This window comes from Mesoplodon mirus, assembly GCF_964341445.2.
Source record: "Mesoplodon mirus genome assembly, chromosome: 15".
Classification (NCBI taxonomy): Eukaryota; Metazoa; Chordata; class Mammalia; order Artiodactyla; family Ziphiidae; genus Mesoplodon; species Mesoplodon mirus.
In genome coordinates, this window is record NC_138991.1 from 56,310,941 (window position 1) to 56,599,298 (window position 288,358).

General features: G+C 49.6%; 2 protein-coding genes across 2 annotated transcripts; one reads left to right on the forward strand and one right to left on the reverse strand.

Annotated features, from left to right (window-relative positions):
• Positions 1-1,451: 1,451 nt before the first annotated feature.
• On the forward strand, positions 1,452-153,733 carry LOC309816753 (uncharacterized protein; the record flags this gene model as incomplete). The annotated part of the gene is made up of 74 exons (XM_082644528.1): positions 1,452-1,524; positions 2,169-2,240; positions 5,799-5,852; positions 7,331-7,491; positions 12,183-12,253; positions 14,053-14,218; positions 14,295-14,438; positions 15,076-15,247; positions 17,192-17,322; positions 23,455-23,558; positions 25,646-25,811; positions 32,557-32,742; positions 32,870-33,022; positions 34,452-34,596; positions 36,721-36,879; positions 37,683-37,807; positions 40,332-40,526; positions 51,170-51,325; positions 51,916-52,100; positions 53,026-53,208; positions 54,305-54,396; positions 55,715-55,878; positions 62,141-62,300; positions 62,533-62,612; positions 67,387-67,573; positions 68,674-68,829; positions 69,270-69,403; positions 70,599-70,757; positions 77,335-77,515; positions 81,239-81,450; positions 83,082-83,270; positions 83,691-83,830; positions 84,867-85,029; positions 85,136-85,222; positions 87,428-87,565; positions 87,661-87,780; positions 88,909-89,001; positions 92,522-92,739; positions 94,802-94,986; positions 108,427-108,735; positions 109,398-109,627; positions 110,803-110,880; positions 113,095-113,448; positions 114,320-114,679; positions 115,914-116,267; positions 118,206-118,337; positions 119,222-119,365; positions 119,458-119,574; positions 121,175-121,382; positions 123,977-124,143; positions 125,557-125,693; positions 126,748-126,829; positions 127,012-127,183; positions 127,349-127,437; positions 130,171-130,308; positions 132,938-133,100; positions 135,331-135,452; positions 136,039-136,179; positions 137,620-137,733; positions 137,834-137,962; positions 138,589-138,750; positions 140,139-140,303; positions 143,128-143,296; positions 143,716-143,900; positions 144,120-144,212; positions 144,387-144,591; positions 145,881-146,065; positions 146,147-146,244; positions 148,685-148,869; positions 151,529-151,734; positions 151,851-152,031; positions 152,791-152,900; positions 153,215-153,331; positions 153,476-153,733. The coding sequence occupies 74 exons, from the start codon at positions 1,452-1,454 to the stop codon at positions 153,653-153,655; spliced, it is 11,640 nt and encodes a 3,879-aa protein (XP_082500654.1). The 3' UTR covers positions 153,656-153,733.
• A 37,590-nt stretch (positions 153,734-191,323) lies between these two features.
• On the reverse strand, positions 191,324-196,555 carry RMI2 (RecQ mediated genome instability 2). Its single transcript, XM_082644125.1, has 2 exons — positions 196,238-196,555; positions 191,324-192,609 (listed from the first exon to the last, which is right to left on the reverse strand). Exons 1-2 carry the CDS (start codon positions 196,536-196,538, stop codon positions 192,461-192,463), a joined length of 450 nt encoding a protein of 149 aa, XP_082500251.1. The 5' UTR covers positions 196,539-196,555; the 3' UTR covers positions 191,324-192,460.
• Between the last annotated feature and the right edge of the window lie 91,803 nt (positions 196,556-288,358).

Here is a 288,358-nt window from a genome sequence, read left to right on the forward strand (position 1 = left end):
CTGTGTCTCCTGTGTTGGCAGGCAGATTCTTAACCACTGCGCCACCAGGGAAGCCCCCAGGTTTTTTTTTTTAATTGAGATATATTTGACATATGACATTGTGTGAGTTTAAGGCCTCGAACATATTAGTTTGATACATTTATATTGCAATACAGTTGCCATTGTAGCATTAGCTAACACCTCTCTTGCATCATATAATTATCATCTGGTGTTGGGAAAAATTCAATCTAGTTTCTTAGCAAGTTCAATGTTTACAATACCATTTTGTTGTCTATAATCACTGTACTGTGTATTAGGTCTCCAGGACTTATTTCTCTCCTAGTTGCAAGTATACAGTTTTCTAGTAACATTACTATCTATTCTTTGAAGTCGCGGGGAAGTTTCTCCTTTGTAAATTGCTCCCAGTGACTCCCCACACAATAACCATTCCTTTCTAACCAGAGCTCTCCTTGGTACATTTCTTGTTTTTTTGCACGTGCATCTCATTTCCCTTCAAGAATTTTAGCTCCTCCAGGCCAGCCCTGTCAGATGCAGTTTTCTGCTTTTCCTCACAGCATTTAGTAGCCCCCCAGAACACATCGTGGGCCCCCAGGCAGCTGTAAGCTGATGGGCCGTTTGAATCGTCAACTCTATGGGGGTTTCTGCGCTCAGCCAGTGAAGATGTTTGAGCTGGAGGAAGGGAAGGTGAAATTACTGGTTTCAAAATATAAAAGAAAATGGCCCAAGTCTAAAAGCTTAATTAGGGAATTCCCCAGTGGTCCAGCGGTTAGGACTCAGTGCTTTCAATGCTAAGGGCCTGGGTTCAATCCCTGGTCAGGGAACTAAGATCCCACAAGCTACGTGGCATGTCCAAAAAAAAAAAAAAAAGACAAGCATAATTAATTATTTCCATAAGACATGATGTGTCAACCAGTCAAGTGGGTCTCAATTTAACTTTAACAAAATTACATTTAACTGCTAATTGAGGGATGAACAAACAAACAAATGTGGCTTATCCATTTGATGACACAATATTCAGCTATAAAAAGGAATGAAATACACACACTACAGCATGGCTGAACCTTGAAGGCATGGTCTCACTGAAAGAAGCCAGACACGGCAGGCCACGTGTTGAATGATTCCATTTCTATGAAATGACCCAGAGAGGTAAATCCATGGAGACAGAAAGCAGAGCAGTGGTGACCAGGGACTGGGGTGACAGGAATGAGGAATGACTGCTTATGGGGGGTGGGATTATCTCTTGTGGTGATGAAAATGTTCTAAAATTGGTTCTGGTGTTGGTTGCACAAGTCTGCGAATATGCTAAAAACCATTGAATTGTGTACTTTAAATGGGAGAATTATGTGATATATTATCTCAATAAAGTGGTTTATAAAAAAACACTTATTGTGGGAAGCAGGTGCCTAAGAGGAGGGGCTGGTCCACGAGGCCTGCAGGGGCTGATGGAGGTGATGGCTGAGGAACTCGGCTGCCTGAAGCCTAAACACCAAAGCGTGCAGGTAGATGTGGGGCTTGGGATCACGTGTGAGAGGACCCCCGGCCTCCCAGAGGACTTGCGCCCCTTCTCTGCTGGTGGTCCTAATGTGTGCAGGAGGGAGGCCTTGGGCCTGAAGGATTGAAACACCCCTCAGCTGCTGAGAGCCGTTTCCGAGGCTGGGCTGGCCCTTCTCTTTGCTTTGCCCACCGTAAGTGCTGGGAAAGACAAGCCCAAAAGCAGACCTCAGAACTCGATAGTGGTGACGGTTGCACAGTGCTGTGAATGTATTCAATGCCAACAAATCGCCACTTTAAAATGGTAAATTTTATGTTATATCTATTAGACCACACACACAAAAAGGCAAACCATGCTACGTTGCCTTCTGCCCTGAGAGCTTCATTTCCAAGGCTTGAAGAGGCAAACCTTTTTTTTTCCCCCAAGACTGAAAAGGGATTTTTCCCCCTCACTGGTCAGAAGCCCCTCCCTCCCTCCCCGTGCTAAGCTCTTTATTGGAGGCTCCTGACTGTCTGGGTCTTCACCCTGGAAGCCACCTCCGCCCCTTCCCATCCCCAACTCCTGTGCTGGGAGTGTGAATTGAAGCTGAGCCCTCCGCTTCGGGAAAGAAGGTTCCTTTCGGGGCTGCTCTGAGCCGCTCTGGAGAGAGAGGCTGGCTGTGTCTCCCTCGGGCCAGCGGCGGTGCCAGCGCCCATGGGGCTCCTTGGTCTGGTCCTGCTCTGGGTGCTGACGGCCGCGACTTCAGGGAGTAAGTAAAGCTGCTGCAACCTTATTCCTTCCGGGGTGGCATGGCGGCAGCCCAGATGCACTGGGGACAGTGTTTTTATAGCCAAGTGTATGTTTACCTGTCCTTCTGTTGCCTCCCTTGGTTTTGCCTTTCATGGGGAAAAGGAGGGAGAGATTACAGGTGGATTCCTCATCTCTCACTCCCAACTTTCACCAACATCCTCTGGAAACTGAGACCAGATCTGAAATCCTGAGTGAGGAAACGCTGACTTCCAGACTCCCTGAGCCTGGGTGCAGGGATGCTTAGCTGTCTGCAGGGATACTAATACTCCGATGCAGGGTAACAATGTGGAATGAACTTTAATTTGTTGTCTATTTACTGCAGGAAGGTACAGGACAGTGCTATCCATTAAAAATACAATGCAAGCCAATATGTAATTTTAAATTTTCAAGCAGCCACATTTAAAAAGTGTTTAAAAAAAAAACCAAGTGAAATTAATTTAATAATTATTGTACTTAACCCAATACATCTAAAATATCATTAGAAAATGTAATTGATATAAAAAGTATTAACAAGATATATTTCCTGTTCCTTGAAACCCAGTGTGTCCTTTATACTTAGAACATTTCAATTTGGATACCAAATTTTCATTGCAAATACTTGATCTCTTTTTGGATTTCTTAAAATTTCAAGTTGACAAAGTACTTTTGTGTACTAAGTTGTTTCAAACATACTTAAAAGTTTTCCAATAACTGACTTGAGCGCAGTTTTTAATTTAAATTTAATTAAAGGTTTCTTTATAACACCAGCCACATTTCACATGTGGCTGGTGGCTACTGTCCCAGACAGTGCAGGTCCGATCACAGCTGTTTTACTCACTGTATTTTCACTTATTTGCCTCCACACAGCTGGTGTTTAGTGAATCTTGTGCTGGCTGGATATATAAATGAACGGGGATCACAACTGACACCTGAGAAAGCTGAAATGAGACTTGATTTCATTTCTGAAATGAGATGACATCAACTTCAGTCCGTTTCAGATCTCTCCCTAGAGGTGATGGGAAGATTTATTACCTCCCAGCGCTCACTGTTTTCCCCTCCTTGGTTGATTTATTTAGTAGGATCATTGAATGGTCTTTGTTTTTCTGAAGCCTTTTTTAAACTTTAGATATGTCTTTTTAAGTGCTTGAGAAATGGAAGGGAAACAGGCTTGGTTCAAGCAGGATGCTCTGAGAACACACTTTACTCCTGGGAGCTTGTGGTGGACCTGGGCTTGTAGGCATCACTGCCCTCGGCATAGCAGGGCGGAAAAGCAGATGTAGGGGTTATCGGTGGAGCAAAGAAGCCAGAATGCTGGGTCTGTGCACAACTGGGAGTTTAAAGATTATGCACACACATGTTCAATCTGACACCCAGGGTCCAAGCGATCAGAGTTGAAAGAAAGTTGAAAGGGAGACTGATTGACTTAAATGTCTTTGAAATGTGATTTTATCCATTGATATTCTACTTTAATGCAAAGAGCGTTTTGTTGGATGAGCCAAAACATTCGGGGGAAAAAAAAAACCCTGCCAAATACCCTAACATGTTCTATTATCTCAAAGGGTTTAAATGGAATGGTATAAAATGCACTTTCCCCCCATTCTGGGAAAGTGTATTTTTCTTAAGGGATTAAACAGGCTGGCATGTGTAATGATTACCAGTTGAGGCACAGTGGGGTGGTTTTGAGGATAGAAATGGTACTATTGGAAAGTCATTGTATGAAAATGCCTGCAGATGGACCCCTGGCTAAGGCTGTTCTGGAAGGGTATGGATGATGCCCAGGAAATGCCCAGGCGTGTGGTTGGAAGGAAGGACCAATGAGGAGTGACAGTAGGTGGAAATGGGGAGGCTTTCAGGTGAGGTTGGGACAGGCAGATGGAGAGATGCTGACCCTTCCCAGGCAGGTGGCCTGAGGATCCCCTGCAGAGTGTCCTCAGCAGCCTGAGGAGGTCCCTGGCCGTTCTGTTCATACTCTGGTGGTTCTGCAGCTTAGATGGTGGCTAAATGAGGTATTACGAGATCTGCTGGGGGGCCAAACTAGACAACCATCCTTTACTGCTGTAGCCTCTCGGTCTTGCCTTTGTTGGTTCACCTGTTCCTTTATTCACTCACTCACTCACTTATTACTTCATGATAATGTAGTGGTTAAGGCTGTGGACTCAGGGTGCCTGGGTTGAAACGCTGGCTCCCCTCCTAACTGTGTGCTCTCAGTCTCTATGCCTCAAGTGTCTTTATCTGTAAAATGGGAGTAATAATTGCCCTTACCTCAGGGGATTCTCAGGAGATTGAAGGCGTTTAATGTATAAATTGCTTGGAACAGTGCTTGGCGGACGGTAACTGCTGTGCAAGTGTTAGTTGTATTCATTCACTTAATCATTCCAGTCTGTCCGGGGGATCAGGAGCTGGGGGATACAGTTTTCACAAAGGTGACCAAAATAATGAAATCATTAAAGTTTCACAAGCCTTATGAAGAGAATAGGATGCTAAGGTAGACTACCAGGTCTGTATCAGAGATCGACACTGAGAAGTGAGGAGGGAGAGATGTTTTATTGATTGATTGATTGACTGATTTGGCTGTGCTGTGTCTTAGTTGAGGCATGTGGGATCTTTAGTTGTGGCATACAGGATTTAGTTCCCTGACCAGGGATCAAACCCGGGCCCCCTGCATTGGGAGTGCAGGTCTTAGCCACTGGACCATCAGGGAAGTCGCCAGGGAGAGATGTTTATGCTGAGGCCTGAAGGAGCCTAGGATGTGAGAGCAGGTGGAAGAGTGTTGAGGCCAGAAGGAACAGCATGTGCAAAGGCCTTGAGCTGGAGAAGAACCAGCATGGCTGGAGGTCAGGAGTGGGGGTGAGATGTGGCCAGAGGGGCAGAGAGAGGCCAGCTCTCATGGGAAGGATTTTATTATGAGTGCATATGGGTTGGGGTGGGTAGGGCGGGAGACTTAGGGGCTGTTAAGCAGGGAGTGATGTGATTGGATTTAGACTTTTAAAACATGACTAACTGTGGGGGATGAACCGTGGACATGGGGGATGATTAGGAGGCTGCTGCAGTTGTCTAGGTGAGAGAAGATGTGGCTTTGCCTAGAGTGATGGTGATGGAGATGGAGAGAGAGAAGGATGGAGGGAGGGAGGGAGGAATGAATAGAGGGGAGATGGATGGGTAGATGGAGGGAGGGAGGGATAGATGGAGGGAGGGAGGGAGGGAGACCTGATGGAATTGGCAGCACTTGCTGACACATGGGACTTGGGGTGATGATAAGGGAAAAGAGGGAAAGCACACACGACTCCCAGGTACCAGCTCTAGCAATGGGGTGACGGTGATGCCAGTGCCCAAGATGGGGAAGAGCAGGGTGGGGACAGGGCAGGGAGTCACTCCCAGCCCCATGAGAGAGAGGAGAGCTGGAATGATCTCTTTTTGTCCCCTTGGCCCACAGACCCTTAAATGACCTCTTTCAAGAGCAGGTCAACGGCCCATGGCGTGGGGCTGTCGCATGCCTCCTCCTGGCCTTGCCCTGCTTCCATCTGATTTGTGATTTCAGAAATTCCAGACTCGCTGGTGGAGGAGGCGGCCTCCTGCATGACTTCGTGCTCAGGTGAGCAAGTCTCTCCGGAGACCTTATCACACTTCTGGTGACCCTGAACCTGAGACAGGGCCGGTAGGTGGTTGGGGAGGCGAAGCTGACCACTGCCAGGTGTGATTAGGGACAACCCCAGAGGGCCTTGGCTACATTCCCAGGGAGGCCGTTTGGGAGGAGCAAGACCCATTCTGCAAAGGCCACCAAGTCACCAGCATTTAGAGAAGCAAATAGCACCCTCAGGTTAAAATGGCCTTAAGCCATCCCAGCCCTAAGGTCCCTGGGCTTTTTCCTCATACTTTGTGGTCTCCAGGTGGAGTAAAAGACTTCAGCCAAGTGATTCTTTTTGCATCTTGGGGTAGAGTAGATTAGAGAAACTTGGGGCAAATTGTTCGGAAAGAAGCCTTTTGGGAATGTGAGATGTGGTTATATTTGAGCACAAAGAAATTAACATGAATATGTTAATTCAATTCCAAGCCCAGGAAAAGGGTGAGGTGTCATAATTAATAGTTTAATAGTATTTTGCAATTGGTCCGCTGGTCTAAATAGAAGGTTTAAGAATCATAGACTCTGATAAACCATAATGGAAAAGAATATATAAAAATCTCTGTATGTTTAACCGAGTCACTTTGCTGTACAGCAGAGATTGGCACATTGTAAATCAACTAGACTTCAATTAAAAAAATAAATAGAAAGAAAGAAAGAATGAATGAATGAATCACAGAATCTGCTCCCTAGATCTGATCTTCCCCAGAGCACCTACTTCACCTCCCCACTACCTCCAATACCTCCAGACTGGCCAGCCCTACAGCTCTGTTTTCTGTAAAGATCAGGATAATCTCTCCAACCCACTTCCTGCCCCCACTGATAACCACCAAGGCAGTAGGTGAGGAATCAGACTGCCAAGGTTTGGATCTCAGCTGTGCAACCTTGGGTAAGTTAGTTAACCTCTCTGAGCCTTGGTTTCCAACTCTGTAAAATGGAGAAAATAAGAGTGCCCACCTCAAGGTTGTTATGAGGCTTCCATTAAGTTAGTATAAAGTAGATCAGTGGTTCTCAACAAGGATGATTGTATCTCCCAGGGACATTTTGCAAATTCTGGAGACATTTTTGCTACTGGGGTGTGCTACTGGCATCTGGTGGGTAGAGGCTGGAGATGCTGCTAAACATCCTACAGTGCACAACAGAATTATACGGCCCAAAATATTAATACTGCCGAGGCTGAAAAACCCTGATGTGTATAAAGCTCTTAGAAGAGGGCCTAGAACATGAAACACTGGGTAACATTTATTAAGCACTTATTGTTATTATCTTTATTTTCTCCTTCACTCTCTTGGGGTCTGCAGCCACCCAGCCTTCCCCTGAGCTCGGAGCAGGCAGCTCATAGACCAAAGGAGAGAGGGAGGTGGCTGTAAGGATGGCTAAGTAGTCCAGGTGGAGTTGAGTCTCAAAAGGTTTCGGATTGTCAAGGTGACACTGTGTCCTCTGCCCTCCAGGTTCAGCTGATCCCCACCTCCCCCTGGGCACCAGATACACCTATCACTTTTCCACCAACACCAGCACCAGCCTGCAGGGGGCCCAGGAGGAAGGAAGTGGCCTTGGTCTCCAAGGCTTGGTCACCCTTGATGTGCTTGGCCCCTGCCAGATGGCTTTACGGGTGAGTATCTTTGGGTAACCAGGAGGTCACGTTGACATGGGGGAGGGCCAAGGGGAAGCCACAGCCCCTGAAATTTCCCATTTGTCTGATAAATGGAGAGGAGCTTTCTGAGGAATCTCAAATTCAGCGAGTGAGGGCTCTAGAGTAACATGGGAACATGGTGCCATTTTGGTTGTAGGAGATACCATGGTAGGTCCAGTGCGGGGAGGAGCGGGGGTTAAAGAAGGAGTGAAGGGTATTTCTTGGAGCAAGTAGAGCCACAGGATGGGGACAGGCTGTGTCCTTGGGAGGACTGAGGGTCACAAATGGGGAAGCTGCAAGTCCCAGGGGTGAGCAAAGTCAAAGCAAGTTAAGGTCTTGTAGACAAAGGAGCAGACTAGGGTGGACACCGAAGACCTGGTTGGGGCCTCCAGGCCTCCCCTGGGTTCCTTTGTATAGGCACACCTCGGAGATATTACAGGTTCGGTTCCAGGCCACTGAAATGAAGCAAATATTGAAATAAGGCAAGTTACACAAATTGTTTGATTTCCCAGTGCATATTAAAGCTATGTTCACACTATACTGTCATCTGTTAAGTATGCAATAGCATGATGTCTAAAGAAAGTACATACCTTAAATAAAAAGTATTTTATTGCTAAAAAATGCTAATTATCATCTGAGCCTTCAGTGAGTTGTACTATCTAATAGTAACATTAAAGATCACTTACACAGCTCATGCTAACAAAATAATAATGAAAAAGTTTGAAATCTTTTAAAAATTACTAAAATGTGACACAGGCAAAATGAGCAAATGTTCTTGGAAAAATTGTGTTGATAGATTTGCTTGGTGCAACCTTCAGTTTGTACAATAAAAAACGCAATATCTGGGAAGCACAATAAAACGAGGTATGCCTATGCTGGGCAGTGGTGGTGTTACTACTGGCTTCAGTCAAGGTGGAATTATGAGCTAGATTCTCTTGGTGGTTGTAGGTTTCTTTATCATCAAGATTTTCCTGAAGCTCCTCCATGTTCTTGCAAATGGAAATGCCTGCCCATTCTTCTCTGTCCCCTTTCTGATGACTCTCATGTGTTTCCTGGACAAACCCTCCCACCCTGCCTAAATGGTCTCTTAGTTTTCACTAAAGTCTTATGTCCTACTTGGGAAGCGTTTTTGAACTGGCTGGAGCACTTGCTGACAAGAGTTTCTCAAAACTGCTTTGGGGGATTCCCTGGCTGTCCAGTGGTTAGGACTTGGTGCTTTCATTGCCAGGGCTGGTTGGGGAACTAAGATCCTGCAAGCTGGGTGGCGCGCAGCAAACAAACAAACAAAAAAACCCAAACTCTTTTGTTATGTTTCATGTAGACCTCCGGATGGGGTCTTTTATTGGGTGGCTCTGAGCTGCCTCTGAATTCTTAAACTATCCAAAATGTTAGTCCTGGTCAGAGCTGCCACTTTACTAGTCTCTGCTGTCCTTTAATGTCTATCAAAACACTAGTAGTTGTTTTTTCTGCAGGGCCAGTTTTCACAAGGCAAATTGTGTACTGCGGTTTTATTTGCTTGTTTGCTTTGTTTTTAGCATTAATAAAATTGATAATGTCTAATGTTGGCAAGGGTAGAAAGAATTGGCTCATTTCAAAGATTTGTGGCACAGAGACTTTCCTGGCAGTCCAGTGGTTAGGACTCCGTGCTTCCACTGCAGGGAGCGCGGGTCCAATCCCTGGTTGGGGTATTAAGATCCCACAAGCCACGTGGCGCAGCCAAAACAAAAAACAAAAAAATCTATTTGTGGCATAAATGGAAAATTTACAGCCACTCAGGATGCAATCAATTAAATATATTTTTGAGGGAAAAGGGTGAAAATAAGTATTGAGAACAATGAATTTCACTGATTAAACACTCCCCTGTAGCCACCCCCAGATCAAGAAACCCCCATAACCGCCCTCATTCTCTCTTCCAGTCACCTCTGCCAAAGGCTCTCCTGAGTTCTAGCACCATAGATTAGTTTTGCCTGTCTTTGAACTTCTCTTTAAATATTTATTTATTTATTTAGGCTGCGGCCGGGTCTTAATTGCGGCATGCGGGCTTCTTAGTTATGGCATGTGGACTCTTAGTTGCAGCATGCAGGCTTCTTAGTTGTGGCATGTGTGATCCAGTTCCCCGACCAGGGATCGAACCTTGGCCCCCTGCATTGGGAGCTCAGAGTCCTACTCACTGGACCACCAGGCAAGTCCCTGAACTTCTCTTTAATGGAATCATACAGGATGTTCTCTTTTGTGCCTGGCTTCTTTTTATTTTGATTAAAAAAAATTTTTTTTTATTGTGGTAAAATGTACATAACATAAAATTTACCATTTTAACCATTTCAAGTGAACAATTCAGTAGCAATAAGTATATTCCTAATGTTGTGCAACCATCACCACTCTCGATAACCAGAACATTTCATCATCCTAAACAGAAGCACTGTACCCCTTAAACACTAACTTCCCTTTTCTCCTTCTCACAGCCCCTGGTAACCTCTATTTTACTTTCTGTCCCTGTGAATTTGCCGATTCCAGGTGTCTCATGTAAGTGCAGTCACTTATCACAAACAACTCATGATCAACCTGTGACCTTTTGTGTCTGGCTTCTTTCACCTTTTATAAGGTCTTTAAGGTTCATCCACATTGTAGCATGTAGCAGAACGTCATTACTCCCTCTTTTTTTTTTTTTTAAATATGATACTTTACAGCTTTGTTTCTTTTTTAATATTTATTTATTTATTTTGGCTGTGCTGGGTCTTTGTTGCAGCATGCGGGCTCCTTCGTTGTGGCATGTGAACTCTTAGTTGCAGTACGCATGTGGGATCTAGTTTCCCAACCAGGGATCGAACCTGGGCCCCCTGAATTGGGAGTGTGGAGTCTTACCCACTGGACCACCAGGGAAGTCGCCCCCACCTTTATTTTTTAAATATGTTGGTGTTGTATTTTAACTCAATGTGTATATTTTTATTTTTAAAAATTTTTTGGCCACGCCACACGGTATGTAGGATCTTAGTTCCCCGACCAGGGATTGAACCCATGCCCCTGCATTGGGAGCGTGGAGTCTTGACCGCTGGACTGCCAGGGAAGTCTCCAGAACTTCATTCCCTTTTAAAAAATTAGTTTTTTTTAAAATTGTAAAAACGCTATAAAGTTTACCTTTTTTCATATTTATTTATGTATTTATTTGGTTGCGTTGGGTCTTAGTTGTGGTAGGCAAGCTCCTTAGTTGTGGCTCACAGGCTCCTTATTTGCAGCTCTCCGACTTCTTAGTTGCAGCACATGGGCTTCTTAGTTGCAGCACATGGACTCCTTAGTTGTGGCAGGTGAGCTCCTTAGTTGCGGCTTGAGGGCTCCTTAGTTGTGGCTTGATGTCTCCTTAGTTGTGGCACATGGACTCTTTAGTTGCAGCATGTGGGCTCCTTAGTTGTGGCATGCGAATTCTTAGTAGCGGCATGCATGTGGGATCTAGTTCCTGGATCAGGGTTAGAACCCGGGCCCCCTGCATTGGGAGCACGGAGTCTTAACCACTGCACCACCAGGGAAATCCCAGTTTACCCTTTTAAAGTGTGCAGTTCAGTAGGTTTTCAAAAAAAATCTCTACTTAACTTTTAAAACATATGCTTTAAAAATACAGTTATCATGGATAGCTTTCAAGCAAGTGGTCAGACATAAGCGGTATTGGTAATGTGGCCGAGGGATTCATTGTCCAGGACCACATCTCAGTGTCAAGTGGAACTGTATTTCACCCTAAGATTTCAAGCCTGGGTTATTGCGGAGGTGACAGACCCTCTGTCGGGGGATGGGAGCTGGTGTTGAGGAGACAGGGGAATTAGGTTTTAGACAAGATGAATGAGGACTAGTTACTTTGAAAAAGTGAAATCACGGGGCAGTGAAACCATGTGATACTATAACGGTGGATACGTGTCATCATACATTTGTCCAAACCCATAGAGTGTATGACACCAAGGAACCCATATGTATACTACGGACTCTGGGTGATAATGATGTGTCAGTGTAAGTTCATCAGTTGTAACAAATGTTCCACGCTGGTGGGGATGTTGGTAATGGGGAGGCTGTGCATATCTGGGGGCGGGGAGTATACGGGAAGTCTCTGGACCTTCCCCGCAATATTGCTATGAACCTAAAACTGCTCTAAAAATACTCTAATTTTAGAAAAAAATGAAACCAGTCAGGTTAGGGATGCAGGTTTTAGGGGTGATTTTATTCATCTTTAGAGAGCCCATCTTTTGCAATAAGTACACACACACACTCACCCCCCCAAACACACACGCGCAACCATGGTGGTACTGGGACATCCAAGTTTTTTATTCAAGATGACAAAGCTTTTTTTTTGGTTTGCTTTGCAATCCTAACTTAGTTTTGTTTATACCGTGGAGCCATATGAATCTCTCACTCAAAGTTCCAGGGCCTTTTGGGGCAAAACGAGAAGCTCATGAGAACTTTCTGTACATTGGGTGGGGAGCAGAGGTGCCTGGCTATTTGAATTGTTTGTCCCTAGAGACAGCATCTACCACCCCGACACTAGACTCTTCCGCTCAAGGGATGGATCTCTGCCGAACCCTCCACGTGGGTCATGCTGGGTCCCAGAACTACTTTAGGTGGTGCCGGTGCTGGTGCGGTCCTGGAATTCCCCAGGAGAGGTCACCAGCTCTCCGTGCTTTCTGCTTCAGCTCCAACACTTCCAGGTGACATCCATCCTGGGGTCCAAGGTGGAAGTTCTGAAGGAGTCAGAGAGTTTGAGGTAAGACGCTGGGCCTTGCTCCCGATGGGGCTGGATATGTGAGCCCTGCTCCCTCTTCCAACGGCCGCCGGGCACTGGGTGCACCAAATTATTTTGGAAGAACCCGATTCGGGTGACCCTGCTGCAGCAGAAAGAGGCTGTCTTGGACTGAAGTTCAAAGAGGGTTCCACCTTTGTTTTGACCGTGTAAACTCCCAGACCAGACCATTGATGAGGACCATTGTGATGTGGGAACCTTGAAGGAGTCCACATTGCCTCAGGTGGCCTTCCCTTATCTGGTGGAAGGAACTCGCCCCATATGTTCCTGGCTGTCACGCCCGGCATGTCCAGATTTTGTGTCTGCCCAGCACCCTCTGGCCTTCATCCTTAAGAACATTCTGGAAGACACTGGGCACCCGTTGAGGTCTGCCCTTCTTCCCCACCCCCGCTAAGATGGGGGTTTTCCTGGAGACCCATAGCTTCCCCCTTCCCAAGCCAAGCTCCCCTTTGTGACTCAGCCAAGCCTGGAATTCTCCCTCGGCTGTGTTTCCCAGGGCTCCCGGCAGCAGCTTTAGTGGCCTCAAAGCTCAGTCCAGCCACCAGCCTGAGGACAAGCCATCTCCACAGATTCCTCTTCCTTTTTTATTGCAAATTCATTTGTTAAAAAAATAAAGCCTTTGTGTGGGCATACAGGGATGGGGGATGCTGCTGAGGGGTCAGATGGAGCCCTACTGAAAAGCTTAGGGTGGTCTTCTAGGAGGGGACAGCCTGGGCTATTGTCCCTGGGCGCCTCATCAGAAATGCGAGTGGGCAGGGCTGTCAGCTCCTGAGAGACCAGACTGACACTAGCTATTCTGGAAGGGGCGGGCGCCATTAGCATTTCTCTAGCCTGAGGCCCTGGGGGCTGCCTCCAGTGGGAGTAGGGTTGGGGGCCCCAGACTCCACTGGGAGCTGGAGAGGGGGTGGTAACCTCCCCTGGGAGATTCAATAGGGCCACTTTTATCCCTCAAGATTCTGCTTGCTGGCTAGCTGGTGAGGTTTGGGGTTTGAGCAGTTTCCCCTTTATCATGGGGCACCTCTCTCTTCCACCTCTATCCACTGTCCACAAAGGTGGGCACTCCCCCAGCCCTCACCCCCGACCTGCCCCATCCCCTCCCTCACCAGGCCATACCAGACACAGGCTCCTTGTCGTCAGGTGAGGGTGGCGGGAAGAGATTATTGGACTGAGCTCTGGTCCCAGCTCCTCCGCAGACTGGCTGTGTGACCCCCTCCAGGAGCTCCCTCCACCCCATTTTCTCCTCTGTACAGAACTGGAGTCTCAGACACTTCCAGCTCAGGGTTCCTGAGACCTGTGACTCTGGAGCCTTCCTGCCTGGGTTAGAATCCCAGCTGTGGCCCTGAGCAAGTCACCTTACCACTCTGAGCCTTAAGCTCCCTCATATACAGCGTGAGTGGGGGATGCTTCCTCCCTGGTGAGCTGGGAAAATGAGAAGCTTTGCAATGCAGGATGCCCTTGGAAGCTCAGCTTTTTGGTTATTCAAGCTGGGCTGACACAGGTACATTTCGTTCAAGTGGCCACAAGGTTGGGAGCAGCTTGGAGCAAAGAGTTGGCTGCCTCCTGTGTAGTTTGAGAAGTAGCTGGAGAGCTGAGCTGAGGAGGGAAGCGAGACCATTTGGGGGGGATATGGGGATACCTGGGTGCTTCCCATGGGACTGACCCATGGGGTGGCACACAAGAGGGTCAGGGATGTTCTGGCCCTGACCCGGAAGAGGTGGCCGGGGACCTTGGAGGGGTCCCCCTGACGCCCGGCCCCCGCGCAGTGCCGCTCTGGGCCGCGTGCCGCTGCGCTTCGTCCTGCACGCAGGGCGCGTGGCACGCCTGTGTCCTGGACACTCCGAGCCGCGCTGGGCGCTGAACGTGAAGCGCGCTGTGCTGAGCCTCCTGCAGGGTCGCCCGGGCACCCGCAGCCCCCAGACCGTCGAGGAGGTGAGGTTCGAGCCTGGAGGGGGTAGGTGGTCGAGGGAGGGGGGAGCAGGGGACTGACTGGGCCCCGCTCGCCCAGGTGGATATCCTGGGCAGGTGTCCCACCGTGTACCAGCAACGCGGAACCAGGCTGCACAAGACCAAGGACCTGGCGCGATGCTCCCTGCGCAGGGTGCGCGCCTCCCTGCGCTCCCAGGCCCTGCCCGCGGCGGAGGTGAGTACCGTGCCCGCGACCCTCCCATCCTCTTTGCCCTGCCGCCTTCTTTCCCCTCCTCCCTCCTTAGCCCCCTCCCTTTTCTCTTTATTCTCTGCTCCCCTCCCCCCTCCATCTCTCAGCCCCTCTGCCCACCACCCTGCTCCCCTCCCGCTGCTTCTGTCCTTTCCCTTCCCCCCACTTCTTCTCTCACCTCCTCTCCTTCCACCCCTCACCCTACCCCCTCTTCTCCTCCCCTCCTCTTCTCCTCTCCTCCTCTTGGGTCCGTAGCTCCCTGCAGGTGAAAGGTGAAAGCGTTGTGTAAATAGTAAGCAACTGTATAAGGATAAGGGATGATCACTGCTGATTATACAAAGCCTCAGCATCTAGAGGCTGATGCAGGACTGCAGACTCTGGTGGTGTTATTCATTTTCCAGCTGAGGCTTTATCGTTCCTCTCCTTGGGGTTACTGCTTACTGCACGTTCTTGCTTCTTTTGGCCTTCCACCTCTCTCTATGGGGAGGGGGGGTCCTGAAGCTCCAAGGTAGCCCCCAGTGGGCTTCCCCAAGCCTTGGCCGTTGCTGCCGGTTTCAGGGGCCCCAGGGGGGGTTATCTCACTGCCAAGGCCTGGCCTGAGCCTCCGCCTCTTCCCCCCACGGTCCAGGAGGCCTTCCGCCTGACCTGCGTCCAGAGTTTCCAGGCCGGAGTGCTGGGGGAGGCGTCCTGCATGGAGCTGGACACCGTGGGGCCCCTCTCTGGGGAGGCGAGTGCTGTGCAGATGCGGACCCTTTCCTCGCTCACCCTGCTGTCTGAGATGCCCCAGGACCCGGCTGTCGCAGGTGAATGAGGGTGGGCACAGGGACCCTTAGGTGAGCCTCTCAGCCTCCTCTGGCCAGAGGGGCTAAAGCAAGCCTAGGCTCCACCCCTCTGTCCCTGTCTGGACACTCTTGAACTGTTTCTGAAAGTGGCCATTGTCAGGAGCGTGAGCCTCTCTTTCTAGAAATTTCTCTGGAAGTTTCTCTCGGCTCACATGGCTCAGGCTTGGTCGTGGCCTCCTCCCTGGGTGGTCCTCAGTGGAGATGGAATCTTCTGGTTCCCAGCTTTTGTGGGAGAATCCACCTTACATCTGATGACCCTTCAACCTGACCATTTTGGGGGCAAACTGACTCAGGTTTCCTGATTTTCTGGAAAGTTCCTGCCAACGTGTAGCATCCCCTGGAGCTTGGGTCCCTTCTATGATTTCGCACAGAAAGAAACAAGCAAGGCATGCATGTGAGGAAAAGAGTTGTTTGTTTTTGTTCTTGTTTTCCATGATGGAAAAATGGCTATTTCCCTGAATAATGGAATAAGGGTAGTTAGTTCTTATTGCTGACAGTTTGGAAGGATTTACTGTGGGCCAGTATCTGTGCTGAGTGCTTTATGTGGATTATTTGATTTGATTCTCATCATGACCCCATTAGGAAGTTACTGTTATTATTAGTTGTATTTTTCATTTAAGGAAAATGTTTCCAAGAGGTAAAATGACTTGTTTGAAGTCACAGAGCTAATGAGAGACAGAGCTGGGACTTGGACCCCCGGGGTCTTTTCTGTAGCCCTGGTGGGTTGAATCACGTTTGCCTCGGAGGACAGACTCCCTGCCTGCACCACCCTGGGGAGAACCCAGCAGGTGGGGACTGAAGCCCCGGGTCTTCCCAGCATTCCCTCTGGCTCCACGGAGCCCAGGCTGAGATCCCAGGCTGACCTGCCCCCTGAGCCCTCCCTCAGGCACAGACACTGGCAGTGACTGGGACATCTAGTGTCAGGACCCGCTGGTTCCCCATTGAGTGGAATGAGCTTTTCATACATACATTTTTTAAACAGCTGTAGTTGAGATGTAATTCACATACTGTGCAACTCATCCATTTAAAGTGAACAATTCAGGGAATTCCCTGGCAGTCCAGTGGTTACAACCCGGTGCTTTCACTGCTGGGGTCCTGCGTTTGATCCCTGGTTGGGGAACTAAGATCCCCCTAGCCGCGTGGTGTGGCCAGAAAAAGAAAAAAAAAGTAAAGTGAACAATTCAATGGCTTCTAGTAGAGTCAGAGTTGTGCATCTATCATCATGATCAACTTTAACTACGTTTTCATCACCCCAAAAGAAACCTTGCACCCATTTGCTGTCACCTCCTGTTCCCCCAGCTCCTGGCAACCATGAATCTACTCTAATCTACATTAGTCCATTCTGGACATTTCATGTAAATAGAACCATACAGTATGTGACTTTTTTTTTTTCTTTTTTTGGCCGCACTGTGTGGTACGCAGGATCTTAGTTCCCTGACCAGGGATCAAACCTGTGGCCCCTGCAGTGGAAGCGCCAAGCCTTAACAGTTGGACCGCCAGGGAAGTTCCCAGTATGGGGCCTCTTATGACTGGCTTCTTTCACTTCCCGTAATATTTTCAAGGTTCATGCATTGTTGTAGCATGTGTCACAACTTGATTTCTTTTTCTTGCTGAATAATCTTCCATTGTATGGATGAAGTTTTTATGTTTTCTCTGTCAATCCCAAGAGGGCTTTGGAGTCAGCTTATTTGGCCATCCCTTACTGATGGGTACGTAGGCTGTTTCCCGTCTTTTGCTGTTAGCAGTAACACTGCCATGATTTTCCTTATGCATGTTCCCCTCACCTGTTGCCAGAAACATGCTGAAGGAAGCATTGGCAGGGTGAGGGGGTGGCTCCCAGGGGTCCCTCTACTCACATGGCATTTCCCCCACGTGGTCATCCCTGGCCAGCACTTCCCATCTCAGATCCAGACGATGGAGACTTAACCCCAAGCAGCCTGTTGTACGAATGGGAGGAGACACCGTCCCAGGCTACGGTGGCCATGGTGGCTGCATCAGTGAGGAAGCTGTGCCTGGCTCAGACCACAAGCTTTGAGGTAAGTGGCTTCTCCAGCCACAGGCCAGAGTCTGCCTGGGGCCTGGTTCCCTGGGACACCTTCTTCTTCCTACCAGATCCTTTACGGTCTACTTGCTCAGGTGTTCAGTATCAGGACTGCTGTGTACTGTTGGGTAGGTTGTGCACTGCACAACTATGCCCGGTTGTGAAAGCAAAGAAGGGAAAGAAATCTAGCTGGTGTATACAAGCCTTGGCCTCGTGCAGGTTGGATATGAGCTTAGAGGAGGCCTTTTTCTCCTCTGTCTGTCTTTGGGCAAATGGTCCTTTTGGGCTCATAGACTAACCTTCTGGACCTGGCCTGTCCTAAAGATCTCTCAGGAAATCTCCAGCCATACCCAAGCCTCAGCATTGGGGAGTTTCCACCAAATCAAAAACACATGGCCCAGGCCTTCCCTGGAATTCCCAGCTGTTTAAAGTCAAGGGGTGGACATGATGTCGAGGTCTCATAGCTCAGAGAGGCTCAGAGGTCTCTGAGACATCTGTCTGGTTCCCTCCTTTGTGACTGATGACAGTGTTTCTGAGAGTACCAAGGCCATGCTGTGATGATGTGCCTTCTCCCTGCCTGTTCTGTTCTGAGACAGAGCCCTCCACCTGCCTGTAAGAGGAGAGCCCTGAGGAAGGCTTAACGCCCTCCCTGGGGAAAGACAATGATGCATCTGGGCTCCGTGTGGAGGCTGCCTTCCCACGTTCTCCTCCTGATGGGAGCTTCCATGTCACAGGAGCAATGTTCCTATTGGCAGGGCCCTGGTTTGCTTAGCCTGTGAACTCTTCGGTTTGTTCAGCAAGATGAGGGGCTTACTCTGTGCCCTTATGATGAATGAGACGGAAATAGTCCCTGCTTTCCCAGAGCCTAAAATCCAGTGTGGGGGAGATGGATGGTAACCACTGCAAATGTACAAGGGTTTTAGCTGTTGATGAGCACTGAGAGAACAGAGCGGGGATGTGGCTGTGACCACCTTAGGCCAGGGGTCTAGCAGGATACACTGGAGTTGAGACCTGGGCTGGTCCCTTGGGGATCCAGGGGACTAGTGCTCCAAAAAGAGGGTTTGGCCAGGGCCAAAGTCCTGAGTCTGAACCTCGTGGGCGTGTTTGGGGAGCAGGCAGCTCAGCCTGGCTGGAGCTCAATGGTGAGGACCAGTGGGGTCAGGTCCTGCAGGGCCTCGTGGTCAGGATGCCTTCCAGAACATTCTAGACACATAGTAATCTTTGTTGTAACATCCCTGCCATCCACAGCTCAGAGCTGGATGTCACCAGTGACATTTTGGGGACTTTCACTGTGTCCACTATTTCTGCCCATCTCAGTGTTGCTGATGACTTCAACATGAGAACCCTAGCCTTTCCTGGAAGGCATTAAAGATGCTGGGATTTTTCTGATTCAAGTCCCAGGGCCTGTGTGCCGAGGAGAGAAGCATGGGGTGTTTTTTCTTTGATCCCACAACAGCCTGGGAGGGTTCAAAATATACTTGCTTGTTGATTTGGGATGACGCAAATTTATAAATGCCTGTTTCACTGGCTGCTTTCATAGGACCGAGGACTTGGGGGCTGTCATGTGCCCAGCTGGACAGAAATAGGTCGTTCCAGGCGTGGACAGGGCTGGGTGTGGCACCACTTCTAGGCATGGTGCCAGGCACACCCCCTGCCCTCCGGAAGCTCGGCTTTCTGGGCAGCACTTGGGTAGGGGGCCTGTCAGATATATGGATGCCCAGACCCCAACCTTTGACGTTCTGGCCTGGCAGGTCTCGGATGGGAACCAGGCATCTGGGTGCAAAGCTTTGTGTTTCTTGGTGTTGCTCACGTGAAGTCAGTGGAGAAGGATGTTGTGAGGCCAGTGCCCGTCCAGCCACAGCCTCAGATCCAGGAGTGCCTTTACTGCCGAAAATGTCTCCATCTGGAATTCTCAGCACCAGAGGCCCTCATGGATGCCTCTGGCTGTGTGAGGCGAAGCATTTAGTTCAAAAGAGAATAGGGCTGGGGGCATCCAGACTGGGGTTAGCACCCCTCGGTCCCTGGGGTCTGGGCTGAGATGGCTCAGACCCTTGTGTCCTGCTCAGATGCAGGAAGCAGAGCCAGGTCCCACTGCGCCTGGGATCATGGGCCCCAGGGGGCTGGGGAGACAAGTAGAGAGGGGAAAAGGGGTGAAGGGGGCAGGTGGGGGAGGCTTGGGATGCAGTTGTAAATGATGGATGCCTGGGAAGGCCCCACGGGGGAGGTGATGTTGAGTAAGGACCAGAAGGAGGTGAGGAGTGAGTGGGGTGGATAGGGGTTGGGGGGGGACTGCCAGAGGGGGCGGGCCCAGCATGTGCTCCAGGGCAGGAGCTGCACGGTGAGCGAGTTTCAGCACCAGTTTGAGTGGCAAGGAGGCCTTGTGACTGGAGCAGAGTGGGAGGGTGAGAGGGGACAGGGTCGCCCCCTTAGGGGAGCACCCAGATTGCTTTTTCTTTTCTTTTTTTTTTTTTTTTAACCTCACCGTGTGGTATGTGGGATCCTAATTCCCTGACCAGGGACTGAACCCCTCCCCCCGCAGTGGAAGTGTGGAGTCTTAACTACTGGACTGCCAGGGAAGTCCCCAGACTGCTTTTACTCAGGGTAAATGAGGAGCCTTGGAGGGTGTTGTGATCTGGTGTACATTTCAATGCTGACATTCTGGCTGAGGGTGGAGAATAGACTGAGGGCCAATGGGATGCCGGGAGACAGGTTAAGAGGCTGTTACAGTAACACAGGTAGGAGGTGAAGGAGGCTTGGTCTGGGGTGATAGCAGGGGGGTGGGGAGAAGAATCAGATTCAGATATACGTGGAAAAAAACATACCTAAGAATATGTTGAATATGCATAAAATATGTTGAATATGTCATCAGTAAATACAGACTAGTATATATGCACATACTGAATGCATATTGAACACTCATACATGTACACACACGATACATTTTGCGTGTGTATAGCAGAGACACATGTGCAGCTGGCTGTTTACTGTTTCAGGGACCGGGAGGGAGCCAAGGCCCATGCTCATTGCTCTCTGGAATCCTCGATCTCCTGGGCCTCACGGGGGTCAAAGAGCAGCCCCAAGGAGAGGGCCCTCAGCCCTGTGAGGTGTGGTCCAAGCCCACCAGCTAGTGGCTGACAGAGCTGGCTGTTAGTCCAGGCAGCCCAGCCCGCAGCGGGGATTCTCACCCTGGCACTCCTGACTCTTTGGGCCGCCTTGTGCACTGTCGGATGTTCAGCAGCATTCCTGACCATTACCCACTAGATGCCAGCATCATCCGCATCCCAGTCACGATAACCAGAGGCTGCCAGCGTCCCCTGGGGAGCATGGTCACCCCCACTGAGAACCACCGCTCTACATCCTGTGTTCTAACCTGCCTCCTCCCGTCTGGCTCCCTGACTGGGCATTTCCTGGCAGAGGTGGCTCGGGGCCAGGCGTGCCGTGGTCCTGTGTCTCCCCTCCTGGAGACTGGCAGTGCCGGCCCCAGAGGGTGCAGGGCGGCTGTCCTGTATTTATAGTGCTAACAAGGAAGCAAATTGTTCCCACTAGGGAGGTCCCCTGGGCTGGGGGTGAATTACTAAGGACCTTGTTCCTGAAGATGGCTTTTCAGGGATGACTTGGTGCATGCACATCGAGCAGTGCCTTGGCCTCCCCAGGAGGGCTGAGGGCCCGCCGGTTACCGGGGGGACCGACCCCGTGGGCTTCAGCTAAGAATGCCTTTGCCCCTCCCCATTGCTGATGGGCAGGAGACAAGATTGGTTTTTCAGTCTGGAAACAAAACCAGGACCCAGGACTCAGTAGAGAGCAAATTCCCCAGCCTGACCCTCTGCAGAGAGGCCCCCTGAGTTTCCACGTGGGGGGCAGCGGGCTGGGATGGCCAAGAGCCTGATGGAGTGAAGGAGAGGATGGGGAGAGAAGCAAGGCGGGTCGGGCCCCACCCGCTCCCAGGGCCGCCAGGGAGGACGCCTGGGGAGGGCACGGCTCCTGACCACCATCGGGTTCCTCGTAACAGGACACCCAAGTCACAGATACTGATTCAGCACCGACTGTGTACAGCGAAGTGTGGGCGGTGGTGTGCGAGGCTGGCTTGTACCGATTTGCCAGAGCCAATGGTTAGATCCCAGAAATCCTGCGGACTGGTTGTTAAACGGACATTACTAAAGACTAAGTTATACCGACTTACAATGAAAATGAATCATATTCTAAACAGAGGTAATGAATACTCAAAATCCTCACTACCTAGTTATTTTACTACATTTTTGTCTTTGCACTGGAGGGTATTTGCACCTACGGCAGGGGGGGAACTATGATGCAGTGCTGTGCTTCTGCACAGTGACTCCCACGTCTGCGTTCAGTGCTGGCACACGGGCCGCTGGTGACGGGCTGCAGTGGGAGTATTCGCCCCTCGGAAACTGGCAAACAGGGCTGGCGCTTTTTTTTCCCCCATGGCCTTGAGTGTAGGACCCTGGTTAAGAGTGTGGGTTCAAGTCTCGCTCTGCCACTTAGTAGCTCTGTGTCCACTGGCACCTGACCTAAGTGCTCTCGGTTAAGTGAGGATAATGACGGCCCCTCACAGGATTAAGGTCAAATGAAATGGTGCCTGTAAAGTGCCTAGAACAGCACCTGGCACACAGCTGAGGCTCCAAACAAAGTAACCATCGTTGTTGTTATTATCGTTTGCATAGATGTTGTTAGTGGCAATGGTGGGGACGGGCTTCTCACCCAGGAGGCAGGAATGACATCCTCCTTCCTCTACCCGCAAGCCTTCCAGGATGAGCTGCTACAGCCCCCTCCTGCTGTGTCTGGCTCTGGAAAGCTGGTCCTGAAGCCAACACTTGCAGCCTGAGGCCTCCCAGAGCAGGAGGCATGCTCCTGAGCGGATGCCCAGCCAGGCCCGGCAGTTGCACACGTGCTGGAGGTCTTAGAAGCAGATGTGTTCCGAGTCTAGGGAATCACAGATGATGCCCGGGCAAGGCAGCCACCAGCTGGAGGGAAATGCACATGAGGCTGTCCGGAAGGCGGCAGGGTTCCTGGGGTAGGTGCCCCAAACTAGGCCGATGCTGGTCAGGGCCACTCTAAGGGTGGTGGTCGGCCCCAACATGGGGCTGCTTGTGTGTCCTGCGTGAGGAAGTAAAGGCAGAACGAAGGGTCCCCACTGGCTCCACCAGCAGAAGGCACATGATGGGGATGCTGTCCAGACCGTGGGGGCAGACATGCTGGTGAGAAGGGAGGGGAGAGTGGGCTAAGCTGGCCTGTGAGGGGCCTGTTTCGCGTTTGCGTCTTGCTGAGGTCAAGCTCTGTGCACGGGGACTCAGTCCCAGCTTCTCAGAGCAGAGGAGGCCTGAGGTGAGGCAAACCCGTCCCAGCAATAGTGGACCCCTGGCTGGGTGGGGTGAGGGCTCATTCTTGGCCTTGGCCAAGCGCAGCAGGAAGCCAGTACCTCGTCACTCTTTTCTGTGGCTTTGGGCTCGGGCCGAGGCAACGAATCTGAGACTGAAGAGGCACGGGGGAGGAAAGGCAGGATGTGGGGTCGGCATCCCAAACCAAGCATCTCCTGAAACCCGAGAGGTGCGGGCTCTGAATAGAGTCCTTTATTTCCTTGAGTTTTTGGAGACTTGGTGACTGTGCTGGTCAGACCTGCAGACAAGGGGCAAAAACTGCAAACTCCTGTTGATTAGCCATCACTGCTCATAACGCTGAAAAACGTTCACATATTTTTTTCATTAAAAATATCAGAAAAGATGGCTATCTCACTAACTTTGTGAAATATGCTGACTCATTATAATAACTAGATTATAATCATAGTGAACATGTATTGAGCTTTTATTAGAGCATAAAGCCCACAAATGCAGATGCCATGTCTCTTCTTTACCTGCACATCCCTGGCCCCTAAAGCATGCCTGGCATGTAGTAGGTGCCCAATAAATGCTTGTTAAATTTAAAAAAATGGGCCAGTCTGTGTGCCAGGAGCTGGGATTCAGTGGAAGCCCAGACAAGCAGCCTCATCTCTTTGGGTCTGTGACACCGCAGGCAGGAGATCCTAGTGTTCCCAGCCATGCCTGGAGGCAAGGAGACGGATGAGGTGACCCTTGCACTTGGGGCCTCTCACACTTTCCCCTCTGATTTCCAGGCCGCAGAGCTGTTCCTGACGCTGGTGTCTGAGCTCCGGGGCCTCTCTGCGGATGAGCTCATGGAACTCTGGGAACATTCTTTTTTCAAATGCCGAGACAACTGGTAAGGGCCTCTCCCCGAGTCGGGGGCTGGGCCAGGAGCTGCCTGGGGGTCCTGGTGGGATGCTGTCTTGATGCTGTCCTAGGTCCCCATTGAGAGACGGATGGCGACATTTCAGCTCATCCCTGTGATACTGACTTGTCATCCTTCAGTCTGGGGACGTCTGCCAAGAAGGCGATTAAGAGGGGAGCTTGGAGGGTTCCCACGGGGGCTTCGGGAGACTGGAGGCCGCAGGACCTGGCCGGATAAAGACAGGCATTGTTCCCTCCCCACACAGGGACCCTCTTGCTGAGAGCTGGAATTAGCATTCCAATGCGCCTTGGGTACCCTTCTCCTGGGGGTGGAGGGGTGCTGGGCAGGGCTGGGGTCCCAGCCTCAGAACCTGCTGATGTGAGGCCAGCAAGGGGTGTAGAGAGACCCCCAAGCATGGAGGGGAACCTCTGAGGACCTAACTCTATCGGCTGAGGGCTGTGCAGGGGAAAGCTTGCGGCTCCTTCCCCGAGTCCAGCTGTTCACTGGGCCCCTGAGATCCGGATTTCAGGCTTGTGAGCTTTTCAAAGGCTCTCAAAAAGATCTTGAGACCTGAAAAAATTTTATCGACTTGGAACTATGAAAGACCCCCATCCCCAAATCAACATTACCAAATGTCTAATTGAATGACCACCAAACTTAGTAGCTAATAATGCACAGATACCTTCCAAGCATTTTATCTCTTATTCACTCATTTAATCCTCACAATGACCCCATGAGGTAGGTGGTTTTATTATTCCTATGTTACAGCTGTGGAAGGAAACCAAGGCACAGAGCAGTTAGGAAACTTGCCCAAGGTTACACAGCAGAGTCGGAATTTTTGACCGAGGTGGTCTGTGCTGCTCCATCGAATTCTTATGGGCTTAAAGATGAATGATATTTGACTTGGGCACATTTTAATTATCTTTGGTGTAGGAAGGGGCCCCTGAGTCTTCCTGTGGAGCAACCTGTTCCCTTCGTGACTCACCCTACTTGTCACTCGGGATTTTCCCACAAGCCCCTGTGTCTCACTTGTCTACCTAGATGTCGGGAATCAGGGAGAGGGGAGACCCTCCCCAACTCTAGAAGTTTCCAAGAGGACTGACACTCTTGAGAGATTTTTCTTGCCCTCACCTCCTCCTCCATTTCTGCCCAGAGCCTGGTTTTCCAAGGCCCAAATCTATAAGGAAAAGAGAGGAAACACAGGGCAAGAGATAGGAAGGGCAGGTAGGACGTTCCTCAGATGAGGTGGCCTGTGTTCCTGAGGGCTCACACTCATCTAGGGGCTGGTCTGGTCATCAGCATTCCCATTTTATAGATGAGCACACTGAGGCCAGAGACTATTTATGGGCAGATGGTGTGTGTGGAGCGGGGCAGTGGGGGGGTGCCTGGTCCTTTGTGGCCATGGATGCCACTCATCAGGGTTGATGGGGTGGGGGGTCCCCATCTACCCCACCCCCCCTCCGTGTACCCTGCTGCCTCGTGTGACCCCAGCTCTGGGAATCTCCCGTTTCTACTGTGACCTATGCACCCACCCCCGTTCAGTCATCATTTTCCTGTTTAGACCCATCATTGTGCAAAGGTTGGAAAGTTTTCTGGAACTTCTCAACCTTTCGGTAATCTTAAAAAAAAAAAAAAAAAAAAAAAAGGGAAAAGATCCTGATGTTGGGCTGAGAGCATTAGAGGTTTAATGGGAGGCAACCTGCTAATTGTTGATTCCTGTTCTACGCAAGGAGTTCTCACCCTACGTGGTGACCATGGTTGGTTTCTGGAGAGCAGTGGGCAGGGACTCATGTCGCCCCAAACCGCTGTGTCTCCAGGGTGGGCAGAACTGCAAGGGTTTAGACTGGGCTGCTGGTGTCTCTGTGGCCCTAAGAGCACAGGCCCCCGCCCAGGCTGCCTGGCTCCCAGGCCCGGCTCGGCCCCTTCCCGGGGGTGTGAGTGTGGACAGGTCCCTGCTGTACCTCTCTGAGCCTCTGATCGCTCCTGGATGACCTGAGGCTTCACAAGAGATGTCCTGGAAGGCTCCTGGGGTGTGTGGGTTGCCATCATGATGTTCCCTGGGCCTCTCTCCATCTCAGGCGACCGCTGGTGGATGCCCTGCCCTCCTGTGGCACCAAGCCTTGCGTGAGCCTCATGGCGGAGCTCATTGTGTCCGGGGAGTTGGAGGCAGATGAGACAGAGGCGTGGCTCTGGTCACTGGCCTTTGTCCCGCAGCCCACAGATGCCATGGTCCACGCGCTGCTGGTGAGCCTCTGCATACCACCCCGCCCCGTGTCATCCCTCCCCTGCTCCACTGCTGATTGGGTGCAGTGGGGAGGGGTGGGGGAACCTCTGTCCTCTGGGCTTTGTGCCAGTGCCTCGTGGGACCAGTGGAGGCAGGTCAGAGAAATCCGGGTTTGAGTCTCAGCAGTGTCCCTCCCAGCTGTGTGATCCTAGGCAAGTGACTTGACCTCTCTGAGCTTGTTTTCCAATCTGTAAGATGGGGATGGAGCAGTACTTCCCTCTTGGGCTCATGGTGAGAAATGAGATGCTGAATGTGAAGCAATTCTCCTGATGCCTGGCACAGAGTCCAAGCACTTTAAATTAGAGCTGCTATTATTCCTGTAATCAAACATATGTAATGAATCTTGAGATTAGGAAAGCATGTGAAACTAGGCCAATAATTTCTGACAACACAAGGAGGTCTTATTTAACCCCCATGATGCCTCTGTGAAGTAGGTGCTTTTATTACTCCCATTTTACAGATGAGGAAACTGAGGCCCAAGGAGGCTGGGTAGCTGGGTGATGCAGCTGCTGTGCCTTTCCCTTGGACCATGGGAGATGTCCTCACTCAGCTGGTGGTGAGGTCACTTGTCAGTCCTCACCCTGCTGTCCCAGACTGATAGTGGGCCAGGATTCAGAGGTCACCAGTAGGGAGTGGAAGGGGTGATGGGCCAGCCAGGGTCCCTGGACCCCTGTGCTGGCTGATGAGGGGGTCTCCAGCAGGATCTTTCAGTCCCTCATGCAGGAGGGGCTCTGGCCACTCTGCAGTTGGAGTGTAGGGAGCATTCACCCCTGGCCTGACCCCTGACCCACAACCCCAGAGTTTGCAGTGGGGCTGTTCCAGGCTGTGTGGTTGGCTCCATTCATTAGGGAATCGGGCACTGACTTGGAGCCAGGTGAGGGCCGGGCCCCAAGGGGCATCGCCCATAGCTCATGGCCTAGCAGGTGACACTCTGGCCATAGGTACATCAGCGCCATCCAGGGCCTGCGGGGGCTCAGCCAGTGCTGGGCAGGGTCGGGCTCCCTATTCCTTGTTTGTTTGTTCGGCATGAATGCAGTGGCCAAAAGCACAGACTCTGGTGCTTGATTCCCCTGCTTCAGAACCCAACCCTGTCCCTACCAGCACTACCTCGGGCAAGATGCTTCACTGTTCTGTGCCTCGGGTGCCCATCTGTGCGGTGGGGGTAACTCGTAGGGTGATAGTGCAGACTAATAGTTGTTATGACGTGGGCTATGTGTTAGGTACGCACTGGTGTCGCTGCTGTGACCACTTGCCAGGGACAGGCCGTGAGCAGAGCAGGCGGGTCCCTCAGCTGTCTTGGAGCCCAGGATCTTCTCTCACCTGCTTCTCGTAGGTTCTCGTCCTGCTAGACCAGAGCTTGCACCTCTCTGGACTGTATTTGCTTGTTCTCTCAACCTGTCACAAGGATGCACATGTGCTGTGCTGGGCATATGCTGGGGATGCAGGCTTGCTTTGTGCAGCCTGAAGGGGGAGGATGGGAGGGAGAGAGGAGTAAGAAAAAGAGGGAGGGGGAGGAGGGAGGGGGAGGGAGGAAGGCAAGAGATTATTTTAATACACTTTTTATTTTAGGATAATTTTAGATTTACAGAAAAGTTGCAAAGATAGTACAGAGAGTTCCTGTACACCCCTCCCCACTTCCCCCATTATTAACATCTTAAATCACCAGAAAGTGTTTGCCACGACTAAGAAACTGACCTTGCTACCTTACTGTTAACCAACTCCAGCTGTTCAGATCCTACTTACTGCTTTTTCCACTAACATCCTCTATCTGTTCCAGGGTCCCGCCCAGGGTCCCATGTTGCAGTTAGGGGGTGTGTGTTCTTACATTTTAAACTATACATTCAGGAGACTGCACTGCTCTTAAGTATCCAGTTTGATGTTTTCGCATCCGTGTTCACTGTGTAACCACCCCTGGACAAGATATAGGACGTTTTCAGCTCCCAGTCGGTGACCCCAAAGGTCATGGTGATTCTGACTTTTCTGACCATCGCTAGGTTTTGCTTGCTTTTGACGTTCACACCCGTGGGCTCGTGTGCATCTGGAGTTTGGCTTCTTTCTCCCACGTTCTCTGTGAGATTCTGTCCATGCCGCGTGTGCATGCACACGTGTGTGTTGGGACTTTGCTCTGTTCTGTTGCTGGGCTGTATTAGTGGTGTCTTTTGATGAGCAGAAGTTCTTCATTTTGGTGAAGTCCAGCTGATCAATCTTTTCCAGCTTGTGCTTCACCTCCCCAAGGTCATGGTGCTTCCTATGTTTTTTTTTTTTTCCTACCAGCTTAATTGCTTGGCCTTTTGGGGAGGGTTGGTTTCGTTATGAGGAACTGGGTTTGGGACAAGATGAACGGTTGTTAAAGTCACGTTGGAAAAGTGGTCGTAGGCTTAGGGATGATTTTATCTTTCCATCTTTAAAGATTAAAAAAAGAGAAAGTTGAATATTTTAAGCAGACTTTTAATTGAATTATTTTTTTTAAATACTGTTTTATTATTTATTTATTTATTTGGCTGCACTGGGTCTTAGTTGTGACGTGCGAACTCTTAGTTGCTGCATGCATGCGGAATCTAGTTCCCCGACCAGGGATCGAACCCGGGCCCCTTGCATTGGGAGTGTGGAGTCTTACCCCCTGGATCATCAAGGAAGTCCTGAACCAAACCTTTTTAAGTCAGAGACTTTGGCATTAAGATCTGGTGTTCTGACTCTTGTGAAATTGAGGGAGGCTGGCAATTCTGGACAGACCCCCAGGGCAGCCATCAAACGAGCAGGGTCATTACTGTCTGGACCGTCTCAGAGCCCAGGCCTGACACTGGCCCAGCTGTCCTGGCCCTGTAGCTCCCAGGTGGGGCCTGGCTCCCAGCAAATCAGTGGCTCCAGCTGTCCTGCCCTCCCCACAGAGCCCTCCCAGGCTTCTGGCTCCATCTTCGGCCCTGGGAGGGCCAAAGTCTGCCCTGCCTTCCTGCTGGCAGCCTTCCTGGGGCAGAGTGGGCAGAGGTGAAGGCCTCTGGCAGGCAGGAACCCTCACCCCACGGGTCTGAGTGGCTTCTCTCAATCTTTTCATAACCCCTGCATCTCAGCCGAGCCCTGCTTTCCGTCCTCTGTGTTAAGAAAACAGAGTGTTTGTTTTCATTTGCCAAATCTGGAATAACATGCTTTTCCAAGCCACAGGTCCCCGTTCCTTCCACAAAGGAAACATACACACACACACACACACACACACACACAAGACTCACATACGTATACCCTGAAGACGGTTACATGGGAACATATGGGGACACACACCCACAGGAAGACGCATATCCACACGTACCCACATATTGAGACATACACACCAAGACTCACACACGTGTACCTGGACATGCAGATGTACTCACACAGACATGCTATACATGTACACACACACACACCAGGACACTCACACACAGGGACAAGTAGGGACATCCACCCACACCTGGACACCCCCCCCAGGATAAACTGGGACAAGTATGCATTCACACACTGGGACTTGCATATGTACATACAGGGACACACCCACATCAGTACATGTGCACACACACATCAGGGCACACTCAAATGAGTGCATACACACGCACTGGGACACATGCCCTGGGATATGCATGTACACTGAGACACGTGCACACCTACCCAGGAATGCACACACCCACAAACACTGAGATTCTAAAACACACACACACTGAGATGGACGCACACAGATACGCTTGCGTGGATACACAGACCTGGTTAAGACCATGAACCCAAGGGAAGAACAGCTGGTGCAGAGGCTGTATTTCCCCCAGGCTGCCAGGCAGTTCCTGCTCTGGGCTGTAGGAATAATAGAGGCCATTACCTGATGCCCAGTGCCCGGGTCTGGTTTTCACAAATGAACCCAGAATATGTATTTTGAGAAACAGTGAGTGCAGGGGGAGCTCCCAGCCTGGGAACCAGACCCTACAGGGTCAAGTTTGGCTCTACCACTTTCTGGCTGGGTGACTTTAGGCAAGTTACTTAACCTCTCTGTGTCTCAGGCTCTAAGCAGGTGACATGTGTGCCCTGTTAACAGCAGAGCCTGGCACATAGGGAGTGCTGTGTGTTTATTAAATAAAATACGTCTTTCTTGTTTTTCCTCTGAGAGGCCTAGAACCAGCGTTCCGCTCTTCTGAGCCCCCCGCCCCCCCACTTTTGTCTTCCTCTCTGCTGAAAGCTTCAGTGCCCTGGGGTAAGGGTGGCTGAGCGTCTGGGGGAGCTCTGCTGAGCAGCTGGAGTGACCCTCCTCCGACTCAGCCTGGGCTGAGTCCCTGCCACTGCGAGGCCCCCGGAAGAGAGGGGCCTGTTTGAGCTGGGTGGCTTGGGCAGTCTGACCCCCAAAGGAGGGCTGGCTTTCCTCTTGCTCTTTAGGGAACCAGACCAAAAAGGGCCCCAACATGTGCTAGGGGAGAGTCTTGATTTTCAGGTAGTTTTCGAGCTGATTGATAAACATAGCCATTATTAAAAATTAAATGATCTAAGCTTGCAGTTAGAGAAATCATATTAAAATAAAGGTATGAGATGGATAATTTATTTATTATTTATATTTGGTTGCATTGGGTCTCTGTTGCGGTGAGCGGGCCTCTGATTGTGGTGGCTTCTCTCGTTGTGGAGCACAGGCTCTAGGCGGGCGGGCTTGAGTAGTTGTGGCACTCGGTCTCAGCAGCTGTGGTGCGCAGGCTCAGCAGCTGTGGCGCACGGGCCTAGCTGCTTCGCAGCATATGGGATCTTCCCAGACCAGAGCTTGAACCCGTGTCCCCTGCATTGGTAGGTGGGCTCTTAACCACTGTGCCACAAGGGAAGCCCTGAGAGATGGATAATTTCTAATGCTCTTACTATGTGGTCCCGTGTCCACACCCTCAGGCTTATTTGCATTGCTTGTGTTGTGTGTGGACCAGTCACAGGAGGTGTGCCTGCTGCTGACTCCCTATCTGTTCCCAGATCCCTTGTAGTGACTCAGCTCAAATTGGCCAGGGTGGGAGCATTTACACCATGGAAATTGGCAAGCACTATACACAAGGGACTTTCTTATTTCCTGGGTCTGTGTTACCAAACTCAGGTTCAGCTGCTCACCACTAAAAAGCCAATAATTCGAGAGGCAAGTGTCAGTAGAAAGGAAAGTTGCTTTAATCAGAAAAGCCGGCAGTCTGGGGAGAAGGTGGACTTGTGTGTTGAGACCAACTCTGAAGATTCTGCTCAGCCATGACAGTTTTGAAAGGGAAACATGGGGGAGAATCTCAGTGAATCACTGGGGCAGGAGATTGAGTTCTGCATTGTTCTCTGCATGCAGACTGGCTGACTCTCTCTTCAGATGTTATCTTGCCCGCGTGATCTGCTTGCAGGATTCCTTAGCGGGCTATTGGGGGTAGAGAGCTAGTCATTCTTTATTCTTACTTACTTTCTTCTTTTTATCTAGGAAAAGAATCAACAGGTTAGGCAAGGCATGGTGTGCATTCAGAAAAGCATAAGTCAGGAGGACTTCGTTATAACTGCTTAGTGATCTCATTCCTATAATTAGGCTTTTAGGGTTAGAGGGGGGACAGAAATGGGTGAACAGGAAAGGGGCAAAAAAGCTGCTTTCATCAGTAGGTGGGCTGGGCAGTTGCTAACCATTTACCCTAATGCTATTGGCCGTACCTTTCCATTTGGGTTCTTTTGGATTGGACCCAGCGCCGCCTCTGTTAAAGACAGTCTCCACCCAGAGCACATCCTTTCCTCTTCCCGCCTTTTTGCCCAACTTCCTATCAAGACCCTGGGAGAAGAGCAAAGCCAATGCTGGGTGCCCTCAAGCCCCCACCAGGTCCAGGACAGCATGGCCCCAGTCGCCCCAGCTGACGAGCAGGAGGTCCAGTGGCCTGGGAGTTCTCTCAGCCCTTGCCAGTTCACCCCTCTCACTCCCAGAACTGGGGGCAGGTGACGCTATTTGGAGAAAACCAGCCTGGTTGGGCGGCAGGACACAGCTTGTCTGGTTTCCGTCTCCCCTGCTGTAGACAGGGGACTGTGACCACTACTTGGGGATCCTGTGGTCCCAGAAGAGATGGTTGGTGTCTCGTGCAGCTTTACAGAAGGGCATAAACAGCTGGCTTACTTGTTTTGCCCATTGATCACAGAGAGAGAACTTTGGTTTTATTTCTTACACGTTTCGTATATCTTGGGAGGTGGCAGAGCCGTGCCACCAGCCGGGGTGGCCCTGACACTTTGTTGGAGATTCTTCACCATATTCCACCCAGAAAAATCTCACCACCCCACCCTGCTCCCCGAGACTGGTGACTTAGCCCAGGGTTTCTCAACCCTGGCACTGTTGACATTTGGGGCTGGATTCTTTGTTGTGGGGCCGTCCGGTGTCTTGGAGGATGTTTAGCAGCATCCCTGGTCTCTGCCCACTAGATGCCAGCAGCACTGTCCCCCATTTGTGACAACATCCCATCTCTAGACATTACCAAATGTCCCCTGTCCCCACACCCTGAGGTGTGGTTCTCCACCCTCGATGCACATAAATGGTCATCTGGGGTGTTTTAAGAAATGCTCCATGCAGTTCCCACCATGGCCAATTTATTCAGACCCTCAGGGGTGAGGGGCCAGGGCCTCTGTATTTTTAGGAAGCACCCTAGATCTGCACATGGCGAGACCTGTGAAGGACCACTTACCAGGCTTCTCAACTGGGGTTGGGGGGCCGGTTTCTGTCCCCAGCCACTGCTTCAGACCCTGGAGGCCAGCCCCAGCGCCTTCCTGGGCATCTCAGCTCTGGTGCATAACCTCTGTGTGTCTCTGGATGGGCCCTGCGGGCAGCTGCCTGGTGTTGGCTCCCTCATGAGGATCTTGGAAGACGCCTTGGGTGCCAACTGCACCTTCCAGGAGCCCTCGGATGCTGATCAGGTGAGGACAACCCCATCCTGGGCATGGCCCCTTGATGGGGTCCCTGTCAAGTGGGCGAGCTTTAGGCTGAATGGGTGGGCTGGGCGTACCCATCAGGCCTCAAGACCCCACCACCATCTTGTTTCAGCTCCAGCTCGTGCTGAAGGCCATTGGCAATGCCGGCCTGGCGGCCGTAGCTCTCACCCCCAAGCTGAGCATTTGTGCATCCCTCAGGAGCTGCCCCCCTGAGATCCGGCTGGGTGCCATACAGGCCTTCCGAAGGATTCCCTGCTCTGCAAACGTGAGCTTCTGCATGTTATTTCATTGTGGTTGGCATTGGGCAGTAGTGGGTCTCAAACCACTGTTAATTCACTTCTTTATTTGCTCATTCATTCATCACATTTACCGAGCACCTGCTATATGCTGGGCACTGTGGTAGGTACTTGCGTGAACAGGTGTCCAGGTCTCTGTTCTCATAGAGCCTGTGTCTATGTGGGAGGCATGTATTTATCAAATAAATATACAAATAAGTATATGATTACAAACAAACTATACATAAGCCACCTGTGCTGCAAACGCTCTGGTTCAGGGGTCAGCAAGACATGGTCCATGGTCTACATCCAGCTTATTGCCTGATCTTGTATGTAAAGTTTTGTTGGAACACAGTTGTGCCTGTTCATTTATGTGTGGACTGCTTTTTTGCTACGACTGCAGAGTTGAGTCGTTTGCAAGAGAGACTGCATGGCCTGCAAAGGCAAAAAAAAATTGACCATCTTTCCCTTTACAGGAAAAGTTTGCTGACCCCTGAACTAGTGGGTGTGTCTCACGTAGAGTCAAAGCCAGAGTCCTTATAATGGCCCATCAGGACCTGTGGTCTGACCACTGACCCACCTCTTGGCTTCACCTCCTACTTCCCTCGCCACCCCCCCACTCCTCGCCAGCCACGCTGGTCTCCCTGTTGTTCCTCAAGCCTGCAGGGCTTACTTCTGTCTCAGGCCATTTGCACATGCTGTTCTCCCTTCCTGGAATTCCTTTCCCCTGTATATCCCCAGGCTTTACTCCTTTACCTCTGGAAGGCCTTTACTTAGAAATCACTTTGCTGTCAGTCTTCCTTGGCTATTTCACCTGAAATTGACCTTTTCAAGCCCCCCATGCCTCCTGCTTCCCCATTTTATTTTTCCCTCTTTAGCAGTTATTATTACCTAACATATTATATATTTCACACATTAACCTTGTTTACTGTCTGTCTCTCTGCACTAAAATGTAAGCTTCAGGTGGATAAAAGCTGGGTTTGTCTTGCTCATAATTGTCACCCAACACCTCGCACCTTGCCAGGCACATAATAGGTGCTCAGTAAATATTGCTGCATGAGTGGATGGGTAAATGGCTGTGCTATGAAGGAAACCAACAGGAGCTGGTGCAGACCTGTGTGTCAGTCGCTGTGCTGTGCTGTTTTTGTAAATGAAGTTTTCTTGGAATGCAGCCATGCCCACTTGTTTATCTGTTTCTGGCTAGCCTGTGGGAGGATGGGGATTAGCAGTGACTGGGGAACCTACCACCTCCCACAACCGGGCCACAGGTGAGAGTGTCCAGAGAGCTCTGGAGACGTCGGGAGAGCTGGGGCAGGGCATCGGGGCCACCTGCTGGAGCCAGTGCAGATGAGGGGACATCGTGCTCTTGGGTGGAGGTGGGTGATCCCTGAGTGATGACTTTCCCCCTGCCCGAAGCAGCGATCCGTGCTCTCCAGCCTGTACCAAAGCCCCGAGGAGGATGCTGAGATCCGCATCAATGCCTACCTGGCACTGATGAGGTGCCCGGGCGAGGAGGTGTTTGCCCAGGTGCGGCGCACCCAGGCAGGAGAACCGTCCACCCAGGGTGAGCAGCTGCAGGTCGGGGTTGGGGGGCTGGGGCTGGCCTGGTGCCACCTGGTGGGCGCAGGGGTTCGGGAGCCCGCTCACGCTCCATCCGTCAGGGGTTCTCTCCCCTTCCCGCTCCCCTTCTCTTAGCACACTGTCTGGACAAGTGGCCTTGCATGCTCCCCTCACCCACGTGGCAATTGAACAACCTTGGAGAAGTTGGTTCTCTCTGGTCCTCAGTTTCCTCATCTGTAAAGTGGGGTGGAAGTCGCTGAGTTCCCTTCTAGCTCTGGTCAGGTCATGGCATAGTACCTGGAGGAGAGACTTGAGGCAGAGGAGGGACAGTGTCTGCGAATCTCAGATCCCTTGTGGGGTCAGAGAGTTCCCTTTAAACAGGTGGAACTTCAAAAAATAGGTTCAACTAATTTTCAAAAAGTTTTTACATAATGCACAGTGAGTTGACATAATTTACAGTGAGCTGAGAGCCTGGGGCCTGCCAGCCTGGGTTCAAATCCCAGGTCAGCCACTTCCTACCTGTGTGCCTTTGGACAAGTGACTAAACTTTTATGAGCCTCCATCTCCATCTGTGAAATGGGGATAATAACAATACCTCCCTCACAGAGGAAGCATAAAATGAGTTAGTACAGGAAGACATTTAGAACATTGTAAGAGCTGTGTGCATAGCTGTTACTTTTAATGTTATTACCACCATTGTTATTACGACTATGTAGCCAAAATTTCCAAGCAGGTGGCAAAATATAAATGGAAGGTTAAAGTCTGCCTTCCATGTCTCCTGATCCCTAAGTCCTGTTTCCTGAAGGTACTGACTGTGACCAGTTCTCTTGTGTGTCCCATCAGGACGTGTGGTGTATGTATGGACATGGGCGTGTATCTCCTTAACAGCAGTAGCAACTCAGGATCATGTTATACATGTCATTTTGCTCCTCAGTCCGTCTGGGAGCTCCTTCCACATTGGCACACTTGGACTCTGAGCTACAGCTGTTCGGTGTTCCACTAGGAGCTTAACCGTAATCGACTTTACCAGCCCCACCGATGGGCACTTAGATTGTTTCAGGTCTTCTGCCATGAGGAACAAGAACCAAAATGAATCTCTCTATATATCCACTCCTGGGCCCTTGTGCTAATCTAGCCAGAGGAGAAGTAGCCAGCGTAAAGGGGCACACATTTAAAAGTCTGAAGTGATACTGCTAAACTACCATCTAAAGAAACAGCAAACCCCGCCCCCTTGCCAAAAAGAAAAGAAATGGTGCTACTAGAAGTTGCAGACCGCTGTTGGCAGGTTCAAGGGTGGAATGGGGGTGGGAGAGGGGCGTGTTCTGCATCAATAGGCCACTGGGCCAAGCCCCTCAGAGGGGATCAGCCAAGGGACAGCTTCGATGGAGGCCCTGGGGTATCAGGCTTGCATGTTGCCTGATGGAAACAAAAGGCAGACTCAGCTCTGTTCCATGTGGATTGTTCCAGAAGCTCGATGCTGGGCATTCTGAGACATCCTCTGGGACAAGCAAGAGGATTGGGGTTCCCAGTTAGAATAATATCCTCTGTTGGACTTTCTCATTGGTGCTCTCATTTCATTTTTACCACTCTAGAGAGCCTCAGAGGGTCCCTGTCCCGGATTGCATGTCACCCCTTTCCCAGCCCTTTCAGTATCGTTCAGATACTCAGTCCTTTAGGTCCAGGCTCTGCCCTTGACTGCTCTGCACAAACAGCCCTGAGAGATAGGTCATTATAGTTCATTTTACAGATGAGGAAACTAAGGCTCAGAGAGGTGGAGTAACCAGCCCAAGGTCACACAGCTCATAAATGGTGGAACTGGGATTCAGACTCGGGGCTGACTTTCAAACCAGGGCTTTGCCCACAATACCCCCCTTTTCCTTCTGGAAGGCATGTCAGAATGCCCTGCACAGGCTAGATTTCTAAGTTCCATTAAGGCACTGCTCTTTGCCGCCGTTTCTTCAAAGAGGGCGTGGTTCTCAGTAGCTAGGCTCCTGAGAAGCCCCTGGTGGGTGGAAATAGCAGGACCCAGGAAGGGGGGTTGGGGGGTCTTTTCTCTGGGTTGTGCCAGCTCCGGGTCCTCCCTCACCATTCCCCCCTCCCCTCCCCGCTGGCTGCGCTGGGACTCCAGTGGGCTCCTTTGTGTGGAGTCACCTCCTGCAGCTGCTGGAGACGGGCGATCCCCTGAAACGGGCCCTCCGGGAAGCCATCCCTGAGGACATTGTCAGCCAAGAGTTCCATCCAGAGACCTGGAAACACTCATCCTACTCTGACGTCACCTTCCGCTCAGGTATGGGCATCCTGGGCAGGTATTGTCCTGCTGTGGGACCACAAAGGCTTGGAGACCTGGGAGTTCTAACTCCTGAGGACATGTGGATCAAAGATACTGTTTCCCAAATGTCAAATATTCACATGCCACTTGCTTGATTTTTTATTTTTATCTTTTTGCTATATCCAAAATAGCACCTGCCATTTTTGTTGGAAGAGTTAAAAAATAGTTAGGTATGAGCCACTTCATAGCATTCAACTGAATAGTACTTCCATCTTTTCTCTAAACTGGTTCTTTTAAACTTACACTTATTCTAAAAGGAAACCTTTTATCCCTACCATTAGTGGAAGATCAATTTAACTCTGTAAAAATAGGGTTATCCTAAAAAGAAATGCAATATCCGTGAAACACTGTTGTTCAGTTCTCATGGGTTCTTGCCTGCTGAGGGCTGTGAATTTGAGAACTGCTTTTTCCTGGGTGAAAAAAGGAGATTAGCATCGAAGAGAGACAGCTGCCTCCTTGTAATTAATCAGAATCAAAAAGGGACCCTGTTCTAGCTTAGGTACCCAAACCCCCTCAACTACTCAGCAAGTCTGGGGGTGGGGTGCTCTGGCTGCCCCCTCTCTGCCTATCAGCAGGTGTGGGTACATTTGTGACCCTTCTGTTCTGACCTTCCCTCTGCCCTTGATAAGGCTTAGGTCTGAGCTTCCTAGCCTGGCCAAGAGGATGCACTGTGTGTCTGGCCCTGTCTCCGGCGATGGCCCCTTGGTGGCCAGCTCCCACCCGGTTAACGGTGTGGTGTATACTGATCCTGTCTCTTCTAGCATCAGGCAGCCTGGGAGCCAACCTGGAGGGGACGCTTCTCTTCTCTCCGGCCTCCTTCCTTCCCCGTTCTGCCACAGCCAACCTGACTGTCCATGCCCTTGGTCGTGCCTTCAACCTCCTAGAGGTAAGAGGGGGCCTTGCTTCTCCTCAGGGCCTCTCCTGGGCTTGGGGCCATTCACCTATCTTTCCATCTATCACCTCTTATATCTATAGATCTACTCTCACGTCTATACTTCCAGCTCTTGACGTCTACCCACCCATTTATCTGCCTATCCACCCATCTATTCACCCACCTACTGACTCATACATAAATCCATTCAACTACCATCCACCCCATCCCTCCTTCCCTCCATCCTTCTCATCCATCTATTTACTTTGCATCGTCTCTCCATCTACCTTCTCACCTACCCATCTATTCTTCCAGTTATCATCCAGCTGCTCACCTATCCATCCTTCCACCCACCCACCCACCTATCCATTCACACCCCATCTGTCATCCATCCATATATTCATCTGTCCATCTCATTAATCCCTCTCATCCATCTATCCATTTATGTACCTCCCGCCCATCTCTCCATCTACACTTTCACTCAATCATCTATTTATTCTGTCAGTCACCCACCCATCCATCCACCTAGTCACCTACCCACTTACCCCTCCATCCACCTGCTCTTCCATACGTCTATACCTCTTCTCTGTCCATCCATCCACCTATCCATCCTTCTATCCTCATCCATCTATTCATTTATGTACTTGTCTACCCATCTCTCCATCTACCCTCTCATTCACCTATTTATTCATCTACCCTTCCACCCACCCATACATCTATCTATCAGTCTCCTCACCCACCCATCTCTTCATCTGTTCTCTCACTTATCTATCCACCCTTGCATCCCTCTATCCACCTGTCATCATTGGACAATATCCATGTTCTACCTGACATGTACCGGGCCCTGTGCTGGGCTCTGAGACTATGATGATGAACAAGAGAGACATGACCTCTGCCCGCTTGGTGCTCACAGCCCAGAGAGGTAGACAGATAAGAAATGAGTAGACACATGGATAAAACGATGGCAACTTTAAGTAGTGTGTTTAGGAAGGTGAAGTTTCAGCTGAGGTCTGAAGGATGAACAAAAGCAGCCACGTGAAAAGCTGAGGTAAGAGCCTTCCAGGGAGGGGGCCCAGTATGTGCAAAATCCCTGAGAAGAGAAAGGGCTTAGTGTGTTTAAGGAACAGAAATGGAGTAGTGAACAGTAAGTGCAGGAGAATGGTAAGATGGGAGCACAGTGAGGGAGCAGGGCCGTGTCGAGGAAGGGTTTTGAGTTGCCGAGTGATAACTTGAACGTTCTGGCTGTTGTGTGGAAAATGGATTGTGGGGGGCAGCAGTGGAAGAGGGAAGATCTCTGAGGCCGTATGTCCAGCAAACTTTATTTTTATTTATTTTTTATGTGTGCGTCTGGCAAGTGTTGATTTTTCTTTATTGTCCAGCAAACTTTAAAGTAATGGGTTGCCTTGGGACCCTTCCATCTCTTCCCCCCAGGTCCCTGTAGCTTGTCTGAGGGAGGGTGCTCTGTGCCATATCCCAACCCTTTCTAATTTATGGAGAACAGGGAACCTATCATCCAAACTTTGCCCCCTGGGCTTAAGGCTGACCCTCTGGTGATTTCTCTGCAAATGCTCTCAGAGACACTTGGTTGGGAGGATGGAAAGGATGCAAGAGTGAGTGAACAGATGGGTGGATGGATGGGCAGATGGAAGGAAGGAGGGACTTGTTCATTCATCCATCAGATTTTGAGAATCAACCAGCTCATCTGTTAGTCAGGGTTCTCCAGAGACATAGGACTATTTCAATAGGATTATGGAGGCTGACAAGTCCCAGACCTGCAGTCAGCAAGCTGGAGACCCAGGAGAGCTGATGGTGTAGTTCCCGTCTGAAGGCAGGAAAAAGCCAGTGTGCCAGTCTGAAGGTAGTCAGGCAGGAGGAATTCCCTCTTATTTGGAGGAAGGGCAGACTTTTGTTTTATTCAGGCCTTCAACTGATTGGATGAGGCCCACCCACATTATGGAGGGCAATCTGCTTGACTCAGTCTACTGATCTAAAATGTTAAACCCATCCAAAAATGCTCTAACAGTAACACCTGTAATCATGTTGGACCAAATATCTGGGCACCACGTGGCCTGGTCAGGTAGACACAGAATTAACCATACCACCAGGGATTGAGTGTGCTTAGTGAATGAGACACAGGTCCCTGCCCTCATGGACTCAGGATCTTGCAAGGGAGACACACAAATTAGTCTGAGTGTGACCTTGGAGTAGTGTGCTTGATGCTCAGAGGAAGTAGTGATACATTTGGCTGGGGGAGGGGAGGGGGAATGTGTGAAGGGAGTGATATGGGAATTTAGAGAAGGCTTCCCAGAGGTGGTGACATTTGAACCAGGGCTTTAAAGAATCAGGAGGAATTCTTGCTTTGTGGCACTTGCCAAGTAGATCTGGAGCTTGATGACTTTCTAAGATTGTACCTCTTGGCACTTGGGCCTGGATGGACCCTGGGGAGCCCAGGGCCCCCTGTTTAAGCTCCCAACCCCACAGCTCTTGGTCAGCCTTGTGACTGGGTTACCACCCCTGAGCCCCTGGCTTTCCTTCCTAGCTGGGGCTCCGGCTGGAAAATGCCGAGGAAATGGCCCGCAGGCTATTTGGCCCGAAGTCATTCCGGGGGCAGGAAGAGGAGAGACAGGCCCAGGCGGAAAAGCACCCAGAGCCAGGACCAGGGCCTACACCGCAGCCAGCCCACCCCGCCTGTCCAGGAGAAAGGTCCAGAAAGATGAGAGACCTGCAGCAGAAGGTAAGGGAAACACCCAAGCCCACCTCACGCCCACTCCTCTATGCTGTCAGGTGTCAGCTTGGGCTTTGGGACTGGGGGACCCAGGTGTCCATGAACTCTGACCCTGCCCTCCCACCCTCTTACAGAAGCAAATTTCTGGTCCAGGTCTCAGTAGTGAGCTGTATCACATACATAAAGAAGTGCCCACCTTGTGTGTTTCCCCCAGTGGAACATATCTTTACAACCAGCGCCCAGACCCTCATCAGCTCCCCAGACACCCCCTTCGGCCCCCCTCTTCTAGTTTACCCACCCATACCCAAGGGTAACCACTGTTCTGACCCCTAAAAGTATCAGTGAACTCTACTTTAAAATCAGCTTTGTTGAGATATAATCGAACTACAATAAATGGTATGTGTTTAAAGTGTACAATTTGATAAGTTTTGACATATGTATATACCATGAAACCATCACCAACTAAATCAACATATCCATCACCCCCAAAGTTTTCTTCATGCTTCTTAATCCCTTCCTCCTGCCCCCTGTTGTGATAGGCTTTTTCTGTCAAAATAGATGTTTGCATTTTCTGGAATGTTGCATAAATGGAATCATGCAGCATATACTTTTGTTTTTAAAGCGTGTACTCCTTTTTGGCCTGACTTCCTTTATTCAGCGTAACTATTTTGAGATTTATCCATATTGTAGAGTATACTAATAGTTTATTTCTTCCTGTGGCCATGTAGTGGTTCATGGTATGGATGAACCACAGTCTGTTTATGTATTCACCTGTTGGTGGATATTTGTGTTATGGTCCAGTTTTGGGCTGTTACAAGCAGGACTGCTATGAACATTCGTGTACAAGTCTTCATATAAATATACGTTTTCATGTCTCTTGGGTAAATATCTAAGGATGGGATGGCTTAGATCATATGGTAGTTGTATGTTTAATGGTTTAAGAGCTAGCTAAACTGTTTTGCAAAGTGGTTGTACCATTTTGCATTCCCACCGGCAGTGTATGAGAGTTTTAATTCTTGTACATCCTCGCCAACACTTGGTAGGATTTGACTTTTTAGCTTTTGCTATTCTAATTGTTTGTAGTAGTATCTTGGGGCTTTAAAGTACATTTTCCTAATGCTACTGATGCTGGGCATCTTTTAGGTGCTTATTTGTCATCCATACCTCTTTGGTGAAGTGTACGTTCAAGTATTTTGTCCTTTTTTAAAAATCTGGTTGGCTTCTTATGACTGAGTTTTGAAAATTCCTGCTCTATTCTGAACACAAGGCTTGTATCAGATATGTGACTTGCAAATATTTTCTCCCAGTGTGTGGCATGGTCTTTTCATTCTCTTAACAGTGTCTTTTGAAGAGCAAATGTTCTTGATGTCAGTGAACTCAAGTTTATCCATTTCTTTTATGCATAAAGTTTTGGGTGTTACATCTAAGAAATCTTCGCCTAATGCAATGTTACAGAGATCCTTGGGACCCTCTGGAGATTTCCAGAGTTCTTTCTCTGTGTGGCTCTTTCCTCTCTTGTACTCTTCCCTGCAAAGTCCAGCTACCTTGGTCTCCCTGGACTCCCAGATCCTCAACCCTGAGAGTCTGTCATGCCCTGCTGTTCCTCTCCCTGCACCTCAGCCTGAGCTCTCTCCAGGCAAGAAGCTGGGGCTCACCTTGCTATTTCCCCACTTCTTGGGTTCATTGTCTCACGTTACCTGATGTCTGATGTCTTGGGAACTTTTGTTTAATCTGTTTCATCTGAGTTTTGGGTTGCTCCACATGGGAGGATAAATCCAGTCCTTGTTACTTCAATATGGTTGACAGCAGAGGTCACATCCAGCTTCTTTTGTGAACTTAATATAAATGGAATCATTCACCGTGTGCTCTTTAAGAAAATGAGGTGAAGTTCACATAACATAAAACTAACTATTTTAAAGTATACAATTCAGTGGCATGTAGTATATTCACAGTGTTGTGCAGCCACCACCTCTGTTTGGCTCCAACATTTTCATCACCCCCAGGAGACCCCACACTCATTAGTGGTCACGCCCCATCCCCTCATTTCCCAGCCCCTGGCAACCACTAATGTGCTTTCTGTCTCTATAGATTTATCTATTCTGGACATTTCATATAAACAGAATCATACAGTATATGGCCTTTTGTGTCTGGCTTCTTTCACTGAGCACGTTTTTAAGGTTCATTTGTATTGTAGCATGTATCAGTGCTTCATTCCTTTCTTTTTTCTATTGCACAAATAGTTTCTTCATTGAAGTATAGTTGATTATAATGTTGTGCTAGTTTCTGGTGTACAGCAAAGTGATTCAGTTATATATATACATACATTTATGTATACACACATACGTATATGTATATATACACATATGTATATATACATACATAACTGAATATATACACACACACATATATACTTTTTCAGATTCTTTTCCATTATAGGTTATTACAAGATATTGAATATAGTTCCCTGTGCTGTACAGTCGGTCCTTGTTATTTATCTATTTTATAGATAGTAGTGTGTATATGTTAATCCCAAACTCCTAATTTAGCCCTCCCCATCCCCTTTTCCCCTTTGGTAACCATAAATTTGTTTTCTATATCTGTGAGTCTGTTTCTGTTTTGTAAATAAGTTCATTTATATCATTATTTTTAGATTCCACATATAAGTGATTGCATACAATATTTGTCATTCTCTCTCTGACTTCACTTAGTATGATAATCTCTAGGTCCCTCCACGTTGCTGCAAATGGCATTATTTCATTCTTTTTTATGACTGAGTAGTATTCCATTGTGTATATATACCACTTTTTTTTTATTTAACAAATTTAATCAGTTATACATATACATATGTTCCCATATCCCCTCCTTTTTGCATCTCCCTCCCGCCCTCCCTATCCCACCCCGCCAGGCGGTCACAAAGCACCGAGTGGATCTCCCTGTGCTATGCGGCTGCTTCCCACTATCTATCTACCTTACGTTTGGTAGTGTATATATGTCCATGCCTCTCTTTCGCTTTGTCACAGCTTACCCTTCCCCCTCCCCATATCCTCAAGTCCATTCTCTAGTAGATCTGTGTCTTTATTCCTGTCTTACCCTATGTTCTTCATGACATTTTTTTTCTTAAATTCCATTTATATGTGTCAGCATACATTATTCGTCTTTCTCTTTCTGACTTACTTCGCTCTGTATGACAGACTCTAGGTCCATCCACCTCATTACAAATAGCTCAATTTCATTTCTTTTTATGGCTGAGTAATATTCCATTGTATATATGTGCCACATCTTCTTTTTTTTTTTTTTTTTCACTGAATTTTTTTTTTTTATTAGTTTCTGCTTTATAACAAAGTGAATCAGTCATACACATACATCTGTTCCCACATCCCTTCCCTCATGCATCTCCCTCCCTCCCACCCTCCCCATCCCACCCCTCCAGGCGGTCACAAAGCACCGAGCTGATCTCCCTGTGCCATGCGGCCGCTTCCCACCATCTATCTACCCCACGTTTGGTAGTGTATATATGTCCATGCCTCTCTTTCGCTTTGTCACAGCTTACCCTTCCCCCTCCCCATATCCTCAAGTCCATTCTCAAGTAGGTCTGTGTCTTTATTCCCGTTTTAACCCTAGGTTCTTCATGCCATTTTTTTTTTTTTTAAATTCCGTATATGTGTGTTAGCATACGGTATTTGTCTTTCTCTTTCTGACTTACTTCACTCTGTATGACAGACTCTAGGTCTATCCACCTCATTACAAATAGCTCAGTTTCGTCTCTTTTTATGGCTGAGTAATATTCCATTGTATATATGTGCCACATCTTCTTTATCCATTCATCCGATGATGGACACTTAGGTTGTTTCCAGCTCCGGGCTATTGTGAATAGAGCTGCAATGAACATTTTGGTACATGTCTCTTTTTGAATTATGGTTTTCTCAGGGTATATGCCTAGGAGTGGGATTGCTGGGTCATATGGTAGTTCTATTTTTAGTTTTTTAAGGAACCTCCATACTGTTCTCCATAGTGGCTGTACCAATTCACATTCCCACCAGCAGTGCAAGAGTGTTCCCTTTTTTCCACACCCTCTCCAGCATTTATTGTTTCTAGATTTTTTGATGATGGCCATTCTGACTGGTGTGAGATGATATCTCATTGTAGTTTTGATTTGCATTTCTCTAATGAGTAAAGACGTTGAGCATCCTTTCATGTGTTTGTTGGCAGTCTGTATATCTTCTGTGGAGAAATGTCTATTTAGGTCTTCTGTCCATTTTTGGATTGGGTTGTTTGTTTTTTTGTTATTGAGCTGCATGAGCTGCTTATAAATTTTGGAGATTAATCCTTTGTCAGTTGCTTCATTTGCAAATATTTTCTCACATTTTGAGGGTTGTCTTTTGGTCTTGTTTACAGTTTCCTTTGCTGTGCAAAAGCTTTTAAGTTTCATTAGGTCCCATGTGTTTATTTTGGTCTTTATTTCCATTACTCTAGGAGGTGGGTCAAAAAGGATCTTGCTGTGATTTATGTCATAGAGTGTTCTGCCTATGTTTTCCTCTAAGAGTTTGATAGTGTCTGGCCTTACATTTAGGTCTTTAATCCATTTTGAGCTTATTTTTGTGTATGGTGTTAGGGAGTGATCTAATCTCATACTTTTACATGTCCCTGTCCAGTTTTCCCAGCACCACTTATTGAAGAGGCTGTCCTTTCTCCACTGTACATTCCTGCCTCCTTTATCAAAGATAAGGTGACCATATGTGCGTGGGTTTATCTCTGGGCTTTCTATCCTGTTCCATTGATCTATCTTTCTGTTTTTGTGCCAGTACCACACTGTCTTGATTACTGTAGCTTTGTAGTATAGTCTGAAGTCAGGGAGCCTGATTCCTCCAGCTCCATTTTTCGTTCTCAAGATTGCTTTGGCTATTCGGGGTCTTTTGTGTTTCCATACAAATTGTGAAATTTTTTGTTCTAGTTCTGTGAAAAATGCCAGTGGTAGTTTGATAGGGATTGCATTGAATCTGTAGATTGCTTTGGGTAGTAGAGTCATTTTCACAATGTTGATTCTTCCAATCCAAGAACGTGGTACATCTCTCCATCTATTTGTATCATCTTTAATTTCTTTCATCAGTGTCTTATAATTTTCTGCATACAGGTCTTTTGTCTCCTTAGGTAGGTTTATTCCTAGATATTTTATTCTTTTTGTTGCAGTGGTAAATGGGAGTGTTTCCTTGATTTCACTTTCAGATTTTTCATCATTAGTATATAGGAATGCCAGAGATTTCTGTGCATTAATTTTGTATCCTGCTACTTTACCAAATTCATTGATTAGCTCTAGTAGTTTTCTGGTAGCATCTTTAGGATTCTCTATGTATAGTATCATGTCATCTGCAGACAGTGACAGCTTTACTTCTTCTTTTCCAATTTGGATTCCTTTTATTTCCTTTTCTTCTCTGATTGCTGTGGCTAAAACTTCCAAAACTATGTTGAATAAGAGTGGTGAGAGTGGGCAACCTTGTCTTGTTCCTGATCTTAGTGGAAATGGTTTCAGTTTTTCACCATTGAGGACGATGCTGGCTGTGGGTTTGTCATATATGGCCTTTATTATGTTGAGGAAAGTTCCCTCTATGCCTACTTTCTGCAGGGTTTTTATCATAAATGGGTGTTGAATTTTGTTGAAAGCTTTCTCTGCATCTATTGAGATGATCATATGGTTTTTCTCCTTCAATTTGTTAATATGGTGTATCACGTTGATTGATTTGCGTATATTGAAGAATCCTTGCATTCCTGGAATAAACCCCACTTGATCATGGTGTATGATCCTTTTAATGTGCTGTTGGATTCTGTTTGCTAGTATTTTGTTGAGGATTTTTGCATCTATGTTCATCAGTGATATTGGCCTGTAGTTTTCTTTCTTTGTGACATCCTTGCCTGGTTTTGGTATCAAGGTGATGGTGGCCTCGTAGAATGAGTTTGGGAGTGTTCCTCCCTCTGCTATATTTTGGAAGAGTTTGAGAAGGATAGGTGTTAGCTCTTCTCTAAATGCTTGAGAATTTGCCTGTGAAGCCATCCGGTCCTGGGCTTTTGTTTGTTGGAAGATTTTTTATCACAGTTTCAAGTTCAGTGCTTGTGATTGGTCTGTTCATATTTTCTATTTCTTCCTGATTCAGTCTTGGCAGGTTGTGCATTTCTAAGAATTGGTCCATTTCTTCCAGGTTGTCCATTTTATTGGCATAGAGTTGTTTGTAGTAATCTCTCATGATCTTTTGTATTTCTGCAGTGTCAGTTGTTACTTCTCCTTTTTCATTTCTAATTCTATTGATTTGAGTCTTCTCCCTTTTTTTCTTGATGAGTCTGGCTAATGGTTTATCAATTTTGTTTATCTTCTCAAAGAACCAGCTTTTAGTTTTATTGATCTTTGCTATCGTTTCCTTCATTTCTTTTTCATTTATTTCTGATCTGATTTTTTTGATTTCTTTCCTTCTGCTAACTTTGGGATGTTTTTGTTCTTCTTTCTCTAATTGCTTTAGGTGCAAGGTTAGGTTGTTTATTCGAGATGTTTCCTGTTTCTTAAGGTAGGATTGTATTGCTATAAACTTCCCTCTTAGAACTGCTTTTGCTGCATCCCATAGGTTTTGGGTCGTCGTGTCTCCATTGTCATTTGTTTCTAGGTATTTTTTAATTTCCTCTTTGATTTCTTCAGTGATCACTTTGTTATTAAGTAGTGTATTGTTTAGCCTCCATGTGTTTGTATTTTTTACAGCTCTTTTCCTGTAATTGATATCTAGTCTCATAGCATTGTGGTCAGAAAAGATACTTGATACAATTTCAATTTTCTTAAATTTACCAAGGCTTGATTTGTGACCCAAGATATGATCTATCCTGGAGAATGTTCCATGAGCACTTGAGAAAAATCTGTATTCTGTTGTTTTTGGATGGAATGTCCTATAAATATCAATTAAGTCCATCTTGTTTAATGTATCATTTAAAGCTTGTGTTTCCTTATTTATTTTCATTTTGGATGGTCTGTCCATTGGTGAAAGTGGGGTGTTAAAGTCCCCTACTATGAGTGTTACTGTCGATTTCTCCTTTTATGGCTGTTAGTATTTGCCTTATGTATTGAGGTGCTCCTATGTTGGGTGCATAAATATTTACAATTGTTATATCTTCTTCTTGGATCGATCCCTTGATCATTATGTAGTGTTCTTCTTTGTCTCTTCTAATAGTCTTTATTTTAAAGTCTATTTTGCCTGATATAAGAATTGCTACTCCAGCTTTTTTTTGATTTCCATTTGCATGGAATATCTTTTTCCATCCCCTTACTTTCAATCTGTATGTGTCTCTAGGTCTGAAGTGGGTCTCTTGTAGACAGCATATATATGGGTCTTGTTTTTGTATCCATTCAGCCCGTCTGTGTCTTTTGGTGGGAGCATTTAATCCATTTACATTTAAGGTAATCATCTATATGTATGTTCCTATTCCCATTTCCTTAATTGCTTTGGGTTCGTTATTGTAGGTATATTCCTTCTGTTGTGTTTCTTGCCTAGAGAAGTTCCTTTAGCATTTGTTGTAAAGCTGGTTTGGTGGTGCTGAACTCTCTCAGCTTTTGCTTGTCTGTAAACGTTTTAATTTCTCCATCAAATCTGAATGAGATCCTTGCTGGGTAGAGTAATCTTGGTTGCAGGTTTCTGTCCTTCATCACTTTAATTATGTCCTGCCACTCCCTTCTGGCTTGTAGAGTTTCTGCTGAGAGATCAGCTGTTAACCTGATGGGGATTCCCTTGTGTGTTATTTGTTTTTTTTCCCTTGCTGCTTTTAATATGATTTCTTTGTGTTTAATTTTTGACAGTTTGGTTAACATGTGTCTTGGCATATTTCTCCTTGGATTTATTCTGTATGGGACTCTCTGTGCCTCCTGGACTTGATTAACTATTTCCTTTCCCATATTAGGGAAGTTTTCAACTATAATCTCTTCAAATATTTTCTCAGTCCCTTTCTTTTTCTCTTCTTCTTCTGGAACCCCTATAATTTGAATGTTGGTGTGCTTAATGTTGTCCCAGAGGTCTCTGAGACTGTCCTCTGTTCTTTTCATTCTTTTTTCTTTATTTTGCTCTGCATCAGCTATTTCCACTATTTTATCTTCCACCTCACTTATCCGTTCTTCTGCCTCAGTTATTCTGCTATTGATCCCATCTAGAGTATTTTTCATTTCATTTATTGTGTTTTTAATCGATGCTTGATTCATCTTTAGTTCTTCTAGGTCCTTGTTAACTGTTTCTTGCATTTTGTCTATTCTATTTCCAAGATTTTGGATCTTGGAAATAGAATCTTGGATCATCTTTACTATCATTATTCTGAATTCTTTTTCAGGTAGGCTGCCTATTACCTCTTCATTTGTTAGGTCTGGTGGGTTTTTATCTTGCTCCTTCTCCTGCTGTGTGTTTTTCTGTCTTCTCATTTTGCTTATGTTACTGTGTTTGGGGTCTCCTTTTTGCAGGCTGCAGGTTCGTAGTTCCCGTTGTTTTTGGTGTCTGTCCCTAGTGGCTAAGGTTGGTTTAGTGGGTTGTGTAGGCTTCCTGGTGGAGGGGACTAGTGCCTGTGTTCTGGTGGATGAGGCTGGATCTTGTCTTTCTGGTGGGCAGGTCCACGTCTGGTGGTGTGTTTTGGGGTGTCTGTGGACTTTTTATGATTTTAGGCAGCCTCTCTGCTAATGGGTGGCGTTGTGTTCCTGTCTTGCTAGTTGTTTGGCATAGGGTGTCCAGCACTGTAGCTTGCTGGTCGTTGAGTGAAGCTGGGTGCTGGTGTTGAGATGGAGATCTCTGGAAGATTTTCGCCGTTTGATATTATGTGGAGCTTGGAGGTCTCTTGTGGACCAGTGTCCTGAAGTTGGCTCTCCCACCTCAGAGGCACAGCACTGACTCCTGGCTCCTCAATTTGGGATGATTTGTTGTCTATTCATGTATTCCACAGATGCAGGGTACATCAAGTTGATTGTGGAGCTTTAATCCGCTGCTTCTGAGGCTGCTGGGAGAGATTTCCCTTTCTCTTCTTTGTTCCCACAGCTCCCAGGTCTCAGCTTTGGATTTGGCCCCGCCTCTGCGTGTAGGTCGCCGGAGGGCGTCTGTTCTTCGCTCAGACAGGACAGGGTTAAAGGAGCAGCCGCTTCGGGGACTCTGGCTCACTCAGGCTGTGGGGTAGGGAGGGGCACGGAGTGCAGGGCGAGCCTGCAGCGGCAGAGGCCGGCGTGACGTTGCACCAGTCCGAGGCGCGCTGTGCGTTCTCCCAGGGAAGCCGTCTCTGGATCCCGGGACCCCGGCAGTGACGGGCTGTACAGGCTCCCGGACGGACGGCGTGGACAGTGTCCTGCGCTCGCACACGGGCCTCTTGGCGGCGGCAGCAGCAGCCCCAGCGTCCCATGCCCGTCTCTGGGCTCCGCGCTTTCAGCCGCGGCTCGCGCCCGTCTGTGGAGCTCCTTTAAGCAGCGCTCTTAATCCCCTCTCCTCGCGCACCAGGAAACCAAGAGGGAAGAAATAGTCTCTTGCCGCTTCGGCAGCTCCAGAGTTTTCCCGGACTCCCTCCTGGTTAGCTGTGGCACATTAGCCCCCTTCAGGCTGAGTTCTCGCCGCCAGCCCCAGTCCTCTCCCTGCGCTCTGACCAAAGCCCGAGCCTCAGCTTCCAGCGCCGCCCGCCCTGGCGGGCGAGCAGACAAATCTCTCGGGCTGGTGAGTGCCGGTCGGCACCGATCCTCTGTGCGGGAATCTCTCCGCTTTGCCCTTCCCAGGTACGTGGGGAGTTTCTTGCCTTTTGGGAGGTCTGAGGTCTTCTGCCAGCGTTCAGTAGGTGTTCTGTAGGAGTTGTTCCATGTGTAGCTATATTTCTGGTGTATCTGTGGGGAGGAAGGTGATCTCCGCGTCTTACTCTTCCGCCATCTTCCCCGGAAGTCCCCACATCTTCTTTATCCATTCATCTCTCAATGGACACTTATGTTGCTTCCATGTCTTAGCTATTGTGAATCATGCTGCTATAAACATTGAGGTGCATGTATATTTCTGAATTAGAGTTTTCTCTGGATATATGCCCAGGAGTGGGGTTGCTGGATCATATGGTAGTTGTATTTTTAGTTTTTTAAGGAACCTCCATACTGTTCTCCGTAGTGGCTGTATCAATTTACATTCCCACCAACAGTGCGGGATGGTTCCCTTTTCTCCACACCCTCTCCAGAATTTATTGTTTGTAGATTTTTTTGTTGATGGCCATTCTGACAGACGTGAGGTGATACCTCATTGTAGTTTTGATTTGCATTTCTCTAATAATTAGTGATGTTGAGCATCTTTTCATGTGCATTTTGGCCATCTGTATGTCTTCTTTGGGGAAGTAACTTTTCTGTATGTCGAAAATTATTCCAAAATAAAGTTTGATAAAACTCTCTCTCTTTCTGTCTGTCTCTGTCTCTCTCTCTCTCTCTCACACACACACACACACACACACTGCACTGGGCATTGGGTAGACTGTGCAGGTCCAAGAAAACACATCTGCAGGCTCTGCCTCTGGGGCACGAGTTTTGCGAGCCCTGTTCTGGACCCCACAAGCTCTTCACTTTTCTCTCCAGGTGCCCCTTGCCCCTCCCAAAGTCCAGGTACCTTGCCCAGCTAACCCAAACCTGTTCCTGGTCACAGGTGGCCCAGAGGCATCAGGAGCCGCAGGCGCTGCAGTGTAAGCTGAGCATGAAGGTTTTTGGGCACGAGCTGAGCTTTGTGAACTGCGGGGCGATGGGGAGTCATGTGACACGCCGGTCCCTGAACCTGGCCGAGCTTGCTGTCAAGCTCCTGAAGGTACCACAGGCTGGGCTCGGCCCCTCCCTGCCCTCTGGTCCGAAGATGTTTCCTTTGATGCTTTGGGGAAATACTAAAGTACTTTCAGACTTAAGAGCATGGAATTTGGAGCCAGACTGCCCAAGTTTAAAAACTGGCTGCACCACTTACCACCTTGGGCATGTTGCTGAACTTGCCACGGCCTCAGTTTCTTTATCTGTGAAATGGGAATGATAGAATAGTAATAGTATAATAATATCTACTTCATAGAGCTGTTGAATCAAGTGACTTAATGCAGTAAAAATGCAACAACACGTTTAGAGTGTGCCTGGCACATACTAAGTGCCCTGTACCACAGGCAGGGCCCACACCCCTCCTTACCTGGCTGACCCTGGATGCTTGACCTCTGACCATGTCCCTTGGTAAATTATCTTGGTTCAAACCCCAGCTCTTCCTGTTTCTAGCTACATGGGCTCGGCCGGGTTATTTTATCTGTTTGTGGGCTCTGTTTTCTCATCTGGAAACTGGAGACAATGATAAGGTCCCCTCTGAGGGCTGTGTGAGGGGTAAGTGAGGCCGTCACATGCACTGTTACGGTTCTCTGACTGCAGGGGCAGGAAGTGCAGGTGAACCGAAGGCTGAACCTGGCCATGGAGGAGCTCACTTTTCCCACCATGTCTGGACTCCTAGCCCGGCTGACCCTAAATGCCTCGGCTACCATCAGCATCCGGGTCAGAGGGACAGCCAACTTCCAACAGCTCTCGGATTTCTCTGTGAATGGTTATGTCAAGCCCAGGTAGCTGGCTCATTAGAGCTGGGGGAGGTAGGTGGGTGGGGGCCTCCCCCTGCAGAGAGCTGGGGCTGCGGCATGGGCTGGAGGGGAGCCCCGCTCTGCTGACCACCTGTTATATCAGCTACTGTTGATGGAGTGTTTTTTGTGCCAAGAGACTTTGAGGAGAACCTGGGCGGCTACACCCACTTTACAGGTGAGAAGACTGAGGCTTGGCAAGGTGAGGTTCCATGCCCGAGATGGCACAGCAGTGTGAGGCAGCTGGGATTCGTCTTGTGCCACAACTCCACTCTTCCCTCTGCCTCCTCTGCCTCTGAGGGGAGGGGAGATGGGAGAGAGGGAAAAGCATTTAAGGCACATGGGCTCTGAGCCCACTGAACCCACACGGCCACTCACGAGGTGGACACTTTCCTTCTTCCCACTAAGGGCTGAGGAAACTGAGACTCAGGATGAGTGCACAGCTGACCCAGGGCCACATGGCACGAAGGATTTTGAGCAGAGTTTGACAATGCTCACCTTCCCAGGCCTGCTGGGCGATTGTCCCAGCCACTAAGCCGACCTGTCCTTGGTTTCTGGGTCTGACGTGGGGTATGTGGGTGTCCTGTGCTGGCTGCTCTTTGGCATGGAAGACCCTGGGTTTGGGCTCAGTCAGCTGGGGCTCCAGAACTGGCTGTTCCATGCCCCAACTGTGGGACCCACACAGCTGGTGTCATCTCTCTGAGCCTCGGTTTCCCCATCTGGAAAATGAGACCAGTGATGGTGAGGATTCGGTGGCGGTGTGTAGAGTGCTTGGCACACACGGAGTGCGTGGTCGGTGGTGTCCATGGTGGAGGGGCTGCTCTGGCTCAGGGCCACGAGAGCAGCTGGGTGGGCTGGTGCTGGCTGTGCCGTTGCTGGGGCTGCAGGATGCAGTTGTGCGCCTCTTCCTCAGCGCCCTGCTTCAGATCTCGGCACACATGGGCACAGTGGGCACCCTGGGGCAGGCTGGGCTGAGGTGGGTGACCGGAGTCCGTGGCACCGCCAGCCTGGATGGAGGGATCCGGACAAAGAAGGGCCAGGACCTCAGGGTACATCTGAACACACCCGAGGAGGCTGTGGAGCTGCTCCACTTCAGGTGGGTTCCCGCACCTGGGGAGGGAGCCCGTGAGTGCACCTGTGTGCGAGCCAGGGTGGGCACAGGTGTGGGTGCATGTGTCTGTGAGAGTGTGTGCACCTGTGTCTGACCACGTGTATCTGTGAGTGTGTGCGCCTAAGGATGTGCCTGTGAGTCGGTGTATGTGAATGTGTGTCTGTGGGCGTGTTTGTGAGAGTGTGTGTGCATGTCAGTGAGTGGGGTGTACGTGGGCGTGCGTGTGTGTGCACGTGTGTCAAGGTGGGGTGGGTGTGTCTGTGACAGGGACTGAGGGCAGCCTAGAGGTTGGGATTCCCACACTCCTCGGCAATTTACGGGGGTCCCCCCTGAGGCCTGCTTGTCCCCAGCCCCCTGGAGAGGTGACACTTGGAGAACAGTGATTTCCAAGGAAACAGGAGAAGCCAGGCTGCCCCCACCTCCACCTGCCTCCTTCCCTGTGTCCCACCCTTGCTGGAAGCACTGCTGCCCTCCTGACCCTCTCCCGGCAGCAGTCAGTAGCGTCCTTTAAAATGTCAGTTAAGTCCTATCATGCTCCCCCCTCCCCTGTTTAAAATCCCTTGCTTGCTTCTAGGATAACCCAGCTCCACATGATTCTCCTGCCCGATGGAGGCCCTGTCCACCCCCCTCACCTGTCTCCTGTCACTACTTCCTGCCCCTCACTCCCCCCTTCCATTCTGACCCCCTCTCACCACCCTTTTATCTGTGCTCCCAAAGAGCCCCCTTTTCTCCCACCCCAGGGCCTTTGCACCTGCTGTTCCCTTTGTTTGGAGTGCTGGCTCCTTCTCATCCTTTGATTCTCTGACCGAATGTTACCCCTACAGAGAGTCCTTTCCAAACCCTGAGCTAAAGAATGTGCTGCTCTTGTCTCCAAGACAGACCCTATGCCCATGCCGTGCCCCATTTTAGGTTTTCATACTGCTTGTCACCCTCTGTGTTCATGGAGTGTCTCCCCAACCAGTGTGCAGACTCCCCAAAGGCCTGTCCTGTTGATAGTGGGATTGGCCCCAGTGCCTTGCCCTGGTGGCTTTATGGTTGAATGAAAACAACTTGCCTGGCACTTTCCTCCTTTCCCACCCAGCTCTCAGCTGTTTCTCATCACTGGGGATGGCATGAGGAACCTCAGTCACGCTCACATCCCTTCTGAGGCCCAATCCTGTACCGACAAAGAAGGTAGGTGCCAGCAGGGCCTCCGTGTCATGGTCCCAAGATGGTTGTCCTGGGGGCTGAGGGTAAGATGCCAGATCCAAATTCCAGAGTTACTCTTCTGCCCTAAAAGTACGTATGCCCCTTAACTCAATGATGCTGCTTCTAGAACTCTACCTTATGAAAATAAACCAAAATCATTTAAAAATGCCCTGTGCCCAAAGATGTTCGTTGCATCATTATTTACAGAGCAAAAAATAGGCAGCAACTCAAATATCCAACAGTAGGCGAATGGCTTATTATAAGGGTCTTTGAGCTAAGAATAGACTTTTACATTTCCAAATGCAGAAAAATAATCAAAAGGACTATTTCATAACATGAGAAATTTGTGAAATTCATACTTCAGTGTCCATAATTGAAGTTTTATTGGTGCAGAGCCACGCCCGTTGCCTGTGGCTTTTCTTCAGCAACAGCAGAGTTGAGTAACAGACTGTGTGACCAGCAGAACCTCAAATATTTACTATCTGGCCATTTACAGAAAACGTTTGCCAACTCCTGGTTTAGTAAAGTACTGAGATATCCCATAACTTTTAAGCTCTGTAATGAAAGGCATATTTTAATAGCACGAGAAAATTTTTTGATAATAACATCAGGTGAAAGGCAACAAAAAAATTGAAAACAGAGGGGAAGGAGGTATACCAAACAGTCAGATCTTGCAGTCATGTTGGGGGTGAGGTGGGGGAGGGGCCTACTTAAATGATTTCTTTAGGCTGAATTCTGTCCTAAATGCTTGCTGAGCTGTTAATCCTCACAGCTACGCCATGGGGCTGGAACTGTTATCACTCCCAGCTGACAGATGAGAAACACCAAAGCACAGAGATGTTGAGTAACTTGTCCAAGGTCACACAGCTGGGAAGTGGCAGAACTGGAATGTGGATTCAGGCATTCTTGCTCCAGAGCCTGTGTCCTACACAGTACTGCCTGACACTCTGATAGTCTACACCAGGGGTCCTCAATTGGGGACAATTTTTGGCCCCTCAGGGGACATTTGACGATGTCTGGAGACATTTTTGGGTGTCATCCTGGTGTGGGAGGTGCTACCAGTATCTAGCGGGTTGAGTCCAGGACAGCTTCCCACAACAGGAAATTATCCAGACCAGTGTGTCGATGGCGCCAAGGCTGAGAAACCCTGGTCTACACAGTACTGCCTCACACAGTTAATGTCTACACAGTACTGTTTCTCAGAATGTAGAGATGCTCCTTCTTTGCTGATGGGAGCATCCATGACCCTGCCTCGAGCCCTCTTGCTCTCTACTGACCATGCTGCCTGCTCCCTTTCTCACAGCGTCCCGCACTTGGGGCTGGCAGCTGTGCACTGAAGTGAGCTGGCCTCCAGCCGGGCAGCCCTACCTGCTCTCGGTGCCTGTGTTTGCGGCTATGATGCTGAAGAAGCAGGACCGGGGGCTCCAACACTATCTGCTGGAAGCTGCCTATACCCTCCACCCCCCGGTAGGCCCTACAGAATGGCTCCTCCTTTCCCAGCCAGGTTCTGGGTCTCCCTAGGTCTTCTACTCAGGCCTCAGCCTTGGGGATCACTCATAAAGACATGGGCCTCCTCCCTGGAGCTGGACCAGCTGGGCTGGTCCTGCTGTAGTCTCCCTCCTGCCTCAGGACCCTTGCACATGCTAATCCTCTCCCTGGCTTGATGACTTGTAACTCTGAATCAATCTTCAGAGCTCACTTGAGGGGGGTCACCTCCTCAGTGAAGCCTGCCCTGATTACCCCGAAGTGGTCATATTCCCTTGTTATGTGCTCTAGTACATGTTCCTTCCCTTTAGATCACATTTGTGTTCATTACTGAAACCAGTTGGTTAAGATCTGTCTTCTCCACTAGTCACTCAGTTCCTGGGAACAGGTCCAGTGCCTGTTTTTCTCACCCCTGTGTCCCCAGCACCTGGCACAGAATGGGCACTCAGCAGCCCCCTATCTGATTTCCCAGTTCCAGCTCTTGTCTCCTTACCATATGTTCTCCACCAGCAGCCAGACAGACCTTCCAAAATTCCAAAATGACTGTGTCCCTCCCCTGCTCAGAACTCTCCAGTGACTCCTATTCCTCTCAGAGTAGGACCCACGCGCCCTGACCAATAGGCTTTCAGTGATCCAGCCATGCCAGCCTCTCCTCCCCATCTCAGCAAATGTTTACGAGGCTCACCGCTCTCCAGAAACACTGACCTCCTTTTTTTTTTTTTATTAAATCAGTTATACATATACATATGTTCCCATATCCCCTCCCTTTTGCGTCTCCCTCCCACCCTCCCTATCCCACCCCTCCAGGCGGTCACAAAGCACCGAGCTGATCTCCCTGTGCTATGCGGCTGCTTCCCACTAGCTATCTACCTTACGTTTGGTAGTGTACATATGTCCATGCCACTCTCTCACTTTGTCACAGCTTACCCTTCCCCCTCCCCATATCCTCAAGTCCATTCTTTTTTTTTTTTTTTTTTTTTCTTTTTTTTTGCGGTATGCGGGCCTCTCACTGTTGTGGCCTCTCCTGTTGCGGAGCACAGGCTCCGGATGCGCAGGCCCAGCGGCCATGGCTCACGGGCCCAGCCGCTCCGCGGCATATGGGATCCTCCCAGACCGGGGCACGAACCCGTATCCCCTGCATCGGCAGGCGGACTCTCAACCACTGCGTCACCAGGGAGGCCCAAGTCCATTCTTTAGTAGGTCTATGTCTTTATTCCTGTCTTACCCCTATGTTCTTTTTTTTTTTTTTTTTTTAATTATTTATTTATTTATTCATTTGTTTATGGCTGTGTTGGCTCTTCGTTTCTGTGTGAGGGCTTTCTCTAGTTGCGGCAAGTGGGGGCCACTCCTCATCGCGGTGCGCGGGCCTCTCACTATCGCAGCCTCTCGTTGTGGAGCACAGGCTCCAGACGCGCAGGCTCAGTATTTGTGGCTCACGGGGCTAGTTGCTCCGCGGCATGTGGGATCCTCCCAGACCAGGGCCTGAACCCGTGTCCCCTGCATTGGCAGGCAGATTCTCAACCACTGCGCCACCAGGGAAGCCCCCACTATGTTCTTCATGACATTTTTTTTCTTAAATTCTATATATATATGTGTCAGCATACAGTATTTGTCTTTCTCTTTCTGACTTACTTCACTCTGTATGACAGACTCTAGGTCCATCCACCTCATTACAAATAGCTCAATTTCGTTTCTTTTTATGGCTGAGTAATATTCCATTGTATATATGTGCCACATCTTCTTTACCCATTCATCCGATGATGGACACTTAGGTTGTTTCCATCTCCGGGCTACTGTAAATAGGGCTGCTATGAACATTTTGGTACATGTCTCTTTTTGAATTATGGTTTTCTCAGGGTATATGCCCAGTAGTGGGATTGCTGGGTCATATGGTAGTTCTATTTGTAGTTTTTTAAGGAACCTCCATACCGTTCTCCATAGTGGCTGTACCAATTCACATTCCCACCAGCAGTGCAAGAGTGTTCCCTTTTCTCCACACCCTCTCCAGCATTTATTGTTTCTAGATTTCTTGATGATGGCCATTCTGACTGGTGTGAGATGATATCTCATTGTAGTTTTGATTTGCATTTCTCTAATGAGTAAAGATGTTGAGCATCCTTTCATGTGTTTGTTGGCAGTCTGTATATCTTCTGTGGAGAAATGTCTATTTAGGTCTTCTGTCCATTTTTGGATTGGGTTGTTTGTTTTTTTGTTATTGAGCTGCATGAGCTGCTTATAAATTTTGGAGATTAATCCTTTGTCAGTTGCTTCATTTACAAATATTTTCTCCCATTCTGAGGGTTGTCTTTTGGTCTTGTTTATGGTTTCCTTTGCTGTGCAAAAGCTTTTAAGTTTCATTAGGTCCCATGTGTTTATTTTGGTCTTTATTTCCATTACTCTAGGAGGTGGGTCAAAAAGGATCTTGCTGTGATTTATGTCATAGAGTGTTCTGCCTATGTTTTCCTCTAAGAGTTTGATAGTGTCTGGCCTTACATTTAGGTCTTTAATCCATTTTGAGCTTATTTTTGTGTATGGTGTTAGGGAGTGATCTAATCTCATACTTTTACATGTCCCTATCCAGTTTTCCCAGCACCACTTATTGAAGAGGCTGTCCTTTCTCCACTGTACATTCCTGCCTCCTTTATCAAAGATAAGGTGACCATATGTGCGTGGGTTTATCTCTGGGCTTTCTATCCTGTTCCATTGATCTTTCTGTTTTTGTGCCAGTACCATACTGTCTTGATTACTGTAGCTTTGTAGTATAGTCTGAAGTCAGGGAGCCTGATTCCTCCAGCTCCATTTTTCGTTCTCAAGATTGCTTTGGCTATTCGGGGTCTTTTGTGTTTCCATACAAATTGTGAAATTTTTTGTTCTAGTTCTGTGAAAAATGCCAGTGGTAGTTTGATAGGGATTGCATTGAATCTGTAGATTGCTTTGGGTAGTAGAGTCATTTTCACAATGTTGATTCTTCTAATCCAAGAACGTGGTACATCTCTCCATCTATTTGTATCATCTTTAATTTCTTTCATCAGTGTCTTATAATTTTCTGCATACAGGTCTTTTGTCTCCTTAGATAGGTTTATTCCTAGATATTTTATTCTTTTTGTTGCAATGGTAAATGGGAGTGTTTCCTTGATTTCACTTTCAGATTTTTCATCATTAGTATATAGGAATGCCAGAGATTTCTGTGCATTAATTTTGTATCCTGCTACTTTACCAAATTCATTGATTAGCTCTAGTAGTTTTCTGGTAGCATCTTTAGGATTCTCTATGTATAGTATCATGTCATCTGCAGACAGTGACAGCTTTACTTCTTCTTTTCCGATTTGGATTCCTTTTATTTCCTTTTCTTCTCTGATTGCTGTGGCTAAAACTTCCAAAACTATGTTGAATAAGAGTGGTGAGAGTGGGCAACCTTGTCTTGTTCCTGATCTTAGTGGAAATGGTTTCAGTTTTTCACCATTGAGGACGATGCTGGCTGTGGGTTTGTCATATATGGCCTTTATTATGTTGAGGAAAGTTCCCTCTATGCCTACTTTCTGCAGGGTTTTTATCATAAGTGGGTGTTGAATTTTGTCGAAAGCTTTCTCTGCATCTATTGAGATGATCATATGGTTTTTCTCCTTCAATTTGTTAATATGGTGTATCACATTGATTGATTTGCGTATATTGAAGAATCCTTGCATTCCTGGAATAAACCCCACTTGATCATGGTGTATGATCCTTTTAATGTGCTGTTGGATTCTGTTTGCTAGTATTTTGTTGAGGATTTTTGCATCTATGTTCATCAGTTATATTGACCTGTAGTTTTCTTTCTTTGTGACATCCTTGTCTGGTTTTGGTATCAAGGTGATGGTGGCCTCGTAGAATGAGTTTGGGAGTGTTCCCCCCTCTGCTATATTTTGGAAGAGTTTGAGAAGGATAGGTGTTAGCTCTTCTCTAAATGCTTGAGAATTTGCCTGTGAAGCCATCTGGTCCTGGGCTTTTGTTTGTTGGAAGATTTTTTATCACAGTTTCAATTTCAGTGCTTGTGATTGGTCTGTTCATATTTTCTATTTCTTCCTGATTCAGTCTTGGCAGGTTGTGCATTTCTAAGAATTGGTCCATTTCTTCCAGGTTGTCCATTTTATTGGCATAGAGTTGTTTGTAGTAATCTCTCATGATCTTTTGTATTTCTGCAGTGTCAGTTGTTACTTCTCCTTTTTCATTTCTAATTCTATTGATTTGAGTCTTCTCCCTTTTTTTCTTGATGAGTCTGGCTAATGGTTTATCAATTTTGTTTATCTTCTCAAAGAACCAGCTTTTAGTTTTATTGATCTTTGCTATCGTTTCCTTCATTTCTTTTTCATTTATTTCTGATCTGATTTTTATGATTTCTTTCCTTCTGCTAACTTTGGGATGTTTTTGTTCTTCTTTCTCTAATTGCTTTAGGTGCAAGGTTAGGTTGTTTATTCGAGATGTTTCCTGTTTCTTAAGGTGGGATTGTATTGCTATAAACTTCCCTCTTAGAAGTGCTTTTGCTGCATCCCATAGGTTCTGGGTCGTCGTGTCTCCATTGTCATTTGTTTCTAGGTATTTTTTAATTTCCTCTTTGATTTCTTCAGTGATCACTTTGTTATTAAGTAGTGTATTGTTTAGCCTCCATGTGTTTGTATTTTTTACAGCTCTTTTCCTGTAATTGATATCTAGTCTCATAGCATTGTGGTCAGAAAAGATACTTGATACAATTTCAATTTTCTTAAATTTACCAAGGCTTGATTTGTGACCCAAGATATGATCTATCCTGGAGAATGTTCCATGAGCACTTGAGAAAAATCTGTATTCTGTTGTTTTTGGATGGAATGTCCTATAAATATCAATTAAGTCCATCTTGTTTAATGTATCATTTAAAGCTTTTGTTTCCTTATTTATTTTCATTTTGGATGATCCGACCTCCCTTTTATTAAATGCCAAGTGCATTGCTGCCCCAGGGCCTTTGCACTGTCTGTTTCCTCTGCCTGGAACAGTCTTTTCCCAGACATCCACTCAACTCCTTCCCTTGCTTCCTTCAAGTCTCATCAAATGCCCCCTCCTCAGAGACAGCTTCCCTCCCTGACCACCCAGTCCAGAGCAATGACCCTGTCAGGGCCCCTGACCCTCTGAGTTTGTCAGCAGAGCACTCAGCAGCTGGTGGTGGTGAGCTGCTGTCTTACCTACTTCTGTGTCTGGAGGTCCTGTGCCTCCCCCTCTAGAATGTAGGTGCCAAGAGGGCGGGACTTTGTGTCTAACACTCAGTTGCATTCCCTATGCCTGCAACTGTGCCTCACACACAGTAGTCAACATTTATTGGTACTAAATGAATGACGATGATGCAGGGTTGTTTTTTTTAATTAATTAATTTTTATTTATTTTTGGCTACGTTGGGTCTTCTTTGCAGTACATCGGCTGCTCATTGTGGCTTCTCTTGTTGTGGAGCACAGGCTCTAGGCACGTGGGCTTCGGTAGTTGTGGCACACGGGCTCAGTAGTTGTGGCTCGCGGGCTCTAGCGTGCAGGCTCAGTAGTTGTGGCGCGTGGGCTTCGTTGCTCCGCAGCATGTGGGATCTTCCCGGACCAGGCCTCAAACCCGTGTCCCCTGCATTGGCAGGCGGATTCTTAACCACTGCACCATCAGGGAAGTCCCTGATGCAGGTTTTTAAAGGGGACCCGTGTCTTAGGCTGTGTTTTCCCAGAAGCAGACTGGAGCCAAGGATTTGGGTAAAAGTGTGGATGAAGGAAAGACTCCAGGAGGACCCAGGAAGAGGGTGGAGAAAATAGGATAGGGAAGGGGAAGAAGCTGAGCAGGAGTGATGGCAGGTGCAGTGGCAGCCTCAGCATGATCCCTGGGCTAAGGAGCCGGGATGTTTTTCCCTCCTGTGCCGGAGGGCAATGCTCTGGAGGTCCCGGGTGCCAGGGGTTAAGAGCAAAGTGCACAGAAGCTGGGAGATGAGCATGCTGAGCTGGTCAAGGGGTCCGAGGGGACCTGGGCAGGGTGCCGATGGTGTGCGATAAGCCTCCTTCCCTGGCTGTTTGCTGAACAAACTGAGATCCTGTCCCTGTGGTCCTGAGTTGTCCTGTACGACTCTCCTCCAGGATACGGATCCCCAAATTCCTGGTTTGGGGGTTCTTATCTGGCGAGGACAAGGATGAGCATAAGAACTCACGTTTTTGAAGGTGGGGGGGGCCTGGATGGGTTCTTAATCTTGAGGACTCTGCTGTGTTTCCAGAAGGACGGCTGGCTCCCTCAAGAAGCCTCAGCCCACATCTTCATGGGCACGCCCAGGTCGGAAGTGCCCAGGGACGTCGGGGTGGATGTCAGCTACAGCTGGCCCCAGAGGAAGTTTCGGCTCAAGCTTCTCCATCCCAAGAAGAAAATTGAGCTGGACGGTAATGACAGTGCTCCTACCCATCACTGTGCCCTCGGCCATGTGCCAGAGGCAGCCCGCTCACTGTGGATTCCTCAGCCACCTTCTGAGGTCGGCACTAAATATAGCCCTGTTTTATGGATGAGGAGCCACAGGCTCAGAGATTAGGAAACCAGCAGGCTGTCCCCTGGTGAACACAGGGGCGGATCCAGGATGTTGAACCCTGGTCTCTAAACTCTCGTTTTGTCTCCCAGGAAAGATCGACACTCTGCAAAGTGCCTGCATGGGTCACCTGGAACTGATACTGGATGACAGGGATGTCTACTACATCAAGGTTTGTTCCCTGTCCTCAGCCCACCGGTGTTGGCTCCTGCCACCTCCCTGGGCATTTCAAGCCCCAGTCCCTGCTTACTCATCACCACTTCCTTTGGTGTTTTAGCTGTTCTTCTCCTTCCACCTACCAATAACGTTTGTGACTTCTTGTTACCCAGAAGAGTATGAAAAAGAAAAAAATGAGCTCAAATCTCACCACTGTTGATGTCATAAATAGATAATATTAGTAACACAGGAGCATGCTTTAAAAAATTCAGAGTAGAGAAAGGTATAAAAAGGTAAGTGAAAGAGTGCCACTCCCCAGATTTCCAGAAGAAATGTCAATGCACACACCAGGAAATCTGTATGAGTTCCCCAGAGCTGCCTTAACAAAGTGCCCCAAATTTGGGGGTGCTTAAACAATAGAAAATTTTCCCTTGCAGTTCTGGAGGCTGGAAGTTCAAAATCAAGGTGTTGGCAGGGTTGGTTCCTTCTAAGGGCTGTGAGGGAGAATCTAGTCCATGCTTCTCTCTTAGTTTTTAGTAGCCTCAGGCGTTGCTTGGCTTGTAGATGGCTGTCTTCTCCCTGTATCTCCACATTGTCTGCCTTCTGTAGGTATCTGTATCCAAATTTCTCTTTTTGTAAGTTTACCAGTCATGCTGGATTAGGGCCCATCCTAATGACCTCATTGGATCATCTGCAAAGTCCCTTTTTCCAAGTAAGGTCACATTCACAGGTCCTGGGGGTTAGGACCTCAACTTTTTTTGAGGGGGAGCACAGTTCAACCCATAATACTATAGATTTATAAAACCTTTCAGTTCTGAGTTTAGTTGTTGTTTTATTCTTTGCATGTTGCTTTTTTTTTTCAGTCAAAAATACATCTTTTTGTACCAGCACATACTGGTACCATTTAATTTAGTTAAAAAAATAGGTAATACATTTAAATGATTCCAAGTTCAAAAGGTACAGAAGGGCATGGAACTGAGTGTCTAGTATGATGGCCCCTATACACATGACTATTTAAGTGAGTCAGAGTAACAGAAAGTTAAAGATATGGTTTCTCAGCTGCACTGGCCACTTTTTAGAACTTTCCCATCATTGTAGAAAGTTCTATTGGTCAGCACAGGTACAGAGTTAAAAACTTTCCCTTATACCTCTCTTCAAAGCCAATCATTGTTCATTTTCTGTGACTCCTCTTAGAAATCATCTATGCCCACAATCCCCAAGTAGATATCAATATATTCCCCCCCGATCTTTTATTTTAAAAAGAATGTCTACCATGTTTTTTTTTTTTGTTTTTTTTTTTTTTGGCGGTACGCAGGCCTCCCACTGTTGTGGCCTCTCCTGTTGCGGAGCACAGGCTCTGGACGCACAGGCTCAGCGGCCATGGCTCATGGGCCCAGCCACTCCGTGGCATGTGGGATCTTCCCGGACTGGGGCATGAACCCGTGTCCCCCGCATCGGCAGGTGGACTCTCAACCACTGTGCCACCAGGGAAGCCCTACCATGTATTTTGAATGGCCGCATAATAGTCAATGGGATGGAATTTATTTAGCTGTTTCTGTAGTGGAGGGCTCTGGAGTTTTTCCCGGGTTCTTGGTCTTATAAATCACCCTACCATCTTCAGGGTAAACTTTTAGCAGTGGAATTCCTGGAGCAAAGGTGTGTGCGTTTTTCTCTTCGTTATAGGTACTTTTGTGTGTGTGTGTGTGGTACGTGGACCTCTCACTGTTGTGGCCTCTCCCGTTGCGGAGCACAGGCTCCGGACGTGCAGGCTCAGCAGCCATGGCTCACGGGCCCAGCTGCTCTGCGGCATGTGGGATCTTCCCGGATCGGGGCACGAACCCGTGTCCCCCACATTGGCAGGCAGACTCTCAACCACTGCGCCACCAGGGAATCCCCCGTTATAGGTACTTTTTAAGGTTCTCAACCAGGAGGACCTGGATGGGACTCAGTGGGTCCATTGAAGCCCCTGCAATTGTGCAGAAGTTTTGTGTCTGTCCCCCTTCTGGGGAGAGGGCTTAGACCTTCCATCTGATGCTCAAGCAGGTCAGTGACTCCAAAAAGGATTAAAACAGCAGCTGTAGACTCGCTCCTGCCAAGCAGGACCTCTGGGCCCCTTTGGCCATGAGGCTGGTCCTCAGTCTCCAGTGATTTCTCAGAGAGGTCTGGGTTGAAAATCTGGAGCCAGGGCTGGAATCTTTGCTACATAAACACACTCTCAGCTCCTAGATCTGCTTCCTGTCCGGGTGGGAAGACCAAGTATCAGGGGAGAGCATCTTCCTCCTAAAGCCCCAGCTGCTTGACGGCTGAGACTACGAGTTGTTTTCAGAGCTCCCGGGAGCCCTCGAAGCAATTCCTGTTCACTAAGCACACAAGTGCTAATTGCCTGCACCTCCCTGCAGACCTGCCTGCCGCTCTCCAGAGGGCTGTCTGCAGCCTGGAAACATTGGCCTTTAGAGAAACTCCAGTTCTAGCTGCCTCAGACCCATCATGATTAATGGTAACAGCTGGCGCTCTGGAACTTTCCAAAGCCTGTTCTTGGGGGGGGGCCACGGGTGGCTTTGACCCCGGGTGCCTCTTTTAGTCCTCTCGGTAAGCCCATAGGAGATGAGGAAACTAAGGCAGATGAGCTCAGGAATACAAAGCAGCAAAGCTGGGTTCAACTCAGCTGAGTGTTTATGGGGTTTAAGGATGGCGTGGAGGAAAGTGTTAGATTTCAGTGCCCCCTCCCCTGGGTGCAATGATAGAGCATCCCCAAGTCCCAGGTTACCTGGAGAGCCCCAGTTTACCATTGACCCAGCTCAATAGGATTAGTGGTCTCTTTAACCGTTAAGTGTCCTGGTTTGGATGAGAAATTCTCCAGTCATCCTGTTCATGGGCTGCACTTTGAAAACAACTACAGCTAGTGCCGAGAAGCTTCTGATACAAACCAGAGAAAATCATCTCCAAGACACAACGTGAAGTGTGAGAAGCAGAGCAGAGTGGAGAGCCTGCATCTGTTTTTGTGCAGAGCGAGAGGGAACGTGCACGTGTGTGGTGGAGTGCACACGTACACACACGTGCGTGCACACACCCACATATACACACATACATACAGACTCACGCATACATATAGGCCCATGCTGTCTCTGGAAGATGCCCAAGAAGTGGACACGGTGGTTGCCTTGAGGGAGACTGGGAGACCAAGAAGGGGAACGAAACCTATATTTTTCATTGCCTTTATTAATTTATTCAATGACTGTTTATCAAGCAACTACAATGTGTGGGGAAGACAGCACACAAAAGAGATACACACACACAGTTCTCTCCTTTTGGAGCTTACATTCTCATAGGAGAGATAATCAGTCAAATAAATAAGCAAATTGTGGTGATAGGTGAGTGTAAGCTCTATAGGAAAAGGGAATCAGTGAGCTGGATCCAGGGGTCTGAAGTTATGTGAGAAGAAGGGTCTGAGGGTTGGCTTCAGTTTTATTTTTTTTAATTTTTATTATTTTTAAAAAATTTATTTGGCTGCGCTGGGTCTTAGTTGCAGCACGTGGGATCTTTGTTGCAGCACGTGGGATCTTTCTTTAGTAGCGGCACGTGGGATCTTTAGTTGCGGCATGTGGGATCTAGTTCCCTGACCAGAGATTGAACCCGGGCCCCCTGCATTGGGAGTGTGGAGTCTTAGCCACTGGACCACCAGGGAAGTTCCACGGCTTCAGTTTTAAATAGGCTGACAGGGTGAGCCTGATTGAGAAGATAGCTTTTAGCTAAGACATAAAGCACGTGCAGAAGAGAGCCATGTGGTTCTCTGGGGGAAGGGTATTGCAAGTAAAGAGCATAACATGTGCAAAGGTTCTGGGGCAGGAATGTGCACAGAGTGTTAGAAGCACAGCCTGAGGCCCCATGTACTTGGAGCGGAATAGGAGAAGGGACAGAAAGGTGGGAGGCCAGGTCGTGTAAGCCTTTGCCAAAGAGTAATCAGAAGAGAGTGACTTGTGACTGTGGTCAAGGAACAAAAGCAAAAACAGGATTTGCAAGAGAGTATAAAGTAGTGGACAGTCTGGAAATAGTGAGGTCGTTTTTACATCTTTTGGGTAAACAGATCAGCTGGCAGCAGCAGAGAGGTCCGTAGGATTGGTCCACAGTTGGCGTGGCCGTCAGAGATGACAGCTGCCATTGCTATGGGCTGTAGTTGCTCTGGAAAACCTCAGTGATGGAGACACAGAGCATGTATGGGGCCATCTGTGTGTCCTGCCTCCCGGTGTCTGTGGGCAGTTTTGCCTTCGTCTGGCCAGGGCTGCGCTGGTGACTTCCGGAGAAAGTCTTGGCCTTGTTGGCCTTTGCAAGGACTTTGGCTTTTACCCTGAGGAAGAGAGGTGTGCCATGATCCTATGAGTCTGGAAGGGCTTGCCCTGGTCACCAGGGTGGGAGCCAGGAGATCCAGGAGAAGAATGTCACAGGAACGCAGTGGCAATGAGCAGGCTCAAGCCGGGGCAGTGGTGCAAGTGACTGAAGTGGTCGGGTCCCAGAATATTCTGCAGGGAGTGCTGGCCAGAGTCCCTGATAGATTGGACAGGGTGTTGAGGTTGGGGGGAGAGGGAGGAAGGGTCCTTCAAACTTATGTCTGAATTTGTAACAGAGATGACCTATTTTGAACAATATCAAGCTTAAGAACTTGCAGCAGGATCAGCCTAGAAGCCCATTAACCAGGCTGTGTCTCCTGCCCTCTGTCCGGTCCTGGTTCTTGCGGTCCGGGTGGAGCCTGCTGGCAGAGCCTGTCCCCTCAAGGGATGCTGGGGCCTTTCCAGGGCCGGAGCAACCTGTGGCCAGCAGCAGGTGGTGAGGCTCAGCGGATCGAGGCCCAGCTGGAGGTGAAACTGGTGACATCGGGCAGCCCTGTGGTCCTTGCCGGGAACCTCAGCCGGCAGGCAGGCAGCAGGCTGGCCTTCTCCATGTCACTGAGCAATCTGCTGAGTGACCAGGCCCACGTGTCAGGTAGGAGGAGGGACCCCTTTCTGCCACCTGTCTTAAATGGCCAGGCTTGGGGAGGGGAGGGGAGGGCGGAGTGCCCCCCTTGAAGCCCCCATCACCCGATCCCCCAGTATTCACATTCCATCCAAGGAAAATCCAGGCTCTGTATCTGCTCGCAGCTTCTGCCTGAGTCCCCCAGATGCCCCTCCAATGCACTCGACTGCTCTGCAGGAACCGTCAACCAGCACCTTTTGGGGTGCTTGGATTCTGACCCACATTACAGGTTACACAATGTGTAAAAAACACATTTCGCATTTTGACCCGAATTGCATGGGGCGCCGTTTGTATCTTGAACACACAGCCTGGCCTGGGTACTGACCAATCTGACCAGATCCCACCCTGGTGTCGGAGCTGGCTTGGAGTCCTCCTGGCGATGCTGCTTGTGGGGTGTTCTCAGAGATTCCAGGGGAGTGATGTGAGTGGCTAGGACTGTTGACTAGCTGGCATATGCTTTTTTTTTTTTTTTTTTTTTTGCGGTACGCGGGCCTCTCACTGCTGTGCCCTCTCCCGTTGCGGAGCACAGGCTCCAGACGTGCAGGCTCAGCGGCCATGGCTCACGGGCCCAGCCGCTCCGCAGCATGTGGGATCTTCCCGGACCGAGGCACGAACCCGTGTCCCCTGCATTGGCAGGCGGGCTCTCAACCACTACGCCACCAGGGAAACCCTGGCCTATGCATTTTTGATATTTTAACCTGCATGGCTATACCTGTGTGATCTGGCTGAATATCAGTGTAGCAGAAACAAGTTTCAGAAGGTGAAATTTACCTGATCATCCTTGATGCACTGTCATTTATCTTCTGGTCCATTCTATTTTGTTTTGTTCTACTTTATTTAAAACCTTTTGGTCTGAACCCACAAAAGTGACTTTTGGGGTTGCCACCTGGACAGTGCAAAACACTGTCAGTGGCCCTGACATCAGCATTCCTTGGCGGAGACTCAGGCATTGGTTCTATCGGGACACCCCCCTGGGCGGTTCCCACTTCCTTTCCTCACCTGGTGCTGGGGGTAGGGTGTCAGTCTCTGGGGCGCAGGTCATGACCACACCATGCCTGCTCTCCCCTCAGCACTGCTGGAGAAGAAGGCGGAGGACGGGCAGCAGGTGGTGGCCCTGGGTGGCGAGCTCTTCGTGCCAGGGCTTGTGGGGCTGCGCACCCTAGGCCTGCTGCAGCAGCGGGCCCGCCTCTGGACCAGCTCCCTGAGGATCAAGTATGGCCTCCTGGGTACGGCACTGCATGCTGGCTGCGGGCGAGGTGGGGAGTGGCCGGACTTGCACCGTCTCCTGGGGCTGTGGCTCCGAGGGCTAAGGTGCCACTGTCACCTCGGGTGTTTTGGCCTCACCATGAGGCTCCTTAGCTAGTGAGTCATTCCATTTGCTTTGTACGGAGCTGAGCGCCTGCTTGTTAAAAAAACAAAACAAACAACACTACGTGTGTGTGTGTGTGTGTGTTTGTGTGGGTGGGTGGGTGGGTGGGTGTTGGGGGGGGACATAAATCTGTCTCTTAAAACCTCCCCATCGGCAGGTTCCAATGAGTGACATTAGGTGAGGCAGATCCAGGGGGCTGGCTGAAGCTGGGCTGTACTGGACGCTCCTCTGCTTGGGATGAGGATGGAGGGCTACCTGGCAGAGGAAAGGCAGGGGTTTTTGGGTTGCCCTGCACAGGTCAGGCGAAGCAGCTGGCACAGGAGTGCAGCACCAGGCAGAAGCTGCGGGTGGAGAGCGGCTTAGAGGCCACCTACAAGCTGGAGCTGGACCATGAACTCCACTGCACGCAGATCCCAGCGTTCAGCCACAAGGTAGGTGCCGGGGCTGGGCGGGGGTCTGGAGAGAGCCCCCGGGGTTAGGGAAGTGGTGGGTGAGCACCCTCAACCCATCCTCAGAGAGATGTATTTACTCAAGGTCGTGAATGGGAATGGATTAGGGATTGGAACTTCAGCCTCATCTTTCCCCTGTTCAGTTGGTGTTTATTAAATACCTACTCTATGCCCAGCACTGGGGGAGAGCTGTGCTTAAGGCAGCACCTGGTCTCTGCCGTTCCATTGCTGGGGGAGGGTGTGTGGTAGAGAGCAAGAGACATGGACCAAATCAAGGGAAACATAAGTGCCATGGGTGGTAAACAGGGCAGAGGCCGAGAGAGCGTAGCACAGGGGAGTCTAATTTGGACAGGGTAGCAGGGAAGGCTTCTTTGGGGGAAATGAATTTTAAGCTGAAAATTAAAATATGAGATAGTTCTGTTCCCAAGGAAGTGTGCCACAGGCAGAGGGAACAGCAAGTGCAAAGGTCCTGGGGCTGGAGGGTGATTGGAGGAGCTAAAGAACTGGTAGTTCATCAGAGTGGCTGGTGGGGTGAGCAAAATGGAGAAGTGACTGTTCCTTTGTTAATTGTTACAAGTTTGCTTCTCCCCCTGAACTGTTACCCCCACAAGGGAGGGGGCTTCTGGCTTCTTCATTCCTGGCTATCTAGTGCCCAGCGAAGTATCTGCTTGGTACTTGGGGGAAAACGTGTTCAGTGAGTGAATAAATGGATGAGCCTGTGTTGCCTCGACCTGTGGTTCAGAGGTAGGAGGAGACAGTGGCTGCCAGGAGCCCACAGGTGGGAAGCCCTGATCCACAGAGGATCTGTCCAGGGAGCCGGAGGCTGCTGTGGGAGAGTGGGGGGAGGGGGAGATTTTAGGTTCATATGAAGCAGATCAGGAGTCATCTTCCCATGGCAGCTGGTTCTTTCTACTCCTTATCAGGGCATGGACCAGCGTGGGGCAGGTTAGTTTTTCACCTCGGGACCAGAATTTAAGGGGACACCAGAAACTGTGAAGGTGAATCGTATTCTAATGCAATATTTTACAAAATCAACATCAGTGCAAAAAAATCCATACTTCCTACAGAGCTGTCACCCCAGATAAGCAAGCCTGCATCTCAGGGCGGGTGGCTGTGAGGAGGCTCAGGTCTGCATACACAAGGCTTCTTTGGGGGTCTCCCTGGTGGGGTGTCCCAGGTCCAGCTGCGGCATGAGGAGGGCTCAGGCCACCTCCACTGGGAGCTGGAGGCGAGCTATGGGAGGCACTGGGATGACAGCCGCAACAAGAGGCACCTCCGCATCAGCCAGACCTTCCAGAACGACTCGGGCCCAGCCCTGAGGAATTACTTCATGGAGGTGAGTCCAGCCTCTGCAGAGCTGCGTCCCTGGGGCTCAGCTTACACATGGCAGCTGGGCAGCCCCGCTGCCTGTCCCTGCAGGTCTTGGTTGCAAGGACGCAGGAGCTATAACTCAGGCTCAGAGACCTTACCTGTGGCATCTTCAGCCCCCACGCCCCTGGGGCAGTTAAACATTTGCTGGTGTGCCAAGGATTGCCAAGGGGCAGTTTGCAAGAGGGGCTTGGGAAATACAGATTTCCAGCGTAAAAATGCATTTTGGAAATGGTTCACTTGCAGGTTTTCCTGGAGGGTGAGCTCTTTTTGGTAAATCAGGAGTAACAGTGCTTAGCCCCTGAACAGGTATGTGCTCTTACAAGGCACACGTTACCTTTCTGAGTTTCCTAATTGTTTTTTTTTTTTTTTTTTTTTTTGGCCTTGTTGGGTCTTTGTTTCTGTGTGAGGACTTTCTCTAGTTGCGGCAAGCAGGGGCCACTCTTCATCGTGGTGCGCGGGCCTCTCACTATCGCGGCCTCTCTTATTGTGGAGCACAGGCTCCAGACGCGCGGGCTCAGTAGTTGTGGCTCACGGGCCTAGTTGCTTCGCGGTATGTGGGATCTTCCCAGACCAGGGCTCGAACCTGTGTTCCCTGCATTGAGAGGCAGATTCTCAACCACTGCACCACCAGGGAAGCCCCCCTAATTGTTTTTAAAAATGTTTAATTGTGGTAAAATATACGTAACATGACGTTGACCATTTTCACCATTTTTAGGCTCAGCGGCATTAAGCACATTCATATTGTGCACCATCACCACCGTCTATCTCAAGAACTTTTTCATCTCATAGAACTGAAACTCTGTACCCATTAAACAGTAACTCTTCATCCTTCCCTCCCCCAGGCCCTGCCACCACCAATCTACTTTCTGTCTCTGAATTTCACCTCTCTAGGTAAACTCATATAAGTGGAATTGTATAGCATCTGCCTTTTTGTGACTGGCCTATTTCACTTGGCATAATGTCCTCAAGGTTTATCCACATTGTAACATGAGTCAGAATTTCCTTCCTAGTCTGGATAATATTCCATTGTATGGATGGACCCCGTTTTTTGATCCATTCATTCATCAGTGGACACTTGGCTTCCACATGTGGCTTGTGTGAATAGTGCTGCTATGAACATGAGTGTACTAATATCTGTATGAGTCCCTGATTTCCATTCTTTGGGGTGTATATCCTGAAGTGGAATTGCTGGATCATAAAATAATCTGACTTTTAATTTTTTGAGAAACTGCCATACTCTTTTCCATAGCAGCTGTACCATTTCACCATCTTAACATCAGCACACCAGTTCTCTACTGGTGTGGTTCTCTACTGGCTGGTTCCAGTTTCTCTATATCCTCACCAACACTTCTTGATTTCTGGGGTATTTTTTATAGTAGCCATCTTAACGCATATGAGGATCTTGTAGTTTTGATTTGCATTTCCTTAGTGATTGATGACATTGAGCATCTTTTCATGGGCTTATTGGCTGTTTAATTATCATCTTTAGAGAAATGTCTATTCACATCCTTAGCCCATTTTGAATCAGGTTGTTTGATTTTGTTGTGGTTGTTCAATTGTAGTTCTTTATATGTTCTGGATATTAACGCCTTATAAGATATATAGTTTACAAATATTTTCTCCCATTCCGTGGGTTGCCTTTTTACTCTATGAATAGCATCCTTTGTTGCACAAAAATTTTTAATTTTGATGTCGTTCAGCTTATTTATTTTTACTTCTTTTTTGCCTGTGTTTTAGGTGTCATGTTCAATAAATCAATTGCCAAATCCAATGTCATGAAGCTTTTCAATCCCATGTTTTCTTCTAAGAGTTTTATGGTTTTAGTTCTCATGTTTAGGTCTCTGATCCATTTTGAGTTAAACTGTGTATATGGTATAAGATAAGGATCCAACTTCATTCTTTTGCATTGAATATACAGTTTTTCCAGCACCATTTGTTGAAAAGTCCTTTCCCCCAACCATAAATGTGAGAGTTTATTTCTGGGCAATCTATTGTATTCCATTGGTCTATGTGTCTGTCTTTTATGTCACAACATACTGTTTTACTTTTTTTTTTTTTTTTTTTTTTTTTTTGCGGTACACGGGCCTCTCACTGTTGTGGCCTCTCCCGTTGTGGAGCACAGGCTCCGGACGCGCAGGCCCAGCGGCCATGGCTCATGGGCCTAGCTGCTCCGCGGCATGTGGGATCCTCCCGGACCTGGGCACGAACCCATGTCCCCCGCATCAGCAGGTGGACTCTCAACCACTGTGCCACCAGGGAAGCCCACAACATACTGTTTTGATTACTGTAGCTTTGTGAGACCTCCCACTTCGTTCTTCTTTTTCAAGATTGTTTTGGCTATTTGGGGGTCGCTTGAGATTCCATATGCATTTTAAGATGGACTTTTCTATTTCTACCAAAAAAATACCATTGAGATTTTGATAGGGATTGCATTAAATCTGTAGATTGCTTTGGGTACTATTGAACCTTAACAATATTAAGTCTTCCAATCCATGAACACAAGATGTCTTTCCATTTATTTATGTCTTCTCTAATTTCTTTCAGCAGTGTTTTGTAGTTTTCAGTGTACAAGTCTTTTGCCTCCCTGCTTGACTTCATTCCTAAGTATTACGTTGATTTTAAATCATACCAATACTCCATGAATAAATTCTCCTTGTGAAAAAATATAACATTTAAAGTAAGGTTAAAACCCCCTTTCACAGTTACCATCCCTTTTCCTGGGGGCCTCCTCAGCTGCCTGGAGAGAACCATGGTTATAATCTGGAGAACTGGAGAGGAGATCTTTGTCTGTACATTTGTTCTGTGGAGCTGTCACAAGCACTTAGTTTCGTTTGGTGAGTCATGTTGTATGTCCTTTAGCAATGGATCTTGGAGAACTTCCCGTGTTGGTGGTGTTGTTAATTAATTAATTTATTTATTCTTGGCTGCGTTGGGTCTTCCTTGCTGCGCACGGGCTTTCTCCAGTTGTGGTGAACAGGGTCTACTCTTCGTTGCGGTGCGCGGGCTTCCCATCGCGGTGGCTTCTCTTGTTGTGGAGCATGCTCTAAGCACGCGGGCTTCTCATTGCGGTGGCTTCTCTTGTTGTGGAGCACAGGCTCTAGGCACACGGGCTTCAGTAGTTGTGGCTTGTGGGCTCTAGAGTGCAGGCTCAGTAATTGTGGCACATGGACTTAGTTGCTCCGCGGCATGTGGGATCTTCCCGGACCTGAGCTCAAACCCATGTCTCCTGCATTGGCAGGCAGATTCTTAACCACTGCGCCACCAGGGAAACCCCTATTGAATCATATTCTTCATTGAAGTCGTCCTTGGATAACCTTACCTACCTCTGATCATTCCCTGCTTCTGTCAACAGAAGCAGAAGAAGTTTCTTATTTCTGGAAAACATCTGGCCCCAAGGGTTTTAGTGAAGAGATTAGAGGTTTGTGGCAGCATTTCTGCAAGCCTTCATAAGTGTGACAGACACCATGCTAGGTTCTGGGGAGACAGGTATGAGTAAGATAATCTTTATCTTTAAGAAGCTAGGGCTTCCTTGGTGGCGCAGTGGTTGAGAGTCCGCTTGCCGATGCAGGGGACACGGGTTCGTGTCCCAGTCCGGGAAGATCCCACATGCCGTGGAGCGGCTGGGCCCGTGATCCATGGCCGCTGGGCCTGCGCGTCCGGAGCCTGTGCCCCACAACGGAAGAGGCCACAACAGTGAGAGGCCCAAGTACCGCAAAAAAAAAAAAAAAAAAAAAAAGAAGCTGACAGTGGGTAGAAGAGGGAAAGGCAGAGTGATCAATGGTGAGCCATTAATTATTGCCAGACCATGTGTCAGAGGCTTTGTTTGTATTATCTCATGTAATCCTTGTGAGGCAAGAATTATGTGTTCTCACTTTACAGAAGAGAAATGGTGTAAACAGACTTAGTTGAGGTCTCACAGCTACTATGTGGCAGAATTGGGATTCAAAGTCCAGTCTGCCTCCTTTCAAACCACAGGCTCTTAGCCACTTGGCTGGACTGAATAGTGCCAGACTTAATTTACTATAAAATAATTGACTAAATGATCTGTCAAGAGAAAACTCTTCCCAGTTCATTCTGTGCAGCCATTATTATCCTGATGCCCAAACCAGAGAAAGACATCATAAGAAAAGAAAAACTAAAGACCATTATACAGATGCAAAATCCGCAAGAAAATACTACCAAACTGAATTCAGCAATATATAAAAAGGATTACACAACATGTCCAAATGGGGTTTATCCCAGGAATGCAAGGTTGGTTTAACATTTGAACATCCATCAAGGTAATACATCATATTAATAGAATAAAGGACAAAAACCACATGATCATTTCAATAGACACAGAAAAGTATCTGGCACAACACCATACCTTTTCATGATAAAAGTACCCAACAGTCTAGCAATGGAAGGGCACTTCCTCAACCTGATAAAGGCCATCTATGAAAAACCCACAGCTAATATACTTAATGGCAAAAGGCTAAATACTTTCCCCCTAAGATCAGTAACAAGATAGGATGTCTGCTTTCACCATTTGTATTTAACATTGTGCTGGAGGTTCTAGCTAGGGTGATTAGGCCAAAAAGAAAAAAAAAAAGAAAAAGAAAAAAGAACTGAAGAAAAGGCATCTAGATTGGAAAGGAAGAAGTAAAACTCTTTCTATTTACAGATGATACGATCTTGTATATAGAAGACCCGAATGAACTCACCAAAAAATCTATTAGAGCTAATAAATGAGTTCATCAAAGTTTCAGGATACAGGATTAATATACAAAAATTAGTTGTATTTCTCTACACTAGCAATGAAAAACCTGAAAATGAAATTAAGAAAGCAATTTCATTTACATTACCATCAAAAAGAATAATACTTAGGAATAAATTTAACAAAAGAATGTAAAACTTATACTCTCAAAACTACAAAACATTGTTGAAAGAAATTCAAGAAAACCTAAATAAATGGGAAGACATCCCATGTACTTGGATTGGAATATTTAATGTGAAGTTGGCAATACTTCCTAAATTGATCTTCAGATTCAATGGTCCCCATCTATTCCTATCAAAACCTGAGTTATCTTTTTGCTAAAATTGACAAGCTGATCCTAAAATTCATGTGGAATTTCAAGGGACCCAGAGTAGACACAACTGTCTTGAAAGTGAAGAACAAAGTTAGAGGATTCACTTTTATCGATTTCAAAACTTACTTCAAATCTACAGTAATTAAGACAGTATTATGGTAGTGGTATAAGGATAGACATATAGACCAACAGAGTAGAATTGGGAATCCAGAAATAAACCCTTGTATTTACAGTTAGTTGATTTTCGACAAGGGTGCCAAGATAATTGAAGAGGGGAAAGAATAGTCTTTTCAACAAATGGTGCTGGGACAATGGATATTCACGTGTAGGAGTATGAAGTTGGACCCTTACGTCATACCATATATTAAAAAAACCCTCAAAATAGGTTGTAGACCTAAATTTAAGAATTATGAAACTCTTAGAGGAAAACATAAGAGTAAATCTTTATGACCTTGGATTAGGCAAGGGTTTCTGAGATATGACACTGAAAGTATAAGTAATAACAAAAATACTTTGGTCTTCATCAAACTTAAAAACATTTGTGCTTCAAAGGACACCATCAAGGAAGTGAAATAACAGCCCACAGAAGGGAAGAAAACATCTGCAAATCGTATGTGTGATAAGGGATTTGTATCCAGAATATATGAAGAACTCTTACAACTCAACAAGAAAAAGACAAAGGATTTGAATAGATATTTCTCTGAAGAAGGTACACAAGTGGCCAATAAGTACATGAAAAGTTGCTTAACCTAATTAGTCAGTAGGGAAATTCAAATCAAAACCACAGTGAGATGCTGCTTCAAATCCACTAGCATAGCTGAAACGGGGAAAAAAAGAAAATAACAAGTGTTGGTGAGGATGCAGGGAAATTAGAACTCATATTGCTGGGATCATAAAATGGTGTGACTGGAAAAAGAGTTTGGTGTTTCCTTAAAATGTTAAACACAGAGTTACCATATGACCCAACAATTCTACTCCTAGGTACTCAAGAGAATTGAAAACTTATGTCCACACAAAACATTTATAGCAGCATTATTCATAATAACCCAAAAGTAGAAACAATCCAAATGTTCATCAATGGGTGAATAGATAAAGTGATTTATCCACACAATAGAACGTTATTCAGTAATAAAAATGAACTCCTGACACCTGCTACAACATGGATGAACCTTGAAAGCATCATGCTAAGTGAAAGAAGCCAGACATCAAAGGCCTCAGACGGTATGATTCTATTTGTAAGCAATGTCCAGAATAGGTAAATTCATAGAGACAGAAAGTAGGTTAAAGGTTTCCGGGGTCTGTGGGAAGGAGGCAATGGGGAGTGACTGCTAACGAGTGCAGGGTTTCTTTTTGAGGTGGGGTGGGGCAATTCCTGGTAGCCAGGGATCTCAGGTTGCAGTGGAGAGCCAATGGCATGTTCTAGGTCAGGAAGAGCATGATCTGATTTGCATCTTGGGTGTGGGTCTCCTCCAGTTTGTGCTGCAGGTGCCCGCGAGGCAGGTGGATTACCATACGCAGCTGTACCACTTGAGCCTCCGCCAGCCCCACGTGGAGAGCAGCACATACCTGAAGGTGCAGTACAATGGGCGGCTGCCCTTTGTGGCAGGCTTGCAGTGGAAGGACACATCCAGGGCCACCCTGTGGAAGTGGGAAGGTGAGTGTCATCTAGGGAGTGTCCTTGGCTAGTGGTGAAGATTTCTGCCCTCTAGGCCTTTGCTCAAGCCATGCCCACTAACTGGAACACCCTTCCCTTTTGTTTGCCTGGGTAATTCAAAACTCAGACCTTACATGCGGCCCAGGAAACTTAAAATCACATCCTGATTTCTCACCCTCACCCATAGAGCTCTACATTACAGGGCCTTGCCTACTTCTCCAACCTTATCTCACCCTACTTTTCCCATTGCCCATCATCCTGCAGCCCCACTGGCCTCTCTTCTGTTCCCCAGACATACCTCAGGGCCTTTGCACTTGCTGTTCTTTCTCCCTGGAACACTCTTTCTCTCATTTAAAAAATGAATTTACCATGGTTTTATCCTTGAATTTTTTGAACTAGTTTTTATTTTTATTGAAGTAATACATAGTTTAAAAAGTGAATTAGACTATGACTTGGTAATTGTTGAAGATGGGTGAGTGTTATATGGGAGCTCATAATATTCTCTGTGTTCATGTAATATGTACTTGAAAAATTTTTAAGTTCTTAAAAGTTAAAGTTATAGCAAATACAGTAATTTTCTGCCTCACGTCTTCCAATCCCAAATTTTGCTGAAAATGGCAAGCACTGTAAATTCTTTTTGCTGTTTCTCATCAGACCCTCCATCTTTTAAAATAATCACACTTATTTCTTGATTTTTCTTTCATAGGCATTCTCAATATATTTCTTACTAGAGAGGAAGAAGATTTAACTCTTACACCAGCCCTTTTCACATGCCTATTTCCCTCCATTCCCCTAAAAGAGTTATAGTTTGTTAATATTCAATGTTTACATCATTGTGGTGATAAATGTCCCTCACAGCTGAGGCACATGGTATACTAGGATTCTAACATTTTGTTTTTCCTGGAGTTATAATAGCCTTTTTTCCCTGTTTGATTAGTTTTCTATTTTCCTCCTACTGATTATTCCCAGAATTTTTAGCAACAATGCAAAATTCTTCTCCAGATTGTTGAACACGTCAGATTACTTATCAGCTTCAATCAGTTCTCATATTTTTCTTGTAGACCCTCTTCCTGGAGCCTCTGTTCTGCTGCTCCAGTGTAGACCAGTTACACAGCTGTAGTCCTAGGGCATCCCCTCACTGTCATCCTGGGAGTGCCTTCCACTTCTCTGGGTCACAGCCCCTGCTTCTTGCACTCATGTCATCTTCTTTCTCGGTTAACTCTTTTGTTCCGATGGAGTGCATCTTCCAGTAGCTTCCTGAGAGAGGGTGCATGGGAGGTACATTCATTAGCTAGGGCTGCTTTAACCCATTACCACAAACTGGGTGGCTTTAAACAACAGAAATTTATTCTCTCACGGTCCTCGAGACTAGAATTCTGAAATTAAGGTGCCACTTTCTTTCTGTGACCCTGGGTAGAATCCTTCCTGCCTCTTCCTACTTGTAGTGGTGACCACTGATGCTTGATGTTCCTTGGTTTGTAACTACATTGCTCTAATCTCTGCCTCTGTTGTCACATGGTGCTCTGTGTGTGTGTCTGTGTCCAAACTTCTCTCTTCATATAAGGACACCACTCATATCAGATTTAGGGTCTCCCCTACTCCAGTATGATCTTATTTTAACTAATTTTATCTGCAATGACCCCATTCCCAAATAAGGTCACATTTTGAGGTACCAGGGGTTAGGACTTCATATCTTTTTGACAGACACAATTCAACCTATAACAGGATGTAAACATTTTGAAACCCTGAATGTTTAAACTGTCTTTTTTCTTTTTTTTTTTTTTTTGATGTGGACGGTTTTTAAAGTCTTTATTGAATTTGTTACGATATTGCTTCTGTTTTATGTTTTGATTTTTTGGCTGCGATGTATATGGGATCTTAGCTCCCCGACCAGGGATGGAACCCGCACCCCCTGCATTGGAAGGCAAACTCCTAACTACTGGACCGCCAGGGAAGTCCCTAAATTGTCTTTTTTTGATTTGGCTGAATAGAGAATTCTAGGCTGGAAATTATTTTCCCTTGGGATTTTTGAAGACATTGCTCCACTGTTGATTTGAATCAGTTGAGAGGTCTGGTGCTATTTGTGATCCATCATCTTTTGTCTGTGACCATTTTCTCACTCTCTGGAAGCTTCCAGGAGCTTCTCTTTATTCCTAGTGTCTTTAAATCTTATGATGATGAGCCTTGGTGTGAACCTCTTTTCATTCACCGTACTGAGCACTTAGGCCCTTTCCATTTGGAGACACACCATTTGGGTCTTGGTAATTTTCTTGTACAGTTTCTTTGGTAATTTCCTTCCTTCTGTGTTCTGGAATTCCTGTTGGTCAGATGTTTTCCTCAGAAACTACGCCTTTAATTTTCTTTCTTTTCTCTCCTTTGTTCTATCTCTTTGTCCTTTTGTTCTGTTGTGAGGGCTGATTTTCTCAACTTCATCTGCCAGCCCCTCTACTGTTGTTTTAATTTTTAGCTAGCTTATATTCCCAAGAGCTCATTTTTTGTTCCTGAAAGTTCTTTTCTTAGAGTGTCCTGCTCCATGAATGCATTGTCTTCTCTTCTCTGAGAGCATAAATTATAGAATTGGGGGGCTTTGTTCTGTTCTCCCTGAGTTTCTTTTTTCTTTTTATTTCTGAAGTTCCTGTTAGTGGCTTTTCCCACATGCCAGGCAAGACTTGGATATGTGCTTTTGTTTAAGAGTTGGTCACTTGGAACTTGTTTGGAAGGGTGCTCTATGTGCGTGGGGGTGGTGCTCTTTTTTAAAAAAATTATTTTATTGAAGTGTAGTTGATTTACAATGTTGTGTTAATTTCTGCTGTACAGCAAAGTGATTCAGTTATACATATATATGCATTTTTTTCGTATTCTTTTCCATTATGGTTTATCACAGGATATTGAATATAGTTCCCTGTGCTATACAGTAGGACCTTGTTGTTTATCCATCCTATGTATAATAGTTTGCATCTGCTAATCCCAACTCCCAATCCATACCTCCCTCACCTCACATTATGCAAAATGTCAACTTTTTGATGATGATGATGATTGGTCTTTACTCTTCTGAATGGGTGCTTCCTCTATCCCAAGACCCAGTGATCAGTACTGTTGTGCCCATTTTACAGATGGTGGAAGCACGGGTTCGAAGAGGTCACACAGCTTGGAAGAGTAAAGGCCATGTTCTTGATCACCACACCCCAGTGTCCCCTCTCCAACTGTCCCAGCATTTCTTTTGTCTAATATGTCATCATGAAAAAATTTCAAACATACAGAAAAGTGCAAAGAGTTGTGCAGTGAACACCAACATACTCTCAACCTAGATTCTACCATTAACATTTTACTCCACCTGCCTTCTTACACATCTGCCCACTTATCCATCCATCTTATTTGTTGGTGCAGGTCAAATTAAGTTGTAAACTTCAGTACAATTTCACCCCTACACACGTCAGTATTATATCATTAGCTAGAGCGAATTGCACACATCTCCAGGGTACCATTTGATGAGTTTCGACAGGTGCACAGACCCGTGAAACCCAAGCGCCTGCCAAAATTCAGAACGTTACCATCATTCCAGAAAGTTCCCTTATGCTCTGTCCCAGTCATTCCAAGTTTTGAGATACGCCCATAGTGACCGTGATGAGACTATGGGAGCCTCTAGCTCGCTGCCTGCGCTCCCTTCTTCAAAAGCTCCCTTCTTGCCAGGGATACCAGTTTCTTCCTCTCTGCCTCTCTCAGGAGCCTTGAACCTGGATAGTCCATGGCTGATGGTCTCTGCGGCTCACAGGCTATACTGGCCCCACCGAGCCACGTTCCAGGCTGTTTTGGAGCTGACGCTGGGCAAGGCCTGGACCCTCAAGAATCTGGTGATGAACATGGCCTGCAAGAGCCAGGGCCTCCGCAGGGAGGGCAAGATCCACGTCTACACCCCAGCTACCACCTACCTCCGGGTGTGCATGCTCGGCCACACCACCTGCCCCTCACTCCCGCCCCCGCAGACAGGGAGCCTGATTTCCTGCAGTTTAGATCTTCTGTGCAGAGGGTCAAAACCGAGGTCCTGGGTCGATAACAGGTGGCAAATGTGTGAAGTCTGGCTCACACACTATTAACATTCTTCAGAATTTGTTGCCAAGTGAGTTTGGGAGAGGGAAACAAAATAAATCTCAATTTCCCATATTCTTGCTTAGCAGCTGATAAAGTAAAATATTAAAGTAGTTTGAACTGGTACCTCGGAAACAAGTAGACATCAGTCGGGCTTTTGCCTAAATCCAGAATGGAAACTTCAAGGATGTAGGTCAGTTTCCCACCACCTGCTCAGTGTAAGTCTGCTTCTTTGCACACATTTGATCATTTGACCGTAGAAGCATAACAGGGTTTGGAGGACTTCCCTGGTGTCACACGTGGGAACCTGGCACATCAAGCCTCTCCCTGTGTTGGGATGATGAGCGGACACGGTGTGGTCCAGGCCTGACGTGGGCCCAGAAGGAGGCAGCTCGGTGGGCGTGCTAGGGGACAGCTCAGTCCCCTCTGAGGCAGGGTCCAGGTGGCACCAGGGTGGAGTCAGAAGGAGCAGGTGACTCCTGGCAAGCTTAGGGACCCTGAGGAGGCCACTGTGTGACAGATAGACCCAGAACAGGATACAGGGTGGGGTTGACCAGCCCGTTCCTTCAGATGACCCAGCCCAGGGAGGGGCGGATGGTGGCCTGGTGGTTTGAAGGTGTAGCCGACGGATTTGCTGACGGATTTGCTGATGGATTGGTTGGGGGAGGGGGTGAAGAAAAGACAAGTAACCCCAAGTTTTTGGTTCAAGCAGCTGGGTGGAAGCAGGTGCCATTTGCTGAGATGGGGAAGCCAGCAGTGAAGGGCCTGCAGGTTCTGGGGGTGACCTGAGGTCGGTGACATAGCGGGTAAGGTCTTGGGGAGTTCTAGTATTTGTCAGGAGGTTCAGTAATTCCCAAAGCCCATCTTGGCCCTGTCACCTCTCCTCGTGAGTCCCCCGAGGGAGCTGCGTGAACAAGGGACAGAGGCCAGCCGGGCATGAGGCACCTTGATGTTCCTAGTAGGGCTTGTGCCGAGGGCGGTGTGCTGGGGTACCCAGCCCAGCACAGGGCTGAAGTGCTGTGCCTCCCCCAGCCCCAGTGCAAGCCAAAGTAACACCCAGCTCCTCCCAGGGCTCTGGACACCATGACGATGATGCAGGGACAGAGGCCACCTGCAGGCGTGTGCCCTTCAAGACACAGAGACCCTGCCTGCTAATAACAGTGGCTCAGTGGATCCTATTCCCTCCTTGAGCTGAAGGGGAGAGAGGGGAAGGGGTGGTCTTCTCTGATAACTCAGATTCTCTCTCTGTTCAGGGCTGAGAGAGAGAGAGAGAGAGAGGTTTTTCCTCTTTCCTCATGACCCTGTACGGAACAACCAATTCTGCTTGGACCCATCGGGAAAGGCCTAGCAGAGATGGCATTGGAGGGGTTTTGAAGGATGAGCGGGAGTTCACCAAGTGGGACTGGGGACAAAGGGCATCCCAGGAGGAGGAAATAGGATGGTGCAAAGGCCCTGGTCAGCCTCTTCACCCTCACTGCAGGTTTCCACAGTGACAACCGTGGCACAGAGCATCTTTCGCAGCTGGAGTGAAGTAGAATCAGCCTGGAGTGCAGCAATGCAGGGTGAGATCCATGCCGAGAACAGCCTGGACCGTAAGATCCTTCACGGCTGGTTGAAGGGCCCCCAGCAGGAGTTGAATTTAACGGCGGCCTACAGGCATACAGAGCAGGTAAGGGGTCCAGGCGGCCCGTGCTGGAGGCTCTGCCATCGAGAGACCCCAGATCCATCACCTGGGATGGGAAAGGGCTACTAGCTTGGCCTATGACCTTGGGCCTCCCTGAGCCTCAGTTTCTTCATCTGTAAAATGGACCCCAGCCATATTAGCACAGACCCCAGAGCAAAGGTCAGCCACCTGGAGCTGGAAGCCCAAGTCCTTCGTTCCTGCTGGGCACCTGGGGAGGTCTGGCCATGGCAGTGTCCCCGTGCCTCCTCGTGGTCTGATGAGGTGGAGGCAGCAGCCCTTCTCGGCTGGTCATTCCCAGGGTGATGAGCGGGCAGTGCGAGCTGCCCCTCGCGACCCCCAGGGCAGGGTGTTTAGCAGCTTGGATCCTGCGGGCATCGCTCTGCATCAGCCTGGTCCTCGTTGCAGCCATGGAAGAGCCACGTGTTGCTGACGGCTCTGGGGGCCAGTGCCGGGGGCCAGCCTCAGGGCCTGCAGCTGGAGGGCGAACTGGAGGAGCTAATGCAAGACAGGAGGTTGTACCGGAAGCAGGGGACTTTCTTCCTTAGGTATGTTTGGCCCCTTCCCCCAGGCCGATTCCCCTGAGGTGTGGTGCCAGCCTGGTTTCCACTTCTTCAGCATGGAGGGTCACCAGGGAGCAGGGTGTGCAGTGCTGCCTGGAGGGACCCAGACAGAACCCAGAGCTCAGAGACGAGTTGCCCCTGCCCCGAAAGCTCCCATGTCCCCCACCCCCTTCCATTAGTGTGCTACGGTGGGCACAGAAATCAGTCTCATCACCCCAGCCCGAAAGCTGCTCTGGGGAACCATGTCAGTTCTTGGAGGCACAGGGGTTAAAAAGGTTGTTCTTTGTGGGGGGCGAACAGCACAGGGTTGGAGTCAACAGCCTGAAGTCCAGGCTCTGCACTGGCCAGTTGAGGGACCTTAGCCATCTACTGTCAAAACAACAGCAATAACCCAAAAGTAACAGCAACTGTCATTTGCAAAGGTCTCATTCATTTCTGTATTTCATTTATATTTATTGAGCACCTAGTATGTGCCAAGTACTTTTCTGGGCCTGTGGAGAACAGCAGAGAATAAAAAGGACAGAAATCCTTGCCCCTAGGGCGTTTGCATTCGTGGCACATACATTATCCCTAATAACCCCACTGCTGTGTGAGTTGGATATTGTTATTTTAGCCCCCACTTGACAGATGGGAAGACTGAGGTACAGAGAAGTCAATCAAGTCCTTTGCTGCCCAAGGTCACAGAGCTAGTGAAAGGCTGAGCCTGGATTCCAGCCCCAGTCTGTGTGACTCCAGGCCCCATGTGCTGCCTGGGCCCTGGGTCTCTGCTGCCAAGTGGTGACCCCAGCTGTGTCCAGCTCACTGGGTTGTCGAGAGGGCACAGCGGGATGGTGAATGGGTGTTGATTGGCAAATGTAACGCACAGGGCTGATGTGTGTCCTGATGTTCTTCTCCTGTCTGTGACAAAGTCTTAACTCTGCAAGACAGTGACAGGCCCAGTCTGAGCCCCTGGGCCACAGATGTCCCCTGACCCTGCCAGCTGCTTTAATGACTTCAGCCTGTTTCCCCCTCTCCATGCCAGGCACCCTTGGACTCTGCCCATCCCGCAAAGCATCCTCCTGCAGGAGACCTTCACGGTGGACAGGCAGCACCAGCGTTACTCCCTGGAGACGAGGGTTGTTCTGGATGGCCAGGAGGAGACCCTGCAGACCGTAGTCCTGGGCTACCAGGCCGGGCACCCATACGTGAGTGGGCTCCAGGGTGCAGTGGGAAGGGGCCTGAGAGTGGGAGGGAGGGCCCCATCTGCCTCTGACCCATCTCTGTGTGTGTGTGTGTGGTTGTCCCTCCCAGGTCTGCGCGGGCCTGACCCATCCATACAACGGCAAGGCCATCCCCAGGAACTTGGAGGGGTGCGTGGTTACGTGGAACCAGCACATCGTAAGTGAAGATCCCAGAAACCTTTCCACCCCAGCGGTCCCCAGTTCAAGCTGTCATCTTCTCTCAGCTGGATGAACAAAACATTCCCCTGCCTCAGTTTTCTGTTCCACTTTCTCTGCCTGATCCAACCTACTTGACATTAGTCTTCCTAGGAGTGAAACTCATTTTGCCTCTGTGTCCTTAGCAAATTATCTCATGTCTCTGGACCTCAGTTTCCTCATCTGTACAATGGAGACAGCAACACTCTTACACAGTGGTGGTGAGGATCAAAGTGTAGTACAGCGATCTCTCTTGAGTACTTACGACATGGCCATAGGCCCTCATCCAAGTCTCCTTCCTGACCCCTCTAGGAGTAGCATCTCTGGGAGGTGACTCCATTCTCCAGCAAGCATTTATTGGCACCTACTGTGTGCTGGGCCCTGGACAAGGAAGATAGTGGTGGTTTCTCCCTTGTGGGATATCCAAAGGCCTGAGGGTGAAACCGGGCCAGCTGTTGAGCATGGAGACCTGTGCTTCTGGGACCTCACTTCCCCGCTTGTTAAAGTGGGCTGTAAGCAGCCCCCAGGTTTGGGAGCTGAAGTTCTTGGAGCTCCTGAGGGGAAACAGCAGGCAGGATGGCCACCCAGAACACCTGCAGAAATGTTTCCCAGTGATGTGTACTGTTTTCTAAACCAGACATTGCAAAATGGTGACGTGAGCCGAATCCAGCCTGCAGATGTGTTTTGTTTGGCCTGGTCAGAATTTAAATTAAAAAAATAATAAATTATCAACATTTAAAATCAGAAGACTGGGAGTAAAACCCGGATCTCTGCTTCTAATTAAAAAAAATCAGAAGATCTGACCCACCCGCCAACAACAGGCTAGAACCAAGTAGATGGGGATCCTTTAATGTAGTTTAATTTGGCTGTCCATTCTTTTTAAAACCCTGTCTTTGTTTAATGACACACATTTTTCTCTTCTCTTGGACCTTTGTTTATTCTCCCTCCATCCGGGCTCTAAAATAAAGCTGTGTATTCCTTTAAAGATGTACACCAATGATAAAATTCTGTGGCAAGAAATTTTTAACTTCTCAGTCAGCACAGGTGGGAAAAGGTGGCAACCTGCTACTTGTACGTTGCGTGGGCAGAAGCCAAATGGTTGTTGAGTGAATAAGTGATTAGCTATGTGTATGCGTTTCCTATTGCTACTATAACAAATTACCACAAACTTAGCGGCTTAAAACAACACAAATATATCTTACATTTCTGGAGATCTGAAATCCAAAATGGGTTTCACTTGGCTAAAATCAAGGTGTTGCCAGGATTGCATTCTTTCTAGAGGCTCCAGGGGAGAATCTGTTTCCTTGCCTTTTCTGGCTTCTAAAAGCCACCTATGTTTCTTGGTTCATGGTCCATTTTGCTAAAAGCTAGCAGAGTAGCATCTTCCACTCTGACTGTGACCCTCCTGCCTCCCTCTTATAAAAACCCTTGTGATGGGAATTCCCTAGTAGTCCAGTGGTGAAGCCTCCATGCTTCCACTGCAGGGGACACGGGTGCAATCCCTGGTCGGGGAACTAAGATCCTGCATGCCACGTGGCATGGCCAAAAAAAAACCCCAAAACAAACAAACAAAAAACCCCTTGTGATTAGCTCACTGGATAATCCAGAATAATCTCCCCATCTCAAGATCCTTAACCGCAAAGTCCCTTTTTCCCTGTAAGGTTACAAATTCACAGGTTCCAGGGTTGAGGACATGGGTATCTTTGAGAGGGCGGATATTATTCTGCCTGCCACACTGTGAGTTAAACATTCTTCCACTTAGCGTGGCTTTGGCTTTGGGGTTTCAGGCTACAACTACAACTAGTGATTCTGCGTGCTTCTAGATATTTATTGAGCACCTACTATGTGCCAGGTCCTGTGCTAAGTGTTAGGAATATAGCAGTGAGTAGAACAGACTAATACCAGGGCACTCCCTGTGAATGAGACACAGGCCCTCAAGCCCACCCCACTGCTCCTACCTGTGGGCTCTGGAGTTTACCATACCTGTTCAAAGACTCCATGTGTACCTGCCCTGCACTTTCTCTCCTGTGAGCAGGACAGTGTAGACTGTGCTTTCAGCCATCAATCTTGGGAACCACTTTAACTGCTGGGTTCCAAGGGTGGCCTCTGCAGGCACTCAGCGATGGGAAGTCCCCTCTCTCAGGGCTCTTGGATCTTGTACACCCAGGCTAAGAATAAGGACGTCGAGGTCACTCTGAAAGTCAACCAGAAAGTCTTGCTGCACTTAAAGGGTCTGCACCATGACCGATCTCGGCGTGGGGAAGTCTGGCACAGCCTGGCCCTGGATGTGGCTCACTCCTCCCAGGTACCCATCCCCGCATTGGGCAAATGCTGGTTGGTGGCCTCCAGGCAGAACTTGACTGTTGGTGAGAGTAAAGGGTACTGTCTGTTCCTTCCTAGCTGAGGTTCCCCCAGGCCCTGAGTTTGGATGGGGACATTGTCTTCAGGCGGAGTCACCAGGGAGCATTTGACTGCGGTGTGGATGCACGGGCTGCCGTCAACCACAATGTCATGTCCCAGGTCAGAAGACTGAGTTCTGCCTCCTTGCTGAGGGAGGAGGGGATTTAATGTTAGCGAGCAGGTGTCCTGTATGGGACAGCACAGGAGGTGGCAGGGTGGCCCTGGCAAACTGACAACACAGCCCTTATTTTGGCAGTGTGCATGTGATGAATCAGGATGCACTATTGTAATAAAAGTTTGCTTTACTGTGAAAGTTTATTCCCCAGTCACGTCACAGTTCAGTGTGGCTCTGCTCCCCAGTCAATCAGGGACCCAGGCTCCCTCCACCCTGTGGCTCTGCCCAGCTGGTGGATGGTGAGAAAGAGGGTGAGAATTATGCAGGAGGTTTTCATTGGCCAGGCCCATACGTAGTCCATGCCACTCCTGCCCACAGTCCATTGGCCAGAACTCATCACATGACCCCACCCAGCTGCAAGGGAGGCTGGGAAATGTAGTTTTAGCCATGTGTCCTGGAGAGAAAGGAAATACATTTTGGTAAATATATAGCAGCCACTGTAGGTATATTCATTAATTCACCATATACAGATTGTGTCTTTGCTGTGTGCCAGGCTCTGTGTGATGTACCAGGGCTGCACAGATGACTGTGTTTCTATTCCCATCTCCAAGGAACTTTCAAGTTCAAATCCCAGCTCCACTGCTGACTTGCTGTGTCACCTTGGGTAAATTACTTAACCCCTCTGAGCATCAGTTTTTCCAGCTGTAAAATGGGAATAGTAATACCAGCATATGAGAGCAGGGGTGATGATTAAATAAGATGATAATTGTAAAACCATCTTCCCAGTGCCTAGTTCATGGCCAGGGTCAAATAAATGGCAGCCGTGGATATGGGAGGCACGAGCAGGCACCATGGCAGGGGAAGGAGGGGGTGCAGGGTCCCAGAGCTGTCCTCCCAGCCCCATGTCTTGGGCCTCACTTCTCAAGCTTCTGAGTAATGCAGGCTCAGTGAGATTTAGGCTGAGAACCATCCAGGGAGGGTGGTGGCTTCTGGCATCTGCCGTGGGGCCCGGGTTTGGGGCAGACTCTGGGATGACCTGTCCCTCCTCCATGCCAGCCAGCCACCTTCTGGAATTCTGCATCTCATTCTTCTGCTCCCTCTGACCCTGCTTCTCCAACTCCCCCTCCCAACAGGTCTCAGTCCAGCTGAATGGGTCTGACTCCCACTTGGTGTTTTCCCTCCAGCTCAGACATCCCCACAGACCAACATTTCCTCCAAACTTACAGGTATGGATGGTGGTCCCTTTGGGATGACCTCAACTACCTGCCAAGTGTTGTCTCCAAGCAGCCAGCTTGCTGGGAGATGGGGCGAAAGGAAAGGAATGGAGACGCCGGGGAGGGAGCAGAGGGAGGGCCACGTGACGATGTTAAGCTTCGCCGGACAGCCCCTCGGAATCAAGAACAGATGGCAGGGAGGGTTCCAAGTCCATCATTTGGAAGTGATTGTCCAGGCAAGAAGGGTTTTCAGTTCCCTGGCAGGGGCTGTGTGTGTGTGTGTGTGTGTGTGTGTGTGTGTGTGTGTGTGTGTAAGGATCACATTTCACCCTTGAAAATGGAGAGAAGCAGAATTGTCCTCAAACCCTGTCCTGTCGCTGGATTTGGGAGAAGCTGTATGATCCTTCAGAATGGCTTTTTCAACCCCAGAGTATTTTGCCCAGTGTGGGGTAGAAACACTGAAGGGTTTCACTCTACAAGGAAAGGAAGGAGCAGAGAGAGGAGACCAGGTGGGAAGGGTGTGCTCTGCTCTCCCAGGGCTGGCTCCTTGGAAAGCCCCCCGTGTCGGCTGCTTCCCTAAGGAAGCCGTGTGTGCTGTGTACGCAGGAATTAGGCCGTGGGCTGGGGAGATGGAGGGGTGGATGGGTAATCCCAACAGGGATGAGGACTGGAATTCGATAGCAATTTTTAAATGCCTCCTGTGCCTGTGGGTTTTGAAAACTTGAGTGGAGCCTGAGAAGGGCTCTGAATTATGGAAACTGTTCATTCTCAGAGGCACGTTTTTTCACATGTCGGCATCTGTGAAGTCAGATGTGTCTTCAAATCCACGCTGGTTCGTTGTTTCATTAGCAGCCTTTTCACTTTCAAGGAGATACATAAAATCATGGAGGGCTTCCCTGGTGGCACAGTGGTTGAGAGTCCGCCTGCCGATGCAGGGGACACGGGTTCGTGCCCCGGTCCGGGAAGATCCCACATGCCGTGGAGCGGCTGGGCCCGTGAGCCATGGCCGCTGAGCCTGCGCGTCCGGAGCCTGTGCTCCGTGGCGGGAGAGGCCACAACAGTGAGAGGCCCACGTACCACACACACACACAAAAATCATGGCACGTCTGAGGGCAGCTGGCATCTAGGATTTGAAACCGTGCCGTCGCTGTCATCTGTTGTAACGGGAGCTGATGTCCGTTGAGTGTTTACTGTGTGCCAGGCTCTGTTCTAAACCCTTTATGTGGATCATCTCACGGCTGCCTCGTGGTGCTGTTGTCTTGGCATTCTGCAGATGAGACTCTGAGACAGAGAGAGGTGACGTGACCTGTACGAGGTCATGGAGCGCATAAGTGCAGGATCTTGCCTGGGGACCCAGGCAGTCTGGCTGCAGAGCCCATGCAGCCTCTGGCACTCAAGGCAGGTGGTGGGTGGGTGGTCCTGCTGGAAGCTTGGATGCTGGGTCACCTAATGGGTTTGTACTTTATTATTACTTTTTTTTTTTTTTTTTTTTGCGGTACGCGGGCCTCTCACTGCTGTGGCCTCTCCCGTTGCGGAGCACAGGCTCCAGAACCACAGGCTCAGCGGCCATGGCTCACGGGCCCAGCCTCTCCGCAGCATGTGGGATCTTCCCGGACCGGGGCACGAACCCGTGTCCCCTGCATCGGCAGGCGGACTCTCAACCACTGCGCCACCAGGGAAGCCCTATTATTACTTTTTAAAGCAGCAGAATCCTTTGCTCACATTATCTCTGTGATTGAATGGGGGCTGGGGATGGGGGCAGGAGCCTGGCCTTCTCAACCCCATCCTCCCTCTTGAAAGCCCTCCGCGGTATCTTTCCACTGGTGTTTCACAACCTAATTTTCATGATTGCCTCCCTGCCCAAGGAGACTTTTTAGACATTTTTTCCCTCTAACCGTCCCTTTTATGAAAATTTAAGTCCACAGATGTCCTGTATTTCTGTTATGTGCTGATGCATACCTATGCCTTATGTAAGACGTTGTTTTTTTTAACCTACCTGCTAAGAACCAATTATGCATTTGGGGCGCTATTGCCCCTGTTGAGAACCGCACACTCTGTAGGACCCCTCAGGCCCACAGAAGCCAATCAGAGAAAGAACAGTGTACCCTGGACCTTCCCAACCCAAGCTGCATGTTAGAATCACCTGGGGAGCTTCTAGAACATACCTACCTGGACCCCAGCCTGGAGATGCTGAGTTGATTAGTCAGGGGGTCACAGGCACAGTTTTAAAAAAATTAATAAACTTCATTTTTTGGAGCAGTTTTACGTTTACCGAAAAATTGAGCAGAAAGTACAGAGAGTTCCCATATACCTCCTTTCCCCACAATGCAGTTTCCCCTCTTATTAACATCTTGCGTTAGTGTGGTACACTTGTTAAAACTGATGGACCAGTGTTAATTTATTATTAACTAAAGTCTATAGTTCACGTTAGGGTTCACTCTTTGTGTCGTACGTTCTGTGGGTTTTGCCAAATGCATAACGTCATATATCAGCCTTTACTGTATCATACAGAGTAGTTTCACTGCCCTAAAAGTCCTTCTCAATCCACCGATTCCTCCCTCCCTCCCTCCCTCTCTCAACCTCTGGCTGCCACCGGGCCATTTTCTGTCTTTCTCGTTTTACCTTTTCCCTGAACGTCATATGGTTGGACTCATTCAGTATGTAGCCTTGAAATAAAAGATTGGCTTCTTTCGTTTAGAACACGCAGTTACATTTCCTTCATGTCTTTTCATGGCTTGATAGCTCATTTCTTTTTATCACTGAATAATATTGCATTGCACGGATCTACAGTTTATCAATTCAAATATGGAGGGACCAGGCGTACTTAGAAAAGCTTCCCACGTGATTGTAATGTGCAGACCGGTCTAGGCCAGTTTCTACCCCATAGATGGGGAAACTGAGGCCCAGATCAGGAGAGGGGCTTCAGGTCCTGCAGAGCTGGTGGAGGAGTGGGCCTCGCTGCTCCCACCCCCACTCCTCCCCGCCCCCCGACCATTGCCCTGGTCAAGCCTCTGCTCCAGCCTGACCCCAGGTGTGGCCCTCTCCTTATGCACTGGGCACTCTCCCCTTTGGCCTCCAGAGCTTCTAGGGGTCCTCTGGGCCCCAGGGCACACTGTTAGGAGCATCCTTTTCTGTAACGGAGCTGCACAGGGGTCCTCTGCTTTCCCCAGCAGCCCCCTTTTAGGCACAAGCATGAGTTTTAGAGCCAGGCAGGCCCAGGTTGAATATGTGACCCTCTCTGAGCCTCAGTTTCCCCATTTGTAAGAAAGTAATCCCACTTCATATGTGGTGGAAAGGACAAGATGAGACTCTGTTCCTGGGCCAGGAGCTGGGGTCAGGGAGGGCTGTCCCCCATTCTTCTCTCTGTCTCATTTCTCTTCCTGAGTGTTTGCAGTCTGCTGCATTTGATGATGCTCAGAGCTGGAGTGGCTCAGGAAGACTTCCTGGAAGAAGGGGCCCTCCTGCATTCCCAGCTCCCACAGACCCTTCCTGTCCCCCCTCCACTTCTGAGCTCTCTCCTGCCTCCCTGCAGGTGCAGGCAGCTGCTGGGTGCTACAAAGAGCGCAACCTCAACGGCTCCCTGTCTGTGCACGTGTCTGGTGAGGTGCTCGTTCTGCTGGAGGCCACTGCCAGCCTGGATACCTGGAGGAGCAGCCGGGGCTGGGGCATGAACGTCCTCCTCCGCCAGGAGGTCCTCAGAGCCCCCAGAGCTGTTCAGCTGCAGCTGTCTGGCAAGGTCGCCCCAGACAGGTACCCATCCCCGAGTGGCCTGTGAGGGGTGAGGGGGCCTCTGAGGTCAAAGGCCTGGCATCCTGGGAGATGGAAAATCATCATCCAGAGGTGCCTCTGGAACCATGCCTGAATTACCCCCGTTTGTGCCATTCTTTTTTTTTTTTTTTTTTGCTGTACGCGGGCCTCTCACTGTTGTGGCCTCTCCTGTTGTGGAGCACAGGCTCCGGACACGCAGGCTCCGGACACGCAGGCTCAGCAGCCATGGCTCACGGGCCCAGCCACTCCACAGCATGTGGGATCTTCCCGGACCGGGGCACGAACCCGTGTCCGCTGCATCAGCAGGCGGACTCTCAACCACTGCGCCACCAGGGAAGCCCTGTGCCATTCTTGATTTTTAAGGCTTTGAGGGAATGGAAGGGAGGAGGCATTCAATTTTCCACTTCGATCTGTTTTCTTTTTTAGTTACAACAGCATTCATTTTAGGTGACTTGAAAGATTATAATAATGAATAAGGAGTAAACCAAAAATCACTAGAGGCAGTCATGGGGAATATGTTGGTGTATTTCCCTCCAGTTTGTCATCTCTGACTATATTTTCACATAATGACATGTTCACTGTGATATGGCCTGGGATAGGGAGCCAGCCTGGGTTCAAATGCCAGCTCTGCCACTGCTGCCTCGGGAACCTTGGGTGAGACACTGTGCCCTTCTGTGCCTCAGTTTCTCAACCTGCTTCTTAGGGTTGTTCTAGACTTAACTGGACAGCACGTGTGATTTCCAAACCAGCTTCTGGCCAGCGAGAACGTTCACTTCCAGCTGCCATAGAGCTGCTCCTTTGTGTATGGCACATTCTGGCACATATTAGGTCTCTGTTAAATGTTAGTTTCCTTTTTCCTCTGCAGTCCTAGCTTTGGCAGCTTTTTTGAATTCAAGGAGATTTAAGGCTTTGGACATGGTCCTAGATAACCCTGTCCCCAGAATTACCATCTACGGCTGTCTGTCCGCCTGTCTGTTCATCCATCTGCGCATCCTTATTCCCAATCTAAAAAGGGTTTGAGGCAGATTATGAAAATATATATTGTTCTAGGTCAAGAATTAGCAAACTTTCAGCAAAGGGCCAGATGGTAAATACTTTTGGACCTGTGGGCCATGTGGTCTCTGTTGCAAGTACTCGTAGATGACATGTAAATGAATGGGTGTGGCCGAGTTCCAATAAAACTTTATTTACTAAACGGGGTGGGCTGGTTTTGGCCCACAGGCACATAGCTTGCCAACTCTTGTTCTGGGTTTTAGAAAAATACATAAGGAAATTAGGGTGAAGGGAAGGAAAAAATGGGAAAAATGGGAAGGTGCTCAAAGTGGCATTGGTAAACAAAATGCATGTCATTTTCTAGAGTGGAGCTGAAGATTTGGCTCTGGGCTTCCTAGTAGCCAGTGCAAAAAAGAAACCAACCAATGGCATTATTTGCAAACAGTGCCCTTCCTTATGGGAAAACACACATACCCTCACATACCTGTGTGAATGTTCACCAAGGAAAGCATGGCTGATCTTGTTCCTGGTCTTGATACTTGAGGGAAGTATCTCTTATGGTGTCCTATCAATAACATACAACAGGGATGATAGGGACCAGGTTCCCTGCTCCAATTCTCCAGGAAGTTTAACAGCAGGCTTCCTGGGGCTGTTTTTTCCCTTGTCCCTCACCATAATAACATACATGGATAACTCATTAGCAATGTCAGCTCATCAACATCAGTAGTTCCATTTTGGCCTCCACTTTACAGAAGACGAGCCTGAGGTTCCGGGAGGTCATGTCCTTGTGCAGGGCCACACAGTGAGTGAGCAGCAGCACCGGGATTCGAATTCATGTTTGACTGACTTCAAGGCCCATGATCTTAACCCCCTATTACCCTGTATCCCTGTGGGCTGAGGGCCAGTAAGGCAGTCCCTTGATGGGTCTGGACAGTGGGGTTCAGGAATGCACCTCTTATGGGCTGGCCTGCTTATTTGAAGAGGAAAAATACCATTTGCCTGCAGGGATAGATGCCAATGTTTTCTATGCCCCCATCACTTTCCTTCCTAGGATTTGGCTGTTTTCCAAGGCACTGCTAGACCAGAACACAGTGCAGCTTTTTCTCAAGGCATCTGAAGAGCAGAGGGGAGGCCAGGTCCTGACCCTGCAGAGCCAAGCCCAGCACACCTGGGCAGCCGTGCCCCATCTTCTGACCCTCACAGGTGTGCTGAAGCAGAAGGAGACACTCACAGAAGGTGAGAGCCTGGGGAACGCCACGGGGCAGGGACAGTGGAGATCTGGCAAACACTTTCTGTGGGTCCACGGCGTAGGTGAAATCCTACACATTTTCAAGTCCACTGATGCTCTGTTCCAGTGTCTGACACACTGGCGAAACCCCTCTGTCAGAAATTAATACCCATTCAGACAAAGTGAATCTTCTGCTGTCTAAATACTAAACAGGCTTCCTTGTGCAGGACTTGTCAGAGCCTTAACATGCTAGTGGACGTTGGAAATATCCAGGTAGGAGAGTTGGGTGCAGTGTTCCCCAAACAAATTTTTTCTAACACTTTTTTTTCTTCCAGTTGTATTGAGATGCAATTGACAAGAAGCACTGTATAAGTTTGTGTACCACATAATGATTTGACTTACATACATCAGGAAATGATTACCACAATAAGTTTAGTGAACATCCATCATCTCACATAGACACAAAATTAAAGAAATAGAAAGAAACTTTTTTCTTATGGTAAGAACTCTTAGGATTTATTCTCTTAACAACTCTCATATATAACAGAGCAGTGTTAATTATATTTATCATGTTGTACATTGTATTCCTAGTACTTACTTATCTTATAACTGGAAGTTTGTACCTTTAAAAAAATTTTTTTTGAAGTATAGTTGATTTACAATGTTGTGATAATTACTGATGTACCGCAAAGTGATTCAGTTATACATATATACACAATCTTTTTTAAAATATTCTTTTCCATTATGGTTTGTCATAGGATATTGAATATAGTTCTCTGTGCTATACAGTAGGACCTTGTTGTTTATCCATTCTGTATATAAAAGCATCTGCTAACCCCAACCTCCCACTCCATCCCTCTCTCAACCCCCTCCCCCTTGGCAACCACCAATCTGTTCTCTATATCCATGATTCTGTTTCTGTTTCAAAGATAGATTCATTTGTGTCATCTTTTAGATTCCACATATAAGTGACATCATATGGTATTTGTCTTTCTCTTTCTGACTTTCTTCACTTAGCATGATAATCTCTAGTTGCATCCATGTTGCTGAAAATGGCATTATTTCGTTCTTTTTTTATGGCTGAGTAGTATCCCATTGTATATATGTACACATCTTCTTTACCCATTCATCTGTCGATGGACATTTAGGTTGTTTCCATGTCTCAGCTATTGTGAATAGTGCTGCTATGGACATAGGGGTGCATGTATCTTTCTGAATTAGAGTTATATCTAGATATATGCCCAGCAGTGGGATTGCTGGATCATATGGTAATTCTATTTTTAGTTTTTTGAAGAACCTCCATACTGTATTCCACAGCGGCTGCACCAACTTACATTCCCACCAAGAAGTTTGTACATTTTGATTGCCTTCATCCAATCCCCCCCATCCCCCACCTCTGGTAACCACAAATCTGATCTTTTTTTAAAAAATTGAAGTAGATTTGATGTACAGTATTTTATAAGTTACAGGTGTACAATACAGTGATTCACAATTTTTAAAGGTTATACTCCATTTAAAGTTATTATAAAATATTGGCTATATTCCCTGTGTTGTACAATATATTCTTGTAGCTTTTTTATTTTATACATAATGGTTTATACCTCTTAATCCCCTACCCCATTCTTGCCCATCCCCCCTCCTTCTCCCCACTGTAACCACCAGTTTGTTCTCTATATCTGTGAGTCTGTTTCTTTTTTGTTATATTCACTAGTTTGTTTAATTTTTAGCTTCCACGTGTAGGTGATATCATACAGTATTTGTCTTTCTCTGTCTGACTTATTTCACTTAGCATAATACCCTCCAAGTCTATCCATGTTGCTGGAAATTGCAAGATTTCATTATTTTTTATGGCTGGGTAGTGTTCCACTGTATATATATACCACATCTTCTTTATTCATTCATCTGTTGATGGATGAATTGCTTCCATATCCTGGCCACTGTAAATAGCGCTGCTATGATCATTGAGGTGCATGTATCTTTTCAAATTAGTGTTTTCATTTTTTTGGATATATACCCAGGAGTGGAATTGCTGGGTCATATTGTCATTCTATTTTTAGTTTTTTGAGAAACCTTCATACTGTTTTCCATAGTGGCTGCACCAATTTACATTCCCACGAACAATGTACGAGGGTTCCCTTTTCTCCAAGTCCTCGCCAACATTTGTTATTTGTTCTTTTTGATGATAGCCATTCTGACAGATGCGAGGTGATATCCATTGTGGTTTTAATTTGCATTTCCCTGATGGTTAATGATGTTGAGCATCTTTTTCACGTGCCTGTTGGCCATCTGCGTGTCCTCTTTGGAAAAATGTCTGTCCATTTTTTACTCGGATTGTTTGTGGGTTTTGGTTTTTTTTTTTGATGTTGAGTTATGTGAGCTACTTATATGTTTTGGATATTAACCCCTTATCAGTCGTATCATTTGCAAACATTTTCTCCCATTCAGTAGGTTGTCTTTTTGTTTTGTCGATGGTTTCATTTGCTGTGCAAAAGCTTTTAAGTTTAATTAGGTCCCATTTGTTTATTTTTGCTTTTATTTCCTTTGCTTTAGGAGACAGATCCAAAGAAATATTGCTATTGATACGATTTATGTCAGAGTGTTCCGCCTATGTTTTCCTCTAGGGGTTTTATGGTTTCTGGTCTTACATTTAGTTCTTTAATGCATTTTGAGTTTATTTTTGTATATGGTGTTAGAGAATGTTCTAATTTCATTCCTCTACATGTAGCTGTCCAGTTTTTCCAGCACCATTTATTGAAGAGTAATCTCTTTTTCTATGAGTTGTTTTTTTTTTTTTTTTTTTGCGGTACGCGGGCCTCTCACTGCTGTGGTCTCTCCCGCCGCGGAGCACAGGCTCTGGACGCGCAGGCCCAGCGGCCATGGCTAACGGGCCCAGCCGCTCCGCGGCATGTGGGATCTTCCAGGACCGGGGCATGAACCCGTGTCCCCTGCATCGGCAGGCGGACTCTCAACCACTGCACCACCAGGGAAGCCCTATGAGTTTGTTTTTGAAGTATAATTTTGAAGTATAATTGAAGTACAACACTATGTTAATTCCTGTTACACAACATAGTGACTCAATATTTCTGTGTTTCAAACTGATCACGATAAGTCTAATTATGATATGTCACCATACAAAGATATTGCACAGTTATTGACTCTGTTCCCCACATTGTACATTTTATACCCATGACTCATTTATCTCGCAGCTGGAAGTCTGTGCCTCTTAATCTCCCTCACCTATTTCTCTCTTCCTCCCCCCCCACACTTCCCCTCTGGCAACCACCTGTTTGTTTTCTGAATCTGTGACTCAGTTTCTATTTTATGTTTGTTGGCTTATTTGTTTCTTTTTTTAAGATTCAACATACAAGTAAAATCATACAGTTTTTGTCCTTCTCTGTCTGACTTATTCCACTTAGCATAATACCCTCTAGGACCATCCATGTTGTCGGGAATGGCAAGATTTCATTCTTCTTCTGGCTGAGTAGTATTCCATTGTATATATAGAGAGAGACATACACACACACACTACATCTTCTTTATCCATTCATCTATCAATGGACAGTTAGGTTGCTTCCATATCTTGGCTATTGTAAATAATGCTGCAATGAACGTAAGGGTGCATATATCTTTTCTAGTTACTGTTTTCATTTTCTTCAGGTAAATACCCAGGAGTGGATTTGCTGGATCATATGGTAGTTCAATTTTTAACGTTTTGAGGAATTTCCATATTGTTTTTCAGAGTGGCTACATTTAATACTTTTTATTTTGACATGATTTCAGACTTACAGAAAAGTGGCAAGAATATTACAAGGAATCCCATAGGCTCTTTACCTAGCTTCACCAATTATTGACATTTATCACAATTGCTTTATCATTTTTATTCTCTCTGTCTGTTTTTCTGTCTCCCTTTATATGTGTGTGTGTGTGTGTGTGTAAGACATTATTATTTGCATATAAGGTTTTTTTTTGGCCAAGCCATGCAGCATGCGGCATCTTAGTTCCCCAACCAGGGATCAAACCTGCGCCTCCTGCAGTGGAAGCACAGAGTCTTAACCACTGGACCACCAGGGAAATCCCTAAAATTTTTTATTCTTGAACTGTATTGTACTAAGCTGCAGACATGATAGTTCTTCACCCCTAAATAGTTCAATGTTTATTTCCTAAAAATAGACATTCTCCTACATTCCACAATACAGTTCTCAAAATCAGAAAATTAACATAAGGCTGTTATCTACAAACCTTATTCAGATTCCACCAGTTATCCCATTAATGTCCCTTATAGTAAAAGAAAATCCTGAATTGTGCATTATATTTAGTCGTATTATTTCTTTGGTCTCTTTTATTCTGGATGAGTTCCTCTGTATTTCTTTCTCTTTCATGATTATATTTCAAAGGGTACGGGGAAGTTAGTTTGTAGAATATCCCTCATTTGGGGTTTGTTGGATGTTTCCCCATGACTATTTTCAAAAAAGCCTCGTTGGCAGAATACCACCTGATGTCAGTTTGTCCCAGTGCTACTGGTGACATCAGTTTTAATCACTTGATTAAGGTAATGTCTGCGAAGTTTCTTCACTGTTAAGCATTTTTCCCCTTTGTATGCTAACTTCATAAAACAAGTTGAGAAGTACTTTCTTCCCTTCTATTTTCTGAAAGAGTTTGTATAAGATTAGTGTGAATGCTCCCGTAATTGTCAGATGGACTCTAGGAGAGAAGCCATCTGGACTTTTCTTTGTGGAAATTTTTTTTTTTTGAAAATGAATAGATATATAAAGCTATTCAGATTTTCTATTTCATCATGTGTCAGTTTGCATAAGTTATATTTTTCAAGGAATTTGTCCATCTCCACTAAGTAGTCAAATTTATTGGCATAGTTGTTCATTATATGTGTTATAATCCTTTTCATGTATGCAGGATCTATAGTGATACCCTTGCTTTCATCACTAATAGTTGTTACTTGTGTTTCTTCTCGCTCTTCCTTATTAGTCTAACTTGGATTTCGTCAATTTTGTTAATCCTTTCAAAGAACCAAATTTTGGTTCTGTTAATTTTCTCTGTTGTCTCTTTTCAATTCCATTGATTTCAGCCATTATCTCTATTATTTCCTTTCTTACACTTAATTTGGGTTTACTTTACTCTTCTTTTTTAAATAAATTTATTTATTTTTGGCTGTGTTGGGTCTTCATTGCTGCACGTGGGCTTTCTCTAGTTGTGGCGAGTGGGGGCTACTCTGTTGGGGTGAGAGTGCTTCTCATTGCTCTGGCTTCTCTTGTTGCAGAGCATGGGCTGTAGAGTATGTGGGCTTCAGTAGTTGTGGCTCGTGGGCTCAGTAGTTGTGGTTCGCAGGCCCTAGAGAGCGTGGGCTCAGTAGTTGTGGCACATGTGCTTAGTTGCTCCGCGGCATGTGGGATCTTCCCCGACCAGGGCTCCAACCCGTGTCCCCTGCATTGGCAGGCGGATTCTTAACCACTGTGGCACCAGGGAAGACCCTTTTGCTCTTTTTTTATAGTTTATTTATGGCAGATCCTCAAGCCATTGATTTTTAGACCTTTTTTCTTTTCTAATATAAGCATATAAAACCACACATTTTCCTCTTAAGTTCCTTCAGCTGCATCCCACAAATTTTTATGTCATGTGTTTTCATTATCATTTATTTTGAAATATTTTCAAACTTGTGATTTCTCCTTTGACCCATGTATTTGAAGTATGTTGCTTAATATCCAAATATTTGAGATTTTTCTAGATAGCTTTTTAATATTTAATTTCATTGTGATCAGAGGATCTTTTCTGTAGGATAAGTCTTTTAAAATTTGTTGTGACTTGTTTTATGGGCCAGTCTATATCTATCTTGTGAACATACGTTATGCACTTAAAAAGAATTGGTATTCTGCTGTTGTTGGGTGTAATGTTCTATAAATGTTAAGTCAATGTGCTTGGTTGTATTGCTCTGATATATATCTTTACTGATTTTTTTTGTCTGGTTATTGTATCAATTGATGAGAGAAGTGTGTTAAACTCTCCAACTATGTGGATTTCTCTATTTCTTGCTTTCATCCAGTCTATTTTTGCTTCATGTATGTTGATGTACTAGTATTAGGTGCATAAGCAAATATGATTATTATGCATTCTTGATGAATTGACCTGTTTATCATTGTGAAGCGGACTGTTTATCTCTCACACAGTTCTTTGTCTTGAAGTCTGTTTTGTCTGATATTAACGTTGCCACTTTTGTTTTTTATTGGAATTTGTACTGTATATGTTTTTCCATGCTTTTTCTTTCAAATATATATTTCCTATATTTGAGGTACATTTCTTGTAGCACACATGCAGTTGGATTTTGCTTTTATTTCCAGTCTGAAAATCTCTGCCTTTTAATTATGGTATTTACTTGATTTATCTTTAATGTAATTATTGATATGATTAGATTTGGGTCTACTATTTTGCTGTTTTGTTTTCTACTTTCCCATATATTTTTTTGTTCCTCTGTTACTCTTTGTTTGCTTTCTTTTGGCTGATTTTTAAAAAATTTTAGAACTCAGTGTTAATTTTTCTGTTGCTCTTTCAACTATGTTTCTGTATGTTCTTTCACATTCTACTTAGAGTTTCTGGTATCATTTCTCTTCAGTATAAAGAATCATCTTTATAGAAACTAACACAACATTGTAAAGCAACTATACTCCAATAAAAATTAAAAAAAAAAAAAAGGATCACCTTTCGCATTTCTTGTAAGTCTGGCTTACAACAATGAACTCCCTTAGTTTTCATTTATTTGAAACTGTCCTATTTTGCCCTGATTCTTGAAGGATATTTTAAAAATGCAAATGTATATCTCTTAACACATTTAGAAGTTTTTCATATTTACTTCTTCAAAGATTTCTTTCTGTCCCATTCTCATTGTCCTCTCCTCCTGGGATTTCTAACTGCACGTGCTTTCGAATTTTCTATATTGTTCCACAGATCTTGAGGCTCTGTTGACCTTTTTAGTCTTTTTTCTCTTTTCTTCAGATATCTATCAATCTATCTTCCGGTTCACTGGCTCTTTAATCTTTCTTCTCCAAACACCAGCCAATAAAAATTTTAAGACTATCCAATAATTTCTTTTCAATCACAGATTTTATGTATTTTATTTAGTTCTAAAATCACCACTAGGCTCTTTTTATTTATTAATTTGTATTTTCCTTATATTTTTGAACATGGTTGTAAGAGCTGTTTTAAAATCCTTATCTGCTAATTCCAATGTCTAGGTCATCTTGGGGTTGATCTCCCTTGATGATTGCCCTTTCTCTTAAATATAGGTTACATTTTCCTATTTCTTTGTATGTCTAGTAATTTGAGATTGTATTCTAGAAGTTTTGAATGATGTTAAGACTCTGATTCTTTTATATTTCTCTAAAGAGTATTGTTATTTTTTAAAATTTTAGCATGCAGTTAACTTGACTGGGCTCAAAATCCAAACTCTGTCTTTCCTCTGGTGGGCTGCAGTAGAAATAATTTTCAGCTCTTTTATCTTAGCTGGTCTGCTTGGAGTCTGTACCACCCTTGTGAAGTTCAAGGATTAGCTTTGGGATTCTATAGGTAGAATTTGGGATTCCCCCATGTGGCTTTCTCTGGAATTTCCCATTTCACTTTCCATTTGCTATTGTCACCTTGAACTCTGTTCTTTGATTCTTTGATCAGTAAGACCATAGATTTCTGTGTGAGTTTTCTTCATCCTGCATGGCACCAAAAAAGAGTAAAAACATACAACTCAGCTATTGCTGGTCCTTTCCTCCAAGTTTTAACTCCCCTCCACTGACTGCCTGTTTATGGTCAGTCTCCAGCCACTTCAGGTAACTGTTTCATATATTTTGTCCAGAGTGTACAACTGTTACCTTGGGAGGGTTGGTCCATTTAAGTGTCTCCACCATTAATGGAAATAGAACTCCTCCTGTGTCCTTTTGACATGTCCCTATCATTCCTTGACCACTTCCTTCCTTTATGACCAAAAAGATGTTTCAGTCTCATGTTATATTTTCCCTGAGATGGAATAAATCATTTCTCCAAGGATTCCTGGTTCCTTTTTGTGCAAGACAGTATTTAGAAACTAAGTTCTGGGTTCTAGGTGTATTTACTCCTACTGAAGTATCTGTCTTTCTAGGCCTTCTCAATGGACAGACCAAGAAAATAGATGTATGTGTACATGCATGCACACACACCTATATCTGTCTATCTACAGATATATAAGTTTACAACCATTAGTCCTTAATTCCAATCCATCATCAAAAAGCTCATTCTGTTTCTTCCCCCCTTTTCATATTTCTTATTCCCTTCTTCAACAGTAAGAAACCTGGCTCCAATTATTCATAACATATTTACTTATTTCTTCAGCCCTAGGATACATAGAAAGTAGTCAGAATTACTAACCTATACCTTTGAGGAAATAAACCCTTTTAACTAGGATTCAATATTTGTTTAGAGTTCTTCTTGTCTTTGGCCTGAGGGTATAAATCTAAACACGGTGTTTATTTATTTTTAAATATTTATTTACTTAGTTGTGCCAGATCTTAGTTGCGGCACACAGGCTCCTTAGTTGCAGCAGGCGGGCTCCTTAGTTGTGGCATGAGAACTCTTAGTTGCGGCGTGCATGTGGGATCTAGTTCCCTGACTTGGGGTCAAACCTGGGCCCCCTGCATTGGGAGTGTGGAGTCTTATCCACCGCACCACTAGGGAAGTCCGCAAACACGGTGTTTAAATGTTAGTTGGGGTTAATCTCCCACCCACCCCGTGTGATGCTGTAAATCATTCGAAGTACAATTGGTTCACTGGTTTCTGTTTGTGTTCCATTTTCAGGTTCCCCCATCTTTATTGATTTTGTGTATTTATTTTTCGATTATGTGAAACATTAACAAGTTTCCAAAAGTCAGAATTATACAAAATGGGATCTTTTGCCCAAGCATCCTTGACCGTAGCACCCTAGTTGGACATCTGTCCAGGGCCCTGTGTTTCAGAATCTAAAGACTCTGCTTTCCCACCTACCTTGGGGGAATAGTATCATTCTCTAATCTTAATATTAACACTGACCCTCCTAATTCCTAATTGGTTAAATTGTGGCAAAACCAAATTGCATAATAAAATACCTGTGTAAAGATCAAATGACATAGGTTTGAAAAAATTTAAATACAATCAAGCAGCTTACTGTTCTTCTCAAGTTTACTTTGAGTTACACTGATGGTCTCCCCTTCATCTTTCTGAAGTTTATAATTTGCAGCTGATAACTAACAGACCCTCATGCTGATCTCTTAACACACATTGCTTCTTTTTTTTTGGCCATGCCATGTAGCATGTGGGATCTTAGTTCCCTGAATAGGTATTGAACCTGTGCCCCCTGCAGTGGAAGGGTGGAGTCTTAACCACTGGACCACCAGGGAAGTCCCACATTGCTTCATTTTTGAAGGCAATTATTGAGGTATAATTTCTTGGGGTGCAATTTACATATGGGGAAAACCCCTTCAAGTTTTGATAAACTCATACAGTTGTGTGCCCACCAACACAGTCCTGATACAGAGTAGTTCCATCACCCCAAAAAGTTCCTTACTGCTGCTCACTGTCATCAGCCTTTCCCCCACCCCCTGTCCCTGGCAACCACTGAGATGTTGTCTGTCCCTATAGTTTGGGCTATTCCAGGATGTCACATGAATGGAATCATACAGCACATAAGCTTTGAGTATGGGATCTTTTGCCCAACATAATGTGGTTGAGATTCATCAAAGTTGTATGTATCAGTAGTTCTTTTTCCTTTTTTACTGGTGAGTAATATTCTATTCTATGGATATACTGCAGTTTATCCATTCACAGCTGAAGGATATTTGAGTTGTTTCCAGTAATTTCCAATTATGAATAAAGCTTCAATAATCATTGGTCTATAGGTTTTTGTGGGAACATATGGTTTCATTTCTCTTGGGTGAATACCTAGGAGTGGGAGTGATGGGTTGTATGGCAAGTATATGTTTATAGGAAACTGCCAGACTGTTTCCAGAGTAGCAGTACCATTTTCCATTCCCACCAGCAATGTGTGAGAATTCTAGTTGCTCTGCATCCTTGCTAGCAATTTGTACTGGCAGTTTTTGGCTTTGAGTTTTTTGGGTTTTTTTTTTTTTTTATCAGTCGAATTGTTTTTGTAGTTGTATCTCATTTTGGTTTTAATTTGCATTTCCCTAATGACTAATTTTGTCGAACATCTTTTCATCGGCTTATTTGCCACTTGTAAATCATTTCTGGTGAAGTGTCTATTCAAACCTTTTGCCCATTTAAAAAATCAAGTTGCTTGTTTTTTTATTATTGAATTTGGGAATCATTTATACAAGTCCTTTATCAGATATGTGTTTTGAAAATATCTTCTGATCTATGTCTTTTAATTTTTTTATGGTGTCTTTTGAAAAGTGGAGGTTTTAAATTTTGATGAAGTCTGATTTATCATTTTTTTTCTTTTGTGAATCATGCTTTTGATGTCATATAAGAAATATTTGCCTGAGGCCACAAATTTTTCTCTCATATTTTTCTTCTACAAGTGTTATGATATTAGGTTTTAAATTTAGGTCTGTGGTTAATTTTATTTATTTATTATTGAAGTACAGTTGATTTCCAATGTTGTGTTAGTTTCAAGTGTATAGCAAAGTGATTCATTTTATATATATATATATATATATATATATATATATATATATTCTTTTTCAGATTTTCTTCCATTATAGGTTATTACAAGATATGGAATACAGTTTCCTGTGCTATATAGCAGGACCTTGTTGTTTATCTATTTTATATACAGTAGTGTGTTTCTGTTAATCACAAATTCCTAATTTATCACTCCTTCACCCTTTCCCCTTTGGTAACCATAAGTTTGTTTTCTATGTCTGTGAGTCTGCTTCTGTTTTGTAAATAAGTTCATTTGAGTCATATTTTATTTTATTTTATTTTATTTTATTTTATTTTTTTGCGGTACACGGGCCTCTCACTGTTGTGGCCTCTCCCGTTGCGGAGCACAGGCTCCAGACGCGCAGGCTCAGTGGCCATGTCTCACGGGCCCAGCCACTCTGCGGTATGTGGGATCTTCCCAGACCGGGGCACGAACCCATGTCCCCTACATCGTCAGGCGGACTCCCAACCACTGTGCCACCAGGGAAGCCCGAGTCATATTTTAGATTCCACATATAAGTGCTATCATATGATATTGATATTTGTCTTTCTCTGACTTACTTCACTTAGTATGATAATCTCCAGGTCCATCCATGCTGCTGCAATGGCATATTTTATTCTTTTTTATGGTTGAGTAATATTCCATTGTATATCTGTACCACATCTTTTTTTTTTGAATTTTATTTTATTTATTTTTTTATACAGCAGGTTCTTATTAGTTATCTATTTTATACACATCAGTGTATACATGTCAATCCCAATCTCCCAATTCATCACACCACCACCACCACCCCTGCCACTTTCCCCCCTTGGTGTCCATACATTTGTTCTCTACGTCTGTTATACCACATCTTCTTTATCTGTTCATCTGTTGATGAACACTTAGGTTGCCTCCATGGCTTGGCTATTGTAAATAATGCTGCTATGAGCATTGGGGTGCATGTATCTTTTCTTTTATTTATTTAAAAAAATTTTAAATTTTATATTGGAGCATAGTTGATTAACAATGTTGTGTCAGTTTCAGGTGCACAGCAAAGTGATCCAGTTATGCATATACATGTATCTATTCTTTTTAAAATTCTTTTCCCCTTTAGGTTATTACAGAATATTGAGCAGAGTTACTTGTGCTATACAGTAGGTCCTTGTTGGTAATCTATTTTAAATATAGTAGTGTGTACATGTTAATTCCAAACTCCCAATCTATCCCTCCCCCACCCTCCCCCCTGGTAGCCATAAGTTCGTTCTCTAAGTCTGTGAATCTGTTCCTGTTTTGTAAATAATTTCGTTTGTATCACTTTTTTCTTAGATTCCGCATATAAGCAATATCATATGATATTTGTCTTTCTCTGTCTGACTTAATTAACAATATAATGTGGATAATCTCCAGGTCCATCCATGCTGTTGCAGATAGCATATTTCATTTTTTTATGGCTAATATTCCATTGTATATTTGTACCGTATCTTCTTTATCCGTTCATCTGTTGATGGACACTTATGTTGCTTCCATGTCTTGGCTATTGTAAATACTGTTGCAATGAACATTGGGGTGCCTGTATCTTTTCGAATTAGAATTTTCATCTTTCCTGGCTATATTCCCAGGAGTGGAATTGTGGATCATATGGTAACTCTATTTTTATATTTTTCAAGAACCTCCTTACTGTTCTCCATAATGGCTGCACCAGTTTACATTTTCACCAACAGTGAAACCTTAACCCTTTTCTTATGTGGTTAATTTTGAATTAATTTGTGTATACATTTGGGTAAAGTTCACGGTAGTTTTTTCACATGTGGATTTCCAAACAATTCAGCACATTTATTAAAAAGACTATCCTTTTCCTGGTTAGTTACCTTTGCACTTTTGTCAAAAATCAATTGACAATTTGTGTATGGGTCTATTCCTCGATTCCACACTGTTCCATTGACATTATTTCACACTGGTTAACATCTTGTAGGGCATGGTGACATAGGGCCCTAAAATGTAAGTAATTTGTAAAAAGATGATTTCAAGATTCTGCAAGAAATTTCCATCTGTATAGAAAGTGCTCTGGACTCTGTGATAGAGGTTAGCCAGAGCTCTGTGTCTGGTAGCACGGAACAAGGGTGTCTAACACAGCCTGGGGGTGCAGAAAGGCCAAGCAAGACTTCTTGGAGGTGGTGACCCCCGAGTCAAACCTTGAATGAAAGGAGAGAGGTATAAGGGCACTTGAACCACGTCAAGACCCTACTGGAGCCCAGTGGGGTCAGGAGATGTAAATGGTTCTGATAAGAGCAAGAATTTCTCTAATGCATGAGTTATGTATTGGAATGGGACTAGCTTAAGGGTGTGTGGGACTAGCTTAAGGGTGTGGAATCTTTTTCTCCAGTGGGTGGAAGAGACCTCTGAGCAATTTTTCTCTCCGTAGAATTCCAGGTTGGACCCCTCGAGGCTTTCTGGGTCTCAGTTTTGTTGTCTGTAAAATGGGGGCTTTCTATCACTTTGATCCGTGACTCTCCTGAGCAGGATTCAGCACTGGTATTAACAGACACGCCTTATCAGGCTTGCTGCTTTTTTGCCAAAGCTCTTTTATTTGTGAATTAGCTTGCTTGGTCCTCGGAGCATCCTGCGGGGGAGGTGGTTTAAGTTGGTCCATTTCCCAGATATGCTCTCTCCGACATGAATTAGAATTTTATCATGGATCTAGGAACTTCCTGCCCCAGGATTCTTTGCCTTACTTCCCAAAACAGCCCAGTACCCTGGGCTGACCCCCTTCTTTGTATGGGTTCTCTCCCATCCTCTGCAGGTACCATCAAGGTCACTGCTGACTCAGCTGTCCTGGGATTCCTCTTGCGGGACAAGCATGAGAAGGCAGAGAACACCACCAGTGTGCACAGTGTGACCTGCATCCTTGTCCAGAATGGCAGCCGGGCCTTGCCAGGAGAGCTCCAGCTGAGGGGGCGACTGCAGGCCCAGACGGGGAGCCTTGAGGGCCAGGCCAGCCTCCGTGCTGACACGGCCAGCCTAGCTCTGGGTGGAGTCTGCATCTGGGGCCCTGGGCACGGCCAGCTCTCGGTCACACTGAGTCACAACATCAGCACCTTGAGTGAGGCAGGTAGGAGGGGTGGATAGGGCCCAATGGCTTCCTCCCCCAAAGACTCCCAGGGCCTGAAGCCAAGGGAGTTAAAGGAGCCCCCAGTCCCCAAACCCACCTTCCAGCTCTATTTCCTCCCCCTACCAGCTTCTCCCAGTGCCTTCATCTTCCCTGGGCTGTTATTCAGCCAGAACACTGGTTGCTACCCAGTACAGACGCACTTCTAAACTGGAGGGCAGATGCCCCTGCCACTGGCCCCTCCCCCAGGACTCCCCGCCCCCAGTCTGGCTTCTCCAGCTTGGAAGCCTGGTCTAGCAGGGCCTCCAGGATGTTCTCGGCACTGTGGTTAAGAAATAGCTCGGACACCCCCAGCTCTAGCTTCTTGGGGACATTTCCACGGGACCTGGGGGGGCCCAAATGTGCAGCAACAAGAGGAGAGCACAGGATCAGACCCGTTCCCCTCGTGCTTTCTGAGAGCCCATGCCCTGCCTTTGGGGAGGTAGGAATCCAAAGGGGACACGGGGCCTATCACTTGCTAGGTGTGGCCATTGTAGGTATAGGTGGGAGCTGGGGGGTTTGTCTGCCTCAGGGCTCAGGGGACCCTCCAGAGAGAAGGAGGGCTGTCAGTGACCCCGTTCTGGCTCCCGTGGAGGGTACCATCTTCTGGTTCCTCTCATCCCCAGGACTCCCCTCCCAGGCAGAGATGCTCCTACTGCACAGCCACATGGCTTCCAACCTCTCGGCGCGTGTGATGCTGCGCAGTGCAGAGCGTCAGCTGGATGCTGCCCTTGGCCTGGAGGGCCCGGTCACCAGCACCCCGGGCAGCCGGCTCCGTGCCAGCCTTGGCCACACGGTGCCCGGCCTCAGGCGCTGGGGCCTCCCCTTCTCCGTGGACGGCCGTGGGCACTTGCAGGTGGGTGAGGGGGCTGGGCCCGGGCCCTGTGGGGGCAGTGGGCCTGAGGGACACCCACAGCTTTGCTTCTCCCAGAGCGTGGGACCCAGTCTGGCAGTCGCGCTGGTGGTGAACGTGGATGGCGATCAGCTTCGTGTAGCCCTGGAGAGGAAGGGAGCCGGCGGCCGCTGGGGGCTGGCCCTGGGGCTGCGCCACGGCCTCTCAAGGCTCCAGGTAAGTGACCTAAGGTCCCCATTTGGGTGGGGCCCACTGCCTATGCAACTTCTCTAGTCACCTTCCCAGCTCGCCCTTCCCACCAGCTTGCCGCTCTCACCGTCCCAGCCCCTCCCACCTTCCCTCCCAGCCTCTCACCAAATTTCCCATCCTCCTTTCCCATCCATCCTTTCTCCTTTCCTCCCACCCTCTCCTCCCATCCATCCACCCTCCCTTCCTTCCTCCCACCCTGCCTTCTACTCTTCTTCTCTGTCTTCTGTCCACTTGTCCTCCTGTCCCTCTGTCAACGCTCCCTCCCCTGCCCTCATAAATGGAAGTGTATTTGAGGCAGCTCCCTCAGAGGCGCTCTGGGTCTATCTAGTAAAATGAAAACTGCTGAGACTCTCATCCTTCAGCTTGTGTTCTGGGTTACCTCCCCTGGAGAAACCCGGAACACTAGACAAGGAAACACACACACAACTGTCTTTTGCATCGTTCTCAAGAACAAAAAGCAGGAAACCACCTCTGGGCCTGGCACAGGTGTGGCTAAACCATCCAAAATGTGCGAGTGTCAGGGTGAGCGAGCCAGGCGTGCGGCCCGAATCCAGCCTGCTTCATCACTTACCGATTGTGCAACTTTAGTCCAGTTGCTTACTCTTTCTGTGCCTCAGTGTTCTCATCTGCAAAATGGGGCTGTTTATAATCCCTGCCTCCCATGTTTACCTTGAGGATCAGATGAGGAACCAGTTAGAACCTGGCACACAGGTTACTTCTGTTTTTTTCTGGTTACTTCTGTTTTTGACGATTCTGTGGGTTAGCACTTAGGTCTGCACAAACCTCTCTTTGGGGGTTATCTTCCCAGGGAGGACTTCACAAAGGGAGATGGGGTCAAGCTGTATCTCAGTACTCTGTCCAGGGTTAAGATCGGTGAGAGACACCTCATGCCTACACATGCCCGCTACCCACCCTGCTGGTCTCCCTAGGTCAACTGCAGTGGAGACGCTTCGCCTGCCCAGCTGTCAGGGCTCTGCTGGGGGGACGTCACTGGGTGGCCTCACGAGGTACAAGGGTCTCTGTCACAGGCAGAGCAGGGTGGGAGATGGTGGTCTGCCTCTGGAGGGGTGGGGTGGGCACAGGCTGAGCACCAGGGACTGCCTGCTGGATGGCTTAGGGCCTGTGGCCACTGCCAGGCTGACCCACATGGTCCCCTCCTCCACGCCCTCCACGTCCCCAGTAACACGCATCTGGGCTTCCAGCCCTGAGGGGACCCAGCCCAACCTGACAGCAGATGGGTGGTCCCTTCTGTAAGCGCATTTAGATAGTGACCTAGAATCCAAGTGTTTCAAGCCAGCCTCTGCCACAGGGAGCTGGTCTGGTGACAGGCATATCTGGGTCTTTCGAGGGAGACAGACCATGGGGCTCACAGGCACACATGCTGCCCAGGCTGGGGCACAACACAGCTTAAGTAGCTCCAAGCTCTCCTGGGGCAGGGTGCAGGTGGATAGTAGGTCCTCTCCTTCGAAGGCAAGGCATGGCTGGGAGACCTGAGCACAGCACCTGGACTCCCTGATCTCCAGCGGGGCCCTGTGGCTCCTGGGCCAAGAGCTGTGGGTGAACTGGACATGGGGCGACCACTGGGGTTGCCTGCAGACCTTGTCAGTGCTGCCCTGTGGGCAGCTGGGTGGGCAGCTTGTGGTAGGCTTGGCTCAGCTGAGCTCTCAGTCCAGTTAGCTCTGGGGGACCAGCCAGTGAGCACAGCCCTGAGGACGGCCTGGGGGAGGAGAAGGACAGGTTTTTCTACTCCTGAGGATCTGCTCTGGGACCAGGGAGACATGAGCCTGGAGGTGCTGAGTGGATGCTGCAGGGTGTCTGGCCTGGGGCACTGCCTGGGGGCCCTGGGAGCTGGTGCTGTGGGTTCACCGCCTGGCTGTCCAGATAGAGGGAACATGGCCTCCTTGGGAGGACTGTTTCTGCCAGCTTCACCTCTGTGAGCATAAAAGATGCAGTACTTTCATGCCTCCAGCTTGGCAGTGGTAGCAGCTCCACCCAGTACAGGGACCAGAAAATCAGACCAACACAACTTCCTGCCCAGACCTGCCACTCACCTGCTGTGTGACTTTTAGCCAGGCGTTAACCTCTCTGAGCCTCAGCCTTGTCATCAGTAAACTGCAGGTGGCAACACCTACCTTACACTGTCGAGCATGAAATGGGCCAACGCATGTCAGGTGCCAGCTCAATTTGGTATCCTCTCTTTTGGCGCGGTTTCAGCTACCAGGGAATCATGATCTCATTTTACAGATGTGGAAACTGAGGCTCAGGGAGGTGAAGTCACCTTCTCAAGGTCACACAGTGGCCTGAATGGCAGGAGGGTTAGCCAAGAGAATTGAGGATCAGGATTGAAAGGGTCTTAATGAGCTAGACAGATGGGCTGCCTCCCCCCAGAGGAAACTTAAGACCGAGGGGGCACGTGGAGTTAGCAGCTACGCCTGTGAGAAAGACTCAGGGCTGGGGTGCGAGGGTGACTTCTGCAAAGGCTAACTGAGCGGGAGGGTTAGGACAAGAGCCATGAATGGACGGCCCTTCCCTCCGAGAGCCGTGGTCTGGAATTCCAGGAAAGGGCTGGAAATCGGGCTTTTCTTAGTCCTAGAGCAGGTCAGCAACATCCAGGCAGGAGAATCCGTGGGCTGTGCCCCGTGGGCGGCCACCCCGAGGTCCGTGGCTCCTCTGTGGCCTCCATTTAGCTGTGGTGGGGGTGATACGTGCATTCACCCTGTCGTCAGTGGTGCTGTCCCCACCCAGGGTGGACAGATGAGCACTGGGTGACAGGAAAGGGCTGAGAGCAGCTCCTGGTTCTGTCATGGGCGTGCAGACACTCCAGGACCCCCAGGTACACTACTTAGAGATGTAGTGACTTCCATTCAAGGTGTTAAGAGGGACGTGTCCAGACCAGAGAGATTGAGAGGCCCAAGGTTCCATTATGGAAAAGAGAGGAGGAAACGGGAGGGAGGACCCAGGGGCCTCGTGGGGAGCGGGGAGCGGGCATCAGGGGCCCTAAAGTGCTCTGAACGGTCGAATTTCTTGACTCCCTGGGAGGCCGGTTTCAGCTCTTCAGAGAGAAGTGCTTCACAGGAGCAATCACCTGTTAAGGGGGGTGGTGGGTGCTCCTGGGGGATGGGGGCTCCCTTGACCACCTGTGGACAGGAAGACGGTGGACACGCTTGGTGGGGTGTTGTAGGGACACCCACTCGGGCTCACCTTGCCTTTCTTGGTGGCAGAATCCAGCTGTGCTTATCTTGAATGGCTCCTTCCTGGTCCACGCCTTTGGGGCCAGCCTGGCGGCTCAGGTATCTTCTGGGGACGCTTTCGCCCGGGCCCATGTCCACACAGCCTGCGGCCACCATGCCTGCCTGGACACCAGCCTCCAGCACACATGGCCTCCACTTCAGGCGCTGGGGGTGCCCCCCAACAACCACATCCGAGTGTCCGTGGGGGGAGACGAAGCCCCCAGGGCCCAGCTGGAGATGGCCCTGGGCCCGTGCACCCTGACTGCCCATGGGGACGTCAGGACAGAGGCCAACGCCACACGCAACTGGACCCTGGCCCTGGTGAATCACTGCCCCCTGCTGGAGGTAAGCCCCCACCCCACCGGTCAATGTAGGTTCCCACCTCCCCCCACAAGTTATTAACCGCCTGCTGTATGCCCAGCTCTGCACTCAGCATGAGGAACTTCAGTCTTTTTTTGCCGTTGTCACTTGACTTGGGGGACTCGTTGACTACAAAGTTTTGAGCCAAAAATGGGAGCAGAACTGAATTTTCTCCCCTTTTGCAAAGGGCCTTCCTGAGACACTGGTTCCCTTCCTTTCTGGGGCTCAAGTTGATTCTGTTCTCACATCTCACTTCCCCCATTCCTGGGGTTAAGGCTCCGGGAGTAAGAATGAGGATAGAACGAAGCAGCAGCTGATATTCATCAGGCACGTGTGCTGAGTGCCCTCTGAGCCCCCTTAAATCCTCACCCCCAGGAGGAAGGGGCTGCTTGTACCCCTCCTTTCATTCCCATCTTGGGTCCCTGCCCCCATGTGGGGTGCGTCCTGGGCCCCAGGGGAGCGAGTTGCTTAAGGTGTCTGCCCTCCAGCCAGTGAACATTGATGTTAGTGATGTATTTCCAATAGCCGGTGCTTTCTGGGTGCCTGGCTCTGGGCTCACAAGTATTAACTTACTTACATCTCCCAGCAACTTACGATGCTATAAATCAACTCCCATTTTAGAGATGGGTAAGCTGAGGTTGCAGGTTGGAACAACCGAGTTAGTGGTGGAGCCAGAACTTGAGCCCCAACCTCTCCATGGGATGCCCTTGGTATCAGTCACCTTGCAGAGGGAGGTGCTCATAGAGTTCAGGCTGTGGGTCCACCGCTGCCCTCTTCGCACCCAGGCCCGTCTCCAGCTCCCCCACCTTGGCTTCTGGAGCTGCCCCTAAATCCGACCACTTTCCCCATATTCCAGGCAGCTGGAATCCCACAGGCCCTGCACTCCGAGGGCCGCCTGAGCTGGGGACCCTGTGAATTCGACCTGGCCGCAGGCCTCCGCAGTGACCACGGAGACGCCCACCTGCAGCTGGCCCGTACCTGCAGGGCCCAGCCTTCTGCCCTGGGGCACCTGATCCACTCCCTGCCTCTTCTGGGTCGCCTGGGCCTGCCGCCCAGGAGTGCCGTCAGCCTGACTGCCCGGCCCGGCCCCCCCATCAGCCATGGCTCCCTGGCCCTCCGGATGGGGCCATGCCAGCTGCAGGGTGCACTGGAGCAGCAAGCTGAGAACCATAGCACATGGACACTGGCCACTGAGCCGGGCTGCCCGCTGCTGGAGGTATGTATGGCGGGCCAGAAAAGTGACTGGAGAGGCAGCTTCCAGAGCCCCTGTCAGCGTGAGGCCTGAGCCTGGCTGACACTCCCCTCCAGGGGGCTTCCCAAGACCCCAGCTACTATTTCCCAAAAACCCTGTCGGATACTTGGTTCCTCTTATCACTAATCCCGCATTCCCATTCAGCAGATGAGGAAATCGAGGCTGGGAGAGATTAGAGGCACGCTGTGAAACTAAAGGACCACAGATTCAGAATATAAATTCTGAATATAAATTCTTATAAAAGTCTGTCTTCTTAGTAAAATTCTGAGAGCAGGAAGGGAATGAGGGAAGCTGTCCTCAGCTGCCAGTGGGGAACAGTCACATCTTGGTTTCATAACCTGTTAAAAACCACAGGCTGGGTTTTATCTGAGCTGAGAGATGGTCTGAGAATTGTCCTGTGATGTTTGGGGGAGGGGAATCCCTGATGCTGGAGTCTGGGTCAGGAGACAGGACTGATGCCCTCGTCTGAGTGGGACAGGGTCACTCCCCTGTCTCCTGACGGAGCTTCCTGGGCACAGGGACAGGGTCTGGTCCACTCGGCATCCCTGAGCATAGGGCTGGGTGCCCACAGATGCTCTGTCAGTGTTAATCAGGTCAACACAGGATTGGGCCATGAGAGAGCAGAGCATCACGGGATAAAGCAGGCCTGCCCACTAGAACTTTCCATGATGACGGAAATGTTTCATTATTTGATATCCAGGACAGGAGCTGCCAGCCGTGTGTAGCTTAAAATGAGCTCAGCAGTGCTACAGATGAGCCTGAATTCTTTCTTTTACTTAATTTTAATTTAAATTGAACCAGCCCCAGTCTGAAGCACAGACTGAAGACAGATCAGGTTCAAACCTTGGCTCTGCTACTTTACTAGCTATGTGACCCTGGATAATGACTTCGCCTCTTTGAGCTTCAGTTTTCCCATCTGTAATATGGGGATATTAACTACCCATTTCAGAGCCATCAAATAGGGTGAAAAGAGAACATTCTTGTGAGTTCCTTAGCATGAGGCTGTGCATGTACTAAGTGTTCTATGATGGACAGTTGTTGTGTATTATGATTGCTGTTGCAGTTTTGTTGTTACCGTAATGGGGGAGGGGCACAAGTTGGTAGGCAGGGCTGGAGGGGTAAGAGGGTAGAAGTTGGAGAATCAGGGTCACTCCTGATGTGGGACCACCTTCCGACCCCGCTCTCTGTGGTCCTGCAGGGCCTGGGCCTCCCAGCAGGGATGCAGCTCAGTGGCTCCCTGCAGGCCTCAGGTAGGGAAGCAGAAGCTTCAGGGGTCCTCGCAGCGGCCGGCCAGACTGCCTCCCTGACCTTGGCGGTGGCCCTGCACCCATCCGAGGCCACACTTCGAGCGAAGATGAGGCACACGCTGCCTTCACTGCACTCCATTCCCCCAGAGACCTCGCTGACCGTCCAGCTTGGGTGGGAGGCCGGGCACCAGCTGGGCCTGGAGCTGCACGCGGGGGCCTGTGAGCTTTGGGGCAGCGGCGAGCTGCAGCTGGACCCCTGGCTGCAATGGCGGGTGCTGTCCGAGAGCTCCTGCGAGGCCCTGCAGGTAGGTGTGCCAGGGGTGAGCGGGAGGGGTGGGCACCAGGGTCTCCAGGGGACAGGACAGGGGCCTCCTTTTTGACCACTGCCAAAACCAGAGAGATCGGGTGAACCCTGAAGGGATGGACTCCTCAGATACTTATTGAGGATCTCCTCTGTGCCCTGGACATACACCCATAAACAAAGCAGAGATGAATGCCTGCCTGGGGCAGACTGGCAACCCCCAGAATAAATCACTGAACTGTGGAGTGTATTACACAGTGGTGAGGGCTAAGGGGAGAGAGAAAGTGGGAAAGGGGGGCATAAAAAACAGGGCAGATATTGCAATTTTATAGTCGGTCAAGATTGGCCCCAAAGACAGGATGGCGTTTGAGCACAGACTTGAGGGAGAGGAGGGAGTAGCATTGTTTTGTGTCTGGGGAAAGGGTATTCTAAGTATGGCCAGTGCAAAGGCCCTGAGGCAGGGCTGGAGAGGGAAGGGCATTCTCTAGGACTGGGGTCAGCAAACCATCTCTATAAAAGTTCATATAGTAAATATCTTTGGCTTTGCAGGCCGTTCAGCCGCTGTTGTAACTGCTCACTGCTGCTATTGTAGTACAAAGCGCCATAGACAATATGTACTGTGTGGGCATGTCTGTGTTCCAATAAAGCTTTATTTACAACAGGCAGTGGGCTGGATGTGGCCCATGGGCCATTGTTTGCTGACTCCTGTTTTATAAAAAACCCATGGGGTGGGAGCACACTTGGATTCAGGATCCATCACAGAGGACTGGATAGAAGTTGCATGTGGGTGTGAGAAAAATAGGGGAGTGGATGGCGACTGTGCTTTTGTCGTACATGATGAGAGGTCTGGGGCTGCTGTTCCCCGAGTGGGGAGAATGGTGGATGGAGGAGGAGGGTTGGGAAAGTGGTGTCACCAACTCCAGGCCTATTTTGGATGTGTTAAATTTGACAGGGCTCTTAAACGCTCAAGTGGAGATGTTGGGGACAGCTCTCGAGTCGGGAGGTCGGCTGTGGTCTGGACTGGAGGGTTCCACCTCGAGGTGGTCACATTTAAAGCCACAGACTGGCTGACATGGCTGTGGGGTGGGTGGAGACTAAGCGCTCAGGCTGCAGAGCTGGAGGGATGAGAGGAAGTGGCCAAGGGTACCAAGAAGAATAGGCCAGGAGGAGGAGAAACCCCAAGGGAGAAGGCTGGGGAGGAAAGGATTCCAAGAGGAGGGAAGGGTTACCAGGGTCAAACGTCAGACAGGTGGAGAGTTGGGCAGCCGACCTGGGTGCTGGGAAGGCCACCTTTGAGGCCAGGAAGCGCCAGACTCTGAATGGCAATTCTGCCCCTTGTCTCTGGTGACCTTGAGCAAATCACTGTTCCTCCCTGGGCTTCAGTTTCATCATCATAAACGGGGTGCAAAGGCCTCCTCCACTCTCAGGATTAGATGAAACCACACTGCCGATGTGCTCTGGGATGTGCTTGTGGGAGCAGCCGAGAGAGATGCCCGCGTGGGCCAGCCTTGCAGCCTGCTTCCTGGACAGGCTCCCGTCTGTCTCTTGGGAGCAGGTGTTTGAGTTCTGTGCGCCTGGGAAGGCGGAGGGGATCGGGGAGGAGAGGTGGGGAGATGCACGTTCGCAGCTGCCAGTGGTTGGAAGACTCTTGGCCAGTTGGTTTCACAGGATGTGGTTCTCTTCGGTATAAAGATGCGATCCTCGTAGTTTGGGGAGGTGGAAGGGGTGGGGGAAGCTCGTTGAACAGTGCAGGGCTACCAATGTGGGGACCTTGGGCACTCTGGGAACCTGATCAAAGTCACAAACCCTCTCCTGTAGAGACTCTCGTGGGCACATGCCCCATTTTGTGGTCAGTTCAAGGGGGATTATAAGACCCCTGATGCCCACTTGGGACCCCACCCTAGTTAAGAAGCCCTGCTTCCATCTCCTTAAACCCCTCCAGGCCCTGGGGGTCCCGGGTCGAGTGGATGGCTCCGGCTACATCATGGTGAACTCCATGGCCGTGGACGCCCAGGTGCTGCTCACCGTGGATGCCAACACACTACGGGGGCTGCTTGTCCTCAACACCACCGAGGTGAGGGTGTGGATGGGTGGGGTACCCAGGGTGGCCTGGGAAGGGGTGCTGAGGCCATGTGCCCCCGAGGCCCGAGGAGAAGCATTTGGATACCTGCTGAGCTCCAAAGAGGACCCTGGCAGATGAGAGCATCAAGGTCCATGAGTAGAGGAATGAGGCTTCCAAGGAGAAGTCCCTCAGCTGCCCTTTCCCCTTCCTAACTCCCCAGGAGCCACCACTCATACGATTTCTTTAATGTCATGTGCATGGAAGCACACAGCGTGCTCCCTTTTGCATCTGCCTTGTTTTGTTCGACATTATGTTTGTGAGATTCACCCACGCTGTGTTGATTATCCTTTTTCACTGCTGTATAGTATTCCATGGTGTGCCTCTATCACAATTCATCTATCTATCCTATCCATTAGCACTTGGACAGTGTCCAGTTTCTTATTGTATATTATTTTATTAATTAATCACATACATGTTTTTATTTTATTTTAAAAATGTTTTTATTGTGGTATAATATGCATAGCAGAATTTACCGTCTTAACCGCTTTTTAGTACACAGTTCAGCGGTATTAAGTATGTTCACATTTTTGTGCAAACATCACCACCATCCATCTCCAGAACCCTTTTCATCTTGTAAAACTGAAACTCTATACCCACTAAACAATAACTCCTCATTTTCCCCTCCCCTGAGCTCTGTTGATTTCCTTCCTTTTTAAGGCTGAATAGCATTGCATTGGGTGCATGGACCACATTTTGTTGATCCATTTATTCATCAGTGGACACTTGGGTTGCTTCCACCCTTTGGCTGTTGTTACGAGTGCTGCTATGAACACGGGTGTACAAATATCTCTTCATGATATCTCACACGAGTCTTGGTTTCTCTTGCTCTGTTGTAGACCCAGCAGGAGGTGAACTTGCTGATCACACATAACCTGCTTCAGCCCTTGGGCCTCCCAGCCCAGGTCCTGCTGGACCTGACCACCGAGAGGCTCGGGCCCAGCTACAGACACACCCTGCGGGTTGGAGTGGACGGCAGACAGGTGGGGCTCTGCTGGCGGGGCCTTGGGGGGCTGGGGGATGTGGGGACGGCTCAGCCCAATGGCCCCGGTCCCACGGTCATCCACCCTGACAGGTGTCTGAGGAGCTGACCTTCACTAGGTGGCCGGAGCACATCTCCCTAGACTGCACGTTCCAGCACAACATCCCCACACTGCAGACGCTGTGGGTGGAGGACAAGCTGGGCCTGCAGGTCAGCCTCGGCAAGTACCAGTGATAGTGGAAATCATTCATTCATTCATTCAACAAATCTTTTTGGAAATACCTCGGAGACAAGGGGATGGTAGAACAAGGTTCAGACCTCCCTCTGAGCCTCAGTCTCCTCATCTGGAAATTGGGGATGCTAATACTCATTTTTCTTGCCCAGCCATGCCCCCCGGGGCTGTTACACATTCTCCTCCTCCAGAGCTCCCCGCACTCCCAGCAGACCTGGTGCTTGTCCTCAGCCCTCTTTTCCCCTGTTTTCCACACACACTCACTTCATGGGCTCATCCAGTCTCATACCAGTGCCATCTCTGCACTGCCATGTCCCCCATTTCTCCCTCCACTGAACCCCAGACCCGTAGTCCCACCTGCCTGCTGTATCTCCACTCAGATGCCTGGCAGGCACCTCCGACTTGACTGTTCCAAACCAGACAGGCCGACCCCCCCGACCTGCCCCTCCCCGTCTCCCCATCTCAGCAAATGGCACCTCGTCCATCCTTCCAGTCGTGCAGTCAAACCCTCGAAGTCAACCTGGATTGACCAGCCTCCACCCAGGAGCCCCCCAGGAGTCACCTCATTTGCACAAAAGACTCTCCTATAACCCAGGAAATTCTAAGGGACTTAGGAGCTCCATGTCAGATGCTCCTGTCACCCCCATCACTCAAGAATTTACAAGGGTACAGGGGCTCTGTGTCAGGAACTGGGGTCAAAGACCAAATATTAGCAGGAACCAGGGGCAGAGACATCTATATCTACATCTTATTATTTCACACCCTTCCTAGCCTCTTCCTAGCTTTCTCTTTTCCATCATCTTCCCATTGTTTGACACGTGATGCCTTTGACCTTGTCCTGGTCTGTCTCCCACTGCTGGTGTTTAAGCTCCACGGGGTCAGACATTTCTGTCTGTCATGTGCATGGTAGCGTCCCTAGGTTTAACAGGGCCCAGCATGTAGTAGGTGCTCAGTCAGCATCGTTGAGTGATGGAGTGACACTTCCCGCTTTATAGAGCGGGTGACATAAAGCAGTGAGGGGCCTCGCCACCTGTTGCCACGCGCTGCGTGTTCGGCCAGTGATGGCTGCTGTGCTGTCGTGGCTTAAGTGATTAACTTACGTACATATGGTGGAGAGGTTGCGAACTCAAGGCCTTTGAGGGCCAAGGTGTGTATTTTTAACTTTTTGAAAAAATGAAAAAAAAATTTTTGTTAACTTTTTTATTGTGGCAAAATATGTATTGACCATTTGGACTATTTTAAAGTGTACAATTTAGGGGCATTTAGTACATTCATAAATTTGTGCGACTGCTGTCTAATTCAGAACGTTTTCACCCCCCCCAGATGTGAACCCCGTACCTGTTAGCAGTCACTCCTCAGCAGGCAGAGCCCCACGCCGCCAGCACAACAGCACATGTGTAGTTGGCCACGTGTGACCCAGTTGTTCCTCCAACCTGCTTCCTTGAAGGGGTCCTGGTTCTTCCAATCCCAGCAGCATGGGTGGTACAAAACCCCAGGGTTTGTGGGAGCTGGTGCCAGCTGGGCTGGGCAGACGCTCTCTGTGCAGGGTGGTCCAGCATCTCCTGGGTGTCATTCCAGGTCTCCGTGGACGTTCACGACAGTGACTCTGGCTTTGAGAATTCAGGACGCGTCTCGGCAGGGGCCACATCTCTGAACTACTCCGTGAGCTGCCGTCACCACGATGGGCGCCTGGAGCTTTCTGGCTGGAGTGAGCACGACAGCCAGGCCCTGTGGCAGGCGGGGTTCCCGGCGGAGGCCCGCATCAGCGCCGAGCTGCAGACACGCGGTAAGGCAGCCAGCCACTGCCCATGGGTGAGAGCTGGCTTCCCCCATGTTTGGGGACTGCCTGCCAGCCTCAGGCCCAGTTGACCCTGAGCTCCAGGACTAACCAGGACACCCTTGGCCTTGGAGCCTCACTCCTAAGGGAGCGTCTGTTCGCCTCCCAGGGCTGCCAAAGCAACGTACCATAAACTGGGTGGCTTAAAGCAACAGAAGTTTATTCTCCTGCAGTTCTGGAGGCTGGAAGTCAGAAATCAGGTGTTGGCAGGGCCATGCTCCTTCCAAAGTCTTCAGGGGAAAATCCTTCCTTGCCTCTTCTAGCTCCTGGTGGCCCCAGGTGTTCCTGGGCTTGTGGCTGCATCACTGCAATCTCTGCCCCTGTGTCTCTGCCTCTTCTCTTTATGAGGATGCCAGTCATCGGATTAGGGCCCATCCTAATCTAGCACCTTATCTTGGCTTGATCACCTCTTCCAAGACCCTATTTCCAAATACGGTCACGTTCACAGGTCAGGGACTTAGGACTTCAACATAATTTATAATTTATAATATATAATTTATAATTTTTAGGGGAAAACAGTTTAACCCATATTGGAGGAGGAAGGAAGTGATAAGAGCCACCATTGATTGAGTGCTCACTGCATACATACCAGGCAAGTTCTCAATATACAGGAGCTAAGGAAATCTGCTCAACCATCCCATGCACACCAAGGGAAAGTGGAAGCCCCTAGTGGGGCCTTTGGGCCCTCAGGATCCACACCCTAACCTCTGTGACCTCTCTCCTGGCCCCTGCTCATTCCACTCCTTGCTATTCCTCCAACGCATGAGGCTTGCTCCTGCCTCGGGGCCTTTGTACAGGCTGTTCCCTCTGCCTGGAATGCTGTTCCCCACAGTCACTCTCTCACCTCCTTTGGGTATTTCTCAAATGTCGTCTCCTCAGTGAAGCCTTGCCTGCTCCCCCTATTTATTTGCACCCCCACCTCTCTCCAGCTCTCCCCATCCCTCTCCCTGGCTTTGTCATTCTAACATACTGTGTAACTTACTTTTTAAATATCTTTATTTCTCATTGCCTGTCTTCCACTCACCCCACACTAGAATGTACACTCCACAAGGACAGGGATGATCTTTGTTTGCAGAGTGACAGATAGTAGGTGTTCAATTAATCATCTGTTGAGTGAATGTGTGACATATGAGAGAGGGGTTAGTAACACCATCCCCATTCTGCAGGGGAGGAACAGAGTACGGAGAGGTTGAGTCACTTGTTCCAGGCTACACAGCTGGTTAATGATGAATCAGAGCCGCCCTCTGACCCCTGTGTAGATTGCAGAGATCAGGATCCCTGTGTGTCCCCGAGTCCCTTGGGTCGTCTTCTTCTGGTCTCAAACTCTTCCATCCTCGGCTCTCAGCATCCTGTGGGGTGAGCAGGGGCCTGGATCAGACAGGGGACTGTCTCAATGTGCACTGACCTCACAGACTGCTCTGAGGAAGGGTTTGTAGGGGGTGTGGGGGGAAAGTAATGGGACAGTCGTCCCAGGGATAATTTCCACACTCCAGTTCCCTGGGCCTAGGAGACCTGGTGTGCTGGCCTCCAGCCAGGGTGACCTCTCACCCCCCACCCACTACCGTCCCAGTCCCTTGGGGGGCGTTTTCTGCCTGGCATCAACATTCTTGGTGAGTTTCCACAATCTGGAACCTCCCCGGGCAAGAGGACTTGGTCCCCTTCACTGTGTGTCCCCTCGTCCCTCATGCCCCCACACACACATAGTAGGTGCACGTGGTTGAACATTGCATAATGAAGGAAGGAAACGACCCCTTCCTGAGACCTACTATGTGCCCCACGCACAGGTGTTCGCAGATGTGGTATCTCAGTTGATCTTGGCAACGTCCCTCGAGGTGGGCGGGCTGTGCCCACTTTATAGGTGAGGAGATTGAGGCTCAGAGCTGCCGGGCTTGTCTGTGTCTGCCAGAGAGGGCCACCCACCCTGCTAGGCCCAAGTGGCAGGTGGCGGGGCTGGGCCAGATCCTGGACTTTCCTTTTCTGGAGAGTTTTTACCTGCTGCGAAGATGAGGGGCAGCCCAGCGGGAGGCAGGGGACTGGAAGAGATGCCCCTGTGGGGTGGGAGGGGACACAGACCCTCCAGCCTGGGCCAGGCAAGCTGCAGGTCAGTATTATTTGATATTGATTTGTATTTGATGAACCCTGAAGAGAAGCATCATTGGTTTGTTCATTCCCTCAACAAGTACCGGACACCTATGATGTGTCTGGCTGGGGCTGTGCTAAGTGCTGGGGTTATAGCAGGGAATGAAACAGACTAAAGGCCCTCCCACCCTGGAGCTGACCTTCTGGCAGGGGAGGGAGCAGGAAGTGCTGGGAGGGACTTTAGATGGGCAATCCTGGGAGGCTCCTCGGAGGAGTTGTCCTATTAGCAGCGACTCCAGTGAGAGAAGGAACTGGCCAGGCCTAGATTGGGGGACGCCTCGTGACACATGATGTCACTGGGACTCAGAGAGGTGAAAGACTTGCCCAGGGTCAATCCCACTGGTATCCTCAGGAAGGGAGGTGAACCCCAGTCCCTAGCAGCCTTTGCCATTCTCTGCCTTTAGAGACCCAGACCCAGGCCCATGTGGTCCTCCGAGGTGGGGAAGGTGGGATCAGCGTGGACGTGGCAGCCCTGGTGGCCTGGCCGATGAACGGCCCCCTGGAGCTGGTGGTGAACGTCAGCCACACGGCGCCCGCTCTCCGGAGGCTGGGCCTGCCCTTCGCCAGCCAGGTGAGGAGTGGGGGCCCAGCCTGGGCAGGGGCAGGCTGCCTCCTAATTCTGTCGGCTCCCATCCTGTTCCCGGGAGCAGAGGACCACTGTGTGCACGACTGACCGGGATGCTCTTGCCTTGTGTCTCTCCAGCACTTTACAGTTTGTAAAGGCTTTATTAATAATAGTAATCATTGTAACCAGTGTCTACTGAGTGACCTCTATTCCCAGCTCGGGGGCTGGTGTGGACTGGCCCCCTGCATCTCTGTGTTCCAGTTCCTGATGCTGTGTCCTTTCCGCCCTTCCACTTTTTATTCAAAATCAAAGCTCAGCTTCCATTTGTAGAGCGCCTGCTGCGTGCTCGGCACCATTCTATGGGTTTTGTATGCATTGACTCATCTCCTGACACCCCAGCGCGAGGCAGAACAGCATAGTTGTTACGGAATGCCGTCTCTGGAGGTCAGTCCCAGCGCTGCCATTTGCTGGCTGTGTGGCCTTGGGCAAATTCCTCAGCCTCTCTGTGCCCTCCATCTCCTCATCTGTGAAATGGGGATAATAATTGTATCGATAATGTGGGGGTTGTGAGGATGGAGCGAGGAACACCAGTAATGCACCTGGGACGGTGTGTGGCTGCAGCAGATGCTTTAGAAGCTTTTGCTGGTCTGGTGGTGGTGATGATGGTGATGATGGTGGTAACTGTAATCATCATCATCATCTCTGGGTCACACATGAGTGCCTAGGTGACCTGCCCAAGGTCACATAACAAGTAGACATCAAAATAGGGACTCAGGCTTGGTACGGGGCCCTTCCCTGAGATGCTCCCCACCAACAAGCTCTGAGAAAGGAAATGTGCTGTGGCCCCACTGCATGGGGCAGTGTCCCAGCCACTGTCGTTTGGTGTGAACTCACCTTGCTTGGCTGGGCCCTCCCACTCCCCCACGAGTCACAGAGCGCATGCATCAAAGCCTCTTTTCCAACCTCCTGTTTTGGATTATCCAGCAATCCCCCTGCCCCTCACTCCCCTCTGCCATGGGAGGAGTCCTGGAGGGCCAGAATGTCACTCTTGATGCAGAGGGTCTGCGTCACTGTAACCCACAACGGAGCAGCCCGAGCTCCCTTCTCCCCTGACATCATCTGAATCCCCTTTTCCTGGCCTCAGGACCGGGTGATGGGAGACCCGTGGGGAGGTCATTCTTTGCCAATGTCAGGGGCGCAGGTCTGCACTGGGGGCCCACAGTAGGCAACCTAGGCTGCAGTGAGGGAGCCGGTCCAGGCCCTGCCCAAGGGTCCTCACCGTCCAAGAGGTTGTTAGATGGGGCCAGGCCTGATGGGTGTCTGCCACGCCGTGCTGGGGGGACAGGGACATGCTGGGGCTGTGGAGCATGGCCTGGCCTGTGAGGGTCCTCAGGCCCCTCCCCTCCCCACACCTCACAGCCTGCCCCCCCCATCCCTCTTCAGCTCATGTTCTGGGAGCTCTGGGCAGAGGAGGAGATGAGTTCTTCCCTGCAGCTGACTTGTGATTCTCAAGCCTGCCTGGTCTTCAATGTCCGTGGCCAGAACCGGGCGCTCAGGTGAGGGGTTCTCTACATTCTGGGGGCCCTGAGAGGAGAGGAATGAGTGAGGGAGACCACAGCTGAGCACTCCTGACCTACAGCCCCACTGCGCAGGTGTGACAAGGGAGGCTCAGAGAGGCCAAGTGACTTACCCAAGGTCACACAGCTGATAAAATATCTTTGACCTCTGGGGGCAGGCCATGGATGAGGAGTTCTTGGTCTCACAAACTAAATGCATCCCAGACCTCGAGTACATATTAGTAACTATTACGGCTCTTCAATCCAGGGACCTACTGGGTGCCGGGGTCGGGGGTCTTACAGTCAGATGAAGTCAGGTGGCCACTGGTTCTCACCTGGGGGAGAGTGTGCCCACCCAGGAGTGTCTGGCAATGTCTGGGGAAATGTCTGGTTGTTACGACTCGGCATGGGATACTACTGGCTTCTAGTGGGCGGGGTCCAGAGGTGCTGCTAGACTCCTATAATGAACAGGTCAGCCCACGACAGTGAATCGTGTGGCCCAAGGTGTCAGCTGTGCTGAGGTTGAGACACCCTGGTGTAGAGGCACCACTGGGCCAGGGCAGCCCCCAGGGCTGGCAGCAGTGGGGAGCCATGAACACCCCAGCCTGAAGAGGCAAGGAAGGGGTGCTGTGTGCACAGGGCTGCTGGGAGACAGCCCGGGTTTAAATCCCACCATCCACTCTGCTGAGGCTCCACTGGCCAAGCCCGAGGGGGCCCATCGGTGGGCCTCCAGAAGACGTGCCTTCCAGTACCACCCAGCCTCTGTGCTGAAGGGGAAACTGAGGGACTTGCCCAATGTCCCTGCCCAGGACCAGGCAGAGGCCAAACTGGGATTCAAACTCAGGTCGCCTGGGGGCAGGCTGCAGCCCCCACCATTACAACCCATGGCCCTCAGGCCTTGGGGCATGTGAATAGCCCTTTATCGGCTATTCTGCTGCTGTGTTCCTGAGTCTCCACCCCTCTGCTGGGGAGGTTGGCTTGGTCCTGACCCGGCCCTGGAGGCCCTGGACAGGGTGCCCTCAAGCCAGGCCTCTCACATCCTCTTTCTTTCCAGCAAAGAGCTGCGGCTCTCAGGCCGGCATCACCTCCCCATCCTCCTAGGCTGCTGCCCCACCAGAGCCTCAGCCTCAGCCAAGGTAACTGTGTCCCCGCCTCCCCTGAGCTCCTAACTGGTTCCAGATGCCCTGCCCGAGGCGGGTGTGGAGAGTGTTAACACATCCACATCTGTCTGCCGGCTGCACAGGCCCCCGTGGGCGACTCTCGGAAACCCCTGGCTCCAGCTTTCCCAAACAGGCCCAGGTTTACATTCCTGGGCTAGCCCCTGCGGCCCCCAGCCGGGCCCACGAGACCCTTAGGAGCCAGGGGAGGCTTTGCCCGCCTGGTGCCTGGCGCCGCCTCACCCGGCCTGGCATGCTCCCGGTCGCTGGATCAGATGACGCGGCCTTTGAGCTCAGCCAGCATCACCTCCCAGGTGTCCCGTCTGCCTTCCCGTGGGTCTTTGCGTGTCTTCGTGCCCTGTGTCCACAAATCCCATTTTTACCTGGAACCCCCAGCATCTCCCGCACTCATGCATCTGCCCTGTGTGTAGCATCTGGAGGTCCTGGGGGAAGACAGGAGGACCCGTGAGACCCATGATTCCCCCTCCCTCCGTGCAGCTGCCATTGTTTATTTCTGTCTGCCCCTCTTCCCCAGTCAGGAGATCCTGGAGGGTGTGCCCAACACCTGGCACAGGGCCCAGTACATAGTAGGTGCGCGTAGTGAATGAATGAAAGAAAGAATGAATGAATGACAGGGTGTGTAAGTGAGTGAGTGACTACAATCACCAACTGGTCACTTCATTATCCCACCAGCCACCCAGTTTTGTTAAAAGTCCTCCCTGCCCTGGGCCAGGCTGCCTTTGTTTATAGAGCACCTACTGTGTGCCAGGCCCTGTACCCGCACATCACAAAGGATCTCGGTGCTCCCCAGATTTCACTGCACCATCATTCGGGGAACCTCTTAGTTTTCCCCTAATCTTTATTTTGAATAATTTCCAACCTATAGAAAAGTTATTGTAGGACAGTGGACATTTACCCATCGGTTTTTTCCCCAGTTTTATTGAGATGTAATTGACATACAGCACTGTATAACTTTAACATGTACAGCATACTGATCTGACTTACATCTATTGTGAAACAACTACAGTAAGTTTAGTTAACATCCATCATCTCATAGAGATACAGAAAAAGAAAAGAAAAGGAAAAAAAATTTATTTCCTTGTGATGAGAACTCTTAGAATCTTCTCTTTTTTTTTAAATTAATTTTTATTGGAGTATAGTTGATTTACAGTGCTGTGTTACTTTCAGCTGTACAGCAAAGTGAATCAGTTGTACGTATACATATATCCACTCTTTTTTAGATTCTGTTCCCATGTAGGTCATTACAGAGCATTGAGTAGAGTTCCCTGTGCTCTACAGTAGGTCCTTATTAGTTATCTGTTTTATATATGTGTATATATCCATCCCAATCTCCCAATTTATCCCTCCCCCCCTTTCCTCCTTGGTAATCATAAGTTTGTTTTCTGCATCTGTGACTCTGTTTCTGTTTTTTTAATTGGTTCATTTGTACCTTTCTCTTCTCTTAACCACTTTCAAATATACCGTCCAGAAGGGTTAACTGTAGTCATCCTGCTGTACATACATCCCTGGTATCTATCTTATATCACCAAGTGTTAATATCTTACCACATCTTTCTATTTATACTTACATGTTATATACATTTGTATATTCGTACACGTATTTTCTGTATTATTGTGAGTTAATATTGAGTTGTTTCTGGAGGCATCTCTTTACTCCTAAATACTGCAGCGAGTATTTCCTATAACAAGGGTATTTTCTTGTATAGCACAACAGAATTACAAAATTCAGGAAATTTAACATGTGACATAATACCATTATTGAATATATGGTTCGTCATAAAATTTCCCAGTTGTCACAGTCATTCTTTTGCGATAATGTTCTTTCAAGCGGTTTTGTTTTGTTTGTTTTAAATCCAGAATGCAGTTCAGGATCATCCAGGGTGTTCAGTTGTTTCTTAATCTGAAATCTCTTTAGTCTCTTAATCTAGAACAGAGGTCTGCAAACTTCTACCGTAAAGGGCCAGATACTAAACATTTTAGCCTTTACACCCAACACCCTCTCTGTTGCAACTGCTACCACTGTAACAAAAGAGCAGCGATAGGCAATATGTACATAAATGGGCGTGGTCGTGTTCCAATAAAACTTTATTTACAAAATCAGGCAGTGGGCCAAATTTGGCCCAAAGACTGATCCCTGATCTAGAAATTCCCTTCCCACCACCTACATTTTATTATTACACTTTTCAGACACTGAAAAATTAAAACAATTTTATAGCGAACACCCACGTACCCATCACCTAGGTTTTTTTCATTCATATCTCGCTCTACTTTATCACATAGTTCTCCATCCTTCTTAATTTTTGATGCATTTCAAAGTAAGTTGCTGATATTGATATACTTCCCCCTAAGCATTTCATTGTCATTAACCACATTAAAGAAGAACTCCTGCATTGAACAACAAGGATTTACTGTGTAGCACAGGGAACTGTATTCAGTATCTTGTAATAACCTATAATGGAAAAGAATCTGAAGCTGTATACCTGAAACTAACACAATATTGTAAATACGCTATAGTTAAGTTTTTAAAAGAACTCCTGCACTGACGATTGCAGTGTTCAGGCAGTTGTTCTGCAAAAATCCCCCATTTGAATTTGTCAGATTGTTTGTGTGAGACATGATTCAGGTTGAACATTATTGACAGGGGCATCACTAAATTAATGATGCTTCTGGAGAGCTCTTAAGAATACCAGCTCTTGACCCAGTTTCCAGAGGCTCTGTTTTTACAGGTCTTGGGTGGGGGCCCAGAATCTATATTTTTGGCAGGTGCCCTAAGTGATTCTGCTATTCAGCCAGCCTGGAAGTTAGTACATTATTTCATATAGTTTTCATATCAACCCATTAATAAAGTAGGTAATTATCCCAATTTATCTGATAAGAAAGTGAAGGTGGTTATGGAACTAGCTAGAGGTCATTCATCCCATACCTGCTAGAGCCCGAATTGGGGCCCTGGTCTGTTTAATGCAATGCTTGTGCGTCGTCCTCTGCAGTAGACTGCCCCCTGCTGTTCACAATGGTAATACAATTAGAATTCTTGCCTGCCCGCCCCAGGCTGGTAGCTGTCTACAAGTCAGTGTTACAGCATGAAGGGCACAGGGAGATTGTTGTCATGGCCACACCTGTGGTCTAAACTGAGGCTCAGGACCCTCATGTCATCAGCTTGTCCCGTCCAGGGAGCTGTGCGTCTTTCGGGCCCGGGGCTTTGGGAGGCAGAGCTTGCTTACAGTGTGGAGCCGGCATCGTGCTCGGTGCTCCGTCAGAGACTTGGATGACGAGACCTGACTTGCTTTTCTTCTGGCCCAGCTACGGTACTCTGAGGGTGGAGCCGAGAGCACATTTGCCTTGATGGTGGAGGAGCATCATTTCCACGTTGGCTCCAGGCTGGTGGCTGCTAAGAACAGTCTGACCAACATCATCACGCTGGAACAGACCTTCCCCCAGGTGCGTGGAGGAGGCCAGAGCCAGGGCTAGGGCAGGCTGGGAGGCTCCTGGGGCAGCCCTTTGAGAAAAGAGGAATTGTCCCGGTTCCTGGGAGGATCCAATGCAGGCAGAGCTGTGATATGGGCAAAATTTGCTGGAATGGATTCTCAGCTGGCCTCTGTACCCATCCATCCTCCCTCCTTCCCTCCCTCCCTCCCTCCCCCTCCCTCCTCCCTCCCTCCCTCCCTCCCTTTCTTTCTTCCTTCCTTCCTTCCTTCATTCCTTCCTTCCTTCCACATTATTTATTGAGCATCTACCAGGTGCCAGACCAGACACTATTCCAGAAACTGGGGATGTTGCCTAGAACAGGGTTGATGAGTCCTTCCTCTCATCAAGTGTACAGTCTAGTGGGGATATTGACCAACAAAAAAATCAAATAAGAAAATATACCAGATGATGATACATACTATAGAAAAAACAAAATGGGGTGATATGAGTGGGAATTACTGGGGAGCTATTTAGGTGGCCAGGAAAGGCCCCACTAAGGAGATGACATTTGAGCTAGCCGGAGATGACAAGCAAATATCAGCCATTTGAAAATCTGGTGAAAAGAAGATATACAGATTGCCAGCAAACACATGAAAGGATGCTCCACATCACTAATCATTAGAGAAATGCAAATCAAAACTACAATGAGTATCACCTCACACCAGTCAGAATGGCCATCATCAGAAAGTCTACAATCAATAAATGCTGGAGAGGGTGTGGAGAAAAGGGAACCCTCTTGCACTGTTGGTGGGAATGTAAATTGATACAGCCACTATGGAGAACAGTATGGAGGTTCCTTAGAAAACTAAAAATAGAACTCCCATATGACCCAGCAATCCCACTCCTGGGCATATACCCTGAGAAAACCATAATTCAAAAAGAGTCATGTACCACAGTGTTCATTGCAGCTCTATTTACAATATCCAGGAGATGGAAGCAACCTAAGTGTCCATCGACAGATGAATGGATAAAGAAGATGTGGCATGTATATACAATGGAATATTACTCAGCCATAAAAAGAAATTGAGTTATTTGTAGTGAGGTAGATGGACCTAGAGTCTGTCATACAGAGTGAAGTAAGTCAGAAAGAGGAAAACAAATACCGTATGCTAATACATATATATGGAATCTAAAAAAAAAATGTTCTGATGAACCTAGGGGCAGGACAGGAAGAAAGACGCAGACGTAGAGAATGGACTTGAGGACACTGGGAGGGGGAAGGGTAAGCTGGGACGAAGTGAGAGAGTGGCATGGACATATATACACAACCAAATGTAAAATAGATAGCTAGTGGGAAGCAGCTGCATAGCACAGGGAGATCAGCTCGGTGCTCTGTGATCACCTAGAGGGGTGGGATAGGGAGGGTGGGAGGGAGACGCAAGAGAGAGGAGATATGGGGATATATGTATATGTATAGCTGATTCACTTTGTTATAAAGCAGAAACTAACACACCATTGTAAAGGAATTATACTCCAATAAAGATGTTAAAGAAAAGAAGAAAAGAAAATATATAATGAAAGAGCATTCCAGGCAGAGGGAACAAGACGTGCAAAGGCCTGGGCAGGAATGAATTTGGCATGTTTGAGGAATGGCCACTGGGCTGGAGCAGAGTAAGTGGGGGGAAATGGGGGGCAGCAGTGGGAAGCCAGTCATGCAGGGCGTGTCAGGTCACAGGGAGGAGTTTGGAGTTTATTCTCTCTGAAATTGGACGCCTTTTGAGGACACTATCCAAGGGATGCTTTCAGATTCCTCTGGCTGCTGTGTGGGGAGGGACCTACAGGGGACAGCAGAGACAACAGTGAAGAAGCCAGTGAGCAGGGCCAGAACGATGATGTCTTGGACCGAGGTGGGGGCAGTAGTGATGGGATTTAGAGACATTTAAGAGTCAGTTCTCCTCGTCCCACCAAAAGTCCCCTCGACCTGTGGCACCCACCAGCAGGGAGAGTGCTCCTTGCTGAGCCTTTGCACAGGCTGTTCCTTCTGCCTAGAATGCCCTTCCCTGTTTTGTCCACTTATTTTCTTTGTGTTCCTTTGTCCCTCTCTTTCGTGGCTACTCTTGTCACCTTGTCCCACCATTTTCTGTCTCTGTGACTGTCTCCCCACCAGCCTGGAGCCCCCTGAAGGGCCAGGGCCAGTCTTGGTTATCTTTGTACTCCAACCCCCAGCACTGGGTCAAGGACATAATACATGCTCACTAAATGTTTGAGAAATCCTACTACCAGCTGCAGCAGCCCCACATGGCATTGTCCATGGGTCCAGCCCTGGGCTGAGCACATCACACCCATTATATCACTGAAGTAGGCACTGTTATTCTTACCCCATTTTATACGCAAGGAAATGAGGCCCAGAGAGGTTGGGAAACTGGCCCAAGGCCACACAGCTTGGAAGTGGAGCTGAGAGGCGGCTGTCCTCTTTACAGGGGGCTTCGGTCTCCTATGTCACACCCCTTCCACCCCCTCCCTTACAGTATCTGCCCAGCCCAGTAAACTGTTAGAACTTTGTTTCTTGTGTTTCCTCTTCTGAAAGCTTCTCTCCTTTCCTACCCTCAGCGGGAACATGGGCCGGGTTCCCCTGTGACCCAGCTCCATCTTTCTCTTCCAGCTCCACACCATTCCTGGGGAGCTGGTCCTGCAGACCTCATATGAGCGAGCCCGTGGCACCCGTGTCCTGCACCACGTGGTGCTGTGGGACGGCCAGGAGATGGCCATCAACGGGAGCCTCTCCGGGCCCTTCCTCAAGCCCACCGGGACCCTCAGCCTGCAGGGTGAGTCTCCCAGCAGCTGCAGCAGGGGTGGCCCATTCACCCACTCACTCAGAGCACCATCATTGAGCACCTGCTTATCCCAGGTGCTGTTCCAGGTGCTGGGGATCCACTGGGAAATAAGATGGCCCAGGTCTCTGCCTTCAGGGAGGCAGGCTGTGAGCAGGGACACATACTGAACAAGATAACGCCAGGGTGTCTCCTAGAGAGAAGGGCTGAGAAAACAAGCAGGGCTTGGTTTGGGGGCCTGGAGATCATCCAGGTGGGGTGGTCGGGGAAGGCCTGTCTCAGGAGGTGATGTTTAAGCTGAGCCCCAAGTGACAAGAAGGCGAAGCTCTGGGGAGATCATTGCAGGCAGAAGGAACAGCAGGTGCAAAGGCCCTGGGGTGGGAACAAGCTTTGTGGCCGGAGCAACAACAGCAAGGCCAGTGTGGCTGGCGTGGACTGAAGGGAGGAGCAGGGGGGAGATGAGGTGGGAGAGGTCAGGGGAGCCAGGTCACACAGGATCCCAGGCCCCGACAAGGAGTTGGGGTTTTACCTGAGTGTGTTAAGACAGGAGGGTAGGGCCAGGGCGTGGAAGGTGTGCCAACTCTGAGCATCCCTGAGAGGCTTCAGAGCTGAGGCTGACAGACTGAAGGTTGGCAGGGGAGGTGAGTGCAACCCCAACGGTGGCACCCGTGACCCCTGAGGCCCTCCAGGAAACAACCCCGTCCCCAAGGGGCTGTGCAGACACACAGACTGTCAGTTAGTGTTTGAGGAGCCCCCTTACACCGAGCAGAGCCCGACCTGCTGGCCTGCCAAGCGGGAAACATGGTGCAGAACCTGGCCCCGGGGGCACGGCTTGCTGAGTGGCCCAGTGGAGTTCCCCATGGTCACGGTTGCCACACATGTGCCCTGCAAGGCAGAGGAAATGAGAAGATCCTCAGCATGCCAAGATGGTATGTGTATGCCCTTGTGTGCATGTGTGAACGTGTGCATGCTCGGGGGCCCATGGGTGAGCTGAGCAGTCCGTGGACCCTGCCATGTGGTTACAGAGCATAGGAGCCAGCAGGTCAGGGGTGGAGGGAATGAGGGGTGTGGCTCTGCATGTGGCATGCAAATGTGGCCAGTGCTCCCTGGACTGGTGACCAGATGATGCCTTGAGAACCAGCTAGTGCCGCCGTCTCTGGGCACAGCTCCCCAGAGTCTGTGTGGGGACAGGCAGCACCCCTTCCAGAGGGCTCAGAGGGCAGCATGGTGGCCGTTGTCTGCAATGGGGTCTTGGGTGGACTCCTGCTCTGGGGGTCTAGGAAGGCAGGACCAGTTGGTGGCCTCATAGGATGGGATCAAGTGGTGCAGGAGGTCAGGGCAGCTGGACTCAGCCTTAAGGGATGAAGGAAGAAAATCTAGGGCAAGGTGACTGTCTGCTGTGAGGCCTCAGCTATGCAGGTACCACCTGTGTCACACCCCAAGGTGGAATGAGAGCATAGGGCAGGTGAGTGTGGCCAGGTAGGTGTGGGACATTCAAAGAGGCCTGGGCAACCATGAGTGTGAGGGACCTGAGAGTGATACAAGAAGGAGACTGTATCAGTCAGCTATTGCTGTGTAACAAATGACCCCAAACTCAGTGACTTACAGTAATAAGCATTTATCACTGCTCATGGGCCTGTGGGTCAGCTGGGCAGCTCTTCTGGTCTTACTCACGCATCAAAGTCAGCCCCAAGTTGGGTAGGTGGTGCTGCTGATCTTGGCTGGGCTTTCTAACGTGTTCGGGGGCTGGCTGCCTGTCAGCTAGTCTGGGACAGCCTCGACTGAAACATTCAGGTTCTCGTCTGTGTGGTGTCACCATCCAGCAGGCCAGCCTGGGTTTGTTCTCACAGTGGCCGGGCAGGGATCCCAGAGAGCCAGTGGAAGCTGAGGACTCTTTAGGCCTAGGCTGGGGTTTGCCAGTGTCAACTTCACCAAATTCTACAAGCAAATCACAAGGCCAACCCAGGTTCAAGGGCCAGGGAAACAAATTCCACCTCTTGATGGAGGAGGTACAAAGCCTCGTTGCAGGAATAGAGATTTGGGGTTCTCACGGGGACACTGAGGGACTATACTGAGTGGTATGGGGACCAAGTGAAGGTGTAGCTTTTGAATTTTGTGCAGATTACCTGAGCGTGTGGCCCCAAAGTGGCCCCCTATACCCTCTCGGCCTCAAGCCGATGTCCTCAGCTCATGTTCCTGCCCCTCCCTGTGTCCCCGCCTCCAGTGGAGCTCACCCACCTGCTGCCGCTCCCCCTGCCTCGGCACTGCAGCCTCCACCTGGCCTCCGAGCATTCGCGACGCAGCCACCATGATGACCTGGTTGTGGGCTGGGATGGCAAAAACCAGGTAGGCATCAGCGCTGGAAGGATACCTGCGAAGCCCACCCTGTGGCCTGAGAGGTGCACTTGGGGCCCTGCCCTGCCCGAGGAGGCTTACAGAGACAATGGGGCTGGGCCCCAGTCCCCAAGGGACCATCAGAAGGGCACTGGGTGGGAGGAGGAAACCTGGGTCCCAGCACCACCTGGGACAGGAAGACCAGTGGCTGACACATACTGCAGGCCTCTTGTGTGCCAGGCACATCAGCCCCATTTCTAGAAGATAAAACTGAAGCTCAGAGAGGCATGGGGTCTTGCCCAGAGTCACGGAGCTACTGGAAGGCAGGGCTGGGATTTGAACCCATGAAATGCCTCCAGCCACCACATGTGTGACTCCCAGTCCCATCTTTGTCATATGCTTGTCCCCATCTGCTTCTCTCCAAGCCTCAACTTACTCCTCTGCAAAATGGGCTGAAGCTCTCGGAGGGCCTCCCACAGTGCTGGGCCAGCAGCCCTCACTCCCGTGACCTTGATGAAGAAGGTTGCCTGCACTGGGTGGTGGGGAGGGGGTTGGCCTCTCTGGGGGAGCCCTCCCCCTCAGCCTGTCCCCTCCCCAGGTGGTGCTGTCCTCCTCTCTTCGGCTGGGGAAGGGCGAGCTGGCCGCCCACCTGGCCCTGGCTCACCCTTTCAGCCTCTCCTGGTGGCGGGCCGAGGCCAGTGGCTTTGCTGAGAGCAGGGGTGGCAGGCAGAGCTGGCAGGTGAGCAGGGAGCATCCGAGGGGCCCTGGGTGTAGGGGTCTTGGGGGTTGGTGAGCTGCGTGGCTGAGCCCACGGGTGGGGCATCTAGGACCATGTGTGGGGGAGGAGGATCCCATTTGTTCATCAGAGACAAGGACATCTCTGGAATCACAGATTCCTGAAGCTTTGAACCCCAAAGGGACCTTCATTCATTCATTCCTTCATCGGTACCTTATTAAGCACCTACTGTGTGCCAGGCAGTGTTGAGGTACAGACACAGTCCCTGCATTGATAAAGCTCACATTTTAGTGAGAGAAACAGTTACAAGCATGTCCAGTTCATCACTGAAGTGCTCATTTGTTTAGTCAGTCACTGCAGTGGTTTGAGCAGGGCAGCTGGACTCTGCATCTGACTGGGAGGCCTTGGGCAGCTCACAGCACCTCCCTAAGCCTCAGTTTTTTTCTTCTGTGAAATGGAAGACAGTAGGCCAGTGTGTGCCAGGCAAAACAGGCAAAAAGACCAAAACTCAAGCAAATGAATGAATAAAGAAATTAAGAGTTGTGGTAAGCACCATAAAGAAAGTAAGGAGGGTGCTAAGAGAGAGACACATTGGAGTGGGGGGGGGCTACTTTAGATGGGGTGGACAGCGAGGGCTTCCTGGAGGAGGTGGTTTGTCCGCTGAGGATCCGCAGATGAGGAGGAGCTGTCTGTGACAAGCTGGAGAAGCAGCACAGTCCAGGCAGAAGGAACAGCAAGCGAAAAGGCCCCGAGGTGGGAACGGGCTGGGTGCTTCAGGAAGAGCCAGAGGCAATGAAGACCAGAACCAAGGACACGATGGGGCGGGGGCAGGGGAGGGGGGAGATGAGGTCAGGTGAGGGGCAGACCACGCAGGGCCCCCCTCTTGGCTCGGGCTGCCACAGCAAAATAGTACAGGTGCGTGGCTTAAAGCACAGACATTTATTTCTCACACTTCTGGAGGCTAGAAGTCCAAGATCAAGGTGCCAGCACTGTCCGGGTCTGGTGAGAGCTCTCTTCCTGGCCTGCAGCCATCTCACTGTGTCCTCACGTGTTGGGGAGGGAGCTCTCTGGGGTCCTTCTTACAAAGACACTAATTCCATTGTGACCCCCCCGCCCCAAACCTCATCAACCCTAATCACCTCCCAACGGCCCCACCTCCTGATGCTCTCACACTGGGGATTAGGGCTTCAACATATGAACTGGTGGGGTGATGTGAGTCAGTCCACAGCAGCCCCACAAACCCCAGTGAGCAACTCAGATTTCATTCTGTCTTTGGGAATGATGAGTCTGGGTGCTGAGAATGAGGCGTTTTCCATCTAACCGCCTCTGGCCTCCCAGCCTGAGCGTGGCTCTAAGCTCTTACAAACACGAGCCGCAAGAGGAGGCACCATCTCTACTCCCCATCTCTCTCCTCCGCCCGCCACTGGCCCCATCTCCTTGCAGGTACAGCTTGCCTGGAATGGAGGGCAGCCTGCGACTTTGCAGCTCACCTGGGCCGACAGGTCCTTGGCGCACGGCACCTCCTGGGATGGCTGCGTGGCCACCTCCCCGGGGCAGGTAGGCACTGGCTGCCCTGCTGATCAGGCACAGGCCTTTCGCTAACTCTGAGCCCTGTGTTGCCCCCGCTCCCCCCAGTCACGTCCTCCATCCTCTTCAGCTCCAGGACGCCTGGGGCCTGGGCACCCTCAGGGCCTGTGGGGCCTTAATACAGACCCCAGCTGTGTTCAGCGAGTGGCTCGATCTGTCTTGGGACGGACGCCGGGTGCAGCAGAACCTGACGTGTGAGGTGAGGCCTGGGGGGCTGGGGGTCCCCACCTGCTTCAGGAAGTGCCTGGCTCTGGGGCCCTAGGGTCCTGGGTATAAGTGCTAGTTGTGCTGGGGATCGCGGGCAACTCATTTCTCCACTGTGAACCTTGGTTTTCTCATCTGTAAAATGGGTGCAGTAATCCTTCCCTGACTGGAGTGTAGTGAGAGCTCTGGGAGGTAAGGAAGGCAAGGCGCCCAGCATGAGGCAAGCACTTGGGGAGCAGACGGGGAAGGAGCTGGTGACGCCAGTGGGCTTCTGGGGAGGGGTGGGGGGAGGTCGGGAGGTCAGGTTTCCAGAGGTGTCAGGGTCAAGGTCTCTCCAGCAGCACCGCCTGCCTGGGGCTCCTGATGGGCTATGGAGAGACAGGGACAGCTAGCCCTGGAAGTCCCCTTGCCCCTTCTGGGTCTCCTTAGGCCCAGCCCCCCTCAGTCTCCCAACAGAAGTCCTGCTCGGAGTGTAAACGGCTGCTGTGGGGCTGACCAGGGCTCTGATGGTGGAATTTCTGGCACCTGCCCTCCTCCCGTGAGGGTCTCCTGACTGCCGCTGGCCATGGGCACTCTCTCTTCCGGGACGAACCCCCATCCCATGGTGCCTTCTCCTTCCAGAGACACCAGCCGTCCCGCCCGGACAAGATCCGTGCAGAGGCCACACTGGAGCGCGTCCTCACGGCCTCCTGCACCACGCAGAGTTTCCAGGGAGTCATGGAGACGGACTGTGCCCACTGGCTGCGCCATTCCCTGCATCTGGGGCTCTGCCACCTGCCCAGGGTGAGTCTGTCCCAGGGAAAGGCCCAGGGACCCAGGTGGTGAGGAGAGAGGAGGGTGCCCACCCAGGTCAGGGGTGTGAGTGAGGGAGCTGGGTGCCATCATCACAGCTCTGCACACGCCACTGGGCGACCCTGGGCAGGGCGCTCTTCTCTCTGAACATCCGGTGTTTCATCTGAAGGATGGAAGATGCACTTGGTTCCAGCATGTAGGGTGATTGTGAAATTTAAGATGTGACACTGGGGGAGTGCTCAACGCATAAACAAAAGCTGCTGCTTTCGTCATCATTGTTAGGGGGAGGTGTTGGGACCCCTATCCCCCCAGCATTCCCCCGAGTTTGTTAGCTGGTTGATTGGTCTTTCCTGCATTCTTTCCACCCTTCCTTCCACCCAACCACCCACCCACCCACCCATCTTCTCAACCATCCAAACATCCATCCATCCATCTACCCACCCTCCCATCCTCCCTTCCATCCTCCCTCCCTCCCTCCCTCCCATCCCTCCATCCATTCATCCATCCACCCTCCCATTCCCCACATCCCAGGGGTCAAACTTTTTCTGTGAAGAGCCAGATGGTAAATATTTTAAGTCTTGCAGACCATATGGTCTCTGTTGCAACTCTGGCATTGTGTCATGAAAGCCACCATAGATGACATGTAAATGAATGGGTATGGCCATTCCCAATAAAAATCTGTCTACAAGAACAGGCAGTGAGCCAGATTTGGCCCATGAGCCCTAGTTTGCCAACCCCCAATCTGTTCATCCGTTCAGAAAGCATTTGTAGGCCTTACCTCTGCCAGGCTCTGTTCTAGGTGCAGGAGCAAGGATGGTGAAAGGGACAGACCAGGTGCCTCCCCTCCTGAAGCTCACAGTCCAGTGGGTAGAAGAAGAAAAAACAGACAAGATGCATGATATGCAGTCAGGTGTGGTGAATGCTGTGAAGGAATGAAGCAGGGAGAGTGGACAGGGGATTGCAGGGGGCCTTGCTGACGAATGCAAACTGCAGCGGGAACAGCCAGTGCAAAGGCCCTGTGGCAGGAGCATGCTTAAAGTGTTTGAGGAACACAGGGTGGCCCTTATAGAGAGAGCAAGAGGGCGAGGTTAGGAAGATAACGCAGACCCATAGGACCTGCCAAGGAGACCGGCTTCTCCTCTAAGCGCAGTGGGAAGGCAGAGGCTTTGAGCAGGGGGGACAGTGTCTGATTTGCATTTTTTTAAAGCTTGGTCTGGCTGCCAAGGGGAGGAGGGGCTGTGGGCTGGGGCAGGAATGGAGGCTGATAGGCTATTGTGACAGTCCTGGCATGAGGGATAGTAGCCTGGACCACGGCATAGGGAGAGGAAGCTGTGCTCCTGCGCCTCCCTGACCACTGACACCCCACCCTTTCATTCCAGGCCCTCTCGGTCTCCGGGGAGCACACCTTGGGCAGCGGTGGGCTTCTGCTACACTCCAAATGCCAGCTGGGCCTCGCCCCAGACCCAGACCACAGCCTGCACCTCAGCCTGACCCTCCGCAACCACAGCAGGCCCCGGATGCCTGACTTCTCCGGGGAGCTGGAGGTAAGGTGGCTGGGTCGGGGCTGCCCACCCCATAGGCAGGATACTCTGATGTCCCTCTGTCCCTCTCTGCCCAGCGGACCACCACTGCCTGGGTGGCCCTGCCATCTAGTGGCCAGTATTAGAACTGCAGACTGGCACCCTAGTGGGGACCTGAGCTTAACTGTAGGTGGGAACCCCTGTGGCTGCCCCCCCGGCCCTGAGCAGCTCCTCTGCTGCCCAACGTCAGCCCTTCCTATAACCGAGAGGCAGTGGCTGGACTCCCTGGGTTTGAATCCCAGCCCAACCTCTTCCTGGCTAGCAACGTACTTCCCCTCTCTGTGCCTCAGTTTCTTCGCCTGTAAAGTGATGGATAATCATTGCACCTACCCTACCTCCCATGGCATTAATATTGCAGGGATTAAGTATGTTAATATGTATAGATTGCTTAGATAGTGCCTGATACTAAGCAGCCACTAAGTAAGTATTAGCTGCTATTATTATTAGCTATTATTGGCCAAGTCTTCTCCTACCCCTTCCACCTCCTAGCAGCCCAGGGTTCAATACCTGCTGTGCTCCCACCTGGCCAAGGGCTACTGGGAAGGGACCTCTTTGAGCCCCATTTCCTCATCTGTAAGTGGGGATCAGGTATATTTCACAGGGTGGTCAGTGGGGTTCTGGGCACCCCTCCCCCCACACAGCACGGGCATACCGGAGGTGCTCCATAAGTGCTGTCATCCACCCATCTCTCTGTCTCCCTGGCTGGGTGACCTTGACCTTGTGACTTTCCCTCTTCAAGCCTCAGTCTTCTCTGTCAAATGGGAACAAATCCCATGTCCTTTGCAGAATTGTTGGGAGGAAAAGAAACAGAGTTTGCACAGCACGTGCACACAGTAGGTGCTCATGAGATGGGAGTTTCCTTCCAGCATCCAGCGCTGGATGAGGCATTTCTGTGTCTGGAGCTCACTCAGCTCCTGTTTCCGAGCCCAGGAGCAGTGGCAGTTTCAAAAGAGTTTTCCTTTCTGAGTTTTGCCAAGGCTGGCTCTTGTTTCCCTGTTTGCCAGCCAGGCCCCCAGCCACTCCTGCACCTGTAATCCCGGTGCCCCAAGGCTCACTTCCCCAGAATCGGAGGCCTGGGAGTGAGCCCCGTGGGGCCTAGCCCGCGGTGGGCGGTCAGGGAGTGGCTGGTCCTCCTGCTTCTATCCTGAGCATGTGGGCAGCTGGTTCTAACCGCTTCTCCCTTGCCCACCACCCCCTCTCTGCTTGCCCCATTTTGGGGTCCGTGGTGTGGAGAGAGGCCTTTCACAGCCTTGTTTGGTCTCTACACCAACCCGGTGGAGAAGAGGGACAGATTCGGGAGGTGAGGCACCCACCCCGGCTGCTGGGGCGCTCGCCACTCAGTGACAGCGACTAGGACGGACACCTCAGGTGTGGTCTGCAGACCCCCCCTCAGGCTCACTTCATGCACTGTGAAATCTAAGGATTCCTGGGCTCCACCCCTCCCACCCACTTAGGAAGCTGCATGTCTAGTGAGCACCCTGAATTGGATTCCTAGGGCTGCTGTAACAAATTAGCCCCAACTCAGTGGTTTAGCACGACAGAAATTTCTTCTTTCACAGTTCTGGAGGTTAGAGATCTAAAATCAAGGTGTCAGCAGGGTTATGCTCCTTCCAGAAGCTCCAGGAAAGAATCCTTCCTTGCCTCTTCCAGCTTCTGGGGGCTGCCAGCAATCCAGGCGTTCCTTGGCTTGTGGCTGCATTATTCCAATCTCTGTCTCTGTCTTCACATGGCCTTCTTATAAGGACAACAGTTATTGGATTTAGGGCTCACCCTAATCCAGTATGATGTCATCGTAATTTTATTTCATCTACAAAGAACCTATTTCCAAATTACATCACATTTACAGGTACCAAGGGTTAGAACTTCAACAGATCTTTTTGAGGAACATAAGCCCATAACACACCTTCTGCGCGCGCACACACACACACACACACACTCTCTCTCTCTCTCTCTCTCTCTCTCTCTCTCTCTGATTCCTGATAAATTTTGAGAACCACCGTTCTATATCTGATCTTATAGATTTTGAAACTGAGGCCCAGAGAGGGTAACACAGTTACTCAAGGCTGCACAGCTTGTTAGCCACAATATCTGGACTAGAATACAGAGCAGTTGAGTTCAGGCCAGAGGTGGCTCCCCTCCCCTACAACGGCTTCTCAATCAGCCCGTTGGCCTCCCCGCTGCAAGGTCTCCCTAGGGTTCCTTCTCTTAAGGCCTCTGAGGCTTTTCCTGCCTTTGCCCCACCCCATTCAAAACCCTTCTGTCTTGTGTCCCCTTCCCTCAAGGCTGGTGGCTGCAAGGGCTGGGATGAACTGCTCAGTGCCAGCCTTTATGCCAGGTGCTACCCACAATGTCTCCTTGAACTTGTGGAGACATTTGCAGTGGTTCTCATGCAAACATGGAAAACCTGGCCTGTAGGTGGAGACACCTGGGCACTGGGAACAAAAATGCCAGTGCCCAGCCCCTCCCTCAATCAGTTAAGTCAGAATCTCTGGGGTGAGGCCTCGCAGCAGGAATTTTTAAGCTACTTGGATGCTGTGCACCGTGCTTGGTTAGGTCCCTGGATGTGGATTTTAATAAGCATTTTCTGCAATTGGTAGGGATTCTGAGCCCTGTGGCAGGGGTGTAAGGTGGGGGGATCCAGTGCCCCTGAAGATGGGGGGGTGGGCATTGCCTTTTCCCTGCAGGTTCAACCTCACCCTCCTCAGCCACCTCTCCCTTTGCCTGGGGCCAACTGGGGCCAGTGGGCAGAGGCTAGGCTGCACTCAGGCGTCTGCCCTTTGCCTCCCAGCTCCGCGGCCCCAAGGCTCAGCAGTTTGGCCTGCTGGGCCGGGTCTCCACCTCAGCTTCTCGAAGCTTGGTCCAGCTGGAGGGAAATGTGGATGACGGGGACGAGAAAGTGAGGCTGTTGGTGTCCCGAGCCCCGAACTGCTTCCAGGCCTCGGTGGCCCACAAGGAAGGTGAGCGGAGGTACTGGTGTGGCTCAGTGGCCTGGCCAAGGCCCCAGCTTGGCCCAAGAGTGGACAGAGATTGGGGTGCTGAGAGCTCGAAGTCAAAGGAAACCCTGGTAGGACTTGGTGGCACCCCCAGCTTGGAGGTGATGATGAGCTTCCTGTGGTCACCTGTGGTGCCAGGAGAGGCTGGGATAAGTCTGGACCAGAGGTGGGTGTGGGCTGGGGGATGGGGAAGAAACCAGGCTTCAGGGGTTTGGAGGTTGATTTAGGCAGCTCAGTTCAAGGCCCTCAAATCCTAGAGCCTTTGAGACTCTGCCTGTGGGCAGTGGGGAGCTACAGAAGGCTGTGGAGAGCGGGAGGAGTGGGCAGCTGGGAGGCAGATGGACGAGTCCTGGTTACAACGGCAGGTCCCTTCCTGGCCCCAGGGAGCCAAGAGGAGAGCGTGGTGCTGCGGGCGTGTGCCCACAGGCGGACTGCGGAGGTGGAGGCCCTGCTCCAGGACAGCGGGCAGCCCATCCAGCCCCTGGGACGCCTGACCCTGCAGGCTGCCAACCAGAGCCTCCGCTTGGCTGCATATGGCTGCCAGGGGACCCTGCTGGGCCACGTGGAGGTGAGAGGGCCGAGGGCTGGGGGGAGGGGTGTTATTCCTACTCCCCCACCCTGCCCGGGCAGAGGCCACAGGACCAGGATCTCTAAGTCCAGGAGTACCAAGGAAACCAGAGGCAGACAGCCCGTAGTGTGGCCAACACATGCTTGGGCGTTGCTGCTGGCACCTTCATTCTGTCCACTTCATTCCCGTGAGGCCCAGCCTGTCCCTCTGTGTCCGCAGTCCAGGGTGGCTGCTCTTGGGTCCCAGGTGCAAGCCCGGCTGGAGGAGAAGATCCATGGCTTGGACGCCTACGTGAGACGGTTCCAGCGCCTGGTGGGTAGAGTGCACTGGGATGTCGGGGGCACCCTGGAGAACGGGAGGGAGCATGAGGCTGTGGAGGGTCACCCCTCTGGCTCGTCCTGGGCCTCCCTCATGGACATGAGGGTCTTCTGGAGCTTTCTGTGCCCCAGACCCTCACGCTGATCCTGCCCCCGTTCCCCTGCCCAGGTGCAGCCGGCAGGCGCCCTGGATGGCGCGGTAGGCCCCCTTCTGCAGCTGTGCCAGGCGGGGCTGGGGGCCGTGCGGGAGAGTGGCCGGGCGGTGGCCGCGCTGTGGAACCAGAGCCGGGCCAGGCAGGGGCTGACGAACCGCGTGCCGCTCTACCTGGAGAGGCTGCAGGCAGGGCTGGAGCAGCTGCGGGATGAGCTGGAACGTGAGTGCAGGAGACAGGGCGTGACCCTGCCCCCAGATCCACGCCTGATCCCAGGGCCCCCGACTCCAGGCCCCTCACGCTCGGCCTGGGGTACTGGTTCAACCAGAAAGGCCACCTGATTTCTGGCAGGCCTGCAGCCCAACTTCATTTAGACCCTCTGCCTTATTTCTCATGGATCTATAGCCTTCAGACTTTTGGAACAGTGTCCATTCTTGTCAGTCTCCAAGCTCATATCCCTCATGCCTGCTGCCTTATCTCTTCTGGGACTGCTGCCCAAGTTTCTTCAGTCCCCGCCTGATTTCTTTGGGTATATAGCTTTACTTCTATTAGGCCCATTGTCATAGATTCTAGGGCCTATTTCTGGTTCTGTGATAAGCACCAGTGAGACCGTGAGGGTCGTGAAGGCTGCTGTCCCGAGCGCCCTCCTGGCGGTGCTGGGACCCTCTAGCCTCTCCCGGGGCCAGGAGCACCAGGGCTGACAGCTGGCCCAGCAGGGAGCCCCAGGACCCTGCCCAGCACCAGGGCGGCCGTCCCTCTGACTGGCCAGTGCTCGGGCCAGACAGGCTATTAAATGTACTCTCACCCCTGCTTGTGTCCCTTTGTCAGAATCCCAGGGCCACCCCCAGCCTCGTGATTCACTAGGACTCACAGCTCTCAGGACGTAGTTGCACCCACGGCTATGATTTGCTACAGGGACAGAATACAGAGCCGGGTGGCGGAGGGACAGGCGCAGGGGAGGTTCTAAGGAGACCAAGCACGAGCTTCCAGACTCCTCTCCCAGTGGGGGCACACAGGACTCCCTCCACTCCCCCAGCTTTGAATTGTGACAACACGTGTCAAACGCTGTCTGCCAGGGGAGCTCGTTAGAGACCCTGCGCCCAGGCTTCTCACTGGGGGCTGGTCACGTAGGAGCCTCTGCCTGGCACAGACCAACATTCCAGACTCACAGAAGGAAAGCGGGCGTTCAGCATAAACCACATTGTTCGTGCAATCCAGGCACAGTGAGGCCCTCTTATCAGGTCTGGGAACGGTGGGAACCCCCCAGATTCCAGCCAGGGCTGACCCTGTGAACGGGCCTTGCAGTTGCGCAGTCTCAGGCCTGCCGGGCTGACTCTTTTCCAGTCTCTGGTGCCACCACCTCATTCCAGGTCACAGGCCCTATTTCTTTCCTGGAGGCCCGGGTCGTCGGGGGGGCTGGTTTTCCTGTGTGGGCCTGGGATGCGGGTAGCGGCATCTCACCTGCCACCAGGACCGGGAGGCCTCACGGTGGGTGGTGGCTGCCTTTGCAGAGCCCCTGGCCACGCTGAAGGACGCCTACTTGGAGGTGACAGTGCAGCCCTTGGACAAGGTGTGGCAGGAGCGGGCCGAGGAGGCCGTGCAGCGGCTGCAGGCCTGGGTGTCTGGGACGCCGGGGACCTGGGGGTCCGGGCCCATCGCGGCAGCGCTGGAGGCCACTAGGGGCGCCCTGGAGCTGGTGAGGTAGGGCAAGGGGGAGGGAGGCGGCATTGCAGGCAGGGATGGCCCTGACGGCTCTCATTGCCCCCACCTGCTCCAGGCCACCCACCAGATGCTGTCTTGGGCTGAAGCTGTGTTCTCACAGGCACTGAGGCGGCTCTGCAAACCCTTGCTGGACCTGTACAGCTTCTCAGCCAGGTAACTTGTCCCTTCTGCGGTCCTGCCCCACGCCAGGCACACCCTCCGTCTCATCTGCTCCCCTGACAGCCCTTCCATAGAGACATTTGCAGCCCCATTTTACAGATAAGGAAACTGAGGCTTATTCTTCATTCCGCGGATATTTTATGAGCACTCTCTTTGAGCGGGCGCTGTTTTAGGTGTGCAGACGCAGCGGTGAGTGGGATAGATCCTGGCCCTTACGAGGGCCATGGCTGAGCAGGGAGACGGTCACTGAACACAATGACCAGGTAATCTACCCTCAGGGGCGGCGGGCCTTCCTCTAAAGGGCCTGAGAGTGATGTGTTCAGGATTTGTAGCCCGATGGTCTCTCACGTAGCCTTCGTTTTTTGTTTTTGTTAAGAATCCTTTAAACAGTAAAAGCCATTCTCAGCTTGCAGGCCATCCAAAAGCAGGACACAGGTTGGATTTGGCCACGGACCACAGTCTACCGACCTTTGAGCTAGTATGTTAGGTACCAAGTGCTACAGAAAACAAAAAGGCAGGACGTGTGAGTTGATGGGGGCATTTTATTTGATTTTTATTTTTTAAATCTTTTTGTTTACTTTGGCTGTGGCGCATGCGGCATCTTAGTTCCCCACCCAGGAATCCAACCCGTGCCCCCTGCAGTGGAAGCGCAGAGTCTTAACCACTATACTGCCAGGGAAGTCCCCGATGGGGGCATTATAAAGAGTGAGGCTGTGGTTGGCTTCAGTGAGAAGGTAGCATTTGAGCAAGGGCTTGAAGGGTGAGGGAGTGAGTCGGGCGCACGTCATGGGAAGAGCGTTCCAGGCGGAGGGCACAGCTGGTGCAAAGGCCCAGGGGTGGGAGTGCACTTCCTGCTTAAGGAATCTGAAGGAAGCCAGGGGGCTGGAGAGGAGTCGGGCGGGTAACAGGGTTCCGGGCAGCCTGGGGCCTTTGTCTCTTACTCTGAAATGGGAACACACAGGAGGTTTTTTTGTTTGTTTGTTTGTTTGTTTGTTTTTGCGGTACGAGGGCCTCTCACTGTTGTGGCCTCTCCTGTTGCGGAGCACAGGCTCCGGACGCGCAGGCTCAGCGGCCATGGCTCACGGGCCCAGCCGCTCCGCGGCATGTGGGATCTTCCTGGACCGGGGCACAAGCCTGCGTCCCCTGCATCGGCAGGCGGACTCTCACCCACTGCGCCATCAGGGAAGCCCAACACACAGGAGGTTTTGAGCTGAGGAAGGACATGATCTACCTTTCATTTAAAAAGATCCCTCTGGCCCCAGTGTTGAGAATAAAGACTGGGGACAGGGAGGGGGATAGAAGCAGGGAGCCCAGTTTAGAATGGTCCAGGCAAGATGGGAGAGTAGCTGCGCCAAGCAGTGGTAGCTGCGGAGGGGGTGCGAGGCAGTCAGGTTCCGGGTGTTGTAAGGACAAGCCTGTAGGATTGGCTGACAGATTGGATGTAGGTGGTGAAAGAGAAGAGCCAGGGATGACTCCCAGAGTCTTGGCTTTGATGACTGGAAGGATGGAGGGTCCATCTATGGAGTAATGGGGATGACTGGTGTGCAGGGAGCAGCTTGGAGCTTTGTTGGCTTCCTGTGGCTGCCATAGCAAATTACCACAAGTTCAGTGGCTTAAGCGACACAGATGTGTTCTCGTGTAGTTCTGGAGGTCAGAAATTCGAAATGAATGTCAGGTTCCTCCGAGAGGCTCAGGGGAGAACCCTTCCCTTCCCAGCCCCTGCAGGCTGCCTGCTTGCCTCGGCTCGTGGCCCCCGCCTCCATCTTCAAAGCCTCTCTGACTGTTGTCCTTATATCTTCTCTCTGACCCTCCTACCTCTCTTAGAAGGTCCATTGTGATTCCATTGGCCACCTGGATAATCCGTCTCAAAATCTTGCGTGTAGTCACACCTGCAAAGTCCCTTTGGCCTCCTAAGATAACAGTCATAGGTTCCAGGGACTTGGGCGTCTTTGGGGCTGTTGCTCAGCCTCCTGTGGTGGGAGGGGGTGGTCTGGAGCTCCTTCCGACCTGCTGAGTTTGAGACGCCATCAGGACACCCCACCGAGGCAGCTTTCTGAGGCCTGGGCCGTAGAGCAATTTGGAGGTTTTGGAGAAGTCACTGGCCCCGAAGGAGCAGCAGAGCCAGCCTCAGGGACAGGCCTGAGGAGCCCCTTCCCCACACAGGCCGGAGGCCCCGCCAAGGCACATACGTTCAGGCCCCTGGCAGGAGATCAGATGCCTGCGTCCTTAAAATAGGACAGTCATTTCTACCCCCAGCCTCCACCTCATTGTGCCACCTCCCCAAACAAAGCCTATTCCCTCCCTAAGAGGCTGATGTTCCGTGGAGGTCAGCTTGGGCCGGACCCTTACACGGCCATCCTGTGGCTGCGGAAAGTGAGGCTCCGACGGGCACGACTTGTGCTGGGGTCTCCCAGCTCCTCTGTGCTCCCTCCAGGGACCACTCAGTGGTGGTGACACTGCCGATGCTGCCTGCAGGGGACGAGCCCCTGGATGTGGCCCGGGTGACCAACCACCTGGTGGAGGAGAAGCTGCTGCGGCCACTCCGAGAGCTGTATGGGACCAGCGTGCTGGCCGAGTACCACCGGCTCAAACGCCGTCTGCTGGGGGCCCCCTCTGGATGTGAGTCCTATGCCGCCCTCCTCCCTGGGACCCCTCTGCCCTTTGGAACGTGGCAGCACGACCTGGCAGGGCCAGGTAGACAGTGGGACCATCCCCCAGTAGTACAGGGAAGACTTAGCATTGTAGTGCTGGGCCCATCTGATCCCAGGCTGATTCCAGAGGTTACTGGGCTTCCCAACGTCAAACAGGATGAGGGTTGGGATGCAGATCCAGGCTTTTGTCCAGAAAGTAAAAGCCTGAGCCTGGAACCTAGCGCGGAGGCGTGGCGAGGGGCTGAGGGCCAGCTCCCTCCGGGCGGACTCTGCAGGAGAAGCACCAGGCAGACCTCCAGTTGCAGCCGGAAGACCACTAATTGAGTCCAGACTGTCCGTCAGGCAAGGCCTGGAGCCACAGGCAGTGCTGGGACCAGACGCAGCTCTGGGGTCCCTGGGGGCTTGGAGCCCCTGGAGTTTGCATCCACTGCCCTGAGTGCGATCTGGTGAGTCTCCTCACCTCTCTGTCACCTGGAGGGGGCAACGTGGCTCATCGGTGTGGTAACAAGCATGTGCCTTTGGTGCCCGGCAGGGTCTCAAGTCAGTGGGAAAGCTTGGCAAGGACTGGTATGTAGCATCAGGTCTTGTGATCTCACAGGTGGGAACACGGAGGCTTGGGCAGGTGGGAGCCCCCCAGAGTCTGGGGTACTTGTCTGCTAGGCAGCGTGGCGACTGGAAACAGCCTGGTCTCTGGGTTCCACGTGTGCGACCTGGGACTGGCCTGTGACCTTCAGCTCTGAAACCTGACAAGGGGCTCCCAGTACCCTCCTCGTTAGGCCATCATGGGCTGGCACGGGCCAGCAGCTGCCGGGTACCTGGCCTGGGCGTGTGTTCAGTGGGTGGGGCTTCTCTTACCCGACCCCCACGCAAGCCTCTGCTCCGCAGCAGTGCCGGCTCGGGGGGGTCCGTACTACCCTCTCTCGGGCCACCTCCTGCCCACTGTGAAGAGGGCTGGGCCTGGCCCACATGGCACCTCTCTCCTGTTGGATGGAGCCTTTGGCTGTACTTTTTTTTTTTTTTAATGAAGACATTTGACTTTTGTGGGGGCATTCTGTTGTTTCTTTTTTTACAAAAATATTTATTTATTTGGCTTCATTGGGTCTTAGTTGCGGCATGCAGGATCTTTCGTTGCAGTGCACAGGCTTCTCTCTAGTTGTGGCACATGGGCTCCAGAGCATGCGGGCTCAGTAGTTGCGGCACACAGGCTGTCTAATTATGGTGCAAGGGCTCAGTAGTTGCAGGGCATGGGCTTAGTTGCAGGCTTAGTTCCCCAACCAGGGATCAAACCCGCATCCCCTGCGTTGGAAGTGCAGAGTCTTAACCACTGAACTGCCAGGGAAGTCCCTGTGTCTTATTTATTTTAGATTCCACATACAAGTGATATCATGATAATCTCTAGTTGCATCCATGTTACTGCAACTGGCATCGTTTCATTCTTTTTTATGGCTGAGTAGTATCCCATTGTATATATGTACCACATCTTCTTTATCCATTCATCGGTCAATGGACATTTAGGTTGTTTCCGTGCCTTAGCTATTGTGAATAACGCTGCTATGAACATAGCGGTGCATGTATCTTTTTGAATTAGAGTTTTGTCTGGATATATGCCCAGGAGTGGGATTGCTGGGTCATATGGTAGTTCTGTTTTTAGTTTTTTAAGGAAGCTCCATACTGTTCTCTGTAGTGGTTATACCAATTTACATTCCCACCAACAGTGTAGGAGGGTTCCCTTTTCTCCACATCCTCTCCAGCATTTGTTATTTGTAGACTTTTTAATAATGGCCATTCTGACCAGTGTGAAGTGGTACCTCATTGTAGTTTTGATTTGAATTTCTCTAATAATTAGCGATGTTGAGCATCTTTTCATGTGCCTGTTGGCTATTTGTATTTCTTCTTTGGAGAAATGTTTATTTATGTCTTCTGCCCATTTTTCAATTGGGTTGTTTGTTTTTTTAATATTGAGCTGTATGAAATGTTTGCATACTTTGGAAATTAAGCCCTAGTTGGTCTCATCGTTTGTAAATATTTTCTCCCATTCTGTAGCTTGTCTTTTCGTTTTGTTTTTGATTTCCTTTGTTGTGCAAAAGCTTGTAAGTTGGGTTAGGTCCCATTTGTTTATTTTTGGTTTTATTTCTGTTGCCTTGAGAGACTGCAGGTTGCCATTTAAAGTGTCTGATTCAGTGGCTAGTGTGCATCCATCACCACGGTCAATTACAGAACCTTCATCACCCCAAAAAGACACCCTGCATCCCCTAGCTCTGTGTCCCCATCCCTCAGTTATACCCCCAGTCTACTTTCTGTCTCTGTGGATTTGCCTATTCTGGACACCGCGTACGAATGGAGTCACGTGATATGTGCCCTTTTATAATGGGCGTTTCACTCAGCATAAAGTTTCTGAGGTTCATCAGTGTTGGAGCGTGCGTCACACCTCCTTCACCTTAGGGGACCCCTAGAGCTCAAGTCATCTTGAAGCCAGAGGTTCTTGGGGACAGACCCCGCTCCCCACGTGGGCTGCCCATGAGGACATGGGCCAGGGAGCAGTCTCTGGACAGGCTGGGCTGCCCCGTGGGCTCAGGGCCTGGGCACAGCGGGCCCCACTCCCCTTGCGTCCGGCCTCTTCTCTGCAGACCACGCTGTGGTGGCCGGCACCAGGCATGTGGTGACCTTCGATGGCCAGGTGTGGGGCATCAGTGCCCACTGCAGTAGCCTGCTGCTGGCCAAGGACTTCGCTCATGACACATTCTCGCTGACACTAAACCGGGCGGGCTCGGGGCTCACGTCCCTGACCGTGAAGTTGAACCACACCACCCTCGTCCTCTATCCCAGCCTGAAGGTGAGCAGGGTAGGGGGGTAGGGCGCCCAGACACTTTCCTGCCTCCTGTCACATCCACACACCTGTGCCCCGTGGAGACTGTCACCTGTCCTGCTCAGCCCCTGTCTTGCCCACAGACCTACAGGCTGTACAACTCCTCCCTGCCTGGGGAGAGCTGTCTGGACCTGGATGTGCCTCCTGCCAAGACCAGGAGGAACAACGTCCCCAGGATCGAGCTGACTAGTGAGGACGGTGTCTCTGTCGTCTGTGACCTCCACGCCAGCCTCTGCAGCCTGACTCTCAGCGTCTGGCAGCACGGTGGGTCTAGGCCCCCGCTGGCAACCTCTGAGCCAGTGCGGTCAGCTTCCAGGGCTGAGATTGACAGATCCCAGTGGGCAGCACTCTGAGTCCTTGGGAGGCTGTGGGCGGGAGGCCCAGGGACCCTCTTGGGCCTCTGCTGCTCCTCGGGGCTGACAGCCCGAGCGGGTATCAGAACAGCCCAAACAGCTCAGAACTGGAAGAGGGTCAAAGGCCATCTCTCCCGGCTTTCATCACGTCCAGCACTGGGACAGCCCCTACTCCAGCGGCAGCGCAACTCTGGATACAGCCCCGCTGGTTGACCGCTGCCCTGTTTCAGGCGCTCCAGCACGCATCGTCTGCTCCTTCTCATGGGATCCTCCCACTGTTGTCCCCTGGGACACATGACATGACCCAGATTACTTACTGGTCCCCCACTCCTCCAGCCACGAACATCAGGGCCAGGCTTTGAGCCCAGAGCTCTGACCCCACGTTCTGCTCCCTTCTCTGGGACGTGCCGCTCCCCTTGATCTGGTTGGGCAGCCCCAGGAACACTTGTAAAGAGTTTGCGTCCCAAACACTTGGGACGGGGCTGGCAGATGGGGGAGGGCCCAGGGAGGGAACAAATGCTTTTCTCAGTCCTTTTTCTCTTCTCCCTCTGGTGAAATTTCAGAGCCAGGACCAGTGTTGGGGGGGTCAGGCATGGAGGGTGCAGGGTCTGGCCATGCCCCACCCGCCAACACTCGCCAGCAGGCTCTCACAGCCTTCCCTGCCCCACAGGCCTGTCCGCTGGCCTTCTGGGCACCAACGACAACGAGGCAGGCAATGAGCTGATGCTTCCGGATGGCACAGTGGCCAGCAGCCTGGAGGAGGTCACCCCCGCCTGGCAGGTGAGCTGGCTAGCCAGCCCTCCCTCCCTCGGGGCTGGGCGTCATCACTAGGAGGCCGTGGCTGTGGATGGAGAGGGGAACAGGTGTGACCCGGGCGCGCCCTGGAGAGGCAAGTCTCTGTGTGGATTGGCCGTGGACCTGAGGAGGGTGGGGCCCCCATCTCCGAGGCTCCTGGGCCTGCATGTTCCACACCTGCAGGGGACCTCTCAGTCCAAGAGGGTGGTGGTTCCCTCCTGGGGCTGCAGCCCCTGGTGGAGCTGCCTGGGAGAAAGGAGGTCCAGGCAGGAGCCTGAGTCTTGGGTTCGTCTCCCCAGGTGGGTGGTGACTGCAGGGCCATGGAGAAGACTCGGCTGGCATGCCCGGTACAGAGCCCCACCTGCCGGGCCTTCTTCCAGGACCCCCGCTCCAGCCTGGGGAACTGCTTCGGGGTGGTGAGTGTGCAGCTGCAGAGGCCGCTCAGCAGGTGGACCGCAGGACAAAGAAGGCCCTTGCCCTGATCTAGCCTATAGCCCTCCTCTGTGCTACCCCCCAGGGTGTGGTGGGCAAGGACACTGACTATGGGTGCTGGATTTCAGGTGGACCCCACACCCTTCCTCAGCCTATGTGTCCAGGACACCTGTGGCACCCAGGAGCGCCAACCTGCCTGCAACCTGGCGGCTGCCTACATCCACCTGTGTGCCCGGGGCTTCGTGCCCCTGGACCCTCCTCCACAGTGCGGTAAGCAGCCTGACCCCTGCCTGGGGGTGGAAGGTTGACTTCTGCCTTCCATCCCAGAGGGAAGACCAATTCTTTTCTCTTAGCTTCTGCCAAGAGGACAGGCACTCAGTTGTTGTACAGTGAGCTAAGAGTCAAAGCAAAGTTATGTGTAAAGGAGTACTTATTAAGAAAGAGAAAAAGAGGACCACAACCTCCACCCTCCACCCCAGGTCCAGTGAGCCCTGTGACATCCAGCACAGGAGACGAGAGCTCGGGGAGGTCAGGCAGCTATGAAGTCAGCTGCTGAAAACTCAGAACCACAGACTTGCTGTTAGGGGATGTGAATGTATACACCCTACAAGGTCTGGGAACCCCTGGGCACACCTGAAACCAATGTCGTGCATGATTCCCACGGCTCAAGTCCTGCTACATAGACACAGAAGTTGGTGACTGCAACAAACAACAGCAGTGGACCCCCTGATAACAGAGCAATTATTCATGACACTCGTAAAAGAACAGTTAGTAGTAGTAGCTACTGGGAGGAGGAGTGGGTGTGACTACAACAGGGTGGAAAAAGGGAGATGTTTGTGGTGATGGAACAGTTCTGTATTTTGATGGCGGTAGTGGTTACATGAATCCACACCTGTGACGAAATGTCATAGAACTATACACACACACATTCTACCAATGTCAATGTCTAGGTTTTGATATTGTACTATAATTATGGAAGATTTAACCATTGGGGGAAATGGGATGAAATATGTACAGGACACCCCGTACTATCTTTGAACTACCTGCAATTCTATAATTATTTTAAAATAAAAAGGCTTTAAAATTAAATATAAAACATCAGCGTCACATAGTTTTATAGGCAAGTTGTAATAATTTACTGTAACTGTTCCAGAGTATAAAAAGGAAACCTTCCTCTTCCCACCTCATTTTAATGAAGTTAGTGTTATCTTATGGGAGACAAAAACACAAGGACAATACAAGAGGAAAGTTAGAAGCCCAACTGCAAACTTGAATGTAGATGTTACTAATATGTTAGTGAGTGAAATTCAAAAATATGTTGAGACATAAGCTAAGAAAACATCATAACCAATTGGAAGTAATCTCTGGAACCCAAGGATGGTATTTAAGAACCGTGTACTAAAGTAGGCAATTTAAACTAGGTAATTCAAAACAGTCCTTCTGGTGGGATATCTAATAATGTTAGACAAGATAGAGAAAATGGGGTATTGGAAATATCTGGATCAAAATCCAGGGGAAGACAGGAGAGTGACATCAACAAGGTGGCAGGCTAGGAATCTACAAATCCTCAGTCCTCCATGGAAACACTGAATATAGAACAATATATGGACCAAAGTAACTTTGTGAGAACCCTAGAAACCAGTTAAGCAGCAGCAACAACCAAGTGACTGCCTGATTGAGAAAAAGTCTCACTCTAAACAGCAGGAAATTTCATGGCATTTGTGCTTGCCTTCCCCAGTACAGTTTTGAAGAAGCCAGCCAGTTCCTGGCTCATCCCTTGGGAGGGAAGGAAAGGAGTGGAACTTGCTTGCAGTGTTCTGACTTCTCTGGGACCTGCCAGAGGAACAGGTCTCTCTTGACTTAGTGGTGATGAGAATGGTGGCATAGTTTGGATATCATGTGAGTGATTGCTGAAAGCAGGAGTGGGTGCTGCTGCCAGAGACAGCTGCAGGGAGTCTGCAGTCCTGTAGGTGACTGGGAGCCAGACTACAAACAGAGGAATACAATACTATATCTAAACCCCTGAGAAGAAGCAGGGGTGAAAGCTAGGGAAACTAGGACATTTCAAAGCAGCTGTGTCTACTGGGGATGTGGAGTTAAAGCACACACTCAGGCCCAGGGAAGATGCACCCATAGAAAGTATTTGAGAGAACCCTGAGCTTTCATACCAGGTTGATTAATGAAGGCCTTCCCCTGCACAGGGACAGTCTGCAAAGAATGGGAGAGGTGGATGTCTTTTCAAATGCCCAGTTCCAACAAAAGATGACAAGACATACAAAGAAACAGTGAGATAGGGCCCATTCAGAGGAACACAGTAAATCTCCAGAAACTAACTCAAGAAACATAGGCCTCTTATTGACAGGATTTAAAACATCTGTCTTAAATATGCTCAATCAGATGAAGGAGAAGAAAGATGGCAGACAACTAAGTGAAATCAGGAAAACAATATATGAGAAAAATGAGAATATCAACAAAGAAGTAGAAATTACAGTAAACAAATTCTGGAGCTGAAAAATGCAATTTGTGCTGTCTTCAAGAGACTCACTTTAGATCTAAGGACACACACAGGTTGAAAGTGAAAGGATGGAAAAAAATATTCCATACAAATAGTAACCAAAAGAGAGCACACTTTCAATAATAGAACAACCAAAGAGAAGATCAATAAGGAAATAGAGAATTTGAACAACACTGTAGATCAACCAGACCTAGCAGATATATACAGAACACTCCACCCAACAGCATCAGGGTATCCATTTTTCTCAAGTGTACATTGAACATTCTCCAGGATAGACATTAGATAGATAGATATTAGGCCATAGAACAAGTCTTAATAAACCTCTAAAAATTGAAATCATACAAACTATTTTCCAATTACAATGGAAACTAGAAATAGAAAACTGGAAAAATCACAAATTGTACAAAATTAAACAGCACACTCTTAAACACCCAATGGGTCAAAGAAATCACAAAATAAATTAGAAAATATCTTGAGACAAATGAAAACAAAAACACAACACACCAAAACTATGGAATTTAGAGAAAGCAGTGCTACTAAGGAAATGTACAGCTGTAAATCCTCACATTAAAAAAGAGCTCAAATCAACACCCTAACTTTACTCCTTAAGGATCCTGGAAAAGAACAAATCAAACCCAAAACTAGCAGAAGGAAGGAAATCATAAAGATTAAGGCAGAGATAAATGAAGTAGAGTGTAGAAAAACAACAGAGAAAGTCAACAAAACTAAAAGTTGGTTTTTTGAAAAGATCAACATAATTGACAAATCTTTAGCTAAATTGACTAATAAGAAAAAAGAAGACTCAACTAAAATCAGAAGTGAAATAGGGAACATGACAACTGATCTTTACAGAACCAAAAAGGATTATGAGAGAGTACTATGAACACTTGTGTGACAACAAATTGGACAATCTAGATGAAATGGATAAATTCCCAGAAACATACTGCCTGCCAAAACTGAATCATGAAGAAACAGAAATCTGAAAAGACCTATAACTAGCAAGCAAATTGAATCAGTAATCAAAAACCTCCCAACAAAGGAAAGCCCAGGACCAGATGGCTTCACTAGTGAATTCTACCAAGCATTTAGAGAATTGAAACCAAGGCTCCTCAAACTCACACAAAAAACTGAAGGGGCTTCTCTGGTGGCACAGTGGTTGAGAATCTGCCTGCCAATGCAGGGGACATGGGTTCGAGCCCTGGTCTGGGAAGATCCCACATGCCGCAGAGCAACTAGGCCCGTGAGCCACAACTACTGAGCCTGCGTGTCTGGAGCCTGTGCTCCGCAACAAGAGAGGCCGTGATAGTGAGAGGCCCACGCACCGCCATGAAGAGTGGCCCCCACTTGCCGCAACTAGAGAAAGCCCTCGCACAGAAACAAAGACCCAACACAGCCAAAAAATAAGTAAGTAAATAAATAAATAAATTTAAATTATATTGGAAAAAAAAAAAAAACTGAAGAGGGAACATCTTCAAATCCATTTTAAGAGGCCAGAATTATCTTGATACCAAAGCCAGACAAAGACACTTCAAGAAAACTACAGAACAATATCCCTGATGCATATAGATGCAAAAATCATCAAAAAAAAAAATACAGTTGGCCCTCCATATCTATGATTTCCACATCCACAGATTCAATCAACCACAGATTGAAAATATTTGAAAAAAATCCAGAAAGTTCCAAAAGCAAAACTTGAATTTGCTGCATGCTGGCAACTATTTACATAGCATTTATATTGTATTAGGTACTATAAGTAATCTAGAGATGATTTAAACTATACAGGAGAATGTACATAGGCTGTATACAAATATTATGTCATGTTATATAAGGGACTTTAGCATCCACAGATTTTCGTATCCGTGGAACCAATCCTCATGGATACTGAGGAACAACTGTACTGGCAAACAGAATTCAAGAGCACATTAAAAGGATTATATACCATAACCAAGTGGGTTTATTCCTGAAATGCAAGGATGGTTCAACATAGGAAAATCACTGTAATACACTACATTAAAAGAATGAAGGGGAAAAAAAAACATGACCATCTCAACTGATGTAGAGAAAGCATTTGACAAAATTCAACACCCTTTCATGATAAAAACACTCAACAAACTAAGAATAGAAGGAAACTACCTCAACATAATAAAGGCCATATTTGACAAGCCCATAGATAACACCACATTCCATGGTAAAAGACTGAAAGCTTTTCCTCTAAGATCAGGAACAAGACAAGGATGCCTAGTTTTGCCACTTCAATTTAAAGTAGTATCAGAAGTCCAAGCCAGAACAATTCGTCAAGAAAAAGAAACAGAAAGCATCCAAATTGGAAAGAAAGAAGTAAAGTTCTCCGTTCTCAAATGACACAATCATATATATCTAAAAAACCATGTATATGTAGAAAACACTAAAGCTTAAAAAAATTTAAAAACCTATTAGAATTAGTAAACAAATTTGGCAAAGTTGCAGAATGTAAGTCAACACACAAAAATCAATTGTGTTGGGGCTTCCCTGGTGGCGCAGTGGTTGAGAGTCTGCCTGCCAATGCAGGGGACACGGGTTCGTGCCCTGGTCTGGGAGGATCCCACATGCCGCGGAGCGGCTGGGCCTGTGAGCCATGGCCGCTGAGCCTGTGCGTCCGGAGCCTGTGCTCCGCAACGGGAGAGGCCACAGCAGTGAGAGGCCCACATACCGCAAGGAAGAAAAAGGAAAAAAAAAAAAAAAAATCAATTGTGTTTCTATATACTAATGAGCATTCCAAAAAGGAAATTAAGAAAATAATTCCATTTACAATAATATCAAAAAGAGTAAAATACTTAGGAATAAACTTAACCAAAGAGGTGAAAAACTTATACACTGAAAAATACAAAGCACTGCTGAAAGAAATTAAAGAAGATACAAATAAATGGAAAGATATCCCATGTTCATGGATTGAAAGACTTAATATCATTAAGATAATACTAATACTCTCAGTGATCTACAGATTTAACGCAATCTCTGTCAAAATCCCAATGGCTTTTTTTGCAGAAATATAAAAACCTACCCTAAAATTCATACAGAATCTCAAGGGGGCCCCAAGTAGCCAAAACAATCTTGAAAAAGAACAAAGTTAGAGGTCTCACACTTCCTGGTTTCAAAACTTTTAACATAAGCTACAGTAATCAAAACAGTGTGGTACTGGCATAAAGACAGACATATAGACCAAAGGAATAAAATAGAGAGCCCAGAAATAAACCCTTGCATAGATGGTCAAATAATTTTTGACAAGGATGTCAAGACCATTCAATGGAGAAAGTACAATCTTTTCATCAAACAGTGCTGGGAAAACTGAATATCTACATGAAAAGAATGAAGTTGGACCCTTACCTTACACCCTATAAAAACATTAGCTCAAAATGGATCAAGTACATAAGTATAAGAACTAAAACTATAAAACTCTTACAAAAAAACATAGGGGGAAAGCTTCATGACATTGGATTTGGCATTGATTTCCTGGATATGACACCAAAGGCACAAGCAATAAAAGAATAAATAGACCAATTGGACTTCATTAAAATTAAAAACTTCTGTGCATGAAATGACACAATCAACAGAGTATAAAGGCAACGTATGGAATGGGAGAAAATATTTGCAAATGAAGTAACTGACAAAGGATTAATCTCCAAAATATACAAACAGCTCATGCAGCTCAATATCAAAAAAAACCCAAACAACCCAGTCAAAAAATGGGCAGAAGACCTAAATAGACATTTCTCCAAAGAAGACATACAGATGGCCAACAAACACATGAAAAGATGCTCAACATCACTAATTATTAGAGAAATGCTAATCAAAACTACAATGAGGTATCACCTCACACCAGTCAGAATGGCCACCATCAAAAAATCTACAAACAATAAATACTGGAGAGAGGGTGTGGAGAAAAGGGAACCCTCCTACACTGTTGGTAGGAATGTAAATTGGCACAGCCACTATGGAGAACAGTATGGAGGTGCCTCAAAAAACTAAAAATAGAACTCCCATATGACCCAGAAATCCCACTACTGGGCATATACCCAGAGAAAACCATAATTCAAAAAGATGCATGCACCCCAATGTTCATTGCAGCACTGTTTACAATAGCCAGGACATGGAAGCGACCTATATGTCCATCAACAGGAATGGATAAAGAAGATGTGGTACATATATACCATGGAATATTACTCAGCCATAAAAAGAAACAAAATTGGGTCATTTGTAGAGACATGGATGGACGTAAAGACTGTCATACAGAATGAAGTAAGTCAGAGAGAGAAAAGCAAATATCATATATTAACGCATATATGTGGAATCTGAAAAAATTGGTACAGACAATCTTATTTACAAAGTAGAAACAGAGGCACAGACGTAGAGAACACATGTATGGATACCAAGGGGGAAGTGGGGGGATGAACTGGGAGATTGGGATTGACATATATGCACTATTGATACTATGTATAAAATAGATAACTAATGAGAACCTACTGTATAGTACAGGGAACTCTACTCAGTGCTCTGTGGTGACCTAAATGAGAAGGAAATCCAAAAAAGAGGGGATATATGTATACATATAGCTGATTCACTTTGCTGTAAAGTATAAACAAACACAATATTGTAAAGCAACTATACTCTGATAAAAAATTAATAAAATTGGTCAAAGGACTTGAATAGACATTCCTCCAAAGAAGATATACAAATGACCAACAAGTACATGAGAAGATGCTCGATATCACCAATCATTAGGGAAATGTGAATCAAAACCACAATGATATATAAACTCACACCCATTAGGGTGGCTACTATCAAAAAATTAGAAAATTGTGTTAGCAAGGATGTGAAGAAATTGGAACCATCATGCACTGTTGGTGGCAACGTAAAATGGTGTAGCCAATATGGAAAACAGCATGGCAGTTCCTCAAAAAAATTAAAAGTAAAATTACCATATGATCCAGTCATTCCACTTCTGGGTATATACCCCAAAAGAATTGAAAGCAGGATCTCAAAGATATTTATACACCCATCATAGCATCATTATTCACAACAGCCAAAAGTTATAAGCAACCCAAGTGTCCATCAGCAACTGAATGGATAAGCAAAATATATATATACATACAATGGAATATCATTCAGCCTTAAAAAGGAAAGAAATTCTGACACAAGCTACAACATGAATGAACTTTGAGAACATTATGCTAAATGAAATAAGCCAGTCACAAAAAGACCAATACTGTATGATTCTCCTTCTATGAGATACCTAAAGTTGTCAGATTCATACAGACAGAACACAGAATGATGGTTGCCATGGGCTGGTCTAAGAGGATAATAGGAGTTGTTTAATGGGGACAGAGTTTCAGTTCTGCAAGATGAAAAGCGTTCTGGAGAATGGATGGTGGTGATGGTTGCACAGCAAAGTGAAAGTACTTAACACTACTGACCTGTGCACTTATTAAGATGGTCAGTTATTTTGTGATGTATATTTTGCCACAACTAAGAACTTTTTAATTAAAAATTTTTTACTGAGCACCTACTTTATATGCTAGGCATGGTGATACAACTCTAAACACTGAACTTGTAACCGCTGTAATTATAAAAAACGAACACACTTAAGGAGACAAAATTCTAAGAGCAAGAACCAGCATAGTCAGACAATAGACACAAACCCACAGGAATTCAGAAATGGGTTTATCCAACACAGACCGTAAATTTCGGCAGGGATTACAAGCAGCTCATGCAGCTCAATATCAAAAAAACAAACAACCCAATCCAAAATTGGGAAGAAGACCTAAACAGACATTTCTTCAAAGAAAATATACAGATTGCCAACAAACACGTGAAAGAATGCTCAACATCGTTAATCATTAGAGAAATGCAAATCAAAACTACAATGAGATATCACCTCACACCAGTCAGAATGGCCATCATCAAAAAATCTACAAACAATAAATGCTGGAGAGGGTGTGGAGAAAAGGGAACCCTCCTGCACTGTTGGTGGGAATGTAAATTGATACAGCCACTATGGAGAACAGTATGGAGGTTCCTTAAAAAACTAAAAATAGAACTACCATATGACCCAGCAATCCCACTACTGGGCATATACTCTGAGAAAACCATAATTCAAAAAGAGTCATGTACCAAAATGTTCATTGCAGCTCTGTTTACAATAGCCAGGACATGGAAGCAACCTACATGTCCATCGACAGATGAATGGATAAAGAAGATGTGGCACATATATACAATGGAATATTAAAGGAATATTTAATATTCCATTGTATATATGGAATATAAAAGGAAACCAAAAGGAACCATAAAAGGAAACGAAATTGAGTTATTTGTAGTGAGGTGGATGGACCTAGAGTCTGTCATACAGGGCGAAGTAAGTCAGAAAGAGAAAAACAAATACCGTATGCTAACACATATATATATGGAATCTAAAAAAAAAAGGTCATGAAGAACCTAGGGGCAGGATGGGAATAAAGACATAGACCTACTAGAGAATGGACTTGAGGACACGGGGAGGGGGAAGGGTAAGCTAGGACAAAGTGAGAGAGTGGCATGGACATATATACACTACCAAATGTAAAACAGGTAGCTAGTGGGAAGCAGCCACATAGCACAGGGAGATCAGCTCGGTGCTTTGTGACCACCTAGAGGGGTGGGATAGGGAGGGTGGGAGGGAGGGAAACGCAAGAGGGAAGAGATATGGGGATATACGTATATGTATAGCTGATTCACTTTGTTATAAAGCAGAAACTAACACACCATTGTAAAGCAATTATACTCCAATAAAGATGTTATAAAAATTTTTGGCAGGGAACTAGAAATTTTTAAAAATATCATATCTGGGGCTTCCCTGGTGGCGCAGTGGTTGAGAGTCCGCCTCCCGATGCAGGGGACACGGGTTCGTGCCCCGGTCTGGGAAGATCCCACATGCCGTGGAGCGGCTGGGCCCGTGAGCCATGGCCGCTGAGCCTGTGCGTCCGGAGCCTGTGCTCCACAACGGGAGAGGCCACAGCAGTGAGAGGCCCACACATGGCAAAAAATTAAAAAATTATATATATATATATATATATATATATATATATATATAAATAAAATAAAATAAATAAAATAAATAAATATCATATCCGGAAAGAACCAAAGATATCATATCAACAGATGACAGAAAAGGCATTTAATAAGATTGTCTAATGCTCATATTTTCTTTTTTAAAAATTCTCTTAGCAAATGAGGGCTAGGAGGGACCTTCCTTAACCTGGTAACTTGAGGTATTTGGTATCCAGCCTTTAACATCACAGTTGATGAAGAAACATCAGAAGCAGTTCCTTTAATGTCTGGAAGGAGATAGACACTCTTTCTCTCTGCTTCTGTTACGTATTGTATTGATGACCCCATCACACTCAGTAAGACCAGAAAAAGAAATGAAGTACAGAGATTAAAACTCACCTGCTGGGACTTCCTTGGTGGCACAGTGGTTAAGTATCTGCCTGCCAATGCTGGGGACATGGGTTCGAGCCCTGGTCTGGGAAGATCTCACATGCCGCAGAGCAACTAAGCCACGAGCCACCACTACTGAGCCCACGTGCCACAACTACTGAAGCGCGCACGCCTAGAGCCCATGCTCCACAACAAAGAGAAGCCACTGCAATGAGAAGCCCTCTCACCACAAGAGTAGCCCCCGCTCGCTGCAACTAGAGAAAGCCCGCACGTAGCAACGAAGACCCAACGCAGCCAAAAATTAATAAGTTTAACAAAAAACCAAAAAAAACTCACCTGCTGATGGTGTGCCTTGCCCAGAGAGGTGCTGAGGGTCTTCCTGGGTCTGTGACCCCTAAGTTGAAGAGATCCCTGCTTCAGTGTGAGCTGGATATCCAAGGGGTAAGGCTGGCTCCTTCTGAAAGTGCAGAGAAGTCATTCAGATGTCAGCAAATGTTCCGGAAACATCTGAATGTCCCTGCTGCTTTCATGACCTGGATACCCTCTCTTCATCAGGACTCAGCCCCTGAACTCGCCTCTACCCCCCACTTTGGGTGCACCCTCCATGCTCCCAAAGCATCACGTGCTGGGGTTCAGCCTTCTCCCAGGCCAGGAACTCCTGTGGTGGGGGTGAGGGCATGTCTCACAAGTGCAGGGAACCATCTAACCATACCCACTGCTCTTCCAAAGGGGGAGATGTCCTTTTAATGAGGGCCACTCAAGGCCTGACCCTGCTGGGCCTACAGAATGCCAGGGGCTATAACAGGGGCCCTCAGCTCGCTTCCAGGAAACAGAGGGAGCTCCCTGTCCTCTGGGCCCACAGCAAAGCCTTACTTCTTTTCTTTTTTCTTTGCAGTTTGAGATTTTGCCTGAGCCAGCACCAGGCTGCCAAAGATTTCAGACTCCCTCTCCTACCACAATCCCATCTCGTCAGCAAGGTCAAGATTCCCGTCTGGGGCAGAACAAGCAGCACGAAATGCCAAGAAACTCAGAGAAGACCAGGAAAGATACAGATCCAGGAAAGAAGGGCTGTTAGGCGTTGATTTCAGAATGCTTCTGGGGGCAGTAAAGCCCACACTGGTCTGGGTAATGCTCCACCTCCCTCAACACCTGCCCTGTAATTCCAGGAGGCAGCCTGGCCCGCAGGGCCCAGCTCTGGAGAGCGGACGCCACTCCAACTGTTCTGCCTGAGATATTTAGTCACTCGCCGGCTGCTGTTTCGGAAGCCTCTGCTGTATAAGCCAGGCTGCCCCAGGTCTCCTAGCTTGGGATTGGCTTCCCCTGCCCTCTTCAGGGTCTCCCCTGAGGCATGAGGTTCCTTGAGGGGAAATTGATGGTCCCAAATCCCTTAACCACAAGCCTGGTTGGGTGCTTCCCTCTTTGGGGTAGAGCCTGACTCTAAGACTGAATGCTCCAGGGGGCCGGTTTCCACAGACGTGTGCTCTGTGCACCTGGGCACTCAGACCCCAAGAGTACAGCCCTAAAAGTTGTTCATTTTCTTTGGGGGGAGGTTTTTCCCTTGAGTTTTCAACTGAAAAAATAAAGCTGGCGGATTCCAAGAACGTGTCCATTAGATTGCTGGGGTCAGCCATCCACTGGAGAGATTGGCGGGGGGGGTGTTGGGTGGCTGTGAAACCTGCCCACCAGTAGGGGGTCCCCAGGGCCCTCTCTACACCAAGTCCAGAGTCCAGAGCAAAGGGTGAAGCGTCAGCCATGAGGCATGGGGCCACCAGAGGGCCAGACGCCAGACTGTCCCTGGCCTCCGCACATGTAAATGCCTGGCACACAGCAGATTCTCAGTGAAGTTTAGAAGAAGGAGCTCTAGAGAGTTTTAGAGTTTTTAGGAGTGAATGGGAATCGGGGAGCCGGTCCTGCTCATTCCCACACTCTGGAGGGAAGCGGGAGGGGATGGCTGCCGTGATAGATTAAGCAGGTGCCATCCATGTTGCCATGGTTACAACTAGAAGATCCCAGAGTACAGGCACTGCTCTTTGAAAGACGTCTGCTCTTCTCTCAGACTTTATAATAACCCAGTGAGGAGTGGACGATCCCCATGTAATAGAAGCAGCAGGCTCAGAGAGCCCAGGGGATATACCCAAGGTCACACAACTAGCAGATGCCAGGCTGGCGCTGATCCCCAAGGCTGCCCAACAACAACCATCTGCCTTCTACTTTCTCAACAGCATTGTGCCATCTACAGGCACACCTTGTTTTATTGCACTTTGCAGATGTTGTGATTTTGTTTTTACAAATTGAACGTTTGTGGCAACCCTGAGTCGAGGAAATCTATCAGTGCCTTTTTTTTTTTTTTTTTTTTTTTTTTGCGGTACGCAGGCCTCTCACTGCTGTGGCCTCTCCCGTTGTGGAGCACAGGCTCTGGACGCGCAGGCTCAGCGGCCATGGCTCCCGGGCCCAGCCGCTCCGCGGCATGTGGGATCTTCCCGGACCAGGGCACAAACCCGTGTCCCCTGCATCAGCAGGCGGACTCTCAACCACTGCGCCACCAGGGAAGCCCTATCAGTGCCATTTATCACAGAGCATTGATCACTTCGTGTCTGTGTCACATTTTGGTAATTCTCACAATATTTCAGACGTTTTCATTATTATTATATGTGTTATGGTTTAATTAAGGTATGTACGTTGTTTTTTTAGAAGCAATGCTATTGCACACTTAATAGACTATAGTATAGTATAAACATAACTTAGATGCAGTGGGAAGCCAAAAAATTCACGTGACTTGCTTTATTGCAGCGGTCTGGAACTGAACCCCGTTATCTCTGAGGTGTGCCTGTAGTCTGCCATTTACTTTAAGAAAGAGTCAAATTAACTTTAGCCTTGTCCCAAGCCATGATGTGTAGTGCTTGTTCATTCTTTCCTAATATGCATCAAAACAGCCCATAAGCCGTGTGACACCCGAGCAGAAATGCACCCACAACTGTCTGAAGTGCTGTGCTAGGCCTTGTTGCTGGGAACTTGACTCTGGAAGAGGGAAGGAGACAACGGAAGAGAAAACTCTGGAATGCAGGGGCCTGAACAGGCCGGAGATAGATGCGCCTACAGTTTGCAACCACCTGTAGGTTTCTAAATCTGTGCAGTGGCTCAGCAATTTCTGGTCTAGAAAGGAAACTGCAGACTTCCCAGCCTGCCTCCCGGCTCTGTCCCTCACATGCTTACCAGGAACCCAGCAGTAGGCTGGGCACAGTGGGGGCCCCAGGAGGGAGAGCAGTTCTCCCTTCTCCAGGCTGACTTAAGATCAACACTTGGCAATTTGGGGTGTGTGGGTGGGTGTGCATGCACATGTACGGCATTTAAAGAAAAACAGAGAGGGAAGGATTCCATTAAAAATACCTATAAATATTCAACCCTCAGAATGGGAGAAAATATTTGCAAATGAAGCAACTGACAAAGGATTAATCTCCAAAATTTACAAGCAGCTCATGCAGCTCAATAACGAAAAACCAAACAACCCAATCCAAAAATGGGCAGAAGACCTAAATAGACATTTCTCCAAAGAAGATATACAGATTGCCAACAAACACTTGAAAGAATGCTCAACATCATTAATCATTAGAGAAATGCAAATCAAAACTACAATGAGATATCACCTCACACCAGTCAGAATGGCCATCATCAAAAAATCTACAAACAATAAATGCTGGAGAGGGTGTGGAGAAAAGGGAACACTCTTGCACTGCTGGTGGGAATGTGAATTGGTACAGCCACTATGGAGAACAGTATGGAGGTTCCTTAAAAAACTACAAATAGAACTACCATATGACCCAGCAATCCCACTCCTGGGCATATACCCTGAGAAAACCATAATTCAAAAAGAGGCATGTACCAAAATGTTCATTGCAGCTCTATTTACAATAGCCAGGAGATGGAAGCAACCTAAGTGTCCATCATTGGGTGAATGGATAAAGAAGATATGGCACATATATACAATGGAATATTACTCAGCCATAAAAAGAAACGAAATTGAGTTATTTGTAGTGAGGTGGATGGACCTAGAGTCTGTCATACAGAGTAAAGTAAGTCAGAAAGAGAAATACAAATACCATATGCTAACACATATATATGGAATCTAAGAAAAAATGTCATGAAGAACCTAGGGGTAAGACAGGAATAAAGACATAGACCTACTACAGAATGGACTTGCGAATATGGGGAGGGGGAAGGGTAAGCTGTGACAAAGTAAGAGAGTGGCATGGACTTATATACACTACCAAACATAAAATAGATAGCTAGTGGGAAGCAGCCTCATAGCACAGGGAGATCAGCTTGGTGCTTTGTGACCATCTAGAGGGGTGGGAGGGAGGGAGATGCAAGAGGGAAGAGATATGGGAACATATGTATATGTATAACTGATTCACTTTGTTATAAAGCAGAAACTAACACACCATTGTAAAGCAATTATACTCCAATAAAATGTTTAAAAAAATACCTATAAATATTCATACCTACAGCAAACAAAGAGAAGGTACAGATAAATTTCTTTGAAATTGACTCCCCATGAGATAACTTGGTAAAGGGTGGGAGAAGGCAATTCAAAAGTAGAAAAATACAACTGAGGAGTAAACATTAGGCAGAAAATTTAATTTTACTGGTAATCAAATGTGAATGAAAATAGTGATTATAACTTAATCTATTGCAAAATAGATACATAAATAATGATACCCAGAACTGGTGAGGCTGTCAGCAAAACCTATCCCCTCAAATTCTGTAAAGGGCAGTTTCAATTAGTACAACCTCAGTAGCATGTTTTGAAAGTCTTAAAACCATTCGTTCCTTTGACCTAATAAGCCCACTCCTGGGCCTTTATCCAAAACAAGGGAGGGAAGGAAGACATAAATGATTCCAAAAGATTTCAAAATAATGGAAAATTAAAAACAGCCAACAGGGAAATGGTTTTTTAAAGTTGTATTAGTTGCAAACATTATCTTGAACTCATCTGTCAAAAGTTCAGCATGAGGCAATGTATTAACATGAAACAAAGATTAGCCTCCAAGTAAAGCAGAAGACAAGACAGCATAAAAATCTGCACTAATAGTGACTGCATATGGACAAAAGCTGGGAGGGAATTAGAGGAAAATAAAAACAGTTCACATAAGAAGGGCAGGACACTGTAGCTGATTATTTTTCTTTTAAAATTTCCTTTATAATTATTATGATGTTTCTTGTCCCAGAGAGTTTTTAAAAACTAAAAAGCAAGGAGGGAGCTTCCCTGGTGGCTTAGTGGTTAAGAATCCGTCTGCCAATGCAGGGGACATGGGTTCAAGCCCTGGTCCGGGAAGATCCCACATGCCGCGGAGCAACTAAGCCCATGAGCCACAACTACCGAGCCTGTGCTCTAGAGCCTGCGAGCCACAACTACCGAAGCCCGCGTGACGACAGCCTGTGCTCTGTAACAAGAGAAGCCACCGCAATGAGAAGCCCGCGTGCCGCAATGAAGAGCAGTCTCTGCTCACTGCAACTAGAGAAAGCATGCGCGCAAGGAAGACCCAATGTGACCAAAAATGAATGGATAAAATAAATTAATTAATTTTTTTAAAAAAGGAGGGAAGGAAGGAAGAAGGAAGAAAGCAACCCAAGTGTCCATCAATGAATGAATGGATTAAAAAAGTGGTCTCTCCCATAACGTTATGAGATTAGAAATCAACTACAAGAAAAAAAGCTGTAAAAAACACAAACACGTGGAGGCTAAACAGTATGCTACTAAACAACCAATGGATCACTGAAAATATCAAAAGGGAAACCAAAAAATACTTAGAGACAAATGAAAATGAAAACACAATGATCCAAAACCTATGGGACACAGGAAAATCAGTTCTAAGAGGGAAGTTTATAGCACTACAATCTTATCTCAGGAAACAAGAAAAATCCCAAACAAACAACCTAAACTTAAACCCAAAGCAACTAGAGAAAGAACAAACAAAACCCCAAAGTTAGCAGAACAAAAGAAATCATAAAGTTCAGAGTAGAAATAAAGGAAATAGAGACAAAGAAAGCAATAGAGAATATCAATGAAACTAAAAGCTGGTTCTTTGAAAAGATAAACAAAATTGATAAACCTTTAGCCAGGCTCATCAAGAACAAAGGAAGAGGACTCAAATCAATAAAATTGGAAATGAAAAGAAGTTAACAATGGACATCACAGAAATACAAAGGATCATGAGCAACTATATGCCAATAAAATGGACAATGTAGAAGAAATGGACAAATTCTTAGAAAGGTACAATCTCCCAAAACTGAACCACGAAGAAATAGAAAATATGAACAGACCAATCAGAAGCACTGAAATTGAAACTGTAATTTAAAAACTCCCAATGAACAAAAGTCCAGGACCAGATAGCTTCACAGGTGAATTCTATCAAACATTTAGAGAAGAGTTAACACCTATCCTTCTGAAACTATTTCAAAAAATTGCAGAAGGGGCTTCCCTGGTGGCACAGTGGTTGAATCCGCCTGACGATGTGGGGGACACGGGTTCGTGCCCCGGTCTGGGAAGATCCCACATGCCACGGAGCGGCTGGGCCCGTGAGCCATGGCCACTGAGCCTGCGCGTCCGGAGCCTGTGCTCCGCAACGGGAGAGGCCACAACAGTGAGAGGCCCGCGTACCGCAAAAAAAACCAAAAACAAAAACAAAAAATTGCAGAGGAAGGAACACTCCCAAACTCATTCTGTGAAGCCACCCTGATACCAAAACCAGACAAGGATACCACCACAAAAAAAGAAATTACAGGCCAATATCACTGATGAACATAGTCGCAAAAATCCTCAGCAAAATACTAGCAAATCAAATCCAACAATACATTGAAAGGATCATACACCATAATCAAGTGGGATTTATCCCAGGGATACAAGGATTTTTCAATATCTGCAAGTCAGTCAGTGTGATACACCACTTAACAAATTGAAAATAAAAACCATATAATCATCTCAATAGATGCAGAAAAAGCTTTTGACAACATTCAATACTCATTTGTGATAAAAACTCTCCAGAAAGTGGGCATAGAGGGAACATACCTCAACATAATAAAGGCCATGTATGACAAACCCACAGCTAACATCATATTCAACAGTGAAAAGCTGAAAGCATTTCCTCTAAGATCAGGAACAAGACAAGGACGTCCACTCTCACCACTTTTATTCAACATAGTTTTGGAACTCCTAGCCACAGCAATCAGAAAATAAAAAGAAATAAAAGGAACCTGAATTGGAAAAGAAGTAAAACTGTCACTGTTTGCAGAGGACATGATACTATACATAGAAAATCCTAAAGAAGCTACCAGAAAACTACTAGAGCTCATCAATGAATTCGGTAAAGTTGCAGGATACAAAATTAATACACAGATATCTGTTGCATTTCTATACACTAACAACAAAAGGTCAGAAAGAGAAATTAAGGAAACAATCCCATTTACCATTGTGTCAAAAAAAAAAAAAAAAAAAAAAAAAACCTAGGAATAAACCTACCTAAGGAGGCAAAAAGACCAGTACTCAGAAAACTATAAGACACTGACGAAGAAATCGAAGATGACACAAACAGATGGAAAGATACACCATGTTCTTGGATTGGAAGAATCAATATTGTCAAAATGACTATATTACCCAAGGTAATCTACAGATTCGATGCAATCCCTATCAAATTACCAATGGCTTTTTTTTTTTTTTTTTTTTTACAGATCTAGAACAAAAAATATTTTGTATGGAAACACAAAAGACCTGGAATAGCCAAGGCAATCTTGAGAAGTAAAAATGGAACTAGAGGAATAAGGCTCCCTGACTTCAGACTATACTACAAAACTACAGTAATCAAAACAGTATGGTACTGGTACAAAAACAGAAATATAGATCAATGGAACAGGATAGAAAGCCCAGAAATAAACCCACGCACCTATGGTCAATTAATCTATGACAAAGGAGGCAAGAATATACAATGGAGAAAAGACAGTCTCTTCAATAAGTGGTGCTGGGAAACCTGGACAGCTACATGTAAAAGAATGAAATTAGAACATTCTATAACACCATACATAAAAATAAACTCAAAATGGATTAAAGACCTACATGTAAGACCAGATACTATAAAACTCTTAGAGGAAAACATAGGCAGAACACTCTTTGACATAAATCATAGCAATATCTTTTGGGATCCACAAGGGATTAATCTCCAAAATATACAAACATCTCGTGCAGCTCAATATTAAAAAACCCAAACAACCCAATCAAAAAATGGGCAGAAGATCCAAATAGACATTTCTCCAAAGAGACATACAGATGGCCTAAAAGCATATGAAAAGATGCTCAACAATGCTAATTATTAGAGAAATGCAAATCAAAACTACAATGAAGTACCACCTCACACTAGTCAGAATGGCCATCATCAAAAAGTCTACCAACAGGGCCTCCCTGGTGGCGCAGTGGTTGAGAGTCCGCCTGCCGATGCAGGGGATACGGGTTCGTGCCCCGGTCTGGGAGGATCCCATATGCCGCGGAGCGGCTGGGCCCGTGAGCCGTGGCCGCTGGGCCTGCGCGTCCGGAGCCTGTGCTCCGCAACGGGAGAGGCCACAACAGTGAGAGGCCCGCATACCGCAAAAAAAAAAAAAAAAAAAAAAAAAAGTCTACCAACAATAAATGCTGGAGAGGGTTTGGAGAAAAGGGAACCCTCCTACACTGTTGGTAGGAATGTAAATTGGTACAGCCACTATGGAGAACAGTATGGAGGTGCCTCAAAAAACTAAAAATAGAGTTGCCATATGATCCAGCAATCCTACTCCTGGGCATATATCTGGAGAAGACCAAGATACATGCACCCCAATGTTCACTGCAGCTCTATTTACAATAGCTAAGACATGGAAGCCACCTAAATGTCCATCGACAGATGAATGGATAAAGAAGATGTGGTATACACACACACACACGCATGCACACAATGGAATATTACTGAGCCATAAAAAGAACAAAATAATGCCATTTGCAGCAACATGGATGGACCTAGAGATGATCACACTAAGTGAAGTAAGTCAGGCAGAGAAAGACAAATATCATATGATAACACTTATATGCAGAATCTAAAAAATGATACAAATGAACTTATTTACAAAACAGAAACAGACTCACAGACTTAGGAAAAAAAACAACAACAACAACAACTTCTGGTTACCAAAGGGGAAAGGTGGGGCAGAGGGATAAATTAGAAAGCTGGGATTAACATATACACACTAGTATATATAAAATAGATAATCAAAAAGGACCTACTGTATAGCACAGGGAATTCTACCGAATACTCTGTAATAACCTATATGGGAAAAGAATCTGAAGAAGAATAGATATATGTATAACTAAATCATGTTGCTGTACACCTGAAACTAACACAGCATTGTAAATCAACTATACTCCAATATAAAATAAAAATTTTAAAAATAAAAAGTGGTCTCTCGGGGCTTCCCTGGTGGCGCAGTGGTTGAGAGTCCGCCTGCTGATGCAGGGGACACGGGTTCATGCCCCGGTCCGGGAGGATCCCACATGCCGCGGAGCGACTGGGCCCGTGAGCCATGGCCGCTGAGCCTGCGCGTCTGGAGCCTGTGCTCCACAACGGGAGAGGCCCTAACAGTGAGAGGCCCGCGTACTGCAAAAAAAAAAAAAAAAAAAAAAAAAAAAGAAGTGGTCTCTCCATGCAATGGAATACTATTCAGCCTTAAAAAGGAAGAAAATTCTGATGCATCTTACAACATGGATGAACTTTGAGGACATTATGCTAAGTGAAGTAAGCCAGACATAAAAGGACAAACGTCATAGAATTCCACTTATCTGAGGTTCCTAGAGTAGTCAAACCCTTAGAGACAGAAGGTAGGTGAGGGTTGCCAGGGCAGGGGAGAGGGGGAAGGGGACTTAGGGTTTAATGAGTGTAGAGTGTCAGTTGGGGAAGACCAAAATGTTCTGGAGATGGATGGTGGTGATGGTTGCACCGTCAATGTATTTAATGCCACTGAATTATCCACTTAAAAATGTTTAAGATGGTAAATGTTATATGTTTTTTACTACAATTTTTTTTAAAGGAAAAAAGAAAGGAAGGAAGGAAATAAGAGGCTTGAAGGATTTTTTTTCTGAAATTGAGGGGCTGGGGAGCAATGACCAGTGCATGTTTATAGGGACAGAAGCCTAGAGGGTGTGCGAAGGTAGACACAGCAGTGAGCGAGGAGAAGGAGGAGGAGGAAGGAGGTAGAGGCAGCTTGGTGAGGAAGCAAATACCCTTTCCTACTTGAAGGTGGAGTTCTAGTTTCAGGGAAAATAACATGCAAGCCATTTGCTGGCAGAAACTTCTGTAAGGAAGGGAAAAACTGCTTTTCTCTCTTCCCATCTTAGGTTCATTGGCTGGGGCCCTGTAAATGAGACTGAGCAAAGACAGATAGAAACAGAAGTTTATTAGCACCTGCACCAGGCATGCACATGGGAGCACTCAGAGATTAGTAGCTCAAAGGAGTGGTTAGCACTTGGGCTTATGTAGCATCGTAACCAAAGAACAAAACATTTTTAGAAAAGTGACCAGATAAAGGAAAGGGACTTGGAGCTTCTACGGGCAGTAAATTGTGGTGGGAGGGTAAATATACGGGGAACTAGGGGTAGAGAAAGGCTAGTTTTTGGCAGGATTTGTTATGTAGATTACTCTGTGCAGACAAGGGTCTAGTGTTGTCTCCAGTAATTAACCTCTGTCCCTCTGGTAGAGAGAGGAGGGGAGACACATTTACATATTACGTCCTGTTTTGAGGCAAATAAGGGGAAGGCAGAGCTTTTCTTATATCTGCTTCTTCTCAACTGCCTTCAGCTCAAAATAACCATTACACCGAAGTGGCATATTTTGGGGTGCCATGTTCTGCTCTCCTTCACCACCATCAGTCCCATTCTTGCCATGTGTTGGGGTTATGACCAAATTAAAGGGTGGCCATTGTTTAAGTGTGAGCCTGAGTTTTACAACAGAAGTGGAAGAGGAAAAACAGTTCATGTTGACCCTTGTCAAGTGAGGAGGAAAGTGACCCAGTCAACCCACATCTTATGAAAAACTTAGTCAGCTTTTATTACCTAACCTCGCTTTTCAATTATTTTCAAAGACAGGGAAGGAGTGGGTGGAAATGAGGTCACGCTGAAGCACTCTGGCCAGTAAACTTGGAATTGAGCTGCCCGGAGAGGAGCAAGACGCTTGACTGTCTAACAAAGATGCTTTCCAGCGAGTTCCTGCTGCCCCAGGGGGTCTGGGAAGTGATGCACATCTTAGTGCATTTCTCCTTGGCAGCATGTGTGCATTTCCTGAATGTAAAAGTTTCACAGTAAATGAACAGAAAAATGCTGACCTTAAGTCAGTCCAAAAGTTGTTTTGTTGGGGGTGGGGGGGTGTTGAGCTAATCAAGACTAGAAGGGGACAATCAAGGCTGACTGTCTATGCAAAAAACCTTGAAAACTTAGAGGAGATGGATATTTTCTAGGGGGGAAAAAAAGTACCCACAAGTACCAAAACAGAAAGTATCTAACTAGACTAGAAGAAACTACCACCATCCCCAAGCCCCCATGGTGGTGGTGGTGAGGAAGAGAGCCTGATCTCAGGCAGGAATGGTTTCCCAGGTGAAGTCAGCCAGTTTAAATGCTAACTCCAATGCTATTTAAACTGCTCCAGGGCCTAGAAGAAGAAGAAACACTTCCAAATTCTTGATCGGGAACCTGTAGAACACTGATACCAACAGCCAACTACAGCACAACAAAGGAAACCCACAGGCCAAGTTCACTTATCAGTGCAGAAGTCCAAAATAAAAGGTTAGCAAATAAAACCCACAGGAACATCGAAAGGGAAAAGTCACCAGAACTGAGGGAGACTTGTACAGTACGACAAGGACGGTTTGATATTAGGACGTCTTGTAAGTCACGTTATATGAATATATTAGAGAAGAAAAATCATGATTGTAACAGACGTTCAATGGCATTTGACAATATTTACCCATTTATTAGAAAATCTTTCACAGAATCAGAAAGGGGATACTTCATGAACATGATAAAATTACACACACAAACAAACGCACACACATCAAGCCAAAAATCAGCATCATTTGTGATGGGTGGAAGCAACAAGTTTCCATGAGACTCTGGAACAAAAGAATGCCCTGCACCACTACTTTGTTTGGAAGTTTCTAACTGATGAAAGTAGGCAAGAGAAAAAAATAAGCAATTTAAGGAGAAAGAAAGAGGTGAAATAATTACGTTTACTCTGGAAAATCCAAGAGAAGCAACCAAAAATGTGGCAGGCAGTGAGAGATTTCTCTAAGGGGTCAGAGAGAGAAGTAACCTACCAAAACAACTAGCTTTCCTATGTACAAACAGCAAGCAGCTGGCAAAGTTAACAGAAGAATATATCCCACTTACAACAGCACCCCTCCCCAGTAAACCTCCCAGAAATAAATGCACAAAGATGTGTACAATCTATGTGAAGAAATCTATTAAAAGCTGCAAGGGATGTAAAACACTACAAATGCAAAGAAAGCCGTACTGCATATGTTCTGATCTAGAAAGCTTCAACACTACAAAGATATAACTATCAATACCAAGCGTTAGGGAGTGTGTGGGACTGGAGCTCTCCCGCATGCTTGTGGGAATGTAAGATGGTGTGACCACCCTGGGAAACTAGCAATTTCTTAAAAGTTAAACATAGATTTACCATATGGCTCAATGATTCCACTCCTAGGTATCTACTCAAGAGAAATGAAAATGTACACTCACACAAAGACTTGTGCACAAATACCCATCAGCTGTTAAATGAATAAACAAATTGCAGTATGTCCATACTACAGGATGCCACTCAGCAATAAAAAGGAACAGAGATGAATCTTAAAAACATGGTGCTAAGTGAACGATAGATGCAAAAGACCACATATTGTATGATTCCATTTATATGAAATGTCCACAAAAGGAAATTAGACAGAAAGAGAAAACAGGTTGTTGTTGCCTAAGGATGTGGGTAGAGAAAGTGGCTGCAAATGGGCACAGGGAATCTTCTTGGGTGATGGAAATGTTCTAAAATATGCAAAGATGGCAGCACAACTCTAAATTCACTAAACATCATTGAAATGTACACTTAAAATGAGTGATTTTTATAGTATAAAAATAAAGCCATTACAAAAGTAACTTCTCGGGGCTTCCCTGGTGGCGTAGTGGTTGAGAGTCCGCCTGCCAATGCAGGCGACACGGGTTCGTGACCCGGTCCGGGAAGATCCCACATGCCATGGAGCAGCTGGGCCTGTGAACCATGGCCGCTGAGCCTGCATGTCCGGAGCCTGTGCTCCGCACTGGGAGAGGCCACAACAGTGAGAGGCCTGCATACTGCAAAAAAAAAAAAAAAAAAAAAAAAGAATTGAGGAGGGGCTTCCCTGGTGGTGCAGTGGTTGAGAGTCTGCCTGCCGATGCAGGGGACACGGGTTTGTGCCCTGGTCTGGGAAGATCCCACATGCCGCGGAGCGGCTGGGCCCGTGAGCCATGGCCACTGAGCCTGCGCGTCCGGAGCCTGTGCTCCGCAACGGGAGAGGCCACAACAGTGAGAGGCCCGTGTACCGCAAAAAAAAAAAAAAAAAAAAAGTACTAGAAGGAACTTTTTAAACCATCTCTTGTTAGGGAAGCCCTTTCTAAGCATGACTCAAAACCCAGATATCATATATATATATATATATATATATATATATAATCTAATAAAAAGTTATAAAAGTCTGCATGGCCAGCCCCAAAGGATTATCCGTCCCTCATCATAAACAACTCTAAAAGTAAACAGTATATATATACCAGTTGCTTGCAGGAACTGGGCAGTGCAGCACAGAGCTGCAATTCTTGAGAGAAGGGAAGTACTTGAGATAAAATCTCACCATGGCCTTCTTTGGAAAGGAGCACTTTCCAAACTGCTGAGTGAGGATGTATAGTTCAAATAGAAAGCAGCAGTCTTGTCAATTGGAGGAAATGGAGATCAGAGTTCAAGGATGTTAGGGTATTTGGGACTTGCAGGACAAGGCACAGAGGGGGAAGGAGCCACACAGAAGGAGGCACAGAAATCTGCACAGAGGATCCTTGGCCAAATTCTAAACCATGCTTGTATACAATGAGACTCTATGAGGTGTAGTGGAAAACCCATTCTAACAAAGTTGAAAACCAAGCCTTGATATGTTCAAAGGTGATCAGTCACTAATTTAACTCTCTGCAAGAACAAAGCTCAACATTCTTTAGAGGAAGATAATATATCTGGAATTTTTACATGTTATCCACAATGCTCAGCATACAATCCAAATTACTAGCTATGTGAAAACAGGAACACACTATTAATAAAAGCAGACCCATGTATGACCCAGATGTTGGAATTAGCAGACAAGGACTTTAAAATATGTTAAAGGGCTTCCCTGGTGGTGCAGTGGTTGAGAGTCCGCCTGCCGATGCAGAGGACACGGGTTCGTGCCCCGGTCCGGGAAGATCCCACATGCCACGGAGCGGCTGGGCCCATGAGCCATGGCTGCTGAGCCTGCGCGTCCAGAGCCTGTGCTCCGCAACGGGAGAGGCCATAACAGTGAGTGCATACCGCAAAAAAAAAAAAAAAGTTAAAGAATTTAGAGGTAAAACAAGACAATGGATGAAGAGATGGAAAATTAAAAGAAAAATGGAAACTCTAGAAAAGAACCAAATAGAAGTTTTAGAATTGAAAGATACAATACTGGAAATGAAAAATCCACTGAATGGATTTAACAGCAGACTGGACACAGCCCAAGAAAGAATCAGTGACTATGAAGACAGGTCAATAGTAATTATCCAAACTGAAGCACAGAAATAAAGAAGAATTATAAGAACCTGCTATAAAAAAAAGAAAGAAAGAAGAATTAAAAATAAAAATCACAAGAGGAAAAAGAGAGAAAGAAAGGAAGAAATAAAGAACAGATTCTGAGAAATGCAACTGGAGTCCTAAAAGGAGAAGAGAGAGAGAATAGGGCAGAAGAATATCTGAAGAGATAATAGGCAGCAATTTATCAAAGTTGATTAAAGATATCAAACCACAGATCCAAGAAGCTCAGCAAACCCCAAACAGGATTAATACAAAGAGGACCACACCAAGGCACATCATAATCAAACTAATGGAAACCAACGAAAAAAAGAAAATCTTAGAAGCATCTAGAGGATGAATATGTTACATTCGTGGGAATAACAACAATAGTGACAGCTGAATTCATTAGAAACAGTGAAAGCCAGAAGAAGGTGGAATGAAACTGTCAACCTGGTATTCTATATCCAAAGACAACATCTGTCAAAAATGAAGGCAAAATAAAAATTTCAGGCAAAGATGAGAGAATTGTCACCATCACATCCTCAGTGCAAGAGATATTAAAAGAAGTTCCCACCTAAGAGAAATGATCCTATGTGGAAGCCCAAATCTGTAGAACAGGATGAGAAGCAATCCAAAGAACTGATTTTTACAAGTGTTTTACTCCTGCTAATCTGAATTGGGAAGGAAAGGATAAGAAATTTTACCCTCCTCTCTCGACTGGGCACTACAGAGAGATCTGGGAGAGCTGACTTTCGTAAGAATTTTTATCCACTGGCTTCTGCCAGTTTACCCAGGATCCCATCTTCAGGCTCCAGAGCAAGTAGGGCATCCCAGTGGGTCTCATCTGGGTCACCAGAAACTGAAGGGGAGAAAACATAATTTTCCCTCTATCCTTCCTAGTTCTTGGATGAGACTTTTGTAATAAAAGACAGATTAACAACAGAAAAATGAATAGAAGTTTATTAATATGCCTACCTCATGTAAACATGGGAGATACTCAGGGGAAAAATGAGTTAACACCCCAGGTGACCTAAGCCACCAGCTTAAATGCTATCCTCAGCTAAAGACGAAAGATGTGGAGAAGTCAGTTGTGGGCAGGTTACCAGGAAAAGCAGAGTTAACAAGGGTAAGAGAGGGAGGCACCCTTACAAATAGAGATTTCCTTTAAAAATGTAAATTTCCCTTACAAAAGGGTAACTTTTGCTCTGTTTTTAAAGCTTCTCAGGTATCTTCTATTTCTCAAAATACTCCTATGTCAAAGAAACATATTTTGGGGTGGCATATTCTGTTACCCTTCAGTACTTTTGGATGGAATGGTTAAAAACTGAGAAATGGGCTTTTTTAACGAGGAATACCAAATACTATACTATCTGTTCCCTAACTTGCAAGTAAATGTTTCTGTTTTCTAGGAGCCAGGCACAGCTCTGAGATTTCTGCAGTTTCATTAGGTGTTAGGAGTCCCTTTTCCCAAAAACTAGAAACAACCAACTGCCCATTGACTGATGAATAAACAAAATATGGTCTCTCCATGCAATGGAATATAATTCAATCATAAAAAGGAATGAAGCACTGACACATGCTATAACATTGATGGGCCATGAAAACGTTATGCTAAGTGAAAGAAGTGTGAAAATTAAAACAGAAACCTCATTTAAAATGGAGTCAGGAGGCCTGAAGGGGGAGTTCTCATGCCCCACTACTGGATGTCAATTCCAGACCCCAATAGGAAGAGATGTACCTTGCATCTCCACAGTACTACTTTACTACCCCAGCAGGAGGAAGGTTTTCTCCTCACCCAGCAACTGCCCAGCCAATGAGAGACTGTCACAATTCAGCGAGTGAAAAGCCACTACACTTCAAACTCCCAGTTTCCTCCAATGGACTCTTTGTTTATAACAGCCCCTCCCAACTCTCCTTTCTCCTCTATACCAGAACCTGCCTCTCTTTTGTTCTCTATACTTGCCTGTGGTTCGCCATGGATTGCATGTCCTGAATTGCAATTCCTTGCTGTTCCCTAATAAACCTATTTTACTGGTAAAATAATTGGCTGTTTTATTGTTTTAGGTCAACAGAAGCCAGACACAAAATGCCACATGTTATATGATCCCGTATACAGGATATGTGCAGAACAGATAAACCCAAAGTGACAGAAAGTAGATTCATGGTTGTCAGGGCATGAGGGGGATGGGAGGACTGTGGGGAGATGATGGGTATAGAGTTTCTTTCAGGGGTGATGGAAATGTTCTGGAATTAGTGGTGATGGCCGCACAACCTTATGAATACACTAAAAACCACTGAACTGTACACTTTAAAGGGGTGAATTGTATATTATGTGAACTATACCTCGATTCTTTAAGAAAGACTAGTAGGAGAAGGAAAGTGCTGCAAATGGTATTTTGGTTTCATAATAAAACAAGGGATTTTCAAAAAAAAAAAAAAAGGAAGGAAGGAAAAGAAAGAAAGAAAAGAAAAAGAAATCTCTTTCAGTTTCTGCAGACTTCTTTCATCCCCCCATCCACCCACCCAGAGAATCTTTTGTGTGCTCCCACCCGATCAGATAAAAGGCCTTTGTTTGGGCTTCCCTGGTGGCGCAGTGGTTGAGAATCCGCTTGTCGATGCAGGGGACACGGGTTCGTGCTCTGGTCCGGGAAGATCCCCCATGCCGCGGAGCGGCTGGGCCTGTGAGCCATGGCCGCTGAGCCTACGCGTCTGGAGCCTGTGCTCCGCAACAGGAGAGGCCACAGCGGTGAGAGGCCCGCGCACCGCAAAAAAAAAAAAAGGCCTTTGTTTGCCTTTGAATTTGGAGCCCAGCAGGTAAAATAGAAATAGAACCCTGCCCCCTCTTTGTCACTGCATGTCACACTCAGCCCACCTCTCAGCTCTGCTCATCTCACCAGCCTTCCCCAACCAACAGTCTAGAAAAGAGGCGTGTCCACTCACCCAAAGGGTAGGGTGACCAAATTCACCCAAGTACTGTGGACCAGCTGCCTGCCTTGTGCTCTCTCTCCAGATCAGGGCTGGCTTCACAGGTGAGCAAAGTATACAACCCGGGCCCTGTGCTCAGAAGGGCCCTCACACTTTCCTGCATGCTCTGTGTCACCATCTTGAATCTTAATTTTCTTTTTTTTGGCCTGCAGCCTGCAGCATGCAGGATCCTAGTTCTCCAACCAGGGATTGAACCCATGCCCTCTGCAGTGGAAGTATGGAGTCTTAACCACTGGACTGCCAGGGAAGTCCCTTGAATCTTAATTTTTGAATGAGGGGCCCTGCATTTTCATTTTATACTGGGCCCACCAAATTTGGTAGCAGGTTCTGCTTCAGAGCTGTTTAACGCAGGTCCTCAGGTGACTGGAACAGGTCAGAGTGTCCATAAAACAAGGGGCTGGCCAGCCATGGGACCCCTCCCTACAGGGAGACCCATCCCTGGCTCTAGAATCACTGTCTCGGAGCCAATTACTAATGCAGCCTTAAACAGCTTGGTAACCGACCCCAAGACTATTTTCAGATTGGCAGCCCACCGCTGCAAGAGCAGGTCTGTTTCACGTAGCTGTGGCATTAATAGTAACAAGAGGGGCCAGTGCCAAAGGACTAGGACCTGTTGTACGCGTTCTGTGCTAAAAATTCCCGGGAGGCACAGGACCAAGTCTGTCCTTATGGTGTTACTCTAAGTGGCATGTCCTGAGCGCAATAAGACCTGACCATCTTCTTCATCTGTGTTGGAGCACCTCCCAAGGGTGTACAAAGGCGATGTTTGCAGGATGGCTGGTAGCACCCAGCGGTTAGCCAGCTGTGCCTCAGTGGCCCTGGTGGATCAAACCCACAACCCAGCCTAGTCACCCTGGGCTCCAAGCCATTCCCAGCTGCGTGCCGGGATCTGAAAGGCCCTTCCTTTCCCGAGAAGCCTCTTCTGGAAGGAAGTGAAGACAGAGAGGAAACCGCAAACCCTTATAACTCTAATAGCAGTGTCACCTTCTGGTCCACAGCCCCCTCCTAGAGACACGCTAGGCGGGGGGGGGGGGGTGGAGGGATGGGGGAGGGCGCTGCACGTGCTGCATTTCATCCTGAAACCACCCTGGGGAGGGGAGGGGGTCATCCTCCCATCTTATAAGCAACGCCATAGTGGCTGTGAGAGATGAAGCCCAGGCACTGAGAGAGGCCAGCAAAGCCGGGACAGGGACATGCTGAGTCTCTCTGACCTGGGGGCCTGAGGTGGGCCATTTGTTTCTACGGCACCTGGACCAGAGGAGCAGTGGTGTCAGCCAGGGCTGAGTTTCACTCTGCTGACAGAGGCTTCCTTCTTAAGGACACTGGTGGGGCAGGGCCCAGCCAGACCATCTGTCCCTGGGAACATTCTCTTACAGAGAAACCCAGCAAGGAAGCGACCGTGGGACCATCAACTTCTGCATCTCTGAAAAGAACTTCGTAAAAGAATGGAAGGATGGGCTTCCCTGGTGGTGCAGTGGTTGAGAGTCCGCCTGCCGATGCAGGGGACACGGGTTCGTGCCCCGGTCCGGGAAGATCCCACATGCCGCGGAGCGGCTGGGCCCGTGAGCCATGGCCGCTGAGCCTGCACATCCGGAGCCTGTGCTCCGCAATGGGAGAGGCCACAACAGTGAGAATGGGAGGAGCCAAGCACTGTGCTTACAATCAAAGGCTCAGGGGTTTCTCAGCTCAGAGAGGACTGTTGGCAGTTTCCTTTTCCTGTCTGGGTCCCAAATTCTGCCTCCAGATTTCTCAGTTTCAAAGGCTAACTTTAAAGCCAGAATGAACCCCTACTCTCTGCTATGCCTGACACCTATCCCTTGGCCCTCGCCAGGAAGGCTGGTGACCCACCAGGTCTTTGCTCCTCTAGACCGAGCTGGCAATAGCTGCAGGACTCTCAGACGCAGGCATGAGGTCTTTTCCCCCTTTATCACCGTAATGACCACCCTGGGAGCCTACTGACCCCCCTTAAACCTTCTGGGAACACTTAAGGCCTGAGCACTGCAAAAAGGATTAAGGCAACCGAGAAGAGGCATGTTTTTCCAATTAGTTATAAACCACCCATGTTGAAACTTTTGCAAAACTGGCCACTCGCTTACGCATTATCCAAGATTCCTCATTCTTTCTTTCTGCATTAATAAGTTCACAAGGTTTTCAAGCAGACTTTGTACTAAAGGCCCATAACCATGGACTAAACATGGAATAAACCATGGCAAAATGCCTACACCAGAATCCCAACGCCAAAAGTCCCATCTTCCGTGAGCCGTGCAACGAGGGAGGAGATGGAAATTAACCTCTACCTACCAAACATTCCCCACCTCGGGCTATTAACACAGTCCAATGCGTGCAATTACCTTTATTTTGGATTTGGATATACATTTTACTATGCGCATACGTTTTTAAAAAGATTTTCCCTGCTGACATTTCTACCCCCTGTCAAGTCTGGTCCAGCCTGCCAAGAAGGGGAGACCAAGGTCCCAAGCCATGAGCTCATTCTCCTTAAAGAGCCGTGTAAGAAAGGCAGGGAATGTGGGGAAAGCAGGGGAAATGTCACTCTCACGTCTACAAAGACAAAGTAGGTCTGACAATGGACAGGGCGGCTCTGGCAGCAGAAAGAGAACAGCAGGAATGCCAGAGCATCAGTGCTAGATACAGGCCACCTGGTGAGCTAACAAGGTCATTGTGATTCCCATTTTGCAGATGAGGAAACGGGCTCGAAGAGGCTATGTGTCCCAGGCCACACACACTTTGAGTGGTGGTGGAGCTGGGCTCTGAAACCATGTTGTCTGTCTCTAGAACCTGCTTGACCCCTTATGCTGTTGCATCCAGTGGGTCCTTGTGATGGACAGAATTCTAAGATGTCCCCTCCCAAGAGTCCCACCCTTGGTGTGTACACATCTTCTCCGCAGTCATTCAATCCAACACTAATCTAGGTGTGGCTGTGAAGGGAATTTAGAGATGTAATGAAAGTCCCAAATCAGCTGACCTTGAGACAGATGGGCCTGACCTTATCGTATGAGCCCCTTAAACTGGGGCTGAGAGGACAAATGAAATCAGGTTGGAAGCACGAGAAGAATTTGACACTGTCTGGGGCTTGAAGATGGAGAGGGATACATGGCAAGGAATGAGGATGGCCCAGGAGCTAAGAGCAGTCCCCAACTTACAGCCAGCAAGGGAAGGGGACCTCAGTCCTGCAGATGCAACAGTGCTGCATCAGAGAAGCTGCTGAGTTTGGGCCGATGTGTTAGGAGACACTACAGTCCCTGACAAATGGTCTGGAGCACCAGTCCCGGCTGTCACACCTTCCAAAGACTGCATGCTCAATGCCTCTCCAGCCCTCCGAGGCCTCACGCTGCCCCTTCGGGCTCCCACAGGCCCTTAGAGCACTATTCTTTTCTGCAGGAACCAGGTAAGTGCAGTGAGAAGAGGACTGCCCTTGGAATTAGAAAATTCTGAGCAAGTCTTGAGCCTCTCAGGGCCTCACCTGCTTTAACTGCTGACCTCAGAGTGAGCCAGACAGCTCTACACCTGTGCCGCCCAAGACAACTATAGTCATTAGCCACAAATGGCTGTTTAAATTCAAATTAACTAGAAATTAAAATTAACTAGAATTAAAAATTCAGGGGATTCCCTGGTGGCACAGTGGTTGAGAGTCCGCCTGCTGATGCGGGGGACACGGGTTTGTGCCCCGGTCCGGGAAGATCCCACATGCCGCGGAGCGGCTGGGCCCGGGAGCCATGGCCGCTGAGCCTGCATGTCCGGAGCCTGCGCGTCCGGAGCCTGTGCTCCGCACCGGGAGAGGCCACAACAGTGAGAGGCCCGCGTACCGCAAAAAAAAAAAAAAAAAATTCAGTTTGGTGAGTTGGCTTGCCAGGTAAAATACAGGCCTCCCAGTTAAATTTGAATTTCAGATAAATCGTTTTTTAGTATAACCAAGTCCCAAATATTGCATGGGGCATACACTAAAAGAAGTTTTCGTTTCTCAAATTCAAACTTAATTGGGCAGCCTTATATTTTTTTTACTAATTCATTTTTCAGAACAGTTTTAGATCTACAGAAAAATCATGACAACAGCAGAGTTCCCATGTACCTCACACCCAGTACCACCTGTGGAATGGAGTTAACACATACCGCCCGTGCTTAAGGAGTGGGAGGCATCCTGTATTTTTATTTACTAAATTTGGCAACCCTATCAGTGGTACCCACCACATGTCAAGTGCTCAGTAGCTACCTGAGGCCAGTGGCTACCACAGTGGACAGCATCAAGTCAAAGCACACGGGCTGTCCAAACATGGGTTGTTCACGTACCACCCCCCACTACCGTTCACTTAACATTTTCCTGTAAATGGGCTCACTTTAAAAAAAAGGAAATGGAATATCACTACCTTACGACATCATTAGCAGCAGCCGAGCACCGAGGATGCCCCAGGACGTCCAAGAGTGCCTGTAGGTGGTCTGGCCCAGTTCCTCCCTGTTGGCTTTTTCCATCCTCTGTTTCTCCTCCTCTTCAGGGAAGCTGGGGGGTGAGTGGTCCCCTTGGTCCTGGTCCTGTGGGCTCCTGAGTTCTTCATTTGTCTTTCCTCTGGCCAAGGCCCATTTCCTCTGGACGCAGGATCCCCAACCGAGGAGGCAAAGGGCTCAGCAGTCAACCAGTGCAGGAGCAGCTCTGACTTCCGCCAGGTGCCTCCAAGCTAAGAAGCTGTAGATCTGCAGCTGCTACACCTGGTTGATTATAAGACTTGCCTGGAGAGCTTTCTAATGCTTATATTTTCCTGAGCCCCGCCCATGCGGATTCAAATTAAAGATGTTGGCAGACCAGTATTCATAGCAGCACTATTTACAATACAGTAGCCAAGACATGGAAGCAACCTAAATGTTCATACACGGAAGAATGAAGAAAGAAGATGTGGTGTATATATATGCAATGGAATAATACTCAACAATAAAAAGGAATGAAAGGACTTCCCTGGTGGCACAGTGGTTAAGAATCCGCCTGCCAATGCAGGAGACATGGGTTCGAGCCCTGGTCCAGGAAGATCCCACATACTGCAGAGCAACTAAGCCCGTGCGCCACAACTACTGAGCCTGGCTCTAGAGCCCACGAGCCACAACTACTGAAGCCCTCACGCCTAGAGCCCGTGCTCTGCAACAAGAGAAGCCACCGCAATGAGAAGCCCATGCACTGCAACAAAGATTAGGCCCCGCTCGCTGCAACTAGAGAAAGCCTGCATGCAGCAACAAAGACCCAAAGCAGCCAAAAATAAATAAAAATTAAAAAAAAAAGAATGAAATAATTCCATTTGCAGCAACATGGATGGACCTAGAGATTATCATACTAAATGAAGTAAGTCAGAAATAGAAAGACAAATACCATATGATATCCCTTATATGCAGAATCTAAATTTAATGACACAAATGAACCTATCCACAAAACGGAAACAGACTCACAGATGTAGAGGACAAACTTGTGGTTACCAAGGGGAGGGTGGGGTGGGGGAGGGACGGATTGGGAGTTTGGGATTAGCAGGTGCAAACTATATATAGGATGGATAAACAACAAGGTCCTACTGTATAGCACAGGGAACTATATTCAATATCCTGTGATAAGCTATAACGGAAAAGAATATGAAAACGAATATATATGTATAACTGCAGAAATTAACACGACATTGTAAATCAACTATACTTCAATTAAATAGATAAATAAAGATGTGGGTAGAGAAGAGGTTAAAAGCAGCCCAATGGGGCTGATAATCAGCCACATTAGACGGCCCTGAGGCTGCCGTGCAGGAGGCCCAGGCTGGGCAGTTCTCTGGGAAAGTCTGCAACCAGAGGCAGCGCAGTTGTACCCTGAAGACGCCAGGGCAGGGCCTGAGTCTGACTGATGTTTTAAAACAGGCCCTACCTGTTTGATGAGAAGTTCTGGTTCTGCTTCTTCCTCAGTGGACACAGAATTAGGTGCTAACAGACCCTTCAGAGAAACTCCTCTCCTCCTCCTTCTTGCCCAGGTGGAAGGGAAGCTTACTTGGTATTTTGTTATTTTCAGGTGCTAGAGCCTCATTGTTTCTTCTTTCTTCTGCTTTATCTTTCCTGCCCATAACACATCTCTGGTCCCCTTGGATCAGGGACAGAGCTAGACTACATCCCCTCTGGGTTGCCACCCATTGTATTTTGGGAGATTAACTTGTTTCTTGGGATCCACAGGTTCACAGATGGAGAGAAGCTGCTCTCAGGGTGAATTACATCCAGACCCTCCCCCCACCAGACATAGATAATTTAGATAATGAGATTTGGCTGAGGTGTGGGACTGAGTTGTGGTGTAAATGGGATGAGATCTTCGGGGACCCTGGGACCAGGTGAATGTATTCTGCATTTGGGATGGACGTGCATCTTTGTGGGGCAGAGGGCAGGCTGGGTAGGCTGAATGCCCTGCCCCAAAGGTGTCCATGTCCTAATCCCTGGAACCTGTAAATACGTTACCTTTCACGGCAAAGGGGACTTTGCAGATGTGATTGGAGATGGGGAGATTGCCCTGGTGAGCCTAATCTAATCACAGGAGTCCTTAAAAGTAGGGAAATTTCTTGGGTGCTAAGAAGGAGAGATGAGGCGGAGTGGGAGGGCAGAGAGACAACCACATGTCTTTTGTTCACGTGACTTTTCATGTCACGGAGCCTGGAACTTCTCAGGAAGTGCTTGGTGACAGAAAGACCAGTGAAGTGAACAATTTTTGAACCCCTGCTAAGACTGGATTCTATAACAGCCATGTAGACAAGTTACTTCACCTCTCTGACCCCAAATCATCCCTTTTCTACAGATGACAGAAATAAGGCTCAGAGAGGTGAAGTGACTCACCCAAGGTCACCCAGTTAATAAACAGCAGGGCTGAGATGCAAAAGTGGGACCATCGGAACCCATCTGGTTGACAAACTCTACCCACCCCATTAGGGCTTGGCGATAATGGGCGAAACTCCCGGGGTGGACAGCCTCGAAACTTCTCGTGGCCCCATTTGCTCCTTTGCTTCCTTCTGTGGCTTTTCATTCAGGTCACTGGCTGTCAGCCCGTTTCTGATGGAACGGGCCAGCTCTGCCCGGGACAGACCTGCAGAGGGTGCTAGCACCCAAGAGTAAAGGCCTAACGTTCCCAGAGGGTCTAAGGAGTTTCTCAGAAGGAAGGCCCTGGCCGCTTCCCCCACGGCGAGGGACACCAGCTGGCCTGAGACCCATCTCTGCCATAGCCTGCTGGCCAGATGTCCTTGGGCAAAGGGCTCCACTTCCTTGGTGGCACTTTTCCCAGAGGAGGGGGAAAGCACCTCCCAGGGGCATCTGACACAGAATGAAGTAACACAGGGGAAAGCTCCTAGCCCAGTCCCTGGCTTGCAACCCTTGGTTGAATTTGCATTCTTTATCAAGAGATGTTCCATGATTCTCATAGGACTATAATTTCAGATTCTGCCCAAACCACATGAATCTTTTATTTTGACTCAGCTGTCTCTCTCCTCTTCCTTTTATGTTTTTTACCAAGTCTTCCCTATTTGTACTTCAGAGGGCTCTCAAACATTCTGGCATGCGCCCTCAGGCCAATTATAAACTACCAAAGAAGCTTGATTCAAAAGGCCCTCTTAGACGGCCTGTCAGGGGGCTCCTTGCATTTGGAAACTCTGGAGTGCTGAGTGTAAATTCAGGAACATGGTGCCTTTCCATGTGTGTCTCCTCTGCCTTCCTACCTAAAAACCAGCCATTCACGGAACATTTACTGACTGCCGTGTGTGCTATGCATGTACGGAGACAGATAAATAAGATACAGTCACATCACCAGAGGCCCCTCCGACAGGGACAGAGATACTAACAGACATTTCAGAACAATTTATGTACCTGTCTACAAACCGCACTGGGAAGGGGCATCTAATCCAGTTCCCATGACCCTACCATGTACCATCCACTTCACAGACTGACCTCCAAGCCCAAGGTCAGATAGGCAAGAGCAGGACCAGGACTGCTCAGGTGTGGCTAAGCCTCTCACTCCCTCATCCTCAGCAGGCAGGGGCCCCTGAAAGTCATCCTTTGCACAGGCTCCACGATGTCTGCTAAATGTAGGTCACTATGGCCGAGGATATGTGTTTTCCCCTCATCCTGACACACAGGCAGCTGCTCAGTGAATCTGGACCATGGCCTGAGGTTTAGTAACACCAGCCTAGCCCATCTGGTGGCCCAACAGATTTCAGGGCCACACAGTCACAGCTGGATCCCTGGGGTTTGAAGGTAATTCTGTCCGCAGTGTATTCTCCAGGTTCTTTGCCTTCTCACCATTAAGTCACACACAACAGGCCAGGAAACAAAACACTCGACTTTTTCATGTGGTCATTCCTTCTCCTTCCTGCTTCACCTGATGCATAAAAATTTTGCGGTAAAACTTCAGCTTTACAAGAATATGCAACAGAAAGAATTAGGGAACTCAGTGATCCAAAACTAGCTAAATGAGGGTTTTTTTTTTTTTTTTCTTATAATGTAAAGCAGTTCCAAGAAAAGTGAAGTCACAGCCCAGGGTGCTTATTTTCAGTTCTTAGAAAAGAGCCAATTTCAAAAGGGAAGCTTTGCAGCCAGAGCACACAGCCTGCCCTTGTCTGGTGAGGGGAGCTTGCTGATAAACCAGCTTTGATTTGGCATCAGAAAACTAAAACCCCCGCCCGAGATGCATTTTCATTTGTGATGTCAAGGAGGAAACGCTAGCCGAAACAGTGAGAGTTCTTAATATTCAGGGAAACCACAACAGCTCAGCTAACAGCTAACATGCTGAGATGGCACACCGCCAGCTCGGAGCCACCGGGAGCCATCGGCAGTCTGTGCGGACTGTTGGAAAAGCATGGGGCACCCTCGTTTTCCCACCTCCCACACTCCTGAGGTTGTTCACTGCCCAGGCGACGATATCGGCCCAATCAGCGATTTTCAATCAGGCATTTGTTACCAGAAGTTTGGTGAGGACGAAGTGGGCAGGATATGCTTCTCAGCAGCCTGGGTCAGTCTTCTAGCAGAAGAGCAGGCGTCACATAAGGGAACCTCAGTAGGGTCGACTTCGGTTTTAAGGTCTTCGGGAGGCTACCACACACCCAGCTCAGGGGCTACTATTGGGAAACCCATACTAGTTTTGGAATAAAGTGTTGACCTAAGAATCCTATAATAGAGACGCCATGGACTACATCAAAATTAAATGTCAATGTAATCAAAAGCAACTGGTCAACCGTCCCAGCCAGAAGGAGCCTAAGGAGACAAGATGACTCCATGTCATAGGGTGTCCTGGATGGGATCCTGGAACAGAAAAAGGACATTAGGAAAAACACTAAGGGAATCTGAATAAAGGATAGAGTTTGGTTAATAACATCTCAGTGCTGGTTCACTACTTGTAACCAATGTGTCACATTCATGTAAGATGTTAATAAAGGAACCAGGAATAATAAAGGAAACAGGGTGCAGGTGTATGGGAACTCTTTGTATTGTGTCTTTGCAATTTTTCTGTGGATCTAAAGCTATCCTAAAAGTATATAGGGAATCCCCTGGCAGTCCAGTGGTTAGGACTCCACACTTTCACTGCCGAGGGCCTAGGTTCAATCCCCGGTCAGGGAACTAAGATCCTGCAAGCCGTGTGGTGTGGCCAAAAACAAGAAAAAAATAAAAATAATAAAAATAAGTAAAAATATATAAAAATTTTAAGAGGCAACTAATGGATGTGAGTAGGAACTTACTGCTCTTCCCAGCAACAATCATGTGGGGCCTACCATGTGCCAGACACATGTAAAAGTGATTTACACACACCTTCACAACAGTGCTGTGAGCCCGGTATAATCTACATTTTATAGATAAGGAAACTAAAGCACAGAGAAGGTGGGTAACTTGCTCACAGTCACACAGCAAGTTTAATGACAAATGAAGGGCTTGGGGGCTTTCCTGGTGGCACAGTGGTTAAGAATCCACCTGCCAATGCAGGGGACATGGGTTCGAGCCCTGGTCCGGGAAGCTCTCACATGCCGCGGAGCAACTAAGCTCGTGTGCCACAACTACTGAGCCTGCTCGCTAGAGCCCATGAGCCACAACTACTGAGCCCATGTGCCACAACTACCGAGCCCATGAGCCTAGAGCCTGTGCTCTGCAACGAGAAGCCACTGCAATGAGAAGTCTGTGCACTGCAACGAAGAGTAGCCCCCGCTCGCTGCAACTAGAGAAAGCCCACATGCAGCAACAAAGGCCCAAAACAGCCAAAAATAAATAAATTTATTATAAAAACAAACAAAAAAACAGTGCGCACTTTCCAATTTTCCCACCTTTAAAAGAAAATGCTAGAGTTTAAAATTATAGCACATCCAAAACACTGACAACATCAAATGCTGGTGAGGCTGTAGAACAAGAACTCCATACACTGCTGATGGGAAAGCAAAATGGTGCAGCCACGTGGGAAGACAGTGCTACAGATCGAATACGTTCCCTCCAAAGTGCTATAGACTGAATATGTATTCTAACCAGGAGGCTGCCTCCTCGCAGTGTCTCACCAAAAGTTATGAGGCAGAAGTTTAGTTCATGCCTGGAAGTTGTTCTTAGTCTTGATTTTTAGTTTCAACAAGAAATTCTGAAAGTGTTTCAACAGCCCTAAGTGAAGGAAGAAGGGCAGACATCATCGTCCACATCTGCAGGGAATGCACCTTACACATTTAGGGCTGAGTGGTGTCTGAAGCAGAAAGAGGGCTGGCTTTGAGAGGCCCCAGTGCCTGCAGTTAGAAAATGCCGTTTGACTTGCAAACTGGATACGGAAGCTGTTGATGGAGAAGACGGCGGAGCCATGAGGTCATTCCTTTTTTATGCAGCCTCTTTTCCTGCCCATAACCACACACTTTACTCTCTGCGGACAATGACTGAGGTTCAAATTCTGCCTCGTAAAGTAGGGTTGCAGTGGTAATGGAAAAAGTATCATCACTTGTAAAACTTGGAAAATGCAACATGAGATTTCTGTGTGCTTTAGAGAGAGAGAATTAACACACATAAAGAAAAAAAAAAAAAGGAGAGGAAAAAGAGAAAGAGAACAAAACATCTGCTTTTCATCAGCAAACAGTCAAAGCAAGGGGCAGCAGGGGCTGAGTTCACTGGAGTGTCCCAGCATTTAGAAATCCTACATCCAGACTCCTTGAAGCAAAGCTCTCTGATAAACTTTTGAGAAATACATATTGAGTGATGTCCATGAGATCCATACGGTATAAGAACCTAAGTTGTTTCTGAATTTCGGTTGTTTTTATTGACGGTTCCAACATCCTCTAAGGAATATTCCTGTGTAAATCTTCCACTTCCAGCTCCCACATGCTTTCATGGAGGGGATTATCAGAAAGATCTGTCATCTTCACAGCCTGCAGGCACGGCTCAGGGTTGCAGGCCTGAACCACTCCCATCACCATCACATACTTTCCTAGAAGAAGAAAAGCCCAGCGGTAAAGTTCACATTGATAGAGAAGGTAAAAACAAAACAGACACCTTAAGTCCTTGAGAGGGCTTAAATTTATCAGGGAGGCAAACTGGAGACAAAAAAAAAGCAGAGAGTAGATACCAAAGTGCCAAGGCAGCTAGTGGTCAAAATACATACATTGCCAGCAAATTCCGCATTTAACCTGGAGAATGACATTTGTATCTTCTTTGGTTTCTGGTTTTAAAATGCTAAAACAGGGACTTCCCTGGTGGCGCAGTGGATAGGACTCCACAATTCCAGTGCAGGGCACCCGGGTTCGATCCCTGGTCAGGGAACTAGATCCCACATGCATAACACAACTAAGAGTTCACGTGCCCCAACTAAGGAGCCGGTGAGCTGCAACTAAGACCCCACACAGGGCTTCCCTGGTGGTGCAGTGGTTGAGAGTCCGCCTGCCAATGCAGAGGACATGGGTTTGTGCCCCGGTCCGGGAAGATCCCACATGCCTCGGAGTGGCTGGGCCCGTGAGCCATGGCCGCTGAGCCTGCGCGTCCGGAGCCTGTGTTCCGCGACGGGAGAGGGGAAAAAAAAAAAAAAAAAAGACCCCCCACAACCAAATAAATAAATAAATAATTTTAAAAATTAAATAAAATGCTAAAACAAAATCACAGCACATTGCATAAAGCTATCACGCCCAAAGAGTGGAAGAGTCTCTCACATCAGAGGATGAGTTGTAATTAGACAGACTGCTCTAAGGCGGGGCCTGAAAACTCGAGCTTTTCTCTTCTCCCTGTTCCTTGCTCCATGCCAGAGTCTGTGCCAGAATCTGTGCACAGGACTGGTCCCCTTTCTGCAAAGACAACCCCTGACAGCCCCAAAGCAAATCCAATTTTCCCTTTATGTTGCCAAAAGAGCTGGGCAGGTGGTAGCACCCCCCATGCCGCCGTTATTCCAACTGCCTGGGACCAATCCCTGCCACCTCCTGCCACCAGCCGGGCATACGCAAGCAAATCAACAAGAGGGCAGGCTGCCATCACAATGATCTAATGACATATTAACCACGACTCTATTCCCATTCCCTTGGGGAAGTGGCTCTCCTTGAAAGCAAAAATGGCCAGTCTTAACCACACAAAACTCAACTGTGTAAAAAAACCCAAACACAGCAGGAAGAGCAGGCACGTTGCCAGCCCCCACGGAGTGCCCCTGCGAGGCCGCTTTAATCACACTGCTTCCAACATCAGGACTGGGTTTGTACGCGGGCCTGGGGCTCTGACTGAAGGAAGCCAGGCAAGCTGACACCTTACCCTCTGGTCTTTAGCTCCTGGCATGGCGTACTTAGGTTTCCCTGAACCCATCCCTACATTCTACCTGAGCAAGTAACGTGGGGTCCCTCAGTGACGGAGGCTCATTCTAAAATTACACTTGCCATACCCTCTGAATGGGCCTAAAAAGCTGGTGGAGATGGAGCCCTCAGAAAATGACTGAAGACCCTGGAAAGGAAGAACAAGCCCACAGAGAGTCCCAACAGGCGAGGTAAACACGGAATCCACAAACTCAAAACCTACATGCACCAAGGCGTATGACACAACAATACGGGTGAACTCAAAGGCCTGAGCTCTTTCCTCCCGAGAACAGACCACCTGGTTACTAGTCTGGTTCATTCTACCCACACCCTCTCCCCCAGCCAGAGTCTCTCTCCACTGTCTCTCCTTCTCCTTCCCCACCACGCCCCTCCCTCCTATCAGGCCTTCACCCCGACCATACAGGACTGGATCAGTTGTCCCTCTTCTGCGCCCACGGCACCCTGTGCTAAAGCTCAAGCCTATGACATCACTTTGTGTTTCAGTGGCCTGCTTACTCTTCAGGCTCCCTACCTGAAGCCAGTGTCAGACTTGTCAATCAAGCCCTGGTATTAATTAGCAAGAGGAAATGGTATGGCCCAGGCACACAGGCCAGTAGGTAAGTCAGATGGGTTCACCAACGCACAATGCCCACTCAGGTACCCACTGGTGCCAACCTTATGCCAAGGCTGGGGCCAGACAGGGGAGACAGCCCCAGCTTGCCTTCAAAGAGCATTGCCTGGGGACCAGCACACCAAACAGCTCGTGCTACATGCTATGCCAAGGGTGGCAAACTTTTTCTGTAAAGGGCCAGATACTAAATATTTCAGGCTTTGAGGCCATAGCGTCTCTGTTGCAACTATTCAGATCTATAGCTGTAATGGTAAAACAGCCCTAGACAATACCTAAATGACGGTGCTCCAATAAAACTTTACTTATGGACACGGATATTTGAATTTCATATATTGATACTTTTCCCATGTCATGAAATCTTCTGTTTTTTTTTTTTTTAACCATTTGAAAACATAAAAAACATTTTTAGCTCATGGGCCGTGCAAAAAGAGGTGGCAGCCTGTAGTTTGCCGATCTTGCGCTAGACTAACATTGCAATGGAGGGCAGACAGAGAGGGAGGCTGAAGGATGGAGCCAGGGTGGGGTGAGAAGCGTGCAGGAGCATTGCCTAGCAAAAAAAACAATGGTCACTATGGCCTAGGAGCTGTGTTAAGGACATTTTTAAAATGTATTGAATCCACACAACAGGCAGGAATTATTGGTCCCTTTGGTAAGAGGTCCAGAAAGGTTAAGAAAAGTGCTCCTGGGAGCTCAGCCAGAAAGGGCCAGGGCCAGAAAAGTTCAACCTAACACTGAGAATAGTTGTCAGAAAGACACAGAGCCCGCCCTGCCATAGTCTGGCCCAGTGGTTCTCAAAGTGTGGCCCCTAGGCCACTGGCACCAGCAGCACCAGGAAGCTGGTTGGAAATGCAAATTCACAGCCCCGCCCAGACCAACAGACTCAAACTCTAAGGGTGGTGCCCAGCCGTCAGTTTTAACAAGCCCTCAGGGTGAGTCTGATGCAAGCTCAAATTTGCGCACCACTGGTTTAAAAGGAAACAGTAGTGAACTACAGCCTAAGATAGTCCCACTTAGGAGGGGTACAGCAGGGCTCCTCATTCCTGGGAAATGGGGAGAGCTTCCCAAAGGAAGGTACATTTGAGTAGAGTCGTTAGGGATGAACCAAGTTCCCCACTATGATATTTTCCAAAACTTGATAGGGAGAAAAAAAATCACCCGTGGTGAAGGGACTCTGTTAACAAATACACATGCTGGGGGTCCCTCCCCCGGAGACTCCAGCTGGGAGGGCTGGTGGAGTCCTCGGAAACTGTATTATTATTATTATTTTTTGCGGTACGCGGGCCTCTCACCGCTGTGGCCTCTCCCGTTGCGGAGCACAGGCTCCGGACGCGCAGGCTCAGCGGCCATGGCTCACGGGCCCAGCTGCTTCGCGGCATGTGGGATCCTCCCGGACCGGGGCACGAAACCATGTCCCCTGCATCGGCAGGCGGACTCTCAACCACTGCGCCACCAGGGAAGCCCGGAAACTGTATTTTTTGAATGGGCTGCAAGTTATGCTTATCAGAACTGCTTGGGTGGCGCTTGGCTGGGGAGGGGAGGGAAGAAAGGGTATCGAGGCGGGGGACCAGCACCGCAAACACCGGGATGTAGGACGGCCAGGCCCCGCCCTCGGGCGGTACAAACCCAGGGTCAGCCACGGGGTTGAATACGGCTGTTACCTGGGACGAGGCAGGGCCGCCCCCGCGGCACCCGCTCCAGGCCGCAAACCGAGAAGGCCCCGCTCGGGTCCCGCAGCCGCGCCTCGCCGCCGCCCGCCACCAGCACCGTGCCCTGCATCCATACGGCCGTCAGCTCCAGCGGCTCGCGGCCCGCCGCCGCCCGCGACAGCCGCCACGCGCCCGGGCCGCCCTCCGCGTCGCGCCGCAGCTGCTCCGCCAGAACCTTGAGCGGCGGCGACCGCGGCAGCCTCACGGCCGTGGGGCACCCGCCGGGCAAGGAGGCCGTGGGCGCCGCCGCCATTCTGCCCCGCCGCCTCTTTCCCGCCAACCTTGATGAGCGGCGAGACCTGGTCCGCAGCCACCAATCAGGGGCGCGCTGGCGGAGCCGGCCAGTGGTCGGCGTCGGGAGGCGGGGCCGCCGGACAGAGCGGCCCCACTCCCACCCCAGGAGTGCGCAGGCGTACGTAAAGTAAATAACCGACCCGCAAGCTAGGAATGGATGAAATGAATTAAAAGAGAAAAAATAAATGGAGGGAGGTACAGAACTCCCTGTTTTCAGGCACCTCAAAATTTGGCGTGCACGCAAATCATCTGGAGAATGTGAGTATTCATCTCTATATCGCCTTGCTTAGTACGGTTCTCTGAGGCTAACAAATAACGTGCAAATACTGAAATGGATTGTAGCAATGGTGAGCCTATGTTTATTGGGAGTTATCAAGAATCGAGTCGAGAGATAAGGCTGTAAAGAGGGACAGGAACAGCTAGTAAAATTGCCCTTTTTTATTACTATTTTTATTTATTATATTTTAATAACAAAATAATTTAAAAGTTAATAAGATATATTACTATATTTTTCACAAAAGGCATGAACGTTCATTGTAGAAAATTTAGAAAAGGAAATCTAGAATAAGAAAAGAATTGTAAAAATCATTCAGCGATATCTACCCACTGTTGGTGTATTAGCATTCAGGTTTTAAAATATATACATGTGTATATATATTTTTATACACAAATATTGTTTTGTGTATTACTTTCACTTAATAATAAACATCTTTCCATATCAACAAATATCCCTCTGCTTCTTCTTGAATGACTGCGTTAAGATTCTATTTGTCTCATCACCTACCTAACCAATATCCTAGAGGTGGACATTAGGCTATTTCCAGTTTTTCACTTTATAAGTCACTACTGTGAACCTATATAGAGCTAAATCTTTGTGCATGTTTCAGGTAAATTTCTAGAAATGGAATTGCTCCCTAAAAATTGCATGTCCACAATCAGTCAAATCCACAAATCCTAAACCAAGCAATCCTGTAAGTCAAGACCAGTTGTCAGAAGACTTTGTCCTCCCGGGCCTCCCGCAATACCAGGCTTACAGAGGGTATTCACCAAGAGCTCGATTTTTATAAAGCAGCTAAGAAATACTCAGCCAGGTTCTGACCTAAGACCTTTGCAGGGAGTATCCCATGTACCCACACCCTGTAAATACTGTTCTAACAAAGGGGGAAATGGAGGCTCACAGAAGCTAGGTGGCTTGCCCCCAGCCTCTCTGGCAGTAGCCTCCGTGGGATCCTGGCCTCTATACCTCAACCCTAAGTTGTAGAGTAACCAGGCTCCTAACTTGAGAAGGAAGCAGAGATTTTAACCAAGAGAGAATCCCACCCCCTTCAAGCCTGGTGAGTCCCCACTGGCCTTCCCCAAGGCACCTGAAGACCAGAAAAGTGATGGGGAAGGGAGTTGAAGTAAAGGCCTGGGAATTTCCCACCATTCTCTTGGCCTTCAAATTTGTGTGTGTGTGTGCACGGACACACACACACACACACACACACACACTGGGCACTGATATGTTCAGACTAGAGTTTTGGAAAGATCACTCTGCCAGCAACACGCATGGAGCTTGAGGGGTGTCCTAGTTTATAACCTCCTATGGTGTCATCCCTCCACCTGGAATATGACCATCCCTCCAGGCAGAGCAAAATGTACAAGGAGGGCCCAGAAAGGAGAGAGAGCAGGAAGCATTGAGCAAACTGCCAGGATATCAGAACGGCTGGGACACAGAGTGCAAACAGAGGAGTGGGGATATAGGAGGCTGTACCTACATAACCTCACTTCTTACCCCCATTTTACAGATGATGAAACTGAGGTTCAGGCTAATGACAAGGCTGAGGCCACATGGCTAGCGAGGGGTGGAGCCAGGACTCAACCCAAGTCCATCTGACCCCAAACTTCATGCTCCTTGAACCACACCTGCCATCTCACTGTCCACACTATTGCCCATCTCCCCATCAAAGATGTCTCAGTACATTTGCTCATGCTGTTTGTTCTCTGCCCGACATGCCTTCCCCCAGTCTCTCCCAGCTAACTCAGTCACCACGTGCCTGCCACCACCAAGACCACTTCTCTTCAGCGAGCCATTCTTGAGCCCACAACTGGAGTCAACCCCTCCCTTCCAGACCAGGCTGCTGACACCCCTAATCCAGGGTTTCTCAGTCTCAGCCCCACTGACACTTGGGGCTGGGTAATCCTGTGTTTAGGGAGCTGTCCTATGTGCCTTGTGGGATGTTCAGCAGCATCCCTGGCCTCCAGCCACTAGATGCCAGTAGTACTCTCCTCAAGGTGGCAATCAAAAGTGGCTTCAGGGCTTCCCTGGTGGCGCAGTGGTTGAGAGTCCGCCTGCCGATGCAGGAGACATGGGTTCGTGCCCCGGTCTGGGAAGATCCCACATGCCGCGGAGCGGCTAGGTCCGTGAGCCATGGCCGCTGAGCCTGCGCGTCTGGAGCCTGTGCTCCACAACGGGAGAGGCCACAGCACTGAGAGGCCCGCGTACCGCAAAAAAAAAAGTGGTTTCAGACATTGCCAATGTCCCCTGGAGGGTGAAATCACCGCCTGCTGAGAGCCACTGCACGCATCTACAGACTCACTGCATTCTGTCTTGAACCATAAATACCTGAGTCTGAGTCCGTCTCACCAGCAGATCAGGGGTCCAAACTCTGATGCCAACAGCAGCCAGGCAGGTAACCCTGGTGGAGCAGTGACACACTAGCCTTCGCAGGCCCCAATAAAGGGGCCAATCACACTTGTGCAGGGCCTTCCTGGGCCCCAGCTTCCCAGTGAGATCAAAGACTCCTGCAAGGGGGTTTCCTGCCACCTTGAGGACAAAGGTAAGGCAAGGGGAATTCTGGGCCTTGGCCTCACACTCAACCTACACATTCACCAGTTCCTGGGCAGATAAGGCCAAAAACGCTTCTCATTGCCAGGAACAAAACCAAACCTTAGTGCCCAAGGAAAAGAGTTTGTTCTGGAAGATTATCCACGCAGTAACATCTACAAAATGGCAAAACTGTCAGTAGCCAAGCGCTTACTATGTACTAAACACCATGCCAGATGCTTCATGTGCAGAGTCTGTGACTCTTCAGAACAACCCTAAGATGTAAGTGCTTTTCTTTTCTTTTTTTTTTAACTTTTTATTTTATATTGGAATATAGTTGATTAACAATGTTATAGTTTCAGGTGTACAGCAAAGTGATTCAGTTATACATATACATGTATCTATTCTTTTTTTTTTACATCTTTATTGGAGTATAATTGCTTTACAATGGTGTGTTAGTTTCTGCTGTATAACAAAGTGAATCAGCTATATGTATGCATATGTCCCCATATCCCCTCCCTCTTGAGTCTCCCTCCCACCCTCCCTATCCCACCCCTCTAGGTCGTCACAAAACATCCAGCTGATCTCCCTGTGCTATGCAGCAGCTTCCCACTAGCCATCCCATGTATCTATTCTTTTTCAAATTCTTTTCCCATTTAGGTTGTTACGTAATATTGAGCAGAGTTCCCTGTGCTGTACAGTAGGTCCTTGCTGGTTATCCATTTTATTTTACTTTATTATTAATTAATTAATTTATTTATTTAGGCTGCGTTGGGTGTTTGTTGCTGTGAGTGGGCTTTCTCTAGTTGCCGTGAGCGGGGGCTACTCTTCGTTGCGGTGAGAGGGCTTCTCATTGCGGTGGCTTCTCTTGTTGCCGAGCACAGGCTCTAGGCGTGTGGGCTTCAACAGTTGCAGCACGCGGACTCAGTAATTGTGGCACACGGGCCCTAGAGTGTGTGGCCTTCAGTTGTTGCGGCACACGGGCTCCAGGGCGCACAGCCTTCAATAGTTGTGGCGCGCGGGCTCAGTAGTTGTGGCTCGCGGGCTGAAATATAGCAGCATGTACATGTCAATCCCAAACTCCCTAACTATTCCTTCTCCCCACCCTTCCCCCCCGGTAATCATAAGTTCATTCTCTAAGTCGGTGAGTCTGTTTCTGTTTTGTAAGTTCATTTGTACCATTTCTTTTTAGATTCTGCTTATGAGCGATATCATACAATATTTCCCTTACTCTCTCTGACTTACTTCACTCAGTGTGACAATCTCTAGGTCTGCCCATGTTGCTACAAATGGCATTAGTTCATTCTTTTTCATGGCTGAGTGATATTCCATTGTATATATGTGCCACATCTTCTTTAGTAAGTGCCTTTCTTAAGCCCATTTTATAGATGGGGAAACTGAGGCTTAGACAGGTGATGTGACCTGCCCAAAACCACACAGCTGGTAAGAGGTAGGGCCAGGGATTCCAATCCTCATCTGGAACAAAGCATCCCTCTCCCGTGTCTTTCAATAATCAGGACCCCAGATAAGGTGGGGTCTTACCCACTATTCTGGGTCATCACCAGGGTGAATTCCCTGGGGAAACATTTTAAAGTACAAGTTCTATCAAAAAGACATATCTTGGGGACTTCCCTGGTGGTCCAGTGGTAAAGAATCTGCCTTCCAGTGCAGGCAACGCAGGTTCAATCCCTGGTCAGGGAACTAAGATTCCCATATGCCTTGGGGCAACTAAGCCTGCGTGCCACAACTACTGAGCTTGGGTGCCTCAACTAGAGAGCCTGCATGCCACAAACTACAGAGCTCATGCACCCCGGGGCCCATGTGCTGCAACTAAGACCTGACTCAGGCAAAAAATAAAGAAAGAAAAAGAGAAAAAAATAAAGACATATCTTGAACTTCAGTTAACAAAATACACAGGGATAAGTGGGTGTACAGATGTCTGCAACTTGCTTTGAAGGTCAGTAAAAAGTAAGGTAGATTGAGGGGTGGACAGAGGGGAGGATTAGGAGACGAGATACATGATATGGCGAGTAAATTTCATTGTAGAATCTAAGTGGTGGATGCAGTGGGGGTCCACTGCACAATCCTTTCAATAATACAGTGATGGGGGATAATTCTAGGTTTCAGGGCCTCACCACAGCCTTCCTACATCAGAATCTCGGGGAGTGAGAACCTAGAATGATTCTGAGGCCCAGCCAACACGCAGCCCCCACCCAGTGACCAGCATGCTTCCTGTTCCTTCATCACAGAATATCACCAGACAGTCTCAGGACTGTCTCTGGTCGCCTCTTGGTCTCTGGCACCCCTTTTTCATGACTCCATGCCAGAGCACGATGTCCTCCTTCCTACAGGCCCCAGCCATAGCAGCCGCGGTGCAGGCTAGCTCTGGGCTGGGCTCAGAGGAGATCAGGAGGAAGAGGTGGAGTTTCATGCCTTAGTGCATGATGACCAGCACTCCCGGGCCCTGTGAAGCAATGGTGATGTCTGCTCTCCACTGCACATTCAAGGTGGCCAGCCGCTTTCCAGCTTCCTGGAGGAGCCCCGAAGCACAACCCACATTTTGAAAGTATCCTTCTAGGCTAATAATAATAATAATAAAAGCAACTGCTTCTGCCATGACCACTACAGGCCAGGCACGGTGCCAGCTGCTATATCTAAATCAGCTCATTTCATCCACAACCCCCTGCCGGGGACCTACCTCCAACCCTACTTTACAGAGGAGGAAACTGAGGCTCAAAAAGGCACTAAGCCTAAAACAATCAAACCCATGTGGTACTGACATAGGAGAGACATATAGATCAAGGGAATGTAATTGAGGGTCCAGACATAAACTCATATACCTAGGACCAGCTGCTTTTTGACAAGGGTCGACAAGATCATTCAGTGAAGAAAAAAATAGTCTGTTCAGTAAATGTGCTGGAACAACATGCAAAAGATGGAAGTTAGACCCCTACCTCATACCATACACAACATGGATCAAAGACCTACATATAAGAGCTAAAACTATAAGACTCTTAGAAGAAAACATAGGGATAGATTTTCATGACCTTGGATACAGTGATAGATTCTTGGAAATGGTACCAAAAGCACAAGTAACAAAAGAAAAAAAACAAACTGGACTTCATCAAAATTAAAAATGTTGGGCCTCCCTGGTGGCGCAGTGGTTGAGAGTCCGCCTGCCGATGCAGGGGATACGGGTTCGTGCCCCGGTCTGGGAGGATCCCATATGCCGCGGAGCGGCTGGGCCCGTGAGCCATGGCCGCTGGGCCTGCGCATCCGGAGCCTGTACTCCGCAACGGGAGAGGCCACAACAGTGAGAGGCCCGCATACCGAAAAAAAAAAAAAAAAATTAAAAATGTTTGCACATCAAAGGACATTATAAAGAAAGAAAAGACAATCCACAGAATGGGAGAAAATATTTACAAATCGTATATCTGATGAAAGTCCAGTATCCAGAATATATTCAAGAACACTTGCAACTCAGTAATAAAAAGACAACTCGATTTAAAACGGGACTTGAATTTTCTCCAAAGAAGATATACAAATGGCCAATAGGCACATGAATAGATGCTCAATGTCATTAGTCATCAGGGAAATGCAAAAAAGCACTAAGCTAGAATTTGAGCCTGGATCTGTCTGACTCCAGAGCCCTGAGCTTCCTGGGTCTGCTCTCTTACCGCCCCCCAACATGAGCCCACACCCTCTAAGGGCCTCTACGGGCTAGCCCAGGGAGCTGAAGCACAGTCAGGTCACCTGGCCACGGCGGCAGGGGGTGGGGCTGGCAATGGTGCGGCTGGGAGATGAGTTGGTCTTGGTGAAGTCTGAAAACCTGATTGCCAACATCCCTCAAACAAACAGTCTTGGTCTGTCTGGAGTTGCTGCTGGACCCCAAAACAATGTCTGGGACATAGTAGTTGTTCAATACATATTTGTTGAATGAATGAATGCTGGTCCAGCTGGAACAGCCCCACAGGGGTGTCCTACCTGGGGAAAGAGGGCTGGACCTTTGTACTCCACAAAGGCCAGTCATTGGAGTGGGATGTATGACTTTGGGTCATTTCCAGAGAGGGACGCAGGTGGGTGCCATCAGTCAGCCAGCAACTTTCTCAGCAGCCGAGGAGTGAGCACCTCAGTCCAGAAGGTGGATCCAGGCACACACCACAGTCGCCACTGCAACGGGCAATTTGTCCTCTCCCTCCTGGCTGCTCAGTTCAGTTCAGCTACGTTCAGTTCCCACTGACATGCATTCATTCATTCACCAGGCATATAACAGGCACTTACTATAAGGCAGGCACTGTGCTGACCTCTGGAGTTATAAAGACCTACAAGGCAGACCCAGCCCCTGCCCCAAAGGAGCAACATTCAAGTGGGGGGACAGACAGAGGAACAGATACCACAGGGTCACCTCTCTGCCTTCATCTCCTCTCTCTTTCTCTCCGTTTCCTCCACTCCAACCCCACTTGCCTCCCTGCTGTGCCTCAAATATGCCAGGCACCCTCCTGCCTCAGGACCTTTGCACATACCGAGTCTTTGAAATCCATAGTGTATTGACACTGACAGCCCATCTCAACTCACATTACCCACAGCTCAAGTGCTCAGTCATCTCATGTGGCTAGTGGCTTCCGTGCTAGACAGTGCAGCTCTGAGTAGTAGAAGGCAGGGTGCTCTCAGCTGCTGGCCACAGGGCCCTGGGCATGACTTGACCCACGTTTTCCTTGACTTTTCAATAAATCACAAACCACTGAGAAGCAGATCTGTTCTGTCTCTGGCAGATCCATCAATGCCCTGAAGTCTGTTTGCAACCCTGCCATGTTCCTGTCATTAATTCCTTCATTAAGAAAGTTAGCTTTTATTGACACTTACTGTGTGCCTGGCACTGTTACGAGCCTTTGCATACTTAACTCATTTAAGCCTCTTTATGACTGTATTTGGTAGACACAATCATTATGCCCATTTTATAGATAAAGAAATTGAGGTTCACCTCCTACATTGTTGGTGGGAATGTAAATTGGTGCAGCCACTATGGAAAACAATATGGAGGTTCCTCAAAAAACTAAAAATAGAGTTGCCATATGATCCAGCAATCCCACTCCTGGGCATATATCTGAACGAAACTATAATTCAAAAAGATACATGCACCCCTATGTTCAATGCAGTGCTATTTACAATAGCCAAGACATGGAAGCAACCTAAATGTCCATCGACAGATGAATGGATAAAGAAGATGTCATATATGTGTGTGTGTGTGTGTGTGTGTGTGTGTGTGTATAATGGAATATTACTCAGCCATAAAAAAATGAAATAATGCCATTTGTAGCAACAGTGGATGGACCTACAGATTACCATACTAAGTGAAGTAAGAAAAAGACAAATGCCATATGATATCATTTATATGTGGAATCTTAAAAAATGACACAAATGAACTTATCTCAGAAACAGAAACAGACTCATAGACATAGAGAACAGACTTGTGGTTGCCAAGGGGCAGGGGGGAGGGGTGGATTAGGAGTTGGGGACTAGCAGGTGCAAACTATGATATAGGGAATGGATCAACAGCAAGGTCTTACTGTATAGCACAGGGAACTATATTCAATATCCTGTGATAAACCTAATAGAAAAGAATATTAAAAAGAATATATATATATATAAAAAACGGAATCACTTTGCTGTACACCAGAAACTAACACATTGTGAATTAACTATACTTCAAAAAAATAAATTAGGGGCTTCCCTGGTGGCGCACTGGTTAAGAATCCGCCTGCCAATGCAGGGGACATGGGTTCGAGCCCTGGTCCAGGAAGATCCCACTTGCCGTGGACCAACTAAGCCCATGCGCCACAACTACTGAAGCCCGCTCGCCTAGAGCCTGTGCTCCACAACAAGAAAAGCCACCACTATGAGAAGCCCACGCACCGCAACGAAGAATAGCCTCCGCTCTCCGCAACTAGAGAAAGCCCACACAGCAACAAAGACCCAACGCAGCCAAAAATAAATAAATTAAATAAATAAATATATTTTAAAAAAATAAATTAAAAAAAAAGAAATTGAGCTTCAGCGACGTCAAGACGCATGCTCAAGTCACACAGTTCTATAAGAGGAAGAGCTAGATGTGAAAACCTGGAAGGCTGGCTGCAGAGTCTGTGCTCACACCTGTTACACTGCTCTCACTCACTCATTCACTCATTTAGCAAACAGTGGGCCCTGGAATCAAGGTGGGGTTACACTGGGCTGGCACATCAGGAGCCCTGGGGCCAGGTCCTTCTCTGCTGCAGGCTGGCTGGGTGGCCTTGGGCAAGACTCCATCCCTCTCTGAGCTTCAGTTTCCCCTTCTGTGGATTTAAGGAGCTAGGTCATCCTAACTCACAGCTCTCCTGCAGATAGGACCTCTGTCTGCAGCCAGACTTGAAAATGAATTCCCCAGGCATTCAACATCTGGCCCCAGAAGGGAAATCCTCTGGTCCCAAGGAAATCCTCACATCTCAGCTCTCATGCCAACATTGGCTGGTAACCCCCCCACTGAAGGTGAAAAGTTGGCCAAAAACATGGATGACCACACACCCCTAAAAGAGCTAGAACATTTACTCTATGCCTTATGTACGTCATTGCATTTCATCCTCACAATAACCTGATGAGGCAGCAGTGTTATTATGCCCATTTTACAGATGTGAGAGACTGAGGCCCCATGTGGTTTAACTTACCCAGGGTCAAACGTAGAAGAATCACACACACTCACCTTACAACCCAGCGTTCCCACTTCTGAGAATCTAGCCTAGAGAAATGAAAACTTAGGTTTGCACAAAAACACGGATGTTTATGGCAGTCTATTCATGATTGCCCCAAACTGTAGACAACCCAGATGTCATTCAACAGGTGAATGGAGAAGCAAACTGCGGTACATCCACACCACAAAATACTACTCAGCCATAACCAGGAATGGACAGCTAAGACACACAGCAACTTGGACGAATCTCAAATCCATTACATTGGGCAAAGGAAGCCAGACTCAAAAGTTCACATACTGTAGGATTCCATTTATGCGACATTCTTGAATGGCTAAAACTACAGGGACAGAAAACAGATGAGTGGTTGCCAGGGGCTGGGGGAGGTGGAGGGGGCTACTAGAAAGGGGCATGAGGAGGGAACTTTTGGGGTGCTAGAATTATTTTGTGTGCTGGCTGTAGTTACATCACACAGTGTCTACCTGTGTTAAAATTCAAAGAACTGTACACACACACACATACACACCCAAAGCAGAATCCTAGCCCCAGGATAGGCAACTTCATGAAATTGACAGCAGGTTGCCTGTTGTCACTGGCTGTGGCCCAGCTGGAAAACACCATTTCTTCTTCACTCAGCCTAGGAGACCCAGGGAAGTCCGGCATTATGCAAATTAATGCTTAGAAGTACTGAAGAAGTGGGGAGAGTGATTGCTAATGGGTACAGTGTCTCATTTTGGGCTGCTGAAAATGTTTTGGAACTAGATAAAGGTGGTGGTTGTACACCATTGTGAATGTGCTAAATACCATTGAATTGTTCACTTTAAAATGGTTAACTTTATGCTATGTGAATTTCATCTTTATTTTTTAAGAAGTTTCAAACAAGAAAAAAAAAAAGTATCCAGGGATAACTGTGCCCTAAATCTACCCCAGGGAAGCCAGGCCTCAGAGAGGTGAAGTAACTTGCCCAAGGCCACACAGCCAGTAGGAGGCTGACCCTGAGTCAGTCTGCCTCCAAAGCTTGAGTCCTTTCCACGGGCAGATGTGATAGAATGGGTTAAATATTACCCCCAAAAGTGAGTGGTTATTACCTAGAAGCTCTAGCCGACCTTTTCTCCTTTGCCAAGGACAACCTCTGATCAGTATATGTGTGGCTTCAAAGAACGTATTTTTCAAACCAAAATCAGGGACACAAATCCTAGTCCAGGTTTCCTTCCTCCCTGAATGGTGTGACCTGATTTACATGAAAAGTCTTCCAGGGCTGTAAACAAGAAACCTGGGCCAATATATTGTACTGTAATGAACCCCTTTCCCAAAAGGATCACAATTCTGTGAAAGTAGAACTATTCTAGAAAATCAAGGCTGAGCACCACTGTGCACATTTGCACAGAAAAAAAACCTTCTGAGCAAGACAGGGAATAGGAGTGCCTTATTTTGTGGGGTAGGAAGGAAAAGTAGGGGACATGTGATGTTGAAATGGCCCCCCAAGGGCAGCAGGTGCCTTTTTCTGCTGGGTTTCAGGCAGTCTTAGGCTGGGAGGCAAAGGGGTGGACATGATGACTGCCCGCAAAAGCCTCAAAGCAGTTTCTCCAAACTGGAATGCCCCAAGTGCCAGAAAGAGTTGTTTCCCAACTGTCTTGAGATTGAGGTTCTCGAGGAGGGGCATGATCCTCATTACAGGGTCACTGAGGCAGACAGCAGAGTCAAACCTCAGCCTTGCAAAACAGCAACACTCTTGAGTGAACCCAGCTGGGAACAAAGGAAGTATGAGTCAACCCCAAAAGGTTCTTTTAAAAAGGCTGTATTAGGGTGCCACAGCTGCTGGGCTGGGAGAAGAGTTTGCATGAGCCTGGGGCTGGGGCTCTGGGGGCCAAGCCCTCAGCCATCCTCAGGGACCTGTGGGCAGAGAGCCAGCTGCAGAGAGCTGGCTGGACTGGGCAGTGCCAGTGCAGGAGCTCGCAGGACAGCCCTTGGACGAGGGGAGAGGAACTCTGGCTATGTGTAAGCATTACCTCTGAGCCATACCTCCCTGTCAGGGAGCTCTGATGAGGCCCCACTTTCCAGACAGAAAGACTGAGTCTGATATCTCTACTCATTTCTCCACTTCAGGTATTCACCTGGGACTTCCCTGGCGGTCCGGTGGTTAAGACTCTGAGCTTCCACTACAGGGGGCACGGGTTCGATCCCTGGTCAGGGAACTAAGATCCCACATGCCGCCGGCCGCAGCCAAACAAAAACAAACGAACAAAGAAAAAACAAGTATTCACCAAATGCCTGCTATATGCCAGGCAGTGGGATGCAGGAGTAAACAAAACAGACGAGGACTCTGAGTTTATGAAATTTATAGCTTCGTGAAGGGTGAGGAGATAGAGGCCGTGTATGTGTATGGGTGATGTGTATGCAGGGGGCCAGGGAGAAGGTCTTTATCTGGAAAGGCTCTGTCAGCTGGCGATGTTTAGTCTGAGACCTGAAGGATGAGAAGGAACCAGTGATTCGAGGAAGGGCACTCCTGGCAGAGGGAACAACACAGGCAAAGGCCCTGAGGTGGGAATGACCCTTGTGAGAGGAACAGAGAGGCCAGCATGGGTGGGTGACCTGAGTGGTGGGTAGTGGGCGGTGAGGTCAAGAGGTCGGCGGGGGCCTGATCAGTCAGGGACTCATGTTTTGTTCTAAATGCAACAGGGATTCTCTGGAGGGTTGAGAGAGAGAGGGAGAGAGGTGTGCTCTGATTTCCATTGTTAGCAGATGCTGCCGGGGCAGAGGCGCAGGGAGATCAGACAGGAGGCCTGCAGTAACTGGAGATGCCGAGGCTTGGGCAGGAGGTACGAGGAGATGAGGGGAAGTGGCTGGTTTCAGCCCAACCCCTGTGGCCCGATAAGGGGTGACAAAGAGAGGGGTCAAGGATGATGGCCTGGTTTGGAGCTTGAGCAACTGGATGACTGAGACAAGGACGATATGAGCAAGTCACCCAGCCAGGAACTGACTCTGCCGGTCCCCCTGGGACTCCCATCACCCGCTCCCGCCACCCCCGCCCCCCGCCCGAAAAGCCTAGAGTGCTCATGGCCGCATTCAAGGACCGCTGTGCTCCGACCTTCTGGCTTCTCCGTCCTCATCCCCACCTCACGCTGCTCCACAAGGCGCTCTTCCCACTCTCTCCCCTGACATGCCACGCTCATGCTCCGTCCCACCTCCTCACCTTTGCTTTCTCCCTTCCTCCAGCCTGTTCCTCCTGCCTGAGGGCTCTCCCTCCTCCTGGGACTAAGTGGAAGCCCCACCCCCTTCTACGGAGGCCTCTGAAGGGCTGGCTATCTGGGGCAGCGGCTCTAAAGCCAGTCCTACTTGATTAGAATTCCCACTTCACCACCTCCCAGCAGGGTATCCTGAGCAAGTTCCTTAATGGGATTCAGTTTCTTCATCTGCAAAATGGGTTGAAAATAAAAGTACCCACCACACGTGGGTAGGTGCAGGATTAACAAAGGACCACTCACTCATCTGGCCACTCCAACATAACGACGGTTAGCCAGTGTTATTTCCAGGTGGAACAGAAGTGGCATGGGGAAGCAACTGCTCTTTGATACGTCCGTGCTCAGGCCTCTGTGCTCACTCAGGGAAGCACGTATGGGTGTAGGAAGAGGCTGGCGCCCACGAGGACTGTCCCATTCATGTCTGAGTCTCCAAGGTCTCACCAATGGATGCATGAATGAATGCATGTTCCCCTGCACGGAGGACTTACTACCCCACTTTTACAGGAGGGGAAACTGAAGCCCAGGGCCATATGGCTGGATATGCTGATAGTGGATTTCTTCACCAGTCATTCACTCTGGCCAGTTGGACCCGGGTGACCCCTGAGAAGGGGTCCCAAGATGCACCCACATTTCCTGAGGCAGCTGTGCCCTGGCCAGCCTAGGTAGTGTGTGTGACTTTCCTCGGGCTCTTACAGTTGGCTTCATGCCACAAATGCCACAGCCGGCGAGCCTGCAGCTGGCAGTGGGGACAGATGTCCTGCCCTCATTAACATCCCCTCCACCCACTGCAGCCAGAGGAGTGAGAATAGGAAGCCACAAATCAGACGAAACCGAGGTCTTGGTGCCCACCGCCACTGCTGTCTGCTGGAAACCAGACCAAGAGGTTTACAGGAATCGGGGCCTCTGAGCAGCACTGAATGCGAAAGCAAAACTCTCTCTCTCATACACACAAAGACACACACACACACAGAGACATACATGTGTGTGCACATGCATATGTGCACACACACACACACACCCTTCATACAGGTACATGCAGAGACGATCATAAGGCAGGCACTTGCAAGGCACACACACTCCTGTCCCTACAAACCACCACCCATCCAAGTGGTCAGCTCTCACCAGCCCCACCCACTAGGAAGCCCCCTCCAGCAATCATTGCTGCTCAGAAGTGGGGGAGACCTGGGCTGGGGTCCTGGCTCTCTCTCTCTGCTGGCTTGGTGCCTTCCACAAAGGATTTACCCTCTCTGGACCTCGGTCTCCCTTGTTACTAAAGTTGAGATAATTATAATCATAACAAGAACCCTTGTCCTTGAGAGGGGTTGCATGGCCAGCCAAGCAGGCAGTAGGTACTCAGTAAAAGCTCATTAAAGGAACAAGAATGACATTTGTGGCAGACGAAGGCTGGCCATGTTTACAGGAGGAGCCCTGTGAATGCTCCAGTGACTGCAGGAGGCCAGAGGGCTCTCATCTCACAGAAGAGGAAACTGAGGCCCTGAGGGTCGTGGTGTCTTGTCCAAGTCACCAAGGTCAGCAACGGAGCCCAATCTACTGACCCCAGCCTCGCCTGTCTGCATGGGAGACAGGTCTAGGCACAAACCCACCGCGGCCCATCCAGTGCTGTCCCAGGGGAGGCTCCCCGGCCCGCCACACTCCCCACAGGTCCTGAAGGGGTCCCCGGGCAGCTGGCGTCAGGGGCCAGTGAGCAGGGGACCTGGCAGCTGCACGGTGGGAGCTGAGAGGAAAGCGGACTTGCCCAGGGTTACCCAGCATATCAGTTTCCTAGGGCTGCGGTAACGAATGAACTTGATGGCTTAAAACAATAGAAATTTAGTCGCTCACAGTTCTGGAGGCCAGAAGTCTCAAATCAAGGTGGCTGCATGACTCTAGTCTCTGACTCCATCTTCTTATGGCCCCTGCCCACCCCATTCCCCGCTCCCCACCCCCATGTCTGTGTGTCTCAAACCTCCCTCTGCCTTTCTCTAATAAGAACACCTGGTGATGGATTTAGGGCCCACCTTACATCCAGGAGGGTCTCAACTCCAGATCCTTAATTACATTTGCAAAGACCTTCCTCCCTCCCCAAATAAGGTCACATTCACAGGTTCTGGGGTGTAGAACACAGACCTATCTCTTTGGGGGACACTGTTTAACCCACTACACCCAGTAAGCCAGGGTTAGTACCAGGCAGAGCTCTCCCCACACCCCAGCCCTGATCTGGGCTATCATTACCAAGACCACAGGTGGGACAAGGGACAGATTCTGGAGGCTTCGAGCCTGGCTTGGAATCCTGACCTTACCTCTTATGTGCTGTGAGACCTCAGGCAAGTAACTTACCCTCTCTGTCCCTCCGTTTCTTCACCTGTAAAATGAGGATAAGCTAGTCCATTATCCTTCTCGTAATGGAAATTAAGTGAGTTGATAAACATAAAACCTCAGAGCAGTGCCTGCCTGGAACCTAGAGAGCTCTCAATAAATGTTTGATAACTAAATACATAAAACCGTGTCTGGCACACTGTGAATGCTCAGTAAATGCTAACTATCATCTGAGGGCTCCTGGTAAAAAGGATTCCTTACCAATCATCTCCTGGTTCCCCTCCTTACTCCCCTGCCCCCTGGAGAGAGACAGAGAGGGTCACAATAGTCCCATTTATCAGATGGGACCACTGAGCCCTGGTGGTAGGGGGGCAGCCCAAATCTGGCATCCTGGCCCCACTGAGGGTACCATGTGCTGGCTCCCAGAATAGGTCTGACCCCTGACAACACCTTCAAAGCAAAAAGAGAAAAGCAGAACAAGTTAGCAGCTGTTTCCTAGAGTTAAAGCTAACCACAGGGACAGTATGACAAAGACTAGTGGTTCCCAGAGGGTGATCCCCGGGCCACCGTCACCTGGGGACTTGTTAAGAATGCACGTTCCCACTGATGCCTGAAGTTGGGGACCACTGGCCTAGGGGTGCAAAGCACAGGTGGAGAGCTGGCCCCCGTGGGCTAGAGTTATGTATCTGCCACCTAAGGGCTCTGTGGCCTCAGGCACATCCCTTCATGTCCCGCAGCATCCACTTCCCAGATGGAAACGATGTGTCTGGCTCCTGGGGCTGCACCTCAGTGAGTTCAGACCTGGCGCCGTGCAAGCACTGATCACTGTAATTATCCCCTAGGACTAGCCTGCATTTGACATTATGAACTTCCTTGTGTGCGTGCGTGTGTGCACGTATGTGTGTGTGTATGCACACATGCACAGTGAACATTTTTCCTTTTAGGAAGGGATGAAAATGGTAGATATTAGTTGGTTTCTTCAAAACTCCACACTTTGTACATTTTTTTAAAAATTAACTAATTTATTTATTTTTGGCTGCATTGGGTCTTCGTTGCTGTGCACAGGCTTTCTCTAGTTGCGGTGAGTGGGGGCTACTCTTCGTTGCGGTGCACGGCCTTCTTATTGCAGTGGCTTCTCTTGTTGCAGAGCACGGGCTCTAGGTGCATGGGCTTCAGTAGTTGTGGCATGTGGGCTCAGTAGTTGTGGCTCACGGGCTTAGTTGCTCCGCGGCGTGTGGGATCTTCCTGGACCAGGGCTTGAACCCGTGTCCCCTGCATTGGCAGGCGGATTCTTAACCACTGTGCCACCAGGGAAGTCTTAGAATTTTAATATTAAAATATTTGCACATTTCATTCTCACAAACGTCCCCACGAGGTCGCTTTTAACAGGCAAGAAAATCAGGGCACAAAGAAGTTAGGTAGCGGCCCACGGTCATACAGCAGGTCAGTGTGGAGCGATTCTGACCTCACACACCGGTTCCAGAGCCCACACTTGGCACCCCTCAGCTCCGTGGCCCTGGGGGACCGGAGACTGAGTGGGGAAATGAAGAAACAGAGAGCGGCAGTAGGGTCTGGAGGAGCCGGGCAGGACACAGCGAGAGGGGCCAAGGGTAGGGGCAGGTGGGCTGGGCAGAAAGCCGTGGGGGTTGCCGACAGCAAGGGGTTGGGGGGGCAGCGGGAGAGTGGGCCCTGCTGCAGAATCACCCCTGCCTGGGCCTCACTAAGCAAAGCAGGGCTTGTCTGGGCCCTTCCGGAAGGCAGTTATCAGCCGCCTTGAGCCGTGCACTCCCTTCACAGCAGTAATCCCACTTCTTGGAAACACTCCTAAGGAAATTCTCTCCTTCCTCCTCCTGGGGCTAAGCTACTAAGAGGGTGGCTTTGTCTCTCAGCCCGGGGACCACACACATTTCCTGAGAAAGGCGAGGCTGCTGGGTGTAAGGAGCTCCCCTCCCCCCAGCACCTGGTGGGAAGGGTAATGCGGTGGGGTATGGAAGGCGGAGGGCTGAGGGACCCTGTGGGTGGCCAAGGCCAGGCCAGGGTTCATTAACCTTTCTGAGTTCCTCTTGAGACCATTTTTGGGATGAATTTTTTTCTGAATGTTATTTAATGATGTTTAATTCCCTGTCCATGTGGCACCCAAAATCGATCGTGTGTGTGTGTGTGTGTGTGTGTGTGAGTGTGTGTGTGGTTTTTTTCATCGAGGTATATACAACCTACATACAGTAAAGTGTACAGCTTTGTGAATTTTTACACCTACGTACACATTCGTAAACCGAGACCCAGATCAAGATTCGAGCCCCGGCTACTCCAAGCGTGGTCCTTAGACCAGCAGCATCCACCTCTCCAGGGAGCTCTGGGAAATGCAGAACTGCAGGCCCCACCAGCATCTCGTGGGTCAGAATCTGTTTCCACTGAACGAGACCCCAGGGGATCAATCAGGTCCTGGGTCTGGAAGCAGGCTCAGCCGGGCCTGGACTTCACTCTCTCACCAGGCCTCACTCTCTCACGACTGCTCAGAGAGCCTTTCCAACTGAGGGAGGGGAGTCACACAGCAGGTGACTAACAGGTCCAGGGCACCAGTTGCCCCAACCAGGCCTCTTGCCCTGGACATTGCTACTTTGTGTCTCTACTTACCCATCTGCAAATAGGCATAAAGATCTCTTCCCAACCGCCTCCCACAGCCGTGGGAGCCCTTGTAACACTGGGGGCTTATGCCCCACCGGGCACTTTCTCAGGCATGTCTGTGCACCACCTCACTTAAGCCAACAAACTTAGAAGACAGGAACTATTATTAATATCAACACCATATCGATACAAACATATCATCTCAATAACGGGCCATTTTACAGGGCAGAAAACCAAGGCTTGGGGAGGTTAGACAACTTTCCCGAGATCACTACAAAGCAGTGCAGCCAAGATTTGAACCCATTCTGTCTGAATCCAGAGCCCTACCTGATTTTAACCTGAGTCTCTCACACAGTGAGCAACATGGGATGTCCCTCCAGCAAGCTAGTTTAAGAAAGAAAGCTTCTGGACTTCCCTGGTGGCACAGTGGTTAAGAATCTCCCTGCCAATGCAGGGGACATGGGTTCGAGCCCTGGTCGGGGAAGATCCCACATGCCATGGAGCAACTGGGCCCGTGCGACACAACTACTGAGCCTACGCTCTAGAGCCCGTGCTCCGCAGCAAAAGCCACCGCGATGAGAAGCCCACGCACTGCAACAAAGACCCAATGCAGCCAGAAATAAATAAAATAAATTTAAAAAAAAAGAAAAGAAAGAAAGCTTCTTTCTTCTCTTTCTTCCTTTGGGAAAAAACAAAAACAAACCGAAAAACCCAACCACAAGAATAATGCATGCACATGATGTAAACAAAAATTCAAAGCATCCAAAGGCTTTGCAGGAGAAAGCATCCAAAGGCTTTGCAGGAGATGTAAACAAAAATTTAAAGCATCCAAAAGCTTTGCAGGAGAAAGTCGGCTTCCCTCCCATGCCACCCCCAGCCTCCCGTTGCCCTCCCTGGAGGCAATCCCTGTGATCAATTTCTCGTGCCCCCTTTCAAAGATGCTCTGCGTGGACAGTACGTGGAAATAAATACACAGTGTTTTCTCACTTATGTTGTACAAACGGGGGCATATTCTATATCCAGACCTGCTCCTTGCTTTTACTGCCCTGCACTTCGTCTTCCTATCAGCCCATAAAACCCGCGTTACGGTATGGCTGTGCTGTAATTCACCTCGCTGCCTCCAGACTGCCCGGCACACGGGTCGTCTCCAGTCTTTTATGACCACAGCATTGCTGTGCCCAGGCCCCTTGCACTCCCATTCTTTCGAGCTCCGATGAACCTTTCTGTAAGATGCCGCCCAGAGGTGGAACGCCCAGCCCTGGGTGTGTGTGGTTTCAGGCTTGGCAGATACAAGGGGCATTTCTTATCTGCCAGCCTTGGACCGGGCTCAAGATGCCTGGAGCCTCTGGTGCCCAGATCCTGGGTGGGGGCTGACGGGAGGGGCCCAGGGTAGGGAAGGTCAGTGCTTTCCAAGAAACTAAAAATGGAACCAGAGAAAGGTGTTAGCAGCTCCTTGGGACAGAGGGACCTGGCTGTGCAGCTACTTCTCCAGAGATAAGGGTCTGGAGCTTCCCTTTCCCTGAATGTCTTGGGGGACAGCCCTGCCGCACACCCACCCCACTCCCATCCTTCGAGGCCTCTCAGACCTGAGCTTTGCCTTGGACCAGGGCCTGGAAGGCAGCGGAAGATTTTCTGTGTGTTCACTTCATCGACAGTCATACGGCAGCGATGTGCCAGGCTGCGTTGGTGCTAACCTCCCTGGGCCAGGCAGAGCCCCTCTTTTCGTTTCACAGCTATTTGTTGGGTGCTAGCTAGGCGCCAGTGTTTATTTCAAGTTCCAGTGACTGTGTAGACATTAGTTCACTTAATCCTTGAAAATATACCGTGAGGTAGGTATGGTTATTATGCCCATTTTACAGATGAGGAAACAGAGGCCTGACAAGTTAAGAACCACATCAAGATGACACAGCTAATGAGAAGCAGAGCCCATGTCCTCACCATTAAGCTACAGGCAGTGGCTCTCACGGGTGGGTGAGCTCCAGCAGCCCCCGGAGGACTTGTTAAAACATGTTGTGCTGTCCACATCCCCCCAAGTTCTTGACTCCATAGGTATGAGTTGGTCATCAAGGCCCTCAGACCAGGGATTCCTCACGAAAGGTCTCATGTGCGCCCACCCCCACCCCACGGCCTGTGGCCTCGGCTTCACCAGCGTCCCCAGCCCCAAATAAGGAGCCACTCAGGACACACCCACCAGAAGGTGCAAAATGAAAAAGAGGCCGGGCGTGGTGAGGGAGGGCGGAGCCGCTGCTTGCTGCTGGGGTGAAGGTGGTACAACACTGCAGACGTCTGTTTGGCAGCATTGACTGAGGCTGGACGCAACCCCACAATCCCACCTCTGAGTCAATGCAGCTGCGTGTTCACCAAAAGACAGACAAGAGTGCTCGGATCGGCGCTATTCATAACAGCCCAGTTGGGGACGTAGAACTCATCGGTAATAGAGCAGATAAATAAACTGTGGTCTATTCATACAACAGAATATTATACAGCGATGAAGATGAACTAATGTAACCACACACAACAGAGTGAGGAACACAGACCTAGCGTTCAGACAAAGAAGCCAGACACGATAGAGGACGCGCTGCAGGACCGCATTTACGGGGAACAGGGCAGGGACTCTGGTGACAGAGTCTGATGGCCAGGGACCTGTTGGGGGAGGGGCATCGGCTGTGCAGGGCGGGTGGGAGCTGCTGGGAGCTGCCTGTCCTCTGTCTCAGTCTGGTGGCCACCACACGAGCGTGCACACAGGCGTGCACACATGTAACATTCCATCAAAGTTCTGGGAACTCTCCTATTGACGTTTTCCCACAGTAATTTATTTTACAATACAATAAAATTTATTTTAATTGTAGCAAAATACACATAAAACTTACCATCTTAACCATTTTTAAGCGTCCAGTAGTGGTAAGTAGGTCCATATTGTTGATAGCCAATCTCCGGATCTCTTTCCTGCTCACGAAACGGAAACTCTACACCTAGGAAGAAACCACACCCCATCTCTCCACTCCCTCCAGTCCCTGGCAACCACCATTCCACTGTGTCTCTGTGACTGTAACTACTCTAGGGACACACGTAAGTGGAATCATACAATAGCTGTCCTTTTGTGACTGGCTTCTTTCACTGAGCATAGTGACCATAAGGTTCACGCATGCTGTAAGATGTCAGAATTTCCTTCCTTTTTATTTTTTAATTTTTTTTGCGGTACGCGGGCCTCTCACTGCTGTGGCCTCTCCCGTTGCGGAGCACAGGCTCTGGACGCGCAGCCTCAGCGGCCATGGCTCACGGGCCCAGCCGCTCCGCGGCATGTGGGATCTTCCCGGACCGGGGCACGAACCCGTGTCCCCTGCATCGGCAGGCGGACTCTCAACCACTGTGCCACCAGGGAAGCCCTCCTTCCTTTTTAAAGCTGAGTAATATTCCATTGTATGGATACACCACATTTTGTTTATCCATTCCCCCGTGATGGACACTTGGGTTGTTTCCACCTTTTGGCCATTGTGAAGAATGCTGCTATGAACGTGAGTGTGCAAATGCACAATTTTGTTTTATAATTTCACACCCGCAAATGATGAGGCATGGAGGCTGGCAGGACAGAGGTTCTAAGGCAGAGTTCTGGAGTCAGACTGGGTTGGAGACCCAGCCCGGGCACTGTCAAACTGTGTGACCTTGGGTCAGACACTTTCCCTCTCTGAGCTTCCATCCGTATGTCCTCATCTGTACGGGGTGAATAATGGAGAGCACTTAGCATATCAGCTACTGTTACTATTCTCATCATCATCACCCCCCCAAAGACACACACACACACAGCCTCTGTACTCAGCTCCCAGACCCCAGAAAGGGTTTTGATCTCCCTAGATCAGTCATTCTCACAGAGTGGGGCAGGGGCCAGGAGAACCCCCCGAGGAGTGCCAAAACAACTGAAAATCCAAAGGCTGCCATCTTTTCCTGAAGGCCAGGATCTACCTGTTTTTCAGTAGGGGTGGGGGGCGGGGGGCTGTGGAGATGTGGAGGGAGGCTTCTTACTAGGAACGGAGTGAGTTATTGAGGGTCATTAAAAATGGGACAGTTTTAACTTTACTTTATTGCCCTCCAATCCTTTGTTACCACCAAGCTGATTGCTCTTCAGTTACAAGCTGCTCGCAGTTGTGTCCTGTGTCCCCAGGGCCCAGGGGTCCTCAAGCCCCTGAGATCTCGGCATCGTGCAGTTTCTGGGCAGAGGGTCCTAACGCTCGGCAGCTGGGCCCCCTCACGCACACAGCTGTCTTAAACCAGAGGGTTTAGTCCTCGCATGTGGAGGTGTATTAAGATCCACATTCCCAGCCCCATTTCTCTACAGCATCGGATGCGGGGCTGGGGTCGACCCCCAGAACCTGCATTTTAATAAAACTGCAGGAGAGGCCACAGCCCACGCTTGGAACTACCCAGCGCCCACCTCGTCCCGGCCTCCTCTGCCTCTGGGGGCCCGTGGGTACCAGGTCCTCTGTGCTCACCTGCCCCAGCACTATGGTTCCGGGCCAGGGCGAGAAGATTTCCTCTTCTAGAAAGTTTTAAAATAACAGCTCTATTGAGATACAACCCACAAACCATACACTTCACCCATTTAAAGTGGTTTTCAGCGCATTCACAGAGTTGTGCAACCATCACCACAATCAATTCCAGAACGTTCTCATCATCCCAAAAAGACACCCTGTACCCGTTTACGGTCCCTCCCCACGTCACCTCCCCCAGCCCTAGGCAACCACTAGTCTACTTTCTGCCTCTACGATTCATATTTAAACATTTCCTATAAATGGAATCATACAAAATGTGGTCTTTTGTGTCTAGCTTCCTTCAAATAGCATGTTCTCAAGTTTGATCTGCGGTGTAGCATGTGTCAGCACTTCATTTTTTTTTTTTTTACATCTTTATTGGCGTATAATTGCTTTACAATGCTGTGTCAGACTTCACTCATTTTTTATGTTATTTATTTTTTATACAGCAGGTTCTTATTAGTTATCCATTTTATACATATTAGTGTATAGATGACAATCCCAATCTCCCAATTCATCCCACCCCCTACCCCTCACCACATCCAGATCTAGAGTCTGTCATACAGAGTGAAGGAAGTCAGAAAGAGAAAAACAAATATCGTATATTAACGCATATATGTGGAACCTAGAAACAAGGTACTGATGAACCGGTTTGCAGGGCAGAAATAAAAGCACAGATAAAGAGACTTCATTCATTTTTATTGCCAAATGATATTCTGTCATACACCCAGGAACTTTTTTTTGATTGATTGATGATTTTTTTGGGGGGGGTCTTCCTTGCTGTGTGTGGGCTTTCTTTAGTTGCGGCGAGCGGGGGCTACACTTCGTTGTGGTGCCTGGGCTTCTTATTGCTGTGGCTCCTCTTGTTGCGGAGCTCAGGCTCTAGGTGTGCAGGCTTCAGTAGTTGCAGCACGTGGACTCAGTAGTTGTGGCTCACGGGCTCTAGAACGCAGGCTCACTATTTGTGGCACACAGGCTTAGTTGCTCCGCGGCATGTGGGATCTTCTTGGACCAGGGTTCGAACCTGTGTCCCCTTCATTGGCAGGCAGATTCTTAACCACTGCACCACCAGGGAAGTCCCACCCAGGAGCTTTTATTTATTTATTTATTTATTATTATTTTTTGGTTTTATGGCCTCAAGGCATATGGGATCTTAGCTCCCTGACCAGGGATCGAACCCACGCCCCCCGCATTGGAAGGCAAAGGCTTAACCACTGGACCGCCTGGGAAGTCCCCACCCAGGAGCTTTTAAAACATACTGATGTGGCCGCCCCACCCCAGACTGATCCAGTTAGTTGGAGGGGAGGGGACAGGACAGGATTTGTAAAGCTCCCTGGACAGACTAGGAGAATCCCTGCTGTCACTCCTTCAAAACTCCAAGCCATAAAAAAAAGATAAAATCTTGCCATCTGTGATGAGGTGGATGGACCTTGAGGGTATTATGCTAAGTGAAATAAGTCAGATGGAGAGAGACAAATACCGCATGATTTCACTCATATGTGGAATAGAAAAAACAACAACAACAGAAATGCACACACAAAATAAATGAACACATCAAACAAGAACAAACAATTTGATTCAGAGAACAGAGTGGTGGTTACCAGGGGAGTGGGCGGGGGATTGAAATGGGTAAAGAGGATCAACTGTGATGTATAGAAACTAAATTTTTGGTGTTGAGCACGCTACAGTGTATACAAAAGTAGAAACATAATGTTGTACACATGAAACATATGTTATAAACCAATGTTACCGCAATAAAAAATAAATTGAAAAAAAAAAGATTCCAGGGCAGATCTTTTGAGCACCGTTTCACAGACTAGGAAATTGGGGCTCAGAGAGGGGATTGTGTCACCAGCCCAGGGTCCTGCAGACAGAACTGCTGAAGTGGACCTGACTTCCTCCCTCCACTTGTTCAACATTAATGAGGTGCCAACTGTATGCCTGGCACCATGAGATTCAAATGATCCAATAACTGAGACATTCCTTCATGTTATTTAGTTATTTAGCCTGGCCTCTGTTTAACCACAAGTAGAATGAATGGAATGAGGATGGGAAGGCAGAGCGACTGCAGCAAGGGCAGGTGATGGGTTCCTAAGTGTTTTAAATCAAGTGGTGCTTCTCAGTCTTTGGGGAGTGCCCACCCCATAGAGAATCTGATGGACACAATGGGAAATGCTTTTATGGTGACCACATTTTTGCCTATAATTATAGGGGATTCTCCATCCTTTGAAGCCCACCGGTAAGAACATAACCATACACTGAATACATTCTTCTCTGAGCATCTGTGATTCGCCAGGCGCTGGGGCTGCAGCCATGAGCTGGTCCACGTCCTTGCTCTCAAGGGGACTGAGATCTGGCACAGAGTGGCAAACAAATAAGGAGGCGGTACCGTCCAGCCGTGTGGAGGACAGAGAATGCAAGCAGGCTGGGAAAGGCTCCCTGTGCCTGGGAGGGCAGGGCAGACCTGTGACTTTTTGCTGAGATCTGATGATAAGAAGGGCATTCCAGGCAGAGGGAACAGCCCGGCAAAGGCCCTGAGGTGGGAACAGGATTGGAATTCCGGGAACTGAAAGGGGGCCATACATAATGTGTAAGAAGGTGGGTAGGGGCCAGGGTTAGAGAGGTACGCAGGGCAGGGGGAGAGGTCTCAGCTATTCAATGGACAAATGTCTGTGTCTGGCTCTTTTCTAGGCAAGAGGACGGGGCAGTGAACAGGCCAGATTTGGCCGAGTCCTCTTGGAGCTAGGGGTGGACAGAGCCAGCGCTTTTACAAAACCCATCTCAACAGCCGGGAAGGGGGAGGGCAGGGGCACGGTGTCTAGGCAGGGAGAAGCAGAGGCCTGAGGCTGGGCAAACAAAGGCCCATTTGCAGGCAAAGTGTCACAGGAGGGACTTGCACAGACCTGAAGCTGGAATAGTGGTTGTTTCCCAAGAGGAGAATGAGACTAAAGGTGGTTTCAACAAAGTCCTGAGAGAAGGGGTCCCAGATGCAGTCAAACCCACTGGCGTTTGCTAAAACTTCTAAATGGGGCAAAACCAGAGCGCCCAAATGTTTTCTCTGAGCCGGAACATTTTATATATGGAAATAAATGTAGACATTCTTTTGAGCACCCACAATGTGCCTGGCACTGGGCTGTAGGCTGCTCTAACTACTATTCATATCCTGGTTGTTATTTTCAGACAGCTTCCTGAGTCCTTTCAGCATTTACCTGCATCTCCCATGGAGTGGGTTGAACAGTGGCTCTAAAGAGATATGTCCCTGTCCTAACCCCCAAAACCTGTGAAGACGACCTTATTTGGAAATAGGTTCTTTGCAGATGTAATTAAAATAAGGCTCTCAAGTTTGGGATTGACTGCTATATTTAAAAAGGATAACCAGAAAGTATAGCACAGGGAACTCTGCTCAATGTTGTGTGGCAGCCTGGATGGGAGGGGAGTTTGGGGGAGAATGGATACATGTATATGTATGGCTGAGTCCCTTTGCTGTGCACCTGAAACTATCACAACATTGTTAATTGGCTATACTCCGATATAAAATAAACAGTTTAAAAAAACATATAAAATAAGGCTCTCAAGATGAGCTAATCCTGGACTAGGGTAAGCCCTAACTCCAGAGACAAGAAGGCTATGTGAAGATGCAGGCAGAGCTTGGAGTGACATATCTACAATCCGAGGAACACTAAAGATTTCTGATGGCCTCCAGAATCGGGGAAAGAGGCCTGGGGATTCTCCCCCAGAGCCTCCAAGAGAAACCAGCCCTACGGACACCTTTTTTCAGACTTCTGGCCTCCAGAACTGTGGGAGAAGACATTTCTGTAGTTTGAAGCCACCCAGTCTGTGGTCACTTGTTACAGCAGTCCGAGGAAACTAACACAACATATATAATTTATTACGGGGTTCACATACACAGGGGTTTGTGCTAATCTTCTACATTGATATGGGAATGGAGGTCAAAAACTTTGGGGGAGGGCTTCCCTGGCGGTGCAGTGGTTGAGAATCTGCCTGCCAATGCAGGGGACACGGGTTCGAGCCCTGGTCTGGGAAGATCCCACATGCTGCGGAGCAACTAGGCCCGTGAGCCACAACTACTGAGCCTGCGCGTCTGGAGCTTGTGCTCCGCAACAAGAGAGGCTGCGACGGTGAGAGGCCTGCGCACCGCGATGAAGAGTGGCCCCTGCTCGCTGCAACTAGAAGAGAAAGCCCTCACACAGAAACGAAGACCCAACACAGCCATAAATAAATAAATAAATAAATAAATAAAAAACCAACTTTGGGGGACCCCTCGCTTAGCCTGCCTGATTTCGAATCTCCCCCTCATGCTGTAACCTTGGACAAGTTCTTTGGTTTCTCTGGCTTCAGTTGCCTCATCTGTCCAAAGAGATTAACCAATGGGTTAAGTGAAATTCTGATATGAGGCTCATGTGGTGTGGACATGTAGTGGATCTCCATCACCAGCTGCTGGGAGTTCTGTTGTCAGGGCTGCTGCCTTAGAGTCAGTGGTGGCTTCCGCTCCGGCAAGCCCTGTCTGGCCCCACGATCCCCCTCCCTTCAGGAAAGGGGCAGAAGGAGTAGGTTTCAGGGCGATGGGGTACAGCCTCCAGGTGGGATTCTGCAGAGGGAAGGCTGCTCCCTGAAAAATTCTGGGCCAGGTTTTCAGTCCAGCAATGGAGGCCTCCCAAGAAGAGGTCAGGGGGGTGATTTATGATCTGAGAAAGCCCAAGCAGGGTGACCTCTCTGCTGGGCTCAGAAGGAACAGTCCTTGTGGCCAGGATACTTCTGGGGGCCCACTGAAATGTTCTGAGTGCTTTTAACATAGGAGGGAAAAACAGATGTGGTAATAATGAATATATAATAATGACTCCAGCCTAGATTATAGTCACTTCATACAATGCGGCCATAAAATACAGCTTTAATTTTCCTTTTTTATGGAGGAGGTATTCATGGAAGCATCCCTGGACAAACGATCCCGGAGAGGGATGGAAGCTGAGGGACAAGAGGGCTTGGCCGGCCCAAGTAAGGAGTTTCAGAACCCAGACCAGCAAGGGAGCAGAGAGGCCTGATCTGGAAAGCGGTGCCGGCCATGCCCATACTCCCTGCCCTATTGGTCATCAGGCCACCATTGTGGGAGGGTCGCTGCTCCTGGAACAGCAAACCAAGTGCTCGCTGACAAGGTGCTGTGCCCAGGCTACATGGGGAAAATAATATTTAATCCTTCCCGTGACCCTGTGCAGGAGGACTGTTATTCCCATTGGGCAGATGGAGAAACTGAGGCCAAGAGAGTCCCTGCACATACCGCAGGGCCTCAACAAATGTCTGCTGAGTGTGAACTGGATGCATAGAAGGTCCTGCGCCCAAACTAGCACCACCGGTAAGGGTAGAGCTGGGATTTGAACCCAAGCATCCCTGCTCCAGACCCTCAGCTATAACCACCACCTTTTACTGCCTTCCGGTGCACATGCCAGCCCTGCTCTGGTGGTATTTCTAATCCTGTAAGGTTGATCTTACCAGCCCTGTTTCCAGGTGAGGAAACCGAGGCTCAGAGGGGTGAACACGCCTGTCCAATTTCCACTTGATTCTGTAAGTGGCTTCCTTTCCCTCCCTCTGCAGTGTCCTTTGGTCCAAAAGCCGGGGAGGGGCAAGCGGCAGTGCCCATCCAGGCAGCAGAGTGTTGGTGTTTACCTGACGCCATACCCGACCACAGCAGGCTGACCGTTGCCCATTATCCCAGCAGGAAAACAAGGGAGGGGTTCCTGCCAGCCCTGGGGGCAGGGGCAGGGCTGGCTGCTGCCCACCCCTGTTGTCTTGATAGCCAAAGGGCCACCATCTGAATTTCAGGGACAGGCCTCCCCAGGCTACGGGGCAAGAGAGAAGGGTCTGGGCAGGGGAGGCTCCCCCAGGGGAATGAAAAGAACCTCAGACCCAAGTTCCCCCAGTTGGCTCTCACCTTGGATAAGTCAGTTCATCCCTCTGATCCACCTGTAAAATGGGGCCTTCCAAGAGGGGCTTCAGGGATGAGAGAGCCAGTGTGGGCCAGCCTCAGCTTCCTCATCTTTAAACTGGGGATAAGGACACCGACCCTGAGGGCTTCTCCTGGAGTGCAGATGTGGGAGGTGCCCAGCACAGCTGCCCTCATCAGATGATGCATGTAGGCTCCTGCATTTTTTTAAAAAAAAATAATTAATTAATTTTGTAATGGCTGCGTTGGGTCTTCATTGCTGCGAGCAGGCTTTCTCTAGTTGCGGCGAGCGGGGGCTACTCTTCTTTACGGTGCACGGGCTTCTCATTGTGGTGGCTTCTCTTGTTGCAGAACACAAGCTCTAGGCGCATGGGCTCAGTAGTTGTGGCATGCGGGCTCAGAAGTTGTGGCTCGCAGGCTTCAGAGCGCAGGCTCAGTAGTTGTGGCGCATGGGCTTAGTTACTCCACGGCATGTGGGATCTTCCTGGACCAGGGCTCGAACCTGTGTCCCCTGCATTGGCAGGCGGAGTCTTAACCACTGAGCCACCAGGGAAGCCCAGACTCCTGCTTTTAAACAGATGTCATGGAGGTTCTGACCCATAGGATCTGAGGACAGCTATAAATAGTTCTCAAAGCACCTTTTTCTCTGGTCTTATTAGCTTTTAGTTGCTGTTGTTTTTTAAACCACAAAAATACCACCATGTGTGCTGGATCATGTCACCCAGGACAAGGCAGCTGTGCTGAAGGGCCCATCATCTCCCTTCCTTTAATCCAACCTTTGGGGGAAAACAGGGGTAACAGTTCGGTGTTATACGAGTTCCACACTTTTCTCTCTTCTCAGACAAACATATTTGGACATAATTTGGGTTCCCTTCTTCTAGGTTTTTTTTTTTTTTTTTGGTCATGCTTGTGGGATTTTAGTTCCCCTACCAGGAATCAAACCTGGGCCCTCAGCAGTGATCACATGGAGTCCTAACTGCTGGACCGCCAAGGAATTCCCTAGTTTTTTTTTTAAATTGAGGTATAGGGCTTCCCTGGTGGCGCAGTGGTTGAGAGTCTGCCTGCCAATGCAGGGGACACGGGTTCGAGCCCTGGTCTGGGAAGAGCCCACATGCCACGGAGCAATTAGCCCCGTGAGCCACAATTACTGAGCCTGCGCGTCTGGAGCCTGTGCTCCGCAACAAGAGAGGCCACGATAGTGAGAGGCCTGCGCACCGCGATGAAGAGTGGCCCCCACTTGCCACAACTAGAGAAAGCCCTCGCACAGAAACGAAGACCCAGCACAGCCATAAATAAATAAATAAATAAATAAATAATTAAAAAAAAAAATCCTAAGAGCCCCTTCTAATTGTAGTCTTGAAACAAGCCTGCAGAACTGTGTGGCTGGGGGGAGGGGCGGCCCTTTAAAAAAAAATGTGTAAAATAAATAAATAAATAAAAATAAAAAAAATAATAAAATTGAGGTATAGTTGATGTACCGTATTATATGTTACAGATGTACAACATAGTGATTCACAATTTTTAAACGTTATACTCCATTTATAGTTATTATAGATTATTGGCTATATTCCCTGTGTTGTACAGCATTTCCTTGTAGCTTATTTTATACATAATAGTTTGTACATCTTACTCCCCTACCCCGATGTTGCCCCTCCCCCCTTTCCTCTCCCCACTGGTAACCACTAGTTTGCTATCTACATCTGTGCATCTGCTTTTTTGTCATATTCACTAGTTTGTTGTATTTTTTAGATTCCACATGTAAATGATATCATAGAGTATTTGTCTTTCTCTGTCTGACTTATTTCACTTAGCATAATGACCTCCAAGTCCATCCTTGTTGCTGTAAATGGGAATATTTCATTCTTTTTTATGGCTGATATTTTAAAAATTTTATTTAAAAAAAAACAGGGGCTCATAACCATTCATGTTTTCTGCATTCTTGTTTTGACAGCCTCTAGTGTCGACACACAGAGCATGGAGGAGGGGGCTTTAGGGAAACGGAGGCCCGCCTGGAGGGAGTCCCAGCGGAGGCACTGCAGCCTCGGAGGTGATCTGGGGACCGGGTGGCCCAGCAGGGGTACCTGGGCTTCCTGCAGTCCTCCCCGGGGAGCTGCTCACGTGCTGCCTCCCCTGCCCTGGTGGGTGAGGGCTGCATAGCCCGGTCAACCGCAGACCAGGCGGGAAAGTGAAAATAAACGCTGGCTGGCATCCGAGTTTCTGTTTCCTGTCACACAAATGCCTTATCGTCCCCTGGGCCATGTGTGCAGTGGGGTCACCTGGGCTGCTTTTGATTTTCTTAAGGAATAACATTTACATAATGAGTGTATGAACTATATCAAAAAATTGTCAGTGCCCAGCTAGACAATTTTATACATTCGCCACTCAAATCAAAATCAAGGTCATTCCCAGCCTCCCAGAGGGTTTCTTTACACCCTTTCCCACCCACCCCCCAGCAGAGGTAACCACTGCTCTGCCTTCTAGAAATATCAGTTAGCTGTGCCTGTTCTTGAACTGTGTACAAAGCAAGCAGTCACACGGTATGAGTCTTTCTTTTCTGGTTTCTTTCACCCAGCGTGACGTGGGTGAGGGTCATGTATGATGTTTCATGATGGGCAGTCTGCTCCGTTTTATTGCTGAGATGTGTCCTACTGCACGGATATACCTCAGTTTGTTTATCCAATCTCCTGTTGATGGATATTTGGGATGTTTCCAGTTTGGGCCTGTTAGGAACAAAGTTGCTGTGAACATTTGTGTACAAGTCTTTGCGGGGACACAGGCTTTCTTTCCTCTTGGGTAAATAACCTAGGAATGGGACTGCTGGGTCATAAGGTAGGTGTATGTTTAACTTTATAAGAGACTGCCAAATGGTTTTCCTCGCTGGCTGCTCACAGCTGTTTCTAGACCTCAGAGGCCCCGCTCCACATCACAGCAAACCTATAAAATGACCCGTGAGCCACATTAAGCATCTTTTTTTTTTTTGGAGTAAAAATAGTTTTTTTCAGGGGCTTTTCTAATTTTGCTTTTTTAAATAATTTGGCCCGAGTAACTCATTTGCTCAGTTGGGTCTGCTGGAGTTTCTCAGCAATCACGTTTGGGCAGTCTGACAAGGGAGATAACTGAACACCCAAATTGTTTTTCATTTAGAGTCAGGTTTTTATGAATAATACACTTAGAACCCATGAAGGTCCCTCCCTTTCTCAATGGATTTGTGAACTCCTTTGCACCCCTCAAAACCCCACTCAAAGGTCCACACATCCATGAAGGCTTCTGGTTATAGACAATGGCAGCCTCTCCTCCCCCACCCAACCCCAAGCGCAAAGCCTGATGTGTGACCCTGACGGCACGCTCCCTTGGAGGACAGCACTGGGCACTATCACAGTTCGTGCACCGAGGTGCATGTATCTGGAGTACAGGGAGTGCTTCACGCCTTCCTGGATGCTTGGCCCAGGCTGGATGCCTGGCACATGTTTGTTGATCTGATTTTTCCAGAATTCTCTGTATGTCAGATGCCCTTACCCAGAACTGCAGGGTCCGGTGGCAGAGGAGCTCGTAGCACCTTGAACATGTATGTAAAATACTAAGTGCTGGGGGGGCAAAGACCATGTTTTCTTCCGATTCTCTGAGAAGCTGTCTGTGACCCCCAAAGGACTGAGGGGGAGAACCTTTGATGGCCCTGGAAGGAGTGTTCCCTGGGAGAGGGCACTGGTGACTTGTAACCATGGGGAACAAAGGAGGGGACAGAGAGGGTTCATTCAATGAGCATTTAGAACACACCATCACCCCTGCACTGGGCCCTGGGGATGTGGCAGGAACAAGACAGACAAGGTCTAGGGGTAGACAGTAAGCAAAGAAAGATGACTTTAGATGTGAAAGATGTGATAAAGAGGAGGAGGAGGAACATCAGACAGGGAGGTCAGGGAGGACCTCTCTGAAGAGCCAGTGCAACGGTCCTAAGGCTGGAACACCTTGCTGTGTTGGAAGGCTAGCCAGGTGGCCCTTGGGATCCCGGGTGTCTGCAGCATGCAGAGTGGCGGAGGTGAAGATGGGTGTGTGCAGGGGAGGGGAGTGGGTTTGTCTCAGGCCAGCTCTGGGGGCCCATGGGACTTGGGGCTGAGGGGATTCCAGGCATAGTGACAGCCTGGTGCCTCTAAGTACAACCAGGACAACCCAAGTACACCCAAGTACACCTTTGGGTGGGTGGCAGATTAGACAAGGGACAAGTGACTTGTCCAAGGTCTCTTGGCACCCTGTGCCATGCTCCCTCACTGCACCCCAGCCTGCTGGTCCTCTAGCACGTCCTGACTCCCCAAACTCTCTCCCTCCTCAGGGCTGTTCCACTGCCCAGAACACCCTTCCCTGTGCTCCTCCCAGCCAACTCCTACCTGCCCTGTCGGGTCTCAGCTTAAAGACCATGTATCAGAGATGCCGCCCAGACTGCACCCCCAACTTAAACTAGGTCCTCCCTTCAATCTCCCCCTTACAAGCTTGACCTTTTCCTTTGTGGCGTTTAACACAACTGGCAATTTATTTTATGTGTGTATTTGTGTAAGTCTTTGTTTACCGAGGGTATCCCCACCTGAGAGGCCCTGGGAGGCTCATGTTCTCTGCCATCTCGCCCCACAGCACAGTGCTGGCCCATGCTTACTACAGAAGGGAAAGGCCTGGATTCTAAGACCAGCCCCCTCCGAGCCTCTTCGCCCTCTCCAGCTTCCTCTACACAGGGGACCCGAGTCCCCTTCCCCAACCTCTCCCATGTCCCCAAGATGTAAAAGCCCAGGTTATCCCCGATCCCTCTAATTACAACGCTGACCTGGGAGCCCACCCACCCCAGGGCCTGAAGGGATGAAAAAGCCTCCCCCCAGCCCCAGCCGGCCAGAGGAGCAGGTCCCTTGGCCAGAGGGGAGAGGGACCCACCAAGGGAGCCAAGCCCCTGGCCCTCTAGCACTGACCCTTCCCCGACTCCTCATGGAACACATCTGCACTTGTGGGGGTTTCCCCAGGTTTGCTCATTACTAAATTAATTTTAAAAGGAATACACCAAATGCAACATGGAATTCTGATTTAGATCCTCGAACAGAAAGAGGACATTAGTGGAAAAACTTGAAATCTGAATAAAGTCGGTAGCATCTTAATAGTGATGTACCAATGCTGTGTTTCTAGTTTTCACTAAGGTAATGTGACAAAGTAAGATGTGAACAGTGGGGGAAACTGGGTGAGGTGGTTTACGGGAACTCTCTGTACTAACCTCGCGAGTTTTCTGTAAATCTACAATTATTCAAACAGAAGAGGTTTGGTTTCAAAAAATAAATTAAAGGAAAAAAAAAAGAAAAGCAAGCCACCCATCAGATTGGTAAAAAAAGGTAAAGCCAGACAATGCCAAACATCCGTGAGGACTTGGATAAAGAACAGGGGTGTGTGTGTGTGTGTGTGTGTGTGAAGTGGGACAAGCACTCTGTAAAGCCAGGTAGCACCTGGGGTCAAGTTCAAAACGGGTCTATCCTGTAGCCCCACAATCTTCTACTGCAGGGGCTCTCAGAGTGTGGTACTCAGGCCAGCAGTATCAGCATCTCCTGGAAACTTATTAGAAATGCAGGCCCACTAGAGATTATCATACTAAGTGAAGTAAGTCAGAAAGAGAAAGACTAATACCATATGATATCACTTATATGTGGAATCTAAAATATGACACAAATGAACCTATCTACAAAACAGAAATAGACTCACAGACAGAGAACAGACTGGTGGCTGCTAAGGGGGAGGGGTGGGGGAGGGAGGATTGGGAGCTTGGGATTAATAGATGCAAACTCTTATATAAAGGATGGATAAACAACAAGGTCCTACTGTATAGCACAGGGAACTATATTCTATCCTGTAATAAACCATAATGGAAAAAGAATATGAGAAAGAACGCATATATATGTATAACTGAATCACTTTGCTGTACAGCAGAAATTAACACAACACTGTAAATCAATTAAACTATAACAAAATAAGTTAAAAAAAAAAAAAAAAAGGAAAGAAAGAAATACATGTCTGCAGGCTCCACCCCAGACAAACTGAAAAAAAGGAAAACAAAACCCAAAACAAGTCAAACCCCTGAGCTGGGTGGCAGCAATGGGTGTTTTCACAAGCCCTCCAGGTGACTCTGATGCGTGCTGAAATTTGAGAACTACTAGTCTACCAATGTATTCTAGAGTAATCCTTGAGCATGGTCACAGAGAGAACTGGAATCAGCCTAAGTGTCCGTCACGAGGAAATGAAGATATTAGGGAAAAGGCAGAGTGCAACAGTGCAAATGAGGCTCAGCCCCACTGATCTCTTCCTTGCGTGTCCACAGGGGTGAGTCTTACACACAAAACCCCGCAAACAAAGCAAGTCACAAGATACATGCAAAGGTTTCGGCGTCCAAAAGTGTTCTGATTGGGAACATACATGTATGGATATAAAGATGGGCCCAGGAATGATAAACACCAATATTCTGGGAGAGAGAGGGAAAGGGAATGAGGTGGGGAAGGAAGGATTCAGATCGGCCTAAAGCATTTTAAGTTTTAAGCCAGGGACTGGGGAGAAGATACTTTGCATGCCTGAGAAGGTTGGTTAACATAATTTTAATGAGTACGTGCTCTTTAAAAATGATTCATCGAGACCCACACAGAGTTAAAAGTGAGGGCCCCTCATTTCAACCCCACAACTACTCTGAATATTTGGTGAATATACCTGCAAAATTGGGTCTCTGCATTCTTTAAAAAATAATGAATGTAATATGCTGGAAAAGACAAAACTATGGAGACAGTAAAGAGATCAGTGGTTGCCAGGGTAGGGGAGAGGAGGAAGGGATGAACAGTTGGAGCACAGAGAATTTTTAGGCCCGTGAAACTATTCTGTACGATACCATCACTGGGGACACATGTCATTATACATCTGTCAAAACCCTAATATAAGCCATAAACTTTAGCTAATAATAATGTATCAATATTGGTTCATTAGTTATAACAAAGGCACCACAGCAATGCGAGATGTTAATAAGAACAGGGGGAAAGTGGGCTGCCGGGAGGGGTTGGAGAGGGGGTATATGAGAACTCCCTGTACTTGCTGCTCAATTATCTGTAAACCTAAAACCGCTCTTAAAAAAAAAAAAAAGCAATTCATTTAGAGAAATAAATTAACCCCCAAAATGAATGTTTTCTTTGATGATGGATGTTTTAATGTTTTGTAAAATGCAAAGCAGCTCTCAGTAACACGTGGACCTCACCCTCCAGGTGCGTATTCTCTGAGCAGGTAGCCTTGCAATGGACCTGCTGTAAGTTTCTGGCCAGCCCCCAGTGAGGGGCACTGAGATTGGCTGCAACGCTGGCCAGCAGGGCTGCAACGCACTGTGACCTAGTCTCTGCTCATCCGTGACAGCTTATGGCTCATCACCGTGGGCCGCACTTTCCAACGCAGGAGCCTCGAGCCCTGCGTGGCAGATGAACACCTGAAACGTGGCTTGTCTGAACTGAGGAGTGCCGTGAGGGGGAACCTACCCAGACTTCCCGGACTTGGCACAAAGAGAAGGTAAAGCATGCCGTCATTTCTATATTGACGGCAGCCGTCCCTCCTTCCGCCAGCACTGACACAGCCGCCCCTTCCCTCCGCCAGGCAGCCCTTCTCCACGTGGCTCCCAGGACTCTGTACACTCTCCCAACTCCCTCAGACCCGGCTGCTCCCCAGCTCCCCAGCTTCCTAACACTGGGGGGCCCCAGGCCTAGTGCTTGGGACAGTCTTTGTCTCCAGCTCCACTCACTCCCTTGGTGCTCGCAGTGGGTCCCCAGAGATGTCCCCATCCTAATCCCCGAACCCATGAACATGTTACCTTACATGGCAAAAGGATTTTGCAAGTATGACTAAATTAAGCATCGTGAGATGGGGCGATTATCCTGGATTGTGCAGGTGAGACTAACGCAATCACAAGCAACCAGAAAAGGGAAAGAAGGAGGGAGGAGGAGAGCCAGAGTTGGAGGTGTCTGAAGATGGAGGGCAGAAAACACCGTGGGCAGCCAGAGGCTGAGAGAGGCGAGGGAACGGATTCTCCCCTGGAGCCTCCAGAAAGGACTTCAGCCCTGTGGACACCTTGATTTTAGCCCCATAAGACCAATTTTGTAAGTATCAATATTATGTCACAGCAGCAATAGGAAACCGAGACAGTGATATGATCCAGTCTCATAATTTAAATGCTGACAATGCCCAAATGTATCACCTCCAGCCCCGATGTCAGGCTCAGATACTGAACTGCCCACTCAGCACCTCCTCTTAGATGTCTGAATTCTGGACCTTTTCCCACAAGCCTTCTCTACTCCTTGCCTCCTACATCTCAGCTGATGGCAACTCCATCCTTCCAGGTGCTCATGCCAAAAGCCTCAGCTTTGAAGAGTCCTTGACTCTTCTTTCTCTCTTGCTCCCCTCATTCAGGCTGCTAGTAAGCCCTGTTGGCTCCATCTACAAAACTGAGCCAGAATCTGACCACTCCTCACCAAGCCCACCACTAACACCCTGGTCTGAGCCACGATCGCCTCTCCTCTGCATGATGGACACAGCCTCCGAACTGGACCCTCTGCCTCCACCCCTGTCCCCCACGTCCTTCCAACACAGCAGCAGCAGGGGGGCCCCTGAGTCAGAGAATGTCATCCCTGTGGTCCCCATCTCCTTCAGAGTAAAGGCCAAATCCTTAGCATGGCCAACAAAGCCATCCATACTGTGCTACTCCCCCCCGACCTCTATGACCTTGTCTCCCCCAACCCCTCGCCTCTCTCTGCTGCAGGCACACTGGCCTCCTTGCTGTTCCTTGAACACGGCAGATACATTCCCAACCAGGAGCCTTTGCACTGGCTGTTCCCTCTGCCTGAGTATACTTCCCAGATAACCACATCACCGACTCCCTCACTGCCTTCAGGATTTGCTCAAATGTCACCTTATCAACAAGGCCCAGGACTTCCCTGGTGGCGCAGTAGTTAAGAATCCACCTGTCTGGGCTCCCCTGGTGGCACAGTGGTTGAGAATCTGCCTGCTAATGCAGGGGACACGGGTTCGAGCCCTGGTCTGGGAGGATCCCACATGTCACGGAGCAACTGGGCCCGTGAGCCACAACTACTGAGCCTGCACGTCTGGAGCCTGTGCTCCGCAGCAAGAGAGGCCGCCATAGTGAGAGGCCCGCGCACCACGATGAAGAGTGACCCCCGCTTGCCACAACTAGAGAAAGCCCTCGCACAGAAACGAAGATGCAACACAGCCAAAAAAAAAAATTAATTAATAAACTCCTACCCCAAACATCTTTAAAAAAAAAAAAAAGAATCCACCTGTCAACACAGGGGACATGGGTTTGAGCCCTGGTCCAGGAAGATCCCATGTGCCACAGAGCAACTAAGCCCGTGTGCCACAACTACCGAGCCTGCGCTCTAGAGCCCGTGGGCCACAACTACTGAGCCTGCATGCCACAACTATTGAGCCCGCGTGCCTAGAGCCTGTGCTCCGCAACAAGAGAAGCCACCGCAATGAGAAGCCCATGCACTGCAGCGAAGAGTAACTCTCTGCCACTAGAGATAGCCTGCGTGCTGCAACGAAGACCCAACGCAGCCAAAAATAAATATAAATAAATAAATAATTTTATATTAAAAAAAAAAAGAAACAAAAAACAAGGCCTGCCCTGATCACCCTGAATTGCCACTCATCCCAACCACCCGCAGCAAGCCCAGCCATCCTCATCCTGCTCTACTTTCTCCGTTTTCCTTTCAACATACTATATGATTATTTATCATACTTATTGCTCTGTTGCCTGCACTAGAATATAAACTCCATGCGGGCAGGGATCTTTGTTTTGTTTATTGTGTTTAGAACAGTGCTCAGCACAAAAGGCATTCAATAAATATCAGCTGAATAAATTCATAAAAGGAAAGGTATCGGGGTAAAGGTTAACAATTCTAAAACCACTATACATGCATACTGGAGTTGAACATGAGAAAATGGATGGTGGATGGTAGGAGCCAGGTCTTCCACTGTTGGGGTAAGAAGTTAACAGCTAAGCAAGGGGAGGAGGCTGGAGGCTAGAATGATCCATGTGGTGGTGGATTAGAGTTAGAGACATCAGGATGAACGTATGTTTAAAAGTGATACAGATGGCCACACATACAAATATTCATAGATTTGTATACATACACAGGTTAGTATATACATTATATTCCCCAGAGAGCCTAGAAGAAACAACACCCCATAGCGATGAGCACACCTAGCATCCAGACTTTGGTTCCTCACACCATTCTCCAATAAACGGAACTAGGGCTCCTTGGAGAAGTGGTTGATTCTAGGTTTAAAGCAGGAAATACACAAGATGGGCCTGGGGTATCTAACAGGGCCAGAAAGCAAGGAGGTACTCAAAAACTCACAGTGATGGGCCGTGTCAAAGGGACACAGGGGCCAATTGAAGAGCTCCTACAGGCCAAAGGGGGAACAATTTGAGCAATACAATAAAGGAGTATTGGATTATAACCCACAGTATGAAATATCCATGAGTCTATACTGATGTAAATATATGACTGAATAAATAAAGGAGGGAGCACAGGCAAATTTCCAGTGCAGAAGAATTTCAAATAATTTATGTATATACTCTGCCCTCAAGGAGGTGGGGCATAACTTTCCAGCCCTTACATGTGGGATGCACATGACTCACCTCCAAATATTGAATTAAATAAAGTAGAGAAACCTGACACACAGTGCCTCAGTCAGGTGATCAAGGTCAACTTCAACCGTTGTAAGGCAGCTCAAGAGCATGTGCCCTTGTTAGGAGGTGAGGAGAAGGACCCTTTCCCTCTGTGATATTCCCCCTCAAACACATAATCCCCAGTCTAATCATGAGAAAACATTAGACAAATCCTAAGTGACGTTCTGCAAAATACCTGACTAGTGCTCCTCAAAACTGTCACAATCATCAAAGACAAGTCTGAGAAACCAGCTCAGTCCAGAGGAACCGAAGGAGACGTGATGATTAAATGAGATCCTGGAACAGAAAAAGGATATTAAGGAAAAACTAAGGGAATCTGAATAAGGCATAGACTTTAGTTAATAAGAATGCATCAAAATCGGTTTATTAATTGTAACAAACACACTATCCCTAATAAGATGTTAATAATAAGGAAAACTGGATGTGATATCCTGAACTAGATCCTGGAACAAAAATGGGCATTAGTGGAAAAATTGGTGAAATCCAAAGAGAGTCTGGAGTTGGTTAATAGTAACGTTCCGACGTTGGTTTCTTAGTTGTGACAAATGTGTCATGGTGATATAAGATGTTAACAACGGGGGAAACTGCGTGAGATGTAAATGGGAACTCTCTGTAACTAACTTTTCAACCTTTCCCCAAAGAAAAGTGTATTAAAGGAAAAAAAAATAACCTGTATTAAAGGAAAAGAAAATAACCTGACAACTAAATGGGATCACGGCACATGGCAGTTGCTCAGGTAACAAGGTAACGTGTATTATGAGTTTCCGTTATTTTTTTTCACATGATGGAAATAACTCATCCAGTATTCAGCAATGCAATGGCCCTTGGACAGGTAAAAAATTCCAAACAATAAAAAAGTGAATAAAGTAGAAAGTGAAACCTTCCATGATTCCACTCCCCACTGCTAAGTCAATATATTATATTCTGGACTTTTCCCTATGCTTATGTAAACATTTATTTTAAAATGTTTACAAACATGGGGTGACACCCTACATTTCAGTTTGCTTACAGCTGATAACACTGTGGACTTCCTTTCGTATCAGGGCACATCACTCTAGCGTTCTTTTTTTTTTTTTAATTGGAGTAGAGTTGAGTAACAACGTTGTGTCAGTTTCAGGTGTACAGCAAAGTGGTTCAGTTATACATAGACATGAATCTATTCTTTTTCAAATGCTTTTCCCATTTAGCTTATTACAGAATATTGAGCAGAGTTCCCTGTGCTCTACAGTAGGTCCTTGTTGATTGTCTATTTTAAATAGAGCAGTGTGTACATGTCAATCCCAGACTCCCAATCTATCCCTCCCCCCTTCCCCTTGGTAACCATAAATTCATTCTCTAAGTCTGTGCGTCTGTTTTTTAAATAAATTCATTTGTAGGTTTTTTTTTTTTAGATTCCACATATAAGTGATATCACATGATATTTGTCTTTCTCTGCCTGACTTACTTCACTTAGTATGATAATCTCCAGGTCCATCCATGTTGCTGCAAATGGCATTATTTCATATATAAAATGGGATATTACTCAGCCATTAAAAAGAATGAAATATAGTGTTCTCCTGAACAGCTGCAATATGGATGTAACAATGGACCATTTCCTTAAGGTCAATAGTAAGGTATTGCCAATTTTCTTCCCACAAACAGTGCTCTAGTGGGCACCCTCCTACACACACCTTCATGCCCACATGTGGGAATTCCTGCAGGACAGACCCCTGGCTGCAGATGGTGGGCACAGTGGTACATTTAAAACATTGTCTTCCTACTGCTGATCGTCCTCTCCTTACCCTGAGAATGAACTGCCTGGCTCTGTCCTTCTCAAAGGCAGAGGGGAGGACGTAGTTCCTACCCCTCCCTTCATCTCTTTGGTGACATCTCCCCTTGATCCAGGCAGGGGTGGGGGGGACACAGGACACACCATGTGATTGACCAACTGGGACCTCAGAGGACAGAATTGGACCTCCTTCCGAGATTCAGGTTGTGTTTGAGATGACAGGAGTCTTGGGGGTTTCTCAGCAGCACTAGGGCAGCGGGCAGGGAGGGGGTGTGTGACATTTCAAAAGTCGTAATCTGAAACCATGATTTTATATTTGGAAAATGACAATAAAAGAATTTTACCACACAAAGCATCCATTTATTGTTCAGTTCTTCAACAAATATTTGGATTTCTTTTATGTACTGATTACTCAGTGCTAGGATGGCCTCAGTGAACAAAATTAAGTTCCTGATCACACAGAACTTATATTCTCCTTGGACACAAATAATAAACGCAATAAGTCTGAGTTAGTAGCAAGTGCTGCATTATTTAGGGTAACAGGTGGCTGCTAGAACCCAAAATCCCAACATTTCTGGTGGCCCCCACAGTCCTCCGACTCCAGAGCAGACCAAACGCCCCATCCCAGAACTCCAAGGGCCTCCTCTTTCCAGGACGCCTCACCTATTTCTGTGTTGATTTGACTCATACCCGTCTCCTCCACTAAACCGTAAGGCCGAGAACTGCTTCCTCCTCTACAGCCACAGGGGCCTCCTTTCAGTTCCAAACTTTTTCCTGTTCCCCTGCCGAGTCCCCAAACCAATGGGCCGCTCCTGCCAGCCAAGTCTCAGCTCACATGTCCCTTCCGCCGAGCAGAGTCCCTGAGTGACCGCGTGGAACAGAGCCACTCGCTCCCTCCCCAGCTGGGAGACCCACACGGGACAGATGTTGGCACGGCTGGCTCCTTCTTCCCACTCAGCTCTTAGCTCAAATGTTGCCTCCTCAAGAAGGCCTGTCCCCAGCATCCTAAAGTAAACCTCCAGTCAGCTGCTGTCTTATCAACTGATTCTATGCACACTGGCAATAAAATTCAAAGCCTTTTGTTCAGTTGTTTGTTCACTTGAATAATGCCGTCTGTCCCAACTAGAATGTAAGCTTCTTGGCGGCAGGAACTCTGACCTCTCTTGCTCACGCTGTAATCCCAGCGCCTAGAAGAGTGCGTGGCACAGAGTAGATGCTCAATAAAAACCTGAGTGAGGGAGGGATCTGGCCTGGATGTCTCAAATTCCTCATCAGCAAAACAGGGTAAATTCCCATCTCTGTCATCTCATGGGGTTCCTCCGGGATCCTGTAGGTTATCTTCAAAAAGTACTAAGTATTACAAGATTGGGGGTGATCATTTTAAGTCAGTCTAGACAGGAGTCAATAACTGAGAATTTGCTGACCTCCTATGTGCCAAGTGCAACACGCTTGTAACTTATTGGACTTCAGCTTCAAATTCATGGTTTTCCCACCTTGTTGTGGGTTGCGGGGTGGGGTCCTGAAAGTTTCTGGCTGCACACCCCCTCTGGATATTAACTATCCACTGGCCCCGTTCTCCTTCCTAAGAACCACAGCTTTATCCTCGGGGGCAGGGTGCTATCACGGTAAGGCAAGTGATCAGAAGAATTTGCTGGGTGGGGGTGTCTGGGAAAGCTCTTTATAGAGTTATAACTCCTTTGCCCCCCCACCCCCTTTCTTCTTCTTCATTTATTCTTGCACAGTGGATATAACTGAATCTCCAGCAGGGCCGAGGCTAGCCCTTAATGTGCCTTTGTTCAAATTAGGAAAGACTTCCACTGTGAGCAGTCTAATTAGAAAAAGACAGCTCCCATGGGCAGAAGCATGCTTATGGGTGCTGGGCCTGGCCTGCACCATTCAATGCCCTGGCTGAGAGCTTTGAGCAGTACACGAACTGCACAACCGTCCATGGCAGCCCTGATTTTGGACTCCGAGTCAACCTTGAGGATGGAAAGTACTTGTCTAGGGCAGAGGCGAAAGATAAAAGAAGTCTGGGCTCTTGTTAAGGGCGGAGTCCTTATACCAGCCCTGGAAGGCCTTACTCCTGACTTTTTTCCCTTTTTTAAAAAAAATTATCTCAATAATTTATTTCGAAATAACTTCGAATTAGAGAAAAGTTGCAAGAACCATACAAAGAACTTCCCTTCATCCAGACTGGTCAATTGTTAATATTCTATTCCATTTACTCCACTCCCCCTCCCTTCCTCCCTCCCTCCCTCTCCCTCTTTCTCTATGTAGATACGCACCCCTTGTTACTGTTCTTTTTCTGAATCACCTGACAGCAGTTGGCAAACGTGATACCAATTATCCCCAAATACTCCAGCGTGTAGAGCCCCCAAACAAGACACTCTAATGACAATCCAAATCAACTCTGACTTCTTCAATGAAACAAAACTTCTACGCCCAGGTCACTTGTTTTGGTTTCCTGTTATAATTAATGAAATGGAATTCTAAACGCTGCCCTCTTTACCCCTCAACTTCATGGGGATGTGGGAAATGTTAGACGAAGCTGAGAGTGGTCTGGCGCTGTCTTGCCCCCGTCCGCCACAGTCTCTGCTCCTCCTCCTGGGCCTCCTTTGGATTCCTTACATCTTTCAAGCACCTTTCAGCCTCAGAACTTTTTTTTTTCAATTGAGGTAAAATTCACATCATATAAAATCCAGCCTTCTAAAGTGAAAATGCAGTGTCATTGAGTACAATCACAGCATTGGGTAACCATGGCTACTCTCTGGGTACGAAGCATGTTCATCACCCCAAAAGGAGACCCTGCCCCCGCTGAGCAGCCCGTTCCCATTCCAGCCGCTTCTAGGCCACCACCCACCCACCTCTGTGTCTCTGGCTCTCCCTCTCTGGACATTGCACGTGAGTGGAATCACACGCACGTGCTGCCTCTGAGCTTCGCCACAGCTGTTCCCTCTTCCCAGATGCTTTTCCCACCTCCCATTCTGACTCATCCTCCTTAGGAGGCTTTCCTAGGGCCTCTCCTGAGGTCAAGCCCCCCCGACAACACGCATTCTCATGAAAACCTGAACTTCCTCTCCTCGGCACTTTTCACAATTATCATTACTCCGTGTGGTAATTTCATTCACGTCTCCTGTACTTAGACTGTAAAGTTTATTAGGCAGGAACACGTCTGCCTCGTTTATCACTGTGTGCTGGGGCCTCGCCAGAATCTGGCACATAGCAGGTGTTCAGTGATGTCTTGCAAACTGACTGACTGACGAACTGAAGGAGCGAGTGAGCGTCCTTACAGGGAAGTCACCTCGTCTCCCCTCCGCTGATGACCTGGAGGCCCACACGCATCACGGCCCCGCCCTCCTTCAGCGAGGGCCTCCCACATGCCCATATATGGACATGATGCATATATGGACATGATGCATATTCCAGGCCTCTGTGACTTCACAGGGACCAGGGACCTCGCCACGCCTATAAGAGGCCTGGGGGTCAGCCCCTGGTTTACAGCCCACAAAGTTCCACCTGCTCACAGGTTGGCTGGCTCAACCAAGGCGGTATCCCCTGCTCTGAGCATCCAGGCCGAATCCATCCATCACCATGGCCAGAAACAGATGTTGCCGCAGCCAGAGCCAGAGCAGACGCCGCCGCCCGAGACGAAGATATCGCAGCAGGAGGAAGCAATGCTGCCAGAAGCGGAGGAGAGGTGAGGGGGTCCGCTCCGTGGGTGGGGGCCGGGGAGCTGGGGGGGAGCTGGGGGTTCAGCCCGTGCTGAAGTCTGCTCTCGCCCCCTCGTTCTCCGCAGTGTGCTGCCGCCGCTACACCGCGATAAGGTGTGCAAGGCAGTAAGCGCCCAGCAGCAAGACCGCCACACTCCTGCCACTCCTGCCACTCCTGCCTGAAACGCTCCCAGCCTTCAAGGCCCTCTTGCCACGTCTCGAACATGCCACCGTTCCGATGAAATGAACAGGAGCCTGCCAGCAAACAATGCTGCCTGCCAATAAACGCTGAAGGAAAAATGCCACTCTCGTCTCTTTGCTTTGAGGGACTCGGTCGCGAGGAGGGCTTGGGCACACCGGGAAGAGGGGACACGAGGGATGGTTGTCGCACGGGATCTTGTTTCAAACTCTTGACTACTCCCAAGTCACAACCCAAATCTGCCTCCCCGGCCACCCCTTTACAGGCCCCACGGCCGTGCTGGTTTCTGAACGCACGCTCCCCAGCTCTGTGCTCAGTGCCTTTCTGCTGGCAGCCTGAAATGGGCCACAAACTGGCAAATGCTACCAATCAAGACTGGCTTGCCACCCCTACTCCCCACCCCCGAGAGCCAGTAAACATTTCCCAGCTCAAGCTCGATTCACCAGCCATCACTACATCCCACCAATCCCCCAAGGTGCCAGATGCCGAAATTCCCATTTTTTAAAAAGATGCCTCCGTTTGGGTACAGTGAGAGTAACCTGTCCAGACAGTGGTTGAGCTAAGCTTCCATTTAATCCTCGGGTACAATATCGTCCCTGGCTGAGGAAACAAGGTAACTTGGTCCACTAACCATAGGATACACTGAGATACGTGAAGGTGGTTCACAAAACACTGTCAGAACTGTCAGATCTTTTAACACAAGAGCCTGGGTCACGATCTCAGTGCAGAGCAAAGCCCAGGGCATTTCATCAGTGACCAGAACCCTGACCCAGTTGCCTTGACAGGGCCACAGAAATGTCGCGGGCATGGCTTCCAGTTTTTTTTTTTTTCTTCATTGCAAAGAAGGTCATTTTTTTTGACGTTGGGGGTAGGAGTTCATTAATTTATTTTTTTGCTGTGTTGGGTCTTCGTTTCTGTGTGAGGGCTTTCTCTAGTTGTGGCAAGCAGGGGCCACTCTTCATCGCGGTGCGCGGGCCTCTATCGCGGCCTTTCTTGTCGCGGAGCACAGGCTCCAGACGCGCAGGCTCAGTAGTTGTGGCTCACGGGCCCAGCCGCTCTGCGGCGTGTGGGATCCTCCCAGACCAGGGCTCGAACCCGTGTCCCCTGCATCAGCAGGCAGGTTCTCAACCACTGCGCCACCAGGGAAGCCCCATGCCTTCCATTTATAGAGCACCGTGGAGCACAGGTATCGGGCATTCGCCACTTCCAGGCCTCACATCCAACCTGCAAGGCAGGTATTGACGGCCTCGTCTTTGCAGGTGAGGCCACTGAGCTGGGAGATGAACTCGCTTCCATGACCCACCTACTAGATTGGTTCCACAGCCAGTCAGAAGATGCTGGCAGGATGGCCGAACATGGATCCCCGGGCAGGCTTTTACAAAATAGATCAAGCTCCAGCCATGGAGATTCTGACTTAGCAGGGTCTGCGGGTAAGGCCTGGGCATTCGTATTTTGAGCAAGTGCCCTGGGGGAGCCTGAGGGCACTAATGTAAGAGGCCTCTGTATTAGTTTCCTGTCACCATTGTAATACATTTCCATGAACTTCATAGCTTAAAACACAAATTATCTCACACGGGCCTTATGGCGCTAAAAGCAAGGTGCAAGCAGGTCCTGAAGGCTCTCGGGGAGCATAACCTTTCTCCTTGTCTTTCAGCTCCTAGAGGCCTCCGGCTTTCCTGGGATCGGGGCCCCTCCCTCCACCCTCCAAGCCAGTGGCGTAGCATCTTCACATCTCTTCCTGTGACCCTCCTGTCTCCCTCTCCCATGCTTCCCAAGCATGTTCATCACCCCAAAAGGAGACCCTGCCCCCGCTGAGCAGCCCGTTCCCATTCCAGCCGCTTCTAGGCCACCACCCACCCACCTCTGTGTCTCTGGCTCTCCCTCTCTGGACATTGCACGTGAGTGGAATCACACGCACGTGCTGCCTCTGAGCTTCGCCACAGCTGTTCCCTCTTCCCAGATGCTTTTCCCACCTCCCATTCTGACTCATCCTCCTTAGGAGGCTTTCCTAGGGCCTCTCCTGAGGTCAAGCCCCCCCGACAACACGCATTCTCATGAAAACCTGAACTTCCTCTCCTCGGCACTTTTCACAATTATCATTACTCCGTGTGGTAATTTCATTCACGTCTCCTGTACTTAGACTGTAAAGTTTATTAGGCAGGAACACGTCTGCCTCGTTTATCACTGTGTGCTGGGGCCTCGCCAGAATCTGGCACATAGCAGGTGTTCAGTGATGTCTTGCAAACTGACTGACTGACGAACTGAAGGAGCGAGTGAGCGTCCTTACAGGGAAGTCACCTCGTCTCCCCTCCGCTGATGACCTGGAGGCCCACACGCATCACGGCCCCGCCCTCCTTCAGCGAGGGCCTCCCACATGCCCATATATGGACATGATGCATATATGGACATGATGCATATTCCAGGCCTCTGTGACTTCACAGGGACCAGGGACCTCGCCACGCCTATAAGAGGCCTGGGGGTCAGCCCCTGGTTTACAGCCCACAAAGTTCCACCTGCTCACAGGTTGGCTGGCTCAACCAAGGCGGTATCCCCTGCTCTGAGCATCCAGGCCGAATCCATCCATCACCATGGCCAGAAACAGATGTTGCCGCAGCCAGAGCCAGAGCAGACGCCGCCGCCCGAGACGAAGATATCGCAGCAGGAGGAAGCAATGCTGCCAGAAGCGGAGGAGAGGTGAGGGGGTCCGCTCCGTGGGTGGGGGCCGGGGAGCTGGGGGGGAGCTGGGGGTTCAGCCCGTGCTGAAGTCTGCTCTCGCCCCCTCGTTCTCCGCAGTGTGCTGCCGCCGCTACACCGCGATAAGGTGTGCAAGGCAGTAAGCGCCCAGCAGCAAGACCGCCACACTCCTGCCACTCCTGCCACTCCTGCCTGAAACGCTCCCAGCCTTCAAGGCCCTCTTGCCACGTCTCGAACATGCCACCGTTCCGATGAAATGAACAGGAGCCTGCCAGCAAACAATGCTGCCTGCCAATAAACGCTGAAGGAAAAATGCCACTCTCGTCTCTTTGCTTTGAGGGACTCGGTCGCGAGGAGGGCTTGGGCACACCGGGAAGAGGGGACACGAGGGATGGTTGTCGCACGGGATCTTGTTTCAAACTCTTGACTACTCCCAAGTCACAACCCAAATCTGCCTCCCCGGCCACCCCTTTACAGGCCCCACGGCCGTGCTGGTTTCTGAACGCACGCTCCCCAGCTCTGTGCTCAGTGCCTTTCTGCTGGCAGCCTGAAATGGGCCACAAACTGGCAAATGCTACCAATCAAGACTGGCTTGCCACCCCTACTCCCCACCCCCGAGAGCCAGTAAACATTTCCCAGCTCAAGCTCGATTCACCAGCCATCACTACATCCCACCAATCCCCCAAGGTGCCAGATGCCGAAATTCCCATTTTTTAAAAAGATGCCTCCGTTTGGGTACAGTGAGAGTAACCTGTCCAGACAGTGGTTGAGCTAAGCTTCCATTTAATCCTCGGGTACAATATCGTCCCTGGCTGAGGAAACAAGGTAACTTGGTCCACTAACCATAGGATACACTGAGATACGTGAAGGTGGTTCACAAAACACTGTCAGAACTGTCAGATCTTTTAACACAAGAGCCTGGGTCACGATCTCAGTGCAGAGCAAAGCCCAGGGCATTTCATCAGTGACCAGAACCCTGACCCAGTTGCCTTGACAGGGCCACAGAAATGTCGCGGGCATGGCTTCCAGTTTTTTTTTTTTTCTTCATTGCAAAGAAGGTCATTTTTTTTGACGTTGGGGGTAGGAGTTCATTAATTTATTTTTTTGCTGTGTTGGGTCTTCGTTTCTGTGTGAGGGCTTTCTCTAGTTGTGGCAAGCAGGGGCCACTCTTCATCGCGGTGCGCGGGCCTCTATCGCGGCCTTTCTTGTCGCGGAGCACAGGCTCCAGACGCGCAGGCTCAGTAGTTGTGGCTCACGGGCCCAGCCGCTCTGCGGCGTGTGGGATCCTCCCAGACCAGGGCTCGAACCCGTGTCCCCTGCATCAGCAGGCAGGTTCTCAACCACTGCGCCACCAGGGAAGCCCCATGCCTTCCATTTATAGAGCACCGTGGAGCACAGGTATCGGGCATTCGCCACTTCCAGGCCTCACATCCAACCTGCAAGGCAGGTATTGACGGCCTCGTCTTTGCAGGTGAGGCCACTGAGCTGGGAGATGAACTCGCTTCCATGACCCACCTACTAGATTGGTTCCACAGCCAGTCAGAAGATGCTGGCAGGATGGCCGAACATGGATCCCCGGGCAGGCTTTTACAAAATAGATCAAGCTCCAGCCATGGAGATTCTGACTTAGCAGGGTCTGCGGGTAAGGCCTGGGCATTCGTATTTTGAGCAAGTGCCCTGGGGGAGCCTGAGGGCACTAATGTAAGAGGCCTCTGTATTAGTTTCCTGTCACCATTGTAATACATTTCCATGAACTTCATAGCTTAAAACACAAATTATCTCACACGGGCCTTATGGCGCTAAAAGCAAGGTGCAAGCAGGTCCTGAAGGCTCTCGGGGAGCATAACCTTTCTCCTTGTCTTTCAGCTCCTAGAGGCCTCCGGCTTTCCTGGGATCGGGGCCCCTCCCTCCACCCTCCAAGCCAGTGGCGTAGCATCTTCACATCTCTTCCTGTGACCCTCCTGTCTCCCTCTCCCATGCTTCCCAAGCATGTTCATCACCCCAAAAGGAGACCCTGCCCCCGCTGAGCAGCCCGTTCCCATTCCAGCCGCTTCTAGGCCACCACCCACCCACCTCTGTGTCTCTGGCTCTCCCTCTCTGGACATTGCACGTGAGTGGAATCACACGCACGTGCTGCCTCTGAGCTTCGCCACAGCTGTTCCCTCTTCCCAGATGCTTTTCCCACCTCCCATTCTGACTCATCCTCCTTAGGAGGCTTTCCTAGGACCTCTCCTGAGGTCAAGCCCCCCCGACAACACGCATTCTCATGAAAACCTGAACTTCCTCTCCTCGGCACTTTTCACAATTATCATTACTCCGTGTGGTAATTTCATTCACGTCTCCTGTACTTAGACTGTAAAGTTTATTAGGCAGGAACACGTCTGCCTCGTTTATCACTGTGTGCTGGGGCCTCGCCAGAATCTGGCACATAGCAGGTGTTCAGTGATGTCTTGCAAACTGACTGACTGACGAACTGAAGGAGCGAGTGAGCGTCCTTACAGGGAAGTCACCTCGTCTCCCCTCCGCTGATGACCTGGAGGCCCACACGCATCACGGCCCCGCCCTCCTTCAGCGAGGGCCTCCCACATGCCCATATATGGACATGATGCATATATGGACATGATGCATATTCCAGGCCTCTGTGACTTCACAGGGACCAGGGACCTCGCCACGCCTATAAGAGGCCTGGGGGTCAGCCCCTGGTTTACAGCCCACAAAGTTCCACCTGCTCACAGGTTGGCTGGCTCAACCAAGGCGGTATCCCCTGCTCTGAGCATCCAGGCCGAATCCATCCATCACCATGGCCAGAAACAGATGTTGCCGCAGCCAGAGCCAGAGCAGACGCCGCCGCCCGAGACGAAGATATCGCAGCAGGAGGAAGCAATGCTGCCAGAAGCGGAGGAGAGGTGAGGGGGTCCGCTCCGTGGGTGGGGGCCGGGGAGCTGGGGGGGAGCTGGGGGTTCAGCCCGTGCTGAAGTCTGCTCTCGCCCCCTCGTTCTCCGCAGTGTGCTGCCGCCGCTACACCGCGATAAGGTGTGCAAGGCAGTAAGCGCCCAGCAGCAAGACCGCCACACTCCTGCCACTCCTGCCACTCCTGCCTGAAACGCTCCCAGCCTTCAAGGCCCTCTTGCCACGTCTCCAACATGCCACCGTTCCGATGAAATGAACAGGAGCCTGCCAGCAAACAATGCTGCCTGCCAATAAACGCTGAAGGAAAAATGCCACTCTCGTCTCTTTGCTTTGAGGGACTCGGTCGCGAGGAGGGCTTGGGCACACCGGGAAGAGGGGACACGAGGGATGGTTGTCGCACGGGATCTTGTTTCAAACTCTTGACTACTCCCAAGTCACAACCCAAATCTGCCTCCCCGGCCACCCCTTTACAGGCCCCACGGCCGTGCTGGTTTCTGAACGCACGCTCCCCAGCTCTGTGCTCAGTGCCTTTCTGCTGGCAGCCTGAAATGGGCCACAAACTGGCAAATGCTACCAATCAAGACTGGCTTGCCACCCCTACTCCCCACCCCCGAGAGCCAGTAAACATTTCCCAGCTCAAGCTCGATTCACCAGCCATCACTACATCCCACCAATCCCCCAAGGTGCCAGATGCCGAAATTCCCATTTTTTAAAAAGATGCCTCCGTTTGGGTACAGTGAGAGTAACCTGTCCAGACAGTGGTTGAGCTAAGCTTCCATTTAATCCTCGGGTACAATATCGTCCCTGGCTGAGGAAACAAGGTAACTTGGTCCACTAACCATAGGATACACTGAGATACGTGAAGGTGGTTCACAAAACACTGTCAGAACTGTCAGATCTTTTAACACAAGAGCCTGGGTCACGATCTCAGTGCAGAGCAAAGCCCAGGGCATTTCATCAGTGACCAGAACCCTGACCCAGTTGCCTTGACAGGGCCACAGAAATGTCGCGGGCATGGCTTCCAGTTTTTTTTTTTTTCTTCATTGCAAAGAAGGTCATTTTTTTTGACGTTGGGGGTAGGAGTTCATTAATTTATTTTTTTGCTGTGTTGGGTCTTCGTTTCTGTGTGAGGGCTTTCTCTAGTTGTGGCAAGCAGGGGCCACTCTTCATCGCGGTGCGCGGGCCTCTATCGCGGCCTTTCTTGTCGCGGAGCACAGGCTCCAGACGCGCAGGCTCAGTAGTTGTGGCTCACGGGCCCAGCCGCTCTGCGGCGTGTGGGATCCTCCCAGACCAGGGCTCGAACCCGTGTCCCCTGCATCAGCAGGCAGGTTCTCAACCACTGCGCCACCAGGGAAGCCCCATGCCTTCCATTTATAGAGCACCGTGGAGCACAGGTATCGGGCATTCGCCACTTCCAGGCCTCACATCCAACCTGCAAGGCAGGTATTGACGGCCTCGTCTTTGCAGGTGAGGCCACTGAGCTGGGAGATGAACTCGCTTCCATGACCCACCTACTAGATTGGTTCCACAGCCAGTCAGAAGATGCTGGCAGGATGGCCGAACATGGATCCCCGGGCAGGCTTTTACAAAATAGATCAAGCTCCAGCCATGGAGATTCTGACTTAGCAGGGTCTGCGGGTAAGGCCTGGGCATTCGTATTTTGAGCAAGTGCCCTGGGGGAGCCTGAGGGCACTAATGTAAGAGGCCTCTGTATTAGTTTCCTGTCACCATTGTAATACATTTCCATGAACTTCATAGCTTAAAACACAAATTATCTCACACGGGCCTTATGGCGCTAAAAGCAAGGTGCAAGCAGGTCCTGAAGGCTCTCGGGGAGCATAACCTTTCTCCTTGTCTTTCAGCTCCTAGAGGCCTCCGGCTTTCCTGGGATCGGGGCCCCTCCCTCCACCCTCCAAGCCAGTGGCGTAGCATCTTCACATCTCTTCCTGTGACCCTCCTGTCTCCCTCTCCCATGCTTCCCAAGCATGTTCATCACCCCAAAAGGAGACCCTGCCCCCGCTGAGCAGCCCGTTCCCATTCCAGCCGCTTCTAGGCCACCACCCACCCACCTCTGTGTCTCTGGCTCTCCCTCTCTGGACATTGCACGTGAGTGGAATCACACGCACGTGCTGCCTCTGAGCTTCGCCACAGCTGTTCCCTCTTCCCAGATGCTTTTCCCACCTCCCATTCTGACTCATCCTCCTTAGGAGGCTTTCCTAGGGCCTCTCCTGAGGTCAAGCCCCCCCGACAACACGCATTCTCATGAAAACCTGAACTTCCTCTCCTCGGCACTTTTCACAATTATCATTACTCCGTGTGGTAATTTCATTCACGTCTCCTGTACTTAGACTGTAAAGTTTATTAGGCAGGAACATGTCTGCCTCGTTTATCACTGTGTGCTGGGGCCTCGCCAGAATCTGGCACATAGCAGGTGTTCAGTGATGTCTTGCAAACTGACTGACTGACGAACTGAAGGAGCGAGTGAGCGTCCTTACAGGGAAGTCACCTCGTCTCCCCTCCGCTGATGACCTGGAGGCCCACACGCATCACGGCCCCGCCCTCCTTCAGCGAGGGCCTCCCACATGCCCATATATGGACATGATGCATATATGGACATGATGCATATTCCAGGCCTCTGTGACTTCACAGGGACCAGGGACCTCGCCACGCCTATAAGAGGCCTGGGGGTCAGCCCCTGGTTTACAGCCCACAAAGTTCCACCTGCTCACAGGTTGGCTGGCTCAACCAAGGCGGTATCCCCTGCTCTGAGCATCCAGGCCGAATCCATCCATCACCATGGCCAGAAACAGATGTTGCCGCAGCCAGAGCCAGAGCAGACGCCGCCGCCCGAGACGAAGATATCGCAGCAGGAGGAAGCAATGCTGCCAGAAGCGGAGGAGAGGTGAGGGGGTCCGCTCCGTGGGTGGGGGCCGGGGAGCTGGGGGGGAGCTGGGGGTTCAGCCCGTGCTGAAGTCTGCTCTCGCCCCCTCGTTCTCCGCAGTGTGCTGCCGCCGCTACACCGCGATAAGGTGTGCAAGGCAGTAAGCGCCCAGCAGCAAGACCGCCACACTCCTGCCACTCCTGCCACTCCTGCCTGAAACGCTCCCAGCCTTCAAGGCCCTCTTGCCACGTCTCGAACATGCCACCGTTCCGATGAAATGAACAGGAGCCTGCCAGCAAACAATGCTGCCTGCCAATAAACGCTGAAGGAAAAATGCCACTCTCGTCTCTTTGCTTTGAGGGACTCGGTCGCGAGGAGGGCTTGGGCACACCGGGAAGAGGGGACACGAGGGATGGTTGTCGCACGGGATCTTGTTTCAAACTCTTGACTACTCCCAAGTCACAACCCAAATCTGCCTCCCCGGCCACCCCTTTACAGGCCCCACGGCCGTGCTGGTTTCTGAACGCACGCTCCCCAGCTCTGTGCTCAGTGCCTTTCTGCTGGCAGCCTGAAATGGGCCACAAACTGGCAAATGCTACCAATCAAGACTGGCTTGCCACCCCTACTCCCCACCCCCGAGAGCCAGTAAACATTTCCCAGCTCAAGCTCGATTCACCAGCCATCACTACATCCCACCAATCCCCCAAGGTGCCAGATGCCGAAATTCCCATTTTTTAAAAAGATGCCTCCGTTTGGGTACAGTGAGAGTAACCTGTCCAGACAGTGGTTGAGCTAAGCTTCCATTTAATCCTCGGGTACAATATCGTCCCTGGCTGAGGAAACAAGGTAACTTGGTCCACTAACCATAGGATACACTGAGATACGTGAAGGTGGTTCACAAAACACTGTCAGAACTGTCAGATCTTTTAACACAAGAGCCTGGGTCACGATCTCAGTGCAGAGCAAAGCCCAGGGCATTTCATCAGTGACCAGAACCCTGACCCAGTTGCCTTGACAGGGCCACAGAAATGTCGCGGGCATGGCTTCCAGTTTTTTTTTTTTTCTTCATTGCAAAGAAGGTCATTTTTTTTGACGTTGGGGGTAGGAGTTTATTAATTTATTTTTTTGCTGTGTTGGGTCTTCGTTTCTGTGTGAGGGCTTTCTCTAGTTGTGGCAAGCAGGGGCCACTCTTCATCGCGGTGCGCGGGCCTCTATCGCGGCCTTTCTTGTCGCGGAGCACAGGCTCCAGACGCGCAGGCTCAGTAGTTGTGGCTCACGGGCCCAGCCGCTCTGCGGCGTGTGGGATCCTCCCAGACCAGGGCTCGAACCCGTGTCCCCTGCATCAGCAGGCAGGTTCTCAACCACTGCGCCACCAGGGAAGCCCCATGCCTTCCATTTATAGAGCACCGTGGAGCACAGGTATCGGGCATTCGCCACTTCCAGGCCTCACATCCAACCTGCAAGGCAGGTATTGACGGCCTCGTCTTTGCAGGTGAGGCCACTGAGCTGGGAGATGAACTCGCTTCCATGACCCACCTACTAGATTGGTTCCACAGCCAGTCAGAAGATGCTGGCAGGATGGCCGAACATGGATCCCCGGGCAGGCTTTTACAAAATAGATCAAGCTCCAGCCATGGAGATTCTGACTTAGCAGGGTCTGCGGGTAAGGCCTGGGCATTCGTATTTTGAGCAAGTGCCCTGGGGGAGCCTGAGGGCACTAATGTAAGAGGCCTCTGTATTAGTTTCCTGTCACCATTGTAATACATTTCCATGAACTTCATAGCTTAAAACACAAATTATCTCACACGGGCCTTATGGCGCTAAAAGCAAGGTGCAAGCAGGTCCTGAAGGCTCTCGGGGAGCATAACCTTTCTCCTTGTCTTTCAGCTCCTAGAGGCCTCCGGCTTTCCTGGGATCGGGGCCCCTCCCTCCACCCTCCAAGCCAGTGGCGTAGCATCTTCACATCTCTTCCTGTGACCCTCCTGTCTCCCTCTCCCATGCTTCCCAAGCATGTTCATCACCCCAAAAGGAGACCCTGCCCCCGCTGAGCAGCCCGTTCCCATTCCAGCCGCTTCTAGGCCACCACCCACCCACCTCTGTGTCTCTGGCTCTCCCTCTCTGGACATTGCACGTGAGTGGAATCACACGCACGTGCTGCCTCTGAGCTTCGCCACAGCTGTTCCCTCTTCCCAGATGCTTTTCCCACCTCCCATTCTGACTCATCCTCCTTAGGAGGCTTTCCTAGGGCCTCTCCTGAGGTCAAGCCCCCCCGACAACACGCATTCTCATGAAAACCTGAACTTCCTCTCCTCGGCACTTTTCACAATTATCATTACTCCGTGTGGTAATTTCATTCACGTCTCCTGTACTTAGACTGTAAAGTTTATTAGGCAGGAACATGTCTGCCTCGTTTATCACTGTGTGCTGGGGCCTCGCCAGAATCTGGCACATAGCAGGTGTTCAGTGATGTCTTGCAAACTGACTGACTGACGAACTGAAGGAGCGAGTGAGCGTCCTTACAGGGAAGTCACCTCGTCTCCCCTCCGCTGATGACCTGGAGGCCCACACGCATCACGGCCCCGCCCTCCTTCAGCGAGGGCCTCCCACATGCCCATATATGGACATGATGCATATATGGACATGATGCATATTCCAGGCCTCTGTGACTTCACAGGGACCAGGGACCTCGCCACGCCTATAAGAGGCCTGGGGGTCAGCCCCTGGTTTACAGCCCACAAAGTTCCACCTGCTCACAGGTTGGCTGGCTCAACCAAGGCGGTATCCCCTGCTCTGAGCATCCAGGCCGAATCCATCCATCACCATGGCCAGAAACAGATGTTGCCGCAGCCAGAGCCAGAGCAGACGCCGCCGCCCGAGACGAAGATATCGCAGCAGGAGGAAGCAATGCTGCCAGAAGCGGAGGAGAGGTGAGGGGGTCCGCTCCGTGGGTGGGGGCCGGGGAGCTGGGGGGGAGCTGGGGGTTCAGCCCGTGCTGAAGTCTGCTCTCGCCCCCTCGTTCTCCACAGTGTGCTGCCGCCGCTACACCGCGATAAGGTGTGCAAGGCAGTAAGCGCCCAGCAGCAAGACCGCCACACTCCTGCCACTCCTGCCTGAAACGCTCCCAGCCTTCAAGGCCCTCTTGCCACGTCTCGAACATGCCACCGTTCCGATGAAATGAACAGGAGCCTGCCAGCAAACAATGCTGCCTGCCAATAAACGCTGAAGGAAAAATGCCACTCTCGTCTCTTTGCTTTGAGGGACTCGGTCGCGAGGAGGGCTTGGGCACACCGGGAAGAGGGGACACGAGGGATGGTTGTCGCACGGGATCTTGTTTCAAACTCTTGACTACTCCCAAGTCACAACCCAAATCTGCCTCCCCGGCCACCCCTTTACAGGCCCCACGGCCGTGCTGGTTTCTGAACGCACGCTCCCCAGCTCTGTGCTCAGTGCCTTTCTGCTGGCAGCCTGAAATGGGCCACAAACTGGCAAATGCTACCAATCAAGACTGGCTTGCCACCCCTACTCCCCACCCCCGAGAGCCAGTAAACATTTCCCAGCTCAAGCTCGATTCACCAGCCATCACTACATCCCACCAATCCCCCAAGGTGCCAGATGCCGAAATTCCCATTTTTTAAAAAGATGCCTCCGTTTGGGTACAGTGAGAGTAACCTGTCCAGACAGTGGTTGAGCTAAGCTTCCATTTAATCCTCGGGTACAATATCGTCCCTGGCTGAGGAAACAAGGTAACTTGGTCCACTAACCATAGGATACACTGAGATACGTGAAGGTGGTTCACAAAACACTGTCAGAACTGTCAGATCTTTTAACACAAGAGCCTGGGTCACGATCTCAGTGCAGAGCAAAGCCCAGGGCATTTCATCAGTGACCAGAACCCTGACCCAGTTGCCTTGACAGGGCCACAGAAATGTCGCGGGCATGGCTTCCAGTTTTTTTTTTTTCTTCATTGCAAAGAAGGTCATTTTTTTTGACGTTGGGGGTAGGAGTTCATTAATTTATTTTTTTGCTGTGTTGGGTCTTCGTTTCTGTGTGAGGGCTTTCTCTAGTTGTGGCAAGCAGGGGCCACTCTTCATCGCGGTGCGCGGGCCTCTATCGCGGCCTTTCTTGTCGCGGAGCACAGGCTCCAGACGCGCAGGCTCAGTAGTTGTGGCTCACGGGCCCAGCCGCTCTGCGGCGTGTGGGATCCTCCCAGACCAGGGCTCGAACCCGTGTCCCCTGCATCAGCAGGCAGGTTCTCAACCACTGCGCCACCAGGGAAGCCCCATGCCTTCCATTTATAGAGCACCGTGGAGCACAGGTATCGGGCATTCGCCACTTCCAGGCCTCACATCCAACCTGCAAGGCAGGTATTGACGGCCTCGTCTTTGCAGGTGAGGCCACTGAGCTGGGAGATGAACTCGCTTCCATGACCCACCTACTAGATTGGTTCCACAGCCAGTCAGAAGATGCTGGCAGGATGGCCGAACATGGATCCCCGGGCAGGCTTTTACAAAATAGATCAAGCTCCAGCCATGGAGATTCTGACTTAGCAGGGTCTGCGGGTAAGGCCTGGGCATTCGTATTTTGAGCAAGTGCCCTGGGGGAGCCTGAGGGCACTAATGTAAGAGGCCTCTGTATTAGTTTCCTGTCACCATTGTAATACATTTCCATGAACTTCATAGCTTAAAACACAAATTATCTCACACGGGCCTTATGGCGCTAAAAGCAAGGTGCAAGCAGGTCCTGAAGGCTCTCGGGGAGCATAACCTTTCTCCTTGTCCTTCAGCTCCTAGAGGCCTCCGGCTTTCCTGGGATCGGGGCCCCTCCCTCCACCCTCCAAGCCAGTGGCGTAGCATCTTCACATCTCTTCCTGTGACCCTCCTGTCTCCCTCTCCCATGCTTCCCAAGCATGTTCATCACCCCAAAAGGAGACCCTGCCCCCGCTGAGCAGCCCGTTCCCATTCCAGCCGCTTCTAGGCCACCACCCACCCACCTCTGTGTCTCTGGCTCTCCCTCTCTGGACATTGCACGTGAGTGGAATCACACGCACGTGCTGCCTCTGAGCTTCGCCACAGCTGTTCCCTCTTCCCAGATGCTTTTCCCACCTCCCATTCTGACTCATCCTCCTTAGGAGGCTTTCCTAGGGCCTCTCCTGAGGTCAAGCCCCCCCGACAACACGCATTCTCATGAAAACCTGAACTTCCTCTCCTCGGCACTTTTCACAATTATCATTACTCCGTGTGGTAATTTCATTCACGTCTCCTGTACTTAGACTGTAAAGTTTATTAGGCAGGAACATGTCTGCCTCGTTTATCACTGTGTGCTGGGGCCTCGCCAGAATCTGGCACATAGCAGGTGTTCAGTGATGTCTTGCAAACTGACTGACTGACGAACTGAAGGAGCGAGTGAGCGTCCTTACAGGGAAGTCACCTCGTCTCCCCTCCGCTGATGACCTGGAGGCCCACACGCATCACGGCCCCGCCCTCCTTCAGCGAGGGCCTCCCACATGCCCATATATGGACATGATGCATATATGGACATGATGCATATTCCAGGCCTCTGTGACTTCACAGGGACCAGGGACCTCGCCACGCCTATAAGAGGCCTGGGGGTCAGCCCCTGGTTTACAGCCCACAAAGTTCCACCTGCTCACAGGTTGGCTGGCTCAACCAAGGCGGTATCCCCTGCTCTGAGCATCCAGGCCGAATCCATCCATCACCATGGCCAGAAACAGATGTTGCCGCAGCCAGAGCCAGAGCAGACGCCGCCGCCCGAGACGAAGATATCGCAGCAGGAGGAAGCAATGCTGCCAGAAGCGGAGGAGAGGTGAGGGGGTCCGCTCCGTGGGTGGGGGCCGGGGAGCTGGGGGGGAGCTGGGGGTTCAGCCCGTGCTGAAGTCTGCTCTCGCCCCCTCGTTCTCCGCAGTGTGCTGCCGCCGCTACACCGCGATAAGGTGTGCAAGGCAGTAAGCGCCCAGCAGCAAGACCGCCACACTCCTGCCACTCCTGCCACTCCTGCCTGAAACGCTCCCAGCCTTCAAGGCCCTCTTGCCACGTCTCGAACATGCCACCGTTCCGATGAAATGAACAGGAGCCTGCCAGCAAACAATGCTGCCTGCCAATAAACGCTGAAGGAAAAATGCCACTCTCGTCTCTTTGCTTTGAGGGACTCGGTCGCGAGGAGGGCTTGGGCACACCGGGAAGAGGGGACACGAGGGATGGTTGTCGCACGGGATCTTGTTTCAAACTCTTGACTACTCCCAAGTCACAACCCAAATCTGCCTCCCCGGCCACCCCTTTACAGGCCCCACGGCCGTGCTGGTTTCTGAACGCACGCTCCCCAGCTCTGTGCTCAGTGCCTTTCTGCTGGCAGCCTGAAATGGGCCACAAACTGGCAAATGCTACCAATCAAGACTGGCTTGCCACCCCTACTCCCCACCCCCGAGAGCCAGTAAACATTTCCCAGCTCAAGCTCGATTCACCAGCCATCACTACATCCCACCAATCCCCCAAGGTGCCAGATGCCGAAATTCCCATTTTTTAAAAAGATGCCTCCGTTTGGGTACAGTGAGAGTAACCTGTCCAGACAGTGGTTGAGCTAAGCTTCCATTTAATCCTCGGGTACAATATCGTCCCTGGCTGAGGAAACAAGGTAACTTGGTCCACTAACCATAGGATACACTGAGATACGTGAAGGTGGTTCACAAAACACTGTCAGAACTGTCAGATCTTTTAACACAAGAGCCTGGGTCACGATCTCAGTGCAGAGCAAAGCCCAGGGCATTTCATCAGTGACCAGAACCCTGACCCAGTTGCCTTGACAGGGCCACAGAAATGTCGCGGGCATGGCTTCCAGTTTTTTTTTTTTCTTCATTGCAAAGAAGGTCATTTTTTTTGACGTTGGGGGTAGGAGTTCATTAATTTATTTTTTTGCTGTGTTGGGTCTTCGTTTCTGTGTGAGGGCTTTCTCTAGTTGTGGCAAGCAGGGGCCACTCTTCATCGCGGTGCGCGGGCCTCTATCGCGGCCTTTCTTGTCGCGGAGCACAGGCTCCAGACGCGCAGGCTCAGTAGTTGTGGCTCACGGGCCCAGCCGCTCTGCGGCGTGTGGGATCCTCCCAGACCAGGGCTCGAACCCGTGTCCCCTGCATCAGCAGGCAGGTTCTCAACCACTGCGCCACCAGGGAAGCCCCATGCCTTCCATTTATAGAGCACCGTGGAGCACAGGTATCGGGCATTCGCCACTTCCAGGCCTCACATCCAACCTGCAAGGCAGGTATTGACGGCCTCGTCTTTGCAGGTGAGGCCACTGAGCTGGGAGATGAACTCGCTTCCATGACCCACCTACTAGATTGGTTCCACAGCCAGTCAGAAGATGCTGGCAGGATGGCCGAACATGGATCCCCGGGCAGGCTTTTACAAAATAGATCAAGCTCCAGCCATGGAGATTCTGACTTAGCAGGGTCTGCGGGTAAGGCCTGGGCATTCGTATTTTGAGCAAGTGCCCTGGGGGAGCCTGAGGGCACTAATGTAAGAGGCCTCTGTATTAGTTTCCTGTCACCATTGTAATACATTTCCATGAACTTCATAGCTTAAAACACAAATTATCTCACACGGGCCTTATGGCGCTAAAAGCAAGGTGCAAGCAGGTCCTGAAGGCTCTCGGGGAGCATAACCTTTCTCCTTGTCTTTCAGCTCCTAGAGGCCTCCGGCTTTCCTGGGATCGGGGCCCCTCCCTCCACCCTCCAAGCCAGTGGCGTAGCATCTTCACATCTCTTCCTGTGACCCTCCTGTCTCCCTCTCCCATGCTTCCCAAGCATGTTCATCACCCCAAAAGGAGACCCTGCCCCCGCTGAGCAGCCCGTTCCCATTCCAGCCGCTTCTAGGCCACCACCCACCCACCTCTGTGTCTCTGGCTCTCCCTCTCTGGACATTGCACGTGAGTGGAATCACACGCACGTGCTGCCTCTGAGCTTCGCCACAGCTGTTCCCTCTTCCCAGATGCTTTTCCCACCTCCCATTCTGACTCATCCTCCTTAGGAGGCTTTCCTAGGGCCTCTCCTGAGGTCAAGCCCCCCCGACAACACGCATTCTCATGAAAACCTGAACTTCCTCTCCTCGGCACTTTTCACAATTATCATTACTCCGTGTGGTAATTTCATTCACGTCTCCTGTACTTAGACTGTAAAGTTTATTAGGCAGGAACATGTCTGCCTCGTTTATCACTGTGTGCTGGGGCCTCGCCAGAATCTGGCACATAGCAGGTGTTCAGTGATGTCTTGCAAACTGACTGACTGACGAACTGAAGGAGCGAGTGAGCGTCCTTACAGGGAAGTCACCTCGTCTCCCCTCCGCTGATGACCTGGAGGCCCACACGCATCACGGCCCCGCCCTCCTTCAGCGAGGGCCTCCCACATGCCCATATATGGACATGATGCATATATGGACATGATGCATATTCCAGGCCTCTGTGACTTCACAGGGACCAGGGACCTCGCCACGCCTATAAGAGGCCTGGGGGTCAGCCCCTGGTTTACAGCCCACAAAGTTCCACCTGCTCACAGGTTGGCTGGCTCAACCAAGGCGGTATCCCCTGCTCTGAGCATCCAGGCCGAATCCATCCATCACCATGGCCAGAAACAGATGTTGCCGCAGCCAGAGCCAGAGCAGACGCCGCCGCCCGAGACGAAGATATCGCAGCAGGAGGAAGCAATGCTGCCAGAAGCGGAGGAGAGGTGAGGGGGTCCGCTCCGTGGGTGGGGGCCGGGGAGCTGGGGGGGAGCTGGGGGTTCAGCCCGTGCTGAAGTCTGCTCTCGCCCCCTCGTTCTCCGCAGTGTGCTGCCGCCGCTACACCGCGATAAGGTGTGCAAGGCAGTAAGCGCCCAGCAGCAAGACCGCCACACTCCTGCCACTCCTGCCACTCCTGCCTGAAACGCTCCCAGCCTTCAAGGCCCTCTTGCCACGTCTCGAACATGCCACCGTTCCGATGAAATGAACAGGAGCCTGCCAGCAAACAATGCTGCCTGCCAATAAACGCTGAAGGAAAAATGCCACTCTCGTCTCTTTGCTTTGAGGGACTCGGTCGCGAGGAGGGCTTGGGCACACCGGGAAGAGGGGACACGAGGGATGGTTGTCGCACGGGATCTTGTTTCAAACTCTTGACTACTCCCAAGTCACAACCCAAATCTGCCTCCCCGGCCACCCCTTTACAGGCCCCACGGCCGTGCTGGTTTCTGAACGCACGCTCCCCAGCTCTGTGCTCAGTGCCTTTCTGCTGGCAGCCTGAAATGGGCCACAAACTGGCAAATGCTACCAATCAAGACTGGCTTGCCACCCCTACTCCCCACCCCCGAGAGCCAGTAAACATTTCCCAGCTCAAGCTCGATTCACCAGCCATCACTACATCCCACCAATCCCCCAAGGTGCCAGATGCCGAAATTCCCATTTTTTAAAAAGATGCCTCCGTTTGGGTACAGTGAGAGTAACCTGTCCAGACAGTGGTTGAGCTAAGCTTCCATTTAATCCTCGGGTACAATATCGTCCCTGGCTGAGGAAACAAGGTAACTTGGTCCACTAACCATAGGATACACTGAGATACGTGAAGGTGGTTCACAAAACACTGTCAGAACTGTCAGATCTTTTAACACAAGAGCCTGGGTCACGATCTCAGTGCAGAGCAAAGCCCAGGGCATTTCATCAGTGACCAGAACCCTGACCCAGTTGCCTTGACAGGGCCACAGAAATGTCGCGGGCATGGCTTCCAGTTTTTTTTTTTTTCTTCATTGCAAAGAAGGTCATTTTTTTTGACGTTGGGGGTAGGAGTTCATTAATTTATTTTTTTGCTGTGTTGGGTCTTCGTTTCTGTGTGAGGGCTTTCTCTAGTTGTGGCAAGCAGGGGCCACTCTTCATCGCGGTGCGCGGGCCTCTATCGCGGCCTTTCTTGTCGCGGAGCACAGGCTCCAGACGCGCAGGCTCAGTAGTTGTGGCTCACGGGCCCAGCCGCTCTGCGGCGTGTGGGATCCTCCCAGACCAGGGCTCGAACCCGTGTCCCCTGCATCAGCAGGCAGGTTCTCAACCACTGCGCCACCAGGGAAGCCCCATGCCTTCCATTTATAGAGCACCGTGGAGCACAGGTATCGGGCATTCGCCACTTCCAGGCCTCACATCCAACCTGCAAGGCAGGTATTGACGGCCTCGTCTTTGCAGGTGAGGCCACTGAGCTGGGAGATGAACTCGCTTCCATGACCCACCTACTAGATTGGTTCCACAGCCAGTCAGAAGATGCTGGCAGGATGGCCGAACATGGATCCCCGGGCAGGCTTTTACAAAATAGATCAAGCTCCAGCCATGGAGATTCTGACTTAGCAGGGTCTGCGGGTAAGGCCTGGGCATTCGTATTTTGAGCAAGTGCCCTGGGGGAGCCTGAGGGCACTAATGTAAGAGGCCTCTGTATTAGTTTCCTGTCACCATTGTAATACATTTCCATGAACTTCATAGCTTAAAACACAAATTATCTCACACGGGCCTTATGGCGCTAAAAGCAAGGTGCAAGCAGGTCCTGAAGGCTCTCGGGGAGCATAACCTTTCTCCTTGTCTTTCAGCTCCTAGAGGCCTCCGGCTTTCCTGGGATCGGGGCCCCTCCCTCCACCCTCCAAGCCAGTGGCGTAGCATCTTCACATCTCTTCCTGTGACCCTCCTGTCTCCCTCTCCCATGCTTCCCAAGCATGTTCATCACCCCAAAAGGAGACCCTGCCCCCGCTGAGCAGCCCGTTCCCATTCCAGCCGCTTCTAGGCCACCACCCACCCACCTCTGTGTCTCTGGCTCTCCCTCTCTGGACATTGCACGTGAGTGGAATCACACGCACGTGCTGCCTCTGAGCTTCGCCACAGCTGTTCCCTCTTCCCAGATGCTTTTCCCACCTCCCATTCTGACTCATCCTCCTTAGGAGGCTTTCCTAGGGCCTCTCCTGAGGTCAAGCCCCCCCGACAACACGCATTCTCATGAAAACCTGAACTTCCTCTCCTCGGCACTTTTCACAATTATCATTACTCCGTGTGGTAATTTCATTCACGTCTCCTGTACTTAGACTGTAAAGTTTATTAGGCAGGAACATGTCTGCCTCGTTTATCACTGTGTGCTGGGGCCTCGCCAGAATCTGGCACATAGCAGGTGTTCAGTGATGTCTTGCAAACTGACTGACTGACGAACTGAAGGAGCGAGTGAGCGTCCTTACAGGGAAGTCACCTCGTCTCCCCTCCGCTGATGACCTGGAGGCCCACACGCATCACGGCCCCGCCCTCCTTCAGCGAGGGCCTCCCACATGCCCATATATGGACATGATGCATATATGGACATGATGCATATTCCAGGCCTCTGTGACTTCACAGGGACCAGGGACCTCGCCACGCCTATAAGAGGCCTGGGGGTCAGCCCCTGGTTTACAGCCCACAAAGTTCCACCTGCTCACAGGTTGGCTGGCTCAACCAAGGCGGTATCCCCTGCTCTGAGCATCCAGGCCGAATCCATCCATCACCATGGCCAGAAACAGATGTTGCCGCAGCCAGAGCCAGAGCAGACGCCGCCGCCCGAGACGAAGATATCGCAGCAGGAGGAAGCAATGCTGCCAGAAGCGGAGGAGAGGTGAGGGGGTCCGCTCCGTGGGTGGGGGCCGGGGAGCTGGGGGGGAGCTGGGGGTTCAGCCCGTGCTGAAGTCTGCTCTCGCCCCCTCGTTCTCCGCAGTGTGCTGCCGCCGCTACACCGCGATAAGGTGTGCAAGGCAGTAAGCGCCCAGCAGCAAGACCGCCACACTCCTGCCACTCCTGCCACTCCTGCCTGAAACGCTCCCAGCCTTCAAGGCCCTCTTGCCACGTCTCGAACATGCCACCGTTCCGATGAAATGAACAGGAGCCTGCCAGCAAACAATGCTGCCTGCCAATAAACGCTGAAGGAAAAATGCCACTCTCGTCTCTTTGCTTTGAGGGACTCGGTCGCGAGGAGGGCTTGGGCACACCGGGAAGAGGGGACACGAGGGATGGTTGTCGCACGGGATCTTGTTTCAAACTCTTGACTACTCCCAAGTCACAACCCAAATCTGCCTCCCCGGCCACCCCTTTACAGGCCCCACGGCCGTGCTGGTTTCTGAACGCACGCTCCCCAGCTCTGTGCTCAGTGCCTTTCTGCTGGCAGCCTGAAATGGGCCACAAACTGGCAAATGCTACCAATCAAGACTGGCTTGCCACCCCTACTCCCCACCCCCGAGAGCCAGTAAACATTTCCCAGCTCAAGCTCGATTCACCAGCCATCACTACATCCCACCAATCCCCCAAGGTGCCAGATGCCGAAATTCCCATTTTTTAAAAAGATGCCTCCGTTTGGGTACAGTGAGAGTAACCTGTCCAGACAGTGGTTGAGCTAAGCTTCCATTTAATCCTCGGGTACAATATCGTCCCTGGCTGAGGAAACAAGGTAACTTGGTCCACTAACCATAGGATACACTGAGATACGTGAAGGTGGTTCACAAAACACTGTCAGAACTGTCAGATCTTTTAACACAAGAGCCTGGGTCACGATCTCAGTGCAGAGCAAAGCCCAGGGCATTTCATCAGTGACCAGAACCCTGACCCAGTTGCCTTGACAGGGCCACAGAAATGTCGCGGGCATGGCTTCCAGTTTTTTTTTTTTTTTTCATTGCAAAGAAGGTCATTTTTTTTGACGTTGGGGGTAGGAGTTTATTAATTTATTTTTTTGCTGTGTTGGGTCTTCGTTTCTGTGTGAGGGCTTTCTCTAGTTGTGGCAAGCAGGGGCCACTCTTCATCGCGGTGCGCGGGCCTCTATCGCGGCCTTTCTTGTCGCGGAGCACAGGCTCCAGACGCGCAGGCTCAGTAGTTGTGGCTCACGGGCCCAGCCGCTCTGCGGCGTGTGGGATCCTCCCAGACCAGGGCTCGAACCCGTGTCCCCTGCATCAGCAGGCAGGTTCTCAACCACTGCGCCACCAGGGAAGCCCCATGCCTTCCATTTATAGAGCACCGTGGAGCACAGGTATCGGGCATTCGCCACTTCCAGGCCTCACATCCAACCTGCAAGGCAGGTATTGACGGCCTCGTCTTTGCAGGTGAGGCCACTGAGCTGGGAGATGAACTCGCTTCCATGACCCACCTACTAGATTGGTTCCACAGCCAGTCAGAAGATGCTGGCAGGATGGCCGAACATGGATCCCCGGGCAGGCTTTTACAAAATAGATCAAGCTCCAGCCATGGAGATTCTGACTTAGCAGGGTCTGCGGGTAAGGCCTGGGCATTCGTATTTTGAGCAAGTGCCCTGGGGGAGCCTGAGGGCACTAATGTAAGAGGCCTCTGTATTAGTTTCCTGTCACCATTGTAATACATTTCCATGAACTTCATAGCTTAAAACACAAATTATCTCACACGGGCCTTATGGCGCTAAAAGCAAGGTGCAAGCAGGTCCTGAAGGCTCTCGGGGAGCATAACCTTTCTCCTTGTCCTTCAGCTCCTAGAGGCCTCCGGCTTTCCTGGGATCGGGGCCCCTCCCTCCACCCTCCAAGCCAGTGGCGTAGCATCTTCACATCTCTTCCTGTGACCCTCCTGTCTCCCTCTCCCATGCTTCCCAAGCATGTTCATCACCCCAAAAGGAGACCCTGCCCCCGCTGAGCAGCCCGTTCCCATTCCAGCCGCTTCTAGGCCACCACCCACCCACCTCTGTGTCTCTGGCTCTCCCTCTCTGGACATTGCACGTGAGTGGAATCACACGCACGTGCTGCCTCTGAGCTTCGCCACAGCTGTTCCCTCTTCCCAGATGCTTTTCCCACCTCCCATTCTGACTCATCCTCCTTAGGAGGCTTTCCTAGGGCCTCTCCTGAGGTCAAGCCCCCCCGACAACACGCATTCTCATGAAAACCTGAACTTCCTCTCCTCGGCACTTTTCACAATTATCATTACTCCGTGTGGTAATTTCATTCACGTCTCCTGTACTTAGACTGTAAAGTTTATTAGGCAGGAACACGTCTGCCTCGTTTATCACTGTGTGCTGGGGCCTCGCCAGAATCTGGCACATAGCAGGTGTTCAGTGATGTCTTGCAAACTGACTGACTGACGAACTGAAGGAGCGAGTGAGCGTCCTTACAGGGAAGTCACCTCGTCTCCCCTCCGCTGATGACCTGGAGGCCCACACGCATCACGGCCCCGCCCTCCTTCAGCGAGGGCCTCCCACATGCCCATATATGGACATGATGCATATATGGACATGATGCATATTCCAGGCCTCTGTGACTTCACAGGGACCAGGGACCTCGCCACGCCTATAAGAGGCCTGGGGGTCAGCCCCTGGTTTACAGCCCACAAAGTTCCACCTGCTCACAGGTTGGCTGGCTCAACCAAGGCGGTATCCCCTGCTCTGAGCATCCAGGCCGAATCCATCCATCACCATGGCCAGAAACAGATGTTGCCGCAGCCAGAGCCAGAGCAGACGCCGCCGCCCGAGACGAAGATATCGCAGCAGGAGGAAGCAATGCTGCCAGAAGCGGAGGAGAGGTGAGGGGGTCCGCTCCGTGGGTGGGGGCCGGGGAGCTGGGGGGGAGCTGGGGGTTCAGCCCGTGCTGAAGTCTGCTCTCGCCCCCTCGTTCTCCGCAGTGTGCTGCCGCCGCTACACCGCGATAAGGTGTGCAAGGCAGTAAGCGCCCAGCAGCAAGACCGCCACACTCCTGCCACTCCTGCCACTCCTGCCTGAAACGCTCCCAGCCTTCAAGGCCCTCTTGCCACGTCTCGAACATGCCACCGTTCCGATGAAATGAACAGGAGCCTGCCAGCAAACAATGCTGCCTGCCAATAAACGCTGAAGGAAAAATGCCACTCTCGTCTCTTTGCTTTGAGGGACTCGGTCGCGAGGAGGGCTTGGGCACACCGGGAAGAGGGGACACGAGGGATGGTTGTCGCACGGGATCTTGTTTCAAACTCTTGACTACTCCCAAGTCACAACCCAAATCTGCCTCCCCGGCCACCCCTTTACAGGCCCCACGGCCGTGCTGGTTTCTGAACGCACGCTCCCCAGCTCTGTGCTCAGTGCCTTTCTGCTGGCAGCCTGAAATGGGCCACAAACTGGCAAATGCTACCAATCAAGACTGGCTTGCCACCCCTACTCCCCACCCCCGAGAGCCAGTAAACATTTCCCAGCTCAAGCTCGATTCACCAGCCATCACTACATCCCACCAATCCCCCAAGGTGCCAGATGCCGAAATTCCCATTTTTTAAAAAGATGCCTCCGTTTGGGTACAGTGAGAGTAACCTGTCCAGACAGTGGTTGAGCTAAGCTTCCATTTAATCCTCGGGTACAATATCGTCCCTGGCTGAGGAAACAAGGTAACTTGGTCCACTAACCATAGGATACACTGAGATACGTGAAGGTGGTTCACAAAACACTGTCAGAACTGTCAGATCTTTTAACACAAGAGCCTGGGTCACGATCTCAGTGCAGAGCAAAGCCCAGGGCATTTCATCAGTGACCAGAACCCTGACCCAGTTGCCTTGACAGGGCCACAGAAATGTCGCGGGCATGGCTTCCAGTTTTTTTTTTTTTTTTCATTGCAAAGAAGGTCATTTTTTTTGACGTTGGGGGTAGGAGTTTATTAATTTATTTTTTTGCTGTGTTGGGTCTTCGTTTCTGTGTGAGGGCTTTCTCTAGTTGTGGCAAGCAGGGGCCACTCTTCATCGCGGTGCGCGGGCCTCTATCGCGGCCTTTCTTGTCGCGGAGCACAGGCTCCAGACGCGCAGGCTCAGTAGTTGTGGCTCACGGGCCCAGCCGCTCTGCGGCGTGTGGGATCCTCCCAGACCAGGGCTCGAACCCGTGTCCCCTGCATCAGCAGGCAGGTTCTCAACCACTGCGCCACCAGGGAAGCCCCATGCCTTCCATTTATAGAGCACCGTGGAGCACAGGTATCGGGCATTCGCCACTTCCAGGCCTCACATCCAACCTGCAAGGCAGGTATTGACGGCCTCGTCTTTGCAGGTGAGGCCACTGAGCTGGGAGATGAACTCGCTTCCATGACCCACCTACTAGATTGGTTCCACAGCCAGTCAGAAGATGCTGGCAGGATGGCCGAACATGGATCCCCGGGCAGGCTTTTACAAAATAGATCAAGCTCCAGCCATGGAGATTCTGACTTAGCAGGGTCTGCGGGTAAGGCCTGGGCATTCGTATTTTGAGCAAGTGCCCTGGGGGAGCCTGAGGGCACTAATGTAAGAGGCCTCTGTATTAGTTTCCTGTCACCATTGTAATACATTTCCATGAACTTCATAGCTTAAAACACAAATTATCTCACACGGGCCTTATGGCGCTAAAAGCAAGGTGCAAGCAGGTCCTGAAGGCTCTCGGGGAGCATAACCTTTCTCCTTGTCTTTCAGCTCCTAGAGGCCTCCGGCTTTCCTGGGATCGGGGCCCCTCCCTCCACCCTCCAAGCCAGTGGCGTAGCATCTTCACATCTCTTCCTGTGACCCTCCTGTCTCCCTCTCCCATGCTTCCCAAGCATGTTCATCACCCCAAAAGGAGACCCTGCCCCCGCTGAGCAGCCCGTTCCCATTCCAGCCGCTTCTAGGCCACCACCCACCCACCTCTGTGTCTCTGGCTCTCCCTCTCTGGACATTGCACGTGAGTGGAATCACACGCACGTGCTGCCTCTGAGCTTCGCCACAGCTGTTCCCTCTTCCCAGATGCTTTTCCCACCTCCCATTCTGACTCATCCTCCTTAGGAGGCTTTCCTAGGGCCTCTCCTGAGGTCAAGCCCCCCCGACAACACGCATTCTCATGAAAACCTGAACTTCCTCTCCTCGGCACTTTTCACAATTATCATTACTCCGTGTGGTAATTTCATTCACGTCTCCTGTACTTAGACTGTAAAGTTTATTAGGCAGGAACACGTCTGCCTCGTTTATCACTGTGTGCTGGGGCCTCGCCAGAATCTGGCACATAGCAGGTGTTCAGTGATGTCTTGCAAACTGACTGACTGACGAACTGAAGGAGCGAGTGAGCGTCCTTACAGGGAAGTCACCTCGTCTCCCCTCCGCTGATGACCTGGAGGCCCACACGCATCACGGCCCCGCCCTCCTTCAGCGAGGGCCTCCCACATGCCCATATATGGACATGATGCATATATGGACATGATGCATATTCCAGGCCTCTGTGACTTCACAGGGACCAGGGACCTCGCCACGCCTATAAGAGGCCTGGGGGTCAGCCCCTGGTTTACAGCCCACAAAGTTCCACCTGCTCACAGGTTGGCTGGCTCAACCAAGGCGGTATCCCCTGCTCTGAGCATCCAGGCCGAATCCATCCATCACCATGGCCAGAAACAGATGTTGCCGCAGCCAGAGCCAGAGCAGACGCCGCCGCCCGAGACGAAGATATCGCAGCAGGAGGAAGCAATGCTGCCAGAAGCGGAGGAGAGGTGAGGGGGTCCGCTCCGTGGGTGGGGGCCGGGGAGCTGGGGGGGAGCTGGGGGTTCAGCCCGTGCTGAAGTCTGCTCTCGCCCCCTCGTTCTCCGCAGTGTGCTGCCGCCGCTACACCGCGATAAGGTGTGCAAGGCAGTAAGCGCCCAGCAGCAAGACCGCCACACTCCTGCCACTCCTGCCACTCCTGCCTGAAACGCTCCCAGCCTTCAAGGCCCTCTTGCCACGTCTCGAACATGCCACCGTTCCGATGAAATGAACAGGAGCCTGCCAGCAAACAATGCTGCCTGCCAATAAACGCTGAAGGAAAAATGCCACTCTCGTCTCTTTGCTTTGAGGGACTCGGTCGCGAGGAGGGCTTGGGCACACCGGGAAGAGGGGACACGAGGGATGGTTGTCGCACGGGATCTTGTTTCAAACTCTTGACTACTCCCAAGTCACAACCCAAATCTGCCTCCCCGGCCACCCCTTTACAGGCCCCACGGCCGTGCTGGTTTCTGAACGCACGCTCCCCAGCTCTGTGCTCAGTGCCTTTCTGCTGGCAGCCTGAAATGGGCCACAAACTGGCAAATGCTACCAATCAAGACTGGCTTGCCACCCCTACTCCCCACCCCCGAGAGCCAGTAAACATTTCCCAGCTCAAGCTCGATTCACCAGCCATCACTACATCCCACCAATCCCCCAAGGTGCCAGATGCCGAAATTCCCATTTTTTAAAAAGATGCCTCCGTTTGGGTACAGTGAGAGTAACCTGTCCAGACAGTGGTTGAGCTAAGCTTCCATTTAATCCTCGGGTACAATATCGTCCCTGGCTGAGGAAACAAGGTAACTTGGTCCACTAACCATAGGATACACTGAGATACGTGAAGGTGGTTCACAAAACACTGTCAGAACTGTCAGATCTTTTAACACAAGAGCCTGGGTCACGATCTCAGTGCAGAGCAAAGCCCAGGGCATTTCATCAGTGACCAGAACCCTGACCCAGTTGCCTTGACAGGGCCACAGAAATGTCGCGGGCATGGCTTCCAGTTTTTTTTTTTTTTTTCATTGCAAAGAAGGTCATTTTTTTTGACGTTGGGGGTAGGAGTTTATTAATTTATTTTTTTGCTGTGTTGGGTCTTCGTTTCTGTGTGAGGGCTTTCTCTAGTTGTGGCAAGCAGGGGCCACTCTTCATCGCGGTGCGCGGGCCTCTATCGCGGCCTTTCTTGTCGCGGAGCACAGGCTCCAGACGCGCAGGCTCAGTAGTTGTGGCTCACGGGCCCAGCCGCTCTGCGGCGTGTGGGATCCTCCCAGACCAGGGCTCGAACCCGTGTCCCCTGCATCAGCAGGCAGGTTCTCAACCACTGCGCCACCAGGGAAGCCCCATGCCTTCCATTTATAGAGCACCGTGGAGCACAGGTATCGGGCATTCGCCACTTCCAGGCCTCACATCCAACCTGCAAGGCAGGTATTGACGGCCTCGTCTTTGCAGGTGAGGCCACTGAGCTGGGAGATGAACTCGCTTCCATGACCCACCTACTAGATTGGTTCCACAGCCAGTCAGAAGATGCTGGCAGGATGGCCGAACATGGATCCCCGGGCAGGCTTTTACAAAATAGATCAAGCTCCAGCCATGGAGATTCTGACTTAGCAGGGTCTGCGGGTAAGGCCTGGGCATTCGTATTTTGAGCAAGTGCCCTGGGGGAGCCTGAGGGCACTAATGTAAGAGGCCTCTGTATTAGTTTCCTGTCACCATTGTAATACATTTCCATGAACTTCATAGCTTAAAACACAAATTATCTCACACGGGCCTTATGGCGCTAAAAGCAAGGTGCAAGCAGGTCCTGAAGGCTCTCGGGGAGCATAACCTTTCTCCTTGTCTTTCAGCTCCTAGAGGCCTCCGGCTTTCCTGGGATCGGGGCCCCTCCCTCCACCCTCCAAGCCAGTGGCGTAGCATCTTCACATCTCTTCCTGTGACCCTCCTGTCTCCCTCTCCCATGCTTCCCAAGCATGTTCATCACCCCAAAAGGAGACCCTGCCCCCGCTGAGCAGCCCGTTCCCATTCCAGCCGCTTCTAGGCCACCACCCACCCACCTCTGTGTCTCTGGCTCTCCCTCTCTGGACATTGCACGTGAGTGGAATCACACGCACGTGCTGCCTCTGAGCTTCGCCACAGCTGTTCCCTCTTCCCAGATGCTTTTCCCACCTCCCATTCTGACTCATCCTCCTTAGGAGGCTTTCCTAGGGCCTCTCCTGAGGTCAAGCCCCCCCGACAACACGCATTCTCATGAAAACCTGAACTTCCTCTCCTCGGCACTTTTCACAATTATCATTACTCCGTGTGGTAATTTCATTCACGTCTCCTGTACTTAGACTGTAAAGTTTATTAGGCAGGAACACGTCTGCCTCGTTTATCACTGTGTGCTGGGGCCTCGCCAGAATCTGGCACATAGCAGGTGTTCAGTGATGTCTTGCAAACTGACTGACTGACGAACTGAAGGAGCGAGTGAGCGTCCTTACAGGGAAGTCACCTCGTCTCCCCTCCGCTGATGACCTGGAGGCCCACACGCATCACGGCCCCGCCCTCCTTCAGCGAGGGCCTCCCACATGCCCATATATGGACATGATGCATATATGGACATGATGCATATTCCAGGCCTCTGTGACTTCACAGGGACCAGGGACCTCGCCACGCCTATAAGAGGCCTGGGGGTCAGCCCCTGGTTTACAGCCCACAAAGTTCCACCTGCTCACAGGTTGGCTGGCTCAACCAAGGCGGTATCCCCTGCTCTGAGCATCCAGGCCGAATCCATCCATCACCATGGCCAGAAACAGATGTTGCCGCAGCCAGAGCCAGAGCAGACGCCGCCGCCCGAGACGAAGATATCGCAGCAGGAGGAAGCAATGCTGCCAGAAGCGGAGGAGAGGTGAGGGGGTCCGCTCCGTGGGTGGGGGCCGGGGAGCTGGGGGGGAGCTGGGGGTTCAGCCCGTGCTGAAGTCTGCTCTCGCCCCCTCGTTCTCCACAGTGTGCTGCCGCCGCTACACCGCAATAAGGTGTGCAAGGCAGTAAGCGCCCAGCAGCAAGACCGCCACACTCCTGCCACTCCTGCCTGAAACGCTCCCAGCCTTCAAGGCCCTCTTGCCACGTCTCCAACATGCCACCGTTCCGATGAAATGAACAGGAGCCTGCCAGCAAACAATGCTGCCTGCCAATAAACGCTGAAGGAAAAATGCCACTCTCGTCTCTTTGCTTTGAGGGACTCGGTCGCGAGGAGGGCTTGGGCACACCGGGAAGAGGGGACACGAGGGATGGTTGTCGCACGGGATCTTGTTTCAAACTCTTGACTACTCCCAAGTCACAACCCAAATCTGCCTCCCCGGCCACCCCTTTACAGGCCCCACGGCCGTGCTGGTTTCTGAACGCACGCTCCCCAGCTCTGTGCTCAGTGCCTTTCTGCTGGCAGCCTGAAATGGGCCACAAACTGGCAAATGCTACCAATCAAGACTGGCTTGCCACCCCTACTCCCCACCCCCGAGAGCCAGTAAACATTTCCCAGCTCAAGCTCGATTCACCAGCCATCACTACATCCCACCAATCCCCCAAGGTGCCAGATGCCGAAATTCCCATTTTTTAAAAAGATGCCTCCGTTTGGGTACAGTGAGAGTAACCTGTCCAGACAGTGGTTGAGCTAAGCTTCCATTTAATCCTCGGGTACAATATCGTCCCTGGCTGAGGAAACAAGGTAACTTGGTCCACTAACCATAGGATACACTGAGATACGTGAAGGTGGTTCACAAAACACTGTCAGAACTGTCAGATCTTTTAACACAAGAGCCTGGGTCACGATCTCAGTGCAGAGCAAAGCCCAGGGCATTTCATCAGTGACCAGAACCCTGACCCAGTTGCCTTGACAGGGCCACAGAAATGTCGCGGGCATGGCTTCCAGTTTTTTTTTTTTTTTTCATTGCAAAGAAGGTCATTTTTTTTGACGTTGGGGGTAGGAGTTTATTAATTTATTTTTTTGCTGTGTTGGGTCTTCGTTTCTGTGTGAGGGCTTTCTCTAGTTGTGGCAAGCAGGGGCCACTCTTCATCGCGGTGCGCGGGCCTCTATCGCGGCCTTTCTTGTCGCGGAGCACAGGCTCCAGACGCGCAGGCTCAGTAGTTGTGGCTCACGGGCCCAGCCGCTCTGCGGCGTGTGGGATCCTCCCAGACCAGGGCTCGAACCCGTGTCCCCTGCATCAGCAGGCAGGTTCTCAACCACTGCGCCACCAGGGAAGCCCCATGCCTTCCATTTATAGAGCACCGTGGAGCACAGGTATCGGGCATTCGCCACTTCCAGGCCTCACATCCAACCTGCAAGGCAGGTATTGACGGCCTCGTCTTTGCAGGTGAGGCCACTGAGCTGGGAGATGAACTCGCTTCCATGACCCACCTACTAGATTGGTTCCACAGCCAGTCAGAAGATGCTGGCAGGATGGCCGAACATGGATCCCCGGGCAGGCTTTTACAAAATAGATCAAGCTCCAGCCATGGAGATTCTGACTTAGCAGGGTCTGCGGGTAAGGCCTGGGCATTCGTATTTTGAGCAAGTGCCCTGGGGGAGCCTGAGGGCACTAATGTAAGAGGCCTCTGTATTAGTTTCCTGTCACCATTGTAATACATTTCCATGAACTTCATAGCTTAAAACACAAATTATCTCACACGGGCCTTATGGCGCTAAAAGCAAGGTGCAAGCAGGTCCTGAAGGCTCTCGGGGAGCATAACCTTTCTCCTTGTCCTTCAGCTCCTAGAGGCCTCCGGCTTTCCTGGGATCGGGGCCCCTCCCTCCACCCTCCAAGCCAGTGGCGTAGCATCTTCACATCTCTTCCTGTGACCCTCCTGTCTCCCTCTCCCATGCTTCCCAAGCATGTTCATCACCCCAAAAGGAGACCCTGCCCCCGCTGAGCAGCCCGTTCCCATTCCAGCCGCTTCTAGGCCACCACCCACCCACCTCTGTGTCTCTGGCTCTCCCTCTCTGGACATTGCACGTGAGTGGAATCACACGCACGTGCTGCCTCTGAGCTTCGCCACAGCTGTTCCCTCTTCCCAGATGCTTTTCCCACCTCCCATTCTGACTCATCCTCCTTAGGAGGCTTTCCTAGGGCCTCTCCTGAGGTCAAGCCCCCCCGACAACACGCATTCTCATGAAAACCTGAACTTCCTCTCCTCGGCACTTTTCACAATTATCATTACTCCGTGTGGTAATTTCATTCACGTCTCCTGTACTTAGACTGTAAAGTTTATTAGGCAGGAACACGTCTGCCTCGTTTATCACTGTGTGCTGGGGCCTCGCCAGAATCTGGCACATAGCAGGTGTTCAGTGATGTCTTGCAAACTGACTGACTGACGAACTGAAGGAGCGAGTGAGCGTCCTTACAGGGAAGTCACCTCGTCTCCCCTCCGCTGATGACCTGGAGGCCCACACGCATCACGGCCCCGCCCTCCTTCAGCGAGGGCCTCCCACATGCCCATATATGGACATGATGCATATATGGACATGATGCATATTCCAGGCCTCTGTGACTTCACAGGGACCAGGGACCTCGCCACGCCTATAAGAGGCCTGGGGGTCAGCCCCTGGTTTACAGCCCACAAAGTTCCACCTGCTCACAGGTTGGCTGGCTCAACCAAGGCGGTATCCCCTGCTCTGAGCATCCAGGCCGAATCCATCCATCACCATGGCCAGAAACAGATGTTGCCGCAGCCAGAGCCAGAGCAGACGCCGCCGCCCGAGACGAAGATATCGCAGCAGGAGGAAGCAATGCTGCCAGAAGCGGAGGAGAGGTGAGGGGGTCCGCTCCGTGGGTGGGGGCCGGGGAGCTGGGGGGGAGCTGGGGGTTCAGCCCGTGCTGAAGTCTGCTCTCGCCCCCTCGTTCTCCGCAGTGTGCTGCCGCCGCTACACCGCGATAAGGTGTGCAAGGCAGTAAGCGCCCAGCAGCAAGACCGCCACACTCCTGCCACTCCTGCCACTCCTGCCTGAAACGCTCCCAGCCTTCAAGGCCCTCTTGCCACGTCTCCAACATGCCACCGTTCCGATGAAATGAACAGGAGCCTGCCAGCAAACAATGCTGCCTGCCAATAAACGCTGAAGGAAAAATGCCACTCTCGTCTCTTTGCTTTGAGGGACTCGGTCGCGAGGAGGGCTTGGGCACACCGGGAAGAGGGGACACGAGGGATGGTTGTCGCACGGGATCTTGTTTCAAACTCTTGACTACTCCCAAGTCACAACCCAAATCTGCCTCCCCGGCCACCCCTTTACAGGCCCCACGGCCGTGCTGGTTTCTGAACGCACGCTCCCCAGCTCTGTGCTCAGTGCCTTTCTGCTGGCAGCCTGAAATGGGCCACAAACTGGCAAATGCTACCAATCAAGACTGGCTTGCCACCCCTACTCCCCACCCCCGAGAGCCAGTAAACATTTCCCAGCTCAAGCTCGATTCACCAGCCATCACTACATCCCACCAATCCCCCAAGGTGCCAGATGCCGAAATTCCCATTTTTTAAAAAGATGCCTCCGTTTGGGTACAGTGAGAGTAACCTGTCCAGACAGTGGTTGAGCTAAGCTTCCATTTAATCCTCGGGTACAATATCGTCCCTGGCTGAGGAAACAAGGTAACTTGGTCCACTAACCATAGGATACACTGAGATACGTGAAGGTGGTTCACAAAACACTGTCAGAACTGTCAGATCTTTTAACACAAGAGCCTGGGTCACGATCTCAGTGCAGAGCAAAGCCCAGGGCATTTCATCAGTGACCAGAACCCTGACCCAGTTGCCTTGACAGGGCCACAGAAATGTCGCGGGCATGGCTTCCAGTTTTGTTTTTTTTTTTCATTGCAAAGAAGGTCATTTTTTTTGACGTTGGGGGTAGGAGTTTATTAATTTATTTTTTTGCTGTGTTGGGTCTTCGTTTCTGTGTGAGGGCTTTCTCTAGTTGTGGCAAGCAGGGGCCACTCTTCATCGCGGTGCGCGGGCCTCTATCGCGGCCTTTCTTGTCGCGGAGCACAGGCTCCAGACGCGCAGGCTCAGTAGTTGTGGCTCACGGGCCCAGCCGCTCTGCGGCGTGTGGGATCCTCCCAGACCAGGGCTCGAACCCGTGTCCCCTGCATCAGCAGGCAGGTTCTCAACCACTGCGCCACCAGGGAAGCCCCATGCCTTCCATTTATAGAGCACCGTGGAGCACAGGTATCGGGCATTCGCCACTTCCAGGCCTCACATCCAACCTGCAAGGCAGGTATTGACGGCCTCGTCTTTGCAGGTGAGGCCACTGAGCTGGGAGATGAACTCGCTTCCATGACCCACCTACTAGATTGGTTCCACAGCCAGTCAGAAGATGCTGGCAGGATGGCCGAACATGGATCCCCGGGCAGGCTTTTACAAAATAGATCAAGCTCCAGCCATGGAGATTCTGACTTAGCAGGGTCTGCGGGTAAGGCCTGGGCATTCGTATTTTGAGCAAGTGCCCTGGGGGAGCCTGAGGGCACTAATGTAAGAGGCCTCTGTATTAGTTTCCTGTCACCATTGTAATACATTTCCATGAACTTCATAGCTTAAAACACAAATTATCTCACACGGGCCTTATGGCGCTAAAAGCAAGGTGCAAGCAGGTCCTGAAGGCTCTCGGGGAGCATAACCTTTCTCCTTGTCTTTCAGCTCCTAGAGGCCTCCGGCTTTCCTGGGATCGGGGCCCCTCCCTCCACCCTCCAAGCCAGTGGCGTAGCATCTTCACATCTCTTCCTGTGACCCTCCTGTCTCCCTCTCCCATGCTTCCCAAGCATGTTCATCACCCCAAAAGGAGACCCTGCCCCCGCTGAGCAGCCCGTTCCCATTCCAGCCGCTTCTAGGCCACCACCCACCCACCTCTGTGTCTCTGGCTCTCCCTCTCTGGACATTGCACGTGAGTGGAATCACACGCACGTGCTGCCTCTGAGCTTCGCCACAGCTGTTCCCTCTTCCCAGATGCTTTTCCCACCTCCCATTCTGACTCATCCTCCTTAGGAGGCTTTCCTAGGGCCTCTCCTGAGGTCAAGCCCCCCCGACAACACGCATTCTCATGAAAACCTGAACTTCCTCTCCTCGGCACTTTTCACAATTATCATTACTCCGTGTGGTAATTTCATTCACGTCTCCTGTACTTAGACTGTAAAGTTTATTAGGCAGGAACACGTCTGCCTCGTTTATCACTGTGTGCTGGGGCCTCGCCAGAATCTGGCACATAGCAGGTGTTCAGTGATGTCTTGCAAACTGACTGACTGACGAACTGAAGGAGCGAGTGAGCGTCCTTACAGGGAAGTCACCTCGTCTCCCCTCCGCTGATGACCTGGAGGCCCACACGCATCACGGCCCCGCCCTCCTTCAGCGAGGGCCTCCCACATGCCCATATATGGACATGATGCATATATGGACATGATGCATATTCCAGGCCTCTGTGACTTCACAGGGACCAGGGACCTCGCCACGCCTATAAGAGGCCTGGGGGTCAGCCCCTGGTTTACAGCCCACAAAGTTCCACCTGCTCACAGGTTGGCTGGCTCAACCAAGGCGGTATCCCCTGCTCTGAGCATCCAGGCCGAATCCATCCATCACCATGGCCAGAAACAGATGTTGCCGCAGCCAGAGCCAGAGCAGACGCCGCCGCCCGAGACGAAGATATCGCAGCAGGAGGAAGCAATGCTGCCAGAAGCGGAGGAGAGGTGAGGGGGTCCGCTCCGTGGGTGGGGGCCGGGGAGCTGGGGGGGAGCTGGGGGTTCAGCCCGTGCTGAAGTCTGCTCTCGCCCCCTCGTTCTCCACAGTGTGCTGCCGCCGCTACACCGCGATAAGGTGTGCAAGGCAGTAAGCGCCCAGCAGCAAGACCGCCACACTCCTGCCACTCCTGCCTGAAACGCTCCCAGCCTTCAAGGCCCTCTTGCCACGTCTCCAACATGCCACCGTTCCGATGAAATGAACAGGAGCCTGCCAGCAAACAATGCTGCCTGCCAATAAACGCTGAAGGAAAAATGCCACTCTCGTCTCTTTGCTTTGAGGGACTCGGTCGCGAGGAGGGCTTGGGCACACCGGGAAGAGGGGACACGAGGGATGGTTGTCGCACGGGATCTTGTTTCAAACTCTTGACTACTCCCAAGTCACAACCCAAATCTGCCTCCCCGGCCACCCCTTTACAGGCCCCACGGCCGTGCTGGTTTCTGAACGCACGCTCCCCAGCTCTGTGCTCAGTGCCTTTCTGCTGGCAGCCTGAAATGGGCCACAAACTGGCAAATGCTACCAATCAAGACTGGCTTGCCACCCCTACTCCCCACCCCCGAGAGCCAGTAAACATTTCCCAGCTCAAGCTCGATTCACCAGCCATCACTACATCCCACCAATCCCCCAAGGTGCCAGATGCCGAAATTCCCATTTTTTAAAAAGATGCCTCCGTTTGGGTACAGTGAGAGTAACCTGTCCAGACAGTGGTTGAGCTAAGCTTCCATTTAATCCTCGGGTACAATATCGTCCCTGGCTGAGGAAACAAGGTAACTTGGTCCACTAACCATAGGATACACTGAGATACGTGAAGGTGGTTCACAAAACACTGTCAGAACTGTCAGATCTTTTAACACAAGAGCCTGGGTCACGATCTCAGTGCAGAGCAAAGCCCAGGGCATTTCATCAGTGACCAGAACCCTGACCCAGTTGCCTTGACAGGGCCACAGAAATGTCGCGGGCATGGCTTCCAGTTTTTTTTTTTTTTTTCATTGCAAAGAAGGTCATTTTTTTTGACGTTGGGGGTAGGAGTTTATTAATTTATTTTTTTGCTGTGTTGGGTCTTCGTTTCTGTGTGAGGGCTTTCTCTAGTTGTGGCAAGCAGGGGCCACTCTTCATCGCGGTGCGCGGGCCTCTATCGCGGCCTTTCTTGTCGCGGAGCACAGGCTCCAGACGCGCAGGCTCAGTAGTTGTGGCTCACGGGCCCAGCCGCTCTGCGGCGTGTGGGATCCTCCCAGACCAGGGCTCGAACCCGTGTCCCCTGCATCAGCAGGCAGGTTCTCAACCACTGCGCCACCAGGGAAGCCCCATGCCTTCCATTTATAGAGCACCGTGGAGCACAGGTATCGGGCATTCGCCACTTCCAGGCCTCACATCCAACCTGCAAGGCAGGTATTGACGGCCTCGTCTTTGCAGGTGAGGCCACTGAGCTGGGAGATGAACTCGCTTCCATGACCCACCTACTAGATTGGTTCCACAGCCAGTCAGAAGATGCTGGCAGGATGGCCGAACATGGATCCCCGGGCAGGCTTTTACAAAATAGATCAAGCTCCAGCCATGGAGATTCTGACTTAGCAGGGTCTGCGGGTAAGGCCTGGGCATTCGTATTTTGAGCAAGTGCCCTGGGGGAGCCTGAGGGCACTAATGTAAGAGGCCTCTGTATTAGTTTCCTGTCACCATTGTAATACATTTCCATGAACTTCATAGCTTAAAACACAAATTATCTCACACGGGCCTTATGGCGCTAAAAGCAAGGTGCAAGCAGGTCCTGAAGGCTCTCGGGGAGCATAACCTTTCTCCTTGTCTTTCAGCTCCTAGAGGCCTCCGGCTTTCCTGGGATCGGGGCCCCTCCCTCCACCCTCCAAGCCAGTGGCGTAGCATCTTCACATCTCTTCCTGTGACCCTCCTGTCTCCCTCTCCCATGCTTCCCAAGCACGTTCATCACCCCAAAAGGAGACCCTGCCCCCGCTGAGCAGCCCGTTCCCATTCCAGCCGCTTCTAGGCCACCACCCACCCACCTCTGTGTCTCTGGCTCTCCCTCTCTGGACATTGCACGTGAGTGGAATCACACGCACGTGCTGCCTCTGAGCTTCGCCACAGCTGTTCCCTCTTCCCAGATGCTTTTCCCACCTCCCATTCTGACTCATCCTCCTTAGGAGGCTTTCCTAGGGCCTCTCCTGAGGTCAAGCCCCCCCGACAACACGCATTCTCATGAAAACCTGAACTTCCTCTCCTCGGCACTTTTCACAATTATCATTACTCCGTGTGGTAATTTCATTCACGTCTCCTGTACTTAGACTGTAAAGTTTATTAGGCAGGAACACGTCTGCCTCGTTTATCACTGTGTGCTGGGGCCTCGCCAGAATCTGGCACATAGCAGGTGTTCAGTGATGTCTTGCAAACTGACTGACTGACGAACTGAAGGAGCGAGTGAGCGTCCTTACAGGGAAGTCACCTCGTCTCCCCTCCGCTGATGACCTGGAGGCCCACACGCATCACGGCCCCGCCCTCCTTCAGCGAGGGCCTCCCACATGCCCATATATGGACATGATGCATATATGGACATGATGCATATTCCAGGCCTCTGTGACTTCACAGGGACCAGGGACCTCGCCACGCCTATAAGAGGCCTGGGGGTCAGCCCCTGGTTTACAGCCCACAAAGTTCCACCTGCTCACAGGTTGGCTGGCTCAACCAAGGCGGTATCCCCTGCTCTGAGCATCCAGGCCGAATCCATCCATCACCATGGCCAGAAACAGATGTTGCCGCAGCCAGAGCCAGAGCAGACGCCGCCGCCCGAGACGAAGATATCGCAGCAGGAGGAAGCAATGCTGCCAGAAGCGGAGGAGAGGTGAGGGGGTCCGCTCCGTGGGTGGGGGCCGGGGAGCTGGGGGGGAGCTGGGGGTTCAGCCCGTGCTGAAGTCTGCTCTCGCCCCCTCGTTCTCCACAGTGTGCTGCCGCCGCTACACCGCGATAAGGTGTGCAAGGCAGTAAGCGCCCAGCAGCAAGACCGCCACACTCCTGCCACTCCTGCCTGAAACGCTCCCAGCCTTCAAGGCCCTCTTGCCACGTCTCGAACATGCCACCGTTCCGATGAAATGAACAGGAGCCTGCCAGCAAACAATGCTGCCTGCCAATAAACGCTGAAGGAAAAATGCCACTCTCGTCTCTTTGCTTTGAGGGACTCGGTCGCGAGGAGGGCTTGGGCACACCGGGAAGAGGGGACACGAGGGATGGTTGTCGCACGGGATCTTGTTTCAAACTCTTGACTACTCCCAAGTCACAACCCAAATCTGCCTCCCCGGCCACCCCTTTACAGGCCCCACGGCCGTGCTGGTTTCTGAACGCACGCTCCCCAGCTCTGTGCTCAGTGCCTTTCTGCTGGCAGCCTGAAATGGGCCACAAACTGGCAAATGCTACCAATCAAGACTGGCTTGCCACCCCTACTCCCCACCCCCGAGAGCCAGTAAACATTTCCCAGCTCAAGCTCGATTCACCAGCCATCACTACATCCCACCAATCCCCCAAGGTGCCAGATGCCGAAATTCCCATTTTTTAAAAAGATGCCTCCGTTTGGGTACAGTGAGAGTAACCTGTCCAGACAGTGGTTGAGCTAAGCTTCCATTTAATCCTCGGGTACAATATCGTCCCTGGCTGAGGAAACAAGGTAACTTGGTCCACTAACCATAGGATACACTGAGATACGTGAAGGTGGTTCACAAAACACTGTCAGAACTGTCAGATCTTTTAACACAAGAGCCTGGGTCACGATCTCAGTGCAGAGCAAAGCCCAGGGCATTTCATCAGTGACCAGAACCCTGACCCAGTTGCCTTGACAGGGCCACAGAAATGTCGCGGGCATGGCTTCCAGTTTTTTTTTTTTTTTTCATTGCAAAGAAGGTCATTTTTTTTGACGTTGGGGGTAGGAGTTTATTAATTTATTTTTTTGCTGTGTTGGGTCTTCGTTTCTGTGTGAGGGCTTTCTCTAGTTGTGGCAAGCAGGGGCCACTCTTCATCGCGGTGCGCGGGCCTCTATCGCGGCCTTTCTTGTCGCGGAGCACAGGCTCCAGACGCGCAGGCTCAGTAGTTGTGGCTCACGGGCCCAGCCGCTCTGCGGCGTGTGGGATCCTCCCAGACCAGGGCTCGAACCCGTGTCCCCTGCATCAGCAGGCAGGTTCTCAACCACTGCGCCACCAGGGAAGCCCCATGCCTTCCATTTATAGAGCACCGTGGAGCACAGGTATCGGGCATTCGCCACTTCCAGGCCTCACATCCAACCTGCAAGGCAGGTATTGACGGCCTCGTCTTTGCAGGTGAGGCCACTGAGCTGGGAGATGAACTCGCTTCCATGACCCACCTACTAGATTGGTTCCACAGCCAGTCAGAAGATGCTGGCAGGATGGCCGAACATGGATCCCCGGGCAGGCTTTTACAAAATAGATCAAGCTCCAGCCATGGAGATTCTGACTTAGCAGGGTCTGCGGGTAAGGCCTGGGCATTCGTATTTTGAGCAAGTGCCCTGGGGGAGCCTGAGGGCACTAATGTAAGAGGCCTCTGTATTAGTTTCCTGTCACCATTGTAATACATTTCCATGAACTTCATAGCTTAAAACACAAATTATCTCACACGGGCCTTATGGCGCTAAAAGCAAGGTGCAAGCAGGTCCTGAAGGCTCTCGGGGAGCATAACCTTTCTCCTTGTCTTTCAGCTCCTAGAGGCCTCCGGCTTTCCTGGGATCGGGGCCCCTCCCTCCACCCTCCAAGCCAGTGGCGTAGCATCTTCACATCTCTTCCTGTGACCCTCCTGTCTCCCTCTCCCATGCTTCCCAAGCATGTTCATCACCCCAAAAGGAGACCCTGCCCCCGCTGAGCAGCCCGTTCCCATTCCAGCCGCTTCTAGGCCACCACCCACCCACCTCTGTGTCTCTGGCTCTCCCTCTCTGGACATTGCACGTGAGTGGAATCACACGCACGTGCTGCCTCTGAGCTTCGCCACAGCTGTTCCCTCTTCCCAGATGCTTTTCCCACCTCCCATTCTGACTCATCCTCCTTAGGAGGCTTTCCTAGGGCCTCTCCTGAGGTCAAGCCCCCCCGACAACACGCATTCTCATGAAAACCTGAACTTCCTCTCCTCGGCACTTTTCACAATTATCATTACTCCGTGTGGTAATTTCATTCACGTCTCCTGTACTTAGACTGTAAAGTTTATTAGGCAGGAACACGTCTGCCTCGTTTATCACTGTGTGCTGGGGCCTCGCCAGAATCTGGCACATAGCAGGTGTTCAGTGATGTCTTGCAAACTGACTGACTGACGAACTGAAGGAGCGAGTGAGCGTCCTTACAGGGAAGTCACCTCGTCTCCCCTCCGCTGATGACCTGGAGGCCCACACGCATCACGGCCCCGCCCTCCTTCAGCGAGGGCCTCCCACATGCCCATATATGGACATGATGCATATATGGACATGATGCATATTCCAGGCCTCTGTGACTTCACAGGGACCAGGGACCTCGCCACGCCTATAAGAGGCCTGGGGGTCAGCCCCTGGTTTACAGCCCACAAAGTTCCACCTGCTCACAGGTTGGCTGGCTCAACCAAGGCGGTATCCCCTGCTCTGAGCATCCAGGCCGAATCCATCCATCACCATGGCCAGAAACAGATGTTGCCGCAGCCAGAGCCAGAGCAGACGCCGCCGCCCGAGACGAAGATATCGCAGCAGGAGGAAGCAATGCTGCCAGAAGCGGAGGAGAGGTGAGGGGGTCCGCTCCGTGGGTGGGGGCCGGGGAGCTGGGGGGGAGCTGGGGGTTCAGCCCGTGCTGAAGTCTGCTCTCGCCCCCTCGTTCTCCACAGTGTGCTGCCGCCGCTACACCGCGATAAGGTGTGCAAGGCAGTAAGCGCCCAGCAGCAAGACCGCCACACTCCTGCCACTCCTGCCTGAAACGCTCCCAGCCTTCAAGGCCCTCTTGCCACGTCTCCAACATGCCACCGTTCCGATGAAATGAACAGGAGCCTGCCAGCAAACAATGCTGCCTGCCAATAAACGCTGAAGGAAAAATGCCACTCTCGTCTCTTTGCTTTGAGGGACTCGGTCGCGAGGAGGGCTTGGGCACACCGGGAAGAGGGGACACGAGGGATGGTTGTCGCACGGGATCTTGTTTCAAACTCTTGACTACTCCCAAGTCACAACCCAAATCTGCCTCCCCGGCCACCCCTTTACAGGCCCCACGGCCGTGCTGGTTTCTGAACGCACGCTCCCCAGCTCTGTGCTCAGTGCCTTTCTGCTGGCAGCCTGAAATGGGCCACAAACTGGCAAATGCTACCAATCAAGACTGGCTTGCCACCCCTACTCCCCACCCCCGAGAGCCAGTAAACATTTCCCAGCTCAAGCTCGATTCACCAGCCATCACTACATCCCACCAATCCCCCAAGGTGCCAGATGCCGAAATTCCCATTTTTTAAAAAGATGCCTCCGTTTGGGTACAGTGAGAGTAACCTGTCCAGACAGTGGTTGAGCTAAGCTTCCATTTAATCCTCGGGTACAATATCGTCCCTGGCTGAGGAAACAAGGTAACTTGGTCCACTAACCATAGGATACACTGAGATACGTGAAGGTGGTTCACAAAACACTGTCAGAACTGTCAGATCTTTTAACACAAGAGCCTGGGTCACGATCTCAGTGCAGAGCAAAGCCCAGGGCATTTCATCAGTGACCAGAACCCTGACCCAGTTGCCTTGACAGGGCCACAGAAATGTCGCGGGCATGGCTTCCAGTTTTTTTTTTTTTTTTTCATTGCAAAGAAGGTCATTTTTTTTGACGTTGGGGGTAGGAGTTTATTAATTTATTTTTTTGCTGTGTTGGGTCTTCGTTTCTGTGTGAGGGCTTTCTCTAGTTGTGGCAAGCAGGGGCCACTCTTCATCGCGGTGCGCGGGCCTCTATCGCGGCCTTTCTTGTCGCGGAGCACAGGCTCCAGACGCGCAGGCTCAGTAGTTGTGGCTCACGGGCCCAGCCGCTCTGCGGCGTGTGGGATCCTCCCAGACCAGGGCTCGAACCCGTGTCCCCTGCATCAGCAGGCAGGTTCTCAACCACTGCGCCACCAGGGAAGCCCCATGCCTTCCATTTATAGAGCACCGTGGAGCACAGGTATCGGGCATTCGCCACTTCCAGGCCTCACATCCAACCTGCAAGGCAGGTATTGACGGCCTCGTCTTTGCAGGTGAGGCCACTGAGCTGGGAGATGAACTCGCTTCCATGACCCACCTACTAGATTGGTTCCACAGCCAGTCAGAAGATGCTGGCAGGATGGCCGAACATGGATCCCCGGGCAGGCTTTTACAAAATAGATCAAGCTCCAGCCATGGAGATTCTGACTTAGCAGGGTCTGCGGGTAAGGCCTGGGCATTCGTATTTTGAGCAAGTGCCCTGGGGGAGCCTGAGGGCACTAATGTAAGAGGCCTCTGTATTAGTTTCCTGTCACCATTGTAATACATTTCCATGAACTTCATAGCTTAAAACACAAATTATCTCACACGGGCCTTATGGCGCTAAAAGCAAGGTGCAAGCAGGTCCTGAAGGCTCTCGGGGAGCATAACCTTTCTCCTTGTCTTTCAGCTCCTAGAGGCCTCCGGCTTTCCTGGGATCGGGGCCCCTCCCTCCACCCTCCAAGCCAGTGGCGTAGCATCTTCACATCTCTTCCTGTGACCCTCCTGTCTCCCTCTCCCATGCTTCCCAAGCATGTTCATCACCCCAAAAGGAGACCCTGCCCCCGCTGAGCAGCCCGTTCCCATTCCAGCCGCTTCTAGGCCACCACCCACCCACCTCTGTGTCTCTGGCTCTCCCTCTCTGGACATTGCACGTGAGTGGAATCACACGCACGTGCTGCCTCTGAGCTTCGCCACAGCTGTTCCCTCTTCCCAGATGCTTTTCCCACCTCCCATTCTGACTCATCCTCCTTAGGAGGCTTTCCTAGGGCCTCTCCTGAGGTCAAGCCCCCCCGACAACACGCATTCTCATGAAAACCTGAACTTCCTCTCCTCGGCACTTTTCACAATTATCATTACTCCGTGTGGTAATTTCATTCACGTCTCCTGTACTTAGACTGTAAAGTTTATTAGGCAGGAACACGTCTGCCTCGTTTATCACTGTGTGCTGGGGCCTCGCCAGAATCTGGCACATAGCAGGTGTTCAGTGATGTCTTGCAAACTGACTGACTGACGAACTGAAGGAGCGAGTGAGCGTCCTTACAGGGAAGTCACCTCGTCTCCCCTCCGCTGATGACCTGGAGGCCCACACGCATCACGGCCCCGCCCTCCTTCAGCGAGGGCCTCCCACATGCCCATATATGGACATGATGCATATATGGACATGATGCATATTCCAGGCCTCTGTGACTTCACAGGGACCAGGGACCTCGCCACGCCTATAAGAGGCCTGGGGGTCAGCCCCTGGTTTACAGCCCACAAAGTTCCACCTGCTCACAGGTTGGCTGGCTCAACCAAGGCGGTATCCCCTGCTCTGAGCATCCAGGCCGAATCCATCCATCACCATGGCCAGAAACAGATGTTGCCGCAGCCAGAGCCAGAGCAGACGCCGCCGCCCGAGACGAAGATATCGCAGCAGGAGGAAGCAATGCTGCCAGAAGCGGAGGAGAGGTGAGGGGGTCCGCTCCGTGGGTGGGGGCCGGGGAGCTGGGGGGGAGCTGGGGGTTCAGCCCGTGCTGAAGTCTGCTCTCGCCCCCTCGTTCTCCACAGTGTGCTGCCGCCGCTACACCGCGATAAGGTGTGCAAGGCAGTAAGCGCCCAGCAGCAAGACCGCCACACTCCTGCCACTCCTGCCTGAAACGCTCCCAGCCTTCAAGGCCCTCTTGCCACGTCTCGAACATGCCACCGTTCCGATGAAATGAACAGGAGCCTGCCAGCAAACAATGCTGCCTGCCAATAAACGCTGAAGGAAAAATGCCACTCTCGTCTCTTTGCTTTGAGGGACTCGGTCGCGAGGAGGGCTTGGGCACACCGGGAAGAGGGGACACGAGGGATGGTTGTCGCACGGGATCTTGTTTCAAACTCTTGACTACTCCCAAGTCACAACCCAAATCTGCCTCCCCGGCCACCCCTTTACAGGCCCCACGGCCGTGCTGGTTTCTGAACGCACGCTCCCCAGCTCTGTGCTCAGTGCCTTTCTGCTGGCAGCCTGAAATGGGCCACAAACTGGCAAATGCTACCAATCAAGACTGGCTTGCCACCCCTACTCCCCACCCCCGAGAGCCAGTAAACATTTCCCAGCTCAAGCTCGATTCACCAGCCATCACTACATCCCACCAATCCCCCAAGGTGCCAGATGCCGAAATTCCCATTTTTTAAAAAGATGCCTCCGTTTGGGTACAGTGAGAGTAACCTGTCCAGACAGTGGTTGAGCTAAGCTTCCATTTAATCCTCGGGTACAATATCGTCCCTGGCTGAGGAAACAAGGTAACTTGGTCCACTAACCATAGGATACACTGAGATACGTGAAGGTGGTTCACAAAACACTGTCAGAACTGTCAGATCTTTTAACACAAGAGCCTGGGTCACGATCTCAGTGCAGAGCAAAGCCCAGGGCATTTCATCAGTGACCAGAACCCTGACCCAGTTGCCTTGACAGGGCCACAGAAATGTCGCGGGCATGGCTTCCAGTTTTTTTTTTTTTTTTCATTGCAAAGAAGGTCATTTTTTTTGACGTTGGGGGTAGGAGTTTATTAATTTATTTTTTTGCTGTGTTGGGTCTTCGTTTCTGTGTGAGGGCTTTCTCTAGTTGTGGCAAGCAGGGGCCACTCTTCATCGCGGTGCGCGGGCCTCTATCGCGGCCTTTCTTGTCGCGGAGCACAGGCTCCAGACGCGCAGGCTCAGTAGTTGTGGCTCACGGGCCCAGCCGCTCTGCGGCGTGTGGGATCCTCCCAGACCAGGGCTCGAACCCGTGTCCCCTGCATCAGCAGGCAGGTTCTCAACCACTGCGCCACCAGGGAAGCCCCATGCCTTCCATTTATAGAGCACCGTGGAGCACAGGTATCGGGCATTCGCCACTTCCAGGCCTCACATCCAACCTGCAAGGCAGGTATTGACGGCCTCGTCTTTGCAGGTGAGGCCACTGAGCTGGGAGATGAACTCGCTTCCATGACCCACCTACTAGATTGGTTCCACAGCCAGTCAGAAGATGCTGGCAGGATGGCCGAACATGGATCCCCGGGCAGGCTTTTACAAAATAGATCAAGCTCCAGCCATGGAGATTCTGACTTAGCAGGGTCTGCGGGTAAGGCCTGGGCATTCGTATTTTGAGCAAGTGCCCTGGGGGAGCCTGAGGGCACTAATGTAAGAGGCCTCTGTATTAGTTTCCTGTCACCATTGTAATACATTTCCATGAACTTCATAGCTTAAAACACAAATTATCTCACACGGGCCTTATGGCGCTAAAAGCAAGGTGCAAGCAGGTCCTGAAGGCTCTCGGGGAGCATAACCTTTCTCCTTGTCTTTCAGCTCCTAGAGGCCTCCGGCTTTCCTGGGATCGGGGCCCCTCCCTCCACCCTCCAAGCCAGTGGCGTAGCATCTTCACATCTCTTCCTGTGACCCTCCTGTCTCCCTCTCCCATGCTTCCCAAGCATGTTCATCACCCCAAAAGGAGACCCTGCCCCCGCTGAGCAGCCCGTTCCCATTCCAGCCGCTTCTAGGCCACCACCCACCCACCTCTGTGTCTCTGGCTCTCCCTCTCTGGACATTGCACGTGAGTGGAATCACACGCACGTGCTGCCTCTGAGCTTCGCCACAGCTGTTCCCTCTTCCCAGATGCTTTTCCCACCTCCCATTCTGACTCATCCTCCTTAGGAGGCTTTCCTAGGGCCTCTCCTGAGGTCAAGCCCCCCCGACAACACGCATTCTCATGAAAACCTGAACTTCCTCTCCTCGGCACTTTTCACAATTATCATTACTCCGTGTGGTAATTTCATTCACGTCTCCTGTACTTAGACTGTAAAGTTTATTAGGCAGGAACACGTCTGCCTCGTTTATCACTGTGTGCTGGGGCCTCGCCAGAATCTGGCACATAGCAGGTGTTCAGTGATGTCTTGCAAACTGACTGACTGACGAACTGAAGGAGCGAGTGAGCGTCCTTACAGGGAAGTCACCTCGTCTCCCCTCCGCTGATGACCTGGAGGCCCACACGCATCACGGCCCCGCCCTCCTTCAGCGAGGGCCTCCCACATGCCCATATATGGACATGATGCATATATGGACATGATGCATATTCCAGGCCTCTGTGACTTCACAGGGACCAGGGACCTCGCCACGCCTATAAGAGGCCTGGGGGTCAGCCCCTGGTTTACAGCCCACAAAGTTCCACCTGCTCACAGGTTGGCTGGCTCAACCAAGGCGGTATCCCCTGCTCTGAGCATCCAGGCCGAATCCATCCATCACCATGGCCAGAAACAGATGTTGCCGCAGCCAGAGCCAGAGCAGACGCCGCCGCCCGAGACGAAGATATCGCAGCAGGAGGAAGCAATGCTGCCAGAAGCGGAGGAGAGGTGAGGGGGTCCGCTCCGTGGGTGGGGGCCGGGGAGCTGGGGGGGAGCTGGGGGTTCAGCCCGTGCTGAAGTCTGCTCTCGCCCCCTCGTTCTCCACAGTGTGCTGCCGCCGCTACACCGCGATAAGGTGTGCAAGGCAGTAAGCGCCCAGCAGCAAGACCGCCACACTCCTGCCACTCCTGCCTGAAACGCTCCCAGCCTTCAAGGCCCTCTTGCCACGTCTCGAACATGCCACCGTTCCGATGAAATGAACAGGAGCCTGCCAGCAAACAATGCTGCCTGCCAATAAACGCTGAAGGAAAAATGCCACTCTCGTCTCTTTGCTTTGAGGGACTCGGTCGCGAGGAGGGCTTGGGCACACCGGGAAGAGGGGACACGAGGGATGGTTGTCGCACGGGATCTTGTTTCAAACTCTTGACTACTCCCAAGTCACAACCCAAATCTGCCTCCCCGGCCACCCCTTTACAGGCCCCACGGCCGTGCTGGTTTCTGAACGCATGCTCCCCAGCTCTGTGCTCAGTGCCTTTCTGCTGGCAGCCTGAAATGGGCCACAAACTGGCAAATGCTACCAATCAAGACTGGCTTGCCACCCCTACTCCCCACCCCCGAGAGCCAGTAAACATTTCCCAGCTCAAGCTCGATTCACCAGCCATCACTACATCCCACCAATCCCCCAAGGTGCCAGATGCCGAAATTCCCATTTTTTAAAAAGATGCCTCCGTTTGGGTACAGTGAGAGTAACCTGTCCAGACAGTGGTTGAGCTAAGCTTCCATTTAATCCTCGGGTACAATATCATCCCTGGCTGAGGAAACAAGGTAACTTGGTCCACTAACCATAGGATACACTGAGATACGTGAAGGTGGTTCACAAAACACTGTCAGAACTGTCAGATCTTTTAACACAAGAGCCTGGGTCACGATCTCAGTGCAGAG

Coding starts and splice junctions, on each gene's coding strand:
- RMI2 (XM_082644125.1), bottom strand. CDS start 196,538: ATGGCGGCGGCGCCCACGGCCTCCTTGCCCGGCGGGTGCCCCACGGCC. Junction 192,610..196,237: donor GCGGCCCTGCCTCGTCCCAG/GTAACAGCCGTA, acceptor TTCTTCTTCTAG/GAAAGTATGTGATGGTGATG.